This window comes from Rhipicephalus microplus, chromosome 3 (genome assembly GCF_043290135.1).
Source record: "Rhipicephalus microplus isolate Deutch F79 chromosome 3, USDA_Rmic, whole genome shotgun sequence".
Classification (NCBI taxonomy): Eukaryota; Metazoa; Arthropoda; class Arachnida; order Ixodida; family Ixodidae; genus Rhipicephalus; species Rhipicephalus microplus.
In genome coordinates this window covers 197,138,894-197,427,251 of record NC_134702.1, presented here as the reverse complement: position 1 = coordinate 197,427,251, position 288,358 = coordinate 197,138,894, and the positions used below count along the sequence as shown (strand labels likewise).

Sequence of the window (288,358 nt, the reverse complement as noted above, 5' to 3'; positions counted from 1 at the left end):
CTACAACATTTCCGCCTCCATCGGAAATGCAGCCGCCACAGCCGGGATTCGAACCCGCGCCCTGCGGGTCAGCAGCCGAGTACCTTAGCCACTAGACCACCGCGGCGGGGCACCCCCTTAACCAAGGCGGGCCGCATGCTCCCGCTGAAAAACCCGCGTGAAAACTGGTATTGAAGAAACTAAAGAAGCCGCTGGTCTCGTAAAAAAAAACTAAAGGTATATTTGTGCTTTGGTTCTGCAGTAATTACACACATGCTTTTCGTTCACGCTACACCTAAATCCGGCTGGAGTATGCTGGTATCGAACTGGCGAGCTTGAGAAAGTAACCGTGACTATCTAGCAGGCTGTAAAAGGTAGATGTGCTGATGTGTAGCCCTTGGTACATTTCTTGTACGGTTGTTGTGCTTGATTCAACAAAAATACACTGTTTTCATCCACAATGTTCTAAACTTTAGTATCTACAGATGGTGCATACCTTTCGGCACGTGACCCCTTAAAGCACAAGGTGCACAAGAAGTGAAGTTAAAACCAATGTCTACAGGCGATGGAGAAAGGAACATCGACACATTCGGACAATGCGGAGACCCTAATAATCTGGCAATTATTCTTGGATTCAACCTCAAGACTGTGCGCTCTATTGCAGCTACAGACTGAGATCATGAATGAAAGCGTGGGGGACCAGCGAAAAGTAATGGTCCACATGTTGTTTTTAGACATTGCAACATTGTGGATGAAAACCCAGCATTTACGTTGAATACGAGTCATGAGAAGCACACAAGGTGCCCAGATAAATGTTACAGCGGGCATGTCCGCAGGAAGACTCATTGACGGGAAATTAGTGGACAGATTTTAGTGGAAGGTGTTAAATGAATTGTTTGCGTAGTCCTTGAAGAACATTGAACAGCTTGAACCAAACAACCTCGTGGTATTTTTTTTCGACAACGAACAAGCATACCATGGAGCGCAAAAAGCCACTATATGCAGCACAACATACACCCTGAAAAAGATGCCACCATACAGAATCTTCTTTAATGCCAAGAGAGAGGTGTTTTAAAAGTTTAACTGTCACGGTAAGGCTTACCTGAGCGCTTGCCGCGAAGAACCACTCACGACTCCACCGGGCATCAGCAAGAAACAGCATCGACGGATGGTGCTTCTGGAGGCTGCCATAATCTGCATGCAGCTAGCTATACACGCGGACTATAAGTTATACAACGAGCACACCTTTTCATTTGCAGATCCCACTTCTAACTGCTGGGAGATGGGAAGAGAAGCCAAGCTTGGTGAAACAGCTTGTCTCACTCAGTGCAGCCAAGCTGTCAACATGACCTGATGGATCAATTGGTGTACTTATTTGGGTACTTTTACATACACAGCAATGCATTTTCAAAGTGTCACTTTCATTTATTCTGCCTCAATACACGAGCATGAGTACTTTTAGTAAGGGTATGCTGAAAGGGCTCATTCCGTCTACACAGAATAAAACAAGAACAAATTGGTCTACTCACTTCGCGGATGTTTATCCGACACCAGAATGTAGTTGATTGATTCATTTGTGGGGTTTACCGTCCCAAAACCACCATATGATTATGAGAGACGCCGTAGTGGAGGGCTGCGGAGATTTTGACCACCTGGGGTTCTTTAACGTGCACCCAAATCTGAGTACACGGGCCTACAAAATTACAACTACAATGTAGTTTGTAATAGGGATTATCTCAAAGGACTGACTGCGTGCACAGAATGCGAATACATCAAAATAGGTGCACGAATGCTTGTAGGATATTATAGGGCTCTCGCTAAGCCTCCCTGGGATCAAGCACTCATAAATACCATGCAATCTGGACAAGTGAAAGGCCACGTTGTAAATGAATTGGTAGCCCATCCAATCAGTATTTATAGGTGTGCGGGCACAGATCTAGCCACCGATGGGTGATCTTGGTCTACTTTAATTTTTTTCTTTTTGGGACAAAAGAGCTCAAGTACAATAAATAAGCAATGTATCTTACTCATACAGTAAATTATTGTGTGTTGCTTTTATCAGTTCTGTCAAACAGCATTTGATTGCACGAACAGTATCAAACAATCACCTGAAGGTGTGACGTCCGCGACAACCGTAGCACCAGAGAGCGGCTTCTGAGCGCGTTTCTTTTTATATCGGGGTATATAACCATATGCTGACGCAAGTTGCATGCAGTCACATAACTTTCGCACACTACCTGTGGTGCAATCTTTTACGCGTTTTAAATCCTGACAGAGGCATTCCGTTTGTTACGTCAAAACGTGGGCAGTACGCAGTAGTCGCGAGGACTAGAGGAAGCGAACAGCCAATGAGGAAAATGGAGGCCTGCGTCACCATTTCGACGTCGGCTTGGGGACCGTATAGCAAGATGAAAAGTGTTTTCAACGTGTTAATAACTGTTTAACTATTATTTTTCATTGTTAAATTGTGTTGGTCCTAGTTTTAAACGTTGAATAAGTAATGCGGCGCAATCTAGACGTATTCTTTTGCATTATTGTTTTGGTATGACGCTAGGCGGCACCGCCCTTTAGCGGGACGTTTAGTGATGATTCTAGGTACAACCCCGTTTCAAGCAGTTCTCTACTCATATATCCACCACTGTTCTAATTCTAACGCCGCCACTTTTGAAGCCATTGGCTCAGTCGAACTAACACATGACAGAATGCACCTCGACCGACAGCCAACAAAAGCAGCGGCTCCTTCACATTTCCGACGGTCAGCGCGCGCTGGTGCTCGCGTTCATCGAGGTGCATCCCCAGCTTGCAGCGAAAGCCATTGAGCTGGAGCACAGCTTCACCGTCGCCGACCGGCGGTGGCTGTGACAGGAGCTGAGTGACACGCTCAACCACGGCCAGCCCATGAAAATCCGGACGAGTGGCAGGCCTGGTGGCGTAGGCAAGTGCACGAGGCCCGCCGCAATGCCGCCGCCTTCAAAGAGGCACAAACGTGAGTGGCCGTCGATTGTAGCGGACGATTAGATCTTTGACATTGGCATATACTTCCAGGGGCACTGGAGGAGGTCGGCTTCCTGGTTTTAGTGGCCGGGTACTGCAGCTGACAGGCATTGTACGCTTGAGTAGCGTCAGTGACCTCCCCTATCAAGAGCTAAAGCCTCTGCCGCTGCCTTATCGCAGGTTTCTGAGCAGTGCCAAAAGAAGTATGTACTTATCTTTAATGGCTACCTTTAGCAGAACCTTGTTGAACAGGAAGATAGCAGAGGAGAAAGAATTCAAAAGCAGGTAGATTATTCAACTAAAATTTCAGTTTGCAGCTTTTGCAGTAAAAGAGTAATTATTTAATCAGACACGTAACGCCTGCGGGCAAGTGCACGCACTAAAATTGTAAAAAATGTAGGACCCTTAAACTTTGTCTTTAAGAGTTGAAAGCGATAACAAAATCCGGCTTCTAGTGCGCCCTTCAACCGCCAAGTGTATAATTAATAATATGTTTTGTAAAACACACACGCACGCACAAACACACGCACACAGTAGATTGTACCAGCGCACGCGTGCGAATGGTACAGACAGGTTCTTGATCTAAAGCAAGAGATGCTTGGCCTCCAAGATACACGCTGCGCGTTCGCCATCTCGGAGGCTATAAAAAGTCTCACAATGCCTCACAAATGGCAGCGCATTACCTAGCGTTTGCTGTTTGCTTGCTCAACGCCTGTGAAAAGGCATGGTCTATTTTCCTCTAGATGGACATAGTTGTATAATTTTAGAGCTGTTTGGAAGTTCCTGTGTGTTTTTAGTGGCGATGGCTGCACTATTCAGGTCTTTCTCGACGTAGTTTGAGGCCTCCCCAATGCGCCTCCAAATCGCCGAATGGTTTGTTTTCGTAGAGACACCAGTCGTACAAATGCGTAAAAAGGCCCAGAAACACTTTTTCAAGTAAACATAGGATGAATTCACTAGAGGAGCTTATTGTCTCCGAACTCAACACCGCAAAAATTTTAAGAATCTGTCATGTGCGAGTAGAGTACAAAGGCTTGGCGCAAGCTGCTATTGCCTTTTTTCTTCTCTCGTCCCGACGAAAACGCTCGAAGCTAAACAGGGAGGGGTGGCAGTGTCAAAGAAACTACGTCACGTACGCCTCGTGACCTTGAGCATTTCCTTCTCTTTTTTTCTTCGAATGCCGCGTGGTTTTTTTTTTCAGTGTGGTCGCGCGCGCACGCGTGGACAAGTAGCAGCCTCTCACGGCGATCTGTGTAAGGGTTTTTTTTCTCACAACCATTGGGGCCGACACCGACGGTAGAATTTCTGCGACACGAGCTCTCTAACGCTATCGCGTTAATACATGGTATCAATAATCACTGAATAACTGCAGAAAATGTCCGCAGATGTTTAGTACGTAAGGTTGTAAAATAGCCAGAGTAACGAAGAGTCACAAATTGAAGGGTCACGCTTACGACCCTTGCCAGCAGGTGCATGTTTCTACTGCTTCGATGAAGGTGGAAGCCACTGATGCGGCTGGAGGTGATAGCGGCACAGCGACACGTAAGCACCTTAGAACTTGGTGTTTTATTGATCACGGGACGTATGCGCAGCTGATGAACTTTTATTCTTCACTTTACAGAAACCCCATGTGCCACTGAAAGGCTGCCCGCTGCACCGGGTAATTTATCAATCCTCAAAGCTTTTAGAGAGACTGCCCTCTCGTGTGTTATTCGACTAGCTAATAAGCCACAGCATGGCCATGCTCTAATTAAGCGTACCACAGCATACGGTCAACCTAAACAAAATGCTGCATGTTTTTGTGCCTCACCCTCCTGTACGGCCTCCCCATCGACCAAGGCCATGGTGGCCGACACCCTGCTGCGCATGGCCTCCCAGTGCGACCAGAGCGTTGACCTGGGTGACGAGGTGCTAGAGGTAAGTAGAACCCTTGTTTTCCTTCCTCGTTTATTCCTCCTCCTCCTTGTTTTCATTTTAGATAAAGGGCGTAAATATTCTTCGTGTTGTGCTATGATAACTGAAACTAACTTGGGCTCTAAATAAGAACCATGCGTTGAATTGAGGGCATGGTGTCGTATATCTGCAATGATAAACTGCTGGGCAAAAGATTGGTTAGCCCTGAGAAAAGCTGTTTGACGGTAAGAGATGCTTCAGAGGAGATGACTGAAGAGTAGTTCCAGCAAATGTTTGTCAGCCCGCACGAAGAGGACATAGCTTGTACACGACGCCTCACACTGCCAAACGATGCAGTCGGGTTAGCGGCTCTTCAACTGAGAGGGAATTGTTGTGCTCGTTGAAATTCTTGGCAGTAGCAGTAGCAGCAGCAGCAGCAGCTTTCAGCCATGAGATGGTCGAGAGTTTATCAGCAGCTTACGCTGACATTTTCACCAGGATTATTCAATGCAGATGCTGCTGGGGATCCAGACATCAACCACCTGCACCACTTCCCCAGCACGGAGCACGGCAGCAGCACAGAAGAGAGTGGCATTGGCGCAGGAGAGGGCAGCAATGGCCCATGAGGGTCCTGCAGGCGGTCCAGTCCTTCGCAAGGCCATGGCTGAGGGTCTTCTGCGGAGATGGGTACATAGTTTAGTTAAATGTTTCATTATGCATGCAAACTTTTAATTTTTTATCTTTCAATAATGGTTGGTTCGTTTTGACGTATTTATGTGTTGCTGTTTGTGTTAAATTCTATACGTTCTTTGCTTGCACTTAGAACATAATACGAGCTTTAGGTTAATGATTGCTTTGCACAAGGAGTGCAAAATTTTTTACAGATGCCTCCTATTTGTTTTTATATTCGATAAATGTGTTTCTCAACCTATGTTTGAGCTGATCCAGTGGCAGCGGTCTTTTTTCACATCTCAAACGTGCCTAGTCATTCGCACGGAGACTACGAGCTTATAGTTGTCATTTTCTGTACATATTTTTAGGACTGGTATATTTTTATTGCCTCCTATGTTTTGTAGTTTACTGCGCTTTTTATGCAGCTTTACCGTATGATGTTACCCTGTGTTATTTTTTTTCTTCACTAAGTTTCGCAGCACCATGCATTCTTTATGAAGCATTGTTACTTGCCGAAAGTTGCTTACCCAGTGATATTTACATTTCTACACATTGAGGCTAAGGTACAACAGCTATAATTTGAGTCTTTTTTGAGAGCATAGAACTATTAAGTGGTCATGCCACACAGTTTCACAAATGAAAACGGTCAAAATCACGGCAACGTGCCAGCAATTGGTTTCCTCTAGTGCTCATTGTAAACGACTCGTTCTGGGAATAAGTTCCGCATGTGCTACGTTTTGGGAGCAGTGAGATAGCTGAGCCGAGTATTCATGCTGTATGTCATCGAAACTACTAACATGGTATTTGCTGCTTTGATTTACGTATTTTTTAGCATCGCAATATAACTGCAGTCGAGAATTTGATGCTTTTTGTCACTGACTATGAGAAGAGACAGACATATGTTTCATGCTTTCTTGATGATTGATATGTGGGGTTTAACGTCCCAAAACCACCATATGATTATGAGAGACGCATTCTTGCTTTCTTATAACATCTTCCTACAACATCTTACATCTTTTATGCTTCATTGCAACATCTTGTCCGGGGATTCCATCTACGATGGACAACGCTCGTCTGCTTATACGCCGACACCTCCTAAACCAGCACCCAGACCTGCGTGTGGCGAACGCATTGTTCCCTGCCTTTGTTCGTGACTCTGGCTAGCCTCGTCGTTCCAGAGTGCTGTAGTACAAACTAAGAGTAGACTTTGTGCTGGTGCGTGAACTATTGCACAGTCAAGGGTGTGTGGACAGTCCCTTGTGCTCTGCTTGTGGCTCCTGCGAAACACTTAAGCATCACCTAGTGCACTGTCCCATATTTTCTACGCCCTAGACGACTACCTTTTTCTGAGTGGTCGTGCTTCCCGACATGACCAGGCCTACAGTGCTCCCCTTACATTTATGAACAAAATGACCTAGCCACACGTTTAAGGACTGTTTTATCTCCTATTTATTTTTTCACTTATACTCGCTTAAGTCTTCATCATTTTTTTACTTCCTACTCTTCTTCCCTCTTTCTCCCCTTTTATCTTCTTTCTGTTTCTTCCATCCTCCCGGAAGAGTGAGCAGGCGCTGAGCCCCTCCAGGTGACAGTGGCCAGCTTGCTCTCTCCCTCTTTTCTCTGTGTCTTTGTGTATCTGTGTATGCAAATAAAATAATAAAAATCAGAATGACTGTGGCGGTTTTCCATTGTTGTGATATTTTCCCGATTCCAAAACCATTTGCCCAAAAAACGTGAGTGTATCGGGGCACTCTTCGTCAAGGTTTTGTAAGTTTTTATTTGTAATAATATGCGGACCAGGCGCTGTTGTGAATCACACCGCTTTCACCACTGCTGGGTAACGTGTACACGAGCTGAGCAGTCACGAGCTGAGACACGTGTCTCAGCTCGTGACTGCTTCTGCGCAGAGCTGGTAGACAGAGTGGACAAAGCGACGATGACTTAAGGTAACATTTCTGTACAGCATAAATATAGGCGTTGCATATTCGGCACTGGGGCCGACAGCTTAAGGAGCTCGCACTGAGGTGCGATGAAGAGCCGAGATGTCTCCGGATGGTTTCGTCTGCTCTGATGCTATTCGATCTGCTGCTAGTCTTCGCGCCGCTTGGTTCTATTATAGGCAATGGGCTACCCTTACGCCTGCAGCCGCTAATCAGGAACCGCCGTTAGATTGCACCCATGGGCTAGTGGTATTGCCACGCATTGCGTAAGATGCGTCGGGCTAGATGACGTGACCTGTGTGATCGGGCAGGGATCAGACCTGTGGCTAGAGGGGGCTTGCCATGCGTTCCGTAAGACACACCATTACCGGTGATTGCGACAGCCGGCTTGCTCGCTGGTTTTGACGTTGGTTGGCTTTGTAGAAGCAATAAAGTTTGGTTTGGACTCCAAGGCATAACAGCGCTGAGCGGGCTCTCAGTTGTGGAACTGCTAACCTTACTTGCGCTTTTGCAGTCCCGGAGTGAAGGGCTGCATTACGCACCCAGTAAAGCACGGGAGATCAACTGAAATAGCACTGACAATGTACCAACTAGATAGGTTCTGGGCAAGGTCTTTATGGGTACGTAGATAATCGTGCAAAACAGTTATTAAGGAGTGCCGCTGGGAAGTTTTGTCGGTGTTGGGTGTACCAAATGACGTAGAATGTTCGGATTTGAGCACGTTAGGTAAGCGTTCGGTAACGTTAAAAAGCTGATGCCAGTTCTGGTGGGAAAGTTGAAGAGCGTAATCTTCAATCGGACGCGACAAAATAGCAATGCGTTTGCGTAACGAGCAGTTCAGTTTATTGAAGTTATAGCGCTTACGCGGAACAGTGAGGGCCTCCCACAAGTGGCGGAGCTTGGTGTCTACCGTGTCGCCTACAGCATCTTCTGGGGGAGTCGTGGTAACACGCTTAACATCTCGTGGTAAAGAAGCTGTCCATTGGTCAATCGGGGTAGCAGATTCTGGAGATGCAGATGCCCGCGACTCGCTGAAGACAACCCAGTCAACAAAAGCAGGCTGTATAATTTTCCTGCGCTGCAGGCCAGTCTTGACGACCGTTTGTATTTGTATAGTGGTCGCTGCCCAGATGTCTTAGATGGTTAGACCACCCTGTCTGCGTAATGTTCGAAGTGAAATTGAGGTCAGGAGCGGTGTCGCTGGCAACGCTGTTGCCCAACTACGTAGGGTATACCAGGTCTGTGATAAGGTCGTAGGCGAAATTGTAGGTGTCTTGCCACAGCATTCGTCTTTCCTCGTGTCGTGGATGCAGCGCCAAGTGGGTGAGGGATTGTTAAAATCTCCTACAACGAGGAGGGGGAAAAGATTTGTCAACTACTTGACATATAAGAGGAGCTTGTGGAAGCGATGTGGCTGTCATGGGCTGCTGTAATATTGACAAAAACAGACTAGTGGGTGTCCAGCGAGTTGAAGAGAGGAATTCAAATTTAATGTGCAACTCTGTGTTAGAGAGCCGAGGTGTTGAATAACAGTGATATTTCGTTCCACAGGGGTGGTGACTACTGTCGGGGGCTTGAGCAGCCGTAAAGGACGCGTATTGGTGTAAAGCTAATTCTTGTAAACCGAAAATATTTGGCTTCATAGAGTGTCAATAGAAATTGTTGCGGCACGCACCACGTATGGCCGTAACCACGGCAGTACGACTGCCTGGTGCAGTACTGAGTGTGCGGATTACCCATGGCCATCTTTGAGATTGCGATCATAAGTCTTCTGATGCGAGTGTGTGCGAGAGTTATGTGTACACCGCTCAAGCTCCGTAACCCAGCTGTTGTAGCTGGCGAGAAGACTCTAAAGTGTGCGTACCATAGGGCATAATAAAGAGATAACATAGGCACATGTGTGTTTAGGGACCAGGGATTCCAGTTACGCTTATAATAGGCATATTTCAACTTCGTTTTTTCAAGCCAGTGGTAGAATTTTCCAGCCTCTTGCCGCAATGTTTGTTGATTTGAATTTTTCTAGCAAATATAGTGATTTAAATGATCATCACGTCAACCAAAGCGCGCTTTTGTTTACTCATAGCGTATTTGTTGATGACCTTTACAAGTTTAGTGTAAAGGCAATGGTCATGCGCCACGTTCTCCATCAAGTGGATGAAGGTTCGTTGCCGCACCCCCCCAACTTCGCCTAATAATAAGTCAATGTATGAGGAAGATTTCGCATTCCCCCCCGCCGGCCTTCCTCGCCGTTTCGCACGCCTATGGTTCAGTGTTGAAGTCAAACATACGTTGGGGGAATCAACATGTAAAGTTAACAAGGCGCTGGGACACGTCCACTCAAGCTAACGGTGACTGCTCTTGAGAAAATGCTGAAATGTATCAATTTGATTTTTTTCATAGTAGACCATATTTTTGCTGTACAAGACATTCAGGAGATTTTTTTGAATTTACTGCGTATTTCAGATACATTTTTGATTATATAAAATTGTTTTCAAGTACGTGGCGATTCCTTAGGTTCACACTTATTTTGGGCATTTCCTGGGATAAGTATACTCGCTTAACTGCTTCGTAGCATCTGGCAATTCTGCAGCATTGTTTAAATATTGGGGTGTTAGGCGCGTGAGCCCATGTGATGATCTCTCTGCGTAGAGTTATGCCACGCGGTCTTGCTCAGACAGGCATTATAAATAACACTTGTCCTTAAAGACTGGAGCGAGATGAGACACACGTTGCAAACTATATGCATGAGCCCGCAGTCGTGCATGGAGTGTCGCATGTAGCGCAGGTCATATTTTGCAGAATACAGAAGCCCACCGGAAGACGCTAAGTGAATTGCCTTGTACGAGTAAGTACGAGTAAGTGAATTGCCTTGTATTGATAGTATATTACGTGTCAGAGAAATTAATCGCTTCATTGAAGAAATAAAATATTTTTTGTGTGGGTGACACAAAAATATTGTTTGTATATTATATTACACGTGAAAGCAGAGTACGGAGTAGTAAAAAGAGAATACGCCTGTTTTAACTCCATTCTCATTGAAATTTGAGCGACTCAGCAGATGAGTAACTATAAAGAGGTGCTGATGCGTAAAGTCCATCATCATAAACGTTAGCGACCACTGGTAAAGTATATTCTACCGTTTTTATGTAGGGTAACTTGCTCGAAGACGCAGAAGACGAACAAAAACGTATACAGGACAATGTTCACCTACTGCATCCACGTTATACTTGCGTTTGATAAAAAGAAATACACACCTACATATTAACTGCTCTGCAGCTGTGTTTGCACTCGCGGCCGCAAGCCCCTAACACAGCTGTATGCTCTATATAGCTACTGAGCCACAGACGTGCTCTTGCGTTTGACATCAGGCATAGTGAAAAACATGTACGGATATTTCCGCGCAAGCCAGGGTTTTCAAACCCATGCCACACATTCCACAACGCCTATCGTTTTTTAAAGAATCTACAACACAAAAATTTCGTCACGTGGCGCCTTTTCCCAACGTGGTCGGAGCGTAGTGAAGTTGGCGCTCAAGATAACTCATCCGCACGTAAGCACTTCGGACACGTTCAATCTGCCATACTTCACATATATACAATAAGCATATATATGTGGTCCCGGTATAAACTGCGGCAGTATGTGTGCTTTCTATGTGTAGCTTTCTTTGACTGGTGGTTGTTGGCAGGCCTCTGAGTTGACTGCTGAAATTTCGGAAGGCGCGTTGTATAAAAATCTAAAATGTGCAATCAAAAAAAACTTCTGCAGCTTCGCGTTTAGGCTGATGAAGTGGACAGGTCTGCCGTTTGAAATATTTCAAAGTATTAGGCATTTTTAGATGCGGAAGCATCTTATACTCGCGCCTTGTAGTGCGCCGTCCGCACCGCTTCTCGAACATTCGACAGCTGACGCGCGCGCATGCGCCGTCGCGCTGTCGCCCACCATCTCTGCCGCGCGCGCTTCTCCTTCGAGAACATTCGACAGCTGACAGCGCATGCACCGTCGCGCCGTCGCCATCTGTGCCGCGCGCGCGCTTCTCCTTCGAGAACATTCAACAGCTGACAGTGCATGCGCCGTCGTGCTGTATATATACTCAAGGTCGGCGCTCGCTCGCTCAGTTGCCGCTCGTCGGTTGGTTTGTACGGCGCGTCGACGTCCAAGGTCGCGGTGAAATGAATTCCAACGAATCCACAAACACAATGATCGACGTCCTTTCGCATACGTGTGTACGTGTTCACTCATTTAACACCCCCTCCTACAACCACGTTAACCAATTTAGCCATCGACCCAAGTAAGTCGGAATTTAACACCCCATTTCACAACCCCGTTAACCAATTTAGCCATCGACCCAAGTAAGTCGCACTTTAACACCCCGTTAACCAATTATATGCTCCGCATCCTCCTCAGTGTTCCCCCGAGGGAAGCTGCGGGCAATTTTTTTTCCCTTTTTGGGTGGTCTCTTATTGTTAAACTGTTGTCAGTGTACTGATGTGTGCGGGAATACATAATTTGTGCATGACTTTGCCCAATTTAAGAGCGCATTTGATGGCTCTTTTGAGTAACGCTAATCTTTTCATTGTTCAGCACAATAACTTGATGAATAGAACGTGGCAGCATACTGTAATGAAGTATGCACCAAGATGGGAGTTTTCCCAGAATGCAAGTCGTATTTCGATTAGAGGGAGTTTTTCGAGAATATGAGGCGCCTTCTTACTTCTTCTAAGAGGTAAGAAGGCGTCGCTAAGTCGTCAGTATCGAGCCAGCCGCGTAGCGAGCGCGCAATGCCTGACAAGCCATGGGGGCGAGCTCTATACGAGCTTGCAATGGCCTGAAGCAAAGAATGTGTTTCACAGGAAATAGAGGCTCCTAGAAGGAATGCCAGTTTAAATTGTCTCTTCTGCGTCATGCGACCAGAGCTGTCAAACGACTGACGCGAAGGTGAGCGCCGATACAAGCCAGAGGCACACAGAACCAGTGTATGGCTGCCCAAGCATCGCGAACAACAGTAACTGCGACTGCGAATTGTCTCATTCATTGCTCCGTATACTGCGCGGATAGTTGACACCTTTAATACTTTTGCGAGAGTTAAAAATAACAACGACAGAAACTGCGGGGCTGCAAACATTTCGGCATCGCCAACAGTCATTCATCGTACAGCCGAACTGTACTCCTAGGAGAAACCTAGTGGTAGAAGGCGGTAGCGCTCGAGTGCGTCGGCTCTGCGCCGTTGATGCTGAATGTGTGTTGTTGAAGTGCTTATGCATGTCCGTTCGGGCTTTGTGTACGATTCAGTGCAATTTAAGGAAAAATTCAGATCACGTGACAGAGCGCCTGCTGGTAATTAACTTTCGTTATTGTTAAACAATCACTAATTATGCGAGTGTATGATATAATATGTGTATTCAGGGGCATCTATCAGGCCACCGCTAATCGATGTCCATGCCAGAACTGGTTGTTGCTCAATGACTCATAAAACAAGCGTCCCGTTAGAGCTACATAGCTGGTACATAGACACTTCAGAGCTCATCATAACTGAGGCGGAAGCCGAGGAGGTCGCTGGCAGCACGTTGAGGCTTGCGAGCACAAAAAAAAATTGAGAACGCATAGCTAGCGCTTCCCAAACTTTTCAAGCAGAAAAAGAGCTCAAAGGAGAAGCAGCACTCATAATGGACATTGGCGCAACCTCGGCGCCTTTGCCAGTGATGCCAACAGCAGAAACAAGCCAGGTAGAGGAGGATGTGGCTGTTGTGATTTTGAAGGTGTAAAATTGGCCGATGAAACTCCCAGCAGCACAACAAGCAAGGTATCGCGGGACCCCGTTGAAGACAGCGGTGTTGCGGGAGATGGCCGCGTCGGAGAGCCACCTTCTAAAGCACTGCGAACAGGGAAAGAGGCATGCGGCTAACAAGCTCAGCTGCACTGATCGGCATGGTGAGCCTCGTTCATCTGATCTCTAAAAACCGCACACCATGGTTTCAGAAAGAATTCTGCCTTTTGCCTCACTTAACATGCCGAGCCTCGCTAGCCGGCCCAAAAAAATCAAATTTATTGACTACCTTTAGAGTGAGATCTCCAAAGCTGAATGAAAACAAGAAATTGGGAGCATACTGCACGTCTGATTTCATGGTTCAGTGTTTGTATGAGTTACGCTGTTGGTCTCTCAGCCGAATGTGCCTTAGATTTCTGCAAAAAATAGCGTCCGGTCATTGAATCTGTTACATCTAGTTTGTCGGGGAAGTTAGTAGCCTATATTTTAGGCACAAGGTTTTTTTTTTTCAAAATTGCACGTAGTGACTGTGTATGCACCTAACGTGCTAACCCAAAGGTGTGATTTTTTCAACTGCTGGATAGATATTGCGATACCGACAGGCAAGTTGTAATAACGTGAGGTCGGAATTGTGTGCTTTCTGCGCATGACAAGGCGAACAGTCTACCGTACAAGGATGTGATTATGCCAGCTCTTAGCAATAATATGAACTAGTAGACCCTCGAAGATGTGGCAGAGTGTCTGCATGCATGGCAAAGCCTTCAGTTTCCACATTTTCAATATCGTATAGTCACGTTCATATGGACAGAACCTATTTACCGGCGAGTATAATACCTATGTTTTACATTGTGTAGAGCGAGTGTTTTCGGCAGATCACAGCATATTCAGCTTTCATATCTGTTGTGGTGGTACTAGACAGCAAACATTTTTCTGGCACCTTTGCAGACTGAGTTTGCAGCTGCAGGAGGGCATTGTTAAAAAGAAGGCTGTAGACAAAGTGAGCAAAATCATATACCGCAGCAAAATAACTATTGGTGCTCAGTGGGAATATTTTTGAAGTGATATTAGGGTGACAGTGTTAGAAAGAGCCTGTGCAATAAAGCGATAGAAGAGAAAAGAGGTAGATAGCAGAAACCTAATTTTACTGCCCTACTAAAAGAAAACGCAGAATCACCAGAAACATTCATGAAGGATGTTCGCATGACTATGCATAAGCTTGAAGTTCTTTACATTGAGCATTTTAGGGACACAGAGGGGAGTGATAATTCGAGCTTACTCTGAAAAGGAGTTGGTTGTCGAAACCCCCCAAAGATGGTCACTGGGGTAAGAGAGTGGATATGCCCACAGGAATAACATCAATGAAATCCATCACAATGTTATCGTTCTCACAGATATTATATGGAAATAAAACATTTTCCCACGTACTATAGAGATCCGTTTAAGCGATAAGATTGACATAGAAATGTTTAGAAAGAAATTTTCACCTCCGATTCCAGAAGCGCCTGAAGTGCTTATTGCTGGGTGGTGACTGGCCATTTCAAATTTGCAAGTTCGAAGAACTATTGAGCAGCTGAACCCAGGAAATCCGTATGAAGAAAATGTGTTGCGTGTGGCATTTTACAAAACGTTTAAGCTCAATTTTTTGCCAATCTCGACTTGTCTCTTGAATGAAGTGTAGTATAAAACGTTACCTCCAAATTTCTGGCGGTGCACGCTATTCTAATCCTTAGAAGAGAAAACCTAAGTCTTACTCCCAAAATTTTATCGCCCCAATAACTTAACAAGAGTACACTACAAGGTCATTGTGGAAATATTATTTAGGCAATTGGAGGGCGTCATACAGGAAATACTAAGCCCACACCAGACATGCGGAATCAAAATATGCGCAATTCTAACAAATATACACAAAGACAGATCTCTTCTTGTGTGTTGCGATTGCAATGCTTCAGCTGGATTTAGAACAACCTTTCAGTCTTGTGTGGCATGATGCTCTCTTGAGTGTCTTGGATTTTGTAAACGTAGGCTGTATTAATAAAGAACGTGTGGCATGGCATATAAAAGCTGCACAAAGCGATTATTTGTAAATAGGTTGGTGGAGCGCACAATACTTTCAACGCTACATGCGTCAGGGCTTTCTGTTTCGCCAATGCTTTTCAAAGTGTTTTTGATGCGTTTCTGTTTGAGTGTGAATAACAGCAGTAACGTCCGTCGATTCGCAGTGCAAGATAATGATGTTCGATTACTTGCATATGCTGATGATATGGCAGTTTTTTGTAAAGGTCACGACAGCAATAACTAAGGAGTTCATATAGCCAAACAGTTTAGTACGGCCAGTGGAAGTGCTGTAAACTTGGGAAAATATTCATGGATTATTGGCATGGGGACCGGCCTTCTACTCCATACGTTTATTCTAATTAACACGCCTCGGGTGAACCAGCCTACAAAGTATTTGGGTGTACAATTAGAATGTTATCGGGGTAGTGAGCGGTACTGGAGATGGCAAGCCACTGATCGGCGTGAAAAAGTGAGTAAAAATAGAAGATTAGATTTTCTGCTATTCCCGCGGGCCGCAATTTGTAATCTTATCTGTGTCTCCAAACTATTGTATATATCACATGTTTTGCACCTCTCGCATGTAAACATACAGAAGCTTCACCGCGTGTTCGTAGTATATATATTGGCAATGGTCTAGTCAGACTAAAACTTTCGGCGTGTTCATTTTGGTGCTCTCAGCCTGTCGCATCTGTTGTTTCTGCGAGACACAAGAGATCCGTTTATATGTGCGGTTTTTCAGCTGAGGTTTGGACAAGTTCTACTTTCACTCGTTGTCACCTCGGACCATGTGCATGAAGCTTTTAATGGTTATTTAAAAGAAGGGTCGGCGCATGCATTTCTGAGTGGCATGTTTTTGGGGCGAGGCTTCTTAAGCCGTGGGTCTGTACATGCATGTCTCTCTTGGTGCGTGACCACCTAGTTCTATGACTCACTCATCACGTGTGGATGAATGGACAGAGAGGCAGACAGACAGGCAGACAGGGAGACGGTGGGACGAACGGATGGTTAGACAGACAGAGAGTCAGCCAGAAGGACAGACAGACTTACGAACAGACGGAGACAGGAACGGACGGACGGATGGATGAACGGCTGGATGGGCGGACGGACAGACAGACAGACAAACAGACAGACAGACAGACAGACAGACAGACAGGCAGACTGGCTTGCTGGCTGGCTGGCTGGCTGGACATTCTGAAAATAACCATTGAAGGAAAGATCTACTGCTAGATGACTACGAGATAAGGCTCTGAGCAACTCATGAAAAGATGAACTCGGAGTATGCCATTGGATGATGGTGGAGGCACTGTTTACTGAATAAGGTACCGTACACGGTCGTGCAGAGGGTGGCGTCATATAAACATTCCGAGTGGTTTCGTATTCAGCAGGAGACAGGATTGTGAACGGGCCGGCAGGCGGCGTCGACGGATAGATGTTGCGAGTTGCTTCGCACACAGCTGGACATAATAGAGCCCGTGGCCGAGCAACAGCGGCTGCATACGTTAGTGGTGCGGCAACAAATGGTGGAACCTGAGCTGGTGGCAACGCTTCAGCTACTTGCGACTCAATAAACTGGCAAAGCGGAGGCGACAAAGGTGCCATTGGCTCAGTAGTTCTTGTGATTAAAGATAGCTGCCGGGTGACATCCTCGCGTATTAATTGCTTTATGAGTGGCATTCAAAGCAGAGTGATCGATGGTGTCATGGCTTAAGTCGAGGGTTGAGAGGTCCGTGGTGTCTTGAGCAGCGCAACTTGTGGAAAAGCATGCTGCCTACGCAGCTCATCATAGCTTCTCGCAGAGCTGAATGACCTCGGCTACCGTCTGGGGATACTCCGGAGCAAGCATCTGGAATGGGCCATCGTCGATTCCTTTCATGATGTGCTTCATCTTGCCTGCCTCATCAAGAGTCGACTTGACGAGCTCTCAGAGGAAGAGCACATCTTCGATGTAGCTTGGGAAAGTCTCAACTGTTCTCTGTAATCTGCCACGCAAGCACTGTTCAGCATGAAGCCGGCGGACAGCAGGATGGCCGAAGACTTCCCAGAGATGTTTTGCCTATTCCTACCAGGTACTTAAATCACTTTGATGATTCCTGTACCATAGTTTTACTTTTTCGGTCAGGTAAAAGTTCCCATTTGTAAGCTAATCAGCCGCGTTCCATTTATTGCACGCGCTCACCAGTTCGTGTTCGGCAATCCAGTGCCACCTAATATGGGGGGGAGGGGGTCAGGCTGCCGGATAGCAACAGGGCAGAAGATAGGTACGGTTGCAGTATCTGGAGAGGCGCCCTGAGACGCCCCCGGATCCATCATTGCAGAAGGTCGTTGGAGTGTCCGGCTTCGAAGTTGCAGGTTGAGGACTAAATGCATCCGAGCCCGTCCACCGCTTGAAAGGAGGGTTGAACAAGCAGGAGTAAACTCGGTGAACGAGAGATTTATTTAGTGCACGGGCTAACTAGATGCAAGTCTACGATCGCTTTGGTTTGCTTCCTTAGATACATGACATGTACCCACTTTAGGAAATTAGCCAGAAATGCAGTGTGTAGACTGATAAATGTTATTTTAAGTGAGCTATAAATTTAAGAACAAAAAATAAAGAAATGAAATGCCAATATTACATAAATATTCAATTTACTACAAGTAATATACTTTTGAGCTTTTATTCCAGACTGTCGTAGTAACCTGACGGGAATAATTATATAAAATTTAGTTTTAACCTAACAAAGTTACGAAGAATCTTAAATAACAGATTAAAATGGTACTCGTTGAGTAGTTAAAATTAAATTACACAAGGCATCAAAAGAATCCCTGTGGTAGTATCCCAAACCTGAGGCACCGAAGCTTAAAACATTTTCCTCCGATAAGGTCAAGCCTTTTTTTGTAAAAGGGGTAATTAGAAGTTGAGTAGTAATACCAGAATATCTTGCACATGACAAAAACTAATGTGGAATACTTTCCAGTTCTCACCAGAATTGGCTGAGGTTGGATATCGTCGGACCAACCCTGTACTAGTGAGTGTTCAATGGGGGGACACGACATCATAATCTGGTGATAATGACTTCTGATTGTCCAGAATAGCTCCACTGATATTTTCATGGATATTTTAGATTATTTTAGTCCGTCCGCGTGGTTATTACTTCCATTTTAGTTGTGTGAATAGCTGATCTTCCAAACCGGATTGCGGTTAAGTATTCTACCACCGAAAGAACCTGAACTATTGCAAGATGTAGCGATGAGCGGGCTAAAGCGTCGGCCATTTCATTTATTGTTAACCCAGAGTGACCTGGGACCCATACTAAATTTAGGTACTTCAGCTGAGACGGAACTGAAAATTGTAACATTATGGTGACACGAGAGGTATGAGAAGTTGTAAGAGCAGTGCATACCGAAAGTGAATCAGTAATTATTAGTGCCCTGTTCTCATTCCTAAGAAGTTTTCGTAGTGCCATGATGACTGTCATTATCTCCGCCTCAAAAAAAGGAGTGAAATCGAGTAGTCTCACATTAAATGACCAGCCAAGTGTTTTGGAGACTGTTCCTAAGCCTGCCCTTTCCTCATTGATGGAAGCATCTGTGGCTAATATTTTACTTGTCTGTGTATGCTGCAGGAAATCTGTCAGCCTGTTCTGTAAGAAATATTGGGATTAAAATTTAGATTGTGGAGGAAAGATCTCAATATGTTGTATAATATTAGAATGGTTGGAGATATCACATGCACTTACCTCACTAATGTCGACATTTACATTAGTCAGTTTCTTTTGTACAAAGATTATCTGCGGGGTATAAAAAGGAGTACAATGAGCGAGAAAGAATGAATCCGGGTCACTGATGAAAACGTATTCAGCTCTTTTCATTGGTAAGCTGTATAACTCTAGAAATGTCTGTACTGCTAACAAGTGGAATTGACAGGGCAATGTAGGCAGACGTGCTCTCTGATAAATAACAGTATATGCTGTATACCTAGAGAGTCCCACACCCCAAACACAAGCGCAAAGCTTCCCGCTCCAAGAGAACCATCGGCTTAGTTTTGTAATCAGGTCCTCCTGAAAACAAGAGACATCCGAATTTTAACATTGGGCTCATATAAATTTTGTATGACATTAACATGGTGTCTCTAAGTACGTCAAATTGTCGATTACTTATTCTTCCCAGTAAGCCTAAAGCCCGCTGACCCTTAGACGCAATGCACTCAATATGTGGACCCCGGTTGTGTTTCCCATTGTACAACAGACCCAACTATTTAAGGGAGTCTACATGCGGAATGGGTTTCTGATTTTATACAATGGTAATGGAAATGAAATCTGCTATGGGAAACGCCAAGAGAGCACTCTTATTCACATTTAAAGCCGTTGAAATTGACTGCAGCCATCTTTCTAGCATGTGCAAGTAGATCAGGGGCGAAGCTCCTTATAGCGGCCCCCGTTCGTCTCTCGCAGCCATTGTAGTGTGTAACAGGTATAACATTTTGACTTCCAAGGTTGTTCCAGTGAGAGATTTCTTCTGTGCGTTGTTGAACAATAAAAAAATAGTGCTCAATGTACATGCCAATGCCTGCTACTGCGGAATGAGAGACAGGAGCATTTGGCTTTTAGTTAACACGCACGCTTCAATCCTCTTGAGCAGCCATTGGCATGTACATTGAGCATTATCTGAGAAGAAAGGGGTTGCTACGTTATACTCGCTGGGTGTAACCTCCTTAGTTTTAGAAAGTTTTAGCGAGCGTTGAGCCGCAGTGCCATGAATACAATGAACTAGTATATACCATGATTGAACTTAAGGTGGTTAAAGGTGGGAAGTAGATACGAAGCACATGCCGTAAGAAAGTAAAAGCCGCATTCTCCTGTCTCTCATTTCCCATTAGCAGCCACTGGCATATACATTGCGCACTATCTGACAGGAAAAGGTTGCTACGTTATACTCGCTGGGCGTACCCTCCTTGGTTTTAGAAAGGTGAGCGTTGGCCCGCAGTGCCATGAATGCAGTGAACCAGTATATACCATGAACTCGAGGTGGTTAAAGGTGGGAAGTAGTCGCGAAGCGCAAGCCGTAAGAAAGTGTGCGTGTGCTACCTCTCGTTGATTCCTTGGAATGTCCGCTGTATGGCGGTGCTTCTATATGGGGAATATATGATGAAAGTATGCGAGATGGTGGTACTTGGAGTGTTGAATTGATGGACGAACGGACACACAGACAGATGCATGAATGGACGCATGAACGGACGCGTGGCGGATGCATGGACGAACGCAGAGACGGACGCACGAACAGGCGCACGCATGAACGGGTGGATGGAAGCATGAATGGTCACACAGGCGGACGCATGGATGGACGGAAGCAAGAACGAATGGACGGACGAATGCTTCGCCCCACTCTCCATCATTCCCTCCGTGGATATGCTGCCAATTTTTAGTAATTTTTGCTGTGGAGCACAAATATTATTGTCTGGAGAAAAGAAGGCTATATCATCAGCATTTACATAGACATGGATATCTTGGCAGTTCGGTAAGGAACTAATTGGTATAATTAGAAGAGGTGAAAGAACTGCTCTTTGGGGAACTCCAAGATTTGCTTTGTGTTTAAATTACCAGCATATATCCTTGACACATAAAAATTCTGTGAGGTCAAGAACCGTGTTATCCACGCCGTCATGTACTGTAGGAAGTTTGAAGAGTCAGAGTGTTCAGCAAAATTGAATGTTCAATGCTATCTATCATAGGTTTTTGCAATGTCAAGAGTAACTAGTGCCGCGTATTGTCTTCTTTTTCAGCAAGCTGTATTCGGCTGTCTAAGTGTGCATGGGCACACCAGATTGAACATTCGAATTACCTTCGCAATTTTCCAATCTCATGGAATCTATGCATTCCTTAAAAAATAACTAATAATATTAAGAAATTCACAGGGAGATATCCTACATACTATTTAGATCATAAGTACTGTATTACATTAGGGCCAGCAGCTGAAAGGGCTAACTGCCTTATCACGTAGGATAGGTCCGACATTGTAACTTCCTCAAAATCAGCATGAATTGTACGAATCTGCCACCTGGTAGGTGCAGTTGATGTAAATGTGCCCTCTAAGCCTGCAGCGATTAGTGGTGACTGTGCGTTTTGAATTAGCTGCTATAAATTTATAATCAGACTAGTTTTTAGGGGATTGATGGTGAATAGGCTACTTTCAAGCTGCCTGGCGACGGCGGTGATCTCGTGTGCTATCTTCATTCCACCAAGGACTAGAAGGCACCCTTTCGGCCGACTCGACAGTAAATTCAGCTCGTTTATGGGCTCTTTGAATAATAGCGTTCAACTTCATAGCTTAGCGATCGTTACTCTCCTCGGAGGAAGTCGATAAAGATGATGTTAGGTTACCTCTAATTTTTTTGTAATTCTCAAAGACTCTCACTTGAGAGCATGGAAGAGTTCTCAGGTAAGAAATTTCAAAGCGTATAAGAAAATGGTCACTGCTAGTGGCGCAGTCCAGCGCTGCCCAGGACGAGCTTGAAATACTCCAACTTACGAGACTTAAATCGAAGGCTGATCGACATCGATCATGAATAAATGTGGGGGTTCTGGTGTTTAAGCTCAATAGATTATTATCTGTTGCCCACTCCCACAGACGTGTGTCACACTGATCAGTTTTAAAACCCCCAACTCATGTGACGAGAGTTAAAATCACCGACTTCAATTTTCTCCTTACACCATAACCTGATGGCCATATCCAATCATCTTGTGTCTTGTACACCGTCCAGAAAGTACACATTAACAACAGAGAAAGGTTGGAAACCGGGTAATGTGACGTCAATTGCGAAAATCTCACATTCTGTGTACATATACTTGTACGAGATTTTTTCCTTCGAACTGAATTTGTTAGAGATGAAAAATGCTAGTCTTTCACCTCTGGACATGCAGTCTAGCCTAAACAAATGGTAATCGGTAAATGAAACAGTTTATGTACGGAGAGCCATGTCTTCTGCAATGCAATTGCATCAAGGGTGTATTTTGAAGACAAATATACTAGATCAGTCATTGAAGAGTGAATTGATCTGCGATTCCAACGGAGAATCACAATTGACCCCATTTTTTTAAAGAACTGCCTCCGCGACTGCCTTTTTCAGAATGGTTTCTTTTAAGAAATCTATCTTTGAGACGCTTGTCTTGTCCTTCAGGCATTTTTTTGCTTTTTGCATGCTTTGGTGAGAATTTATTTGCTAGAGGAGACGTAGTGCGTTTTAGTGATCTAGTGTTCAACTTCATGTAATCAGACTGCTCAGTTTCGTCATTTACAATGTTCCTCGAGTTCTGGTTTTTATCTACAGAGGGTCCTGCATGGACCAAGTCAGAAGGCGTGGTTGCGGTTTCTACTTCATTATTCGGCCATGGAAGCTCTGTAGCCTGAGAGATTATATTATTCGCCGGCGTTATAAATATTTGAGTCATTTGGTTGGTCAAAATTTGAGATGGAGTGTTACGAATGTTTGCAGCAAGGCACTCCCTCGTCTTTTCTATTGTTCTTTTGAACACTTCCACTATGGATTAAAACAAAGATGCTTCCACCAACGTGGCATGACGGGCTGCTAACCCTGCATAACCCTGACTTCTACCCTAAACTTTAGCTAAGGCTTCTTTTCGGGAGCAGCGCCTGCAATCTATGACTTAGAGAATTTGAATTTCTCGAGCTTTAGCAGAGGAATTTTAATTGTCCGCACTGTGCGCTTCATTGCTTCGACAACATATTTTTTTTTGCTTTGCTCTGACAGTCACTTACGTTGGGAGGCTCCCCGCATATTTGGCATCTAAGAGTGGAACAACAGCCTTTCACCCTGTGGTCATAACGCCAGCGTTTTACGCACTGCAGTGGTCGAGGCGAGAGCGGTTCGACTTGATAGATAAGGGGCCACGCCTTGATTTCAATTGGTCAGCTCGATCCAGCAAATGTCACAATCACCGACTCCGTAGGAACTTTGGTCTTATCATAACATGGCTACACCTATGAACGGAGATTGCACCAGCTGCTGCAAACATCTCTGATGCCTCTGATGGAGTCAAATTAATGCCTACACCTCGCACAAACCCTTTCACGCTTGCTAAGTGATAAGGAACGAATGCACTCAGCGGGTTCAAGTCAAACATATAACACTTCAGGAGGTCTTGGACACAAAGCTGGTCGGACGACAAACAGAGGATACCACCCTTGCCAAACTGTCGTACCTCTGAAATACTCTGGAAATGATCTGCGGCTGTCGCAGCTAAGCTTGAATTACTTTCGGATTCTTCATCCGAATGGTACCCTCATTTGTTGGGACCAGGACCACAGGAACTGCAGAGATACCATTATGCAAAAACAAGCCCATGGGCGTCTCCGGCCATGAAAGAGAAGCGGACTAAAGGAAGCCCCTCATCCAGGTGAGGAAAACGACATGCCTGAACTTACAAGCGGAAACAGCACTCACTGATCGACAATAGCGCTATAAAAACACTATAAAGGAAACATGCAAACTATGGCCACAACCCCGGAAACGAGTACGGCTCACAGTGAAAGACGCTTCTGCTTCTTCTTCATCCTTCTTCTTTCTCCACTCAAGCTCTGTGTCCTCTGTCCTCGTCACAGTAAAATATATTCCCCTGACTCAACCCGAAACCCCGTCCGCTTGAGGTGTCAGTTTTTTATTCCCCCTGAGCGGTGCTTACAAAAACCCCACCAGGCGTGTGCTAGAGGACAAGTAATTTACTCCCATCTGGGCCTATTTTAGCCTACAGTGCAGTGTGTAAACGGTGGTGTACTCAACATATATGTTTGTATTTCTAGTAGGCAAACAAAACGAGCATGCAGTGTGCGCAGTCTTCACAATACGTTTTGAAAACGCAGCACAATAACCAAAGCAGTATCTATAGCATTTATGCGAATGAATGGAAATATGTCGAAAAACATAACCATACCAACGGCAAAAGCTTTTTTTACTGCACGTCACGTACAAACAACGGACACGTACGGGTAATATGAGTGGACGCGACGAGAAAGAACAAATGTAGCGCACATCGAAGAGGTTCTCAAGTAAAGTTCACGTATCGCTGATGCGTGAGTAATAAAGTGAATGTAACTAAATCGTACTAATTTTGCAGCAAGTGCTACATGCATAAATGCATGCAAAATCTAGGCTCTTACTCTTCTACGGGTGGTATAGATTGTCCTTTGTGCGCATGCAAGCGGAAGACAAGTCTATTTTAACGTGATAACGTTAGAAAGGTCGTGTAGGAGGAATTCCGCTGTCAGCGTCATTACCATTGGTTGTGAGCGGAAAATAGTCCGTGTGCAAAAAATTGACAAAGAAGCAAACAAAATAAAGAATAAAACTTTCGGTTACATTGAGGAGCAAACCCAGGCTGTTCGCGTGGCAAGCAGGTATCTAACCACAAAACTACTATGTTACTTGCAGCTTCTTCGGAAAAAAAACACTACATAAATGCCATGTAGAGAAAGGAGTCTCCTTCACGCATTTTGTTCCACAGGTGTGACGACGAAAACGAGCCCATTCGACGATTTGTATGCGCATTTGGGAGGCCACGAAACTACTTCGAAAAAGGCTGGGACGGTACAGCTGTCGCCACACAAAACAGACAGGAACTTTTAAACAGCTTTGGAAATGGACAAATGTGTCCATGTGGCGGAAAACATTTGGCTTTTCAGAATCGTTCATCAAGCAAACGGCAAACGCTAGATAATGTGCTGCCATCTTTCAGGTATCGTGAGACTATTTATGGCTTCTCCACGGCCTCCGGTATCTGGCGCGCACACCACCGCGCGCGCCCGACTTGGCGGCCAGGACCTCTCAGATGGCAAGCGCACGGCGTGTATTTTGGAGGCTTGCTTTAGATCTTGCTTTAGATCAAACACCTGTATGTACAATTTGCAGGCGCGTGCGTGTGCGTGTGTGTCTGTGTGCCATCTGTCTCACATTGTAAAAAACCGGTCTCGACTACAGCAGAGTGCCGTTCTAGCAAAGCGAAGTGATCACACTGCACATTCATTGCATTACCTTAGATATGTCACGCTTGCACACGAGCGTGTTTGTGTGCGTGTGTGGTGTGTGTGTGTGTGTGTGTGTGTATGCGTGTGTGTGTGTGTAACAAGACATAATAATAGGTATGCACTTAGCGGCTAAAGGGCGCACCAGGGGCCGGATTTCGCTGTCACGTTCACCTCTTAAAGGTGAAGCTTAAGGGTCCCCCAAATTTTTAAAACGACAGTCTTTCTTGACGACCTTCGAAGCCAAAATTTTGGTCTCTCTGTATGTGTGTTTGTGTTTCTGTCTGTGTGTCTATACATTTGACTGTTTGTCCGCGGTAAGGATTCCCCTAAAAGCACCAAAAGATATCTCGAACAGCCAACCCCTTACGCAGCGCTCACCAATATTGCTGAAGTTTCAGCGTTCATACTTGTGCGATTATCAATTAAACCGCAATTTTTGTGCATATTTAAGGCATCTTAACAACACGTCTATCCATATTGGTAGTTATTTTGCCTTCTTTGTCCCTTAGTGCATACATCCGACTTTTGCCTATCCCAAGTTTCCTCTTCACTGCTTTGACGCTTCCTCCGTTTTTCAGAGCGTGTTCAATTCTCTCCATGTGATACCTTCTTACATCGCATAATTTACGTCTATTAATCAACTTCGAAAGCTCTGCCAATTCTATTTTGTCTGTTGTACTTGACACTTTCATGATTTGACGCTTCTTAATTAGGTTCTTCGTTTCCTGGAGAAGTTTGCCAGTGTCCTAACTACCCTGCCTCCAACTTCCACTGCACACTCCGTAATGATACTCGTCAGATTATTATTCATTGTATCTATGCTAAGGTTGGTTTCCTCACTAAGAGCCGAGTGCCTGTTCTGCAGCGACACTCTGAATTCATGTACTTTCCCTCTAAGTTTTAGCTCATTGATTGGCTTCTTGCGTATCAGTTTCTGTCATTCCTTCTTCAAGTCTAGGCGAATTCGAGACCGTACCAATCTATGGTCACTGCATCGTACCTTGCCAACCACTTCCACATCCTGCACGATTCCTGGTTGGGCAGTCATTATAAAGTCTATTTCGTTCTTATTTTCGCCATTAGGGCTCCTCCATGTCCACTTGCGGTTTTCTCGTTTTCGGTAGAAGGCATTCAAAATCCGTAAATTATTGCGTTCTGCAAATTCTACTAGTAGCTCTCCTCTGGCGTTTCTAGTGCCGATGCCATAATCTCCTACTGCCAGGTCTCCAGCCTGCTTCTTCCCTACCTTTGCATTAATGTCACCCATCTCTACAGTATACTGTGTTTTTACCTTACTCATTGCCGATTCCACGTCTTCATAGAAGCTTTCAACTGAAGCGTCATCATGGCTGGATGTAGGCGCGTAAGCCTGTACTACCTTCATCTTGTATCTTTTATTCAGTTTAATTACAATACCTACCACCCTTTCATTATTGCTATAGTACTCCTCTATGTTGCCAGCTATGTTTCTGTGAATTAGGAACCCCACTTCCAGTTTTCTTCTGTCTGCCAAGCCCCGATAGCAAAGAACGTGCCCATTCTGTAGCACAGTATAGGCCTCATCTGTTCTCCTAACCTCACTGAGCCCTATTATATCCCATTTCACACCCTCTAGCTCCTCGAATAGTACAGCTAGATTTCCCTCACTAGATAAGGTTCTAGCGTTAAACGTTGCCAAGTTCAGGTTGCAAAGGCGGCCTGTAGTCCAGAGATTCTTAGCACCCTCTCCTGCGTTGCAGATCTGACCGCCGCCAAGGTCAGTTGCTTCGCAGCTGCTGGGGACTGAGGGCCGTGAGTTTGCGGATTTACAGAGATCTGTGCAGTAGCCGAGACAACCACGACCTTAATACTATAAGAACTAGCAGTAACCCAGATGACACCCCACCAGTCATGATAGAAGAAGTCAGAGAAGCTTTGGAGAGCATGAAAAGAGGCAAAAGTGCCGGTGAGAATCAGGTAACAACAGATCTGCTGAAAGATGGAGGACAGATTGTGTTAGAAAAACTAGCCACCCTGTTTACGAAGTGTCTCCTGGCGGGAAGGGTACCAGAGTCTTGGAAGAACGCTAACATCATCTTAATACAAAACAAAGAAGATGACAAGGGTTTGAAGAATTACAGGCCGATCAGCTTGCTCTCTGCAGTATACAAGCTATTTACAAAGGTAATTGCTAACAGAGTAAAGAAAACATTAGAATTCAATCAACCAAAGAAACAAGCAGGATTTCGAACTGGCTACACAACAATTGACCACATTCATACTATCAATGAGGTAATAGAGAAACGCTCAGAGTATAACCAACCACTATACCTAGCCTTCATAGATTACGAGAAAGCGCTTGATTCAGTAGAAATATCAGCCGTCATGCAGACATTGCGGAATCAGGGCGTAGATGAAGTATATATAAACATTCTGGAAGAAATCTAAAGAAGATTAACTGCTACCATAGTGCTTCATAAAGAAAGCAAAACAATACCAATCAAGAAGGGTGTGAGGCAGGGGGACACAATCTCCCCAATGCTATTTACCGCGTGCTTACAGGAGGTTTTCAGAAGCCTAGAATGGGAACAGTTAGGGGTAAGAGTTAATGGAGAATACCTTAGTAACCTGCGCTTCGCCGATGACATTGCATTGCTGAGTAACTCAGGGGACGAATTGCAACTCATGATTACGGAGTTAGTCAAGGAGAGCAGAAAGGTGGGTCTTAAAATTAATCTGCAGAAAACGAAAGTAATGTACAACAACCTCGGAAAGGAGCAGCGCTTTGAGATAGGTAATAGTGCACTTGAAGTTGTAAAAGACTATGTCTACTTAGGGCAGGTAATAACCGCAGAGCCTAACCACGAGATTGAAGTAACTAGAAGAATAAGAATGGGGTGGAGCACATTCGGCAACCACTCTCAAATTATGACAGGTAGATTGCCACTATCCCTCAAGAGGAAGGTATATAACAGCTGTATCTTGCCGGTACTTAGCTACGGAGCAGAAACCTGGAGGCTTACAAAAAGGGTTCAGCTTAAATTGAGGACGACGCAGTGAGCAATGGAAAGAAAATTGGTAGGTGTAACCTTAAGAGACAAGAAGAGAGCAGAGTGGAATAGGGGACAAACGGGGGTTAAGGATATCATAGTTGAAATGAAGAAGAGGAAATGGACATGGGCCAGGCATGTAGCGCGTAGACAGGATAACCGCTGGTCATTAAAGGTAACTAACTGGATTCCCAGAGAAGGGAAGCGGGTTAGGGGGAGACAGAAGGTTAGGTGGGCAGATGAGATTAAGAAGTTTGCGGGTATAAATTGGCAGCAACAAGCACAGGACCGGGTTAACTGGCCATGGGAGAGGCCTTTGTCCTGCAGTGGACATAGTCAGGCTGATGATGATGATGAACAACACGTCAGTGTTTTGTATGTGTGCCTTTATACTACAGAACGCATACACAAGTAATTCTAAGGACCATAGCGTTGATCACACTGCACTGACAGTCTAACGCGATGCTCAAAAAGGTAACTGTTTCCAACGCTTTCCTAAGACGACGCGGTGTTTGGTTGCATCTGCCCGTCGCTTTGCCTTCTTATCGCTTCCGAGACGGGCGCGCATCTTTCTGCGTGGGCGCTTTTTTCGTTTTCTTTATGCTTCTTCATTTTCGAAAATAACTACCAGATGGTGCTCGTGTCTAACGTGCCTCGATGCGCTCGTTTCGCTTCGCTGCACGCATTGAGACTCTCCTACCCAGTGCTTCAAGAATACAATGCATCAATTTTCTCGCGCAGAACATCAAATAAACGTTTTGTTTAATCTTTTTGCAGTCAAGACTATCGTCTTTCGTTGACATTTTCAGCGAAACATGAAGATAAGGGGCCAGTTGTTTTGTGACTTTCACTTTGTGGGAGTGCTAACTTTCAAATGACTCGCTGGAAGTAGGAGATGATTGATCATCAAGAGAAAAGAAAGGGCAAGTAGAAAAGATAATAAGCTTGCTGTTCCGCTGTTCCTTCTCTTGGAAGCGCTGCATATGTTGTCAAAAAGTAGACTTCACAATTTTTTTTATTTTTTTTCCTCTTTTTTTTTCTCCGAACATGAGAGTTGAGCTCCATGAAAATTGTGCGCTTTAATTCGTGGCAGCTCAAGGCGACCCGCAGTTACATGACGGCACTCTCGCATAGTACATGCATGGGACGCATGGCGGTGCTCAACACGCCAGGATGTCAGAGGCTCCCACATTATGACCATCATCTACTCTGGCCACTATTTCGCAGGGACATGAGAACGTCTTTTTTCAATCATGCAACTTCGTCTTGATAAAAAAATACCAAAGCATCAGCGTCAACTATCAAGCAAAATAATTGCAAAGAGGCAGTACCTGGGTGTTTCATGAACGACAATGGTCACTGCCTTATTCTCACGTTTATTTCGCCCATAGCAATCGCTGATGCCGAGTGAACATGATATAAACTTTGTTTTTGTTGTGGGTACGAAATTCGCTGCGTTCCGGCTGTAGTAAAAGCAGGCGTGACGGACAGGACAAACAACGTTTTGCCCACGCGATGGCGCATACGGAAGGTACAGCACATTGCCGTATGGGCGCAGTGTAGAGCGGGCGAAGTTGAAGGTTCGGGGCCGTAGCTGCTGATTAGAGTGAGACCGCCTCCATACATCGGTACACACAAACAAGGAGTCCCCCTGCAGCTCACTGGTGTCCCCAATTAAATCACGCAGGTGGGGCACGTGCACCGCCTGCACGCAGCGCGCGCCTCTATCTCGATTTACCGGTGCGATAGTGATTATTTTTTACTAATGTTTTAGTTTGTTCATGTGCACATACAGACTTGTAGTACAACTTACAATAAAAATTTAGGTGTTTTTTTTTTAATTAGCGCATTTCCTCGAACAGACTGCTGTTGCGTGTCGTGGTATTGAATCTCGCAATGAGAGCATGCGACTTTCCAGTCATTTTGGCAAACATCCATAATCTTTTTGAACAAAATTAGTTGAATATATTTGAACTACAAATATTTTTTGAGTGTAATACTTCGGAAAACGAAAAGTTTTAAGGTACGTGAGTGCTTCAAAATTTCGCGGAACATTGTCCTAGTGTCATTACAGAGACACAATATTCTGAAATGATCATTCCTGGTTTCAACGCGAAAGTTACTTTATACATATAATGAAGAAATTTGTTCATTTTTTCTCGATGAATTCAAGCAATTATTGGAGCTTTTTAGCCATACTCTCCTCAAAAACTTTCCCCGAACATTTCTTTTTGTAATTTTTTTGTAATCTAATGTTGCACTATGCATTATGATCTGAGTAATGATTGCTTAGTGTATGATAAGTATTGTCGGCGCTAAAAGTATTTTCAGACCACTTAGGATTCTCAAATTTAGAAAAAAATAAATTTTTTTTGAAACAATTGTTTTGGTTCATATTGAAAAACAATTTACGCCACGTCAAAAGTTACCTTTATACCTTAATTGAAAGGTAACAAATAGATATTCCGCTATAGTGGATTCTATTGTTGTGAAAATTTTGCTTTATATAACAAAAAAAAATATTTTTGAGCTTTGAGCATTGACGCGCGCTGGTTTCCCCGTCCGTTCAACCTCAGCAGCCATCACTCCTTCGGTGGAGTCCAAAAGAAAAGAATTACAACGGTTAAAGAAACGAAAATGATGTGATGTGCTTCTCAGGAAAGCCTGCGTTTAGTAATTCGTTTTGCAAAACCAGATACGGGAAGTAAGCAACTCTTATAATGCGAAATTGGAGTCTTTGGCCGCACTTATTGTCGAAAACTGGAGTGACCACAACCCTGCTCTCAAACCTCTGACGGGAGATGTCAGACAGAGTAAATTTATCTGGCAGACTTTGCACCCCCTTTCTCCTTTGCCTGCCTTAAGTGATCTGGAGGCGAGGGTACCCTTTTAGTGCGCGCTCCCATACCTTTAGGCATTGCGTGGTATGAAATACTTCCCATTGTAAACGATGTGATGTTTTTGGGACATCCGTGACTATTACAATCACTAATTAGAGCTGTAAAGCAGTGCTTTCTAATTAATTATTATGTGAAATATAAATTTATTTGAAAATTCAACGGGGTTAACAAGCATCTCTCATTTGTCAAAGCTCTAGCTGGAGAACTCGGTTATAATGTGCACGATTTCTACCAGACAACTACACCTGGTGTTTTTTTCACGTATTCATGCTTCCTGAAGTAGAGCTTGACTGCAACAACAAAAAAAAAATGACAGATCCCACGTACAGTGGGAATCGATGACATGCGAAGCATGAATGAGAAAGGTTTATATGTCACTTTAAAATCAGCACAACGTAAGGAGATGGAGGTAAATATAGCCCTACATAACTTCCGTGTCATGAATTTCTTGTTTGAATGTGTCGTTTTCCTTCGTCATCCATTCACGTCACGTTATACGAAATTTAGTATATGTGGAGCTAGCCAAACGGCCGCGAGCACGCTATGAGTGTGGTATGTTGTCATGTTTTCGCATGACAGGCTTGTCAGAACTATCATGTTTGCACCAGTCATACACTTTCGTCATCCATTGACGTCACTTAACACCAAATTTGGTATATACCGAGCTAGTAAACCGCTGGCGAGCGTATCATGAAGTGCCTAATATACTGCAATGTAGCGTTGACGCGCGCGCACGCTGGGCCAGCGACGCTGCGTTAGTAAAACGCGAGCACTTATATTCTCACGCCAGGTGCGACCGGCGCGTCCAGCGTCCGTCAGCATGGCCCGACGGCAAGCGGTGCGAAATCCGACATGCTGCATTTCGTGCCGATGCGTTACCCAGAAAACACTGCGTCTTCCTCTTTTCGTGATGAAGGGATGCCGGACGCGCTGAAACGCGCATGCGTCAAGGGAACACAGTGCGGCGCTTTTGCACCAAGCTACGTGAACGAAACCACTGCAAGAGCAGCAGGACCATGAATTGTAAATCATGACATTCATGACATAAATGTCATGATTTTCATGTTATGACTAGTCAAATATGTTCTTCATGCAGTCTTGTTATACCATACCATGTTTAGTATTGATACCATTATCGAAACGGCCTGGAGAGCTAAAAGTCGTAGGCAGCCAGATAGATAAATAGATAGATAGATAGATAGATAGATAGATAGATAGATAGATAGATAGATAGATAGATAGATAGATAGATAGATACACTCAAAGTCGCCGAAGTTCGCTAAGAAATGCTTCGCATTTAAAACACTGTTGCGCATGTCGTTTGCAATTGGTTAGAGTATGGTGGGCAGGCTCATTTTACAACGCGTTTACAACTTGAAAAGTTACTTCTGATCGAAGAAAGAATTGTAAGCAATCTACAAGGTTTGAGATGTAGTAACATGTCCGTATAGACGGTTTCAAGTACGCTAGCGTTGTGCCCCCCAAAAAACTTTCGGTCACCTCATTTACTGCTCGTAACGTAAAAATTGAAACGACGTTTTCAAGTTTTTTAAAGAGTAAGGAAAGTCTCTTATTAGTTTTTCAGATGAAAGAAGCGTGCGTAAGGTTCAAAGCAACCTTTCGTAGTTTTTATGTAGCTCAAAAGAACATTTATTTCGATATAATATGCCAAATGACGGAAGAAAAATGTAGAAAACCAACAGGTTATTTTCTAATGCTCTTTTTGCGCACCTATGCTATTCAGGCACATCGGTGGACGAAGCCACAAGGCATAAAGTGTCTATACTTCTGCACTGAACTGGGGTTTGCGGCTCTACAGCGTACTTCGGTGATTAAAACGACTTCACAGTGTTTTTTTTATCCTTGGTGTTAATTTCTCCTGGGTCCCTCTTTGTCAACGCCCACTTTCCAATCTATTTTCCCCACGACAGTACAGAGAAGCAAAGCACACGTGATTTCATGACCACCCTATCGATATTCAAACATCTTTCGCGGGCTTCCATTGAAAGAATATTTTGCCCTATGGGGCTCCAAAGCTCAGTCTTGTCAACGCCGTATTTATCAGTGAAATGCAATATCAACGCACTGCTTCACACGGCATTATTAGCATTTGCAGACAAAGCAGTAACTTTTTTCAAACTTTTGAGATCATTCTGCTATACCGGCTTTGAAATTTCAGGGCATTGACAATGCAAATGAGTATACTAGCAAACAAAGTATAGAACTGTGGGCTATACGCTATACAGCAGTGTTGCTTTAATATATTATCAGAAACACAGCAAAATTAAATCAAGCAAATACATTTATTTTGCAAGCATCAATACTCAATGACGGAATCAGAATACCAACCAGAATATTGCATATAAACACGTCACAGCACTTGAATGAGAGCGCCTAGTGGCAGGCCACAACGAACGCCTCTTATAGGTATTGCCACAAACCACAAGGTTGACCACATACCGCCTCTAAAGGATTAGAAGATTTCCCTATTTCGCGTTCGTACGGGGTTCTTTACGACGTACAGGAAGAAAACGCACGTCCGACTATGGCAGCCTCTCTTAACAAGCAGAGCTGCGGCGGTTTGACAAAGCGCTCTTACGACATGGGCCAGAAGTCTACCTCTATATGATGGATTGCGAACGTCGTTGACATCTCTTACGCAGCAAAAGGGTGGCAGTGAAACAGAGCCTGTAGGAGCAGGTGTATTTCTATTGGTAGGAGCCGGAATAATTGATGAATTAGTGTGCGTCACGTTGACGCCGTTTCCGAAAGTCAAGGTGCAACTTCTCAAAAGCAACAAAGTTGCCCTTCAAGATCTCAAACGAACAGGTGAGCGGTTCTAACCCAATGCGCCTGCATGTATGACGGCATGTGGCCTAACCGGAGTCATCGTTCACGCCGCAATTCAACCCGGACCTACGTGGGTCCCCGTGTGCATGTCTTTCGGCTAGGAATCAAAGTGCATTCAATGATCCTGTCGCTGTGAATGTAACAGGTGTAACCTCTCGGCATGCTACAAAATCAGGAGTCTAGAAAATGAAAGTTGGGCGCTTTAGCGACAACTCTCCTTGGCAATTGAAAGAAGGCATTAGGTGCTGTTACCACATATTCATGCAGCTGTTTAAGTATAGTACAGCTACTGGCCTGACTTCGGTGTTGCTTGCTTGCATTGGTAATGCGTCAAAACAATGTATATGAAAAATGCACATTGCTGCGATGTTTTCAGTCCTCAACACACACTGCTTTAGCGTATATATATATATATATATATATATATATATATATATATATTTATTTATTTCAAGTATACACTCTCCGACAACTAAACTGAGTGTTTAAGGCCCCCCACGCACTAATCATATATAGCACTAACCCACACACGTCGCAGACACCATGATTACTTTAAAAAAGCGGATGTCCTGAAAACGTGGTGCTGTCAATGAATTAAAAGAAATTATTAAATTATTACAATGTGGATAATAGCTTTCTGTTCACTACAACTTGCCGCAACGCTTTGAGGTCCATAACAAAAAAACAGTATTTATTGTAGCAAGATAAATGAGAGAATGGTGGATTAACTTTAGTACTATTTTTCGGCAATGCAGCGATCATCTGCTACCTTTTTATAGTTATCGCATTACTGCCAAGAAAAGTTTTACCCTTGTGTTAGTTCACAAAGCGAAATATCAATTGCAAGGCCACTCTTTTTCTGACAGCAGGGCTGGCAAGCGATGCACTTCAAGCTAATGGCAAAGCGTTGGCAGCATGGCCCTATGTTGCCATCACATTCAATTCTGATTAGTGAAGCTGCTGACTATTTTTTTTACTTTGTCCCGTCCCATCTATGATTGCCCTTTTTCCTTCTTACGGTAAACTAGTCAAACAAGCATCTGCTTGCTTTAACCACCTTTCCTCATCGTTTTCCTTTTTACCTGCTTGGCTTGCTGAAGCGTTGTTTTTTATATAGTTGAAATTGAGCAAACTAGAACTGTCTTGTATGACAACTCCAGAAACCTTATCAGAGAACCATATTTCGTTATAAATTGCAAAAGCAAAATAACCCAACTAGACTCCGAACTTTATGCGCATAGTCTACTAATGTTTCTTTGAACTTGTTAGTGCACCATGATATAAATTTAGTGACTTTACAGCGAATGTGCTTATTTATTAAAAGCTTATTTCCATAAATGCTATATCTTAGAGCATACGAAGTGCAAAGAATTTGTGTGCAAGCTAATGTCTCCATGAAAAATCTGAAATCCTTTCAACGAGTGAAAACTGCCACTAAGATATTAGCACTTTCCAAAGTAGTTACTGCAGATGTGCGAGCACATACATCCTCAGATCGAACAACATTGTTCATTCGCTGGCAGAACGATTCCCCGACCAACATTCATATCTGTTTGTTTGTTCGTTCGTTTGTTTGTTTGAATGTTGCTTGTCTGAGGCTGTGGCATATACGAACTCTAGGGGGTCAGCAAAGAAAACTTATAGTATCTTACGGATGGTAACTGCGTTTCCATTCTTTCACTTTCTTCATTTCTCTCTGTTTACCATAGCAGCTCTTACGATCAAGAAGCGACATTTTCACAACAATTGGCAAAACATGTTTGGAGCTTCGGCGCTTTCAGTGGATTAGGGTGGGGTCAATGCATTCAACGCAAGGCAAGCATTCTGGAACAACAATTTTGCATTCGCAAAAATTCTTGCTAAAATCCAACTTACAGACTCTTTGCTAAGTGCCAATCACAACTGTGCGTTGTACAATTTCCCAACTTCATTCACTTCAGACGCTTGAGTAGGTAAGGGTTGCAGAATAAAGTAATTGCTATTCGCTATTTGAGCGAATTCTTCAGCAGTGAATATTGGTTGTTTTGGTATTTCGTTTTGTTATCTGATTTCACAACCTTTTGAAAAACATGCTTTAACGAAAGCTGTATGCACGAGATGACACAATTATTATTTAATTACCACGTGCAATGCTGTTATTTTTAATAAATACTGCAATATGATATCTTCCCAGTTCTATTTGGGTCACTTGAGCTCTGCAGGCATAACTGCCTCTTGAAACGAAGTTCAGCAAGCTGACCAGTGTTCTTATCATATCTATTACTACCAATACGACTCCGAATTCAGAAAAAATTGTAAAATTATGTGCTCGAGTTTTTGTTCTGTTAAGCGTCAATAATACGGTTTTGGTAGTTGAGCCCAATGATCTTGATCTGGGCTACACTTGGCCAGTCACGCCTGATGAGTCGATCCCATTTTGCGATGTCACCTCTATAGAGGCATGTCGCGCGTTGGCGCCAATCATTGCGTGCAAAAAAACGCACATAAAAGTGCGTGCCGGTTACTGCTTGCTTGAAAGATAAGGGTGAAAATGAGGCAAAAAAAGGACAAAAAAGTCGTAGTAGTGAGTCCATATAAACAAGGACGCGTCGTTCTAGCCAGCGATAAGAACAGCCATAATTCTAGGGTGTTTGCTTCAGAAAGCTGCCTAAATGCTGTGACACGCGTCCAGTACTAAACATCACAGCAGTACAGAACCGTCGCAGTCTAGGAGACAGTGAAAAAAAATTTGACGAATGATAGTGCTACGCTGCCATTGTAACAATGAGATATCAGTTGGCGAAACAACAAATGCTTCCTAGAGTCACCAAAAACGGGTGTTAATAATTTTTGTTTATGTATGTGCCCTACATAGCTGTTCGGGAATTCAGGTTCATTTGTCCTTCTTGTTTCGACTGACAACAGCTTTAGATCAGCACATCCAAGGATGGCAGGACGGAGGAAGTGGTACACCTGGAACTGTTGCCGTCGACTGCCGCAGCATGGCCCCGACAGTGTCCACAGTTGGCTTGTGGCCGGTACGTGTTATATGGCTTCTATCACTGGGAAGCGGATAAGAGTTCGAGCAGATGTTTCGTTTGGTGAACTTCTCTGCAGGCATGAAAGCAGCTGATAACAATACAGAAAATATTGTAATTGCGGCGGGTAACTGACGGATGTGCAGGGCATTGTAGTACCCTAATGCTTAGCACGATTGCATTATTCAACAAAAGGGGCTATTATTGTTCTTCGAAGTAACTTGATGAACGGAAACGCGAGAACGCGTAAACATCTCTGCGAATTACTAACATGCATTGAATTTAGTGTCTATTAGTCACCTCTCCGTAGAGCCCCTTTTGTTTCAGGCTTCCCGCCAAACATGAAGCAGAAATTTTAAACAATAATTAAAAATAAAGTATGCATTTTTTAGTTTTTTATATAGTGCATCGTTATTTGGAGCAATATGAGCGGCACTGGGAAGACATGAAACGTTCTTACCGGGTAGGATAACAGTTTATGTAGAGAGAGAGAAATAAATAAAAGGAAAAGACAGGGAGATTAACCTAGACGAACCGGATCGCTGCCCTGTATGGGGGTGGGGAAAAGGGTTGGAAAGACCCTTTTCCCTATCCCTGTGTTTTAGGAATACTATTGTAGGTGGACGTTGGAGTGCGCTTACGGGTTTCACAATTGTCAGCTGGGTAACCCGCTGGAAAGGATCGTTACCACCACAAATTTCCTAAATCACTTAAGACGTCTTAATGTATCGTATCATAATGTCCTTGTTATGTTCGGTCACATGTACTGTCAGGTCGAACATCATAAAATACAGCAAAAATAGGTTCGTACAGACTAAACTGAAAACATCCTTTCCGCGTCAGACGGAGCTAATAGAACCAAATATTCATAAGACACTGTTTGCTGCCTTTTAAATGAATTATAACTAAGGACCCCGTCTGTCATTTTGATTTATAAAAAAGTGCTGAATAATTCATGTCTTTCACCATATTTGCATTAAAGTGAGAACGTTGCGTTTTCAAGCATTACAATATTAAAACTCATTGAAAGCTCAATAACTGGTAAGTTTTTGTTTTGGACATATATTGTATCCATACGAAAACATTTTAGTTATATTATGTTTGCAGAGGCGTACGTGACCGTTTTGTCATCGAAGTTTAAGTCATTTTGGAATACAATATACTTCAAATAGCTGTAAAACCGGCTAATTGTATCATTTGCACATTTCAAACTGCAACAGGCCAGGCGCCGATGTCATTTCCCTGGCTTTTCTTTCAAACGCAGCTATAATGTTTGAAAGAATGAATGGTTTAGGTATGGCTGATTCCAACATACATTACATATGTTGATCCCGATGTTAGCTAGTCCCCAACTTTAGATATGTTGATCACGCAAGTTAATCCAGTAAGCTGTTAGGATGTGGCGCACCTGAACATGTCAAGCCCTATTTAAAACAGGCTGAATGTTCAGCGTTGAAGAAAATTTAACTGGGGCCCATAATGTCAAGTACGTTGTGCTGGGCGCATGTGTACCTTTCGGTTGCAGTGAATTTCAGCATTTGTCCTTTTGACGACGTCTTCGTGTAGTACGCTCTTTTTATTATCGTGTAAAGTATAAACCTTTGTCATGATACAACAAATGTTCATGCCGGAAAAGTACAGTGACGAAGTCATAAAATATTTGGCATACTTGATTTAAGGTCACGACACGTCACTACACATATACAAAAAACTCGAGTGAAACATCCTGGTAATATGGGACTGTGCCGCCTAGGTGATGGCCAGGAATTTATGAGTTCTGGCACCTTCTGTTATCCGCCGGCCACCCAAAGGTGTAAGACTTTGTACGAACCTGCAAGCTTTATTTTAAGCACAGTTATCCTTTCGGGTTAATAAAATAATGCGCAATTTCTAAAATCTAATTCGCACAGGTGAGGCCTATTGCATGCAACTGCGGTTTTAAAAGGAACAAAAGAAGACATCGGTTTATTAGATCTGTCATGCGTAGTTGACGTGGTGTGTATGGTATTCAACAAATTTTCTTAGCCATTTTTTAAACATTGAAGGTGCATGAGCTTCTTGATTGCACATTCCAGCGTTCTGAGCTGCTTACCATCCACAGTTGGCTTCAAGGAGGAAACAGTGGAAAACGAGACGAACAGAGTATAATCACTCAACACAAGCGCTGACGAACAAGTGTGTCTAAATTTATTACACAAGAAATTATATGTCTGAAAACGAAACTAAGATGTCAACCATCACATATTTAAATGCGAAAATATGCAGCCACGAGTTGAAATGTTCCAAGTTAACCACTCAAAAACATAATCTCTTTTTCGAGGAGGGTGAGTGAAGGTTGACTGACGCGCATATATCCTTTCTTCATTTCGACGACGAAATAAACGAGAAAGCCTCGTTTATTTCGTCGTCGATCCTGTTATGACACCTTAAGATTATCTTGCAATTATGAAATTGTGTGGTGCAGCCGCACGAAGAAGAGTGGGCTGCTATGTAACAATGCAGCAGTGTCCAGGGCTACGAGCGCCAGCGCTTCATATCAGCTTATCGCTTGTGGTGTTGCTAAGGTTAAGGTTAAGGTCAAGGATGTTGTTGGCTGCCGGCGGATCCAGCCTTGCATAATTTGCAGACAATTGCCCCACCTGGATTTCTCTTTTCTAATTGTAGCTAATATCCTTTGCTTGTTTTTATACTAAACACGAGCATGCTTTTAAAATAAAAATTGCGCATAGTGCGGCGTAAGCCCGCATAAGACTGCGGCCTTTGCGTGGTTCTTCGATCTTCAGGAAACATTTGTCGCGACATCTCTTGAAATTTTTTTTGCTACAAATCTTGCATGTGACTGGTGATGAGGGACAATTATGTTTGTTGGTATAGTGCAGCGAGATAGAGTACCTTCACAATACTGCACGTGGTGTAGCTAATACTCATGTTACTGTTGGCATTGTTGCACAAGTTTCAACTGGTTATATGAACATATGACAATCTTCGACATATGTACCTACGCTCAACATTTTGTGCATATATTTATCGTCATTTTATGACGTATCGCTCATTGAAAATTACAACACGATCACCTTTTCTCCGTATGTTTCACATAACGTCCAATTCTTAGGCACGTGGGATCTGCCGAATTTTTCAATGTCGTCTTTACTATGGATGAATTATTAAAACCACGACGAAGAAGTAAGTTATGAAGTTGAATTGTTGCCAGTAAACAGTCATGACACTCAGTGGAAATTTTCGTCGATAGATGAGCCAAAAAGTAGCAACTAACGGCAACTCTGTGTCCAACCGCTGTCAAAAGATACCATTTACTGAGAGTGAAGGCTTTCGCCATATAGTACGCAAACTACTTCACATATTGCAGGTAATATTGTAATAAATTCTTAATAATAAATGTATATCGGGTCTGACGTACCAAACTATCTTGTGATTATGAGGCACACCACCGCTGAAGGCGTTAAATTTCGACCATTCATTTTCGTTGAACCAGCGCTCACGAAGTGCAGTACATGGGCTTCTTAAGATTGTGGTTTCAGTAAATGTGACTGCGGCTGCTGGAATCAAGCCTTCGGCCTTCGGGATGACATTCGAGCGCTATAACCACAACACTACTACGTTGTACTTGAACAGAAACTATGCTTGAACCATTTTAATTACCTCTTTCGAACAGCTACGGTGAAGTCCAAAATTGAAAACAGTTTGCAGTTTTACTACAAAAACGATAGTCTAATAATGTTCTAAATCACTAATTAGGCAACCAGAAACGCGCAGCATAACAAAAGAATAAAAAAACGAGGATCTTGAAACACTTTGCACAAATAGTTAATATAACAATAGCCTTACACATTTACCAGTGCGGTGTTTTGTGTGCTGAAGACGCGGGCAAAGAAAAGAAAAAAGAGACCCATTGAGAAGTGAATTTTGTTAATTTTCTAACATACTTTTGCCCCTAAATGAGTGACCTGCATTTCGTTCACACTTTTCGATGCACGTATTTCTAGATAAATAATACGCTCACTGTTTTGCAGTTCTATGGTCGCTCATGAGCTGTGGTGGCACACATAGGAATATCTTTATTTAATGAAACATCATACCTGGTTGTGGCCTCTAGAAGCCATACACTAGTTGCCAGACAATAGAGCAACTTTAAATATTTATACAACATTTCAAGAGGAGCTGTTCAGTGAATTATGTTTTGGTGTCACTAAATGGGTGTCTATTGCTGTTCACAACGCAGGAGCATGTGCCATGTCATCGTTCTTCGCACTGGCTGGGTGGCGTTCCATGGGATTGCTATTCGTCGCTATGCTCAACACTTTCCACGTCACCAGGGTGGAAGCTTCATGGCCCATAGTGGTGCTAGGTGCCCTAGGCTACATGGCAGGTGAGAAATACCGACTGTTCAATCTGTATTACATTCTGTAAGAGGTTGTGTCTAAACAACTTCCGCTCTTTAGAATAGAGACTAGTCATGCCCGTTCTTCTTAAAAATTTGAGCGATAAAGATAATGTCATTTACAATAAGGCAGTAATATAAAATATTTTTAACCTGCCGCATACTCGTCATTGAACAAAAGACAGGCGGTGGCGTGGCGCCTGCTCCAGACCCACACGTTCCCTGGTCCGGTAACAATGAACCGCTGTGTGCCAGAACCTCATTTGGACAAGTGACCATTTCGCAACAACAGGGCGAACTTGAGCCACATTTTATGAGTATGCCCGCAGGCTCCCATGAGAGGCGAATCCACAAACGGGAGTGAATAAAATACCGCTCTCCTCAGCTCTGACTCGCAATTACAAGCCCGCCTAATACGGCAGGCCGAAGACGCCACTAAGCCACACGGGGCACGGGCGTCGTCTAGATTATGTCCTTCCACTTAGTGCCCCAAAGGGGAGGAGGGTCTTTCTGCTGAATCATTAAAAATTGTTCATCATTATTCGTAGATATATTGAATGATGTCTTGTTTCCTGTTTCTACTATGTCGCAATGACTGGTAAATGTTCAATAGGCTTGCTTAGGAATTGCAGTTATATTGTTAAGAATTATGAACTGAAGACTTTTTCAGCAAACTTGCAATTGTCGCTGTTTACGATTGGAAGTCGTCGTTACAAGTTTAAAGACAAGTAGCCACATGCTGAAGGAAAGCCAGTGCAGGGTTTTTCGCATCATGCTCAAAGACAGAGCTTTGCGAACTTACAAATACCTACGCACATGCACAGATACGCAAACAAGCACACACGCACGCACGTGCATACGTTTCAATGTTTTGCGCACGTGATAGAGAAGTGCCGGAGCAACATACTTTAAACACATTTGCTGCAGACAGCTGCGCAAGGAATGTATAGGTGTATTCAGTGAATACACCTCACAAGAACCAACAGCCATCAATGACTGAACCCTTTCATACAAATTAAAAAAATGACAAGTCTTCGGTGCTTCCATCGCCAATCTGGTGATCACTGGATGAAAACTTGAGTAAGCTTCAGTGCCTATATATTTTATATTTTTGGAAGTCCAAATTTCTGCACCTCCGTTGCTACTAACCTATAGTTGCTTTTGAGGTGGTTCTAACCGAATCAATAACATCAAGAGAATCTGTTGTTGGCCCTGTTGGTGCATATTTGACAAAACGAAAACACCGGCTTACAAACACGAGTGCAAGGAGTAAACAAAGACACTAGCTGGAACTAGCTACATGTTTAATGAAACAACCACACATACAGGTGCCAGGAAAGCCAAGCATGCATGTGTCTTACATATAACACGAGTGCTTCACGAAAGAAGGAAATGGTATCACTCACCGCATACTTCTAAATAAGCAATCTTTTTATCTCATACTGATCAGGAAGATGCAATTTGTACTAACCATGTTTCCAGATTTCAAACACTAATCACTGATAGTATGCATTTCATGGTTCTCTTACCAATAAACTGCATGCATTTCAAAACAAGTTAGTAAAGTATGAACACCGCAGCAGGAGTTTGTTGTCTTCTTTTCTTGCGTAAGTGTTGATAAATTGTTTCTCGTTCGTTCACTCACAAATCGCACCGCACACGGATTACAAACCCAATTATTTGAATTCTTTTACCCCACACTACTTAGAGCGATTATTTGCTCTTTGTTTTGTCAACTCTGTCTAATGTCGCAGCAGTGAAACCAGTGGGGCTTTTCTTACCATATTATGTCTACCTAACTACCAGTAAGCGCATTAACTAGCGAAATAATTTTGTCAAAATGATCGTCACTGTAACGTCACCAACCATTAAAACGTTGAATGTGACATATAACATCGCAATCAGCGGGGCTTAATTACAGATACATGGGGCGCTTCAAAGTTTTATATGGTTATCGCTCAACTTCTCATGATCACAACTTCCTTTTGAGACGATCGGTAAGCACTATTTCCAGCTGTTTTGAACATATAAGAGCTGAACAAATCATATATTGTTCCTTGATAGACGAAAGTAGTGAAGGTATAATTGAAGTCAGCCGACCATCAGATATGGCCTCTGAATTGGGTTTGACTGTCTGTGGTTTCAAAGCGGGCACACTGATGTAATTTCAATGAATAAGTGAACAGTTAGTTTTGCTGACAATTCATCATTGCCAAAAAATGAGTGAACACAGGACGCAATAACACACACAACTTTTCCGTCGGTACCTTATTATGCTCTGCCTGGAATAAAATCGTGTCAATGCCAGCGCACAGAAGGCTGGAAACTAAAAACATGCTCTGAAAAGTCTCATAAACCACCCTATCTATTTTTGTTAATTTTTTAAGTGTAATCATTTATTCTTGCGGGCAATGGAAGACCGCAAGAATAAATGTGTCATAGTGTTTTCCGAGTTTTAACACCATTTTAACACAAATAGTTGGAAACTAGCTCTATTTGGTGCCCTTTTTTTTCAGTGGAAAAATATTTTTTTAAAGGAAAACGGTATTGGCTGTCTTGGCATATAATAATTCACCAGATGATATGACTTGCTAGACTCGAAAAAAATTGTGGGTGTATACTTCGGTTGAGCTCTCAGAACTAAAGTGGGGAATGAGGGTGGTGTCTTGGTCTTCCGTTACTGCTGCTGCTTATTAGTTATCGTTAAAAGACTTGAAACGGTAGCGACAGTTAGAAACAGTACGTTGAAATAAAAGCGTCGTTATCAATGTAGAACACGCAGAAGTGGTCCAAGGGCAATATAACACCACTCAGTGTTTTATAATGGAAAAAATTTTGTTTGTTAATACCAACCACTCTAAGCAACCGCTACCAAACAGATCGGCAGGCAACCATCTTCTAATTGTTTTGGACAAAGAGACTGCCCGGCTGTTCCGTGAACAATCGATAGGCAATTGAGCTATAGGGACCTAACTGAGACGAACGATCCAACTCTATGCGCCGCCGAAGGGGGCGTGCTGGCGCCACGCCAATCGACAGATATGTTGTTGACATCTTCGCGAAGTAGCTTGCGAGGCGCAAGGATGTAGGCTGGTTGGAAGTGGTAATGCGAGACGACCAATTCGCGGTCAAATATGTTTCAATGACAATCGGAGTCTTCTGAAGAACACTGTATAACACCCAGCATAGCAGAGAATGAATTGGCATATGTACAGCGACTGACTTGAGAAAAATGACCTCGTAGATACAAGGTTCCTATGCACGAAGGTGTTGTGGCAACAAATAAATATACAACTAGAAAGTATGGGGCACAATCAATAGATTTATTTATTTATTTTAATACCCTTAGGGCCAAAAAGGCATTAAAAAGCCGAGTGTGTAAATACAAGAAAAATACAAATAAAACAGTGCAACAAATACAAATAAACAATACAATAAAAGACAGATAATATTACCATTTCTGCAGAAGGTATAAAAATAGTTATTTCCAAATATACAAAAACGGAACCAATGAGCATAGGTTGCAGATTTTCTTGGTTATACAATGTTAGCTAATGTTTCATGAAAAAGTTTGAAGTCAGTTATGGTTGCGATATTCGAGGGAAGGCGGTTCCAATCATGAGATGTGCGGGGAATAAATGACTGAAAGAAAGACCTACTGTGACATGATGCGATTCCTACCTTATTGCGATGATCAACACGGTTTGAGATGCACAGAGGCTGGAGTATCAGGTAATTATTAGGTGTAGGGTGATAGAAAATTTTCTGAACAGTGAAAGACGGGTGATTTTTCGTCGGTGAGCCAATAGAATAAGTGATAAACTATTTTCATTGAAGTCATACTTGCAGTGTGGTTGTAGTTAGAGAGAATGAACCTAGCAGAGTCATTTTGTACTAGTTCAAGAGTGGTGATGAGATTAGCATGACTGGGATACCATATGGCGGATGCATATAAAAAAAAATACTGTCAGCGCAAGATAATACGCCGTCCTGCAGGCATGGGAGGAATTCCAGAAGTTTGCCGGTTGCAGAAGCAATTGGCAAACTGAACAAGTCTCCAGGAAGTCGCAGAGGTGCGTCGAAGATTGTTAAACTGCTCGATGCCAAGGTCGTGAAGCGAAACCGCGCATTTGCTAATGAGAAGCGTAGGAGAGTATTCAACTCATGCGTTACATACCCTCCTATGCCCAGATTGAGAGCACTGCAGTGCTCATTATCAGGGCGCAGTCGAAGCAGGAATACGCTGCTGACAAAACCATTCCACAATGCGGTTTGCACAAAAGCAGTGCACTGGGCTACGAAAATGCTAATTGCAAAAGAGCCGGTTCAGGTTACTGAAAAGATATATTCTATTTGCCCGCAGAATGATTATGACCTTAGGCACCAAAATTAGGATATTCATGTGTAAGCGCAGGCTTTGGCGACTACTTGAGAAATTTTGCCCGAAAGGACCACTGCTTTAGGCCAACGAGCACTTTCGCTCACTGCTTTGTGCACATGGTTTTTCAAATTTTGAGAACGGGTATCCAGCAATTACTCGTAGAGAACTTGCTTTTAGGTACTAGGCTCATTTTTGATTGATAGACACACTGTATATTTGTGCAGTAATATGTGCATGGCAAAGGTTGCATATAATGGTATATGATTGTTTTTTTTCTGTGTCCGCATTCACTGATACAAGTTATGTAAGGAAGTGCTGCAGTCGAAGTTATTGTCAGGTTCTCTTTGTCCTCTATAACAACCAAGAATATTCAAGCAACTAGAATATGCTTTCTCACTAGTTGGTTGATGTTGAAGAAAGATTAAAGACGCAACCGATCTAGACGAAACAAAGAAGGGGGCAGGGCAGAGCGTCATCCAACGCTCGATCCTGTGCCCCTTTATTTTCATCCGTTGGTTGCGCCCTATGAACCTCTTTTCTAGTAATGTTTGTCCTTAAGGAACGCTTCTGACTCAATATCTTGCTAATTTGAAAAAATAAATATGTTGTCAGTAAAGCACAGACCTTTCAAAAATACACAGTATTTATAAGTGCCGTAAAAATTAGCCAGCCACTGTATAATGTATTCATATGACAGTGTGGCCTTGAAACTTTCCATGACCTCTGTGCATGATGAAACGGCAGCGGACAAGAATTAACAGGAATCTGAAGAAAGTGTTAAACTGCAATGTATAATTTTTTTCTCTCTCTCTCACTTTAGGCTTGATTACGGGACCGCTGGCGCACAGTTTCCACGCTAGCCGAGTCATGATTGCGGGCGCAGCGATGTCAAGCATCGGCCTTATGTTGAGTTTTTTTGCCACAACTACTGGTTTCCTGATATTTTCACTGGGTGTAGTGCATGGTAAGGCGAATTTTTTATAGCATGCAGTAATACAACAAAACAATTTTGCTGAGCTAAGCTTGGTTTGTTTATATAGGTCATTAAAAACTACTTAATTGTTACGTTTTTGCTAACAAGCTTGCTGCATAGTGATGATATCTGGCGTGTAACGAAAGCCTATGGAATATGAAATGATGCCGCGTGACTAGTTTCCTTCGCTACCTTTTTGCATTGCTTTCCAATGTGCATCGAGCAAAACAACTAGAGTACTGACCATGCAGAAATGAGCAGCCACGTCTCCAGGTACCTGCTTCACATCGCGTGAGCATTTTTGACGTTGGCAGTAAGTAAGGAAACGCCGTATTCCTTGAAGCACGACAGGTTCATGGTCGGATGTTGATAACTTCTTTCAACACAGGGTTGACAGCGCGGCAGTGCGGCAGTTTTGTTTGTCATTTTGCGGGATTTCATTTGGTCGTTGAAAGAAATGACCATGCAGCAAGATTGTTTCCACAAGCTATTGTATCCGACGTTTCCAAAGGACAAGGTATAACGACATTCACTTGACCCTTTAGTAATTATTAACAATGTTCTCATGATTCAGCTAAGTTTCTTCAATAAAGAGGCGCAGTAGAGAACTTATCTCGGTGAATGATACGTAACAAATACCAGTATGTAGTTGGTATCCTTAAGTCGTGGTTGACAAAAACAAGACACGAAACGGTGGTTCTAGAAACAGGCAACACCGTATGTATACGTGTTACAGGAAGAGGTTTGAAACAAAAACTGCCGAAAAAAGTAGCATATCGCTTTATTGAGTAAATAAATATGGGGTAGATAAGTCTGATAAATGTTACTCTCTAACGTAAAAGACGTATAAAAACTTGGGAATCGAAAACAGCGCAGTATGCATTCTTCATGTATTAATACATTTAGTTTGGTAATATACTGGCTTCGATAGAAATCAGGCAGAAATAGCAGCGAAAATGCGTTTCACTTCGTGCAAAACATGAACCCCAGCATTGCGCATACGCACTGTAGCTTTTCTAATAAACGTTATATGATGAACCAACGCAAGGTTCTCGGAAATGCGACATAACTGCGAACCTCACCACATTCACATCATGCTAACAAAGGCTGGGCTCACATGTTTGTAGATCCTTGGTCCTAACTTAGAATGATCGTAAATAGCTTTGTGCGTGTCAAGGATAGCGGTATTGCGCCTCGGAGCGCATGCTTTATGCAGTGGTATATCAGGTCCTTTACACGGCATTTATAGTAAACATTTTTTTCTCTTTCTAATTCCGCCATGAAGAAAAATAACAGCGCTGCTTGAGAGCATAGACCAAAACACGCGAGATCAGACGCTGTCTGCTAGTAGGTCTTCCAAAAAACACCTTTTTCTTCATAAAGTCATTTGTATACCAGTGAGGTCACACCAAAACCCTTTTATTTATTTTTTAAGACTACCGCCCATTTTTATTTCGGCAATAACAACCGCAATATTTGGGTTTGCTTTTGTGGGGAGGGGGGAGAGGACGGGCATTAAAGACTAGTCAAGTGTCTTCTCACGGGCAGTTACCGAATGTATGCATTTGAATCATTCCACTTGTACCATTCAATATTTTCACGCTTGCAGCCATTGGAACGGGCATGGTGTACATAGTGGCCCCCACCATAATCAGCGAGCACTTTGTCAAGAACAAGGGCCTAGCGATGGGACTCAACTACGCCGGCGTCACCGCAGCTCTTTTTGTGTTTCCTAAGCTGTTTGAGTACCTCATCACTGCATATGGACTTCGTGGTGCTCTTCTTATCAGCGGTGCTATCACCATGAATGGATTTGCGTTTAGCTTATTCTCCCGCACACCTTATTGGCGCAAAGCTGTAGTAAAGGACATTGAAAACTTCGCTGGTTTAACCGCCAAAAGCATAGAGAGTCAAAGGAACAACAAGCTACGTCATTTATTCGCAGTGTTCAAGAGCCCAATGTTTTTTCTTTTGATGTACAGCTTCAACGCTTACGCTATGTCGTATGATTTTTACATGTCGTTGTTCGTCGACTTTGCCTGTGATAGAGGGGTACTGATGTCGACTGCTGTTACCGTGATGGCAGCAGGAGCAGTCTCTGAGGGTTTTGGCAGGTTCATGTTGCCGATCGCCGTTGACCGAAATCTTTTGAAAAGCAGCGTGGCCCTGACGATCACACTGTGTGTGGAGGCGTTCGCCTTCCTGCTTCTGCCTTTCCTGAACAGTCACGAACTCATCTTCACCGTAGCCGTTGGAATTGGCTTCGTCATCGGCACTGGTATTGTCATTTTCCCGGTGACTCTGGAATACTATTTCGGCCATGAGAAGATGTCAGTGGCCTTCGGCATTGTCGTCGCGTCGGCTGGACTTCAATCATTTCTCCGGCCTTCATTGATAGGTAAGTCTTGTATCTGTGCTTTCTCCAAGCCACAGATAAACCAATGATTATATTGTTGGCAGTGAAAAGTGAGAATAAAAATATTTATGCTTGACTTGCATCACAATTTTAATCTTACTAAACGACACTTTGCTTTCACGAATGCTGACAATGACTCTAGGTCAATTTGCCTGAGTGTTTTGGAGAAACGTTGTTGCTTTGTAGATGTAGCTATATTGACTCTCTGTAGATGGCTCTCTGTAAATATTGACTCTGTTCATATTGGCACACTTACATGTGACAATATGAAGCTATAATTTTAAACTTACTCATGAGCATTGTTGTCATTCGACAGCCACCTGAAGCTGGACCACATAACGTTTCATCATACGTAGCTCGCCTAACGAAACCGCTGACCGTTCTAAAATGTATTGCACTGGTCGCAGAAGTAAAACACTGCGGACACGTGCTAAGCCTCCATAAAAGTTGTTCTCGGCGTCTTTTTCAATGCTTTTTTTTTGCCTTTTGCTGTTGATAAAGCACAGTAATAGTCAAGTTCTTCCTGAGCATTGTGCCGCCAAGCTTTTGTTAACTGAAACAGCCTGCTATGTTGTTTTTGTGACAATACGCTACCAGGCATACAATTGTATACAAAGGTTAACTTCAACAAACCCAATTTTTCAAATACACACAAAAATGCCTCATAATGGTGGTGCAATCTCTGATACTGTGAATGGAAGGGCTGTTGTTGCTGCTGACAAGATGGTTAACTGTGTACAGTGGCAGGTCTTAACTTCACGTCGAATAGGAGTGGGAGTGTAAACAAAACTACTGTCACCCTAGAGTGAGCCAGTCTACAAACATAAAGTAACTAGTTACTAAGCGAAAGCAGTCTAACGTTTTATTCTGATCTGTTATTGAAAAGACACAGGAGTTTATACATAATTCTTTAAGCTCGAAAAGGACGCAAGTGAAACGAGTACAGTCGGCCAAAACTTTAGCTGTTGTGCGCAGCGGCAACCTTTTTGTCTCTCAGCGGCATGCCATGAAACGAAGTCACAAAAATGCTTCGTGGACATGCGCTTTATGAACGTTCACTTGTCCTTAATTTATTATCATTATTTATCATCCCTACCCCCAGCCTAAGTGCGCCCACTGCAGCATAAAGTCCTCTTTTATGTTCCGCCAGTGAACTCGGTCCTGTGCTTGCTGCGGCCACTTTTCACCCGCAAACTTTCTGATCTCATCTGCCCACCTGACTTAATTCAACTGAAAGTTAATTCAGTCGTAAGACAAAGATACACATAAAAAACTGCCATTCACGTAAGACAACTAATGATTTGGGCGAATGTCCATGTGTGTGTTCTGCGAAATAGCTCAAATATAAAACAGTGATAAATAATGTCACATGGTCATGACGTCGACGAAGGAAGAGAAGGCGTGTCTAAAATGAAAATGATCATTTGGCCGAACTTGTTGCCGGGAACAGAAATTTAAGCTGCAGGAAGCAATGCATGCAATACAGTATGCTGTAGAGATTGACGTTCCACCAACTAGTTCCTTTTCGGAGGAACGAATGAACATACCGTTCAATTCCGGAGTGGTTGAACTCTAACGGTAACACGTTACATCTATGACGGAATGGTAGCGAGAACGACATTCCATTTGTAAACGTTCTACGGCATTCACCAGGAGAACCCCAGCAGCCCATCATGCAGAACAGAACGAAGGGGCAACCACGTAGGGCGCTTATAAAGTAACTTTCATCGTTCGCCTTGCACAGTGCTTGCCGGGGCACAGGAAAGTCAAATATATCGACAATGACTATAATGTGTACGTGCGAAAAAAAAACAGTTGACAGTTTGCTGCAGAGGTGCCTCTACTGACTGTTCCGGTGTGGGATGCTGTAATTCTGATAGGGGAGAGAACCACAATAGTGGGTGGAAGTGATAGACCGAAAGAAATAAACAGTAATACTTCGTGGAGGATATTCGGTGAGGAAAGAGTTGTGCCCGTTTTCGCATGATCTGAAAGCGAGCGTCCTAACCCCCCGGCTATACAGCTTTTTTTACAGCTTGTTAATGGTATTAGCAACACAATTCAGCATAGCACATTGAAGCAATTCATATCGGAGAGGGTATTATTGCGTTTATTCTGTTGCTATCTCAGTCGACGACGACCACATTGCACTAGAGAATTCGCATTTATCGAGAGAGCGATTGCATCAATAAACGACCATTTCCAATTATACACTAGAACTACGGTAAGGGCGAACACCTCACCAACCCCAATGCCAAGTGTTCGCATATATTTTTTCAGCTGAGGGACCATAAAAAAGAAGTTTGATGTAGAGGAAGCTATCAGCTATGCGTTTTTCTGCAGCTTGCACGATCACTAGAAGAGCATAGCATAGTAAAGTATAGTATAGTATATCAATAGGGTGACAAAGGGAAGCTTCTTTGCGGAGAAGGTAAATGAAGAAGAGAACGAGCCTTGAGAGAAAGCGAAACATAGGAAAAATAATAGAAAAGTAAGAAAGGAAAAAGCTACAAGGTTACAAAACGACTACAGTGAAAGGAGGATAGGGATGAAAGATATCAAAAGAAAGAGACAAAAATAGCGACAACAAAAGGGAACAAAAAAGCAAAATTATATAAAGGCAGAAAACAAGTCATGCAGAAATGTGTTGGTTTACTACGAACAGAGAGCTTTACTTTTTCACAAATTTGTATTCTGGACATCATTTCATTCGCTACTTCTTGTGAAGGAAGAAATGACCACTCAATAAACGCCTATGTTTTGTCAATTTCGACGTCATTTGCCGCGCAAATAATTTATTGATATTGTTGCATTGGTAGAGATTTATATTTTAGTGCCTGAGCCACAGTGTGCTGATCCTTCATTAAAGATTGACGTGGGAAGTGTGTTGGACTGTCAGCAGCAGTGCCGGTGTAGTCTAAGAAACAGACATGTTAGTAGCACGTCAGTAGCAGTGCCGGTATAGTCTTTAAGAAATTCATCCAGGAGCGTTTATTTATTGTTTCTCTACTTGCGTAAAACCAGCTGTCTGTTACAATAAATACGCATAAGGTAATAAAAAATAGAGGTGCACTCTCAATTTCTGACCGTATTTTACCGCCTTATCCTATATAATACTGCATATTATTCAAAAGGTCTCTTGCAACCTTAATGTAACGACATGTTTCAGTTTAGAAAACGTAATTGTAAGAAGTTTCTTTTGCAACTAAGGAACTTGTGACGGGAACTTGTTCCAAAATAGGGAAGGAACGAAGAACCTGCTTTCGTTAATCTAAGAAAGGAACTTTCGTGACACTGACGAATGCCGTGCCAGATGTCGATAAATTGAGCACCTTCGCGACGCGACGTCTTTTATGCATCATGCGTCGAACTTTCCAGCTTTGTCGCTGGTGGTCGCGCAAGCTCTCGAATAACCTTTGGTGTTCGCGTCTTCCGCACAACATTAACGGAACGACCTACTACATTCGTGAACCATCTCGATCCCCAAGGCATGGTCTGCGCCCAGCAGAGCCGAGAGTTTTTGTGAGCGTAAACCACATACAGCAAAACTAAAACGACACACGCTCGTGGCAATATATTAAACTCTTAATAGATTACACGAACTAGCACCTTGCGTACCCCCTCCCCACCACCGCCCATAAACCGCACTTTGCAGAGCATGCACCGAGAAGATTCCTGTGCGATTGCGCGGCGCCGTGACACTCTGGGAGTTTCGCGACAGTACGCAGCCAGGGTGTTCCGCCTCTTTTACTGGCACAGAGTCATTCTTCACCGCATCCTTGCTAGTTCCGTCTGCATGCGATCTTTAAAGGCTGCTCAAATCTTGGTCACGAGAAACTTTGTCATTGTGCGAAACATAATGCGTATGTTCCGTATGATTTGCTCATGTTCACATTTTTATAGCACTGAAGCGGCTAAAGCGCAAGCTTTTCAATGACCGCAGTTTTCAAGATAATTTTGTTTTGTTGTTGTTTTTTAGTTGGTCGTTGGATTGCCTGTAGAAGTGAAGTCATTTCTGCTTTAATCAGCTTGTCTTTTCTATTGAATCGCGGATTGCGTACAAACACTAAGTACACATTGTTGTAAAAGTGCGGTTGATGTTAGCAGCGTTATTCCAGATGTGCCACGTTTCAAATAACCTGCTCTTTGCAAGGTTCCTTTCGGAACGGATAGATTCGCAGAACATTGATGGGGGTGGAAATGCTGTAGGCCCGTATGCTCAGATTTGTGTGCACGTTAAAGAACCAGGTGGTCGAAATTTTCTGAGCCCTCCACTAGTGACGAAGAACGGCTATTTGGGCTAGTTGGTTGCAACTCGTGGTAATAAGGGCTGTAAGTGCTGGCTTATCTAAGTCATGCCTACACAAGATGACCGATAGTGTAACAATGCAGATACAGACTTCTGTCAGAGGGATTTCCAAAATTTGTAATTTCTTCAGTGTGCGAAGCTTTGTAGCAGAAAATCAAACAAAAACAAGAAAAGGCAGGAGGAAATAAAGAGCGAAAAAGAGTTGCACTCATCCCATACTTCCACAATGTATCTCATGGTTTGAAGAAGGTAGGCTCGAGATATGATGTAGATGTTGTTTTATGAGCCCCGTGCAAAGTAAGCCAGATTTGCAGGATGACGGATGAGCGCCTCAGTGGAATCACCAAAAAAAAGTTGGACATGTGCCGTAAAACACATAAATAAATTTGTAGATTGCGTAGTTGGTGTTGTTTACATGCTTCCTTTAACGTGGGGTCGTTGTTATATAGGCCAAACTGGGCGGTGCATTATTAAAAGGTTAGGAGAACATATCAATGATGTATCCAAAAGAATTAGTTCAAACCTCGTTCTGCACTGTAAAAGCTGCGGGTATCAGCCTCGATTTCCAGGCGTGAGTGTGCTGGTACGCCACATGGACAAAGTAACTCGTGAAATGGCTGAGGCGTATTTTATTAGAAAATATGGTGAAGGATGCGTGAGCCAACCTTCGGTGGCCTTGCATGACAAAGAGTTCGCGCTTTTAGATAAGGGTTAGCCATTTTATCATTGTACCTTATTTGTATGATACCCTTCCCCAGAATATGTCACGTTGCTCACGTTTGCTGTTAATAGATTGCATACATGTTGCATATATTTTCATGTGGGCTGCGAAAAATAAATTTCAGTCGGTAGTCAGCACTCGTGTTGTCCTCTTTGCTTTCATTGCCTCGCCTTTCGTTTCACATTTCTTCTAGCGCCTTCGTGCTCGAGCTGCAGCCCTTATCCACTAGTGACGTCTCTCATAATCACACGGTTGCTTTGAGACTCCATATAAATCAATCAATGAGCTTTGCGGAACACCGGGTTCAATTGCAGGAGTGTGAGAGGGGCGAATTGTCATGAAATGCTACGAAATGCTTCACACAGACAGACAGGTCTCCGTCAACAAGTTTACATGAATGTTTCAATCTGCATGGTGTGTGTAAGTTGTTGGTTTCGCAGCCGTATTTATGTTTTGTAGCGTTAGCATACAACGTCATGTTTTAACGATAGTTTAAAATATCGCATATATTAAGGTGGAACAAGCAAAATGCCTTTCATACTACAGCTGACCTCCGAATGAATTCGAACAGTACGGGGTTTTCAATTTAAGTTTTCATCCGAATGAATATGTTTTATTTCGTTTGTCTTCAGAAATGCAGCCACTGTCGGCAAAAAAATTTATAGGGGCCAAGCAACACCTTTTAAATTAACCATAGAATGAATTCACTAGAAGAGCTTATTCCCTCAAAACTTCACCGCTGCAAACATTTTTAGAATCCGCCCAGTATGAGTGGATTCGCAGATTTGTCGCACGCGGCGATTGCATTCTCTCTTCTCTCGTCATCACGAAAGCGGCGGAAGCTAAGCAGGGAGGAACGACACGGGCAAATAAAACGCCACGAAAGCCTCGTGACCTTGAGAAGTTTTAGGGGCAAAGCTACTTAAGACCTCACGATATCCGTCGTCTCTCGTCTGTCCGTAACACCATGTAACCTTCAAACTTTGCGCAACAGAGAGTGCTGTGGGTAATTGTAAATGTGATGGCGCTGCTGTCAACGCTATACATAATTATATACATACTTATATATATGTATGTATATAAGTGTAAGTATATATATATATATATATATATATATTTATATATATATATATATATATATATATATATATATATATATAACCACGTTCCATACCACACATTCTGTTCTCTCATATGGACGAAGACGAACGCTGAAAAGCACGACGTGCTGAGTGTCAGCGTCGCAGTCAACGGGAAGCTACCGCGGAGACAAAAGAGAAGGAAGCGGATGCAAAGCGGCGACGGCGACGGCGACGGCGACGGTGACGACAAAGTTCTACACCACAGACTAGGGCTAAGGGAGCAAAGGCTAAGCGTTAGAAACCCCGAGCTGACGCGTAGTTGAGACAACTTGAAGCGGATGCAAGGCGACAATACCGACAAGAAAATTCTACAACAGAGACGATGGCTAATGAAGCTGTGATTGTGAAGTCAAAACGTAACCCGGAACTCGGAACCTCATATCAGCTATAAAGAAGAATCACCGCTATATCACAATTGGTCTCAGCACTATCTCTTTGAATGAAAAACATATAAGTATCACAACCACTATCAGTCTCAGTACTATCTCAACTTTAATTACAATGATCACCTCCGAAAGCTTCGCCCTATAATTATCTTCAAGAAGCTTGAAATGCACTGATTTTATTGTTTTTTTGGAATATGCGGCTTCCTTTAGTGCTTTTTGAGTGCGTGAACAAGTCCTGGCCTCCCACTGCGGGCCTTGTAACGAGCGAGCACGCCCTTCTATAATGATATGTGGGATTTAACGTCCCAAAACCACCATATGATTATGAGAAACGCCGTAGTGGAGGTCTCCGGAAACATCGACTGCCTGGGGTTCTTTAACGTGCACCCAAATCTGAGCACACGGGCCTACGGCATTTCCGCCTCCATCGGAAATGCAGCTACCGCAATCGGGATTTGATCCCGCAACCTGTGGGTCAGCAGCCGAGTACCTTAGCCACTAGGCCACCACGGCGGGCCACGCCATGTTATAAACAGCCAATGGCTGTTAGAATGGCTGTGACAATCTTCTTCCGTAACTTGTCGAGAGAAGAAAAAACTTTTTAGCTGACTTTATTATTTTGTTGTAAAATATAGCGTGCGTGCTGTGCTGAAATGCATGGCTCACGTGTTCTCAGAAGCCTCTTCTACCTATCAGCAGTGCTTTCTGACCATTCTGAAAAAGTGTTTCGGCGTTCGTTTAACGACCATCCTGGTGCTTACTTCTTAACCAAATCAGACATACCCATAGGCGTGCGTATGATTTCCGATAAGGAGAAGCAAGGTCCCATCACAGACACCCCCCTGCTCCTGGTGGCTTAAGTATTGTAGAGAATGCGCTTCACAATACATGGAAAATAATCAAGCGATGACCCGCTTCTCACAATGAACTGGCTTTGTTTGCTGCCGTTCTGTGAGTAATGTTTGCAAACAGTTCTTCCAATGCGACCTCAGTGGTCTTGGTCCACCAATCACAGCGACAACCAGTGTGGCCGTGACCGCGCTTTTAAGTATGACAGGCATGTGTAACTACGTAAAAAACATAGCGCCAGCTTTAAACCCCACCTTTATATTGTAAAGGAAGCGGCAGCGCTCACGCCCCTCCTTTTTATTTCCCTCTTGGTTCGCATGACACTAATGGGCCTTTCTTTTGCAGGCTACTTCAGGGACGAAGGTGGCGCCTATGACTGGCTCTTCGTCATCTGCGGAATGGTCAACGTGGTCGCAGTTGCTCTTTGGATAGCTGTGCTTGGACGGGAGTGCTGCAGGAAAGACAGGAGCGCTGTTGTCGAAAACACACCAGCCGGAAGTCTTATTAAAGTAGAGCAAATAAATAAATCTGCTAGACCTCATCCGGTATAAAATTCCGAGTGACCGGTCAAGACGTATTGTTCAGGCCATATAAATAAAAACATGATATGAATATTTCCACTCACACGTTAGACGAGTGAATTATTTGTGAGAAATAAAATTGAAAATTTAACACCAAAATGAATGTAGCGTGTATACGTACTGCAATGCGTAGAATACTCACGCTTTTGTGATTTGGCAAAATCTATCAATTGCTTGCCATTTTGTTATGAAAGTTGACGCCGGAGAAGCGATAATAGAGTATACGCTGAATTGATAGCATGATCACTTCACAAATCACGCTCCCTTTAGGAGCAACTAAACTGAACAGAGCTCAGTGTTGTTATGAAGATCTGCTTTGCAAGTCGAAATAATCAGGCTCTATAATATTTTAAAGCTCTAGTGACAGGCAGATTAGGCAGTGCGATCGAAGATGGGGAGTGGTTGTTAAGAGTTAGGAATCGTAAAACCGAAAGGAAGCTATAGCTGAAAGAGTGAATAAATAAATTAGTCCTTTAATAATTAAACTAAAGTGTGATTTGTGGCCGCTGTAGAGGGTGAGCGGGCAAAGAGACAAGGGGCATGAAAGGGGAGGAGCAGCTTTGCGCCTCCAATTCGCACAGGATAGATCGAAGAAAATAGCCTACAAAAGAACCAGTGGTGCCAACTAATCTTGGCGAAATTTACCTCTTCATGGGTGAAATCACTCTTATTTACCCTACACAGCCTTTATTACCATACTTTTTACATTATGCCTAAAGTATATCGATAAAGAGGTACACGTACACTACACTCCACTGCACCTCATGCAGACGTATAACGACGCTGAGTTGGTAGCTACTTTGAAAGTGCGTTTGAAGAAAATTATATGAAGGAGTAAGATACATGAAAGAGAGACTATGGGAAGAAAAAAAAAACGTCGCGATATTGCCACAGGATCATGACAATGACAAAGGGAGCAGACAGTAGGTCGAAGATTAAACTGTTTATTCCGCTGAACTTGTGGCCACTTCAAGGAAATTCAGATTACAGCAAGACAACGGCACTGATGTTGGCGAACTGAGCGTCGGTCGTCGATCAACTGACAAGCGGCGAAGCGTGTCAGCATTTATACACATACCATCGAACATTCTAACTTTATCGCTAGCGGTAACGCATGTTCCAGAATAATCTTGAATGCTCACGAAGTGGGCGTAACCTTAACAAAATTATCAGCTTCAGTCCTGAAGCTTTTCGAACACTGAACACTGTAGGCGTGGTTTGCGCTGAGAATTGCGTACAGCGTAACAGGTTGATAAGAAAACTTGAGGAAGCAACGTGGCAATATCAAAAGAGTTTCGAATTAGAGAAAAAAAAATGGATACCCATGAGAAAGTATGCGGCTGACAATATGAATGATATGGTGAAGAAGAGTTTTATACGAAACTTCAGAGAGGCTTTGATTTACAGGAAGAGAGATAGCACTCATTGACAGAAAGTCGGCTCTCGCTGGCTATTGAAAGGGTAAATGAAGAGTAAGCAAGAGCGTACTTTACGATAATGCAAGGAATTGTCAACACAACTTTGTTTTTTTTTAGTAAATGGAACGTCCCCAAGCACATCGCGAATGCAAGTGTGTTGAGAGCCTCATATCCTCAGTTCTATTGCTGCCTAGTTCAAGTTGCATCCGAAGTATCACGGCACTTGCTGTGAACTGGCTGGGTAACTGGGATTGCGTGGTGAAGGTCTCACGTGATAATCATTGTTTCTGAAAAATAGGAATTTTTCGCAATGTGCCTAAATGAATTTCTTGGCTAACCGTTGGAGCTGGTGAACTCATGCCATGGAGAAACAGCTTAATTTACGTGGTACATGAGCGTTTAGGGAAAAATAAAGCAGAATATTTCACCCACAAAAGGTGCACCGAAGATAAGACAAGCGGACGTTACCTGGCCTGCTCCTTAATGACAAACAGAGGAAACGCGTGCGCATATGGGGGTGTATGGGTTATGACGAGGAACACAACCAACAGTCATGTGGATCAGCCATTGGCCTTATTAAAGCTACTCGTTTTTTTTAGTAGCGTGCAAGATAATTGAGCGTTTATTTTGCTATGTGACTATCAATTGCATCGCCAGGTCTTAGGCCGATAAAAGCGGCCCTTAAAAGTGACCACAAAAGGCACACACATGAGGAAATAATGAGTAGAGCAGACAAAAAAGTGCCCGGGCTGGTAAGAATAACAACACGTATTTTTCGTTTCACAAATTCTACTGCCACACGTCTTATGGCTCACCCTAATGGTGGGTGGTGACATTTCACCGGTAATCATCATCATCACCAGGAGCTTTACTTTGATTTGATATGCGGGGTTTAACGTCCCGAAACCACAATATATGATAATGAGAGACGCCGTAGTGGGGGGCTCCGTAAATTTCGACCACCTGGGGTGCTTTAACGTGAACCCAAATCTGAGCACACGGGCCTACAACATTTCCGCCTCCATCGGAAATGCAGCCGCCGCAGTAGGGATTCGATCCTGCGACGTGCGGGTCAGCAGCCGAGTACCTTAGCCACTAGACCACCGCGGTGGGGCGCGAGTTCTTTTTATATACATCAAAGAATTGTCGAACCGGCTGTGCAGCCAGCTGACCTGCATGATAACACTTAAACAACAATGCATTCACCCATCGTGTGAAGTGGGAACCCACCGCAATCTCAGCAACCCATTCTTTGCCGACTGCGCACTCTATCTTAGCCCTCTGATAGTGGAATTTACGTCACTAAAACATTGTTTTCTTTTCTCAGAGATATTAAATTTGGGCTTAATTTAGCCGCAATTTGTAGAAGCACAACTGTAACTTCCTATGGACATGTCATCGAACGTCCTAGGGAAGGTATACGACGTCTCCGTACACAGGCACGGCCGGTAAGTTCCCAGTGGAATTCAGAATAGTAAGAAGGTGTTTCCACCTACATTCCCAAGTACTGGTTGCTGACAAGTGGGTAAGTAAGATGCTCAAACATTGTCGTGTGATCGAGTTTACCACGACTTCGCTGAATGAAACTCAGTGAAAGAGGATAGCGTGGAACGAGACACGCAGTGACTGTCGAGATAAGACTCCATAAGACCACAAGATCGAATTTCACGCTTGCAACGTCCACGCTTCAAGCAACAAAGACTGCGCAATATCAAGTACTGGCATGCTTTCTTGTTGTCAAAGTAACGTCGCATTACTGCGAGAAGCCTGCTAATAATCTGCGCACTTCACGTAAGCTGCTTCTAACTCCATTCTCGCTTGTGCCTTATGCGTCCCTTCTATTTTGAGCAGTTTTTTTTTCTACAGCCAGTTGAATTCGCACAGGGCATGCGTCGTGTGATTCATAAGCCAACACCTTCCACCATTCAGACACGTTAAATCATGCTGGTCGTACATTGAACACCACGTTTGAATAAGTGTTTGCTCTTCGTTTAGAACACAATAAAATATTGACAAAAAGAAACTGCAAAAGTTACAAGGAATGTTCAACATTTTACCGTGAGTGGCGAGAGGGACGTGTTAGCTTGCTTATGTTTTCAACGGGGTGGACGTGAGCCGCGACCACAGCGAACAAACACGCAAGAGAACTCACTCGGTGTCATGCTGCCTGTGGCGTTGATTTGCCATTCCTCTGAGCTGCCTGTGCTTTGGTAGGTTGTGGGAGACTGCTGCGGTATTAGTCCTTTCGTGTCATGTCGTTTCGCTTCTTTAACACAACGAAATGGCAGTGTATTGCTGTATTGCAATTTTTGTCATCAAATAAAGAGGTTCAAGTAATAGACATATTCCTAAGTAGGCCGCCTAAGTAGTGCTTTCGCATTCACTGCTCCAATGCTGAGAGCGTGTAGCTCTCATCATGGGCCCTCAGACCGATCTTAGTCTCTAACTCTATTCATAAATGTGTGCAAGGAGGATAATATACGCCTATATATTATTGCGAACGTGATGAACCGTAGTGACAAAGCATGAAAACGAGAAAGATAGGTATGGCATGCAGATAAATGTGGTAAAAATATTACATATGTCATGGAGGCCACATTTCATGACTACAAACACATCGAGCTCTGCATTGCGTAGTAGAATTCCTCGAATTATGCATAGTTGATTATTTCGCTTTAATGCTCTAAGCAACATACAATTTTATATCTGAAAGTCAATGGCACAAGGCCAATGAAAGATATTTGTGTCATTGGTGCGTCAAACAGCATAATCATGTCCCAAGGCTGTTAGAAGAAACAAACTGGCCCCGTATCTGCGTGCTTCACTGAGTTTATTTGATAAATTGATTGATATGGCTGCACCCTTTAGATTGGGCGGTGGCTAACGCCAACAAGCCGTAATACTTAGTGAACCAAAAACTAGATTTATCTTTTGTTTTACTTTAAATTGTGAGGTTGAGGACTAGAACTTTGCAGTAAAAGATTTATTTTCAGTCGTGCTTTGACTTTAGCCACCAATCCGATAACCTCCTTCTAGTTAATTCTACCCGCTTAAAGTCTATTTTGCCCTCCCTGTCCCTAAACCCTAGTTCTTTGGAAAACTCTGCGCCATCATCCTGAACTATAGGGTGGAGCCCTTTACAGAACATTATTAAGTGTTCAGCAGTTTTTTCCACCTCTCAACACACATAGCATACCGTGTCTACCCCGATGTATTTGGCCCGATATGTCTTCGTTCGCATTACTTTCATTCTCGGCTGAAACGGTAGAAAACTAGCCCGAGTATTATCATAGATCCCTTCCTTGGCAATTTCATCCTTGAAAGTTCGATAGATCTCTAGTGCGGACTTTTTAATCATGCCGATTCTCCACATATCAGTGTTATCTTCCTTCACCTTTTTCTTAACCGATAATTTTTTTTTTGGCTTGGCCCCTGCTGTTTTCTAAGTATTTACCAGTCAATTTTCTGGTTCGCTCCCTCCATTTTGTATCGACATTCTTTATGTACAAGTAGCTGAATATTTTCCTAGCCCAATGCTCCTCCCCCAATTATCTCAATCGCATCTGAAATTTTACCTTGCTGCTAGCTTCCCTGACCTCAATTGATGTCCATCCCATATCACCTTGTACTCCCTGATTTGGTGTATTCCGGTGAGCTCCTAAGGCAAGCCTACCTATTCCACATTGCTTAATTTCTAATCTTGTTTGAACTTCTCATCTCATGCACAAGACCACATTTCCGAACGTCATATCAGGAACCATGACCCCTTTTTATATTCCTCTCACAACATCATACTTATTTTTATTCCACAGTGCCCTGTTTTTCATCACCGCTGCATTCCTGTTACCTTTATTCGTCACGTATATTTCGTGTTTCCTTATGTACTGGGCCCCATTGCTTATCCATACGCCCCGATATTTGAATGTATCTGTCATCTCCAGCGTGACCTCCTGTATTCTAAGCTCACTACCTTCATTATCATTAAAAATCACGACTGCTAATTTTTCCTTACTGAATCTGAAATCTAACCCATCTCCCTCACTACCGCAGATGTCCATCAAACTCTGCAAATCTTCATTGTTGTCGGCCATTAGCACTATATCATATGCATACATCAATACTTGTAGTACCTGTTGAATGAGTTTTCCTTGTTTGGCAAAAGAGAGGTTGAAGCTGAGCCCACTTTCCTCTAACTTGCGTGTAATCCTTGTAGGTACATCATCAATAACAAGGGTGACAGAGGACCCACCTGCCTAAGCTCCCGTTTTAGCTCTGTGGGCTTGGATACCTGTTTTCCCACATTATAACTACATTGTTACCTTTATAGATATCCTTTAAACGATTCGTAACTCCATCTTCAACAGTTAGTGTGTTCAGTATTCTCCACAAGTCATCTTGAATCACGCTATCGTATCTTCGCTTGATATCTAAAAATGCTAGCCACGGGGGCCTGTGTTCCTTTTCGGCTGTTTCGATGCACTGCATCAGTGAGAACAGATTGTGTTCCAACCTTCTGTGTTTCCGAAACCCATTCTGCAGTTCCCCCTGCACCCCCTCATCCTCTATCCATTCATACAGTCTTTCCTTTATAATCGGCATCGCCAGCCTGTAGACAACTGATGTTACTGTTATAGGATGGTAGTTGTTTATGTAAGCTTTGTCCCCATTTCCTTTATAGATCATGCTCATCCTGCGAAGTTTTCATTCATCGAGAACTTCACCATCGATTAATATTTTGCTCACTGCCTCTCTGAAAGTCTGCTTGGATTTCGGACCCAATGTCTTTATCAGCATAACTGAAGTACCATCTGCGCCTGTTGATGTACTACTAGGTACCCTCGTCTCAGCCCTTTCCCTTTCTTTTTGTGAAATTCAAGCCATTGCGACACTTCATTCATACTTGTGTATTGTGCTGCATAAGGCACTTTGATAAAAATTTTCTGTCACCCTTGTTCTTATATTTTAAACAGCTTCGTCCCCTTCTAGCCCAGCACCTTGAGCTGTAGTTATAAATCTCTGCTCTAGGCTCGTCTCATTTCTTAGGGAGTTTAGATGGTTCGAAAATTTCGCAACTGCATTTCTATCCTTTTTATGTACTTCTGCCAGCCATTGAGCCCGCTTTCTTCTAATCTTTTTATCGATCAGATGGAATGCTTCCCTTTTACAGCTTAGAAACTTTTCCCATTTTCTTTCAATGTCGTCTGTCAGTCCACCCCACTGCTTAGCGTGTCTGTGTTCCCTAGAGGCTTCCTGGCATTTGCTATGGCTCTTAACTTCCTCATCCTACCAAGTCTTGGGCTTGTGTCTCCTTTTCTGGGGTGACTTGTCACGTGCCTTCGTTAGCTCTAGCTCAAACAGTTTAATTAGATTCGTGTAAGTCCACACTGTTTTATTATCCTCAGTGATTACTTTCTCAATTCGTTTATTAGCGATTTCTATTTGCCTTTCTGAATAAAGCTTCTCCTGTAGTCGCTCATCTTGTCTCCTTCCCACTTTCACTGCTCTTCCTGACCTTAGCTTGATACAATTATGATCACTACCCAGACTTCTGGAGCCACATTCATCTATGTGCATTCCCCTGAGCCTATGATACATTCCATGTGATTCAGTGCCTAATCTATCGTTGACTGCAGCTTTCCCACCTCCCATGTTATTTATCCTTCACACTTCTCAGTACTGTTGCACATTTTGAGATCGTGCCTTTCACACATATTTATGATCATTTTGCCAGTTTGGTCGGTATACTCATCTATAAATTCTGTGTGCGCATTCATATTTCCTAGTATAATTATCTCGCACTCTTTTTCTAATTCGTCAATGTCCTTTGATATACACTCCACCATTGCCCAGGTTTCCTCTCTGGCCTTTGTTCCCGTCCACAAGTACACCACCAAGGAGTGTCCTTTGTCCTGCCACTTTCCCTTTTCGCCATAAATGTTCCCTGCACTCCTGCTTGACCCTTTGCCAGTCTGTACTTTTATGAATGAATGCCCCAATACCACCCCCTTTCTGCTACCTTCTGTTCTAATACAATATTCTTACGCGTAGTCCGGATAGTTTGGAGGTTGTTCCATGTGCCTAAGATGTGTTTTTACAAACTCGTATAACATCGGCCTCTCTTCCCTTAGCTATATTTTTATTTCTTCCCACTTCAGCATATTCCTGTCACCCTGCGTGGTAATATACCCAACGCCTGAATGGGCTCGGCCCTTGTGGCTATGTCTACTTCTGCCCCGGACTGTACCTGTCTTACATTTTGGTGCCACTTTGGAATCGTATCGGTCCATACCACCTGTCAAAAAGTCTACCTGGTTGTTTTCCTCATTACTAGCTATCCTGCACATCGATGGGCTCGTGTGCCCCCCCCCCAAAAAAAAAAGCTACTGTGCGTCCTCCAAGTCGCCAACCCACCTCATGACCTAGCCGCCCATCGAAGTGAATTCTATCTCGTTGAAAATCACCCCACCTATGCACCTCTCTGCTTATTTCCACAACCTCAAAACCTTTCTCTCGACTCACCCACCATATCTCTTGGTTTGCGTTGACAGCCGCTCTTTGCAGGTTGCTATCACGCACCGGTACCTCCAGTATCGTACATATCACCGCCTGTATCTGAGGAGAGGTGGTGCGCATATCATCGACCCCTTTCCCCAGTGTAGTTTCTAGTCCTGCCGTATCTCCATTTAAGACATCGTTTAAACGACCTGCAATTATCACAAGGTTTCGTACATCAGCTGTCGTTTTGAGTTTTGCGCTCACTTGCCTCATGACTGCTTCCAGCTTGCGTCCTGGGAACGTCCCTACTGCAACCCTCTTGTCACCTCTTACGCTCTCTTCAATTGCTTCTGCGCATCGATTTAAATTCAAGTCCCCTGCGATTATCACTGCTACGGGAACTAACGCGTCATCTGGCGTCAATGAAAACAAACAAAAGTTTGTTAGAAAGCAGAGCTACTGGTAGGTGACAGCACCATGAGGTTTTAGCGCAGCGTAAAATACACCTGAGCAATTTTTTTTTCTCTTTCGGAATTAGCGTCGCATTTCCAGTGCGCAGTAATAAATACCGTGGTATTTAGAATTACACATATGTATGTTTTTTTTCTAAAAAAGAGACACAATACCTAATACTCACGTTTGATGGGGCGCCTGAAATGTGGGCAGTATTTGCTTTTTATTGAGATTTTTTACATGTTAGAATGCAGATACAAGACCAAGAACGGTGGGCATTGGGAGCGGGGTTAAACGTTTTCCGAGTGGCTGAATCTATTGACAAACACTTAAACAGAAACACAGACAGACAGAGATAGAGAGATAGAGAAGTAAACGTTTATTTTTGAAACAGTGCCCCGAGGAATGCCCGGTGTCACCCTGAGGTGGGAGGGCTCCTTAATACAGAAACCCTCTGGCTTCTACTGCCCTCTTGGCCTTGGCGACGAGTTGTTGTTGGTCTTCCGGGTTCTCGAGGGCGAGCTTCGCCTCCCAGGTTTCAGCTAAATCAAAAAACTTGCGCTTATGTGTCCCAAAGCAGACTACCGTCTTTGAAAACAAATTGCGATCTGATTCCTGCCGCGCAACCGGTGACAGCCACCTTGTTGAGTCGGTTACCGCTATGACGTCACAAGATTGGTCACACCAAGCTTGTTTATTCAGAACTTGGGTGTCATTTCGTTGCTGGTTTTTCGGAGTAACCTCGGACTCCCGGAAAACGTCATTGGTGAAGTGGTCATTGATACTCTCAGTATTTTACATTTTCTTGGGAAACACAGGCCCCTCAATTACTCACTTAGACTTGTAACGCTATTCCTTGCCATAACAAAAATTTGGTCGCCTGCTCGACATTGTTTCTTTTCATTCAAAGACACCAATAAACGCACTGAAAAGTGAATTAAATAAAAAAGCAAGGCACTGTCTAATTCATGGTCTATTCTCCTAGGTGGGTTGGCACCAAGGTGTTGAGGAACCAACGAACCAACCAAAACGCACTCGCTCTGTGTCACGCTAATATACTGGGTGCTTCAAGAAGTGTGTCAAATATTCTTTAAAGATAACAAAAGCGGGTATCTGCGGGCTACCGGTGGCGTTAAATGTACTGCACGTGAAGGCATCTTCACCCGTGTACAAACCAAAATTACGTCAGTGTTTATAGAAAAGAAAACAATTACTTTATAACCAGTGGATACAACCTGACAAATCAAGTGGCAAATTCAAGTCCTTCGTGCGAATGGTCCATAGCTACATTGAGATGTTCGTAAGACGGCCTCTAGTAATCACCGTGGAGCGATGAAATCTTGCCCATTTGGTAGGGGAAACTAAAACCAGCACACCAAACAGCACAGCTACCATTAACTTCGAAAACACTATCAATGAAGGCATTGCTTCCCTCGGCGACATCAACCATCAAACTAGACACTTTGCTTTGATGCCAATTATCGACGCTCGCTTTTCCTCTTCCCCAAATGCGGGGGAAACTGGGCGTTTTCGAATTGAATGATAGATGCGCCGTCTCGCGCATCGGTTTCTGTTTCGCCAGCTAAATTAGCCAAATTTCATCGCTACCCATTGATTACCAGTGCCTGCCTTTTAAGGGAGAGAGAGAGAAAAAATAAAATGACAGAAAAGTAAGGAGGTTGACCAAAAGCTGGTGCATCCGGCTTGCTAACCTGCACTAAGAGAAAGGATAAGTAAGATGACAAAGAAAGCCAAAAGCGAAATAGACTACCGAAAAAGAAAAAGTGCGCGGGTATGCATAGCCTATTTAGTAGGCCACTATATCGCAAAACATTCAATAAGGCATTATGTGATTTTTTGTGTGAAGACAAATCATGTCGGGTTACAAGCTCTGACTGTTCTGACAAGATCTGTCGTTAAAGCGAGCTAACGCAGCAGCTAGCAGCTGTCTTTGCGCGCTGTAGCACGGCTAGTGAGAGAGAACGTGCTTTGTCGTTTCATCGCTGCCGCAATGATCACAAGCATCTGCGTTTAAAACTTCGAATGTGGCTAAGGGCTATTCTCAGGAACAACTTGAATTCGCCCATTTGACTTGAACGGTTATTTCAATGTTTAAAAAGGTAAATGTTTTTATTTATATATTTACTACTAAAAATACTGTTTGACACATGTAATGATGCCTTTTGCCACAGTAAAAAAAACACCTTAGATAGCTCGCACATGCCTTCTTTCTGTAAATTTCAAATATTATTGGACAGGATACTTGAGACAACCTGTATAGCGACCTGCAGTGGCTCGTATCGCCCAATCCCCCATTTTATTTATTTATTATTACAATTTGTTCTGAAGGCGCGTGGCTATGTATTTACTAGTAACAACGTGGACCGAAGTGTCGAAATAGTGCTTTCGCATGTGCTTGAGTATTGCAGAGGAAGGCAATAAGTCGTTTTGTAAATGCGAAGCATTTCTAAGGAATCTTTGGCGACTTTGAGCGTATCTATCTATCTATCTATCTATCTATCTATCTATCTATCTATCTATCTATCTATCTATCTATCTATCTATCTATCTATCTATTTATCTATCTATCTATCTATCTACCTACCTATCTATCTATCTATCTATCTATCTATCTATCTATCTATCTATCTATCTATCTATCTATCTATCTGTCTGTCAGTCTGTCTGTCTGTCTGTCTGTCTGTCTGTCTGTCTGTCTGTCTGTCTGTCTGTCTGTCTGTCTGTCTTTGCCGCTTACTAGTTTTAGCTCTTCTGGCCGTCATAATAATGATGTAAATACCAAAATTCGTATGGCATAACATGACTGTATGAACAGCATAGTTGACTAGTCATAACATGAAAATAATACATGTATGTCATGAGTGTTATGATTTACTTTTCATGGTATTGCTGCTTTGTGATGGTTTCATTCACATTACATTTTCCAAAACTGGTATGGTATGACATACGAGTTTATGACATACCAGGTGCACTGCATGGCAAGCATAAGTGACAGACCCTAACGTGGAAATGAAGACATACTTGTCATAATTTTTATGTTATGACTAGTCATGACTACACGCCACGCTCATGGTGCGCTCGCGGTCGTTTCGCTAGCTTCACATCTACGAAACTGGTTGTCACAGTACGTGAAGGGATGACGAAGGTATGAGACTGGTGCAAACACGATAAAGATGAGATGTGTGTCATGTAACAACATCACTACATGCTACGCTCATGATGCGCTGGCGGCCGTTTCACTAGCTTCACTTGCACCAAATTTGGTATTACGGGACGTGAATGGACGACGAAGGTAAAAGAAACGACCAAACATGCTAATGATACAAGCGTGTCATGCAAACTATGAATACATTCTACGCTCATAGCGCACTCGCAGGTGTTTCACTAGCTCCACATATGCCAAATTTGGCATCACGTTACGCGAATAGAGCACGAAGGTAAATAACGCGTCTTAACTTGATAATCATGATATGCGTGCCATGTGAAACAGCATTACATGCTACGCTCATACCGTGCTGGCGGCTGTTTCGCTAGCTCCACATATTACCCCCCTGTTAACCCCCTCTTCTCTTTTTTTGTTTTGTTTTTTCTGCCGCTTCAGCTATGTCCTAATATTTGTTTTTTGTTTTGTTGCACATCCAACTTTGCCTTTCCCCATTTCTTGTATGCCCACCCCTCATGTAATGTCCCTTCTGTTAGGGACCCGTGAGTAAAATAAAATTAATAAATAAGGATACCAAATTTGGTATCAGGTGGCTTGAAAAGTCGGTGAAAGCACATGGAACGTCCAAACATGATAATCATCATATGCATGTTATGTAAAATATAACTACATGCTATGCTCAAAGTGTGCTCGGAGCTGTTTCACTAGCTTCAGATATAGGAAATTTGGTATTACGTGCCGTGAATGGATGACAAATGTAAATGACACGTCCAACAAAGACAATCCTAATATGAGTTTTATGTAAAACAGTACTACGAGCCATGCTCGTAGCGTGCTCGCGGCCGTTTCGCTAGCTACACACATCACATCACGTGATTCAAAATTTGGTATCACGGGACGCGAATAGACAACGAAGGTAAATGACACATCCGAACATGATAATATTGAAATGGAAATCATTTACAGCATAATTTACGTCCGCTTTGTAAAGTAGTGCCTATTTTAAAGTGATATATCAACCTTCCTCATTCGTGCTTTGCATATCATCGATTCGCACTGTACCTGCGATCTGCCAATTTTTTTTCTGAAAAGTCATGCTTAATTTCGGTAATTTTTTCTGCTGTTGTTCTGCGGAAACGAGAAATCAGCGTCGCGGCAATAACCAAGAAGACGGCTGTTTGTAGCCGGCAGCCATCATGGCGAGTTGACCTTATCGCATGTGCCCTGATGGAAGTGGCCGCTACGGGTCTTCTCTGCTTTAGTCGTAAACGTCTACAGTGCCCACATGCTTTTATATTGTGTAGAACGCAATTCGCGGGAGGATATTAGTGCTTTGAACTTGAGATGGACTCGTCAAGAGTAATTTCTACCACAATGATGTAGAAGGCATACTGAAATCTGCTGCCTATTTTGTATAATCCACTCAGTTTGCGCTTCGTCTGTACGAAATGTTATGATAAAGAAGCCCAAGTGAGAATATAGCCGTCACAATGTAGCTATTGTTCCATCTTACTGAATACCCTTAACTATGTCTCTGGGATGCGTTAGTCTGCATTCCAAGAAAATTTAATGGTATGGCTGACGAGAAGCGTTGCCAGAAGTTGTTTTCAGGGTGGGTAGGGGGTGGGGGTTATGGGCTTTTAGATTTTGATTTGCAGCATCTCCTTAAAATGGTCACTTTTTATTCTTTATGCCACCAGAAAAAAAAAACTCAGGGGAGGGGAGGGTGCCAGAGTCTAGCTACACCTCTAAGCCTGAGGGAGTGCCTAAGGCACGTTATAATACATAAGGTGAATATGTCGAATATGATGACCGATGTGAAACATTGTACACGTCCATGGTATTTAAAAGGTTGTTTAAGCACAAGTGGTCATATTTAGTCTTTCTTTACAACTGACACAAAACGTGTTGTTCTCACTTAGTGCACGAAACCTTTTCAAATTTGTTGTATACCTACTACGTGGCCTTAAGGGAACAGGCACAGGAGCGTGCGCGCCTTTTTCAGTGGGGTACCGGCTTTCAACCACGGAGCCATCATGTAATCACATATTCTGAAGCCCGCTGACGATCGACGCTTGTATCACACATTATTACTGCAATATTTCTTGTTGCATTGTGAAGCAAGTATACAGGACGCGTTTGTTTGTGACCCATGAAGGCTCCTTTCACTGCATTTACAAGCGGAGGAAGTTCTTTTCGCAGTTTTCACAAGCAGAGGTGGTACCGTGTGGCGGTAGATCCACTTGCCACGCAAATGACCCGGGTTTGATCTCCACTTGAAGCCAAGCAACCCTGGTTCGGTGCCCAATCTTCAGAATTTTTATCATTTATTTATTTTCTTTGCACCGTTCCCGGTTTTTCGGTCATGCATAAAGTGATGATTTTTCCCTCACAACCAACGGCACCAACACCGATGCCGAAATTTTAGCGATAAGAGCTCTTTAGCGCTATTGCGGTAACAATCTGTCGACCATTTTCAAATTTTATTTCGCTCCTATACTGCACATCGCCGAAGGGACTGTTTTTGGAGGCTCTTTATTATTTTTAAGTGAGAAACTATGGGAAGGTTCGCTTGAGCCTGTTGCGGCGCCGTCTGAGGCCAAATCGGCTCACTTCAGCTCCTGAACGTCGTCTCCACTCCATGACTGCCTCGCCGACTGTTCCCACTGCTGCCATACTCATTCCCATTATCCAGACGGCGAAGAGCCCGGAAATGTCTTCAGCACGTATGGCCTCCACTGTGTTGGGCCGATTTCCAGCCTGTCGCCATGTCTGCAGCAGCGCTTGTTCCAGGTGTCGATCTATCAGCCCAGACTCGCAGATCCAGCGCGTCCTGTGGTTATAGCAAGAATAACGCAGATAACACCACCCCAAAATTAACATTATTGGGGAACGTTCGCACTTTCTGGGAGAGCTCCGCCTCTGAAATGCTCAAAAAATCTTGAAAGTGTTACTATACGCGCTGACCTTTTGCGGATGATGCTTACTGCTACAAGTTGAAGTCACATGATGTATTTTATATTTCACTGGCTTACCTCTAGAATAAGAAAAAGAAAGTATTCAATAAAAGCACCAACACTGCAGATGTCACTTATTCAGCATTTCCAAATAAAATTCACACAATATACGTTGCTTAAATCTTATTTACTTTACGTTAGAATGCTACGAAAGCTTTATGGTGCCGCTGCAGTATCAAAGCAAATAATTATTCATTATCTGATTGTTTTAAAGCAAAGCTTCTTATGTGTCACCTATTGGTTTGTGAGGGCCAAAAACAAACTGCATGAAAGTCAAGTAGGCTGCACGAGCTCTAGTCCGCAGCTGGGTGTGACGTGTTCAGTGGCATACACTGTACCCCTTTCTGTGTGTCACTGCGTCCATTAGCCCTCAATTATCCCTGTAGCCCTCGCCGCGATTGGAACAGAGCTATTAGAAAAGAATGACCAAGTAACATACGTTGACCACAATACGTGGTAATTAACAGGGTAAGTACAGTCGACCACAACAGCTTGCGGACCATGCGAGCGCGTGCAAAACTAGAGCTACTGTATATGCTACTTTTAGGTAGCAGAATTGTGCGAAGTGCGCCATCTTGGGTTCAAACGTCTTGCGGGAAAGCCACTCACCAACCGCGTTGGAGCAGCGCTCACGCTGACACGTTGCTTTATATTTTTGCTCTTTTCTTTCCACTTTTTATGAAGTTACGCGACACAGTTGCTCTGGTCGCGCCTTGAAGCCGTCATTTTATGTTTATGTTTTTGGTAAGCAAGTATGAAAAAACGTGCGTCACCTCATTGGACCAGTGGTACATAGTACATTTAGAGTGAGCCGCACATTAGCTTCGGCTTCTTTTGCACTGTTTTTTTCACATTTATTTTTCACTCTTGATCACCATCGAGCCAGGAATGAAACATTTAATCGCGTTGGGCTCATTTATTAACTCTGTGAGTTAACCAGGCAAAGCTTTGTAGTCTTCAAGTGAATCGAGATGGTAGTGATTGAAAGTGGCCTTGCTATGCCTGCGTTAAGCGTGCATCTCGTATTACGCTCGTATTACAATAGCGGCTCACGACAACTGATGAGAATCGTCGTTCAACAGCCCTGTCGTGTTCAACATTATTTGCGATTTAAGGTTCCTAAGCTGCATTCAATTCACGCACTGGCAGCAACACCTTGCCAATTCAAATAGTTCTATTTTAAATTCTTCCTTTATTTTTAGCGTTTTATGCACCAGACTAATTTGAACGTATGCAGCTGACACATGCTGCCTAAAAGAAAAAGCCAAAAAAAAGGCAACCGCATGGGCGTTAGCAGAGAAGTGGAAAAGAGGCCCTTGCCCCCCCTCAAGCCACAACAGCACTTGACCTTACCCAAGCTAGAGCAGTGCTCTCACTCTCCCTAAGCCGCAATGCAACAATGATTTGTACCTCCAAGAGAAAATCCTGCTGACGACAACATGGCCAAGGGTTTATTCCTTCTGACTGAACACTAATCATTCTAAAGCAACACTCGCTGCAGCCGCCTCTAATCACATGGGTTCTACGTACAACTCAAGACAGAATGCATTTACTGCCGCATTTCTCGTGACCAAGAGGTAGCATGGCTACATTACCGACAAAGCGCGGCGAGAATGACAACAACCGTTGTCAACCCCACTTGATCTGCCCGGAATCTGCATAGCGTTGCCTTCTCCGCAGTGCAAATGAACCATCGATGACCACGTGATGGCGCTCGGCGAGCAGGGGCACTGAATGCCTGTAGGCGGAGGGAGCGGCGCCCGGAAAACAGTGGCGCAACTCTGCTACCTCAGGGTAGCAAATGCAGTAGCATATACAGCAATTCTGTGCAAAACTGCCGGTCTGCGCCATCTAGCGATGTGCCACCTACCATCGACCGCACTTTTAGGTTCGAAACGGGTTGTCTTTTTATTAACTGGCCTTTCAGTTTTCTACAGCCGGGTAGCGCATTGTTAGTTTGCGGTTTTCATGCGAAGCGCTAGCGTGAATTATGACCATCACATTGCTGTTTTCACAGGACGATCGAAACTATTCCGGCGTGCTGATAGTTATAGCGCGAGAACAAAGTGACGACACAGAGACAATCTTTCTTGTGTCTGTGTCGTCATTTTGTTCTCGCGCTATAACTATCGTCATGCAATACCAACTAGCGCAAGCTGCCACACTTCTATCATGGCGTGTCTCAAACGGCATTCCGTTCGCTAGGTGTCACTTTGTGATAAAGATTGGGATTGATAACAGTTGTGCTCATAGACTGCTTTCCAGGCACAAACTCGTAGATGCAGATGCCGAAAGTGCATAGCGTTGAAAATCAAAACGTGACAAATATTTGTACCCAGTCAGAAAAGAGACAGGCCATAAATTAGGGGAGGGATGCTCTAAAGGCGCTGCAGTGGTGTCGACCGCCACTGACGTATACTGGAAGTGTCACGAAGAGGCTTTCGGCTATGCGCTCGGATGGTCTATAAACTTTTTGTGGTCAACTGTACATATCATCAAATAAAGCACTACAAACATTGATACTACGTGAAAAAATGAAATTGATTGCTATATTTGCTATGTTTTCAGATATTGAACTCACGTCTGGTGCAGGCTTTCTTGCACAATCTTGCTGGCATTGTAGCTCACAAATATTGCACACGGGACTGTGAGTACGTTGATCTTTCCGAAGTAGAACTGGCCTTTGGGTGGTTCGCGTGAATAGTGACGGCGAATCCCGTAGTGGTAAAGTGATTGCTCCATGAAAACAACCTGTTGAGATGGAGAAAGGATAGTGCGCTGTATACGATACGCCGATGCTCCAAAGGTGAGACTTCAGAGGGTGATTTGCATTGATTTCCCAATTACTATTTGAAGAACAGACATTGCCATATAATGTAACAGTGACGTATCACGTCAGTGCTGTCGGCCTAAGAAACTGATATAAGGTATAGATAAAAGCAAAGTACTTTATATGAAAAAAAAATACGCCAGAACTTCGTGGAATGCGCCACACATTCACAGCGAAAGCTGGGAAAGTGGCCTTTTCAGAGCCTTTTCAGTACCAATTTTCGGTAACTGCAGCCAGTGCGCATGCAGGGTACCCACTGTGCCATAAATATCATTTTCTTGGGGTGAGGAGACATTTGTTTGCTTGTTCTTTGTTTACACCAGTGGTGCGTACTCACTCTGGCGGGTTGGTCACTATTGCGTTAATGAAAGTTAAGGGTTATTTGAAAAAGGTTTGGTGATTTAAAAATAAAACAAATGAATTGCAATAATGCGCAATACATTGCATAAAATTGATATGCCATTTAGATCGTATTCCAGACTGCAGTGTTAACCTGAAAGGAAGAATAATGAAGAGATTAGTTCAATTTTACCGCATATAAGAATAAAAAGGAATATTTTTGAATAAAATATTTGAAATGGTTCTCATTTTGTACCCATAAAGACGTCATACACAGCATTAGAAAAATGCCAGTGGCAGTATCTCAAACCTAAAACAACAAAGCTTACAAAAATTTCTTCAGTTAGGGTCAAGCATATTTTTGAAAACAGAGTAATGAAAAGTCACTATCTAATACTGACTATGCCATTCTTCTAAGTTTGCGGAGAAGCGTGGTACTCGCTTGAAACTTGCAAGGAATTCCGTGCAATTTTTTAAGGTAAGGCTGACGACAATGAATGAATATGCCTTAGTTTATTATAACGGGCTAGGCTACAGGACGACCCACTCGTTTGTGCGACACCTGGTTGTTCATTTTTTCTTCCTTCTTGAACGCTTGATTGCACACGTTAACGCGATTCGTTTCCTGACATGAAGCCTGTATAGAGTCAGTTCGCGACAGAGTTTTAAGCACTGGCGTAGCTGAGTGGTGGAATACTGGGCTTGCACGCAGGGGATTCGGGTTGAAATCTCAGTTTGTCTTTGGTGTTATAGGCTAATCGGTGCCGGCGCACCGGCGTCTTTTCTCTTCTGATTTGCTGTTTCACTGCGCTGGCTTTGCTATGAACTGCGCCTTTCAGAATGAGGGAAGTGATCAAGCGCGCCACCACGGCATTGCAATAAAGCGCGCTTCGCTAACTGCAGCTTGTTATGCAGTGTTTATCTTAAGGCAGGAGATCAAGACACGTGGCCTGCGGCTTCACCAAAAATAAAACAATTTGGACATTGCTAAAACACACTCGCTTCCTTTACTAGCCTGTTGTGAAGAATAACGTGTTCTTCGGGAGTGTTACGAAGACGTGACTGACTTCACACAATTTTTTTTTTGTTGAGCACTCCTTGCGGTCACTAAGTGTTGAAACATAAGACTGGTAGAAAATTCCAGACTTCGGAATAGGCATCCATAATTGAGTCATTGCGTTTTTTAGTATCGATATTTCGCTGCAATCCTAAGGCTAAGTCCATTTCAAAAACGAGTCACACATGAGATATATAAAGTGCGTTTTTTAACATGCATGGTTGCATTAGGCTACGTTGCGTTCGCTATCCCCCACCTCACATGCCGCTTCACCCCCTCTTCAGTGGCCTAGCTTTTGCGGAACAAAGTTTCCTGATTGTTTGAGACTCCTGGCTTGAAGCAATTGAGCTGTTCTTATTATCACGAACAATTCTTTTTGTTAAATTTTTTTAAATTGCTTAGCATTGCTTGATTTAGGAAATTTATTGCCCCAGAGTGATGGCGCAAATATGAGCAGCGTCATATAATATCGCTCTGGATAATATATGCTGTAGTGTATAAAAACATTAACTTGAATTCCACCATGTTTTTTTACCATTATGAAATCGTTCTTTATTTTTTTCGGAAACAACAAGCCCTGGTAACAAAATCAAAAAAGATTATTATGTAAATTAAATCGACATGTTTCGAGGTTACCGCCGTCGAACAAATACGACGATTGAAGCCATTCTCAACGTGCCCCAATTGGCATAACATTAGAGAGTTTTAGTACTGCGTACGCTGCGTACGTGGCGGCGTTGCGTACGTAAAGACGCCACGTTCTGCGTAGTGCGCATGCGCAGACCGCAACGCGCACGTATCTCATTACGTACGCAGCCGCTACGTACGTACGCATGAGATGCGTGCGTGCGTGCGTATAAGGTGATCGCGCCGCTCTCGAACAAGTTCGCGATAGCGCGAGACTTCGTTTTGCAAAATGGCGGCATCGAAGGCAAGCATCGACCGGCTCTGTGGCTTAAAATATGGCCATAATCTGGCTATAACACTTGGATTGGCTCACTTTGGCTGTCAACAACACGTGCTTCTATTTTAATCTACCAGATGGCGCAACCCGCTTCACGGTCGTTACGTACGCGGGTACTATGGCGTACTAAAAGCCTATTAGTGGCAAACGACGCGACGTAACGCAAGGCACTTGCGTAATGCGTACGTAGCACCATTCCGCAGTACTAAACCTCTCTATTGTTCTTTAACGCGTTTTTTCGACGCAGTTCCTTCGAATGCTTCTGGCATATTGATAAACTCTTGCTTATCGCCAGCGGTGCAGTGGCATTCGTGGTCGAGTGCGTTACTCTCATAGTTACGGGGCGCAACATCAGCGCGCGGTCACAGGTTTAATGCCGCGCGTAGAAGCATTTTCTTTAGCCCGTGAATTATTTTCACAGAATCCCACTAGATGTCGCCACCTAAACAAACCAAACAAGTTTCTGTTTCAGTTTTGATTTTTCACTGTGATGCCGAGAAGTCTTGTTTTTTTTCATTTTCATTACTTTTTAGTGCATTTTTAAACACTTCATGCATATCACAGTCTTAAGATGAACATTTGTAATTCTTACTTTACTCTTTTACACATTCTAAGGAAAACAATTCTCGGTCAAGTTAGCTGGACAAAGCTCCTTTTTTTTCTTTAGTGCGCGTATGGTAAAGTAAAAATTAGGTGACCAAAGCTACTTCGTTTTCTTTGTACGCGTATTATAGTGTAAACTTCCTTTCCGTTTTCATGACTTCGTTATGCTCTTCTCAGGTCCCTGCAGTTCACCTTTGTAGAGAACATGAATTGAGAGTGAAGAGGCAAGGCATAGTAAATTTGAAATCATACGTTTTGTCGTTGCTTTTCTAATGCAAAGCACTTCTTTGCGTAGTATCTATCTATCTGTCTATCTATCCATCTATCTAACTATTTATCTATCCATCTATCCATCTATCCATCCACCCATGTGTGTATATATCGCACTTTATACAATACTAATATTTGTCTGCTAGGTTAAGAGGCGATATGTGTAGTATATATCGCCGTATATCATATACCCCAATTTATACTACGTGTATCGCCTCATTATCTTGGGGTAGAGCAGTATCAGTATTTAGGGGTAAAAAAACGTGTGGAACAAATTTGATGCTTCATGACATGATTAATAACCTGCAAATCCCGTTGAGTACGTACGTCGTCAAACCTTTTCTTCCCCACACTTGTGGCACATACCCATACCCCGTGGGCGGTTTGCGGGTATACGACACGGGTGATTGACAGTTTGCTGACTCTGGAGCGGCGGGAACACACATTTGTAATTCAAGTTCAAGAACGCAACATAAAAAAAACTAAATCCAGAAGCTGTTACTCGATGAATGCAAAACATAAGTATTGCCACTTGAGTGCTAGGTACGGTGAGCGCAAGCCATGGCTGCCGGCTAGAATAGAAGACGATGTTCTGAAGCATCGTGCGCTTTAGTTAGTGGTTGATTATTGAAGTAGCTATCTTGCAAGTTTTCTATGCGTCTCCGAGTTCTTCCGAGTTGAAGATCTTTTGCAGCACGTGACATCTGGTGGATGTACTGGGTAACCCCCAGCCTATGTTCCAAAACGCCTCCAGGTAGCCCTGTACCTGCATTGACAACACCTGTTCACCGCTCAAGCCGAAGACTCCGAGGACTACCTCCTGAGCGTAGACCGCTTCCCGAGATGACGTCACACCTCCCAACGCTAAGGCGCTGCAGCCTCCAACGCACTGCGAAACGCTGCAGACACGCCTCATACGCCGTGGAAGCCACGTGTGCCGAAGGTGTTCCATGGTTACGTCTTGGAGGATGTCGAAGACTGACTGGTTCAGTTCGTACAGGTCTCCGATTACAATGATTGGACCGACTTTGACAAGATAAGGAACGTGTATTTCAGCTTATGGAACAGCGCTCGTACTTGGTACGAAAACCGTGAGCCTTTTTCCTTGTGGAGCGTCTTTCGTCCATATTTGGTGGCAAGTTGGGCCGACCCCAATCGCTGTAAACGAGCTAGCAAGTGATTCAGTCGTGCCTCCAAATGCCGAATGAAAGTGTCGTGATGTAAGTCGAGGACATGACGAGCCTCTTTCGTCGAGTTGACCTCGACATGGCGGAAGAAGAGAAGGTCCATCATTTAATGCGAGGAGTGAAAGAGCCGCTTTTCGCTGGCCTCATTCGCTGTCCCCCAAGAACCGTGGCGGAATTTTCGACCGAAGCCACAACCATGGAACAAGTGCTGCCGCAGCGTTCTACTGTGTACGACCGGCAAGTGAGTGTCGCTTCATCAGTAGGTCATATCGGAGGTGCAGGACGCAGAATAAACATCTAGCTTCTCTGCGACCTCAATCCATCAGTGGTGCAAGACGAACTACAAAAGATTCGAGGCCAGTCCCAACCTACTGCAGGGTCTATTTGCAGCCTCGTCAGAAACGAAGTACCACAAGCTTTCCAAGTGCCGCCTTCAGGTTATTGCCCGCATTTCCCGACGGAAATGCGGGCAATAACCTGCATTTCATACGCAGAAGCTGTCAGTCGATATATTCATGCTTCACCGCGCTTCGTTAATCCTATGCCTCAGGGTGCGCTTCCTTCGCTGCAGTCAATTTAGCACTTGGAAAATCGGCAGGCGCTTCCCAGAAAATATGACGTACGGCGCACACCGGACAGACGACCACTGTGTTATCAATGTGGTGAAACTGGACATGTGTACCGGGAATGTCCCTATCGTCGCCACGGACGACAGGGTTTCGCCGTTGACTCGCCACGGGCGAGATTCGGCGAAAGACCAAAGCTATTGCAGAATACCTTTCACAACAGCGCATGCCACTGCGGCGGAAGTCGCAGTCCCCATCCCCAAGGCGATCTTCGCCCAATTTTCAGAGCCTTCCAGGGGTGGCGCTGGCGCACTCGCCAAGCCCTAGGCGGGAAAACTAACGACAGTGACCTTCGGGAGCGAGGCCGCTGACACTCGACGCAAGCAAGGCCCCCCACCGACACAAGTACGGACCCGGAGCGAATACCCGACGACAATGACGAAAGCCAAAAGCAGATTTTCTTTGGATATACATGTGGTAGTCGACGGTCACCACGACGTTAGAGCATTTTTGGATACAGGTGCGGACTGGCAACGCACATGAAACTAGCAACGCACATGAAGGAAGTTGTAACGCCTTGGTACGCAGCACAAATTCGTACTTCCGGTGGGCACGTAGTCACCCCAATCGGCCTGTGCACTATCAGAGTAAGCATTCGGGGACGTACGTTTCTCGCCAGCTTCCTCGTACCTCGTGACTGTTCCCGAGACCTAATCCTGGAGGTCAACCTTTTACGGGACCAGGGCGCTATTATGGATCTTCAAGAGCGTACCGCGACATTTTCGATAGCTGGATGCCCCGACAAATCTAACGACATCTGTGACAGCAAGTTTCGTGTTTCTGCCGACAGCATCACATTGCCTCAACGTTCAAGCATCCTTGCTGATGTGCTGTCCGACAAGTTACAGGATGGTGAGGTTGTGACCGAAGGCTAATTGGCGCTTTATTTCGCGCTAGGTGTCTGCGCAGCACGCAGCCTCGTCACGCTTTATGACGGACACTCTCGCCTACTTGTGAATAGTTTCAGTAACGAGTACCGGCACCTGTTTCGTGACACCGCCATCGCTTTCGCCTACCCTATCGCAGACGTTTCTGAATGCTCCGCATCTACATCAGCCGACGAAGGGCTTCAACCGACTACAAGCGACGTGACTTCACTACTTGCAGAAGTTGATGTCAACTCAACCTTCTCGGAACGAGAGCAGACCGAGCTACGTGAACTGCTATATCAATTTCAAGAGTGGTTCGCGTCCACCTCGAAGGTTCGTCAGAGGCTGATCACCAAACACCGAATATTTGCGTATACCGATGCCTCGCCCATAAAACAACACCCTTACCACCTTACCACGTTTCGCCAAAGGAACGTGACGTGATTAATTCTCAAGTCGAAGAGATGTTGCAAGATGACGTTATCCAACATTCGAAGATTGCGTGGTCATCTCCGGTTGTGCTCGTGAAGAAAAAAAGCTTGATCACTGCGCTTCTGCGTGGACTACAGGAAACTTAACAGCGTGACTAAAAAGACGTCTATCCGCTGCCCCACATCGACGATTCCCTCAACAGACTGCGGTGGGCTAAGTATTTTTTATTGATAAACTTGAAAAGTGGCTACTGACAGATCAAAGTTGACAAAGGAGATCGTGAAACAATCACCTTCGTTACACCAAATGACCTTTATGAACTCAAAGTGCTTCCCTTCGGCCTCTGTTCTGCACCTGCGACATTCCGGAGAATGGTAGACGCTGTTCTTGCCGGTCTAAGTGGCACACGTGCCTAGTTTTTCTGGATAATGATGTCGTGTTTTCGGTGACCTTGTGGAGCCCCTGAAGCGTCTGCTGAATGTGCTGGAGGCGCTCTGCTCTGCTAACCTGACACTGAAGCCAGAAAAATGTCACTTCGGTTACAAGGAACTTAGGTTTCTCGTGGCCATGTTGTCAGTGCGGATGGTATTCGACCAGACACTGACAAAAGTGCTGCCGTGGCCTCGTTTCCTATGCCACGTGATAAAAAGGCAGTACGTCGCTTTCTAGGGCTCTGCGCGTACTATCGCCGCTTGATAGCCAATTTTTTCACGATTGCTGAACCGCTCACTCGACTCACTTGTGAAGATGTTCAATTCGTCTGGGAGGAAGAACAGGACGCAGCTTTCTATGAATTACAGGAGGGTTTGCAGACACCCCCACTCCTCACTCACTTTGAACAAGACGCTGATACTGAAATTCATACTGACGCCAGCAACGTGGGTCGTGGTGTTGTCCTCGTCCAATAACAAGTGGGCACAAAGCGAGTGATAGCGTACGCTAGCCGCCCTCTTTCCCGCACCGAGGTCAGCTACTCCACGTCAGAGAAAGAGTGCCTCGCTGTTGTATGGGCCACAGCCTAATCTTTACGGACGCCACTTCAAGGTAGTGACCGAACATCATTCGTTGTGCTGGTTAGCCAAACTACGGGACCCGTGTGGGCAACTGGCCCGACGGAGTCTTCATCTGCAGGAATGCGGCTTCACGATCGCTTACAAATCTGGTCGCAAGCACGAAGATGCTGATTCATTGTCCCGTGCACCTGTGGAAGCTTGTGGCTACGACATCGAGGATGACGGTAGTTTCCTTGGGGCCCTTACTACAACGAATCTGATTACACGACAGTGCGCGGACGAAAAAATTCGCCCAGTTATTGAAAACTTTGAAGGACGCAACTCTTCCATACTTCAATGTATTTCTCGAAGTCTGTAGTCATTCTGTCTGCGAGATGGGGTCCTGTATAAGAAAAACTGCAACGGCAATGAGAGAGCCTATCTTCTAGTTGTGCCAACTGACATGCGTGACGACATTCTTCTCGCCTGCCACAATGAGCCCACACCTGGTCATTTAGGTTGCCCTCGAACTCTCGCCTGAGTTTGACAAGCTTACTACTAGCCTAAGCTTTCCGCATCCGTAAAGCGATATGTTAAAATGTGCCAGGAAAGTCAACGCCGCAAATCCCCACCACTGAACGCCGCTGGGCTTCTTCAACCAATAGAACCACCTAGAGTACCATTGGATCAAATGGAAATGGATTTACTGGGGCCCTTCCCGCTATCATCTGCCAGCAACAAATGAATCGTAGTAGCCACCGGCTATTTTAAGAAGAACGCCAAAACAAAAGCACTACAACGCGCTACGGCTTCCGACGTCGCCCAAATCTTCATGAACTAGATAGTTCTTCGACATGGCACCCCGTCGTGCGTAATCACAGAGGAACAGCATTCACGGCCCAGCTCTTTCATGACGTATTCAAGCTCAGCTACACGAGCCATCGCAAGACCATGACATATCATCCGCAGAGCAACGGCTTGACAGAGCGGCTCAACAAGACCATCGCTGACATGTTATCCATATGTGTAGTTGTCCTGTACAAGACCTGGGACCAAGTGCTACCGTACGTATCATTCGGGTACAATACTGCCGTCCAAGAAACTACGCGATTCAGGCCTTTCCGTCTTGTCTATGAACGTGAGGTCCAGACCATGCTGGATGCAATGCTTCAACACAAATGCGACGCTTTGATCACTTCTGACGCGGTGCAGCTTACCAAATACGCCGAAGAAGACGCAAGTTGGCATGCCTACACATTACGCACCATCAGAGTACAGACGCATGCCGCTACAACGCTCGCCATCGATTAGTTCAATACCATCCCAGCGATGAAGTTTGGTTGTGGATTCCTGTCCGACGCCAGAGATTGTGAGCAAAACTGCTCATTTGCTACTTCGGACCATACAAAGTGTTGCGACGCATGAGCGATGTGAACTACGAGGTAGTCCCTGATGGCGCCTTCTCGCCACGGTGGTGAAGGCACTCCTCGGAGATTGGGCACGTAGTGCGACTGAAGCCGTACTACACGCGGTAGTGTGACTGCGCATGAACCCTATTGCAATTTTTTGTATGTGTGTATTTTAAGTTGGTTCGACAAGACCTTGACTTTGTACTTTCCGAGCATCAAAGTGATGCCTATTTTTTTCACAGGGAAATAATGCCACTTGGCCGCTAGGTACGGCGAGCGCAAGCCACGGCTGCCCGCTAGAATTGAAGATGATGTTCTGAAGCAGCGCACGCTCCAGTTATTTGTTGATTATTGAAGCAGCCATCGTGCCAGTTTTCGGTGCGCCTCACCACCGGCTCAGTTCTTCCAATTTAAGACCTTTTGTAACACGTGAATATATTATGGTCTAAACACAAATTGAAACGAAGCATTCTGCGTGGCAATAGTGTACAGTACCACAGAGTCGCGTTAGGTCTCGAGAGTGCTTTGGAAAAACACCATATTGCTGGTGAAACGGGAATTATGGTTGCGTTTCTGGTCAGTAAAATCGATTATAAACATCACATATGTGCTCCTATGACACAGGATTTACGTCGGCTCAGCGTCGGTTATACACTTCATCGGCATCTGCTGAAGTTGGTCTACGCATCAATAACCAATGTTATCATCCTCGCAAGCACAAGCGCTACATATCCTCTTACCTCTTCTGGGTTGGTAATAACTATGCTGCTGCTGCCATTGTTGCACAACTGTAAACATCTGGTTATATAAAGCACACGCTACTGTTTAACATATGTCAGAATAACAAGATTTGTACATGTATTTAGCTTGATTTCCAAGTTTGGCTTAATTAAAAATTACAACAAGGTCACACTCCTTGTGAATGCTTCGACTTACGTTGATTCCCATGTTACGTGGGATCTGTCAGTTAAAATGACGATAAGTTCCTCTTGTCTATGGGATCGGAACGTATGTCAATCTGTAGGGCTTCTTCGGAGAGGCTAAAAAAATAGCATACCAGTAAACCTAATATTTCATGTTTTATCGCAAGTGTGTGCTATAGCGATATCAACCACATGAACATTATCGACCGATTATCGCCATCGACGTCGCCATTGCCGTCATGTTGCTGATGAAAGTTCCCAGCATTGTCATTCCCCTGTGTACCGTATTAGTTACGCTTGCGTAAAAGTGTGTGAACGGCGAGGACGAACACGGCTGATCAAACGCATCCGCCAATCTCCGTTGATCAGAGGTCGCATGCAGTAAGATTAACACGTGGGTGAAGCATGCTACCAAATTCTGCTGAAGCAAAAGGTGAACGCCATAATTCCTTTGAAGGTGCACGAAAAGACACGGAGGTGAAAGTGGGGATGGGGGAGGAACGTTCGAGCAGCGGCTGTGAATGTTGACTATGAGGACGCGGTGGCATATGCTATGTTGATTGACATCAGCGGATGGCTTGCATACCCTTCTACGTTCTCCGAACTCAACGATAAGCGATTGTGCGGATTCCCGTTTCACACCACGATGTTCTGTTGCAGCAGCGTTTTGTAGAGTCACGCAACACTGGATATAAAAATTTAGCCTTACTTAGCTTGTCGCTACCTTACTCATTACTTCGGCTTTGCGGTGAAACTGGGATATTTTGTCATAAGTTCTTATATTTAAAGTGCTGCATGAATAGAAAAGGTCCAGGATGCCTTCTTTCATGACCATCATAAAGATCTGTGTGCTGCATCGGAAAAGCCTGTGTGATAGCACGTATGTAGATCAAAGCATTCAGAAAGTTACAGAGACTGGTGCTGTCAGAGGAAACGAAAAACCATCATCAATAGAACATATTTTACGATCACCACTAAGTCTTTTTCGTTTCTCAAAAGGCAGGAGAACTTGCGCTCATGCACTTTTATCCTGTTTCTAATTTTCGTGAAATTGTATGATTTATCTACATTTTTTGCATGCTTAATTTGCCCCATTCCGTCTTTTCTTTCTTGGTGAAAAGCGTATATACACATATTTATGCTAGAAAGTATAGCCAGCTGTCCTACGCTTTCCGCATCGAGATGGCTGATACTGCAGTCTGTGACTACTGTGACACCGAAGAATCCATTCCAGATATCTTTTGATACCGCTGACAGAATAGTGAACAGTGACTATGTCTTCGCAACGAGCTCAACAAATGAGATAATCAACGTCTGTCCAAGAAAAAAAACACAATATTACAACCGAGTGAAGGTTAAAGTGATGAAAGTGGCTCCAACTCCGAGTTACCCGGCATTTAGGCACCCCCAAATGGACTAACGGCTTTTCATGAAGGAGAAAAGCTTTTACGAGAGCTACCAAAATATGGCTGTTCAAGGTGTATCTTTTCCTAGTATACGTTCTTTAAGTGTATTATTTCTTAAAATTTGCATGGTATTTCTGGGAGGTTATCATTACTTTAGCACAGTTTATATATTACTAATCCTCAATTGTGTGAAAAATTTGCGTCTGCTTTCTCAGTTTTCCCACATTGCTCGAAAATCGCATTCAGTGGTATTTATACACAAGAACATCATATCACATGGAGTATAATTTAACTGTCAGGTAGGCGCGCACAAACACAAACAAAATTAAGTTAGAGTACTTGAATACAGGACTTTGTCCGTATAAAAAACCTAAAGCTAATGGTAATGTTTACGCAAATGTATACTTGTAATCAATGCAAGAATATTTTACGAGGTTGTTGTCAGGGATGGAAGCACATTGCTTTCGAGTGCTGATTTGCGGCCTCTGAAGAAGGGGGTTTATCAACATACCAAGTGACATTTCGCTGTGCTTTTGAACCACCTGTTAATGTATCATGGTGGTCCTACGTCTAGAAAGCTCCTCCCCACATAAGGTTACAAAAATTGTATCTGCCTGTTATCCGCGAACCACCGTTGACTTGTCAATTTTGATGAAGGGGCAGCAGTTTTTCATAAAAGGTTCTGTCGAAGCAAGCAATATATTTCGCATCATCTTCATATAGCTAGTTATGTATTGAGGAGAGGTTACGAAGCGTAGACACGCAAGCGCTAAAAAATCAGTTTTGTTCGAACTTTTGGAAACACAAGTTTCGTTCCTTCAATTACCGCTTGCCACTTTCTTATAAAAAAAATGTCTCGGGCTGATAACATGCTTGCCATTCGTGAGTGAAAGTGGTGGAAGCACGTCAATTATGCAATCGAGAGGCACGCAAGTTCTCAGGACTATTTCTGTGAGGCGAAACAACACTCGTTTAACTGTCCTTTCTTTAGTCTGCACTGCTTTCCTGATCAGCATAATATTATCTGGGGTTTTACGTTCCAAAACCACAAAATGAATATGAAAGGTTTGTCCTCTACTTGACAAAGCCATTGCTACATTAGCAACAAAACTAAAACAACAAACTCAGGAGGACAAGGCAAGGTACTATGGTATATCACTTCCTTCCTTTATTAAGACGTCTCCAGAAAAGTTTTGGAGGTATATTAAACCGAGTTCATGTGGCACTACTTCATTTTCTCTTAACGGAAAAGTCATAAGTGATGACACAGCGGCGTCCATTGCCTTAAATAATCATTTTAAATGTGTATTTACAACAAATAATAATTTCCTTCCAGTGCTTAGTATGTCTTTTCCACCTATGCCGGGTGTAAAAATTTCCGAGCAGGGCATTTTTAACCTTCCGCTTAATATAGATGCTAAAAAATCTCCTGGCCCGGACGATATCCCAAACGCCTTCTTAAAAAGATATGCAGAATGGTGTGCATAGTATTTGCTCATATTATATAAAAAATCTCTGAGTGACGGCACATTGCCGGAGGACTGGAAAACCTCCAGAATCAAACCACTGTTTAAATCTGGTGATAAATCCAACATTGCAAATTATCGGCCTATTTCGTTGACATCTACTTCATGCAAAATCTTCGAGCACATAATTTATAAGCACATAGTAGATTTCCTTGAAAAGCGTGAAGTCCTAACAGATGCACAACACGGCTTCAGACGTGGGTATTCTACTTACACACAATTACTTGGAATTACACATGACTTCGCGGAGGCTATAATCAAAGGAAAACAAACAGACGCTATTTATATGATTTTAGTAAGGCGTTTGATAAAGTGTCTCATAATAAATTACTTCACATGTTGGCTCTTATTGTAACAAATCATACGATATTAGCATGGATTAGAGCTTACTTGACAAACCGGTATCAATACGTTTCCCTAAATAGCACCTGCTCCAACCGAGTTGAAGTTGCTTATGGCGTACCTCAGGGGTCCGTGCTTGGGCCTCTGTTATTTTTAATTTTTATAAATGACATCACCAGCAACATTATTCTTAAGATTAAACTCTATGCAGATGACTGCGTGATTTATGAAACAGTCAATTCAATTCAGGACCAGATTATTATAAATGAAAACTTCCAAAAAATCAATTCATGATGCGAACAGCAGCAGCTGACTAATTATTACGACAAAACGGTCTTTATGCGAATAACCCAAAAAAGAAGCCACTTTTATTTCACTACGGAGCTAATGGAATAGGACTCTCGGAGGTTGCTGAATATAAATACCTGGGTTTGTGGTTCACAAATATTCTATCATGATCAAAACATATAGATGTCATCACAAATAAAGCGTTACGTAAATTATTCTTCTTGCGACGACCCTTAAAATTAGCTACTCCTTCTCTACGCTTCCTTGCATACCAGTCAATTATATATCCCATGCTTGAATATTCCGTGCCAATTTGGGACCCTTACACCAAAACAAACATAAGCAAATTAGAAAGAATACAGAAAAAAGTAATGCGTTATATTTATATTTCTTATGGTCGTTCGTCCGTTACTGAGGTCATCAAACGAAGTGGGCTCCCCACAGTTACGAAGACAAATAAAATTTGTCGACTGAAACTTTTGTACCAAATTGTTAAAGGACATTACAATATAGATACCTCCAACGTTATCGCTTTTTCTGAAGGTAATGCTACCAGGCATAAACACTCTTTAATGATAGCTCCTTTATTTCCACGAAATAATTGCTTTGGATACTCTTTCTTCTGTAGAACTATTGCTGATTGGAACAACCTAAGTAATAACATCGTTACCCAAGAATCACTTTCATTGTTTGAAAAATGCTTGGAGTAGTTCTTCAGTACCATTGATTACATCTTTTGTTGCATTTGTTCCTTTTTGTGTGTCACTTGTAAAATTCGATTATCAGTTAAACGGAATCTTTTTTCCAGCAATGTATCCTCTGTATATTCTATATACCCTACTTGGCATTTAACTAATTACTTCTAATTTTGTTTCGCATCGCTATTTGTGTTGCTTTAACTGTATGCATTATATTGTCCGCGTAATGCATTTTCTGCGTGTATAATATTTTGCCCTTTCAGAATACTCTGTACCTCTGTCTCGCACCTGCTATAGTCTCTGTTCGAGACTGCTGTATCAATAAATAAATCAATAAATGAATAAATAAATAAATAAATAAATAAATAAATAAATAAATAAATAAATAAATAAAGACGCCTCAGATGAGGGCGCGGGAAGTTTCCACCACCTGGTGTTCTTTAGCGTGCACTGACATTGCACAGCTGACGGCCCACTACCATTTCGTCTTCATCGAAATGTGACCACCCCGACCGGGATCGAACCCGGGACCTCTAGGTCAGAAGCCGAGCGCATAATTTCATCGGAAGTATTATTCGATGACCCACAAGTTTCATTGCCACAATGCTACTTTACGCCGTTCAAAGAGTAATGCCTAAATAAAAGGCTAAGTTCAGGCAAGACCACTTGCATCCCGTCTTTACTTCTGACTTACTCGGAACAGGTACGCATGTCAGCGCTATAAAACCGAATGATTGAGAACAACGAAAAAGAAAATTCAACGCAACAAGTGCTTTTCGCACTTATGTTCTGCCTATACATTCAAAGAGCAAAGTGTTCGATGCTCACTAGACTGTCCTCCACACATGTAGTGTTCCTGAGCCAAACCTAATAATGGTTCATGAGATAAAGAATCGAGCAGGCGCGCATTGCTTGTTTGCCTCAAGTTCGCAACCAACGTTCTTTTACATGCTAATCACCTGAAAAAAAAAATAAAAAACAAATGCTGGTGCTGCATCGAATAGGTGACCGGTGAAATTGGCAATCGCAGGGAATTGTACATACGACGGCTTCGGTTCGAAACACCGCACGAGTCAACAGCGGCACACGTGTATTTTTGTACTGCTCCATTGAAAAAAGCACCTCGCCGCACATTTTCAGTGCTTTCTTTATTTTTCTTTCCAACCGTGACTGTCAATGACAAGTTACGAAAGCCATGAACGGTCCGGAAACTTTTTTGCCGCACCAAAATTGTCTGCAATGCCTTTATGCTGCCCGGGGGTACTGTCAGTTTGGCTAGCAGATCAGTCGATACACAAAACAGTTTTCCTAGTATGATACAGTACTGCAGATAAAAAGTCACCATTTTAAAGATTTCAGGGGATGGGGATGACTGTAGCAGTGTGCTAGGAGTTCATTTCAGGATCCCTGCTTCGGCCGACATCGTCGGTAGATCGGCATGAAGCGCAGTACTTAGTAAGCACGTTGAGATATCTTTTTTTTTCTAGCCTTCAGCGCGTTATAAGATGCGTTTCTTAGTCAAAGCAGATGCTAATTTAAACGCTGATCTCGATCAAGCTGCGAGGCAAGGCAGCACATAAACAATACAGTCAGACATGGACGGGGCCAAATAATCGAAATCCTGCGCTTGTTTAACGCGCTTCTCCCTATGGGCGCCGTCCTGGCACACAGTGTTTGACCAAGATAAACGCAAATGAACCCTTCCAGCGCTTCGTGTAAAGTTGCTCTTGATTGAAGCTTTCTCGTTTTTTGTCATATATATACATATATATATATATATATATATATATATATTTATATATATATATATATATATATATATACATATACATATATATATATATTGTTACACGCAAGAAGTACACGAAAAGGTTGAAAAACAGGCGAGCCTGGATGGTTCGCGTTTACTTCCACAAGGGGTCTCGAGACAGCCCACACAACGTCGTCTTCCTTCTTCACCTTTTGTCTGAATGTTCATTCGCGCTGTATGCGCCGTGCATTGCAACCGCTCGTGACATTTCCCCGTTGGCAGACGAAGCCCGCCGGGCGAGTCACTCAGTGGTTCGTGCATTGCATAGCTTCATGCGAGCGACGTGCGCCACTTCTGTTTTAGCCGAGCGCCGTCCAGTGCTTGTGAGCCGTGCTATGCGGTAGTTGACCTCACTGAGGCGTTCGAGGATAACGTAGGGCCCGACATAGTGAGCGAGAAATTTCTGGTACAGGCCACGTTTCCGTAAAGGCGTCCAGAGCCACACCTGATCTCCAGGATTGAAGTGAACATGTCGGTGACGGTCGTCATAGCGGATCTTTGACCGGTCTTGCGAGGTGACGGTGCGTAGCCGAGCGAGGCGTCGCGCTTCTTCTGCTCTACAGAGAATCTCGTTGATCGGCTCACTGTGATGAGCAGAGTAGGGAAGCATAGTGTCAAGATTATAGCGTGGTGGACGAGCATAAAGGAGAAAGAAAGGTGAGTAACCAGTGGTCTCATGTCTTGCGGTGTTGAAAGCATAGGTGATGAAAGGCAAAATTGTGTCCCAGTTCTTGTGCGCGGAGTCGATGTACATGGACAGCATGTTGGCAAGCGTTCGGTTCGTGCGTTCCACTAGACCATTAGTCTGTGGATGGTATGGAGTGGAATGGCGGAAGCTTGATGAGCACAGACGAAGGGTCTCTTCGACAACATCCGCGGTAAATTGCCGCCCACGGTCGCTGATTACGATGCGAGGAGGTCCGTGTCTGAGGATAACTTGAAACAGCAAGAAGATGGAAACGTCTTTTGCTGTGGCCGACGGCAGTGCTGCCGTCTCACAATAACGGGTTAAGTGGTCTACGCAAACGATGACCCAACGATTGCCGTCTGTGGATCGCGGAAAAGGGCCCAGAAGATCTATACCAACTTGCTCAAAGGGGGTGCTAGGAGGCGAAACAGGCTGAAGGCGACCAGACGGCGCGTCAGTTGGTCGCTTGTAACGCTGACATTGGGTGCAGCTGGCGACGTACCGTTCGGTATCATTGCGCATCCGGGGCCAATAAAAGCGTTCCTGAGCACGGTAGAGTGTTCTTGTGCATCCAAGATGTCCGGAAGTTGGTTCGTCGTGCATGGCAGATAATACGTGACTGCGAAGGCTCTTGGGGACAACCAAAAGGTAGCGCGCACCGGTAGCCGAGAAGTTCGTCTTATATAGGGCGCCGTCACGTAAGCGAAAACGATTGTCTGCAGCGGACTCCCGCGCGGCCGCGAATAGCGGCTGTAAGCTGTCGTCTTTCCTCTGCTCTGATATGAAGGTATCCATATCCGGAAATCCCGTGGACACAAAAGCGATGTATTCATCAAAGTTGTCCGCGTCACATTCAGTCGTTGGGAGTGGCAGGCGAGAGAGACAATCAGCATCAGCGTGTCGCCGGCCGCTCTTGTAGGAAACAACGAAATCATACTCCTGCAGACGGAGCGCCCAGCGTGCTAGTCGACCAGAGGGATCCCGAAGATTCACAAGCCAGCATAGAGAGTGATGATCCGTGACGACAGTAAAGGGGCGCCCGTAGAGATACGATCGGAACCGTTGCACAGCGAAGACGACCGCCAGACACTCTTGTTCGGTGACAGTGTAGTTGCGCTCGGGGCGACTCAATGAGCGGCTAGCGTACGATATCACATGCTCGCTGTCGCCGACACGCTGAACTAGTACGGCGCCAATGCCAACACCACTAGCATCGGTATGAACTTCTGTCGGTGATGACGGATTGAAGTGGCGAAGAATAGGCTGGGACGTCAACAGTAGCTTTAGCTGCCGAAACGATGAGTCGCATTCCGAGCTCCACTCGAAAGGAACACCTTTTTGGAGAAGGCATGTGAGCGGATGAGCTATGTCAGCAAATTTGGGAATGAAACGGCGAAAGTAGGAGCATAACCCTAAAAAACTTCGTAGCTGCTTCACAGAGCGAGGTGCCTCGAATGCCTCCACAGCTGTTGTCTTTTGTGGATCTGGTCGTATACCTTCTTTGTCGATCAGGTGTCCCAGCACAAGTGTCTGTCGTTCACCAAAATGGCACTTTTTAGAATTAAGCACAAGGCCGGCCTTCCTCAAGCAGTTTAGTACCAAGTCCAGGCGCTCGTTATGCTCACGAAATGTTCGGCCGAAGATCACAACGTCGTCTAGGTAGCACATACAAACTTCCCACTTCAAACCGCGAAGTATAGTGTCCATGAACCTTTCAAACGTTGCGGGGGCGTTACAAAGCCCGAAAGGCATCACGTTGAATTCAAATAGTCCGTCGGGCGTTACAAAAGCGGTCTTCTCTCTGTCATCCGGGTGCATAGGGATTTGCCAGTAACCTGATCGTAAATCCACAGAAGAGAAGTAAGAAGCCGCAAAGAGGCAATCGATGGCGTCGTCAATTCGTGGGAGTGGGTATACGTCTTTCCTAGTAACGGCATTTAGGCGACGGTAATCGACACAGAATCGCCACGTGCCGTCTTTCTTCTTCACCAGTATCACTGGAGCTGCCCAAGGGCTAGACGATTCCCGAATTACTCCTTTACCCATCATTTCTTCGACTTGAGCGCTGATGATCTTTCGCTCCGCAGAGGACACACGATATGGTTTTTGACGAATCGGTTCAGCGGATCCTGTGTTGATGCGATGGCGAGTACGGGATGCAGGAATCGATGTGGGGCCGTCGTGCTGTGCAAAGTCGAATATTGAAGAGTGTTTCGAAAGCAGGGCCATCAAAACACGACGTTCATGGTCACTGAGCGATGTAGCTACCATTCCGAGCATGTGTTCGTTTGCGGTGTGCGAGACACTGGTTTGTGCTGTATCCGGTAGTTCTGTAAGCACTGCCATAGGTATAAATGACTCTCCCTGAAACGTAGCAAGTTTTAGGCCTTGAGACAGCACTACTGCTTCAGTGGAGCAATTTAGCGTCCATAGCCCTGCGCATCCATCGGTAACTGAAACCATACAATACGGAACCAACACATTTTTCTTAAGACAGTTTCTATGGACCGGTTCCACTGCAACATCGAACGAAGTACTAACAGAAGACGAACAAACAACAGGAACGCGCATCGCGGATAAAGCGGGCACAACAGTGTCTTCAGAAACACAAAACACACTCTCTTGCTGGGATGATTCTTCTAAGAGCGCAGAGGACACACTTCCGCAAATACTGAGTTCTCCTGTTCGGCAGTCAACATTGGCGCCACACAATTTCAAAAAGTCAATGCCGAGAATTACATCGTGTGTGGAACGCGGAAGCACGGTAAACTCAGTGTTAAAGGTTTGACCACCCAAGGAGACATCCACGTTACACACACCAACCGGGTATAATGAGTCCCCACTCACTCCACGAAAGCTTGTGCTGTGGTCCCAATGAAACATAACCTTGCGTCCCAGCAGATTTTTGAACACCACACTCATGACAGAAACAGTTGCTCCCGTGTCGACTAAAGCCATGGTAGAAACGCCATCAATAAGTACATTAACCTTATTCTTCAGCATGAAGATAGGTGGAGGTATCCGAGTCGGCAGCAAAGATTTTCCAGCGACCTCACCTCCATCGGCCGCGCTGGCTAGTTTCCCGGCGGTGGTGACGCGAAGCGGCGTCGAGGAGATGATGACGTCACACGCCGTCTGGGAGATGGAGATCGAGACGCTCGGAAAGCTGGTGGTGGTGTCAGAGTACGTTCGGAGGCAGGAGAGCGGTAACGGTTTCGATACCTTTCTTGTTCTCCAGAATAGCTGTCCAGAGGGAAGTGACGGCTTCTTTCTTCTCGGAAGTAGCCTTCAAAAGTGGTGTTTCCTGGCCTATTAGTGTCCATTGCACGACCACCGTATTGCATAAACGATCCCGACTGTCCATTGCTGAATGCCCGACGTCGGTTACAATACCTAGCTATGTGGCCAGGCGTGCCACAGTTGTAACACACGGGCAGAGGGCGAACTTCCGGACGCTGATTGAAATATTCCACAGCGGCCACAGGCTGCGAGTAACTCATCCCCTCCCCTTGGATGTCGTAGGCAGTGCTGGGTCTTCGTGGGCGAACGTCGCGTGGATGCTGATCAAAACGCCGATCAATCGAGTCGTAATGGCGTTGTTCGGTCTGGCCATAATGCGGGTCGTGTCGGTAGCTGTTACAATCCGCAGCATTCACCGAATGCTGCCAAGTAGCCGGAGGAGATGCGCAGACGGCGTCTCGGAAAGCGACGGAGGCGCAACGCGGCACCGCATAACGCGTTTGTTCTTCGTGCCGCAGGAGCTCCTCACGGACAATCTGCCGAATGGTAGCTGAGAGGTCTGTCTGCGGAATCGCGTCAACGCTGGCCACAGTCGTGACATTGGCTAGCCGTCCAAACTTCGGCGTGATTCGGCGAGTTTTCAGCGCCTCGAATGTGCGGCAGTGCCGAATCACGTCTGATACGGTGTTCAGGTTGTCTTTTCCAATGAGGAAGTTATAGACGTCTTCCGCAATACCTTTTAAAAGGTGTCCCACTTTATCTTCCTCGGGCATTCGAGAGTCGATGGTCTTACACAGCTTGAGAACTTCTTCAATATATGTCGTGCAAGTCTCGCCGATCACCTGAGCTCTCTGAGCTAAAGCTGTTTCCGCTCGTTTCTTCTTAGTGTCCGAGTCGCTAAAGCACTTCTTCATTTCTTCAATAAGACTGCTCCATGTAGTAAGCGTGTCGGCGTGGTTTTCATACCAAACCAGGGCCGTGTCCGTCAAATAAAAAACGACATGCCTGAGCTGGCTGGCCGGGTTCCAGTTGTTGCATTGGCTTACCCTTTCGTAATGGGTCAGCCATTCATCGAAGTCTTCCCCTGGCTTTGCTGAGAACGGCCGTGGCTCTCGGTAATGCTGATACAGCGGTGGTCTTGCCGAGGTATTGCTGAGGGGGTCATTTTGCTCCAGAGACATGTCGGGGCGCGATGGCGAAAGTCCGGCAAGGCGACGGCTTCTACGAAGTTCTGGTGCTGACGGCTCCGTCGTAGGTCGTGGGAGGTACCCAGCACAGCTCCACCAAATGTTACACGCAAGAAGTACACGAAAAGGTTGAAAAACAGGCGAGCCTGGATGGTTCGCGTTTACTTCCACAAGGGGTCTCGAGACAGCCCACACAACGTCGTCTTCCTTCTTCACCTTTTGTCTGAATGTTCATTCGCGCTGTATGCGCCGTGCATTGCAACCGCTCGTGACAATATATATGGAAAGAAAGAATTGTACACCTCAGGGCTCTCTTTTCCGTGTTTTTACACACTACTAATGAGATCTAACTGAGAATAATGCTAAGGAAAGTTTAGGGGAAGATATTAGACCAAATTTTAATTTAAATATGAAGAAAAGTGGGTGAAAAGTTAACTTGCCGATGGCAGGATCCTCAAGATGTCGGATCCTGCCCACGGCAAGTTATCTTTTCACCCACCTTTCTTCATATTTACGTTATAATTTGGTTTAATACCTTCCCCTTTACTTTCCTTGGCATCATTGTCTGTTATAACTCATGATTATAAATATATATATATATATATGTATATATATATATATATAGAGGCCGGTAGATTTCGCCCACTCGTTCTCATAATATTTTTGCTGGGCGCGCCTGCGAGACAATTTATTTCTCAGTATATTATTCGCAAGAAATTTATGCGTAAGCTTTTTTTTAGTGTGGAATACACACGTACCTATGATAAAATGGTTTTCGCACACTCTGGCTTCAAAGTTCAGTACTCAAAGGCTGCCTGTCGCTGTGGCTCTCTTCGCACTTGTGGCCCACCTCGTTTTTGAACTCATTATATGGCAATCGATACCTGCGTTTGCCTTGCACGCTCGAGTTGGAGCAACCAACGGCTGAACAACAGACCATGGTTTATCAGGACGAAAATAAATGGGCGACCGAATGCGCAAATCCCCAATAATCTGAGGCTTGTGGCGAATCGGTTTGCCGTCGTCTACTCTTCTCGAACCGGAAGCTGATAGCAGACGGTGCATCCTACAACCCCTCGCTCTTTTACTGGTCACCTGTTCTGCATGCGGTCTCTTATCACATTTGCACGTGGCGGCCGCTTTTACGTCGATGTTTTTTTATATCGTTACCATTCTGCCATCGCCTAACTTCCATCTTAATCATCCATAGCCTGTTGAAGCAACCTTCCTTTTTGAACTGTATTTGATAATTCCTTGAACCTACATTTGAGGACATTAAAAACGCAGCGTGCTAGGTGGCATGCAGTGGTGTGATAATGTTTCAATTTTGCGAACTTTAAAACAAGGCTGGCGAAAATTAAGCAGTGGAATCGTGTTACCACAAAATGAAAATTTTGTTATTTCTGGTTAAGCGCTGCGAATTTCGGACTAAAGATTTTTCTCTTGAGGTATTATTACAATGTTCATTGAACAATTTCCTGTGAATCGCAAAGCTTGACAGACTGAAAAGAATTCTGACATGCTCTATATGGCGCATGAGCACACTGCACTAATTAGAGACGTGTAGTGCTCATCTATAATTATTTTATTGCTCAGCGATTTTCGCTAAAAAACCCTGTTGAGGTTGGAAGATGTAAAGAATAGGGAGCAGTGCGTGGCGGAGACAACACTGCAATGCGAATCACCATGACACAAACAACTTTTCCTCGTTAGATTAGAAACCGTGCCTCTGTACTATGAGATACTGTGAGACATAGCGCTCACCAGATTCATCGATGCCGTGCAAAGCGTACATAGCAAAGTATTTTACTCTGCGAACAAAACTAGACAAAGGACTACTACAACAAAAAAAACTCCCAAGCATTTCCTTGAGGGTGAACATAGTTAAGTGCGAATGCACGGGGTGATGCTATGAGGGGGAGTAAAGTTAAAGTCCGTTGGCATTCGCCAGTGAAATAACGTAAACTCCCCCGTATGATCACATTGCGATTCCCAGGAACCATTAGACCCTCTAGGGAAATTTTGGTGAATTTACGCCTATATGAAAGAGTAAATTCGCACAAAAACGATGTTTATGTCCGTGGCTCGCTTCGCCCGCTTGCACTCGGCATCACGGGCCCTTCGCCGCGCTGCATTGTCTTCAGCCGGCGCGACATCATCAACGACGCGTGCAATGCTCGCATTTGGTTGCGTTGTACTCGGTGTTGGAGGTATTGCATTCGAGGTTGATGCCTGCGATTGATCCATACCTATGACGACTTGCCGATCTCGAGCAAGTCGTGGTTGCGCGGCACGCGCAGCCACGGAGCGGAGGGCGGAGCGCGCGCAATCACGTGGTGTGTGACGTCACTGCGCCGTTGCTAGAGACGCTCCTCTCCGATCCTCGCGCCGTTGCTAGGGGAGAGGAGGAGGCGCATCACAGATGGCGGATTCAGGGTCACTTATAAAGTGCATTCGCACTTAAATATAACACTTTTGTGACAGAATGATCGCCCACACAAACAGAGATAGTTGGTGGCAGCAAGAAACTTTGCATGCACTGTATACTATTGTGAAGTTCTAGGAAGCGCTGCTATAGTATTCAAGCACGCTGAACAATTTACCACCTAGAACCCACTTTCGACTTATGAATTACAAGTTACTCATGAAGTCTGTGCCTATATTGTGAATTGAATCCCATTTGCTATACCGTCGGCTCAAAATAATTCTAAGGTATGCCCAGCGGTCGGAACGTGTCTACGTATCGGCCAACGGAGCACATACAAAGCACATGCGCGTCGTGATTGAACCGGTGCCAAAACACATTGGCGGTTTCTCTAAATCCTCTATACATCAGTGATCAAACTTTCCAGTGTAATCTCTGGTGCTCACTTAAGTTTGAAAAAGGGATGTAGTACTGGTGTACTGCGTGTAATCTCATACAGAACAATTTGTAACAATCGGGAAAGTGCCCAAACATTCTGGTGCAGCTTGTGCCGAGCAGTGCTTACTCGTTTTCTGGTCTCCTGGAGGTACACGGAAGTATACGGGACAGAGCCACTTTCATTAAATGCGAACATTTCTTAGCAAACTTCAGTGACTTAACGCGCATCTATCTATCTATCTATCTATCTATCTATCTATCTATCTATCTATCTATCTCTCTATCTATCTATCTATACATCTATCCATATATCTATCTATCTATCTATCTATCTAATCTATCTATCTATCCGCCTATGACTTTTAGCTCTCCTGGCCGTTTCGATAATGGTATCGATACCAAACTTGGTATGGCATAACATGACAGCATAAAGAACATATTTGACTCATCATAGCATGAAAATCACGACATGTGGCTGATGAATGTCATGTTTTACATTTAATGGTCCTGCAGCTCTTGCGGCAGTTTCGGTCACATGGTATGTTGCAAAACTTCTATAGCATGGCACGATTGCATGGGGAACACAAGCGACCGACCCTAACATAAAAATCATGACATGCGTGCGATGTAACAACATGACTACATGCCACGCTCGAGATGCGCACGTGGTCATTTCGGTATCACACACATATACCAAATTCAGTATCACGGTACGTGAATGGATAACGAAGGTATGTGGCTGGTGCGAAGATAATGATTATTACATACTTGTCATGTAAGAACATGACGACATGCTACGCTCATGATGCGCTTACGGTCATTTCGCTAGCTTCCAATATATGAAATTTCTTAATAATGGACGTGAATGGATGACGAATGTGTAATACCGGTGCATACATGATAAAATTGAGATGCGTTTCATGTAACAACATGACTACATGCTACGCTCAAGATGCGCTGGCGGCTGCTTCGTTAGTTTCACATGTACGAAACTCGGTATTACGTGTCGCGAACGGACGACATAGCTAATGACACATTCAAACATGATAATCACGACATGCGCGTCAGGTAACAACATGGCCCCACTCATGATGCGCTCACGGCCGGTTCGCTAGCTTCACATATGCCAAATTTGGTATAACGTGACGCCATTAGATGATGAAGGTATATTACTGATGCAAACATGATAATCATGAGATGTGTGATATGAGAACTTCACTGCATGCCACAGTCAAGGCGCCAATACAATTAGACGTGACGCGGTGCGCGTGCTCGCCGGCGTTCATTTCCTCGCGTCATGCAGGCGTTGACACGCCAGTCACCGGTCCTGTCGCATACTTGTAGGCGTGGGCCGCACTGCGTTGCTTTGACGCATGCGCGTTACAGCGCGTGCGCCATCCCTCCGTCATGAAAAGAGAGAGACGCAGTGTAGTCTGGGTAGCGCATCGGCGCGAATTTTGCACCGGTTGCCATCGGGCCACGCCGACGTACGCTGGTCGCGCCGGTCACGCCTGCGGTAAGATTATAGAGTGCTGGCGTTGCGCTAACGCGTTTTGCCAGCGTGCGCGCATGTCAACTCTAAATTGGAGTATATTGGGCCCTTCATGATGCGCTGGCGGTCGTTTCGCTAGCTCTAAATATATCAAATTTGGTGTTACGTGACGTCAATGGATGAAGAAAGATATGGCTGGTGCAAACACGACAATCCTGACACACCTGTCATGTAAGAACAAGAACGTACCACGCTAATAGCGTGCTCGCGGCCGTTTCGCCAGCTTTATATATACCAAATTTGGCATAATGGTACGTGAACATATGACAAAGGTAAACGACACATCCAAAGATGATAATCATGACACGGAAGTCATGTACCGCATGATTTACCTCCACCTCGTAATGTTCTACTGACTTTAAAGTGACATATCAACCTTTCTTATTCTTGCTTCGCATAATATTGAATCCCACTCCACCTGGGATCTGCCAATTTTTTGCTATTGTTCGTTTCTTGTCATCACTTCTGTTTATTTTTTTTCACCTGGAGCTGCTCCACCTTTTTCATGATTAGGATGATGAAGATTACCTATGTGTATGGTTCACGCCCACTCTTCAGGACTGACCAAGAAAGTAATTATTTATATAAAAAAGTGTTCACAAAATATTTGTATCACTAAAGTTTTATATAGGTGTTAAAATAAATTAATTACGCTAACTTAGATAGCTCAGGCCAACACCGCTTTAAATCATTGAAAAAAATTTCACCATAAAACGGAGGTCATGGGTGAAATGACGATAAGGAGTTCCCAAGGATAGAATATTTGAAATGACGAGGTCCAATACGAGTCGATTAAACGCCATTATAAAAATGTTTTCCCTCAGTAAATTGAAGTGGATGCATGATAAGAAATATTATTCAGTTGTTTAGTTTTTGTTACAACACCAACAAAGAGGAGAAGGAGCTAGACAACCTCTGTGCGTATATACTATAGTTCTATTTCGGAAAGCGAGAGCGTAATTGTGTTAAAGTAACTATACCACTTTTCGTGTTGAACAGAAATTGCTATGCCAAGAGAACAAGAGGTGTCCATACTCGTATAGTTGAGTGATAAATGAATTCGCAAGGTCAAGTTATTACTCGCCTTCTCAATCTGTGACGAATCATGAGGGATGTTGTCAGAATAATTGAGAATATCGGATCACTGAGAGCGCCTTTTGCCGGAGAGTCCGCTATTTCACCCTTTTCATTAATATTTGTCCCTTTGTGGCCCAGTACTAAGATTAACCTGATTATGGTCATGTGGGTAAGGAACACAAAATAAAAGTTCGTGTTATATTTGAGCATGATATCAATAATAACGTCCCAAAGCCATGTTAAAATTGAGAAAAGTTATTTTAATGAGTGCGAACACAGATAAAGCATTTGTAACTATGGCCACACTTGAGACTGATGCGTTGAGCATTCATAATGTCATTTCGCTGAAGAAGCCGATAAGAAATCGGGAAGTCTTATTGAGAGTGGATGATTGAACGTCTCGGACAAAACACTTATGCCGGATATTTTTTTTCGGAGTGTGAGGCATCTGTAGTCATGATATTTTTTTTACATTTGTACGCTCTAAAGGCATCTGCAGAAGCTAGTTTAATATAAAGTAATGGAAATTTTTGCATGCTTGTATACATATTGTGAACAGCGCTTTTAAATTTCTGCCTTTCATTGCCGATGCAGGAAACTTCACTCAGTTTAACATCTAATGGTCCAACAAGTGCTTCTACGAAGCCCAAACATGCTGTATGAAATCCAAATCAATAAGATACATAAATACCACTCATACTGAGGTACACATGAAAATAAATTTTATTTTTATGAAATTCCCATAAATATTAAAAAAATAATACACAGTTAGTATCCTAAATCTGCACAAAAGTGAGGACAACCTCACCTATAAGTAGAGTATCTTATTGGATGTGCATTTCAGTAATTCAAGAAATAAATTTGGGCCTCCCTTTCCACCGACCGCTAGTGTCCTGAAATGCTACATTGATGTAAATTTTTTAAAACATAATTAGGTGTTCTCTCCGTATTCCTGATCGCATATTGCACAGCCTTCGTATGACTCTCAGTGCCCGTACTCCTTTCATGGTCGCATGCCAAAGGAGGCGGTTATCATAAGATATTCCCTAATATTTTACCGAGTTCAACTGTGATAAATTTTGCAGGTTGCAAGTTATTCTGGATAATAGTGACTGGGTTATATAAAGGTAAAATCGCAATTGCGCTCTTTGAAATTATAAGACCTAACTGAGTAGCCTGCAACCCGTTATTAATATTTCAAATATACTTTTTTAACCAAATATATATCGATTGTATATCACTGTCTGGTGAAAAAGTGCTATATCACCTGCATATACATGTGGGCATACTTTATCATGACAGGGTGTAGTGCTTAGCAATATAATAAAAAGAAAAAGTGAGGTTACTGCTACCTCAAGAACTCCTCGTAACATGGAATGTATATTTGAAGAATGACACTTTACAAACAAAAAAACTCCCTCATTAGTTAAATACTCCCTAAACTACCTCACCATATCAGTGGAGGTTTCATATAATTGTAAATGATCCAACATTATTTTATGTTCTGCTCTCTGGTAAGCTTTCCCTGAGGAGATCATTGTTTCTTTTCTTCTCTCTTCTTTTTTTTGCTCACTCGGGTAGGCGCTACAGTGTGCGGAGCACGCGGACCCGAGAGCGTCGACAGGCTGATACGGGCGCACTTGGTCGCAGGTTTGATCACGGCATAGTCTTTAGTGCTGTTTGTCAGTGTCGGAGCACTGCCGCTCCATGTCATTATTTCCTTGACATGTTGCATGGTTACGTTCAATCACTGTGCGCCTAACCTCTGAACCGAACTCGATCCGAGTCGGCCTTGATTGCGAGTGAAAATATCCCTGCGACACCGAGGTCATGGTGTGGGGTGAAAGCAAGCCTGACTGCATCAGTAAGTTCAGGCCACATCTACTTCAACGGCGCCATGCTGGAGGTGGCAGCGTCATTTCGACAAGAAGTAAATGAAAACAAAAAACAGATATCTTACACTTCGTTTTCATACTCTCATTTCTAGCGTTCTCAAAGTTATTCAGTTTTACTTTACCGTAACGCAAGGAGCAAGCGAGCATAACTCAAGTAGAGCGCCCATAAAATTGGTTATAATACAACCGCAATGTCCTGTTCGTACCCAAGCATAATGCTTGATGCTTAGTGAACACAAAATCCTGAAAGCAGCATGCTTCTCTAATATCGCCACCACTACGGCAGCGCAAAAACTACAAAAAAACTAACAAAACAAATACGCTTATTTTGATACACCAAGGGTGCTCTATGACGGCCAGGCATTTCGTGCGCAATGCTGCGAGGTGTCTGGCACGGTATACCTAGAAAAACTGTCAATTCATTGCCATAACGCCGACAACCACACTTTTATCTGCGCACTCAGGTGAAGCGACAGTCATAGGGTGTGTGCACTATTACTTATTATATTTTATTCTTTGCTACGTCACTGCATACGTCATGGCGGAACTTTTGAATTTTTTAAGGTGGATACGCCACGTGGTGTCGTTCACGCGAACTAAACCACTGGTGTCCAGAAAAGCTGGATATGAACATATTCGTGGAGTCTTGGACCTTTGTGCATAAATAAGTAAACACGTGGCTCATTCCTCATTCTTGGAATTGGTATAACACGAAGGGGCACGTGTGTTCACAGAGTTATTTGAGCGCTTACTGTGCATCGTTTCAGCCCAAGGGCGAAGAAATCAAAGCTACAGCAGCGAATCGCGAAGTCAGTGAAGAACGCCAAGCAGCTACAAAACTGCAGCAAGCACTTCAAGCTGAAAGCACGCACGAAATGGGTATACACCGTACAAGTGAGGACTAACAATCGTCACAGTTTGACACTTTTGGCGCGCTGTTCAAACGGAAAGAAAGACGCACGGGACGAATGTAGAAGTAGCTAGGTCTAAGGTCAAAATTCTCTACGCTGAAGTGACCTACTAGTATGAACTGTATGGGCCAGTTGATATTTTATAATATTCTGTCACTATTACGGTTGATGTGAGTGTAATTTAAGTCTTATTTTACGGCTCACATATATTACATTAGCGTTGCCCCACATGGTGTATTTAAGGGACATAAGGTAATATGAAGCGGGATAAACAGTCGATGACAACGCTAGGCCCTAAGGTCCATAATGTCTGAGTCAAAGTAACCGACTAGTACCAACACCACCTAGATAAGTTCAGGCAGGCCTCTTCACTGCCACCGTGACGTCACGCACCTGGCCCGTCGACGCGCGCGCGCGCGAGCCGCTGCGGCGCGGACGCTTCCCGCGCGGCGGCCACTACAGATGAGTAAAACATTAATTTCTGCATTGCCGCGATATAGGCATAGAATATAAAATTTCTGAACGAACGTTATTTCACATCAAGATGAAATAGTGCTGTTCCGCTCCATCTTGGCGGACGTGACTGCTTCAGATTGCACTTAAAAGAAACGTACACAAGTCCCGGGCACCTGGCAAAATATTTATTACAATGTGTGTACCATGTATCACAAGGAACATACGAACTTCCAGCTTTTAGCAGCCATATTGACATCTATGACTACATTGTGCAACACAAAAACCGAAACTGACAAGATTGAGCAAAAAAAAAAAAAACAAGGCGCTAGATTATTCGTTATAATGTTTCAAAATTTATCACAGTGAAAAACTTTTAGCATCTGGTACAGTCATATTCACAGCCATAATCACATTATGGGGCAAAGAGAAAAACACAACTGCTCTTAGAACGAAAGAAACTAGCTACTGGAGTATTTATTACAATGTATAAAGTGTATCACAAGGAACAAACATTTAGCATTTGGAACAGTCATATTCAAAGCCATATTCACATTGTGGGACAAAAAGAAAATACCAACCGGCCAGCTTAAAAAAAACTAGCCATTAGTAAAGCTTGCTTAATATTTTAGCGAAGGGGCCACTAGCAAAGTTTACTTTAGCGTTAGCAACTTTCTTTGCTTTGTACAGGCTTTTTCTTTCATGACACTGTCATTCCTGCAAGCGACATAATTTTTTAGAGGCGTGTTGACAGCTTGTTTTAGAATGTTCTTGAGTACGGTATCTGGATGGTGGCCACTTGCACACATGTCCAACTCCTCGCCATCGCTTAGTAGGAACTGCATGATGCTCAAGAGGACCAACCTTTGGTTGGCTTCTGCATGAAACCGCTGCTCCTGTTCCTTACTGACAAGGTGCTCTAATACTATCTTAGTGCCAAGAACAACATTAACAACAAAAGGCTGCGGAAACTTCAAGCCGCCTCTGCTCATGCTGTCAATGAGTACGTGCTCACTTTGCTGCAGTTCTCGGTCAGTGATCATGAGCTGTGACTGACAATCCTCACATGGCTGACGTTTAATTGCAGCATGCGCACAATAGCCTGCAATGTATGCCAACGCAGGCACGTCAGTTTGTGATGCCTTCAGGTCACTTTGGGTGAGTTTGATGGCATACTTTCCTATTAGCATCTCGGCATCAAGCTCCTGTTCCTTAGGTGCCAATGACAGCGGCATGTCTTCCAGCTTTAAAGTGTCCTGCAAGCGAATCTTTGTCTCCGCTTCGAATACTTCTGTGATTGACACATTGTAGTGAGATCCACACATTTGGCGGTACTTCCCGAACCTGGCCTCAAGGCAATCTGTTTGAAACTTCCCCAAAAGGACGTACCTAAAGCCCAGCTCATCAAGGCAATACCGTGACAGCTCAATCAATGAATACGTGCTTAGCCGGAGAGAAAAGTGGGTCTCCTTTGTCAAACCTCCAGCCGTGGTTCCCCTCCGGCTCCACCTGTCAAGCCAGGTAATGAACTGATCAAGGTACTGAACTTGCAAACAAGACATATCCTTCACAGGCTGCTGATAAACATCACGTAGTCTGTGCCCCTTTTCTGGAGTCTTAACATTTACAATGCTCCACCACCTGACAATCAAATCAATAAAGGTGGCCGTTTCCTGCAGTGCAGCCAAATGCAATTTCTGCGCTTCAAGTGACAAAGCTGATGACACAAAGCTGTTAAAAACTTTCAACACCAATTTCACATTCTGACGCTCTAGGTGGCTTGGATAAAGTGCTTTATAGCTCAGACCATAGGCAACCTTTGCAAGCTTGCTTTGTTCACTCTGGTACAGCTTCCTCAAAAAAGTAAACGAAGCTTTTTGGTCCTCACCACTTCCACAGTTTTCAAAAGGAGGATACAAAAACGACTTGTCATCATCCTTCTGATTGAGCCAATTGTTGCGTATACACTTGAGCAAGTGAACAGTGTCCACAACATGAAACAATGGCTGCTGCGGGTTGGCAGGCAGAGGAAAAACAATCCCTGGCTCATTTTGCTCGCAAAACAGAGACATCATTTTCCTGTTTGTGGCATTGTTGTCTGTTACGACCGCAACAACATGCAGACCAGCACTTTCAAGCCTCATGATTAGTGTCTTTAGAACATCATGCAGCTCCGTTGCTGTGATACGAGTTACCGGAAGGATATGAGGAACATCTTTATAAGATGAAAGCAAAGACTGTATCATGAACACATGCGCTGTCTTTGCTGGAACCGCACAATGCGCAGCAAACCCTGTTATCAGCCACCTTTATATTCAAAAAACTGTTGCAGGCGTATTTCATCAAGCATGACAGTCACATTTTTTTTCTTGAGGCTTCAGAATGGTTGCTCTGCGCTTAATGTACCTCAGAAAACCTTCTTCGCACTGCTCTTTCGATGGGCTCACATCATGTGCAGCACAAACTCGCTTGTTGGTAGTGTCATGCGGCAAGACAAGCTTGTTGCTGTGGCGAAAAAACTTGTAAGCATGTGGAGAAATTGTGTGCAATATACTGCTAAAAACTAAAAGCTCTGCAGAATACCGCACGCCATTACTCTTCTTTGTCAGCAGCTTGCACTGCTCTTTCAGGAAGATTAGTGCGTCAGCCCTCTCATCATCATGCAGCTCATCATCACAAATGTCATCCAGCAAGGATAAAACAAACCTAAGCACTCCTCCCACCTTGTCCTCCTGTTTACGGGCCTTCTTTTCACAATATCGCTCCACGCTGTCTAGAAGGTTGTCCAGCACATGGACATCACGGACTTCGTCAGGAATGCACACATCATCCGACACCAACGGAGCGCACTTAAAATACACGGAAACGGACAGATCCTCTGTAACCACCACAGATACAAGCATCTCCGGAACTTGCAACGCCGGTTCAATGTGGGCGACGATGAGGCACGTCTCGCAGGCTGTTGTACACCAAAACTTCTTATTTGGACGCTCGTTAACCCGAGAAATCAGTTCACCCAGATTACAAACTTTTTACTGTTTTTCTTCTTTTTCAAACGCTGCTTGGGACTCGTGTATGGCTTTCTGGAGTAGCTCATTTTCAGTCCGCTTCCTTTTCAGTTCAGGCTCTTCTCGCGACGTGCGCGAATCCGAGATATACGAAGGGCAGTCTGGAAAAATGGCTGGGAAGGCGTCTGTAGTCAGCCATGTCAACTTCATAGGAGCTTCAATGGTTCGTCCATCGCAGTCCGTATACGTTGACGTTGTGCGCAGGTGTACCGACTTGAAGTGACGCTCGCAAACCTGCGCGTGACCGGAACAAAAAAAAACACCAATTAGAATCTCCTGGGATAATTACGAGAAATCTCGTTAATTCTGAAGGGGTACGCTCGATGCAGCTTACCTTGGGGTCCTTCAACAGCCTCACGTCGACGTCGCTCCGTCGCACAGCCCGCTGCCATTCCGCTCTTCGCTTAGCGTCTCTCGGAAAAGAAAACAAGCGGACTTTCGGACCATTGTCATAGTTCCTTCGACAGTTGGGTACACAACACCACCCCATGTCTCAGGATACATTCGTCAACAAAATAAATTCAGCGGAAGCGGTAACTGCAACACGGAACAGCGCGCACGGCGTGGCCGCGTGGTCTCGTTCAACGACAGAGTGAAATAATTGTCACGGCTGCCGCCACCTGTCGGAGACTCGGACAACTTACGGCTCTGCCGCAAAGCTACGGGCTACCACGGCGCTCGCTCTCTCGAGAGAGGTCGCCCTCCTCCTTGCCTGTCAACATGCCCGGACACACCGAAACGCTGCTGGTACGGCGTGAGCTAGGTGGTGTTGGCGTGAGAGGCTCGGGCAAAGTTGAATGACGTCACACGAAGGCACGCCGGAGTGAAGAGGCCTGAACTCATTTAGGTGGTGTTGCTAGTACTCTGGGCTTGAGCTTGTAGCTGTTTTGTATTGTTTTGTCATAATTAGAATTTATATGAGGCTATCGTTACCGCGATGTGGTGTCTGATATATTTTACTACTATAGCAATGCAGACTAATTCCGAATAGATGGGCAAGCGACGCCATTAAGGTGCTTTGACCCTAATATACACCTCTATTTAGTGGCCCTACCTGTCGGCCATCCAGTACAGCTTCATAAGTCTCTCGCAGGAAAACTTTATTGAAAGATAGCTGGCTTTTGTGTTGCTGCACACGACGCCAAAGCTCTTGGTCGTCTGGATTGGCCGAAGTCTGCAAAGTGAAAAATGAGACATCTCATACAATAAGCATGTGGGGCCTTAATTGTCCTATGCACATATAGTATACTTTGTCTCTCAGAGGGCGAATGTGTCATTTATTATGAAAAAGAGTTTTAGCAAATGTACAAGAAGAAATTATTTCAAGGAGTTTCCAAGGTTACCCGAATATGCCTCCTCACTTTATAGTTACACTAAAGAGCAAAGCATTTTTTGTATTAGGAAATTACTCTTTTGCAATAACAAATCACCAGGCCTGCTGCGAAAATATGCTTAGTAAGCGAGAAAATGACCTAAAGATGATGTGAGTTGCCACGCTAATTTGAAGTCTCCACACTATTCGCCATGTCGTCATAAGTTTGACGGGGCATAGGGCCCCACGTAAATGTAAATTGGTGAAAATGAAGTACGTTGTCCTTTGAGAGGAGCTCTGGCTTAACCTATACAAGGTTTGGAGAAATCATGTTTAGCCAGTGGTGAATAAAATGCGATAATCACACTTTAAAATCTATGAAGTCACGTGCGGAGTTTACTGCGTCAAGTTTCGGACTCTTTCAGTCCTGAATTGTCATTTTTTTCTTCACATTTACATTACAATTACTTCTAATACCAACCCCTATACTTTCTCTGGCAAGTGTCTGTGTGACGTAGCCTATTGACGCTGGACGTCAAAACAACTCGACCAAGTCTAAACGTGAATCGTCAAGGAGCAGCAGGCGTTAAGAAGCCGAAACCCGGGCAAGCGCGAGCTCGAGTCTGGTGCTGCTATTGACGCTGGTGCTTGCTTGATTGCTCGTGTCTTTCGTCATCTTCTTTACTTCACTACGTTTGCTCCCTGAAAATAGAGGAGCCATTCTGGCGACTTAAGGTATTGGTAGTATAGCCGGGCCATTATAGCGCTTGATGCGAGAGACGTGGACGAATTCTTGGCCGCGACGACTCCAGTCGTCAAGTGGTGTCAAGGTCTCAACCTCGTAATAGACGTAAGAAGTCAGAGCACAAATGCGGTATGTGCCATGATAGTGGGCCAATGACTTTGAAGACAGGCCAGGGGTATTCGGTTGGAGCCAGAGCCAAATTTGCGCACCCATTTAGAAAGTAGCATGAGGTCGGTCGTCGTCACGCTTATACTTCTGGTGAACTTGATCCTCGCTCGTAAAGGAACAAGGCAAATGTCGAAAATCTTCTGCGTACCTGGCAATGTCGGAAATCGCACTGTACTCGCAGGCGTCGGGTGTGTAAGGAAGCATGGTGTCTAGTATGCATGCTGGCTTGAGTTCGTAAAAAAGAAAAAAACGGTGGGAATCCCGTAATCGCTTGCTTTGGAGCGCTGTTCGCATATGTGACGAAAGGAAGGACGGCGTCCTAGTTTGCCTGGCCGGATGTGAGGTACAACATCAGCACATCATCGAGAGTGTGGTTAAATCATTCTGTTAGGTCATTAGCTTGCGGATGACATGCGGTCGTCTGCGGTGGACGATGTTACACTGAATGAGCAATGCTTCGACGGCTTCGGATAGAAAAGCACGTCCTCTATGACTCAGAAGTTCGCAGGGTGTGCCGTGGCGCAGGACAAAGATGCGTGGGATGGAAAACGCAACTTCTCTTGCTGTTGCTGTTGGCAATGCTGCTGTTTCTGCATAACGCGTAAGGTGGTCTACGCGGACGATGATCCATCTAATACCAGAAGTGGTCAAGAGAAGCGGCCCGTACAAATAAATACCGAGGCGCTCCGATGGACACGCCCGCACACGGGAGAGGTTGAAGCTTACCGGTGGCTCATTGCGAGAGAGCATTTCGTCGCTGACAGGCAGTACAAACGTGGATATACTTGCACACAAATGGGTATATTCCACACGAATATTAGCTCTGACGCAAGTGGATGTAGGTATTGAGAACGCCAGTGTGAGCGCTCAGCAGATCGGCGTGGCAAGCAGCACGCATTTTTACGCGCATGTGGCGAGGTATCACAAGCCACCACCTGCGGCCATCAGATGCATAATTTCGCCGATAGAGGAGACCATCTCTAGTGGCGAAATATGTTGCTTGAGAACCTAAAGCTCTGGAAGCCGGGTAAGTTCATGAATCTGCCAGAACCTTGAGCAGGTTACAAACCCACGTATCTTTGCATTGCTCCACTGAAGTGTTGGTAACGCCGACGGGCGCGAAGGAAACGGACGGTGAAGAGATATCGGATGCTAAAGTTTAAACGGGAAAGAGCGTCCACGTAAGAGTGTTTGTGACTTGATCGGTACACAACACGAATGCCACACTCTTGCAGCGGAGCGCCCAGCGACCGAGTGGTCCCGACGAGTCTTTCATCGACGAAAGCCAACACAGAGTCTGGTGATCTGTGATGACGTCGAAAGAGCAGCTATAAAGATACAGACAGAACTTAGCCAAAGCCCAAACTCTGGTAAGGCATTCTTTTCCTGTGACAGAATAATTGCACTCGGCTTTCTTCAGAGTTTGACTCTTGGAAGCGACGACATATTCTTGGTATCCCGGCCTTTTTTGAGCCAACAAACACGCCACCAAGGCCACCCCGCTGGCATCAGTACAAATTTTCGTGGGCGCATCCGGTTCAAAGTGTCCGAGTATCAGAGGCATTCTTAGTAAATGCTGAAGCGTCTCGAAAGATGTCTCGCACTTTCGTGACCAAGCTGACATAACGCTGGAGGCGGCAAGGGGGTTGGTAAGAGGGGCGATGATGGAAGGAAAGTTGCGCACGAATCGGCAAAAGTAGGAACACAGCCGTATAGCACTTCGAAGCGTCTTTATGCAAGTAGGCTCGGGGAATTGGGCAACACTATGGAGCCCTTGGTTTCTACAGAACTGGGTTCTACAGAACGCTCTCTTTGATAACGACGTGACCCAGTATTGTCGACTGGCACCCCGCAAAATGCGACTTATTCATGTTTTGTTGGAAACCAGCTAAGATGAGGCACGTCAGAATCTCCCGAAGGCAGAGGTGAGTTGAAAAACCACTCGAAAACATTACGATGTTGTACAGGTAGCAAATGCAGCTGTTCCATTTGTAGCTGCGAAGGACGTTATCCATCACCCGTTCAAATGTAGCGGGGGCGTTGTACAATCCGAACGGCATGACGTTGGACTTGTAGAGTACATCAGCCATGACGAAAGCGGTCTTAGACGATCAGTGTCAGCCATAGGTTCTTAATACCCTGAGCGTAAATCTTCGGCGAGAAATATTCTATTCCTTGCAAGCAGTCAAGAGCATCAGCAATGCGCAGAAAGGGTTACCTATCTTTCCGGGTTATCTTATTGAGGCGGTGATAGGCCACACAGAATCCCATTTTTCCATCCTTCTTGCACACATTCATGACGAGAAAGGACCAGGGGCTCTGGGACAGCTGAATCTTTTCGCGTTGAAGCATGTAGTCTACTTGTTTGTTAGTAATCTTGCCCTCCATCGCGGATACTAGATAGCGTCTCAGGAGTAATGGAGCATGGGAACCGGTGTCAACGTGGTGAGTAACGCTCTTTATAGGGCCCAAGATTGGCCAGGTGCACTCGAAAGATGAGCGGCAGTTGTGCAGAAAAGCGAGATCTTCACTCCGATACGATGGCATTAAGTCGTCGGCAATCAAACGACAAAGCTTATCTAGGGCGGAAGACATCAGAACAGGTGGCATCATGGCGTTTAGCTGAAGGTAGGGTTCGTCCTTGACAATGTCCAGGGAACTCAAGAGGTCGGCGCCTTGTATAAGGCGGACAGATTCCCCTCGAAGCAACCTCCCAACCGACGTGAGTGAGTTGGCAACGAGCATCAACGACGCACCAGATTTAACTGAGAGTACTGGAAAAGGCATTCATAAGCCGCGGTGACGTAGGAAGACTTCCGATGAAGCAAAGAGTGCTGCCTCGCCCTGCGCAGTCGTACACACTAGGGTGACAAGGGTCTACGTGCAGGGAGGAGGATATCTGTGTGTTCAACGAGAAGTGTTTGAGCAGGTTAATCCTGTGAAGGAAATGTCTGCAAGGGCGTAAGAGCGACTTCTACACGAGAGAGCAGTCTATGATGGTGCTGTGGCTTCAGATGAAGTCCCATACGAGAATTATGTAGTGAGAGCAGGACAATAGAACGAAAAAGTCGATCATGGAGAGTGCGCTTTGAATGATAATCTGCACCATGCACACAGCTGACGGTGCATTACACTGGGAACTGGCAGTACGGAGCCTTAGTCCTGACAGTGACGTCGCCAGCTTCTTTAGCTTCTGGGACAATGTCTCAGAGATGACAAAAACTGCAGCTCTTATGTTAATAAGTGCTACAATGGCGGTTTCTTCGACATCGATGTGAATAAAAATTCGCGGCGAAACACAAGGAGGCCTTGGGCAGTCCGACTTGCCTGCAGCTCTTGCCTCCAGAGCTGCAGCAATCAGTTTGCCTTCTTTGTAGCGGAGTGGTGACGCACGAGGGCAGAGAGTATTGTAGAGGAGATCGGGATCGGGCACTTGAGAAGGAGGAGCGGTTATCCGAGATGCTAGTCGGTGGTGTGCTTCGCGGTGAGGGATCGGGCAGAGCCATTGTTTGAAAAAAGATATTAGGTAGTGGCGGCAGTGGCGAGCGAAGTGACCAGCGACACCACAGGTGAAACAGATGGGCCTGTTGTTCGGCGTTCGACACACATCTGGGCGGCGGAATAATGGAAACTTAGGCCGTTCGTTAGAGAAGTGGCAGGGAAGAATTCATGGTCGGTGGTGAGGTGGGGGTGGTAATTGCAGGGTGGGCCTAGGGTGAAGGCTGCTGACGTGGCCGAGAGGCGATCGCAGCGTAAGTAAGCGGTGCAGAGACGAGCTCAGAGACGGTGCCATAGAGTGGAGGCTACTAAGGTGGACCAGAGGTGATGGCAGCTTAAGTAAGTGGTGCAGATACGGTTGGTCGCTGGGGCATAGAAGATAGTGCCTCCGCGATTCGGTTGCGAATGACGTGCTGAATGGTCGGGGCCAAGGTCTGCACTGGTGCGTTTGTAAGAGGGAGACATAAAGGCTGACGCGCTACCTCCTCTTAAATGAAGTCCTTAATGGTGGATAGCAGTGGCAGCTGGTCGGCATGGCGAGCAGGAAGCCGCAAGCGGGATATTGTGTCGGGCGTGGTGAGGGCTTGACGTGCGATCGTGCGGTGTCGACGCAAGTCGTCGCAACTCTGACACAAGGACATCAGTACTTCAACAGCTGAGGGATTCCTTGCCGACAGCATCTGAAAGCGTCGTCCTCGATGCCCTTGAAGATGTGCTCAATTTTTCCCTTTCGGTCACGTCAGAGCACACACGGTTGCAGAGCTTTAGCACGTCTTCAATCTAGCCGGTGAAGTTTTCCCCGGGGCTGCGCCCATTGACGCAAGCACTGCTCTGACAGTTGTTTGAGAACCGATTACCAACCGAAGACGGGCGTCAAGGAAGTCTTGAAAACAGACCAATTTGCTCTAGTAGTTGTTTTAACACAATGCAGTCATGTCCGTAAGACAAAACTGGAGGTACCCAAGCCTCATTTGGCTGTCCCATTTATTAATGACACTGGTATGCTCCTGGTTCGATAGCCAGTCGGCCACATCCGAGACGCTGGAGCCGGTGAAGATGAACGGCTCTCGCTGGCGATACATTGCGCCACAGGTGACGTGGACGACTGAATGTCCAGGCTAGATAGGGGTCTTATTGGCCATGGTAGTAATGGAATCACGAAGCGAGGGGAGAATTCGAGAGTGAAGGTCCAGGGTGGTACAGAAATTTTATGTGCCTCCACTAAATGTGACGTGGTTTATTGACGTTGAACATCAAAGAAGCTCGACGAATGCTAAAAGTGAAGCTCGAAAAGGGTGGGCGTAAAGCAGCCAAAATCCAGGCATTCGTGAGCTCGAGTCTGGTGCTGCTATTGACGCTGGTGCTTGCTTGCTTGCTCGTGTTTTTGCTCGTCGCCTTTTCTTCACTACATCTGTTAGTTTTTCATACTTGTATCAAATAAGGACGAGGAACCCTTAATTTTACATGTTTCTTCATGATAGCGAAGGTTTTGTTCAGCCCGGTTTGATGCCTTCAGGTGGTATGCCAGGAAATATCGGTCAGCTGTCAGGTCGTAATAGTATCAAGTACTACGTGACGCCAAACAGGCCAGAAAGAGTGTTCTGTGCTCGCCGCAACGGCAACAGGCAGCGCTGACTGACGCTCCCACGGTTAAATGCGCACATATACCCTGTAGAGAACGAGAGGACCACCGCCACCGTAGCTCACAGGAAGAGCATCGGGCGCATTATTCGAAAGTAGCAAGTTTAGATCCTTCTGGTGGTAAGTTATCTTTTCGTCCAGTTTTTGCTCAAATTTATGCTACAACTACTTCTGATAACATCGAGTAAACTTCCTGGGTGTTACTGTGTGTTAACTGTCATGGTTTCTAAGAAAAGAAACGAGATTTTAGTATTACACTTCTAATTTTGATTTCGCGGTTCTTTTTTAGTAATAAAGCTATAATGGTGAAGTTAACAACATAGGAATGTTCAGAATGCAATTTCTTAATTTAGGTCAATGAGTTGCTTCCCTTTAAAACTTAATTAACAACTGTCTTTCCCTTTCGGTTCTGCGAAACTGGGTGCCAATCTGAGGTGGCCCTTCTTTACAATTATCGCCAGCTGCTTGGAGCACTTCATTTCATCTTTAGAAAGTGGCTTTACTTAAAACCAGAGAAATATTCAAGTGCAGTCGAGACACGAATTTATTACTCACTACTAACCTCTAGTTGCATTATTTTGGTTTGTTACGCTTTCTTCAGGCAGTAGGACGAAGTGACAATGCCTTCAATGATGCACATACCACAAGAGGAGATGATATAGCAGCCCCACTATACGAAGCGAAACATTTTGCCGCATTTTCTGGTTGAAAACATGTGTCATTCCGACAGGAAGAAAGGCTGGGTTGGCTGGTTATGAGCACTATACAACAATATTTCATAATAATATTGTTATTATTATATTGACATTGTTATTATTATTATTAGTAGCAGTAGTCATCACTGTAGTATTAGTAATATTAGGAGTTATAGTAGTATTATTAGTAGTTCTAGTATTATAATGGAAGACGTGCTGGAGAAGCATCTTACGTTTTGGTCACCTGCACCATTATTCTGCAACTTGGAGTAAATAATCACTTTTTTTAGTTTAAAAATGCAACGACGTCGTGAAAACATATACACTAACATTGGCTTGTAGATTCGCTATAAAATTCCGAGTTTCAGTACACCACCATGCGACCTGATGCGTAAGGATTCAATGTAGCTTGCTCTACTAAGGCATGGCTCAGACGATTGCCAGCCCTGTTTAACACGTCTACTGTACGTTACTATGAGAGACGCACACGCCTGCTTACCTTGAAAAAGACGTCGAAAGCCATGCCGTCGATAATGGTGGGGACAATACGTCGGTGCTTGATGATATCGGCAACACTTTCTAGACGGGGAACTTCAGTCTTTATGGCCATGCTGGCCTGCATGTGACTTGTGAATGAAGTGGTCGCGAAGACGACGGCTAACCACCACACACCGATGAGCACGCGGGTGTTCTTCGGGCAGCGCGAAGGGCCTGTATGTACGCATGCACCGCACTTGTCAAATATAAGGGGCAATAGAACACAGTGCCCATTGCCTTTCGAAGTGCATTACTTACCTTTGAAAGCATTTTTTTTCAGCTGCTACTAAGACCCCTGCTACCATTTAGCTATTATAAGTAAGACACGTTGCTTGTCGTCTTCTCAGAAGCGTTGAAAATTGTGGTATGAAGCTCGAGTGACTTTTGCGCCTATCGTATCCGGTGTTCTCACGTAATATTTCGTAATATTACGTAAACAGTGCTCTTCACAGCACTTTTTTAAGCATTACTTTCAAGTACAAATTATGAGTAATTTTTAGAGACCCTTTAGAACATTTTTGCTTGAAAGAGATGACAACATTAGGTATCTTTATCCAGAGCTTCCCTGGAACAGTTGATGGTGGGTTGGTCAATGACATTCCTTCGTATTTTTTATCTCAGATCAGTACTGATACCCAAGCTGGGTAAGGCGCCAGCATCGAGAACCTCAGGCCAATCTCACTGACGGCATGCGTCCGGAAGGTGGCAGATAACGTCATTCTCAACCGCCTGACTGAGCAACTCGAGTCTAGCGAATGCTACAAGCACAATAAGATTGAATTTTGCTCGGGGCTCTTCACTGAGGACGCCATGAAGCTGATGAAGCATCAGGTCACTGAGTCCGGCTCCACAGACACTTAGGTGATTCTCGGCTTAGACTTAGAAACAGCTTTTGACAACGTATTGCATTCCTTTTTTTTTTTGAAGAGCTTGGCTAAGTTTCACGTCGGAAAATGGGCGTACAATTTTGTGCGCTCCATTCTTTCTTCAAGTTGCTCAAAGCTGAAGATTGACATGTTTTGTACACATGAAATTACTCTTGGGTCAAAGGGGGCACCTCAAGGGGCGTTGATCTCCCCGAGGCTCTTCAACATATGCATGATCAACCTGTCGCGGGCCATGAATGAGATACCACGCATTAAGCACATAGTCTATGCCGACGACATCACGATGTGATGCCACAGTGGATGCGAGGGTCAGATTAAGAGCGCCTTGCAAGAAGCCATCGATGTGACTGAGCACTATCTCATCCCTACCGGCATATGGCGCTCGCTTCTTAAGTTCGAGCTCTTACTCCATAGGAAGAAGCTCAGAGGTGGTTCTGACCAGTTCTGGAAGCCCACAACGAAAAGCCACATCAGGTTATTCACGGGTAACAGCTCCCCAGTTCAGCGCGTAGACTCTATCAAACAGAGTCCTCGAAATGTTTATTTAGTGTGATATAACATCAAGTTTTGGGCCCAGGACCACTCACTAAGGAACTGAGTAGATCCATGAGTGCACACACACACACAAACATATTGTTACGAAAGAGAAGAAACGCCGTATCGACGAGGCTGTGGATTAGATGTATTTGAAACCAGCGGTAATGGCGCGACCAGTTCACCAGCGATTGAGCGGAGACCACCCTTCGTCTTCCTCGTCAGGCTCCCACGCGCATCGCCCCCTAGAATCTTAGTATGCATTCATGTAGCATAATCCCCGTTGGCAGAAGCGCCGTCTCGGTGCATCTAAATGTCAACGTCACAGGGGAGTGGTAGGGCTTCAAGCACGCAACATGTACAATAACTATAGCCTGTTGGGTACATGAAGGCGACGGGGCGACAGGACCTATTTCATATGTTACAGGCGTAACGACACGAAGGACTCAGTATGCGCCAGTGTAGCGAGTAAGCAGTTTTTCTGACAAGCCAACTTCACGGGTCGGAGACCAGAGCAGTACCAAAGAACCGGGCGGAAAGTGTACGTCACGGTGTCGTTGGTCATACAAGCGCCGTTGCTTCTCTTGAGAGGGCAGAAGGCGGGTACGGGTGATTTCGCGTGCGTGAGCGGCCCGAGTGATAGCGTCCATGGCATATTCACTGGTCGGTACTGCAGGGAACGGTATGAGAGTGTCTAGAGGCAATGTTGGTTTTCGGCCATACAGCAGAAAAAATAGAGAGTAACCGGCAGTGTGATGGCGCGAATACTTATAGACAAATGTGACGTACGGCAACGCAAGATCCCAGTCGGTGTGGTTGGCAGAAACATTAGCGAGCATGTCTGTAAGAGTTCGATTTAGAAACTCTGTAAGCCTGTTGGTTTGCGGATGGTATGACGTGGTCAGCTTGTGTCTCGTTTCACAGGACTGCAATATGTCCGCTATCACCTTCGACAAAAAGGTGCGGCCACGGTTTGTAAGCGGCTGCCGTGGGGCTCCGTGTTGCATAATCATGTCCTTGAGGAGGAAGTCGGTGACGTGTGTGGCGCAGCTTGTTGGAAGAGCTCGTGTGATGGCATAACGCATGGTGTAGTCGGTGGCCACAGCTATCCACTTGTTACCCGAGAAAGACAAGGGGAAAGGGCCAGGTAGGTCCAAGCCAACGCGGAAGAATGGTTCTGATAGAATATCAAGTGGTTGAAGGCGTCTGGCGGGAAGTGTCGATGATGTTTTGCGGCGCTGACATTTATCACAAGCCGCAACGTATCTTCTCACTAAGCGTGCAAGCCCTGGCCAAAAGAAGCATCAGCGTATTCGGTCATAAATGCGTGACACACCAAAGTGACCAGCAGTCGGAAGGTCACGAAGTTCATGTAGAACTTCCGAGTGAAGGTGTTTCGGAATGACAAGCAGCAGAGCCGGTCCAGCCGACTCAGAAAATTGGCGGTATAATACGCCATGGTGGAGCACGAATGAGTGATGGGAGTGATTGGAAGATGGTGATTTGAGGCGCTCATTGATAGCACGTCATCTATAGCACGCAAGGACGCATCATGGCGCTGTTCGTCACCAATGCATGTCATTTGCGAAAGTGAATAGACGCAAGGCTCGGCGTCTGTGTCAGGCATAGTGCTCGACTCAGCAACCGGGTAGCGGGAGAGGCAGTCTGCGTCCTGATGTAGGCGTGCGGACTTGTACGTCACCGTGTAGGTATACTCTAGCAGTCGCAGCGCCCAGCGCCCGAGCCGGCGAGTAGGATCCCTCAGCGACGTAAGCCAACATAGCGCATGATGGTCAGTTATCACAGAGAAATTAGTGCCATATAAATATAGACGGAATTTTGAGACTGCCCAAACAAGAGCAAGACATTCTCGCTCTGTAAGAAAATAGTCGAGCTTAGCAGCTGTGAGGAGGCGGCTAGCGTAGGCGCAACTCGGTCGTGACTCCGTTGGCGTTGGGCTAGGATGGTTTTAATCCCAAGACCACTAGCACCGGTTTCGAGGTCCGGGGCGATCATGGAGCGTAAGGTTGCATCGATGCACGAGGCATCCTGCGAGTGACGTGGATGATCGGGACATACGTCTGCCTCAAAACAGGTGACGTGGTCGTCAATGAAAGGTCTGAGAGTGGCGACCGATATTCTTTGAGGTGGCACTTGTTTCATAAAACCAAAATTGATAACAGGTAAATATGTTTGGTTAGAGCCAATGGTTACGACGGAGTGCGGGACAGTAATGTCGCGCGCCAGGAGAACATCAGGAATCGGTGTCACGTTATAATCACCGTCAAGCACGGGAGAGGGTGTTGCCAATTCAACGAATGTGAGAGCTTCAGGTGGTATCCGGAAGAAATAAGTAGTGCACAAGCTGTTCGGAAGTTCAGTGTTAGAATCCGGGAGAAGAGTAAATTCTAGGCAGAGAGTACCAGCGGCACAATCGATGAGGGCAGAATGCGTCAATAGGAATTCCATGCCGAAGTTTAGGTCTTGAGGGCAATTCATCGTAAATAAAACAGGGACATGGCAGCCGGCAATACTAACGCGAGCGGTACACATTGCAGTGATGGCCACAGTTCCACCATCAGCGTTACGGAGGGCTTTAGATGCTGCAGGCGTGAGGACTTTTTTAAGCAGGCGACACAAATGAGCACTCATTATGGTCACTTGAGCTCCGGTATCGACTAACGCCGTGAAAGAAATACCGTTCACATACACCTCAATCAAGTTCGTATCAGTGGGGAGCGTCAACGGAGGATTTCGATCAGTCGCAATTGATGCAGCGCTACCTCCCGGAGCTGCATAATCTACTTTTCTGTCCGAGAGGATCCATAGTTGACTGGCGACGGATAGCGGCGTGGTTGGGGCGATGGGGAACGGCGGCGTTGAGGTGACGGCGAACGAGCGATAGAGCGGCTGTTAGGGACGGCGAAAGGAGGGTACACACGACTGGGCGAATACCGACGGGAGTCCTTGTATGGTTGAGTAGAGGAAAATAGGCTCCAGTTTGAAGGCGTCCAATTGCTGCGGCCGTAGCGGGTGATATGGCCGACTCTGTGGCAGCGGAAGCACATCGGTCTGTCGTCTGCAGTTCTCCATTCCGTCGGATTGCGGGATCGCGGAATAAAGTGTAAGTCATGGCGTGGTGCATTTATTGTGATTGGTCTGGAGGTGGGTCAGGAGGCAGAGCAGGCCACAGGAATACCGAGCTTTGTAGTTCTTGCCTCACGACGACTTGAATAACGGAAACCGCCGGAGGCGTTTGTGCGGTGCCTTGGTCGAGCGGATGTGGAGGAAATGGTGCCAGACTTCGCGCCTCAAGCTCCCGTTGAACAATACGTGTCACACTGTCGTAAATGGGTGGGACAGAACAGAGATCGGTGCAGGCTGATGTAACAGCCGGGTTTGGTAGCCGCATAAAATGAGGCAGAACACGGCGGCTTCTCGCCATTTCGAAGCGGCGGCATTCCTTTGAAATCATAATTTCAGTCGTGACGTTGGTACACACGAGCAAGTTGAAGGCGTCGTCCTCGATGCCCTTGAGAATGTGGCCCACCTTGTCACTCTCTGTCAAGAAAGTGGACGAGCCTTCAATGTGCTCGTCCACTTCTGGAAGGCTCCAAGTTGAAGGCTCGTCCACTTTCTGGCACAACGCAAGCACGTCCTATATGTACGAGACATACGACTCAGTTGAGGACTGCGCACGAGTGGCAAGTTCTTTTCGCGCTTCCATTTGGTGACTGGACGGGTCGCCAAAGAGGTCGCGTAGTCGCTCCTTGAAGATATTCCAACTCGTGAGCTCGGTCTCATGGGCGTCGAACCAAACACGTGGGATGCCGTCCAAGTGAAATATTACGTTGGCGAGCATCATTGTAGAATCCCATCGGTGTGTCTGGCTAACGCACTCGTACATACGGAGCCAGTAGTCAACGTGAAGCCCAGGTTGTGCGGAGAATGTACCGGGATCACGGGGGTAGGGCATCGTCAGGTATGTGGTGGCTGGAGCTACAGATGAAGACGCTGAAGGGTTGTTGTTATCGATAGCCATGTCCGGAGACTGAATGGTGCGGCCACTTCGAAGCTTTGTGGTGAGGACGGGGAACGTTCCACCTCCACCAAATATGTTACGGAAAAGAAGAAACGCCGTGTCAACAAGGCTGTGTATTAGATGTATTTGAAACCAGTAGTAATGACGTGACCAGTTCACCAGTGATCGAGCTGAGACCACCCTTCGTCTTCTTTGTCAGGCACGCACGCGCGTCGCCCCCAAGAATCTCAGTATGCACGCATGTAGCATATTATTACATAAAAAGATTATCTAATAATGAATATTGTGAAGTACTTTGATACGTTCAGTCTTAACTGCGCTAGTTGTCTTTGATTTGGAAGGGTCTCGGCATGCTTGAAGCCGCTGAGGGACGTCGATGCCCGCCGCTCGAAGATGTCCCGTCTGACTGCTTTACGTCGCTAACGCGTGCCAGCCCTCGCCAAAGCACAGATTTCTGCTACAGCAGAGATCGGTAGCTCAGCCTACATGTTCATCTCGGCTACGCCCGGCCCGTCTCAGCGACTCTGCAGGACATCAGCAGCAGCGGTCCACTATCCATGGAACGCACTCGATCGTCGTGCACGACAGCGTAGACGAGGGCACCTCCTCCTATCTCTGGTCCAGCTATTAAGTCGGAATGCAGGCCTCGCTCGTCGCCGTTGCCCTGCAGCAGTCAGGAACGCCAGCCGAACCCCTGCGCATCGCCTGGTCCCCGGGCCAGTCTCCAGCCAGAGTACAGGCACAGTAGCGCCTGCAAGACGTCGCCTAAATCCCCTGACTGGAATTTCAGCCGAGCCGAGAGCCGGCTATTCTTGACCGCTGCGCTGTCTTCACCATCGGCACAGGCACCGTAGCACGCGTCGCCCGCGCACAAACTTCGGTTTGCTCTTCATCGCCCCCGTGTCGTGGCCACGTGTTTTTTTTCTCACGCCTCTATCATGCGGCCCCCCGTTTAGGAAGTTGTTGACAACTTTTGTAACAATAGGAAGAGGAGGATAAAAATGTCACAAAGTTTCACCAAGTGAATTGGAAGTACACTTGTACACCTTCCCTGAAAGTCTAAGTGCAATAATCTGCAAGTTTTTCAACAAGTCTAGTAGCTCTGAACGCTGTTCAACACTCAGATGCCCCGGTAGTTCTCCATTAACTGTCATCTGCGTGCAAAACAGGCTACGTGTATGAATCTTGTGTGAACTTGCTTCGCTTGACTGTTCCTCGTTCACTTCCGTTGTGTTAAGTTGTGTAACATACGTCGTCAATCATTGATGGATATGTTGGGTTTAACGTCCCAAAATTACCATATGATTATGAGAGACGCCGCACAGGAGGGCTCCGCAAATTCAGACCACCTGGGGTTCTTTAAAATGCACCCAAATCTGAGCACACGGGCCTGCAATATTTCCGCCTCCATCGGAAATGCAGCCGCTGCAGCCGGGGTTCGACCCCACGACCTGCAGGTCAGCAGCCGAGTACCTTAGCACTAGACCACCGTGGCGGGGCGCTCTCTTTCGGTGACTTGAAGTCTTTGTCAACTTTAGCGAACGCAGTCTTCAATGTTTTGTCCTTCCACGGTTCTTCGAAGAACTGGTTCTTTGTCACGTCAAACCATTTGGTCTTCGAAACAGTCAATGGATTCATTTTGTGTTCGTGTGGTTTCACTGTAACAGAAACGTCAAGTCGAATGGAGTCAATATATCATACGTATACAATTTAATCTTTATCGAATGGTGTTCTGAAATGGATTCTTGTCCATCACCTAGGTTAGGCCTAATTTCTTTAGCTGCACAATTTGTGAAGTGCACCTTGACAGAAGTGCAAAGCCGAAATCTAAAGGAGCAGTTTGGTTGGCTGGTCTCAGTGGTACGATTTCAACTCAATAAACTCTAGAAAAAAACGAGACATAGCACAATGTATGGAACGACAAAAGCAAGCGCTGCTTTACAATTTAACTTTTTTTATAATGAAACCCAGAGAAATGCAGAAAAAACGCGTAAGCACAAAGCAGGCACAAAGAAAGGGTGGCGTCACAATTATCCACGCAATTAACAATTGTAAGATTACGCATAGAATCGCTCATGACAGTCTTTGAAACGATACCATGCAATGTCACAGAAGCCTGACTGAGGCATGCTTCTGGCATGACACGCTAGAGAAATATAGCTTTTTTGTGACTTTATGAGAAATGTGTCATATTTGAATCTAGACATTACTTGCATTAGAAGTTTTATCGCCATTTTTTTTTTGTGCGCAGCTAGTGTACGCAAAAGTCCTACGTATATTTTTCTCAAGGCAGTGAAGTTGATGTTTCTTCTACCAGCGGACTAAAATGTATTTGAATCGGCGCAAAGTTCGCGCGCGACCTTGCTGGGCTCGAATGGAGTGGCTGGCGGGCCATGGGTTTGGAGCCGATAACGGAAGACAGCATGTCCTAACTGTAGTTAAGCTGAGATCGGGGACGCAATTTCGCTGCAGGTCCTAATTTTTGACAACTTTTGCAAAAGATAGATCGCGGAACTACATCATTGAACTAGCATAGACGTTTTTACTGTATTTAAATTGCTTGCTTCTGCCTCCCCGATTTATTCCTTACAGATTAATACTCCAGGAAACAGGATACTTTTTCAGTACCGCTGCTCATCATCAGCCTGAACGGTCTCTACATGTTTTCTGATTTCTCAGGCCTTCGAGACGCACAGTTTACATAACTTTGACATTTTACTGCGTAGGTAACAGGCCAGCTGGCACATTGGAAAGAGTCGCATATATAGCGAATTCAGCACACGCGAAATTGGTAAAGCACTTTGTTGGCACGTATCATTCCAGCTGAAGAATTATATTTAGGTGTATGTGTGTGTGTGAGAGAGAGAGAGAGTGTGTGTGTGTGTGTGTGTGTGTGTGTGTGTGTATGTGTGCGTGAGTGCGTGCGTGCATGCATCGGCGTTCGCCTTGTGTTTTTTTGTGGTGATATAGAATCAAACAAGAGATTCTTTTAAAAACGGTTCCTAATAATTGCAGAATTCATACTATAAACATTAAGAGTTTGCGGAATGCCCAATTTTGATTAAACCTAAATTCCCACTTCGTCTAGGAATGAAATTTCCAAATCAATATTTCGTACTGCACTTGGTATTTCGAGCTATACAGTCACCAGCTTGATTGCAAGCATCAAGCGCTGAGATAGCAGAAATTAGCATTGGTCGTAGATCCAGCGCCCTGCAAACTTTTGCTGTTGTTAGTACCAATCGTAAATTGTAATGTGGCGCATATACTTATGACCAAGCAACATCAATAAATCATGTCTGAGTACATTTATAAAGTATAAAGAAAAAATTGTCTCCCCAGATTTTGAAAGGAGAGTCTACTGAAAGGTTTAAATTATCTCAACTCACCCTTCGTTAATAGCATAGCGAAGAGCAGAAAGATGTACTCAAGGAGCTTTTCTGTAGCACCGGCAAATCTGAAGTTGTTCTGGAACATTACCATCAGGATGGCAACAGTAGCAAGCGCAAGGACAATGCCAATCCATACCTGCAATACCGACAGGGTATCACCACAAGTCTTCTGAGAAAACGTTTCTGCAAAAACAGCTACTCGTGCTTTTAGAAATACGAACTTCCACACTGAAGGTGCGCAAAAAGATCACACAAAGCTATAGCAGCAGCTGCTTGCAATAGCAACAGCTTAGTTTAGACACCATTGAAATTATTATTCGCAATTTTTTGTAAATTGGCACTCTTAGAAGAGGCATTCTCGGCGCTTAGTTGAGGAATAGGACTGATTTTTAGCGTATTTGAACGGTGCAAAATACTTGAAACGTGCACCAAACAACCTTTGATAACTCTCGCTGTGCTTATAAGTTGGTTTTCTTCAATCTCGGCTCATTTTCGCTTACAGCGCGCACTCAACCGTGCAGAAGCCAGCTCAAGAAGCGACTGTCATGTTCTCTGGCGGCTTGCGGAAAATTCAAGAAAATACAAAATTCACAAAAACATTTCATTAATTTCTTAAGACATGTTCTCAAACAAATACAGCGATAAAAGTAAATGCACTAAATATATTTTCTCGCACTATGTTGGTTGTTGTAGTTACTCTCGGTGAAACAGTACGGGAGTAAAAGAAGGCGCCATCCATGCATTGACACGCACTGAGAGTCCGATTACATGAGCCCCATTTCAACTGATCTTTCAGCGCTTGGGATTTGAGCCACCTAGAGGAACAAATGAAGCTGATGCTTTGCTCCTAATTGAACTTTGCCTTGATACGTTAGTATTTTATTAGAGCTTCGCGAGAAGCAGAGGAGATTCTTAAGTTCACGAAACTTGCGGATGCCTGCACACAGTCACCGATCGGTAGTTTATAGGGCACAAATTCACGACAAGGTGAAAGGCCTTAACACAGCTATTCACCTGTTCATCGAAGGCGTATATGTAGCCAAAGACGTCGCTGTAGTACACTTCTCTGCGACCAGCCATGTGGCTTGCATCTGCGTAAAAGTACGCTGGCAATGGTCGCATAGCACTTACGCGGTCGTTGGTCAGTGCCAGTGGCCCCACAGCCACGTCGCACTCCTGCGTGGAAAACGCAGAGAGAGAGAGAGAGAGAGAGCTTATTATTACGTCTAGTACTGCGTATGATCATAATTTTTGCAAATATGACTACTAACGAGATGGGCCACTCAATGACGGTCAACGTGCAGGTTTATATTGCGCGCGCGAACCACGCGAAAAAGCCGCTTCGAGATGGTGGCGTCGATAACACACGCGCTGACGAGCAGATAGCGTTTTTGTCAAGTAATATGTGGTATCATGACTCCTGGCAGACATGCAGTTCATCACTCACCACGTGGTAGCTTAAGTTTTATGTATGTATTTATTTCTTTATTTAAAATGCATTACCGGCCTATTAAAAGGCATTGATTAGGGGGCGTCAGTAAATACAATGCAAACTGATACAGACAAAAGGTACAAAGAACAAGGAAAAAGGCAAAAAAGCAAACAAATAAAAACAGCAAGGTTAACAAAGTTATTCAATAGAAAACAACACGAAATCAGGTTATCACGAAAAAATTCACGGTTAGAGATGGATACAATGTGATATGTAAGGCTGTTCCAATGTGCTATGGCTTAGTTGTTTATTATTGGTGTTAATTTTGCGTCTGGATAACTTGCGCACGATTGTTCTTGATCACTTTCGTTCCTTCATCTCAGTCCCGTTTTAACATTTTCCCCACGCAGCATCATGTACCAGCTGGCCCTTCAAGAATCTCTTGTGCATGGTAAACTGAATTTACAGAAGAGTGTTTTTCCGGTAAATAACACACTCGTATTCTGGTGACTCGATCATCTGTGCAGTTTCACTGACTTATTTCCTGGGCTCCACACGAAATCACAAAATAAACAGACATGTATAGCTTATTGGCGTCCACGAGCTGGAACTTTTTTTGTATCAGTGCTATATCAGGATCTAAGCTGCGAGAAGGGTGAGGGCAAGTGCATCTCTACTAAGCGAATGACGGTTAAATAGTTCTGTGCAACTTCGCCATATGCATGGTGCTGAGAAACATATTAGTTGTCTATGCGCACTATGAATAAAGACTTAGGGGACTGTACGCGTAAAGAATTCGACGTCCGACTACACTGGTGCCCAGAATTTTGAAATCACGCTGCTAAACCCACGAGCGCATACACTGTTCTTACTCAGGAGAAGCGCATGTAAAAATGAAAAATTCGCGGCTTTGCTTTTACAAACAATGATACAATTATAAAGGATGCCGTAGTGGAGGGCTCCGAAAATTTTTATGTCCTGGAGTGCTTTCCAGGGAGTGAAGTTTCTTCCTCTTCTTCAATGATGATGATCATGTTTATTGCTCATTATCGCAGCATGCTCGATATGTTGTGTTAGCGCACTGAGTTCAATTGATCTATGGTAATGTCCTTAACGGCACTGCATGCGTGCAACGAGCCTGTAAAATGACTAAGACGTCACTGCAAAGGTGCGTAAAACACAAAGCACGAAAAATCTCAACTAGCGCCTGCATAGTGAGAACAGCCATGATCACTAAAAAACGTGCTTAAAAAGATTACTAAAGCAAAAATTTGAACTTGTAATGACCAAAAACTAGGTGTCTCAAAGGCCCACGATGCAGCGGTGGGCTTTCTCCTGACTTTCACAACAAGGCAGCGGGCAGCTTCCAAGTCAGAACTTTTGTGGAAAAAGAACTGCCATCTCAAAATATAAAAAAAATTGTGTGGATTTGTTCCTTCGTGCGTTAAATATCTCCTTTTGAAGAAATTCGGCTATCGTGTCATTGGTTGTCAGCGCATAACGAGCAGCGTTGCCTGTGAGCAACAAACCTACATGGATGCTTATAAATAAATAATAACTTTTGTTTAGAGCGTCAATTGAACCAATGTGCTATTCCTGGCAAGGAGGTGTTCTACTACAGGGGCACGCCAGTGCTTGAAGTTGTTGCCGCGAAAAAAAAATGCGGCAAATCCCAGGTACCTGAAAATCGACGTTATGCGAAGCATGTGGAGGGAAGGTGACCGTGTGGCAATTTTTTTATTGAGCGACACGTCGACCCAAGTTTGTTATTGAGCCGACGCTACCGAGGTCGGGTATTGCTTAAAACTTACACGTTTATATTGTCTATGTGTGTTCTAATCGTTCCTGGAAACAACTAATTGTCAATCAACTATGGCACCTACCCGTATACCAGCGGCACATACATGCGGATATGGCCACTGTCTGACGGAAAGTGTTTGTTGACGTACGTGACGGAATTGTTACAATATCCATGTCTTTAACAACGCGTCCTATTTGTCAAATCATTTAACCCTCCCATGATAAAAAGCTTAAGCGGCTAGACAGACAGATACTCTCAAAGAAATGCTTTGCATTAAAAAAACACTATACAAGTGTTTGTAGCGCCAGCTGCCTTCTGAAAAAAAAAACCTAGTAATGTATACCAGAAAGGCACAATAGCACCAGGCTTAAAAAAACATCAATTACGCTAAGAGCAGGTAGTTGAAAAGAACATCCATTACAAGAGCTTAATTATCAGCAATAGCATGTGCGCGTATTACCTTATAGACGCATAGTGAATAATTACCCGCCTGACCAAACGCATAATTAATACGTAGGAGGTGGAAGGGGCAGCTACTTTGCAAGGAAGAATGTGTACTGAAGCAAATTCAATTAGAAAAAGCAGATTTTTAAAAATCACTCACGTTTCGGACAACGAGGCCGACTTGCCCACCCCAGGCACCGTTCGGGAGACGACCGCCCCAGTTTCCATCGGTAGGCATGAGATAAGTGTACCTGTGAGAAAGAGATTTAACACTCAGTGTCGTTGCTTTTCTTTTACCTATAAGGATAACTCCTCAAGGCTAATCGGTTTGTTGTTTTCTTTATTATTCCTGGCGTGTCTTATTTCCCCTAAAGGGAAGGTCTCTCCTCATAATCTCCATTCAATGATATCCTGCGATCTTGATTTTATTCTGTGCTTCTATATTTATTAGCTTCAGCCATAGCATTTGCCTTGGCGGTCCTCGGCCACTCTTCCAATCTCTTGCAATCGATACCACCGTTTAAAGCCTAATGAACTGCCTTGGTTTACCTTTAGCTCTTCATATTTACTTTTATATCGGCTACCAGCGTAATTTCTCTTCAACTCTGTGGTCTTGATATTTCTCACGGTCACACTTGTCATTTTGTTCCATCAACGCCGGGTGGTTCGTAGCTTCATTTTACGTTTGCTTTTCTACAGGTCACTTCCCGCCTGTTAGAACTTCCTAACTATAGGATGTCTTTGTAAGGGAGTTAAAGGCGCAAATGCGAGTGACGGCCAAAGAGCACCAGGACATGTTATGGCGCACGATCAGTGATCGTGTAATCGTGATCACAATTAGTGATCATGATTAGTGATCGCGATTAGTGATCAGTGATCAGTGATCGGCAAGAGAACGAAGAAGTGAATGAATGAAGCCCATAGCTTTATTTCATTCTCCTAATTCAGTTTTCATTTTTGGACGACGACGAAGTGTCTCTTCATAGAACGCTTCTGCTTTCGGCTCCGAGCATTGTTATCAAGTTTTTCGCTTTTTACGGGAGACGCTGCTCCCTGCCCCAAGGCGACGGACGCGGAGTCATCCACTGGTCCGCCCAGCCAGAGGTCTGCTATGGCGAGCTCCTCGGTAAATCAGCGCGCCTGGCCCAGAACCAGTGAGGCCAACGGTGATAGTCACTGCCTCATGGCTGTGGACGCGGAGCCTTCTGCGGCTCTGTCCGGTCATAGACCACCTTTGGCAAGCTCGTCGCGGAAACGAAGCACCTGTTCGAGCACCAGCGAGGACACGGAACTGTACTCGGCCACTGGCGACGACTCGTCGGATGACGACTTCGAGACCGTGAGAAACAGGAAGGCCAAAAGAAGAAGTATCAAGCCGTCTTCACCAGCAGGGACATTAACATCTCAGTCAAAAGGAGAACGCTGGCCGCACACCATCCTATTCATGCCCGAGGACTCCACCATCAGCCTTCGAGCAGTAAACAGGCAAGCTCTCTCTATGTACTTTGAGGGGGTAGCACCAAACGACATTAAGGATATCCGGGTGAACACGCGGAAGAATATTCTAGCTGTGGACACAATGACTGCCAGCGCCATAGACAAGCTTCGCAGAGTATCAGATTTGGGAGGCATCAAAGTTCGACCGGTTATTCCAATGGACGGTGCCTGCATGGCGGGAGTAATCTACGACATTGATTTGGCCATAGCAAACTCGGACCTCCCAACTCTCATAAAACCAGCGAACGAAGGAGTTCTCATCGCGAATGTACTTCGCCTCGGAAACACCCGTTGTGTAAAGATAATGTTCAAAGGAGATTCCATTCCGTCGCATGTCAAAGTGGGACACTTCCGACATCCTGTTCGACCATTTGTCCCTAAACCACTCCAGTGCCATAACTGCATGAAAATTGGGCACATCAAGAGTGTATGTACAAACACCACAGTATGCCCCCGATGCGCTGAGCCGCACACTGCAGACGCATGTCGGGCAACAAGTCTGAAGTGCAGAAACTGTGATGGTCCGCATGATGCTGCATCCAAGGAATGCCCTCGGATTAAGAAGGAAATCGCCATTATCAAACAAATGGTTAGGGACAATTCAACCCACAGAGAGGCTGCTGAAAGGGTACGGCGGCGACGTAGTCGCCGACGGAGGCGTGTAGGACAGAGTGTTGCGCATAACCCATTTCCTCCGAGCACGAGTGAAGTAGTAAGCACGAAGCGAAATGAAGTGGAGAAGCTCACAGCTGCGGATGAGTGGCCTACGCTTCCGCGTACGCAGCCTGCAAAGGAGCCTCCTGCGAGGCCTCGCCGCCCAACACCTTCCACCGAGTCTACTTCCGTTGAGGATGTGTCAAGGGTCGATCGACAGATCATCCCGATGTTACGATCCCTCGTCGCTGTCATGGCAGACATACTAAGAAGCCTGGGAACTCCAACCGCTCGAAGCGGGTTACAGGTGTTGGACGCGCTGAGCCCAGTCCTCGCCTCCCTCGCGTAGACTCATGGCAGGAGATCAACAATCGTTCCGCAAAGACGTCAGAGAAGCATCAGTCATCCAGTGGAACGCAAGAGGACTTAGATCACGGATTTCCGATTTTCGTCAGTACGTGTTTTCTAACCGTTTCCCAATCATCGTAATATGTGAACCGAAATTATCAAACCCGATCAGGCTATCCGGCTACGAATCAATCCCGTCCAAAACCCGAAACGAAAGCAGCAAGGTCATTGTGTATATTCGTCGAGAGCTTACCTACATCATTCAACCTGTGTCGCCTCATGATGAGAACCAATATGTTTGCCTGACTGTGAAGCAGAAAACCCTCACCTTCACATTAATAGGTGTCTACTTATCTCCCTCAGCCCGTTTTGATTGCCAAAGACTGGATGACATTCTTTCGAGCGTCCCGGATCCGTGGATAATTATAGGGGACTTCAACGCCCACCACCCAATCTGGGGAAGTTCAAAAGTCAATGCCATGGGCCGGAGGCTGGCTTCATTTGTATCGACTCATGAACTGTCTCTACTTAATGATGGGAGCCCTACATTTCTGCGAGGATCAACGTACAGCAGCTGTTTGGACTTGACGTTTGTGTCACGTCGCTTCGCCACAAGCGTTAAGTGGTTTTTAGACATCGAGACACATGGTAGCGATCACATCCCCAGTTATCTCACCATCGAAGGCTTTGCTAGCGACCACCCACCGAAAACCGTACGGAGGATCGATCTTTCAGCATTCACAACCAACATTGAACACGCTTGTGAAAAAGGCTTAACCTCTGGCATTGAGCAAGCGATCAAACAAGCAGCGCAGAGTGCGATGCGCACGCTGGCATATTCTTCAAGGCCCTCAGAAACGGACGTGGAGTTAGAGCGACTCCGTGCGACTCGTCGGCGTGCGGAGCGTAGATATCGACGCACAAAATCCATTCAAGATCTACGGATGGCCAGGCGCATGCAAAAGAAGATCCAGCGTCGTATAGACAAACTGGAGTTTCAACGGTGGGCGAAGTTTTGCGCGAGTCTAGACCCTCGCAAACCGCTTTCTCAAATATGGCGAACCGTGCGAGGCCTACGCATATTTCCCCAACAACGTTTTCCGTTTAAAGCCTTGGCCCTTTTCCAAAATAGAAGGGATATCGAGGTAGCGGAAGATTTTTGTAGGAAGATTGCGGGCCCGTCAAATTGCACAGAAGCCCTTACTGCTGATTACACGCCACATTCACTTGACCCGCACCTGGACCTGCCTTTTTCAATGGAAGAACTGAATGTGGCTCTTGCTTCATGCAATCGATCGTCATCGCCTGGACCGGATGGCATATCATACCGCCTATTATGCAATCTCGGTGATCGAGCACGAAGTGCTTTGCTGGAAGTATTCAATGAGTCTTGGAGAGATGGAACGGTCCCCAAAGAGTGGAAAACAAGCCGGTTGGTTGCACTTCTCAAACCTGGAAAATCGCCTCTAGAGCTGACATCATACCGCCCAATAGCGCTGGCTAGTTGCGTAGGGAAGCTGATGGAGCGAATGATCCTTGCCAGACTCGAGTGGTTCCTAGAACGCCATTGAATATATCCAGACGCCATGGCCGGTTTTCGTCGTCTTCGGAGCTCCATTGACAATGTCATTGACCTGGTGACCTACGTACAACACCAGAAAATGAGCAGACGGTTATCTGTCGCACTATTTCTAGATGTCAAAGGAGCATATGACAATGTTTCTCACGAAGCCATACTTGACGCCCTCGAGTCAGTTGGTTTGGGTGGGCGAGTGTACCGCTGGATCCAATGCTACCTACATATGAGATCATTGTTTATGCAAACTGATGATGGGCCGACTTCTGAACATTATACACACCGTGGTGTTCCTCAAGGTGGTGTATTGAGCCCCACACTGTTCAACCTGGTTCTGATCGGTCTCGTGGAACGCATACCAGATTCCGTGCAGATATCTCTCTATGCAGATGATATTTGTGCCTGGACGTCAGGTGTAACACGTCCTCAGGTACGTGCGAGACTCCAGAAAGCAGCGAATTCAATATCGGCGTACCTTAGAGAACAAGGCCTTGAGATTTCTCCTGAGAAATCGGCGCTGGTCGCGTTCACGCGGAAGGCAATGACGTCATATCCCATCGCCATCGATGGACACAGTGTCTGCTACGCCAGGACCCACAGGTTTTTGGGGGTCACGATCGATCGAAATCTCTGCTGGAGTCCCCATGTGGCCACTCTAAAGAAGCGCCTAACGGCCATCGCACAACTTTTCAAGTTCCTCGGAGGCAAAACGTGGGGCACATCAGTGCACGCGATGTTGCATTTGTACAAAACGCTGTTTCTGGGGTACCTGCGGTATAGCTTGCCGGTTCTGACGAACGCTTGCAAAAGCAGTATACGCACAATAGAAAACGCCCAGGGCCAGGCACTCAGAGTTTGTCTTGGATTACCACGCTGTACATCAACAGCGGAAACCATCGCAATCGCCAAAGATCATCCGGCCACAGTGCACATTACTTTGGAGGTGCTTAGAGCTCATATTAGACACCTTGCTCGCGCCCCTGCCCACCACCTAGCTTCGCTTCCAGAAGATCGACCGAGTGCCTCCTTCTGTAAGAGAGTATTGACTTTCCGTGAGTGCCTTCCAACAGTCTACACGCCTCCGGAACGGATACTAACACCTCCTTGGTGCTTGGACCGACCAAAACTGCGCTTGACAGTGCCGGGGATTCGCAAGAAGGCGGAGCTCTCGGCGCCAGCTTTAAAGCAGATGATTCTACTCATGCTACACGAAGAATACAAAGATCATGTCAAACTTTACACGGATGGCTCGACAACTGTTGGAGGATCTGCAGGAGCTGTGATCTTCCCAGCAAGAGCCGAAACCATCCAGTTCAGAACGTCACACAAGACGACATCGACAGCCGTGGAGCTCGCGGCACTCCGCAGCGCACTCCGCAGGATTGATCGAGAGACACCACAAAAATGGAGCATTTTTACTGATTCGAAACCAGCTCTCCAATGTCTACACAATGCTCTACGTCGTGGGCCTCAAGACCAATTGGCGCTCGAAATACGACAACTGTACCATCACCTAATAGACGAAGGACATGACATATCTTTTCAGTGGTTACCAGGCCATTGCGGCATCATCGGTAACGAGCATGCCGACGATGCAGCTAAGAATGCTCACGAAAATGGAGTGATGGAACCTATTCCACTATCAAGAAGCGACGCAGCAGCAAAGATTAATACGCTTGCGCAGGATGTCGCAAGGTCTATGCGGAATACGCCCGGTTTTCTCCACACCCGTCTTCACCGCCTGGACCCATGCCTACGACTTACTATTCCATCTGGCCTACCCCGATCCGAGACGACCCTTCTCTGCCGCATGTGGCTTGGGGTGTCTTTCACGAACGCCTTTGCCTGCCGCATCGGAATGAGAGACAGCGCTGCATGCGACCATTGCGACAATGACGAAACAATTGAACATATTTTATGTCAGTGCCCCCAGTACAGCTCTCAGCGACAGTCCCTCTCAGCAGTGTTTGCTCGCCTCGACGACCAGCCACTTTCTGAGCAGTCAATCTTGGAATGTCGGAAAGATCGAGCTTCACGCCAGAAAGCAACGAAGGCGCTGATGAAGTTTCTGCGAGCGACCCGTCTCGTTGAACGATTGTGACACTACTGTGTGCGCGTGTGTGTGTGTGTGTTTGTGCTTCTCTTCCTCCCTTTCCCATTTCTTTTTCTTACTTTTCTGTCTCCCCTTACCCCTTCCCCAGTGCAGGGTAGCAAACCGGATAGGTTTCCTGGTTAACCTCCCTGCCTTTCCGCATTAAATTTTCTCTCTCTCTAATTCAGTTATTAAATTGAGTTCGGGATCTTTTTACGGTGTGTGCGGTGGGCGGACTGTCTCCAGACAGGCAGCTCAACATCGGTGAGTCAGAGTTTCACTACGCATTGCGATCAGAATGGCCCCTTAGCAGGCCGTGCCACATACCTGGCAAAGCCCGGGTATGGGGACAACCAGATGCCGCTAGTGCCAAGCGGAAGACCACTTATCCATCCCGCTCGACTTCAAGTTGCTGCAGGCTCAGAAATGATATCGACGTCCCATACAGAGGACAGCGAGGCCTAGCAGTGTAAGAAGAGGCGTACAGAGGAGGAAGAAGAGGTTGACAACGATGACGCACATCGACGTACTCCCTTAATGACATGACACATATGGATACAGAAGCACCCAAGGAAGACGAGGCAGCTTACAAGGTGGTCACCCATCACAGGAACCGAGCTACGGGGATACCGGTGGTGTTCAGACCGGTCGCTGCCGAGGACGCCTTCTGAAAGGTGAATCTAAATCGCATGGCATCTGAGATAATCTCTGCTTTTAATGAGAAAGTGACATCAACAAGAATCAACAGAGACGGAAGTTTTTGCGTTAGAGTATGGTCTTTGTACTCGGCAAACAAGTTGCTGCTGATCAGGAGTCTGGCTGGATTGCCTGTACATGTGATTATACCTCAGCCTTACCTGAAGACCCTAGCAAAGATAAGAGATGTTCCACTTGAATGCAGTGATTATGACCTACTGGAATATCTTAAAGAAACTAGAGTAATCTCAGTCACACGACAAAAGAGATGGGCAAGAAATGAAGATGGAAGTGCCACAATGCAGCCCATACGTAATGTAATATTGCCATTGCCAAACCGAGTTGTTCTCGGCTTTACGGTTCACACTGTCGAGGAATACATTGAGCCGGCTGTAGAGTGCTTCAACTGCCAGGGTTATGGGTATACAGCTAAGACTTGTAGGGGAACCAACTGATGCAAGGTATGTGCGGGCACACATGATTACAAGGGACGCACCTCGAAGCGTCAACCTAAGTGTGCCAACTGTGCTGGACCACATCCGGCGTCGTTTTCAGGCTGCTCTCGAAACCGTTTGGCATCGGCTGCACAAAAAGAGAGAATTGTAAAAGGATACCATAAGATACAAAGAGGTCCAGCACCCAATGCGGATATAGTCGAAGATGTTCCTGCGGCACAAAAAACTGCAAAACAGGGGTGCCACAATTCTTACTCAGGAGTATTGAAGTGCTCAGCACCGAAAAATCGCGTTGGGAAAGAAGTCTAGTGCAAAAACATGCTGAAGTGGAACTTTCTGCCGGGCCAGACACATCCAAGGAGCCACTGACTACCAAAGAGAAGGGTCACAGCAGCTTGCCGAGGAAAAATTCTTCAGGAATTGCAATCTCAGTGGAGACAGCCTGAAACGAGCAGGTCGTTTTGCCAATAATCTTTGCGGCTCTTAAAGCAATTCTACGATCCCTGCCACAAGCAGGTTCTTTACCAGAAGTGAAAGTGCGGCTAGTTGTTGTGGATCTTGTAGTAATCATGGCTACCGGACTATCTAACTGGTACAAAAAGTGCAATATTCCAGTGCAACTGCAACGGTTTGCAGAATAGGAAGGGAGATCTTCAGAAATTCGTCGCTCAGCACGGGTTTCCGATTTCGTGTATTTCCGAAACAAGAGTATCCACTAACTTTCGCTTGTCCAATTATGTGATGTACCAAGGAAAACGTCCTGCTGCAAAAAGCAGAGGGATGTTGTGTGTGAGACGCGATATTCCATCGACACATGTGGCTACTTCAAAAACAGATGCGCCGGAGTTTGTTAGATGCAAGGTGAAGTTTGGTAACGTTACTGTGACTGTAGTTAGTGTTTACGTGCACTCTCAAGCAAACGTTTCATACGCAGAGTTGGCTGCAGTGTGTACATCTGATTATTATTCCATAATTATATGTGGTAATTTTAACGCGCGCGATGAATTGTGGGGTAGTGAGCGTTGTAATGTAAGGGGATCTGCTATAGAAAAAGTTGGTGAAGACCATGGTTACACTATACTAAATGATGGTTCTCCGACGTTTCTACGGGGGTATAACTACTGCATTGTACTAGACATCACTGTGTGCTCCTCTGAATCAGTGGCTGGAGCCGACTGGACTGCAGACGCTGATGCAAGAAGAAGTGAACAGTTGCCAGTATTTATATATAAACCAAAGTTGAAGAAAACGAAAAAATAACCACACAACAAGAATTACAATTCGGGGAATCTTTCGAGGATTACTGAGACAAAATATTGAACCTTTTTCCGGACACAGAAACGTATGTAACGAAGATAAAACATTTACTAACAAAAGCAGCTCGTGCAGTACCCATTCCAGATGGGTATTCGGGTGTTGACGCCGAGTATGGGAGGCTTCGTGCAATACGACGCCGATCTGAAAGAAGATATCGCAGGTCGGGTAATTTAGAAGATTTCAAGGTTGCACAGAAAGTACATTCTACAATGCATAACCAACCACAGAAGCTTTCAACCAAAAGGTGGCAAAATTTTTGTGCCTCACTTTCTCCATTTACCTCGGCGCCTCAACTGTGGAACATGTTACGTGCCCTCTGACAGTCAGTAGTCCACTCGAGACCACTACAGGCTCTAGCGCTGTCTCGAATAGTTAGCGAACGTGTGATTGCCGAAGAATTTTGCGATCTTATACTGACAACAGGAGCGACCGTCTAATCTAGCGAATACATTTCCTCAGCAGAATCAGCTTCTGCGGTTGTAATAAAGTTTTCTGCAATCAGTTCATCAGATTTGGATGACAGCTTCACACCAGAGGAGCTCCAATATGAGCTGTCTTCAGTAAAACAAACAAGTTCACCAGGAACTGATGGAGTTACATACGCTGCTCTTGCTAATTCATGCAAGAAAGGAAAATTACACCTGTTGGACATCTATAATAAAAGATGGCAAAAAAAAGTTCTGGAAAGTTGGACGATATCAAAAGTAGTACCGTTGCTAAAGCCAGGGAAGAGCCCTATGCACTTGGACTCGTTTAAGCCGATTAATTTGACACATTGTTTTTCAAAAGTGATGAAAAAAATGATCAATGAACGAATTTCATGGTGGCAAGACATGAAAAACTACTACCAGAAAGCATAGCCGGCTTCAGAAGAGGTAGATGCACAATGAACTGCATTCTGGATTTGGTCACAGACGTGGAAAACCAACAAACGCAAGGAAACATCACTGTCGCTGTATTCCTTGATGCTTATCAAGCATACGAGACAGTAAGTCACGTTCACGTTCTGGAAGGCCTGGCGTTACAGGGTTTCAAGGGCAAGATACTGCATTAGATCGCTGACTTCCTGAAGCACCAGAAAATTTTTTTAGTTACGCAGGAGGGCCCAACGTCAGAACATGTCGTCAACCAAGGAGTGCCACATGGCAGCGTGCTAAGCCCTACTCTCTTTAATGCAGGCATGGCGCAGCTCCCGTACAATCTTCCACCTAACATCAGATGTTCAGTATATGCTAATAATATAAGTATATGGACGTCTGGTCCATCGTTTTTGGATGTACAACAAACGCTACAAGAAGGATTGGATTATGTAGACCGTTTTCTAAGAAAAAGAGGTATGGCACGAAGTCTGGCTAAAACAGCCATACTTTCGTTTACATTAAAAAGACCTGGCAATTTTCAGAGTATTCTGCAAAATCAGCCTATTCAAATGGTTAAAACTCATAAATTCTTGGGAGTAATTTTATACCGGAGACTAACATGGTCGGCTAATGTCCAGTCCCTTGAACAAAAAGTGAATCAGGCCATTCGAATCCTCCGGCATCTCTGCGGGGCTAAATGGGGCGGTACTACAGAGTTGGTATTAGCCCTACATTTTGCCTGGATATGCCCCATCGTAACTTGCTCACTGCCTCTGCTGCACGGACTTCCAGCCTCCACCGAAAGGAGACTTCACTTGATATTGGCAAGGAGCTTGAGGGTATGTCTGTGTTTACCACGGTCAACTTCCAGTGCTTTAGCGTAGTCGGAGGCTCGACAGCCACCTTTAGCAGTACTCCGAACTAAAGAAACATTTCGAAATTTATTTAGAATTTTTACGCAACATGAAAGTCATTTTTTTATCTGGTGCACTAACACAAAGGACGGCAACGAGACTACAGGATAGTATATCATTTTAAGCAGTAGTACCAGAATTTAAACAATGGAAACCTTCAAAACCACCTCGGACGCTGCCAATGATATCCGTAAAATAGACGGCATAAAGAAAGCAGACATGGCACCTCTAGTAGCGTCAAAAATGGTACTTCATCAACTTCATGTAATGCAAAATGAAAAAACGAAGATATATACAGACGGATCATGCACTGAAGAAGCGTCCGCCTGTGCGGTATTTATACCCGAAATTCAGAAAAAGAAGATGTACAGATCATCGCAGAAATCTTCATCGACGACAGCAGAATTGGTGGCTATCTTTGAAGCAGTTAGGCTTATTTGCGAGAATCCTGAGCCATGAAAATGGGTGATATGCACTGATAGCAAACCTTCTCTACTGCTTATCAGAAATGTGAGATCACCTTATAAAAATGGTGGAAGAGCACAATGTATTGCAGAAATTGTGGAATATGCCTCATCGCCGGGTCACAACATCAAATTTTAATGGATACCCAGTCACATTAGAATAAAGGGAAATGAAGAGGCTGATAGCCTCGCAAAGAAAGCATTCAAAGGAGGACGGGATTGCGCAATCCCTAAGTCAGGGGCGGATATTCGACATTTTATAACGCAAGGAGCTAACCATTGTTCGATGGAGAAGTGGTTTGAGAGCCCTAAATCAAAGGAAAGGGTACTTTATGAAGTTTATCCACGCAGAAAATTTTCCATAGCTACAGACCTCCCACGTCACCAAGAGACATTAATCCGCCGACTACGACTGGAAGTAGCATACACAAAGAGCTTCTTGCACAAGATACATCGATCCAACTCACCGGAATGCCATTGTGGTGATGCAGAAGAAAATTTTCGCCATATTATTTTGAAGTGCGGTAAATACGCAAATGAAAGAGAAAAATTGAAGAACAAATGAGCAAGTTTGGACAGACGGCCCCTCAAAATAAAGATCTACTTGGACCATGGCCTGAGATGCATCTCCAGAAAAAGGCAATAATCTTCCTGACAGACTTTTTAGTGGAGACCGGAGCGGACAAGCGCCTATGACAGACAGCCAGAGAAGGGTATATAAAAAATGTGGTCATGTATATACTGACATTAGAATAGTAAGGTGTGCATGTATATAGGTTATGGCTGTGTGAACTGCACTAAAAAAACTGTGTATTGGCACGGTATTTGAACTGTTCTCAAGGTTAAGTATGTTTTTTTTTTCTTTTCCGTATTTTCAATTTTTGGGTTCCGTTCTGTATTATTTCTTTATTTTCGCTGCAGAACTTTGTGATATGGAGTAGCCGAGGCATTAGGCACCTCAACCTCTCCACAGCAAAACAGTTAAAACAGGACAGAACAGAACAGAAGCTTGAAACCCTGAAAACTAAGTGTGTGCGACATAGATATTCTTATCACAATAGGCAAAGTGACGTGATATTTACGTAATGAATTAGGTACCATCCTTGGTATGCACCAAAAGTCACAAATGATCATGTGCACACATGGAGTCTCGCTACAAATACATTCAAGCTTCATGAAATTTGTTCAAAAAGAACACGTATAACGCAATATAAATGCACAACCAAATGAAAAAAAAATTATTTGTACACAGCGAGAGATTTGACTTAAGTTACAAGCTTCTTAAACACTACTGTTTATTTTTTTCTCACAAGAAACGAAAACTCACCCCACAAAAATAAATACTGCACTACTAATTTTACAGCTAAAACTATTTTCGTTCCACCAGGATTTCTCGCTCTCACTCCGTAATTTATTGGCATTAGCTAGATTCTAGGTAATGATTCAAGCTATAGCGGAAATCTTGATTTATTTTACCGACCAAAGAAATTTATGTGCTTGCTGTAAGATAGCCCATATCCTTGCGCACATCATATTACGACTTCTTTTTTTATAAGACGAAAAAAATCCTCTATCGCGCTCCGATGCTTGGGTTCAAGAGGTAATTCGCCGAGATAGATGGTTCAGCTTCTAGGTGTACCCTGCTTCGGAAGTTGAGGTGATCTGTTGTGTATGATTCTTTTTTGAGTTATTTTCGTAGAATTCTTGCGTTCACAACAATTGTTTCATCAAGGTGATAAAACATTCTGAGCTCCCTCCTCCCATTTCGAAGCTTGTTCCTGTACAGAGCTACTATAGGTTCCATGCGGTGCACTCCACCTTAGTGTTTTTCCATAGCCTCTAGAAAGAAAGGGAGAAGCTTCTCAAGTTTGCTAATCAATTTGCAACTGAACAGCCTCGTCCGCGTACAGGCTTTTAGGCAGCATTGATCTTGACAACGTGAACCAGAGTTCTCCAAGAATACCAGTTGCGAAACTCCACCTAGGTCGCATGTAACAAATTCTGAACACACCATTGGCCTACGTTGTGGCGTATGCTGATTGTCTTCTCACATGTTGACCACAAATTAAACAAATAAGTGTTCGCCAGTGGTGTGTGCAGCGTTTAACAGCTCGCAACAAACATTCCCAGAGCGCAGCGCCGTGGTGCTTCACGGTTCGCTGTGCTAAGATGGCACAATAATATGCAGGCTGCCGCTGCATCGGCTATAGGAATGTTTGCGTTTCGAAGCGCAGCATTCCAACCACTATTATTGAAGAACTCTCAACAGGAACAACAGATTTATTCAGCCATATTGTTGCAGCTAGGTAGCGTCTCTCTTACTCATATCGTAGTTTCGGGATGTTGAACCCCACACATCAATCAATGTTGCAGCTAGGTATTCACTGATAGTGCTCACGGAAGAGCTTTCTTGCTCTTCCCACTTCAATTCTTCGATGGGCTGTGGTTCATCACATGAAATGCTTTTTAATACTTGCTCTCAAACGCAGTGATTGGTAATACTACATGTCCGCTCCACCTGCACAATGAAGCGCCATCAATATGTATATATATATATATATATATATATATATATATATATATATATATATATATATATATATATGAGATCTAACAGACAGTAATGCCAAGAAATGTACAGGGGAAGTTATTAGAACCATTGGAATGTAAATAGGAAGAAAGAAAAGTGGATAAAGAAATAACCAGCCGTGAGCAGGAATCGAACCTACGACCTTCGAATAACGCGTTCGATGGTCTAACCACTGAGCTACCACAGCGGCCTTCCCTCCGTCCACTTTTTTGGGTTTATATGTGAATTACAAGTAGGAGTGACAGTCAGCGCCATCTATAAGCCAAACGACGAGTGTGAAAACACTCTTACGCGCATGTTTTGGCGTCACGTAGCACGTGAACTTATTATGAGCGGGCAGCTGATTAATTGTCCCTCTTATACAACCTAAACACACCAAGTCTGCCAGTACGAGACCCTCGTTCAATGAATTAAGGGAAGAAGTGTATACCTAAGGGCTCGTTTTTACGTGTTTTAACACAATAATAATGAGATCTAACAGACAGTAATGCCAAGGAACGTTTGATGTGTTTTCACACTCGTCGTTTTGCTTATAGATGGCGCTAAATGTCACTCCTACTTCAAAATTCACATATAAACCCAAAAAAGTGGATGGAGGGAAGGCCGCTGTGGTAGCTCAGTGGTTAGAGCATCGAACGCGTTATTCGAAGCTCATAGGTTCGATTCCTGCTCATGGCTGGTTATTTTTTCATCCACTTTTCTTTCTTCTTAGCTACATTCCATTGGTTCTAATAACTTCCCTTGCACATTCCTTGGCATTACTGTCAGTTAGATCTCATTATTATTGTGTTAAAACACGGAAAAACGAGCCCTTAGGTATACACTTTTTTCCCTTAAAATATATTTTTGTTTATTTGTTTGTTTATTAATACTGTCAACCCCAAGCTGGGGTTTTTACAGGAGTGGAAAACACATACAATGAAATAGTATGTCATGAAATACGTTACAAAATAGAGACATACAGCGAACACAGGCATTTACACTAAAAGACAAAATTAAACACAGGCATGTGCACTTGCATTCTGCGCATTGAAAACAACAATTAACAAAGCGAGAGGCAATATACATTGACATCGTGAATTATAAAAAACTATGACGCATCTATTTCGGAGAAAATAAGCGATTCTAAAGCTGCAGAAAACGCCGTGATAGAGGAAGACATCGCGACTTTGTTTGGTAGTTCATTCCATTCTTTAATTGCCCTCGGAAAGAAGCTGTATTTAAATGCGTCGTTTCGGGTGGCTGGTGGCTGTATATATAAGGTGTGTTTGTGTCTAGAGCGCGGATCTGGAGAAATTTCAAAGAAATCTAATGAGTTGATTTTAACCTGACTACGAATAATGAGGAATAGAAATTTCAAACGGTCATACTTAGTTCTAAGTTCTAAGGCTTGTAGGTTTGCTCGGTTGCAAAGTTCGGAAGCAGAGTGCATGCGTTGATATTTATTGAATATAAACCTGGCAGCCATTCTTTGAACTTTCTCCAGTTTATATAGGTTAGTGGTGGTATGAGGGTCCCATACTATTTTACAATATTCAATTATTGGTCGTACTAGCATTTTGTACGCAAGACTTTTTACTTCGGGTGTTGCGTCATGTAACCTTCGCCTCAGACCCCATAGCGTTTTGTTTGCCTTTCTACAGGTGACGTCTACGTGAGTATTCCACCTCAAATCTGGAGTGAATATTAGCCCTAAATATTTATATTCTGTTACCCTTTTTAGATCGTGGGAACCAATATTGTAATTATATTTGAGAGGTACCTTTTTTCTTGTTATGCTCATGCAAACTGATTTTACGGGGTTTAGAACCATCTGCCATTCATTACACCATAGTAAAATTTTGTTTAAGTTGTTGTTCAGGTCTACCTGGTCTCTCAGGGATGTGATCTTGTTATATATAACGCAGTCATCTGCAAACAATCTCACGGGAACAGACAAATCTGAGGGCAGGTCATTTATAAAAATAAGAAATAAAAGAGGCCCCAGAACACTGCCTTGAGGCACACCGGATATAACGGGTCTGGACTTTGATTTAATTTTATTTATTTCTACGTACTGTGTACGAGAATGGAGGTAAGAAATGAACCACTGAGTAATATTTGAGTTTCTGAATATTTCATTTACTTTTAGTAAGAGTTTGGGATGCGAGACCTTATCGAAGGCTTTGGCGAAATCTAAGAATATTAGATCAATCTGTTCCCGTCGATTAATTGCCTGCGCAAAATCGTGAACTGTAACAACAAGCTGCGTTACTGTAGATAATCCCCTTCGAAAGCCGTGTTGCACTGGTGATAATAAATTGTGAGTGTCTAAATAATTAGAGAGATGCTTACACAGTATATGCTCAAGCAGTTTGGAGCAGGTACTCGTAAGAGAGATAGGCCTGTAGTTACCCACTTCTGAAGTGTTCCCACTTTTGTGAACTGGTATTATTTTAGCTTCTTTCCAGGCTACAGGAAATGAGGCTTGATTTATTGAAGTTTGAAAGATTATAGTAAGATACTTTGCGACCCATTGAGCATATCTATATAGAAACTCGTTCGGAATGCCGTCTGGACCAGCGGATTTCTTAATGTCAATGTGTAGAAGAAGGTTTAATACTCCTTCTTCGTTGATTAACGGGTCAGATACCGGAGGGCGATTGGAAGCGTCAGAAAGGGACGGAAGGGCACCATCATCTTCGGTGAAAACAGAAGAAAAAAAAGAATTGAAATTTTCCGCGCGTTCAAGGGCAATTTTTTCATCGACCGGTTTATTATATATACATATATATATATATATTCTTCTGAGAAGCGTGGTTTCCGTTGAACACTTGCAAAAAATTTCGTGCCATTTGTCCATGCAGTGGCTGACGACGATGGGGAATTATGCCTGAAGTGGGTATTCGCCGTAGTTGATAGGGGAACAAGAACCAGCTTTCGTAATGAGTTGGAGCATTGGACGGCCCACTTGTTACGCTATTCACATTGTGCGGTGACTGCTTGTTCTTTCGCTGTTCTAAAACGCTTAATAAGTCGTAATACTGCGACTGCTTTCCCGACATCAAGCCTACCTAAGGCAAGTTGGCCAACAATTCCCGAGCACTAGCGTAGCTCAGTGCTAGGATACAGGGCTGGCACCCGACAGACCCGGGTTTGAGCCCCACTGTGTCTGTGGTGCTAGGTTCGCTAAAAATTCACAAGTCCCGGCGTAGCTCAGTGGTAGAATACCATGCTTGCACCCAGCAGACTCGGCTTTGTGTCTTTGGTGCTAGTTTGTATATTAGTGAATTTTCACATTTCTAATTTCGCGCGACGTTACGGACACCGGCGTCGGCAGCGGCGGCGGACAACTGCGCGTAACCCGAATTTCGATTTCGCTGTAAAAAATTGTGCAGGCATATGCACTTGTGAGAACTAGGTAGTGAGGCGCTATTTTTCGCAAAAAAAAATGTTGCCTAGAGGGCGCTTGAAACTCTGGGCAGCCAAATGACACTGTGTCGCGCTAAATAATCGATATAATACCAGTGGCTTGAAAAAATAATACGAAACAATTTTTGTTTCTTCTGAAGGTGCTACTTTTTATGTTTCTAATAATTTATTAGTTTCTTTTTTATTTTCGCAAAATATTGAAATATGCTGCATGACTAGCGTGTTTTATAGAAACCACCAATATTAGGCTAGTGTAGTACTTACATTTTTGCTTTATATGTTCCTACAATAAACAATTCAGACACTTTGGGAGCAATTGAAACAAGAATATTCCAAAAATATTGTGGCAAATATGTGAAAAGAAATTTCACTCATGTTGGGGCTTAGTTTTCACAATAAAGCAGTCCAAGTAGAAATATGGGTATTATATTATTGCAAAGTATTGTTGGTCACATTCACATGAGGGTGAAGTTTTAAAAAATTGTTTGTATTTTAGGGGATAAAACATTTTATCTAACTGGAGAACTACACGGAAGTAACAAGCCTGCCTTGGCTTCACCTTCACTCAATAGTAGGTCAGTGTGACGTGACAACTCTTGGTCACTTGTTTTAGTAATACTGCTGTATATTGTGACATTGTGCCAAAATGAGCAATAGTGCTTTTTTAAAGAATAGTATCTTTCTCCTTGGGCCCTCAAAAGGCAGGTTATATACAGGTGCTTCTTTAGCCCAAGGAGCAGAATTATAATGCAGTCGATGGCCTACAATACAGTATTAAGGCGTTGTGTTTGGCCTCTGGTAATTTTTTACATTCTTCTATTGTTACATTGATACAATGTTGTGATAATATTTACACTGTTTTATTGTTTTGATAACTTTACATTGATAATTTCTGCGTTTGCCTCCCCTTCACTGCATAGTATGTCTGCGCAAGGTTCTATTGGGGCTTTTCGTCAGCGAATAATGTGTTTAATGTTGCTGTATATCAAATGTTGCTGTTTAATGTTGCTGTATATCAGTAATGTTGCTGTATATCAAAATGGCCAATCATGCTTTCTTCCGTGAACAGTATCTTCCTCCTTGGATCACCAAAAGGCAGGCTATATTCAATTGCTTCTTGATCTCAAAGGGCAGAATTGTAATGCAGTCGATGGCCTACTATACAGTATAGAGGCCTTGTGTTTGGCTTTTGATAATTTTTACATTGTTCCATTGTTACATTATTACAACGTTCAGATTATTTCACATCGATATATTTTACTTAATTTCCTACATTATCGGCGCGCCACTCGAAGGGTCTAACCATCTGAGTGGCAATAGCCGAAGACAAAATAAGGGTGTCGCGGGACGGGCACTGCTATAGAAAGACTACACCACACTAAGGCATTCTATAAATGCAATGTATGATAGACATATGAACAGTGTTCATTATGAAACAAGATTAGAGTGAAAACGGGCAAGCCACGGCAAGCTACTATAAGTACCATTACTGCAATATATAGGTGGAGCTACTTTGTAAATATTCTCACTTCTTTGTCAGAACACAGTACGCTGTTGCACTCTGTAAAGTAGAGCGGCGTTGATGTGCTGTTCAATGCTTACGTGAATCCAAGTCCAGCAGAAAGTGTCTCTATGAGGTAGCCAGCCAAGCCACCTAGCTGTACTGTCCCATTTTCCAAGCGCGTTGGCATTGAAAGTGGAAGGAGCTGTTTGGGAAGAACTTGCATGAGACTGTTCAGGCTAGTTGGTAGTCACATAGCAAGAGGGATTTCACGTAAAAAAGACAACGCGAGACAAAGTAACACGCGAGCATGAGGGGCTCAATAAGAGCCTGGTGAAAATATTTGGGGACAAACAACTATTTAGCCATTGACAATAATTTTTCTTATCTTCAAACTTGTGTCAGTAGGTTCATTTTCGTTACATATGTGTATGTGATGTTCTTTGTTTTTATTAGAGGTTTCTGACAATGGTTTCGGTGTGCTAATGGTTTGTGAATATAAGGCTGCAATTTGTCATATTTTCAATCACAGATTATTCAGCTGTGCGAAGTGAACTAAATTGTAGCTGCAATATAGTATAATGTGTATGGAGAAATGGCTCCTTGAACTCACACACACATATGTATCGTATCCGGCCCATGAACGAAAGCCACCTATCTTGTTTCAACTACACGTACCTCTATTTACTGTCTACATATATAGCCCTCCCGCCACCATTTTTGTGGCTCGTATTGATAGAAAATACTGACGACAATGAACGCAGGCGTTTACAACGGCCCTGACATGAGTGTTGGTTTCATTGAACGTGGCCCGGCTGAGAGATGGGGGTAAAAATGCGGAACTGAATTGACGATTCAATGATAAAGGAAGCACCGGGACAAGTGCCTCCGGCACCAAAGTCTTCAAAACACCACGATCATGAAGTACATCAAGCCACCGTAGCCTCCAGGACTCTCGATCACCAGGGAAACAACGTGAAAGCTCTTCCAACAGAAATTTAATTTCTCTTCTGCAGCCATGTAGTGCATTAAAAAAACGAGGACAGAGGCAGCAAAACTGGCCCTTTTTTTCAGCGTGGCTGGTGACGAGGCACTCGAAGTGTACGAGAATATTACGTTCAATGAAGGCGAAGACAAGCAGAACTATGACATGGTGGTCCCTAAGCTCGAGGAGTACTGCGTCAATTAGGGTACCCCAAATGATGAGCGCAACGTTCCTGGTCTGAACTGAAAAGTGAAGCTGAACCCTTCAAACAGTTTTTTCGCGCGCTGAAGAAACAAGCGCAGTTTTGAATGTATGGAAGGGCAATGGTCAAGATGGTCAAAACTATTGTGTTCCGCACAAACTCGCCGAAGCTCCGGTAGAAGTTCTTTGGGGACGTTGCACAAAACGTGGCTTCGGCAGCGGGAACACCAGCACGTAAAAACTTGCTGTGGCGGAAGACTGATGGAGAGCTTCACATTGTTTCAGCAGCGTCAAGCCGAAGCTTCAAATGTTCTCGCTGCCGCAGGTTCCATTCCGTACTGCACTGGTCAGCCTATAGGAGAAAACTTGCTATTTGTGCAAGGGGTGTAACCATTTTACGTCATGCTGCCGATCAAGCGAAGTCACTCCCGAGGTAAAGCACGTGAGGAAGACGCCTTACCAAAAGACGACTTTGACGTTTTGGGCGCACCATTAGAAACATAAGAAATGACAGAGACTGGATCATAAGAGCAAATTTCAGACAAAAGAATCAATCTCAAGATCGACATGGGTTCCAAGCAAACTTCATGCAGCTGTCACTTTTATGGAAAAGTCAAGGACGTCAAGTTAAAGGAAAGAACGTGGTTTTACGATCGTGTAACGGCGGCATCACAAAACAGCTCGGTGCAATTTCGTTGCACGTAACCATATGTGACCGGAGCGTCTGCACAGACTTCGTCGTGGTGAACAAAGACCATGGTTCCCTCTTGGGCCTTAAAGCTGCGGAAGACTTGGGGCTTATCAAACAGAACGTTGATGCTCTAAAAAACAGCCCTCCCCCCCCCACCTCGCGATCATCAATGACCTCCCGCAGTTTTTTCAATGATCAGGCATTCGCAAGGGTGCTGTGCCTGCTATCCAGTCAGCCAGACAAGTGCCTGTACCGCCACGAGAACCTGTGCATGCTTAACTACAGTAAATTGAAGTGGAAGGCATCACTCAAAAACTCAGCAGCCCGATAGATTGGTTAAGCCTAACGGTCATCGCGTTAAAAAATCACAGCAAGTTGCAGGTATGCATGGACCCGAAAAAAATTTGAAATACCCTAAGAGGGAAAATTATCAGATGTGGAGCCGAAATTCCATAGAAGCGCAGCTGGCAGGAGCGAAGATGTTTTCTCGGATTGACGCTAACCCCAGATTCCATCACATGTGACTGTATGAGAACTTTTCAAAACTATGCGCCTTCGCAACTTCCTTTGGTCGTTATCGGTTTCTTGGACTGCCTTTTGGCATTTTGTCGGAAAGCAAAATTTTCGAAAATTCCTCAACGAGGTATTTGATCATTTGCCTGGCGTGCGTGTGTATGTCAACGACGTGCTTATTTGGGGTGCGAACGGGAAAGAACAGGATGATAGGCTCAAAAACGCATTAATGGAGATTGAAAAAGCAGGGCTGACATTCAACAGGTGAAAGTGTTTGTTCCGTCTTGAAGAAGTTTTGTTTCATGGCGACATTATTAGCAGCTGAGCCATACACTCTGGCCCTGTTTTGGTTGAAGCTGTGTTGAAAATGCCGGCATCACAAGACAAACAAGCGGTACAGAGGCTCTTGAACGTCGTCAACTCCTTTAGAAGATATGCTCCGCCACTATTCCAGCGCACTTCTACTTTGGGTTCGCTGTTGAAGCATGATGTTGTTCTTCAGTGGACATTGAATGAACTAAGGACAGGCTATATGCAGGGAGCATATCGAATCCCCACTTCTAGCAATTTTCGTACCAGGCAGAGATATTAAAAACGTGGCCGATACTACGCAGTACGGTATTCGTTCGGCGCTGATGCAACGTCAATGGAGGGCCTGCAGACCATTGGCTTACACTTGAAGAGCTCCTAATCAGTCCGAACAAGATTATTTAAAAATGAAAAAAAATAATCTCTGGCGTTGGTTTTTGCATGCGAAAAGTTTGTCACTTCCTATAAGGTCATCCTTTCATTCTTGAGAGTGACCATCGCCCACTGCTTGACATATCAGAAAAGCCTATTGCTGACATACTGCTAAGAGTACACCATTTCGTTTTGCGTTTATTGAAACATCGTAACACCTTGACATTTGTTCTCGCCAAAAATACGAATGTGGTCAACGTGCTTTCTCGGGGACCTGCGTCTGAAGGCCACGCTGCCTGTCCAGCCTGTGACATCAAAGTTCATACAGTCACAATTGTATCGGCACTACGAGTGAAAAAGCCATTTCAATGCTGCAACTGAGACAGAACCTGACGTATACCTTCAGGAGGTAATTCACAAGCTTGCGAATTGGTGCGCCGTGGATGGTCTGCTGAAAGCAGTCGCTTCCGAATTCTCAGTAATCAAAGGGATTCTTATAAAAGTAATGAAGGTTGTAGTGCCAAGTAGCTTGCGACTGGACATATTAAAGCTGGTGCATCGCATTAAAGCTTGGCGTCCTGAATTTCAGAACAAGTCTACTAGCAGATGAGCCAACACGGTCGGAGCTGCTGCAAGAAAGACACCTGCGGACCCCGATACCAACCTTTGGGCTCCTTGTTCCCACGCTACTAAGGAAGCACAGGCAAACACAACGGATGTGTGCTTCCCAGCCTCAGGAAGAACGATGTCGTTCGCATAAGGGAATATCATGGTTAAAAACAATGTTCTTGGACCAGCGGGGCTTTGTTCCTTTCATGTGTGAACCGGAGACCGGAAAACCCTGGGTCGCAATCGGCAGTACCTCCTAGCAACAAGTGAGTCTTTTGAGGATACCTCAGACGAATAATACGGCGAAGAGCAGGTACCTGTCTTTTAGGAACCTGCTTACGTCCAGTTTGTCCACGCTACTACCAAGTCCCGCACCCATCTTTGCAGCCAGTTTTACCGCAACGAAGGTTGCGGCGTCAGAGACGTTGTCCGGAACATCTGGGATACAATCAAAACTTTACGCAGATCACTCAACGACGTTGAAGGGGAAGATGTATCAGTCCCAAGAGCACAAGCCACCTACCTTGTTTGAACTACACGTGCATTTCTTTAGTATCTACTAAACTCCTCCCCTTTCCTCTCGTATTGCTATGTTCCAATGCACAACGAGCAGGGGACAGGGCTCCGGTGCGATAAGGAAAAATTAAGGTTTGTTATATGCAGATTGCAAGCAAGAACAGAAGATTCAACGTCATCTTCCTCAGATCTGAATCATTGTTGTTGCTTGCGCTTGTCACTTCTTTGTCCTCAGCCATCCTGACGGCTTTTAGTCGGGACACTATGAAGTACTGACAACAATAAAAAAAGGCGTTCACTAACGTTCTGACATGCGTGTCAGTTTTATTGAACGTGGCGGGCAGATACAACACAGACCATACGAACAACTTTCTTTCTTTTCTTATGGTAACGCACAAATCCAACAGATTTGCGTGTGCCATAAAGAGAAGCAAGAATGGAAGCATGCGTTTTTAAACAATAAGTGGTTGTGTCCTAAATCTAGAAAAGCTAGTTAAATAGCTAAAAGAATGCTGGACAATAGCGGAATAGTTGGTGAGATTGATGTATTTCTTCTATTATTGTCAAATTATAACACAACCATCTCCAGGACATTTATTTGACAGCAGTTCTTCGAACATAATATTTTGTGAATGCCACTACGCAACCACGCTGCTTGGATCGGTGCGAAATATAATACAGTGAAGAAAGGGAAGAGAAGAGAGTGTGTTCTCTTCACATATTGAAAAATATTGTCTAACAATGATTAATCTTAAATATCACGAAAAAGATATTTGCTTTCACATATCCGATCCACCTACTTTAGTGTCCATGTATAGCCAATCACAATCACGCCATGCTTAGTTGTCTCTACGTTATAATCTAAAAGCAACATTTTTAGGGAAACTGCTTACCGGAGACGCTGCGATGCGAAGAGTCATGTTCGCGAGTCTTTGGTAGCGATTCATGGCTTCACGAATTTTCGCGTTGATGCAGGTTGTTGGTTAAACAGTTCGAATCCTGTTATGTTTTTCCCTCCTATTAATAACAAAATAGGCAAGCGTCAGCCCTACAATTGCGGCCGGACGACTTCTTGCAATGTGTTGCAGCCAAGCAGGAACTATAACATCAGTAGAAAGACAGGTGGCGCTCGAAATTCGCAACCACACGCTCACACGCGCAAATGGAACAACTTCGATTATTGGAAAACGTCAAAATGGCAGATTACCTTATATTCTCCGAAAGTTCTATTTTCCGACATTTGTTAGCTCCGTCTAATCTTGTCATCTGCTGTATCCGACGCCTGCCTGAAATATTCAGTCAGTAGCGTTGCGAAAAAAGTGTCGGAGCGTCAGTTGCTCTATGACATGGAGCGGCACTGGTGTGCGGCTATCTACTTGCGCCCATCTCTAAAGTTCCCTGCAGGGTTTGCCAATGTGTACCCGCTGTTTTCTGCAATAAACGTCCATGAATGCGACCTCCTGGCATCGGCCATGTTTTCACCGAACTATTTGCACAGAAATTTACTTTGCTACGAAGTTCTAAGATAATCACCTTCTTTTTATACGATTGTAAACCTCGTAAAAAGAAGACAAACGCTATGAAATGCGCGGAATCTATGTAGTCGTAGAGTGGACTACTGCGCACGTGTATACACATATCTACAGCTCTGCACAGTACCTCAGCTACTCACTCAATGAATTTTTTTTGTTGTGTTCGCCAACGTGAAAGCGACATCAATGTTTACACGTGGATGGTGTTTATTATCGGAAGACCCAGAATCAGAAGCAGTTTCTCATTCTGTTCGACTTTAGTGAATTAACGCGCGCAGAATAACATGTCACTTTTTCGGGAACGTATTCGAAAACAGCGGTACCGCAAATTAATGTAGCAGAAAGTACTTCCAAAAGCCCGCCACTTGCAAGACCCTTTTGACAGCATACCGCACTCTGTTATTGATTTTCCGTGACATTCTTTTGTTACGTAAATCCTATTCATTGATTTGATCTGCGCTTTTTACAGTGCTTTGAACGAAAAATTTTAATCGGAGCTATCCAGTGTTGCTCACTTGCATGTCCAGGTGCTTAAAGTTATTTGAACTGTTTCAAACTGGCATGTTCGTGAAAAGGCGTGCACATATTCACTAATGAATATACAGTCAATATAAACATGTGTCGGAGTGGTAGTTCTCATATTAGGTACTGCTTTTTTTTACTTACCATTGGCGTTTCATGGATATATGTTGTGCTGTTAATCATGATGGCAATGATTGAATGCCTGGTTACAGGGGATGTTATATAACTACTCTGCGATATGAAAAAAATCCATACACCTGCTTTAATTTAGGAGATGTTAAAAGATTGAGGTGGTTAACATTTGTGTGATGTTTGCAAGTGCGGTGTCTCTCAATGATATAGTTGGTCTGTATTGTAAAACCTATGCATCCATGGTAAATTTGACCATTTTACGGACTTTGCGTGCGTTAGAGAGCCCAAAACATCAGGTTTCAGTAAAGACGCTACAAGAGCCACTCCTAGCTTATAGAGCGCTTTTCTGAAATTAAGTAGTACGCAAGTTGTTGTAAAGTTTTGGACACTAAAAACGTGCCTATCCCGATTTTTCCGGTATGTAAATTACCACACGTTGAAACGCTATTGTTTTAGTGCAAAATTATTCCAAAGAGTGGGTGACGTGGAGTAACAGTTTTCTCACTTGGGAAAACTGGCACCACGTGAGCAGACTTTCACTTGACACAAATAATGTTTATTTCGCCTTCTCATCCTTTCAGCCATAAAAAATTGACGAGTAGTTGTATACGTGGATGAATAGTACATCAGTACCCTACAACCTAATTTGTTTAAAGTATATGCACATCAGTTCATCTCGCCACTAGCCTCTGGCAATGTGACCGGTGGCCATCATCGCAACTTCCTCTGAGAATGAGACATGATTCGGCTATCAGCGGTGAGTTATCGCAGATTTCTGATACAGCGTGAGAAGCAGTTGCTCTTGGAACGTATAACCGATTTCTTCCACTTAGTAAAAAGCGATGAATAAAATCCTGGCGTTTTGGAAGGATTGTATTCGCTAGCATTATACGTGGTAATGCACACGCCGCCATTATATGACGGGTCGTTTTCACTGCATTTGTTCTTCGCGTTACGAGCAGTTGTGGTGTGAGCAGCTCATCATAAGCAGCTACCGACCAATGCAGACGTTTAATGAAGCGTCGCCCGTGGTAGAAAACTTGATATAGAAGAATATATATAAACAAAATGAATATTTGACTCAAGCGCGAATTGAATCCAAGCCTGCTGCGGTGCAAATACGTGTTCTACAAAACAGCCACACCGGTGTCGGAAACGTCTCCTTCAAAAGACTATATTATTCATTGTAGTGCGAGGAGCCCCCTTAACGCATGTTTTATCGCTTGGACGAAATATAGAATCGTACCAGCGTCAATTACTTGAATTTCTGTGCGCAAAATTCTCAAGATAACCACGTCACGTTGCAACAAATCTTGTCTCTAAAGATAATGTTTGCTCTCACTTTGACATTCGAGTAGAGAACCAAGCCGATAAAATGAAACTGAAGTTGGTGGAACCCAAAGTATCTCAGATACTTAGTCGTTATTTCTTCTGTTTAAACCCGTGAGTAGTGTGTAGTTAAGCTGAAAATATTATCGTATATTATGTAATATATTTGCGATTACCTGTAGAAAAACCGCTCCTAATAAACGGTATTTGTAGGCGCGATCCACTTTTATTCTGGTGAGCCTTGAACATTACAAGCACCCTGCACGTAGAGTTTTTTTCTGGTTGTCCTTATCAGAACGCAGAGCTGAGTGATGGGGGGAAAAGAAAGAGAAAAGACAAAGAGGTTAGACAGTTCTCCAACCAGCTGGCTACGCTGTTCTGGGGAAGGGGGTAAGGGAATAAAAGATGACAGAAAAGAAACAAACGAAAAAATAAAAAAAGGAAGAAGGACAACAGTATGATTCAGTGTACACGCTTCGACATGCTGGCTAAAAGTGGTCGTGAAAAGGTAGCTCCTAAAGGCACAGTGCAAAACCACCGGCACCTACACGCACTAACAAGGTGATGTTTTACGTGAAGTCAACCTAAAGAGAGTAGACTGGCATGGGCAACTATCGTTGCAAAGCCTCCATGCAGGTCTTATCATTTTAAGCTGACGTCACCTAGTTAGTGGGTGTAGCTGCTGGTGGTTCGATATTGTCATTTTTAGGGCAACATTTCACAACTAATTTGAGCAACAGTATCTTACTGCAGCTACGCCATGTATTGGTGGCAAAAGTAAAACTGTGTTTTTGCTTTAACTCACCTGGCCGTTAATCAATACAGTTTTGTTCTGATGGCGCGTGATGCTATAAAATCTTACTGTCACCTGCGTCCCGCTGCCCCATGCTACCCCTGAAGGTATTATAGAGCACCAAATATTGTGCACTTCTCTTTTTAGTACAATGCATAAGAAGTGCAGCTAATTCCACTTTTTTCATATTGAAGGCAGGCGTTGAGTTTATCATGTTCTGACATTTTCACAACATCTGAGCAAAGGTACATTTAGCTGTTTTAGGTTTTGTATGAGTACAGCGGTAAATAAGTAGATATTTCCAATGTAAACCATGGTTAGATACTTCGGCGTCTTTAATGGTTTCGCCACATAGTGACATTTCTTGCAGCCTACTTTAAATTTCACCACTCTGTCACATCAGAAGTTCCACTGCACTTTGGTCTATTTTTGAATGCTTCAGTTTTCTATTTTACTTTGACTGTTCGTTATTATTTAACCTTTACAGTGAATTGTTTTGTTGTTTAGTTATAACCACACTGTACATCCTCCTCTTCCGTCTTCTTGATTAGCATTCATGATGCCCTAAGCAAGCCCGGCATGTGCATGAGCCCCATTACATGCAAATGTCGTTTTCTGAAAACTTATAAATGAAACAAGACCGAAGAAGAGTTTTGCGTTGATCCACTTAGTACAGGCTGATGGTGTGTCATTGAAAAAGGTACGAGAACACAAAAAACGAAAAAAAAACGCAAACAGGTCTCTGTTTGCGTTTCTGCTTTCTTCCCTGTTCCCCATCGTTTTTTGCGCTGTTACGCCAGGAAACAAAAGCTGCTTTGCGTCGTGGATAGAATTAATTCTTCATAATTTCATACGTATTGGCTGCGTGATTACAAGCTCAGGGTGCCGCGCCAGTGAATACGCAAACAGGAATTTATGGTCAAGCACAACACGCGCACGAGCACGGACAAGAGCGTGCGGAGGGTTACCCTTCTGTGTGGGGAGGGCCGGAAACGCTCATCGCAGAGCCACTCCTCCATTATATTTTAGTATATCGCACAGGCGTTCCTAAGTGACCATAAGGGCGTCGAATCCCCTTCCCCATTCCCACCGGGCGCTCGCCTATGCGCACATAGAGTTTTTTAAATTTAGCTAGAGGGGACTCTGGCGCAGCGATCGTTCAGCGAACATGGGAATGATGGGTAGTACACAAATTTGCCCCGTCTTCGTGCTCGCGAGCCTTGAACGCACATGTGGCCTTGTTTGTTGCTGTGTTTGGGTTTTGTTTTGAATGAAAGAACCGACCATTTTCAAGTTCGTGAACAGGTTGTAACTTGTGAGCCTAAAATATCAAGGTGCATGATGAAGCGAAACTGCGAAAGCCTTGTTGATTTTTGTTCATGATGGAGCAGCTCCAAGCCACGTGAAGCTAAGTAAAGCCAGAAGCATGAATATTATTCAAATCTGTGTACTACCCAACATTTCCATGCTCGCTGAAGCGCCGTGCGTGAAGATCCCATAGGCACTAGCGCCAGAGTTCTATGTAGTGAATTTAGAGCAAACTAAGTATGCGCACGCCGAAACGGGAAAGAGAGACGCACCACGCACGTTGCAAAACAAAATGAAGGTGGCTTGTGCATTAAATAAATAACGAAAGAAACAGCGCGCTGCCTGAGGGCGACGGCGTAAGGGCAAGAAGGAGCGAGCGGCTCTTTTGGTCACCATGACGACGTCAGCGACGGAAACGCTACGTTTATAAGCACCGCAGTCGTGCTGACTCCTGCCAAGACGGTTGCTGCCACATTCTTCGAGAAACACCTGTTGATGCTCTTGGTGCTGCAGTCGGCGGAGCGTTTGAATTCAATCAACTAGTGGGAGTTATGTAATGTAGCACCCCCCGCCTGGGGTAAGCAATCGCGTTCTACAGCTGTCTTAATAAAAACTGGCGTAAATTATCAACCCTAAGGACTTTTCGATTGCGAGAAGTAAAGCACGTGTGGGTCAACCTGAAATGCATGAAAAAGGCTAGTTTCAGCGTAACAAGGCATAAAGTATTGTGATTTTTAATGTTATATAGGTGATTTCTTCAGTACCTTTTTTTGTCAGACTATTCGAAATTAGTATATCTACTTTTTCAGCTTCTGAAGTTAAAGACCGCCTTCCTGTGTTAGTTGAAATTTTCTACTAGGCTGAAGCAGAGAGCTTCTCTACCCACTTTCAAAAATAATGGCGCTAACGGAGCATTGCGTTCAAGAAACACTTGGCAATAACTTCACTTGGAGGGACCCAAAAGAAAATGACGCTGTTGTCTTGCGTTACTAAAGAACACGCCTGCGAAAACTCACAAAAAGCAAGTGCTGGTGGTTATCTCACGTTTAAAAGCTACACCATAAGCCATGATGTCATGCATTTTGATGGTGATTGTTAAGTCCTACGTATTTTCTGAACATGAACAAATATGAAGCATACTGTTCTCTGAGGAGGCTATAGATATAGTCTTAGCATATAGCTTCAAGGAATTGGCTGATGCAGTGTTGCGAAAATACAAAAAATACGCTTTGAAAACCGCGACTTCATGCATGGAAATTCTGACGTGAGATCTAAAAAAAACTTTAACGTTCATTTGTTCATCAAATAATGAACATATGACGGTGAAATTAAGGACATCACTGCTGTCAAATTACAATTGCTCAATATAAACCTATACATTCTTTCACTTGAATCTCTCTTTGAACATCACCGGTGAAATGAGCTGCTCAATTAAGCAATATTGCCCGGTGACTTAGTTTTAATTGGTGTTTAGGTTCACCCCTACCCTCTTTTTTCTCCCTATCGATCATACGTCCTTCGACTTTTGGCTCGTTTGGGTGAGAGCACTTAAGTTGGGACGAAACCACGACAGCGTCAGCCTTGAATCCAGCTCGTTCTAAACGCTCGGGCATTTCTTCCTGTGGCAAACGGCAGAGTGATGTCACGACGTGGCTCGAGTTCGTCTTTGCACCGCAAATAAGGCGGCCGCGTTTCGTGGTTTTTTTGTGTTGTTATTTTTGTAAACGACTTTGCTTTGGCTGCTTGCCATTCATGAACATATTGCACTCGGCAAAATGAGGAAGTAAAACAGAAGAGTTGCAGGTACGTAGGCTTGTTCGCATTGATTGCGAAACCTGCGCTACGCACAAAGAGTTATACCTAGAAGGCGAGCGTGCCCGTCAAGGCCGAGAGGCGTGCGGGCATGGCATGTATGGACGTGTGTACTAGTCTGATATTCATACAGGCGGAACTACTATCCGCACATTCATACTGGCTCAGCGTAACACTGACGCGGGACGTTGCCGCTTCATCCCGCAATTTTACAATTTTAAAATTTCACTTAATGGCGGCACTACGTCACATGATGCTTATCGTGTGATTACTTGACACTGACATTTGCTCGTAGTAGGCCAACTTATTTTGTATGCGTGTCATAGAAACGCTGGAAATAGGACAACAATACTACCTGAATGAACGGGATTGCTTTTGAACGTTGTGGTGCTTAATTTTAAATATGTGCTGTGTTAGTCTTTTTTTGTATGTGTAGGCTGGCTCTATCTTGGGATCGAGCATATTCGGTTTTGACTATGGTGCGCCTAATTTTCTATGCAGGCAAAGCAAATTTTGTGGGATGTTCGTTGTTGGGAGTGGGGCATATCAAATACTGAAGCACACCAGGGTGGATTTCAACGTTGCTTAACTAAACTTCTAATATAGACTAAATCATGCATTTCATGACGGCCACAGAAAATTCGATTGCGAACAAACTTGATTTCCGGAGCCGCCCATATTGGCCTTCAATATTGTTAAACTGAATTCGCGATTTCAGCGCGGTCGCAGTCCTTTCATAGTGGGCAAGGCTAGTGTCGAACGGGGCTTTCATAGTGGGCAAAACCAATTTCGGTGCAGACCTCTCCAAATTTAGAAATGAGTCCGGTCGCTTTTGGAAACGAGCCTCTTAGGTTTCCAAAAGGCGTCAACTGAGTTTGAAAATTCAAAAAGCCAGATTTTCTAGATGTGGGCTATCAAAATTTCATGGTGGGGTCAATAAAGTTCTGTGAGCGAATCAGGTGTTTCTGAACCTAAATTTTTTATTTAAGCAAAGACGAAATTTTCTATACATGTTAGAAGCGCATGTCAGTCAAGAGATTAAAAATAGAACCATCATTAAGCCACTCGGCCCTTGTTATATCCTCGTACCCATCATTAGAGTGGTTACCGAGCCCACACAACCTTACGGTGTCATATGGCGCAGCGAAGCCGGCTGCTACATTGCCGTTCACGAAGATATAAGAAAAACATTTTTCCCATTACTTTCAAAGTAGTCGTTTGGCTTGGTCGTCATCTTCCTCTTAGGCGTGCTTCTTACGCACGTTTCACATCCCAACAGAATGAAACTTGCGTGCGCTCAGCCCAGGTGACACTAGGTAGCTTTCAGATTCTAGTTAGCCACTGTGGACGACGTGCTACTTTGTTATGAATTAGCCAGATGTATACAATAGACCAGTCTTCAGATGCATGTGAACAGTTCACGGCAGTATAGATACCGAATTCCATTCAGTCAGAGATGTCAAGTATACCAGCGGATAACACGGATACGTCCAACACTCGCCCATATCCGATCAGGTAAGATGACAACCAATGAATGTTTTAGTCATTTGCTTGGTTGCAGATAGCTGTGGAGTCAGCATGCTTTTTATAGGCCGCATGTAAGCAGTAACGACAAGTAATGCCGCCTCCGCAACACGTTTCCCATCGGTGCACCTCCTTAATAGTTTGCTTGCTATTTACACGCTCTTGCAATCGCTCAAGTGCAATTGATGGAACTGTACTGAGGTGGGTCACGCAGTCAAACTTCGACGATGTTGGCGTTCGTACAGGTGAAAAGCAAGTAGAACAGTGAAAATAACACCAGGCGTGCTGGCATGAGTTTTCAGGTATAACGTGGCATCGCTGGGTACCGCTGAAGCTGGAAACTGTACGTAATAAAAATAAAAGCACTGCCATAAAGCCACATATTGCTTCTGCAAGTTACTTGTCTTGCGTATTATTGATTGACCATTAATGTTTTTGAAGCTGCTGTGCCAGACTTTTTCACCTAAACGTGAGAGTATATCCAAAAAACTGACTCTACTAGGCACCTTAGCAAAATAAAAAAAACATCATCGTTTATTTTTAAAGGGGGATGGGACATGCTGACCGAATAGAATCACTTGTTTGTTCGAATGAATATGCTTACCGTTGCACCGTCTGACAAGTATTTGTCCTAATAAGGTATGGACACTGGGTTACAGCCACAATTATAATGCAGCACGAGTTTTCTCACAAGATGAATCATGTAGCACTGAGCAGCCAGAAATATTGTGCTGATGTTAATTTATCAATTACAAAGTAACGGCAAACGTTTGAGCGAGAAAACTCCGCAAATCGAAAGCTGCAGCACCGAAATGAAAAAGGATACAAAAGTACAACTCTCGAAAATTGTTCTTCGGATGTACCAAGTAGAATGCACTAATACCTTTACGTCGCTTAGATGACTCTGAACCCCTGCCATGGTGGTCTGGTGGTTATGACTGCACTACTAATTCGAAAATCGGGGGATCGAATCGCGACGGCCACAATTTCGATGAAGGTGACAGTGCCTGAGAACCGTGTACCTAAGGTTCGGTGCTGGTTAAAAAAAACAAGATGGTTGATATTTCGAGAATACCACGCTACGGCGGCTCTCGTATTGATATCCTGGCTTTTGGAATACAAGGCCCAACAATTAAAATTATATGATTGTGTAAATGATATTTTTCATTTCGTCGGGGCTACAAAGGGCAGTGCTGCGTACTATCAGCCCGTAAACAGCCAAAACGGGAGAGCTCTGAATTTTGATTGCACTGCCTCCCTGAGCATAAAACAGCCAGGTAAATTCAGGCAAAAAAGTGCACGTGCGTTCCGAGATTTTCAAGTAGCGAGCTTTACCGTAGACTGGTTTATAGATGTAACTCTGCGTAATATTGTAAGCTCAATGCATTCTTATGTGCCACAGTTCCGATACGGCAATATTCTGTGAAAATATTACCGATAGGTATATGAAATCTCCAATATATTGCGACTAGTGTTCTTGAGAATATTGTTATAGAAACGTTCCTATCTGCAATTGCTAGGTAATAATGACGCTGTGGGCATTCCAAAAGTGTCTTTCTGTGTGAGTGAAAGATAAATGTACAGCAAAGAAATAAAACAGTTTACCGCATGTTAGGCAACGACACTCGTGTATCTTGATTAGGAATTGAGATTAACAGCAGTGATAAAACACGTTTCTTTTGTATCCACAATTGTTAAATATGAAAAAAACAGCAATGCATTCTTCCAGATGTGTGAAGCACTATGACGAATACGTAGCATTGGTTGAACGTCCGAATTGGATTGATTTGTGGGGTTTAACGTCCCGAAACCACCATATGATTATGAGAGACGCCGTAGTGGAGGACTCCGGAAATTTTGACCACCTGCGGTTCTTTAACGTGCACCCAAATCTGAGCACACGGGCCTACGACATTTCCGCCTCCATCGGAAATGCAGCCGCCGCATGAACGTCTGAATTTGTAAATGCGCTTGTTTGAATACTCCTCGTGGTACCGTGCTTGGCGAAAGCAATTTTCGAGAAAAGTTCACCTAGATGCACGCCTCAGTGAGGTTTTGGGATGCACGATTGCAACTCGCCATAATCTGCACAGGACACAAGACAATCAATGAGGGAATGATGGGTTCACAGTCTCCGCCTTCATGCACCTAGCGTAAGACTGGCAACATTGCATTTTTTTTCTATCAGCGCCATAATTAAAGGATCGTTATCTGCTGAGCAAATGAATGCTTTTAACTCATCAGTGGCATGTTCGCCTCTAACTATACTTTTGACAGGCACAGGCATATCTGGATATTTTGCCGCCATCTGTTTGAAGTGGCGCTAGTTTCTCGAGCGTTCGCAACAGTTTCTCGGATGGAAACAACTTTTGGCATAAAGCCGATGAAGAAGATTTTATCCAAATCAATCTCGCACGGGAATCATTGCTTAAACCGGATTTTGTATGTGCTTCTTGTGATAGCCATGGAGAGCTAAGCGCTTGCTTTGAACAATGCCACACAGACAAATTTCAGAGAAGTACAAGAAGCACATACATACTTTACAGGCTGCACTAGATTACTGCCAAGAGCCGACGACACAAAAGGCGTACGTAAAAGAGAATGTATTCTTGAGTCCTTCGTCTTTCTGGAGCATCCTGTGTTTGTTGTTTTATTTTTTATTATTTCTATTTTTTCAATTATTCAGTGCAGTGGGGCTACAAAATCACCACCTGTAGCTCCACGAGACATCTGGCTTATCAGATTATCGGCAAGTGATGAGCAGTCATAAAAACTTAGGGGCTGAAGATGACCATGGTCTCAGTTTGCGTGTGAAACGTGGGCTCGCACAGACGCAATACGTTGGACTGTGGCAATGTGAAGCGAATATTCTAGCATACTGAGTTGCCGGAAGCCGTGTTGAGGTTCGGGAAATTTGTGCGAGAAAATTAAGTAATTGATCATTTTTAAGAGCAACCTTTTTTTCTGTTAACCTACCGTTTTGTAGACACAAGATAACACAGGCACCACTCCAATATCTCTGTGATATAGGCTGGTGGTGCTTCTGCTGCATCACAGCGCTGGAGGTTACAGAAGTAGCTATGGAAAAATCAGTAAAGGCGGGTGTCACGACTGCACATAAGCTTCGACGTCTGTCTGCTGTTTGGATAGATAGATAGATAGATAGATAGATAGATAGATATCTAGATAGATAGATAGATAGATAGATAGATAGATAGATAGATAGATAGATAGATAGAAACTGTCGGGGGCTTTGGTTCACCAAGAAATGAATCACATTTAGTAGGCCCAAGAACACAACCTTGCGTACCTGGTGCGGGAAAACTACGATGTAAGAATATGTTAGGTGTTAGAATACTCTGCGCACCAGCGGTGCCACAATATGTTCCGTTGGCTGAACATACGTGGCTGCAAGCCATTAGATGGCGCCATGGTCAAGTGACCCAGCGATGTGGCGCTGGCAACTTGAAATTCCTCCCCCCCTCTCCCGACACCTTTGTGCTTAGTGGTATTAGAAACGCCAAAAGAAATCAAAGGAAATTTGTTTTCACTTTAAAATAAAAAGTGTAGCATGCTTAAGAAAAAAAATATTGGCATGAAACTGCCTTATGCAGATTGTGAATGTCGCGGAAACAGATGAATAGAGCTTTACTCGAAACCCACCAATTACCATTTGCGCGAAGTAGTGCTTTTGTTTTAGATGCGGAGCATCTAATACTCGAGGCTTGTAGTGCGGCGCCGTCCGCAAGCTTCCTCCTCCTTCTTCCACCATCTGTGCATCCCTTCCTCCTCTACACACCGCGCGCGCTTCACTCCTCCACCATCTGTGCACCCTTCCTCCTCTACACACCGCGTGCGCTTCTCCTCTTCACGAACATTCGCTAGCTGTATAATGTAGCGCGCATGCGCCGTCACGCTTCGAGAACATCGGCAGCTGACCCGCGCGCATGCGCCGTCGCGCTTCGAGAACATCGGCAGCTGACGCGCGCGCATGCGCCGTTGCGCTTCTCCCTCTTCTCGAACATTCGAAAGCTGACGCGCGCATGCACCGTCACCCACCATCTGTGCCGCGCGCGCTTCTCCCCTTCGAGAACATTCTACAATTCTCCTGATTCTCCAGTGGACGCGCATGCGCCGTCGCGCTTCGAGAACATTCAACAGCTGACAGTGCATGCGCCGTCGCGCTGTATATATACTCAAGGTCGGCGCTCGCTCGCTCAGTTGCCGCTCGTCGGTTGGTTTGTACGGCGCGTCGACGTCCAAGGTCGCGGTGAAATGAATTCCAACGAATCCACAAACACAATGATCGACGTCCCTTCGACCAGCGCCGCCCTTTCGCAAACGTGTGTACGTGTTCACTCATTTAACACCCCCTCCTACAACCACGTTTACCAATTTAGCCATCGACCCAAGTAAGTCGCAATTTAACACCCCATTTCACAACCACGTTAACCAATTTAGCCATCGACCCAAGTAAGTCGCACTTTAACACCCCGTTAACCAATTATATGCTCCGCATCCTCCTCAGTGTTCCCCCGAGGGAAGCTGCGGCAATTTTTTTTGCAGGTTTTTATTCACAAAAAAAGTTAAAAATCAACCAACGCACTATCCCTTGATTAAAATATATATGGTCACGGCGAGTGCATTTAGGTAGGGGCTAACAGCAAAAACAACCGCGCGCTTAGATAAGATGTATGTGAGGCCAATGAATGGAATCCCGGTGTGGCGATTGCTTTATCGATGGAGGTGAAAATGCTTGAGGCCCATCTACTTATAAATTTATATGGACGTCATTGAATACCAGAAGGCCTAAATTTTCAGAGCCCTCCACTGCAGCTTCTCTGATAATCACACGCTGTTTTGATACTTCAATTGATATGTGGTGTTTAACGTCCCAAAACTGCCATATGATTATAAGAGACGCCATAGTGGAGTATTCCGGACATTTAGACCACGTGGGGTTCTTCACCGTGCATTCAAGTGTGAGGAAACGGGCCTACAGCATTTCCGCCTCTATCGGAAATGCAGCCATGTCAGCCGGGATTCAATCCCGCGATCTACGGGGGAGCAGCCGAGTACCCTAGCCACTAGACCACCACGTCGGGGCGCTGTTTTGATACTTAGAAGCACAATTAACATAATAATAATAATACATTAGATGTAGGTGCTCAATCGCCAACTACGGGTAGTCAGAATCACCCAGGAGCCCGTGACTACGACGTCCCTCACAAAAAATCATGATTTTAGAGCCTACACCGCCCAGATACTTCGCAAATATTAATATCCCTCAACTGGAATAATAGTTGGGATAATTTGTAGTATACACTATAATATATTGAAGCACTTAAAAAAATCGATAAGACAACTTTACTGCATCGCATCACAGGCGTGCCCACTGGAAGGAAGGTAGCAAGAGGGGTGTGGCCGCAGCACTAAGTCACATAAAAAAAGGGAGGGGCAAATGTGTGATGACCCCCGCCCTCTGATGAGGAATCATGAGCCCGCCTGTGCAACGTATGGATGTTGCCGAACGTCGTTTTGGTTTTGGTGCTTGCAGAGCAAGAGGTTTGCTCTTCCGGGCTAGTTTTCTGGGTTTACTTGTCCTTCTGAGATGTTTAGAACTGTTCTGAAATTAGGTGCGAATGACTTTCATAGATAAAACTTGCCTCTGTGGAACGTTAAGTAGCACCAATCACTCCACGTAGTATGTGGTTAAAATCATTTCCTTTGAAAAGTATTTAGTGCAAACATTGTCCGTATACCCAACTGGGTCTGCCGTCAGAATTGCAAGGCGCCGCTGCTCCAGGTAGTCCCTGTCGGACGGCACCTTAAACAGAAGCACAAGCTTCACACAAGTCCAATAGCCAAAATGAGAGTTCGGCACAAAACACATTGTATTCATTTGACAAACCTCTCCGCCATTGGATGCCATCTTGGTCAATAGAAGATCTTAAAACGCACGTAAACAAAAAAGCTGGCATCAAAACAGCATGGTCGCGCATACCAGCAAAAAGACACAGAATCAGTGGTTCGCACGTTGCCGCCGAAACACCTGGCGCCACTTTTCCTAGCGTCCTAAAAAGGCACCGACAAAGCGGCACGAAAACTGATAACGTCCGGAGTGTAATCTTGACGCTGGAGATTCGTTATTGCACTTTTAACACCTGTGGGGTATATAATCGCCACCTGTTCATGTATATATTCTTACATCGCGGGGAAAACTGCTGTGTGTAAGGTAAAAATGAAGTTTCCTCAGTAGCAACGACAAGTGCCTTCCACTACGTCTATCTCGAGATGCGCGTCCCCTAACACCCTTACGTTTGGTAAGGATGTTAGGGGGCGACGCACAAGAAGTCGCATAAGCGACTCCGCGGACGGCCCATATAGAAAATAACAGCAGCCGTCATCACAGATAGCAACGATGCACGATAATGCACCACGTGCCGACTAAAGAAACTGCGATAACCCTGGAAGCCTGTATCCAAGCATCACGGACACACAAAACACTGCCCTATCTGCCGTTGTCAGGTTAGCAAACATTTCCCTTCTAATCTGTTCGTATATAAATCTGGATGAAAATTTACTTTGGGGCAGTTCTCACACAGAGACCAAACTCTTCTGTGTGTTTGAGGTAACACAATTCGCTCTATTGGGAAGAAATTTTAACTTGTCGCCTGAAACAATTACAAGTGGTAAATGACAGATTGACAAAAGAACTAAACATTATTCTTCGCTACAGCTATTTCATGGTTTGACAAATCACGTAATGGAAGGATATATTAGAAAAAATTTCATGTACGCACAAAAAAGCAAACGAATAGCGTCATCACCTGACCAGGCCACTGCCCCTATAGTTTTCTACATAGCGTTTCCAACAATATTACCTAGAGGAAAATCTGGCACTGCGATTCCTCGGAATTCCCTCATGGAAATTATGGGAAGTACATGTTTCAGATTAAATTGCCCTGGCTAGCGAAGTATCCAGGGATTCTTTTCGACAGTTTCAGTTTCGTGCTTCCGTAGTGGGGTTATAGTGGGGTGCGGTGCAAAGCACTGAAGCAGCGCCATTGTTGTTCAAAGAGGCTGAAGACTACTATGTCTCAGATTTTCTGCGCCTTCAGAGCTTCACCACTCGTATTTGACAGTTTAAGCATAGCGTCGTCCACTCACTGCAGTGCATAGATGTACCGTCTCATGCCAGAGCAGAATATTGCATCGTGTTTACTTTTTTCTCTAGTGCGTCTTGCAAAAAATCCTTTAAATCGACTGCATAACGACAGCGAAGCTAAGTAGACGGACCGTAACCCTCCTGTTACTTGACTTCACAACAAAACGAGATGTGCATTGGTAGAAGACCACTTGTACAGACGCACCTTGCATTGCAGCAGACAAATGTTTAATGTTTCTCATTTTATCCTGTACGGTAATTTCAGCAAATAGATAATGCGTTCTTTCAAGAGCAAAACAAGAATGTTTGTTTTCAAATGTAGAAAAATAATTATTATACCTTATTACTGAATCTCGAACGCAGTGACAGACATATGCATACCTTAGTGGGTATACTTGTCCAGGTTTCACTTGTACCGCATGACCGCCAAAACGTTTTGCGATAAAATTTACGTACAAAATACTAAAGCAAGTTTAATTTAAATATAACTTCATATCGCTTTGCTTTACACTAGGCAAACAAGTGTCGAGAATCCTGAGAACGCGATCCGCCGGAATCAGATCCAAAGTCTGTATTTCCACTAATTCTCGTGGGGGTACAAGCACCTCTGAGGAAGAACGCGTAGACACTAGCTCTTTATTACATGGTAGGTATTAAAGAATTGTATGGATTTCTTCTTCTTTTTGCTACACTGCTAATAGCACATTACCTTTCTTTTTGGGACTCGCATCTTTCTTCAAGTCTGGGCAAAGCATCAATCACAAATGTTCTGGACAAAGAAACTTGTAATTTGTACAGCTCGGTAGCCTACTATATTTTATGTGGCCTTCTGCAGTTCATGCCTATCGTTTCTTTGAGTCTATCCTAAGTCAATTGCAGTACGAAGTTACCTTCCAATGATGCCTGGTTGTCCATTGCGTGAGTTAGTGATTCTACTTTGTCCCTCCAGCCCTTTCCATTTAGTCGCAATCACCTAACCACTTGCCATCCTCGTCGTGCTTCCCGTATACCTTGGTATCCTTCTTCACGTTCAAAATGGCTATTTGCTATGTTTCCTTCATATGACGTTACGTGCTCACGTGCCCAGTTAAATTTTTCACCTTATCAGCTTATATGAAGGATCGGCTACTCCTGTTTTTCTGATCTACCCTATATTTTTATCTCTCAGCGTTGTCTTTATTGTTTTTGTTCCATGACGCCGTCTGTGATGCCTTGCTTCTATGTTACCTCGTTGCTTTTGAAAGTTTACTCCGTACGTTAGCACATGGAAAACTAAATACTTCATCTTTGTGGATCAGTTTTAGGTTCCCCATCTTGAGTTCAGAACTTGTACGCACGTGCACCAGCCCAGCGTTTTTTTCTTAGTCTTCTTTACTTGAAGTGACACTGCTGTCAATATTTGGCTTACACATAGCCTTCATGCACCTCCAAAGTGCCAAGAACGTCCTTCGTGCCGTAACTTTATTTTAAAAAAGACATGCGTATAGATACTTTGACGCAGGTTCAACAAATACCACGTGATAATGAATACATTCCGTTATGAAGTGCGGTATCATACTTAAGGAATGAGATTTGATGAAACGGAACGGAACGAGGTTCACAGCAGTGGGGCTTGTAGACTATAGCAAGAATTAAAACCACCCAGCATTGTATCGGGGTCGAGATTTGCATTTACCATCTTAACGTCTGGTTGTATCCCCTCATGTGCATTTAGTATAGCGCATTGTGCGACAGAACAAGCAACTTGTGAAGCTGTTAGCCTTTATATCAAGCTTCCTTTTTGTCGTGCCTCATTACCCTACATATAACTGAGGAAGCCACTCACCTATCTTCTCGTCCATAACACCGAACAAATGTTATATTCTCGCTCGCCAGCTTTCGTTAGCTCCCAGCGTTGTGAAAAAGTGGAAGAAACTGCTATACCGATATTTACTGTATTTACATTCGAGTATAATAAAGATGAATTGAACGTCAAGGAAATTATGTTTTTTTTGAACGACGCTTCAGTTCGGTATGTGCGTCACAGGACTAAACCGGATGTTCAAAGTTATACACACTTACGATGATACCACAGCATGCCGGTGTGATGGTATACTTAATGTTCATAACTTAGAAAAAAACAACTCGATGAGCCATTACACGGGCAGGTGGAAATGAGTGAATGAAATACTACTAAATAGCACACAAGCATTACAGCAGTTGATTGATTGATATGTGGGGTTTAAAGTCACAAAACCATCATATGTTAATGGGAGACACTGTAGTGGAGGGCTCCGGTAATTTCGACAACCTGGGGATCTTTACTGAGCACATTACAGCAGTTGATTACGATAGATATATGTATGGCTCCCAATAACGAGCACAGAGCATTTAGTTGTACTAATGGTGAACATAAATGTAAAGAGGCAAAGTTGCAATCGAGGATAAGGTAACGACTGACATGCTGAAAGATGGCTGAGAAATTGTGTTAGAAAAACTGGTCACATCAATACGAAGTGTATCTTGACGGGAAGAGCACCAGGATCTTAGAAGAACGCAACATCATTTTAATGCATAAGAAAGCAGACACCAAGGACTTGAAAAATTACAGGCTGATCAGCTTACTGAACGCTCACTACAAACTATATACAAAAATAATTGCTAATTAAATAAAGGATACATTAAAGTTCCAAAAAAGTTATGACCACGCAGATTTTCTACAAGGCTACTTTACAAGAGACCTTATTCGTAATATTACTCAGGTATTAGAGGAATGCGTAGAATACAACCAACCCCTATACATCGCTTTTATGGATTGCGTCAGGCCGTTTGACTCAGTCGATACGTCAGCAGTAATGCAGGGACTATTAAATCAAGGCATCGACGAACGCAACATAAACATACTGCAAGTAATCTTAAGCGGATCCCCAGTCACTATTGTTCCCCATAAAGAAAGCGACAGTCTCAATAAAGAAGGGTGTAGGGCAGAAAGACGCGATCTCTTTAATGCTATTCACCTCGTGTTTAACGCAGGTTTTCGGGCCCTATAGTTTCGGAGGAGATAAAGATAAGAGTTAATGAAGCGTATCTTAGTAACCTGTGATTCACTGATGACATCGCCTTGATGAGTAACTCGAACAGGGGAGGAATTACAGTTCATGATTACAGAACCATGCACAGAAATCAGAAAAGGAGGATTGAAAATAATAGGCAGAAGTATGAGCAAAGTATTGAGCAACGGCCTCGACAGAAAACAGCCCTTTTGCGATAGGTGAGAGATACGCTGGAGTTTTTAAGGAATATGTCTACTTTGGACAGGTCGTAACCGCGGGGCTGAAGCATGACAGTGCAATAACTAACAGAATAAGGATGGGCTTGATCGAATTCGGCAAGCATTCTCAAATGATGAATGGTAGTCTGCCACTAACCCTCAATATGAATGCATATAACAGCTGCATCTTGCCGGGACTTACCGGTACTTACCAACGGGATAGAAACCTCGCATCATACAAAGAAGGTTCAGCTTAAATTGAGGACGACGCAGCGAGTCATCGAAAATAAAATTATAGGTGCAACCTTAAGAGAAATGAAGAAAGCAGAGTGGAGGAGGTAACCAAAGGGAACTAACGATATCATAGTTGAAATCAAAAAGAAATGGACACGGGCCAGGCACGTAGTGCATAGGCAGGATAAGCACTGGTGTTTAAGGTTAGCTGACTGAATTCCCAGGTGAGGCAAGCGGTTGAGAGGGAGACAGAAAAATAGGTACCCAGACGAGATTAGCAAGTTTTCGGGTCTAATGCAGCAGCAGCAAGCATAGGACTGAGTTAACTGGCGGAACATGGGAAATACCTCTGTCCTGCAGTGAGCGTAGTCAGGCTGATGAGTGATGATGATGATATATGTACACCTTCAAAGGGCAGGAGAAATATACAGACACATAAACAGATCGCGGCAACTAAATTTGAACTCGCGGCCTCAATACCTCAAGGCAGATGCTCCAGTTATGCGCTACTCAAGGGGTTTTTTGTTCGCTTTGCATTATGCAAAAAAAAAGCTCGTGAATGTGCCCTTGGTGCGTACAAATGACTGTATGGTTGGCGCGCTGTCCACAATGTTGACGGCTTAGCAAAGAAATTTAACTTGCTCAAGTAAGTAATGGTTCCTGTGTGAATTGGCTCGATTTTTCAACTTTCATGGGCTGTGGTGGATTCATTTTTAATGCGAAGGCGGATGGAGTAAAAACGCTTCATCAAAGATACGTCGCAGTGGGCTAGTTGTGCGACATCTCGGTATTGTCTCGTTACCACTCTTAGCCATAAAATGAAAGTTAACCTAAAATTCAATATATCTTGTAATATACTGTTACGGAGAAGATATGTTCTCCGACAGCAGGTCTTGCTACACGGCGTAAAGAGCGCACAGGCCAACAGGCAAGCTTGATAGACGAACCCACTACAACCACGTTGTCGTCTTCCTCCTTTCGGGTGCCATTCCAGCTGTGCCAAAGCGATCGTTCCATACACGTGTAATCACCCCGGCCGGTAAGGCACCGTCTCGGTGCCTGTTAAATGAGCGAGTCCGCGTTGTAGGGCTTGAGACGGCAAACGTGGACTATTTCCGTTCTGGGTGCAGCAGCCGATAGGTTTGTGGTAGCGGCAATCTCATAGGTCACAGGTGCGACCTGATGGAGGACCCGGTAGAGCCCAGGGTGTATAGATAGTAGTTTCTCGCAGAGGCCGACACGTCGAGATGGAAGCCACAGAAAAACAAGAGATCCTGCAGAAAAAACGGCATCCTTATGTCGACGGTCGTAAAGGGACTTTTATGCAGTCTGCGACAACGATAAGCGAGCGCGGGCTACTTCGCGTGCCGTGAGCGCATGGGTGATTGCATCCAGTGCGTACGAAGTGGAGGATGGTTGGTCTGATAAAAGCAGTGTGTCGAAGGGCTGTAAGGAATGACGTCCGAAGAGTAGATAAAATGGGGAGTAGCCTGCTGTTTCATGACGAGGCGAGTTATAGGCGAAGGTAACGAATGGCCGAGCTCTGTCCCAATCAGTGTGGTCGGTAGATACGTACGTGGAAAGCATGTCTGTCAATGTGCGGTTTAGGTGCTCTCTAAGGCCATTAGTCTGAGGGTGGTAAGATGTGAAGTTGTGATGGGTAGCACAATATCAGGGTAGATCATCAACCACACGAGATAGAAAGTAGCGACCACGGTCTGTGAGCAGGTGAGACGGAGCGCCATGCTGCAGAATAATGTCGTAGAGCATGAAGTCGGCCACGTCTGTTGCGCAGCTGGTTGGTAGCGCTCGAATAATCGCATACTGAGTGACATAATATGTGGCCACTGCCATCCATTTATTTCCGGTTGTATTAGTAGGAAAGGGCCCAAACAAGTTCAAGCCAACTCAATAAAACGGCTCGGCTGGAACTTCAATAGGTTGAAGGAGACCGGTAGGGGGAGTCGTATGCTTCTTTTGACGCTGGCAGACGTCGCAAGATGCGACGTAATGGCGAACGGAGCGGTAGAGACCTTCAAGAATACTTGTCATCGAATGCGGTAGTAAGTTCTGGAGACTCCTAGATGTCCGGAAGTTGGGGCGTTGTGGAATCGTCGCAGAACATCATTTCGCAGGTGATGTGGTACGACGAGTAAAAGTTCCGCGCCGTCGGGATGTAAGTTGCAGCGATACAAAACGTTGTTCTGAAGCAGGAATCTGCTAAGGGAAGGGTCAGTATGACGCGATTGAAGGCGGTCGATCATGGTGAGCAGCGATGGAGCTCGGCGCTGTTCGTCGGCCACGTTCAGAAAGTCTGTGATGGCTAAAACGCAGGCATCAGATTCCAAACAAGGTAGATCAACGGGATTCCGGGAAAAGCAGTCAGCATCGCTGTGCAGCTTTCCAGATTTGTAGACAACCGAGAACGGGTACTCTTCTAATCGAAGTGCCCATCGGCCGAGTCTTCCTGTAAGGTCCTTAAGCGTCGACAGCCAGCAAAGCACATGATGGTCCATGATGACTGCGAACGGACGTCCGTATAAGTATGAACGGAATTTCGCAATAGCCCAAACGAGGACTAAGCATTCTCGCTCAGTGATGGAATAATGTTTTTCCGATTGCGACAAATTGCGACTAGCGTAAGCTATCACACGGGTTGTGCCATTCTGTATCTGAGCGAGTATAGCACCAATGTCATCATTACTTGCATCGGTGCGAAGCTCTGTTCGAGCCGCTGGATCAAAATGCGCCAACAAAAAAGACGATGTGAAGGCGGTAATCAACGACGGGAAGGATTGTTCTTGGTGCTTCCCCCATGAGAAGGCCACATTATTTTTCAGAAGATCCGTGAGGGGCCTAGCAATATCCGCGAAGTTGAAGACAAAGCGGCGGAAGTATGAGCAGAGCCCAATAAAACCGCGAACTTCTTGTGTGGAAGGCGGAACCGGGAATTCTCGGACTGCACGGACTTTGTCAGGGTCGGGTCGAACACCTGTGGCGTCAACAAGGTGGCCGAGTAGTTTAATCTGCCGGCGTCCAAATGAGCATTTCGACGAATTCAGTTGGAGACCAGTGCAACGAAAACCGTCAAGCATTCTCGAGAGACAAGAGAGGCGGCTTTCGAAGGAGGGCGAAAAAACGACTACATCGTCCAGATAGCAAAGGCAGGTCGACCATTTGAAACCGCGGAAAAGAGAGTCCATCATACGTTCAAAAGTAGCCGGGACATTGCACAACCCAAAAGGCATGACCTTGATGGTAAAGGCCGTCGGGTGTGATGAATGCTGTCTTCTCGTGGTCGCGGTCGTCGACCGAAATTTGCCAGTATCTGGATCGAAGGTCAAGGAACGAGAAATAGTTGGCGCCGTGGAGGCAGTCGAGCGCATCATCGATTCAGTGTTGAGGGTAAACGTCCTTCTTGGTGATCCGATTCACGTGGCAATAGTCGACGCAAAAGCGCCAGGTGTTGTCTTTCTTTTTAACTAAGACCACAGGAGATGCCCAAGGACTCGATGACGGCTCAATGACGTCTTTGCTCAGCATTTTCTTGACCTCCGTCTGTATAACTTGGCGCTCGGCATGTGACAAGTGATAAGGGCGTTTGTGGAGTGGACTGGTGTTGACGGTGTCGAAGCGGTGGGTTACGGCACTTGTGCGGTCCAAGGCACAGTCGTCGACGTCAAAGATATCCAGGTAAGAAAATAGAACACCCCGGAGCGCTGCAATTTGGGAAGGTAAGACGTCGCTGGATATCATTTGGTCGAGGAATGCCTTATATTGCGAGGTGATGACAGGTTTCGCCAGTTTTATTGTCAGGGGTAAAATAACAAAGCAAACATTCATCAAGGGTGGAAAGATCGGTTAAAGTGGTGCCTTGGGGAAGAACTTGGGTCGACGTAGAGAAGTTCAGAACTGGTTGTAGCGCCGCGTTGTTAGCAACAGCCACTATAGTATGTCGTAGTGCGATGTGGTGCGTAAGGGTCAACTTGATGAGGGGAGCCACCAGATAGTCTCCACCAGGAACTGGTGGAAAGGGCGGCACAAGAATGTACATAGCGGCTTGGGGCGGTAGCCATATAGACTCCACGGATCGTAGCCGAGTGCGACTTGTAGGAGTGAAATCGGTGCACAAAGGCAATTCGAGCCGTAAGATACCGGTAGAACGATCAATGAGGGCAGAGTTGGCGGTTAAGAAATCAATTCCAAGGATGACGTCCTGTGGGCAAGCATCAAGGATTGCGAAGAGAACGGAAGTGTGGTGGCCGGCGACAGTAACGCGGGCAGTGCACATGCCAAGCACCGATGTACGGCTTCCGTTGGCCACTCGAACAGTTGGGAACATAACAGGTGTGAGAACCTTTTTCAGGCAGATCAAAGTGTTAAACTCATAACAGATACTTGGGCACCAGTGTCAATTAGAACAATATTGGCGTGGCCATCAACGAGCACTCGAAGTAAATTGCTTCTTGAAATTGTAGCTGGTTCAGGGTTTTCGTTCCGAGTCGTCAACGCAGCGCCACCTCTGGGAGCTGCACCCGTCGGTTTCCCGGGGGATGACCAGAATAAGCCGGTGACGGAGAGCGGCGGCGTTGACGGGAGCGTGATGGCTGACCCTGGGGTGACGGCGAACGGCTAGACCAGTTTTTTTTAGGCGACGACGTCAGCGTAGGACGGTTTGGAGCGTGGAGATGAGCGGCGAGGGGAAGGGTCCTGAAGTTGGTCACCCAGAAAAGCGGGTAGCGGACAGTGTCCACGGTCCTAACGGCGGTCCACGTTAGGAAAGCTTGGCCGGAAACACCACCTGTTGCGACAATGGCGGGAGATGTGCCCAACTCGAGAGCAAGAAAAGCAGATAGATCGATCATCGTGCGTGTGCCACTAAGATGAATTTCAGCAGTAGCGTGGTGGAAACCGAGGAGTCGAAGCTGTCGCAGCAACAAGTGGAGAAGCGTGGTGGTCAGCGTTGTGGACGGAAGTGCTCATGGGCTGCGGCATGATCCTGGTGGGCTGGGGAACCTCGACGCTGAGGTTGACAAACTGCCGACGTACGACGGCTTGAATAAGCGAGACTGTTCCCCAGTTGTCTTGCGCAGGGCGCTGATAGGAAGCGGGTGCCATGGCCTCCAGCTCCTGGCGAACAATCCTTGTGATATTGTCAGTAGGCGCTAGTGAACGGGGCACTGCAGAATCCTCGCAAGACGAAGTCGCAGCGCTGTTTGACAGTCTTGTGATGTGGTGGGTTCACCTGCTTTTAGCTTGTTCAAATTGTCGGCATTCAGATATGATGGAGTCGACAGTGGTACAGTTCTTGCACATTAGTATGTTGAAAGCATCATCAGCAATGCCTTTCAACACGTTGCTGATCTTTTCCGCCTCGGACATGTTTTTGTCAGTCTTCCGGCACAGTGCCAGTACGTCTTGGATGTACGTGACGTACGATTCCGTCGATGATTGAACACGCCACGCGAGTTCCTGCGTCGCTGCCATCTGACAAGCAACTGACCAACCGAACAAGTCCCGAAGCTTTTGCTTGCATGTGTCCCAGCTGGCTAATTATTCTTGATGCGTCTCGTACCAGGCGCATGCCGTACCCCGTAGGTAGAATAGAATATTTGCCAGCATAAGCGTCTCGTCACACCTGTAGTGCTTGCTGACGCGCTCGAATATTGCGAGCCATTCTTCGACGTCCGTGCTGTCCGTCCCGGAAAACGTGCCAGGGTCAAGAAGATGGGGGGGAGGGGGGATAACAGGTGATGGAACCGGCTCGGATGGCGAGGCCCGAGTGCCAGTTTCAGGCATCGCGGCTGGACAAAGTTGGTGTCCACTGCGGAGTTCCAGAGCCGGGTTGTGTGAAGACCCCGCATCTTCCACCAAAAGATGTTACGTGGAAGATTTGTTCACCGACAGCAGGTCTTGCTAACGGCTTGATGATGATGACGTCTGATGGATGGCGCTCACCCACAGAGGGAGATGAGCGAGGAACCGGGCAGCAGGATACTTAAATGAAACTAAAATGAAAATAAACACAATCTGAAAAGTAGTTTACAAATAATACTACCAATAAACAAAAATGTTTGCTGAGCAAGCGGGCGAACCATATCTTGTTTTTACCCGACATAGCTACGAATTATAAACTAAACATCTGAAAAGGTTTGGGTTCTCTAGCACGGAAATCTTTTAGCTGCGTTGATGTATTCAAACACAGTGGAGCATAAATCCCTCTGCCAGTAACCAAATGAAGTTCCGCCAAGTGATAAAATTAATGGTCGATTTACCTGTATTCCTAACCTTTGTAATGGGACTACTAAAAATCTTTTTCTGTGATAAGAATAACGATGACAGAATAAAAAAGAAATGATCTATTGTTTCAATTACGTTGCACCAAATGCATAGCGGTGACGCCTTGAATCGAGCTTTGTTAAGGTAATAATTTAGTTGTGTAACTGCGCACCGCAACCTAGTATAAGTGACCTCTAACTGGCGAGATACACACCACTGTTTATTCCAACAATATCTGAAATGCTCGAAATCTTTGAATTTATCCAAATTACCTTGTCCCCATTGCAGACAAGCATTTCGGAACCTTAGCGCTGTCACGTAAGCCATATCTGGCGAAACTGGGATGGTGGGCCCACCCAGAGATACTACTGCTAAAGAGTCCGCCATTTGGTACAAACATAACTCGTGGTGGCCCGGTAATCATAGCAAATGCAGTTTTTTTTACGTTTTTGGTACTAAATGCCATAACGTATTCATGAGCTCTGCATTGGTCGCGACTACTCAATCGCGACCAATGTGTTTTGAAAAATAAAGCCGGTTCTTGAATGAAAGCATAAAATGAGAGTCTTTCTTGTGAACTGTATATCTTTAAGAATGCTTGCACAGTAAGAAGTTTAAACCTATTTAGTAGAGAAGATAAGCGAGCTTCCATATACAATACGTTATTTGCAACAAATTTTGATAGACCCAGACACAAACGCAACACTTCTCTTTCAAGCAGTATTAGGGGTCTCATGTTATAAGTTGCACTTCCAGAAAATAATACACATCCGAATTCCATGATGGGCCGCACATAAAGTTTATATATCATTATTAGCACATCTCTTCTTAAAGCCGCTTTACGGTTTGCGAGCTTCCTTAGCCACCCCACGGCCCATGCTGCCTTGGAGTACACATAATCAATTTGACTTCTCCAATTTAATGCGTCATTATATAGGATGACGAAATATTTAAGGGAATTCACCTGCGGAATGAGCTTAATACTGTACATTAACGAGATTTTGATAGGCTGCAGAAAAGAGAATGCAAGAAGCGCACTTTTCTTTACGTTTAGGGTCATATGAATATTTTTAAGCCATCTTTCTATCATAATGAGATAATTTTGTAGATTCCGGTGTAGGGATACAAGGTCTGTACTACTTGCAAAGCTTAAAGAGCAGACAGGCATTTAGGCCGATGGGGAAGCTCGAGAGAGCAACCCACTACAACCACGTTCTCGAATTTCTCTTTTCGGGTGCCATTCCAACTGTGCCGAAGCGACAGTTCTATACACGTATCAATACGTATAGTGTATTGTAACATAAGTTGCATGTGTATCGTAATAATATGGCGAGTGGTGATTCCATGGTAATGTGCGTAAAAAATAAATCAGAAATTTTTACTTGAAGAAAAATGCAATGACGTGTGCACGTTTTTACAAATGTCTAAGACGTCTTTGGCAGAAGATATGCTTTTCTTTCGTTTCCCGTACCCCAAAACACAAAATTGTACACAAAAGACCCGCGTTCACGCACCCTTATCTTTTGCTGATATACCAGCGCGTACAACACGTAGTACAGACGCTTTGAACCTTGTACCATTCAGGTCTCGTTTGAATTGTTTCAAATTCTCTTTTTTTTCGCGTGTGGTGGAATTTTGGAACAAGCTTGATGGTGCATTGCGTAGAATTAACACTGTAGAGTTCGGGAAAAATTTTATGTGTTAGTCACATAAATTTGTGCGCACTATTATTTGTTTCTGTGCTTTCGTTGATTTTTTCTGTACCCGCTCCTGCAATGTCCCAGGCATGTGACAGTAGTATTTGCAAATAAATAAAATAAATAAAACTTTTTCTTGTGCGTGGGTGTTCCTTGAGAAAAGAGTATATATTTATTAGACTGCTCGATTCACCGAGTTCAGTTCATCAGAGTTCATCATTGTGTGGGCACGGCGAAACGGCTGGGACCCTGTCGCTTACCACGAAATTCTTCTTCACTGCACAGGTCCTCCTGACAGTGATCGCCGGATCATCAACCGTAAGCGATGCGTGCCGAGGACCAGCAGCTATCAACGCCTCCTTCGACACGTGTCCGTCTGCACCGCTATCGTTCCCCGACAAGTTCACCACCACCCCTCTGGATCGTCTGCGCATGTTAGTGACGTCACCAATCGTCAACCCTATAAAGGACTCGCTCCAGTGCTTCTTCGGCAGTGGGCACGGCGAAACGGCTGGGACCATGTCGCTTACCACGAAATTCTTCTTCACTGCACAGGTCCTCCTGACAGTGATCGCTGGATCATCAACCGTAAGCGATGCGTGCTGAGGACCAGCAGCTATCAACGCCTCCTTCGACACGTGTCCGCCTGCACCGCTTTCGTTCCCCGACAAGTTCACCACCACCCCTCTGCATGGTCTGCGCATGTTAGTGACGTCACCAATCGTCAACCCTATAAAGGACTCGCTCCAGTGCTTCTTCGGCAGTGGGCACGGCGAAACGGCTGGGACCATGTCGCTTACCACGAAATTCTTCTTCACTGCACAGGTTAGTTATTCCAACTGTAACATCAGAACGAAAAGTGAAATTTTCTTTTTGGTTGCGCCCTGCCCACGCACACTTGCTTGTATATGTTATGATTGTTATGCTGTATGCAAATTGTTGCTTTGCGGTGACATCGAGGAAAATCCTGGTCCAACTGTTGAGGAAATGTGTGAAAAACTCTTGTGTGGTCACGCTACGATACGGGATGAACTCTCGGAAATGAAAACGCGTCTCAACGACACTGAACGAGTATTGCGGGATTACGGCTCGCAAATTCAGTCTATAAACAAGATCTTACAGGAACTTAACTTGAAGGCACCTGCCGTTACATCTCTCGAAACTTCGACTGCTTCTCTACAGACCATGATGGCGTGGCAGAACAGCAAGCTAGTAGACTTGAAGGACCGCAGCCGACGGTCCAACCTTGTTGTACATGGCATCACGGAATCAGCTTGTGAAGAGGAAGAGTCACTGAAAACAAAGGTTATAAGCAATGTTTAAAAAAAAAACTCGGCGTTGAGTGCAAATCAATTGCTCGCATCCAGCGCCTTGGGCGAAAAGAAAGTCAGAGACCAGTTATTGCCTACTTTCTGGATTTTGTAGAACAGCAGGCTGTGTTGAAAAATGCACATAAACTGAAGGGAACGAATATTTTTGTACAGAATGATTACAGCCAAAGCACTTTGCACAAACGCAAGCTTCTCTGGGAAAGCGCGAAACCCGAGCGTGATAGTAAAAAACGCGTCCTGCTAGTTCACAATAAGCTTAAAATCGATGAAATAGTGTACATCTGGGACAACGAAAGGAATCATAGAGTTCTGCTGCCCTCACAGCCTGCCTCATCAGCACAGAAAAGCCAGCGTTCACCAGAAACTGCAGCAGCGGCAACTGCAGCAGCGGCACGAAATGCGTCAAACGGCTCCACGGCAGATTGACGGGAATTAAGGAGCGCCGACAAGGAACTAAGAATATTAAACCTAAACGCTCAAAGCCTTGTCAAAAAAACTGATAAACTTGAATATTTGCTTTTAGAACATAACCCACACATAACAGTTATAACAGAAACATGGTTGCATAATGACATCCCCGATTCTATTGTAGTTCCTGCATCCTATCAAATCATACGCCGCGACCACCCTTATCGTGGGGGTGGTGAAGCTATTGTCTTAAAAAGTTCCATTCCGCGTGTTATCTTACCGGAGATACCAGACCACGAGAGCCTATTTTTGAATGTAAACTGTTGGGGTCATAATTTCACGATATGTGCGGTGTATAGGCCTCCAAATGCTCCGTCCAGCTATTTGCAAGTACTTCACGATGAATTGTGTATGTATAAAGACAACCGGCTCATTCTATCTGGTGACTTTAATCTTCCCCAAATTAATTGGCTTGACACGCAATCATTGCTTGGTGATGTTACTAACCCTCTTCTTGATGTTATGCTCATGTGTGACTTAGTTCAGACAGTTCTCGAGTACACAAGAGTTGCCGGAAATGCCCGTTCAATATTAGACCTTGTTTTTGTTAATTCAAGCACACCTGAATATAGTGTCTCTATCAATGGTGGTATCTTTGACCACATGAGTGTCTTGTCCTTTCGTTTAGGGGGCGTTAAGAAACGCCGAAAACAAGTCAATAAGGTAGTGAAAAATTATTCTAATGCCGATGATCAATCAATCTCAGACACACTTTGGAATCTTTGTGATAACCTGCCCAGTTCCGTTGAAACATTGTGAAATACCCTGAAGTCTACCGTTCACTTTTGCATTGACAGATATATTCCTACCAGGAGTGTCCGTACTAACAAAAACAACCCATGGATATCAAGAGAAATCATACCTTCATCGCAGGCTTAAGCGTGCCAAACGGCGCCACTCCCCTCCCAGCAAGTTAACCGCATTGAAAACTCTTCTTGCCTCTAAGCTTTCTGATGCAAAGGCTAAATATTTCTCGCAAACCCTTCCAAGTTTTATAAATAAACTGTCCAGAAAAAATCTGGCGTTACTTAGGTCATCGTCCTAAAGACGTCCAACAGATATCAATTAGCGGTTCTGTTACCGGTGACTCGGTCGCTATCGCTAACCATTTTAACCAATATTTTCACTCCGTTTTCTCTCCAATCCAAGATAGTACTCCGTACAACATGCCTCTCCCAAATCTGTCCTCAGAACTTATAATCGTTGAGGGTGTTATTAACATGTTACTCAACCTAAAAATTAGATCTTCCGTTGGCCCCGACAACAAACCCAATGCCTTCTTGCACCGATACGCTGAGCCGCTAGGGCATATTCTTACTCACCTTTTTAGGTTATCTTTTGACTGTACCGAAATTCCTGACGACTGGCGCATAGCTGTGTCGTACCAATCCTCAAAAAAAGGGACCGCCTCTTTGCAAACAATTACCGCCCTATCTCCCTGACTTCTAGCATCTGTAAACTCTTCGAACATGTAGTATCAGATTTTATTGTCTCGTTTTTAGAAGCCGACAATATTCTCACGCCTTGTCAGCACGGGTTCAGAAGACGCTTATCTACGCTTATCCAGTTAGTAACCACTATTCATGAACTTGCATCTTCACTCGATAAGGCTGAACAAATCGACGTCATTTTTTTAGATTTCAGCAAAGCATTCGACCGCGTTCCTCACAGTAAACTAATCCTAAAGCTTCAAAAAATTGGCTTACCAATAACACTCATAAAATAGATCCAGTGCTATCTGCCTGACCGCAAGTAGTTTGTTAAAATCAGTAGCTGTTTTCCCGATACTCTCCCTGTAACTTCCGGTGTTTCTCAGGGCAGCGTGCTGGGACCCGTACTCTTTTTAATTTATATCAATGATATTTCTGACGTTATCGACGCATCGTCAATTGGTTTAAAGTTGTTTGCGGACGACTGTGTAGTCTTTAAACGAATTTCATCCTCAAGTGACCAAATTAACCTGCAATGTAACCTTGATGCTGTCTCTGAATGGTGTGAAAAATGGTCCATGGAACTGAACTGTGACAAATCTGTATTGCTCCAGGTAACTAACAAAAAAATGCATTCACGTCTTCCTACAGGCTCAATAACCACACGCTGAAACAAGTAGACGAATATAAATATCTAGGAGTTACTATAACAAGCCGACTAACTTGGTCCAGTCACATTAACAAAATTTGCGCATCGGCCTCCAGAAAACTCGGGTTCCTCAGGCACAAACTAAAAGCCGCTCCTCCACGTGGTAAATTGCTAGCTTATAATTCCGTTGTTAGGCCGCAACTCCAGTACGCAAGCGCAGCATGGGACCCATTCCTTAAAAGAGACATTCACAAATTAGAAATGGTGCAAAGAAAGGCAGTCCGGTTCATCTTTAACAGCTATCATAGCCGAGCTTCTCCATCGCTTCTCATGGAAAACAACAATATAATGACCCTGGAACACAGGAGGCAGGTTGCGCGTCTAAGATTTCTGTTTTTGCTTAATTCCCAACAATTCAATATTAATCCAGGACTTTATATTCAGCCCCGCTTATCTCGTTCAACTCGAAGCACCCATGAGCACAATCTAACTCCAATTTTTGCACGCACTAATCTTTTTAAGCACTCCTTCTTTCCCCGCACAATTGAGCAGTGGAATAGATTGCCTGCTGATGTGTTTTCGGCGCGTGATGTGTCGGATTTTGAAACGCGTGTACTTTCTGCAATATTTTAAACATTCACTGTGCCGCTATGTTTCTTTGTGTACTGCTATTATTTTTTTCACACTTGTTGGACTGTTTTCAGAATTGTGTACCAATTTACCATGCGGATTGATGCTTTCTATGTAATTAACCCCTGCCCACCTGCTTGGTCTTCGGACTGCAGTATGTCTAAAAAAAAGACGCTGTCATAGCAAGCTCTCAATACGCCGCTGTTTTTGTGTCTTATTTTTCCACAAGAAAAACAAAATTTTATTGTTCGTTTGTGTCAAGGTACAAGTTTGATTTTTAAATCAGCAGGGAGGCATGGCAATCAAAGAGAAAGTAAAACTTGGAACGAATGACTGAAAAGTTTTCTGTAGAAAATTTTAAACTGCACTTAGATCTATAGGGAGTACTGGGTGGGTCCCTTATCTGGCACTCCGTTGAACTGAGCTGCAACTCGCGCCCACTCCACGAGGCCCCGATTATCCTGGAGAGCCGGGCTGAACAAAGACCCTTCGCACCCCTCCCACCTTTGCTGCCTAGTTTGCGTCGTGCTATATTGTTAGACTGGCCGGAGAAACAAGTCGGTGCGGCTGTCACAGAAGTTACACATTGCGCTAATTGTTGCGGGCCTATTTTGTCATCAAAGCCCGGCAGTTGTATGACATGGTTTGGAGCCGACGCAGATGGGTTTCCTTGACTTTAGTAAAATTGTAGCAGAAAACCACAAAGTTTTCCTGTTAAAGCGATACAGCAACAGTATATCTGCACCTGTGGTACATGGTATTGGCCATTGAACTCCGTATTCTTAGGTGTCGGTAAACTAAACTCGGAGAAGAAATGCTGGGGCCGAGTTGTGCGATAACTCGTTTTCGGCTACTGCCTGATGACGTGGCACCCGGATGAGCGGCTTTCTTGAGGCTCGCGTTACTGCAAGCCTTAGAATGGCGTGAGCTCGAAGTAAAATAACTTTTCTCATGTGACCTTAGCACCTGTGCGTACGTATTTCACTATAGAATGTGTAGCTGCTTGATCAACGGCCTCGCATACGCGCAAAGCCACGACGGCCCTCTTGTGCTTCTTTGGGACCACCGGACTTCACAAGCGCTTGTGAAAGAACAGCGTGAGGCCATGCTGTGTAGTCCTAGCTGACAATTTGTTCATGTCTTTTTTTACTATTTTCTTTCCTCGGTATCTCTTTCCTTTTGATTAATCCCTTTTCTCCCAAACCTAGGGTAGGGCAGCCAACCTCCCTGACTCTCCACTCAATTTATCCCCTCCCCCATTCATAACGGACTCACCAGAGTGTTTTAGTGATAGGCCATCAACTGCTTTGGTGAACTACTGCTATTATACAAATTTCTCGCGTGGGGCCCCCAGCATGTATGAAGTAGGCTTCCTCTGTAGTACTACAGCGTTCATGTAATGCTTTAGCTTGGGCTGCTCTTCTGCCGCCATGGTAATCTGGGTGGATTAATCGGGGCAAGGTCTTGGTCAAAAAAGAGCCCCACCAATCACGAGGTATGTGTTGCCTACCCATCAGTAATGAGCATTTGACGGAATATAACATGGAAGTGAACAAACGCATACTTCTAAACTATTGATAAACATGAAATACCAATCTACCTTGTACAATTACAGCAGTGCTGTTTCTGAAAATACTTGCGAAAACAAGCAGTATGTACTCGAGCTTGAAAATTTTGATGAGGAAGCAATGGTATTGGGTGTAACGAAAATATTTTTGATAACATTCGACATCAGTACACAGCGCCTCATTTATGAATGATAATGCAGAGATATTGCCACCACCACCTTTATGTGAACTACGCAGCGTGCTGCGTTGGTAATGCATTGTTTTTTGAGTCACGAAATACTTAAATCTCCATTGTTATCTTTTGACCCAGAATTTGTCCTCGAAATAATAGGATTATAAATTTGGCACACAGACCCTTGCTTTAAGCAGTTCCACTGGAACCAGTGTACTTATATACTGCTAGTGTGGCGATATGGTGATACGTGCTCAGTCGTCCGTGGTGGTAGAAAAAGCACCGACTTTACAATAGCTTACATTTCGTATTCTCTTAAAACGTCATTGATTACGTAAAATAGAACTTGTGCTCAATGTTTCGTTGCTGTAACTTCAAGGGTTTATTGGGCGTTGCACAGGGGGATTTTCTCTTGCAACTGAACCTTTCTTTTATGGCGTCATGCAAGCACTCAAAGAGGCTGAATTAGCAGAAACGTTTTTCATTGCAGTACCAATTATACGGACTGTCTTAAAGGGTTTTCCTTGTCGCCGTTATTTCCCACATACATTCCAAGTTTATATGATCCCCCAGTGCATTGCACGTTCTACTCACAAATAACAACGCATGAGCACAGAGGACGAACGCGTATACAGTAGGTCTAACAATGCAGCCAATATTCGTTGCTCAGAGGGCACATGCGATTAAATTCCCCTGTCTGTTAGACCAGTAGTGGAGTGTTCAAGCAGAGAGGAAATGCCCTTCCTGCATTTAATTAGCATAAAAGAGGTGGGGGAGGTGGAGTCCTTGAGCAGGATTGGTGCACTAATATTTTACGGATGCGGTCGCCATAGATGGCACGCTCGCTACTTCGATATCTTGGCAGACGTCAGCGAGCGGCTCGTATACCAATAGGCATGCGCACATGGTGGAATGGGGAGGCGGTCCCGCACGAATTACCTATCAAATGAAGGCCACAAAGTGAGCCTATACTTAGCTCCAATAGGAAGTGGGAGGGGTATGATGAACCTTGGCTACCTTGAAGCGGGTTGGTAAAGGTTCGTCGAAGGTTTATTTATCCTGTGCACGTCTATGCGTATACTTTTCTGCGTGGCGTGCTCTGATCCCGAAGAGGCAATGCGGAAAGTGTTCCAGAAGCGGCCGAAATCTCTTACACTAGTGTTTCTTAGAGTTATGGAAGACTGAATCTAAACTAATTAGCTGCCAACCGTCTTTCATCTGACATTAGAGACTGATTGCTATCGCAATCATTGTTTCACTCTTCTAGTTAGACTGTGTATTATTGTTAACCAAAGCCTATTGAAATCACCTGAATGCTTTTTATGTTACAATAATACACAACCTAGTAAGTTTAATTCTGCTTTTGGAAACGATTCCGGAAACGCCGATTTTTGTGGATTCAAGGTTGTTAATGCAAGATTATGCTGTTGTAGTAAGAAGCAAAGTGACATCCAGATTGGCGGCAACTACAAATTCATTTATTTGGATGGTAATACACAAAAAATGAAATGTTTAGGATACCTCTGCATCCATGCTCACCAGGTTTGACAATTTCGAGCTGACAAGCGCAATGCGTAGACGAGGCGTTCATAATCACGTCCGTCAAAATTTGCAACGCTACGCGCCGCGAAAATCGGTCAAATTTCAAGATGAAAGCTGCTCTCTCTCCACTCTATCGGCGCACGCCTAGAGATTGAGTGTATGACGTGGGCGTAAGAATGGCCCTACGTACACGGCAATGCGGTGAAGTTGGTCCTCCACGTAGACGACTCTGCTCTGACGTCGTCAACAGTATACCACGTGACATGGCAAAAGTTATTTAACACAACATACGTAGTTTATGTACTTGTTGCTTTAAGAGATGAATAAAACTTGAAAAGTATAGTGAAACGCAATAAACTATTGTGCGCGTTTTTCTCACATTTTTTCCACGTGAAATGCTACGAGATGCGGGGCTAATGTGCCAGCGTTTCGCATGCGTTCGTGTCCCCGCGGTGAGCGCATTAAGCAGATGACCGCCGAGAAACGCTCCTACGCGTTCGACACTCATTGTGCTCATCTACTCTACCACGTCGAAGCCAGCGTTTCCAAACAATCCCGCAGAAACATGCAAAAGACCACAAAATAACGCTGTCCAACAAAGCAATGCCGCTGGCGTGCACGGGGGCTGGGCTTGTTCGGGCACGTCATGCGTGCGTCACCTCTTGGTCGGATGCTGGAGAGGTTGGGGAAGAGATTTGGCTTGTGAAGGATACGTGGAAGAGCGGCGAGGGTTTCTAGCACGCCTTTTCTCACCCTCGTTTTGCGCCACATCAAAAAACCTGTTTTCTCCGCTCATAATGAACCGATTCAAAAATTGCCCGCAGCTTCCCTCGGGGGAACACTGAGGAGGATGCGGAGCATATAATTGGTTAACGGGGTGTTAAAGTGCGACTTACTTCGGTCGATGGCTAAATTGGTTAGCGTGGTTGTGAAATGGGGTGTTAAATTGCGACTTACTTGGGTCGATGGCTAAATTGGTTAACGTGGTTGTAGGAGGGGGTGTTAATGAACACGTACACACGTATGCGAAAGGGCGGCGCTGGTCGAAGGGACGTCGATCATTGTGTTTGTGGATTCGTTGGAATTCATTTCACCGCGACCTTGGACGTCGACGCGCCGTACAAACCAACCGACGAGCGGCAACTGAGCGAGCGAGCGCCGACCTTGAGTATATATACAGTGCGACGGCGCATGCACTGTCAGCTGTTGAATGTTCTCGAAGCCCGACGGCGCATGCGCGTCCACTGGAGAATCAGGAGAATTGTAGAATGTTCTCGAAGGGGAGAAGCGCGCGCGGCACAGATGGTGGGTGACGGTGCATGCGCGCGTCAGCTGTCGAATGTTCGAGAAGGGGGAGAAGCGCAACGGCGCATGCGCGCGCGTCAGCTGCCGATGTTCTCGAAGCGTGACGGCGCATGCGCGCTACATTATACAGCTAGCGAATGTTCGTTAACAGGAGAAGCGCACGCGGTGTGTAGAGGAGTAAGGGAGCACAGATGGTGGAGGAGTGAAGCGCGCGCGGTGTGTAGAGGAGGAAGGGATGCACAGATGGTGGAAGAAGGAGGAGGAAGCTTGCGGACGGCGCCGCACTACAAGCCTCGAGTATTAGATGCTCCGCATCTAAAAATGTTTGTGGCAAAACGTTGCTCATCGGACACCCAACAACTTCCACTGTCTAACTAAAATTCGGTATGGGGTCTGGTGAGTGGTCCTTTAAAAGTACAAATGATGGATTTCAACAAATGGACAACGTACCGCCAGAAACTCATACCGATTTTCAGCGAACTGTATCCTCATAGTATCTAGAGTCAGCAAATTTGATGTATGAGCGAATGATATTGCAACAAAAATGTCTGTATGATTTGAGAGAATTAATTTGTTAAGGGAAAGATTTGTTTCAAGATCAGAACTGTGTAGAATAAGCATTGTCGGCTTTAGATGTTTTAGCAGGTGCTGCAATGAACTGGTGACCGTGTTATTTACTACAATGTCGCAAAATTTTCTCTTGGATACGTGGCCATGAAGGCAAGTTGTTAGACTGAAATTTCCAAAAAACTTTCGTATGAATATTACTGACGCTAAAAAGAAAGAAAGCACCGTTTTGTTGCTGGCACCAGAGCTACGAGTTTTTCGTAGACGTCACATAATCAGATTCTGTGCAAAAGACCCCGATGAAAGTAAATATTAAAAGTCCATGAATAGTTCAAGTTCATGAGAACTTTTTTACCAGCGTAAACAGCGTCCCTAGTTCTCATGTTACTGAGCAGGATCTTGTTAAATACTATACAGGCAGTAACGAGATTCAAAAGGCTGTTCTCTACCGTGTCTGTTGCCTACGAGATTCGATCTGTGCGTGGCAGCTGGACTTGTCGCTGCTGCGCATCAAGCACGCTGTACAGTGCTCCAACAATAGAACGAAGCGCTCTGGTTGTGGTCAAACGGTGCGACACCAAGGTGCCTCGATGCACGCGCTTCGCTTCCAGGGTGGAAAAACCTTTTTAGCCACAACGCACTGACTTTTCTTTCCAATGGTCCATGTTGGTTCTGAAGTGTCAGGCGGGATGCAAAGGCTAGAGTGCGAGAATGGCGCTAAAAGCGTTGGTTTTTTAGATTTGTAGATGAGTACATTGACCCCTATGACAGACTACTGTGTGCCGCGGCGTTGACAGTCACAACGCCCGAGAATGTTTTGGGCTTTTGTGTAACAGCGAGCGAAGGAAAAAAGGGAGGCGGAAGTAAAACATGATGATTAGTATGCGACAGAGAGCACCGAGAAGTGTGAGCGATATTGTTGACTTGCCGTAGGAAGTGACGATTTGGCCTCTGGCCGTGAACATGCTGTTGAACGAACTTACGCGCAAATTTAATACGTATGCTTGCATACCATCAATCTGTAAGTGCTACCATAAACCAAGGGTGTGATAAACTTTCTTATATGTTACTCCCGCAACTGTCAAACTTTTCACAAGTCGTGAGGAGTGAGCCGAAATTCATCTAAGCCAGTCTGGGCTCACTTGAGACAATGTAGAACTAAATAAGACTATTGAGCAGAAATTACTCAAAGGTAGGGCTTATTAGGCGTAATCAAGCCAATCAATACCATTTTATACTGATCAATTCTGAATAATTTATAATTAGTATTCAATGTCAAGGAAGCCACTTAACTAAGCGAACTTATAAGCTTAAAGAAAGCATACTTGGGCCAGTAAATATCAGACTAATTGTAATGAACATGACATTCAGCACTAGACGGTCCTGTTGCATACTCATCGATACTAAAATAAACCAAATACGGTTGAATTAGAGTAGATATGACAAATTAAACTAATTCGGACAAGACAAAATGGCGTAGAGCCTAACTATGAAGTAAGATAGAATTGAATGAAATGCGGTAATGCAGCGTAATTTGTTTTTAGCACACACCGACACCAGTACAAAGAGAGCGAACAGTACCCGCGCAGGTGTTGTTCGCTCTCTTTGTCCGTGTGTCAGTCCGCGCTAAAAATTAGTTACGTCATTCTTACCAACTAGCTCGTCTTGCAGTATTACTCAAATAATGCTTAACAGGTCTGATGCAGATAATCCGAATGGAGCTAATCTGGATTACGCTAATCTCAGAATATACTGTAGTTTCAAATGCCTAGCCGTTTAAATGATCATTTACCGGATTAAGCTAATCCCGACTGAGCTTTGTTGAAGAAGTCCATTTGAGTAAGTTGAGGTTGCCTAGACAGCTGGATTACTGCGTATGACCATATTCAACCGGCCCGAATGAAGCTGTATTAGGTTAATTCCGAGCAGGTAATGTCTGTGTTAGTTGGGATTACCTAACCAAGTGGATGCGTGAGCATGACCGCGTCAAGCGAATCTAGAGTAACACTGATCAAGCTAACCTTGAGCAAGAGAATTCTGAATAAGTTAAGATGGCCTAGCCAGTTTGATAACTGAGTAAGGTACCATTACACGATTGTGAATAAAGCTGGATTTAGATAATTCTGAACAAGTGAATTATGAGGAAGTGTAATTAGTTAGCCAAATGAATGCCTGGATATGGCCACGTTAGGCCAATGAAGGTTAACATTAATTGTGAATTAGTCTTATCTTGAACAATTCAATTCTGCATAAGTTTAGACGGCTTGGTCAGTTTGTTTCTGCAGTATGGACGCAATGAAAAAAATTTTGAATTAAGCCGGATTAAGATAAGACGGAGTAACCTAGTCTTAAGCAAGTCTTTTGAGCAAGTTGAGATCGCTTGGCCTCTTTTGTGAACGATTATCGACAAATTAAGCAAGTTCAGATTAACCCAAATTAGGCTAATTTGGGAGAACTCGACGAAAGCATCACCAAAGCATCATTACCACTAAAACAATGCAATGCTTAGACTTTCCTGGGGGAGGCAATCATCAGCTAAGCAATATTGGTATGCATTATTCTGATGAAACGGCCAGTGGTGCACCATTACGGGATTCTGTATACTGCCGTGTAAATAAAATGCATGAAGTGAATTTCCTGTCGCGACAAGTCATTAATGTTAGTCACACGCTTTTATTGTGTGATGGGAATTTTCTTATATCCCAAGTTATTTAAAAAAAGTAACGCGTAAGTATATGGTCTCATTTTCATTGCTAGACAACATTTTATTGAGAACTAACCAACAAGGCCAAGCAAGTTATATTACGAAGCACAGTGAAGTTATCCAATAGGCAATTGGAGCTTCTTGACCGGTACATATGTCATGGCACCTATAGCAGTCATGTCATTATTTTCATTTATTGTCAATTGATTTGTTTATCTTGTCAAGTAACGCCTATTTTGGTTTAACATTATTCATCCAATCGTCACCGAGAGTAAAAGGGCCCACGCTTCCAGTCGAATACAAGTACGAATATGTACGCTCAATATGCCTTTAGCTTAAGGTGAAATGCTTAAGTTTTTTTAGTCAGTGCCTAACCCATTCATTGCTAACACTATATGTGCAATCCCTATCATCAAAAGCAATGAGCTGAGACAAATAACCGCGCTTTCAGCTGAGAGCGATTCATCGCCACATGCCAGATAATTGTAGCCAACGGGAATGCCTAAACTAATATGGCTCCCACAATTGCGGTGTATCCACGCTGTACCGAAAGGGCTTGCTTTAAAAACTTATTATATACCTTGGCCCCGTCGTGATGAAATTTTCAGAGCTGCGAGCTTTCAAGATAACTATGAACGCCGTTTATTTAGTCTCCGATACCGTACTATCACTAGAGTCTGCAATAAGGTGAAAACAAAATATTGGGAACATTTATGTGCCAACGCACTGTCGCTAAGCGTGCGCTCTATGAACACTGCATGCATTTGTTAGCCCAAAGAACTGTATCAGTTGATAGTGTCTTGGGTCCTTTTCCCAGCTTCACGCAACTGAGGCAAGCGATGAAACCTTTATTCGCGTATTTAGACAATATCGGTCAGCTAGACAAACTGTAGGACACTTTGAAAGCTGAAGTCATGCTGTCAGCACAAGTCCCCGCTCAACACAGAAAAAAAAGTCTGTGTATTTACTTTTTTTCATTTTAACTTTTAATATTTTTGCTCTTTCTTCTCGCCTTTCAGTCCCCAATTGTCTTCCCAACGCAGAGTAGCAAGTCAGCGACGCACACACGCCGGCTAAATTCTCTGATTTTCAATAAAGAGCTCTCTTTCTTCTCTTTCATCCTCGCTATCTGCAGCACATGTTCTCATAGAGCACGCGGGTATGCAGTTCCGCCTTAACTCCCTGATTTTCATTTCACCCCGATAGCCCACTGCTCGTGTTCGCCATTCTACATTTAGAGCCCCTCTATTTCCACGCCAGTTGCAGCAGACACATGTTGCTGCAACCACGCCAGTTGCAGCCACATGTGTTTTGGTTTACCATGCAGTTGTTTACAGTTGCGTAACGATGCCAACATCAATATGGATATTAGAAACACCAATATCGGCAATCAGGTATGAAGCGCTGCTGCTCAGGAGGATCGCAGCCCTGGACACTGCTACATAGCTAATTTTAGGCAGATGACACCTGAACACTTCCGGTGTTAATGTGACTTGATGTCTGACTCGTAAAAGTACATGTTCATTGTTTAAACCATTTCAATATCAGCACTGTAACCACAATTGGTGTTTCGCTAACATTAGCGTCTATTTGAAAGATAGTTCTGAGAAGTGGCATGGCTATGAAGGAGAATACTTTATTTCCACGCAGAATGCTGAGGTTAGGTTGCTGCTGGGTAAACATAATTTATCGTTTGCATTCGTCTGCTCAACCCCACCAATGTTAGCTTTCCACGCACAAGCGTTAAAATTACTCATGTGTGTTCTCACCGTTCCTGGGTAGATAATAACTGTCGTACACCCGCCCCCGAGTATGTCCCACTGTCTTAGGGGCGAAGCTCCTAATGGTCTAGGGAAAACCCTTGTCCGTAACGCGTATCCAGTAGCGTCTCCCTTATCATACAATTGATGTCACGTTTCTATATTGTTGCACAAAAAGTGCAGTTTGCCGGCGATATGCTATATGGCGCTGTACGCATACTGTGTCCTCAGCGTCACTTATCGTCTAGTTCCGTACATGTCAATGTCTCATAGAGATGTGTGCATTATGATAGTTGGGTGAGAGGACACTAGGTGGCCTTGAAGTTGCCGCTGCTCATTGCCGCTGCTCGGAGTTCAGTTCGAACTGGCACGGTGGATGGACGTGTTTTTTGAGCGCTCCCGATCAACTGCGCAGATAAGTGGTTTTGCATGTTTTGAGCTTGCCTTTAAAATGATAAGGCAGCAGTTAAAATCTTTGTAGCACTCATTACATTGTACGGCTTTTCCGGAACTCAGTCACCAGGTATTTACTGGTTTGTGCATGTTTGTGTGTTTGTTTCTTGTGTTCTTTCTCTTTTGACACCCCGTGGGGAAGATGCACGTACAATGAACACGCAACTTTTTGTAGTAGAGCTTAGACTTTCCCTTTTTCGTAGGGAAGGGATCATGTTTTGTAATTATCGAGTGAGACAACTCCTAAGGACAATTGGTGTCATAAAGACATGGTTAAAAAGGCTGTAAAGTGTTCATCCCCTGGTGCAGGACGCTGCAGCTGAAAAGTCACAGCATGAGATAATCGCTTGGAACTCGAATTTAAATCGATGCCCAGAAGGAGTCAAAGATAGGGTAAGAGTTGACAATAGGGTTGCAGTTGGGACGTTTCCAAGACGCAAGCTGGAAGCAGTCATAAGGCAAGTGAGCGCAAAACGTAAAACTACAGCTTATAGACAAACCCTCGTGATAATTTCAGGCGGTTTAAACGATGTTCTAAATGAAGATACGGCAGGAATAGCGACCACACTGGCGAAAGGGGTCGATGGCATGCGCGCCACTTCTCCTCAGGTACAGGTAGTGATATGTACGATATCGCAGCTACCGGTGCGTTACGGCAACCTGCAAAGAGCGGTTGTCAACGCAAACCAAGAGATATAGCGGATGAGTCGAGAAAAAGGCATTGAGGTGGTGGAAAAGAACAGAGAGGTACATAGGTGGCGTGGTTTTCAACGAGACAGAATTCACTTCGATTAGCGGCTAGGTCATGAGGTGGATTGGCGACTTGCAGGACGCGCAGTAGCTTTTTGAGAGGGCACGCGGGCCCTTCGGGGCGCAGGATAACTAGTAACAAGAAAAACAACCAGGGAGACTCGTTGACAGTTGTTATGGAAAGGGAGGATTCCAAAGTGGCACCAGTGTGTAAGATAGGTAGAGTCCAGGGCAGAAATAGACGTAGCCACGAGCGCTGAGCCAATTGAGACATAGGGTATATTAACATGCAGGGTGTTAGGAACAGGCTGAAGTGGAAAGAGATAGAATAACAGCTAAAAGTGAAGAGGCCGATGGTATGCGGTTTTGTAGAAACACATGTTAGGGACATAAAACAAACAACCTCCTAACACTCCGGACTACGCGTGGGAATGTTGTAATAGAACAGAAAGCAGCAGAAAAGGAGTGGTATTGGGGCGTTCATTCGTTAAAGTACAGACTGGCAAAGGGTCAAGCAGAAGTGCAAGGAACATTTATGGCTAAAAAAGAAAGTGGCAGGGCGAATGACACTGCTTGGTTTGGTGTACTTGTGGATGGGAGCAAAGGGCAGAGAGGAAAGTCAGGCAATGGTAGAGTGTATATAAAAGGGCATTGAGGAGTTCGGAGGATAGTGCGAGATAAGTATACTAGAAGATATGAATGCGCACCTACAAGATAAGGATGGGTATACCCACCCAACAGGCAAACTGATCTTTGATATGTGTGAAAGACATGATTTGATCATTTGCAACAGTTTCGAGAAGTGTGAAGGGGCAAATAACATGGGAGGTAGGAAGGCTGCAGTCGACGATAGATTATGCACTGATGTCACATAGGATGTATCATAAGCTCAGGGGAATGCACATAGACGAAAGTGGCTCTAGAAGTCTGGGTATTGATCACAAACGTATAAAGCTGAGTTTTGGAAGAGCAGTGAAAGTGGGAAGGAGACAAGATGAGCCACAACAGGAAATTTTTCATTCAGAAAGCCAAATATAAATAGCTACTAAACAAATTGGGAAAGTATCACTGAGGATAATAAAAAAGTGTGGACATACACAATTCTATTTAGACTGTTTGAGTTGAAGCTTCCTAAGGCACGTGACAAGTCACCCCGGAAAAGAAGACACAAACACAAGAGTTGGTGAGATGGCGAAATTAAAAGAGCCATAGCGAAACGTCAGGGAGCCTCTAGAAAACACAGACATGCTAAGCAGCGTGGTGAACCAACGCATGATGTTGAAAGAAAATGGAAAATCTTTCTAAGCTTTAGAAGAGATGCATTCCTTTTGATCATGAAAGAGAGAGAGAGAGAGAGAGATAGAGAGGAAAGGCAGGGAGGTTAACCAAGCTTGGCTCGGTTGGCTACCCTACACTTGGGGTGGGGGAAAAGGGGAATAATAGAACGAAAAGAGACGGAAAGGAGAGGAGTAAGAAAGAGAAGCATAAATAGTCAAAGCAGCTGCAAAAGTTTGGAACCATCTAAACTCCCTAAGAAATGACACGAACTCAGAGCAGAGGTTTGTAGCTAAAGTTCAAGGTGCTAGGCTAGAAGGGGACGAAGCTATTGAATGTATAAGAACAAGGGTGACAAAAAAATTTCAACAAAGAAGTGCTTTACGCACCACAATAGACAAGAATGAATCAAGTGGCGCAATGGCTCCATTTTCACAACGAGAGTGGGAAAGGGCCGAGCAGAGGCTTTCTAGTAGTACATCAACAGGCCCAGATGACATTCTAGTTATGCTGATAAAGACATTAGGTCCGAGGTTTAAGCAGGCTTTGAGAGAAGCAGTGAGCAAGATAATAATTGATGGTGAAGTCCCCGATGGATGGAAACTTAGCAGGATGAGCATGATTTATAAAGGAGGGGTTACAAAGCTGACATAAACCACTACCATCCTATAACAGTGACATCATTGGTCTACAGGCTGGCAATGCAGGTTATGAAGGAAAGGCAGCAGGCATGGATAAAGGATGAGGTGGTACTGGGGGAACTGCAGAATGGGTTTAGGAAACACATGTGATTGGAAAACAATCTGTTCTCACGGACGCAGTGCATCGAAATAGCAGGAAAGGAACACAGGCCTCTGTGGCAAGCATTTTTGGATATCAAGGGAGCATACGATAGCATGGTTCAAGAGGACTTGTGGGGAATACTGAACACACTAGGTGGGGAAGATGCAGTCGCTAATCTTTTAAGAAATATCTATAAAGGTAACAGTGCAGTTATAAAGTGGGAAATACAGGTATCCAAGCCGACAGAAGTAAAACATGGGCTTACGGAGGGGTGTCCTCTGTCACCCTTGTTATTCATGATGTACCTACAAATATTAGAGGCCAAATTAGAGAGAAGTTGACTGGGCTTCACCCTCTCTTTCGTCAAACAAGGAAAACTCATTGAACAGGCACTATCAACATTGATGTACGCAGATGATATAGTGCTAATGGCCGACAACAAGAAAGATTTGCAGATATTGATGGACATCTGCGGTAATTAGGGAGATAGGTTAGATTTAATATTCAGTAAGGAAAAACCAGCAGTCAGGATTTTTATTGATAATGAAGGTAGTGAGCTTAGAATACAGGAAGTCACGCTAGAGATAACAAAAAAATACAAATATCTGGGTGTATGGATAAATAATGGGGCCGAGTACCTAAAAGAACACTAAATATACAAGACGACTAAAGGTAATAGGAATGCAGCGGTGATGAAAAACAGGGCATTGTGGAAATACAATAGGTATGAGGTTGTGGTAGGAATATGGAAACGGGTCATGTTTCCTGGTCTGACTTTCGGCAGTGGGGTCTTGTGCATGAGATCAGAAATTCTAGCAAGATTAGAAAATAGGCAACGTGGAATTGGTAGGCTTGCCTAAGGAGCTCACGGGAATACACCAAACCAGGGAGTACAAGGGGATATGGGATGGACATCATTTGAGGGCAGGGAAGCTAGCAGCAAGATAAAATTTGAGAAGAGATTGAGAGAAGTGAGGAAGGAGCGTTAGGCTAGGAACGTATTCAGCTACTTGTGCATGAAGAATGTCGATACAAAATGGAGGAAGCGAACCAGAAAATTTACTGGTAAATAATTAGAAATGAGCAGGGGACCAAACGAAAAAGATGTATCGATTAAGAAGAAGATGAAGGAAGTTGAGACCAATATGTGGAGAATCGGCATGATTGAAAAGTCCACACTAGAGATCTACCGAACTTTTAAGCAAGAAATTGCCAAGGAAATGATCTATGATAATATTCAGAGTAGTTCTCTACTGTTTGAGGTTAGGATGGGAGTATTACGAACCAAGACACATCGAGCCAAATACGAAGGAGTAGACAAGCTATGCAGAACGTGTGGAGAGGAAGAGGAAACTGCCGAAGACTCGATTATGTTATGTAAAGCGCTTCATTCTGATCGCTTTACAGCGATCAGAACGATGGGGCAGAGTTTTTCAAAGCACCTGGGTTTAAGGACAGGGAGGGCAAAATAGACTTTAAGCGGGTTATCTAGAAGGAGGTTATCTGATTGGTGACTAAAGTCAAGGCACGAGTGAAAACTAAACCCTTCACTACAAAGTGCGAGTCCTCAACCTCACGATCTGAAGAGAAAAATAAATCTAGTTTTTAGTTCACTAAGTATTGCGGCTTGGTGGCGTTAGCCACCACCCGATCTAAAGGGTACAGTCATATCAATCCATCCATCCATCCTCGTCGATTGGTTGCTGCGCGGGATCCACGGTGCTGCGCCAGAACGCCCGTTATCTCTCGTTCTCCTGGATTGTCCTCGTACATGTCGGATCATGCTTTATGGGTCGAGAGGCTGTCGCCAATCCATCGCGGTGCCAGGTGGTCTCGAGACGGTGCGCGCCAAAGACAAAACCTGCGCAACGAGATGAAGATCCCCATAAGGTGTGCACCAAGGAATCCGCTGCGAAACAGCCTCAACAAGAGGCTGACCCCAGAATGCGAGAACAAGAAGTGGCGGTGGAGCAGTAACAGCACCGGGTGGATCTGGATGGCGCTCCTTGGAGGATTCATGGTATCACCAAAAAACCCCTCGAATTTCGCCCCCCTCACCATCATGCATTCCGTGGAGATGCTGGAATTTTCGGGTGGTGTTCGACGACGTACGCGAAGGGATAGTGACATCATCCTTGTCATGTTGAGCGAGTCGTATTCTTCGAACCATTTTAGTCTCCGATAGTAGTTTTGATTTACCCCAAGTTCAGGGGTTGATTATGGGCGCACTGAGAAGTAGGCGACAAGATAGATAGATAGATAGATAGATAGATAGATAGATAGATAGATAGATAGATAGATAGATAGATAGATAGATAGATAGATAGATAGATAGATAGATAGATAGATAGATGCTCAAAAAGTGTCTTAAGTAACAAAAGTATTTTCACGCATTTAAAACAGATGCAGTCCCTGTTACAGTAATGATCTGTATGTAACACATAAACATCGAACTGCATTTTTTTATTCTAGAATATGTAGTCGTACTGTTCGTTTTGTTCTTCTTGTAATGATGTCACTGCTCTAAGTCGCAATAGCGCTATCGATAGTTATGGCATTCTTCCGGAAAGAGGTTAGATCTGACCAGGATGATCACTAGCTAAGCGCAGTTAGAGAGAGCGACAAGACAAAGGGTGACCTTTTTTTCATTACTCGCAAGCCAGTCTCCATTTTGGTACATATAGTAGTAGTGTGAAATGTTGTTACAAAGTTCACATACTCTTACCACTTTCTTTCAATTGATGGCAGCATTCCACCTTCGGCGACAACCATGCCTGGGCGTAGGACGTGGTATGTCTGGAACTGCTGCCCTCGACTTCAAAAGCAAGGTCCCGACAGCGTTCATAGTTGGCTTGTGGCCGGTAAGTTTTATGCTTTGTATTACAGCGCTGTCAAGTTATGGGAACGTTATGCAACGAAGATGAAACACTTTGTTCGGTTATTGCACCAGTAACGAGCGAAAAAAAAGCCCATGCAGTGAGATAAGGGTGGCAAATATTGTAAGGAGGCGAGAGAGGGGGGGGGGGTGAATTTAAGTTTTTCTATGGTACCACACCAAAGGGCTGACAGGCAAGTCTCACGAAACAAGAGTGACAAACAAACACATGCCGACAGCAACAGAAGGAATTCCTAAACTAAAGATTTGGGAACACCAATTTAAGCTTCCTGTTCTCAGAGTCAAATGCTCCATCAGTATTTAGGATTAAACTCGACTCTATATTCAGAAGAAATGCCTTATTATTTATATAAAGTAATAAAAATTCTAAAGTGCGCTATTTACTTGCCGTGGTGGTGTAGTAAGTATGCCTATCAGCTGGTTCGCTGGTCCCATAATTAAGTACGGGCCGCGTCCGCCGCATTTTAGATGGAGACTGAAATGCTTAAGGTCCATGGGCCTAGTACATTTAGGTGCATGTTAGAGCACCACAGCGGATCGCAATTTCCGGACTTCTGCACTACAGTGGCGTTTTTAAACATATTTTAGTGGCGTATATTCATATTTTGATGGTATGCGCCACCGGTTTGAAGCCACCGGTGGCACATACCCACTCTAGAGTGGCTATGTGCTCCCACATCTATACATAAAAGGGATAAAAGGGACGGACAGACCTACGCATTAAGGAGCTTCGCCCCTAAAAAAGTGGCCTATTTCTGTTCCCACTCGAGACATAGCCGCTGGGTAAACAACGGATTGAACGCTACTGCGTGGCAGGAGTCATGGATGGGCCACTTCACGCGCCTCTCTTTACAAGATAAAAACAACATGTACGACGATTGGGTTGTGGCGCACTGCTCAAGCACACTGTAGCAACTGAGGCAGTTGTTTTTTATTTAGCACTCATCCTATGTATACTTGCTAGTTGTTCTTGAGAGTCCTTCTTTGTGTTCGATCAGTGAGCTAGAAGTGTTCTGTGACCATTTACGCTCGTCCAGTGTGTGTGTATCTTTTTGTGCGTCCTTATCACTTAAGCAGCACGCTGCAGGTATTGAGCGGCTAGCAGTTTTTCGTGTGACAGACTAGTTTTTTTCCTATCACATTGACTGCTTCACCATTTCGGCGAAACTGTGACTTTGTTATCACCTTGAATAGTGCGTTTTATCTGGCTCGTTTTTACGTCCACGTGTGAGCGACCTGTGGACTGAGACTGCCAGCACTACAAAGGGGCCTTGACTGGAGGACAACGTCTACGTGCACTTAAACGAAGTGCGGGCATTCACGTTGTTATATTTATACACGATAAGCCATGCAAACAAACTCAACTGCCTGGCATGGGGAGCTGGGGAGATTACTGGTCATTCTTTTGCTAAGTGGTTCTGCATAAGAGTGACATTTTCAGCATGTTGAGCCGCTGTTAAGATAATGCGTTGTAAAATGTTGTACCGTTGTTTTTAATGTCTGGCCTCATTGTTTTCTTCGTGTATGAGGCTCTTGGTACGAAAAAATAATAAACGAATGCATGCCCCCCCGTTCCACCAAAAATTAGCAACACACGCACATTGCTATGACAGCACTGAAAAATGCAAGCAAGAAAAGAGTAAAAAGACATTCAAAAATACTAAAAACTAACAAAAAGCCTCACTGTTATGTACTCGACGACGTACGGATAGCCCTGTCCTTTGCGCCTTTTTTTGTGGTAACAAACTGTTTACCGTGTAACATTTGTCTACGCGAAATTGACATAAAAAATTTACTACATTTATTTGACATAACCTGAGTTCGAACTGTTTCCAGCTTGAATTTGTCGAGGCAACAGGTGTGGACAGGTTTGGTATTTGGTAACTCAAACCAAGGGTACATTAATAGCCACTATATCCCGTGAGGACAGTATTCTAGAAGCGACAAAGTGGTGATAATGATTTGTTTGGTTGGAATGGTACGTATTTCTGGCTCATATGAGAAAAGCACAGCAGCTGAAAATTTTCTCTTTTCAAACGAAATCTTAAGAAGAGACATCAGTCTTTTATTGGGACCGTCATAGCATATGTATAGAGCAAGAGGCCACAGCTGAAAGTTAATCTGTATCTTGCTCACCGTTGTTCTCTATTTGATGAAGTGCTGTTTCTCGTAGCGTTTGAGCCTTTTAGGCAGTTCGCACTGTTAGACATATCCTCTTGCGTTTATAAAGCATGAATAGCAGAGTGGCTTCGGTAAGAAAAGCATAAAATTTCTCATCGTCGCTCCTTGATAAGTTCCCACTGATAGGTATTCGAAAAAATCCATGCCTTCAAATGGCTCTGAAATGCAAGTTTTGTCTTGAATGCAGTTGCGTGCGCATTGTCATCGTTCTTTGCACTGGCTGGCTGGCGTTCCCTTGGGTTCCTGTTCGTCGCTATACAAGAGACCTTCCAGGTCAACAGGACAGATGGCTCGTGGCCAATAGTTGTACTTGGCGCACTAGGTTACATGACAGGTGAGAACGGCCCATACCACAATTTTTGTTGAACTGTCGAAACCACTTCAATGAATGATAGGCAGCGATCACTGCAAATCCTGATGAGTTAACTACCTAGTATTTGTATAATAGACAACGCTGTTTGCTGAGTGTAGTTGCAGCGCATTTGTCTGCGTCTAGTTGTGTGATGTCTACCTAAATATCACAAACTGTACAAATGCAGTAATGATCGAGCCAGTTGATGATTCTGAGCAATTTTAGGAGCAGCAAAGAACTATATATAAGTAAGTTTTTAGAAACAAACTTCTGTGCGCGATAACGGTAAACATAACGTTTGCTTTCTCTAACACCATGCACCACCCTTGCCTCTCTACGGGTGGCGAACCTACCAATGGTGAAGTATGAAGCTGAGGTACAGTACTTTTGCGAAGCTAATTGCGATCGTAGGCGCTGCAGCACATCAGGCCTTTACCAGGCTAGTTCGTTTTCAGCATAATTTTGCCCACTATAACCCCACTATTGCGTCATTGGTGGCCCTTTTAAGATAAAATTTGGTTGCCCGCATATTTTTTTGTGTGCCCTCTGAGGTGAAACAGCTGTTGAAGTGCTTAGCGGCTGACCGGAGGCCCACCGCTTCTATACCAGCTGTTGCGGTCGTATTTTGATGTAAGTTAAGTGTTCAAAGTCCGTTTTGTGTGAGCTGGCAATATTTACTAAAACAAAAGTTATCAAAATTTTTGGAGCTCTTCACTGCAGCGTGCCTCATAATTATATTGTGGTTCTGGTGCGTAAACACTCTTATGGTATCATTTATGAGTATATTAAGATAATTGCTATACAGCAGCATATGCGGGTGGTCAGAGACTGGTGTCGTTATGGCATCTGTGGATACAGTGGTAGATATTCGTCTAGATATCAGATAAGTAGCTGTGCATACTAGCACCATAGCCATCTACACGCAATAAATTACTGTTATTTACTATTGTGCGCATTCATCAGGCACATCTACTTTATTCACGCACATTCATCATAAGTGGTCATTGTCCTCTGGGAACTTGGCTTCGCTTGGTTCTACGCCTCGGGTGCGGTCGCTTCATCGCGTCTTCTGCGCCTAATAAAGCTTACCTTCACCGTTGCATCACAAGTGGTGGAGTGTGCTCAGCGATTTTCCGTCCACTCGAAGCTTGCTCTGCCTTGTGGAGCTCCACCCAGAACGTCGTGTGTGCCAGGTGTTCTGTAACGTGCCTCAGGACTAGCCGACCGGCGCTCCTGTGACTACCTTCACGGCCCCGGCTACCGCAGCCTATCCATCGGGGATTGTCACTGCGCACCAGCGTGATCCACCCACGTTCGCCGGACTTTGAGGTGATGATGTGGAAGATTGGTTGAACCAGTTCAATCGAGCGAGTTTCACTAACAACAGGGATGATTCTGCTAAGCATCGCCGTGTTTCTTTTTTTCTCACAGGTGTAGCGAAAAGCGGTTTTTCAATCAGAAAACAGACACCACGGACTCGACACATTTAAAGCAACAGTTTCGTCAAATGTTCGGCACCCAGCCGCTTCATTCAGCTCTCACGAAGAAGACACTAGACGCTCTCAAGCAACAACGCGGTGTGTATTACAACTCGTACATAGAGGATGTGCTTGCTCTCGGTCACCGTTTCAGCACGTTCATGTGCGAATAAGGGAGAATTTTCGATCTATTAAACGGGATCGGCAATGTTATGTTCAATGACTTGGTCATACAAAACCCGACCGCACTCACTGACGTTGATGCTACGTGCCAATGCCTAGAATAACTCGAGTGCTAACGGTTACCGTGAAGCAGCCCTGAAAACTCCACCGCGACCGATCCCTCACTGCGTGCTAAGATCCGGGCGATTAAACGGGAAGAGCTGCAATTTTTCGGCAACTTAGTGACGCCGAGTCTACCTCCCCCCTCCAACACTCTTTTGCGCGACGTTATCAAAGAGGAGTTTGCGTCCATGACCGGGCCAGCGTATCTAGACTGTCCCGTACCTCGACTCCAGCCGACGTACGCACAAGTCCTCGCTGGCTCACCGCTCATCGTACAACCGATGCCTGCACACTCGATGGCTGTCTCCCCTTGGCTTCGATGACTCCGAGCGCACCCAGCCAGCCCTTTCAACCACCATGGCAGCCAACTCGCCTGATCTGTTATTACTGCGGCTATCGGAGCCACATTGCACGCTTCTGTCGGAAGCGTCAGCAGTATGAGCACCGTAGATACTACCTCTACAAAAAGGATTATGGGAGAAGCGAGGACACTTTACAATACTGTCTTTATGATCCGCCGCTACGTCGCTCCCCGTCGCCAACTGTGACATTCGAGACAACCCCTTTTTACCACTCTACCAGATGCCACTCACCATAACCTCTTTACCGCTCTACGTCTTCATTGTGACATGTCTCGCAATTAACCAATCAACACCCGGAAAGCTAACCTCTGCAGATTTCGGAAGAAAAGCCACATCGAACGAAAATACAGAAATTCCTCTAGTGCGTTCATATAATACGATATCTGCGTATTAGAAGGTGTGTACATGGACGCTTCAATAGAAACTGGTGCTTGTTCATCTGTGAATGATCGTTTCTTGTGTTCACGTCTGAGAAAAGTCACCACCTCATAAGATCGGCCTATGCGTCTCGCTGCTCAAGTGGGCGCTATTAGACCTGCTGCTATGTGCAGCACTCGTGTTTTCATTTTTGGTTTGATTGATATGTGGGGTTTGACGTCCCAAAACCACCACATGTTTCATTGCTGGTCTTATTCAATTTGTACTATTCGCCATGCTGAGTCCGTGTGCCAACCAGCTTGAATTAGGCTGGTATTTTCTGTCTATGGCGAAGACTTCCGTCTGCTGTCGAGAAAATGTTGTTCATATGATGGGAACTGACTATGCCCTTTATGCAGATGACAAGCCCGTTCACTTGCTCGGTGCAGAAGATACCGAGTGACCACCTGGCCAACAGTGAATAACTACCATCACTTCTAACGTGATCGACTCTGGCAACGTGTTTCTCCGACGATCTGCACGCTGTCTTGCAAGAGATATAGCCATTGCTTCAGGTCTAGTGCGGTTCCACGATTGTTCCGGACTTCTCTACGCTATAAACCATATGTCTCCGAAAATTGTCAATACTAAAGCTACCACAATGGCTTGCGTTACCGAATTCCTGCCTGTCTCTGTTGTCCCGCTTATGCCAGCTTGTTTTTACCTTCCTTCTGTTGGACGTTTATTATTCGTTTCTGCTCTTGCTGCGACTATTAGTCCAGAGCTGGCCTATTCACAGACAGATGATTTTCTTACCTTGGCGTAAAAGCATAACAGATTATTTGATGCCCATTCATCATGTCTGGGACAAACGTTCAGTATCACGCATCGTATCGAGACCGATGGCACTTACATCGTACGCCGTCGACTATATCGCGTTTTTTATCCGAGCATGAGGTCATTAAAGCAAAGGTCGCCGATATGTTGCAACGGAACATCATACGTCCCTCCGCTAGTCCCTGGTCATCTCCCGTTGTTTTAGTATGGAAAAAAGACGGATCCGTGTGATTTTGCGTAGACTACAGGGCACTTTATAAAACTACCCACAAGGATGTTTACCCCATGCTGCACATGGACGATGCTTTGGATTCACTGCATGGTGCCGAGTACTTCTCAAGTCTAGACCTGCGTTTGGGTTATTGGCAAATACCCTTGCACAAGAATGACAAAGAAAAGACAGCGTTTTCACCACCAAATGGCCTGTACGATTTCATCGTCATGCTCATCGGCATTTGCAATGTTCCAGCAACATTAGAGTGAATGATCGACACAGTTTTACGAGGCTTGAAATGAAAGACTTGCTGAGCTATTTTGCTAAGGCGCTGTGTGTGTGTGTGTGTGTGTGTGTGTGTGCGTGTGTGTGTTTGTGTGTGTCATTATGGTGGTGCGCTACACCCATATAATTTGGCTATTTAGACGATATCGTTATTTTCTTGCCAGCCTTCCCTCAGCACTTGACACTACTGGACGAAGTTCTCACGTGCCTTGCAAACACAGGCCTTCAGCTAAATACCAAGAAGTGCGATTTTGCAAACAAGACAATTAAAGTGTTAGGCCACATCATAAGCAAGGACGGTATTCGCCCCATCCAGACAAGATTTCTGCTACACAATACATCCCGCATCCTCAGAAAGCCACAGATTTGCGCAGTTTCCTCGGCCTCGCTTCTTACTTTCGCGGATTAATTCTAGACTTCACCTCAATAGCTTTGCCATTGCACAAGTTGCAAAGATCAGGCGTCACCTTTGTATAGTCTCCTGATTGTAAATCGGCATTTGACCAACTGAAGTGTGCACTCACATCCGAACCAGTCCTCTGTCATTTCGACAGAACCACGCCTACGCTCCTGCATATGGACGCTTCTGGTCCTGGCATTGGTGCTATTCTCCGACAGCGAAAAAAATCTTTACTTGAGAAGGGCATCGCATACGCAAGCCGTGCACTGAACACTGCCGAAAAGAAATATAACATCGCCGAACAGGCGTGCCTAGTGGTCGTATGGTCTATACAAGAGTTTCGACCTTATCTCCACGGCCGCCACTTTACTGTGGTTACAGACTATCACGCCTTGTTCTGGCTCTCGACACTCAAGAATTTGTCCGGCCACCTTGGTCACGGGATTATTTCCTTACAAGAATATGACTCCAGTATTACATACAAGTCGGAGAAAGAACGTGAAGACGCCGACACGCCTTAACGCTGCCCGCTCCCTTCAGAACCACTTAGCAAAGTCCTCACTGGTGCACTCGAGGAGATTTCGGCCGTCCCTTCCCAACATGTTCTGTCCTTAGTTACACTGGACCCAACTTCTCCTAAGGAGTGTGGCTTGTTTTTATCCCACAAACATGCTGACCTTTACTGTCGCCGCATCATGGACTGTCTTGACGAGACTTCTCGGCCCCCTAACGTGCGTTTTCGCCGACAGCTGGCGCAATTCAAGGTCGACAACCACGCCCTGTACCGTCATACCTGCCACCCTAATGGTCCACGCTTGATGCCCGTTCTAGCTCGGTCTCTTCAGGCTCAAGTCTTCAAGCCATATCATGACGACATGTCTGCTGGTAATGGGCTTCCAGAAAACGTACGACTGTATAGGATGTCACTACTACTGGCCGGGCTTGTCCACCAGTGTCGCAACTATGTTGCCTTGTGCGCCCTTTGTTATCATCGCAACAACCCTACATCATTTCGAAATGGTAAGTTACAACCACTTCCATGAACCCTGCAAACATTTTAGGTAGTTGGCCTTGACCTGTATGGTTCACTTCCTATGTCTGTCACGGGCAATCAATGAATAGTTACCGCCGCTAGGCCGTAACAGTTCTAGTGCCTTCTGCATCCGCTTCGGAAGTTGCTCACTTCATCCTTCGTGCAATAATCCTTCGTCACTGTGCTACTCGTGTAATCCTGAGCGGCCATGGAAGAGTATTTCTTTAAGCTCATTGAAGAAGTGCTCAAGGCATTTGGCACTACACCCAAAACAAGCTCTAGTTACCATCTTCGGACAAGTGGGCTGACTGAGCACTTTCATCGCACACTGTCAGATATTAGAGTTATTTATATAGAACCAGACCACAGAAGCTGGGACGCCATTTTGCCATTCGTCACTTTTGCCTATAATACCTCTGAGCAACACACAACTTGTTACACTCTGTTCCACCTCGTCCACGGCCACTTCCCCTCTTCTTTCTTCGATGTTTCATTCTACTCTGCACCTGTTAAACCATGCTCGTCCTCAAGTGAAGATTACGTGTCTCGTCTACTTCACTGCCGCCAGTTGACCCGCGTCAACACTAGAGCCAAGCAACAGAATCGCAAGCTCAAATATGATGCCTCTCATCAGGCCCTGTCCTTCAGCCTGGTGACGAATCCCTCCTTTTAACACACATTCCAACTCTTGGCTTGTGCGACAAGTTTCAACAATGCTTCATTGGCCCAACACAGTCTAGAAGCAAACGTCTTCTGTCAATTATCGCGTGGCACATGCTCTTCTTTTAATGGAGCGCCGCTGCCGGGCAGCAGGAATAGTCTACGTATCCTGCATGAAGCCTTTCACATGGCTTTCCTCTTCGCTTTAAACTGCGGCTAAGAACTGCGGTACGATGACCGCTTTGACGTGGAGGGGGGGGGAGAGTAAGTGTGTCCATTTATTAGGCACATCTACTTTCGTCACACATGTTAATCATCAAAAATGGTCATCGTCTTCATCTTTTGTGGGAACTTGCCTAGGTTCTGTGCCTCGGGGGTGGTCGCTTCATCGTGTCTATTGGGCCTATAAAGGTTACCTCCACTGTTCCATCACAGTATACCCACCGCAAACCGCTGTTTATGCTAAAAGGCTTGCGTTTACTGCAATATTGGGCCTGAATTGCGTATGCAAACATAAACACGTTCCTAAAAAATTTTTCCAGTCACTTCGATTCTATCAAGTGGCCGTTGTGCGTTTTTTATCTTCTTAGCTTAGAAATAGTGCTTAATTTACCTTAAATTCAAGGCCATAAGCTTCAACAGTGAAGTATTTGGTCTGATCTGGGGCTGTTTTTGAGAAATGTACAAGTAACGCTGTAGGTTTAGCGAGTGGCGATGAGTGCTTCAGCAACATTGCAGGACACAGATTACGTATTTGATAGTTATTTTGGTCCATTGCACCTGGCGCCACTTGATGTGTAGCAGCTACAAAATCTGGTAGTAGGCAACTATTTTTCGTTACCGGAATACAGGACAGAATAAACAACTACATTTCTGTGAGAGGCGTCCCGGCAAACACACGGCGACCTCTTCTTGTTCTAAGAACGGCCTACTAAGTACGAATAGACAGCCCGAGGTCATCCTAAAATGAACCTTGATAGGTTCCAATACCGTCAATTGGTTTGGCCCCAGCTCATCCTCCAGTTGTCCTGAGGACGATATTTAGGGATCTTTTTAGTATGCCTTCAGGTAGACCTCTCTACGGCATTCGAGGCTATTTTTAGAATGCATTGAAGGATTTTAAAAGCATATTATATCGATTGAAAATGCGTTCTTGCAATGTGACTTTTTCATAATTGAATGCAAAATTTCAGGCTTAGAACGAAAGCATTCATTTATAGCTCTAAAGAGCTTAAGCTTTGTTACTAGAAGCTAAAGTTCATACGAGATCTAACTATAACGCGGAGCGACACGCAAACTTTTTCTATTATTATAAGTTTTATACAACGAATGCTTAGAGCATCACGAATTGAGGTTGTTGTGATTAAACTCTTTCATTGGAGATGAAAGAGTTTTCTTGAGATTAGCAGGAATAGATACCATAATCGCTCAGTAGGCCTTTATTTCTTTAACTTGTCATGCAGTGCTGCACAGTAACCGCTGTATTGTGCTGAAATGCTGGCCTTGCTGCTACACCATCACCGTGTGCGTTTCAAAGATTCTAACACATTCCCTAAATTCGGTAACATATGACAATGAATGTACAAGTGTTGATTTACAACAACCTTTCCGTGCTTGAAACAGTCGTACATGTCACCATCATTATAACAGATACATCTTTTGCAAGTGACTGCAAACCCCATTTCATTTTTTTCAGAATCTGCCTCCACAGAACAACAGAGCTTGATTGGGGAGAACGTGTGCTCACACACAATTAGCTTCACAAACAGAATGCTCTGCACTCTGAGAATGGTCGTAGCAGCAACCAGGCTGAACATATTCACGTTCGGAACTGCCTACGATGGTGTCACAAATGACGTGTCACAAGCGAGTTCAGAAAAACTTCGGTGAGCTTCAAACTGTGGGGAAACACTTGAAACATCATGCCACACAATGCACACTATGACATTGCAGTGCGACATTGTCTTCTGTCATTGTCTGATGATTAGAGTTTTGTGTGGTTGTGGTCGTACTTACAACGACCGCAATCTCACAAAACTCCACTAGCAAAATCACACAAACATCCGCGATTTCGCTACCATTTCCCAACCACTCACTGACCATCTCAAAACGAGCGTGCCATTCTCGTGGGTCCAAAACCAAGCAGCTGCGTTTTTCACGCTGATCGACCAGCTCACTTCACCACCAATACTGGCCCACTTTGACCCGTCCGTGACGACTGAAGTTCACACAGACGCCAGTGCTCACAGCACCGGCACCGTCCTGGCTCGACACCAGGGCGATGAAACTCGTGTTATTGCGTATGCCAGCCGCCTTATTTCCACATCTGAGCGAAACGATTCGATCATAGAGCGTGAGCGTATTGCGTTGAACTGGGCTGTAGCTAAATTTTGCCCCTACATTTATGACCATGAGTCATTAGTTATAACCGACCAGTACGCTCTGTGTTGGTTGTTGTCGCTCAAGGACCCAACCGGTCGCCTAGGTCACTGGGCTCTACGTCTTCAGGAGTATAACTTCGACGTGATTTATAAGTCTGGCAGGTTGCACCAGGATGCCGATTGTCTCTCACGCTACCTGGTGGACCCTGATAGCGTCGATGTTCATAAGAGCACTTCTTATGTGCTCACCATATCAGATTTGTGCGACATTGGCAAAGAGCAGCTTTGGCACACACCCTAAAGATGGTCGTAGAGCAAGTATCTTCAGGACATTCTTAACCTTCGCTTAGTCGATATGTCTTTCGCAATGGCGTTCAGTATTGCCACAACATGAAGCCTCATGGCCCAAAATTTTTGTTAGTTATTTCCCGACACCCGCGTGTTACCATTCTTTATACGCATGATGCTTTGATGGTGGGCCACGTGGGTCTTTACGCACTTATCACGGCGTACGGCAACGGTTCTGTTAGCCTGGCCTGTATGAACTTCTGCACCATTATGTTGCTGCTTGCCAGCGCTGCCAGCGTCGCAAACGTCTTGATCTCAATCCGGCTGTCCTGCTTCAACCTATCGACATTCCCCCGGAACCATTCCTTCGCGTCAGCCTCTACTTGCTTGGACCTTTTTCTACATCCGTGTCAGGAACAAATGGATCGCTGTCGCAACTGACTATGTAACCAGATACGCTATCAGTTATAAATTGTGCCTTGCCAACGAGCTGCGCTACCGACGTCACAGACTTTCTACTGAACGACGTCATTCTGCGGCATGGGGATGCGAACCAGCTTCTGAAAAATCATGGTTGCTGCATCCTAAAAGGGGTTATCGACAAAATACTTTGTAGCTGCTCTACCAAGCATCACCTTACTGCTGCCTACCATCCCCAGACCAACAGTCTCACGTAGCGCCTCAACTGAACTGCTACAGGCATGTTGTTCATGTACGTCTCTGCCGACCACCGTGACTGGGACGCAACGCTCCCATACGTTACGTTTCGTCAAGGCATAACCACCACTGGCTATTCTCCGTTGTTTCATCTGTACGGCCGCAACCCTGCGTTGCCATTCGACACAATCCTTCCTTCTGATACTATCCAACCAACGGTGTATGCTCAGGACGTAGCTTCTCGAGCCCACGTCGCCCACCTAATCGCGCACATTAGGCTCTGTGCTTCTCAGGCTTCACAAAACATTTGCTAGGATTACTGGCACCAGAATGTTGACAACCCTCCTTATTCTCTTGTCCTACTTTGGACGCCGTAACGACGTGAAAGCTTGTGCTAGACGCTCCTCCCACAATATACAGGGCCCTACAAAGTTATCCGCAAGGTCATCGACGTAGACTACTTCATTACTCCCATTCAACCCCACTCGATCATGTCCTGCCACACCACCTACTGATGTTGTTCATCGGTCGTGCCTAAAACGCTTTATACTGTCAGTCCTGATTTATTTAGGGGTGCCGTGACGGCGCTTTGTCTGCCGGGGGTGATGTTGCGAGGCAGTGGTTATGGCTCGGCCGCCGTACAGGGATCGGCGAAGAAGAAGCGAACTCGCCGCGCAAGATACTGGCAGCCCTCAGGTATCACACTTACGCCTAAATGTTGCAAATATACTCGTTTCTATACCCCGTGTATTGGTCTTCCCTGTGACATTGTGTTGCTTCAGTAAACGTTACACAAATGGACAGTGCTTGTAACGTTTACACCCACTTTTGCGTGTTGCAATGTTTTCAGGCAAGGCGTATTACACAAAGCTTTTTATAGAGTTGCTGATTTTTCGAATGAGTACCCAGTGGTAATCACGTGTTTGTGTCAGCAACCTCAGATATAAAATTTTCCATGGCGATTTCGAAATTGTAGCATACCAGAATACGATGCAGTTGCAGTGGAAGTTAGTACCGGGTTCTCTTTACGGCAAAGGCCGACGCTATATACGGCCGTATTTCGATGTACACAACATGCTAGAAGTTCATGTATTTTGATTTCAGTGCATGGTAAGGAACCCCTGAATTGTTTTCAATTTTCACATGTCTATATACACGCACACGTAAAAATGAACTCACGGACAATTATGTAGTGTCGTTGAACTATCCCTTCCCCATCATATATTGTGAAAATGCTAACTACAGTACTGAAGCCCTTGGTGATAAAAGCTACTATGAGTCCTCTCTTGCACGGCTTTCCTTGCCCGAATTTCTTTGAAGCATTAAGGATCTTAAAACAATATTGTCATGCTAGGCAAACATAAATACATAAACACTATAAGCCTCAAACACCAGTGAAAAGCCTTTATAGACCTTCCTCATTGCCTTTGCCGGTTAGCCATTATTATATACCAGTGCACAAAATGTACTCTTCGGTTAGTAAAAACAATATTACACTCTCTTCTTGTAAACTAGTGCCCTGCAAATATCACTTTATGGAAGGGTCTTTGCAGCTTCAATCAGTGACCTGCCACAACAAAAGTGCTCACCTATGCCTCTTTGTTAAAACATACAGCTTTCTCACCTTGCATAGCGACATCTTTCTACCTACCATATGCTTCGGAACTTCTTCAGAATATTCCCAAAGGTGCGAATCATGAAATAAATAAAACATACACGTGAAAAGTTATTTGTTACCCACAAATTACAGAACTGAAACAATCTTTTAGAATCAGTCAGGTTCATCATTCGTAATCCTATTTTAATTACGTGCAAATACAAAGTGAAAACACTGCAGAGCACCTTCGGCAAACTGTCTAATTCGTAATTAAAACTTAGACTTTGTTATTGTGTCAGCTGACGTAGAAATTGCTGAAAAAAAAGCTTGCATTGCAAGTTTTTTTGATGTCCCAGTTCCCACTTTAACGCCTCTTCCTTTGCGAGTAATTGAAACAAATATTCATAGTGATAAAGTCCCCACCTACTGCGTTGAGTAATGCTATCAAAGTGTTTAACTATACTTTTTTTACAGGTTTCATCACGGGACCTCTAGCTCAGAGATTCGGTGGTCGTCCGGTGATAAGTTTGGGAGCAGCGATATCAAGCATTGGCCTAGTGTTGAGTTTTTTTGCCACTACTATTGGTTTCCTGACATTTTCATTGGGTGTTGTACATGGTAAGGCACATTTCTTAAGCACTTGGTGGGACATAAAAATATCTTGCCCCTACGAAAAGCCAAGTTGTTCAACGCCAGCGCAGCAATAGACTGCCGAATATTTAGCTTAACGCACTGCGTAGGCAGTTTCTATTTTTGTATTCAAACTTAGGAAACCGCTTTTATGTTGACCTCAATGCGAAGCACAAGTTATGAATGTTAACTGATATTTTGTCTTATTTTTAGGACACGGTCAGGTACATAATGAATATCACAGCCATTCTACGAACCTCTTATACTTGATAGCGTCCCGCAGCCGCACCATGCACACTTTGAAATAGGGCAGGGGAAGTGAAAGCTGTAGTTTAGAAGTTTTAACGACCGCACACCTTCTTCGACTTGCAAGGGCTCGTCAGAGTGATACTTCTAGAACTCCTCTATAACCACTTTTTTGGAAACGCATTTTAAGAACAAGACAATATTAGGAACGAAAATAGGATAAATATGTAGTAGCACTAAAATATTCACAAAATAACCTCAAGTAATTTTTGTGGACTATTTAGTTGTACGCGATCTCAAGCACATATGTGCAAAAATTAATGCACACGAGACTCACTACATCAAGCCATCCTTGTAACACTAACCTAACTAAGCAGCTGTTAGGAAAGCGTTTTTCATATGTGAAAGTTTTCATGTATTTATGATGACGTGATGATACACTTACGTCGGTTTTGACTAAAGATGTATCCTTGCATAAACTGCTGGTCATATTTTCTCGTATCACAATTGGTTTAGCACATATTTCCTTTCTAAGCGCTCATGAAGTTTACCACATGTCTCTAGCCCTACCTGAAGAGGCGCTCGTCAAGTAAAATTCAAAGTAAATGACAATAAAACACCCATCCTTCTGTAGAGTGCAGCTTCAGACTTCAAGATGGTTGATATTGAAGTGAATTTCCAATGAAATTATCATAATCAGTAAGATCAGTCAGTCCATGTCCACTGCAGTACGAAAGTTTCTCATAATAATCTACATTTTACGCTACACTTCACGAGCTCATTCGAACTGATTCCTGCGTACTTTATTTTCTGCCTCCCTCTCTTTTTGCTGTCTATCTGTTTTGCCAGAGTTTTTCATCCAATGATGTCCATAACGTCGTTCACACCAGCAGTTATCTAGCATAGCTTGAAATCGCTCAACAACTTCACTTTTTCTCCTAGTTTCAAAACTGATGGCAACTACTCGTGCTAGTTCCAAAATGTACTAAACTCTTTTTGTATTGACCAGTGCTGCACCTCTGACTTCGCCATTGTGACTGTTTGGGTGGGTGCGGTGAACCCTGATATGAGTGTGTGCGCATTATATCTCTGTTTCCTCGTTGTGTACCGTAATATATTATTTCAAAAGCAAAAGATGTTATCTCGAAAGCAAAAGTGCTTAAGATATTCTCCGTTAACCATTTTCCCCATTGGCTCATGATATAATTGCTTAAACACTATATACATTTGAGAGCTGCAAAGAAATGCCGATGGTGTTTCTCAATAGTAGATACCATCGCACATTTTCATTGCAGGAGCTGCATCTAGCACACCAAGGTTTCTCTTTAGTGATACCAGGCCACTCGACCATAGCATAGATTTTTGAGCATTCAGAAGCAATGTCTTAGTGCATGTAATGTTTCATTTATAACCATTTCTCTAACCACTTTATCTACTCTTGCAGCCATCGGAACTGGTATGGTGTTCATAGTAGCCCCCACCATTGTCAGCGAGCACTTCGTCAAGAACTTGGGTATAGCAATGGGCCTCAACTACGCCGGCGTCACCGCGGCCCTTTTTGTGTTTCCTAAGCTGCTCGAATACCTGGTCGCTGCATATGGACTGCGCGGCGCCCTTCTTATCTGTGGCGCCATCACCATGAACGGACTTGCCTTTAGCATATTCACTGGGAGGCCGACTTGGCGTATGGTTGCTGCCGGGGAGGATCCTGTTTCAACCAAGCTTCCTCCGAAAGCAACGGAAGCTGAAAAGAGCCACGAGATGTGGCACGCACTGACAGTATTCAGAAGCCCCATGTTTTATCTCATAATGTACAGCTTCAACGCCTACTGCATGTCTTTTGATTTGTACATGTCATTATTCGTGGACTTCGCCTCCGATCGAGGGGTAACGGTGGCGACTGCTCTAAGTGTAATGGCTGCTGGAGCAGTGTCCGAGGGTGTTGGACGATTCACGCTGCCGATGGCCGTCGATCGAAGTTTGATAACAAACAACGTTGCTCTCATGCTGACATTGGGTGCGGAGGCAGTGGCGTTTCTTATGCTACCTTTTCTGCACAGCCACGGGCTCATCTTTACTGTGGCCATTGTAATTGGCTTCATCATTGGTACTGCTATAGTTCTGTTCCCAGTTACCCTGGACTATTACTTCGGACATGAGAAGATGTCAATAGCATTTGGAATCGTCGTCGCATCGGCCGGATTACAATCATTTGTGAGGCCATCATTGATAGGTACGACTTATGGTATATTACCACTAAGACTCTCACAGCAGAGCCATAGCATTATTCTACTGATTTGAAAAATTGGGTAACGAATATTTGCGTCGTAGTGGCTAGTAGAGTGAAACCTTGGTTATACGATTACGGCTGCTGATAATTTCGGGGGAACATTAATTTTTCCGTGGTTCCGGCTACGACCCGCCAGCTTGCAATGTAATGGAGTGCGCTTGTGCACACCAATTTTTTGCCCCATGACGTTTGAGACGAACGTATGCTACCACGCAGATATGACAGGCGCTGCCCGCACTGGCGCTGAAAACAAAGCAAACACGTCCGGGCACGGGAAACCATGTGCGAGCATGAACGCGCGCCCCTTCGATTTGCACTTCAGTTTGCACAGGACACTCCCAAATTTCGAGAAAACGTGTCCATTGTACATCTCCCGAAAAATAGCCTCAACACCACAAAAGAAAGTAACCACAGATGCAGCCAATGGGGTCTAAAACTTTCTGGCCTTAACCAATCGTGTTAAGGCCAGAAAGTTTTCATTTTTGCCACAGTACTTTGTTGCCATGAGAAAAAGCTTACTACAATTTCTGAGGGAATGCGTGATTCTACGTAACATCTAACTGAGCATAGCTAGTTGACCTAATGAATTTCTTTCAAAATTTTATATATTGTTGCCTGTTCAGTACTAAGAAGAGATCAGCAACTGAATTTGCTGGAAACAGTTTCATAGCAAAGTAAAGCAATAATTGAGGAGAGGTGGATCGAGTGCCACGCTTACCTCTTCTGCTGTTTTTTTTTAGAATTTGGAATGAATTAAAAATACCTGCTCTGACGTTTTTTTTTCAAGTTTGAGGGTTCAATAAAAAGTATAAAAGCCACGTACCCATACTTTTTTAGCCAACTATATGCATACTTTCGCTTACGATCAATTATATTTTCATTGTCCGCGTAATGTACATCGTTTTATGAAAATCCTCAAGTTTGATTTAGTATGCAACCTTTACTTCAAAAGGGGCCTATGACAGAGCAGTGAAAATTCCGCTTTTATTTTTTCCGCATGCTTATATATAAAACTGCTGAAGCTTATAATAATATAGTTTTCCAATAAATTCATATATGCGCGTTCACCTAAAGAAAAGAGCATGCAAGAGAAAATTCTCACGATAGTTAAATAAACTGTTTTTGATAATTTTTATACGTTCGCCAATTATTATCCTTCACATCAGCTTTCGCAACCAATAAAACATGTTGCATTACATTGTTTCGCTTGCAGTTATGGCCTGTCGATAAACGCCCTTGCGCAACAATAGGCAACTTTAGATTGGACTTCCTGCCCACTAAGTATGAAATGCAGGCCTATACTTCATTTTTTGAAAAGAAAGAAGCACTGGAATAGCTGTCGACTGCCCCGAGAAGGCCAATGTCGAAATGGTGTGGTAATAATTTCGTGGGTGTGGATCTTTTTGTCAATTTCTAATACTTTAAACGACTTCAAACCGAGGGTATCAGCTATTCAGCGGCTACACTGAGCTGGTTCTGTATTTCAGGGGATATTCACGCGCGTTCTAATCACTGTCTTTCAATTTGTGTACATTATCTCTTGCAAAGCATTTTTTTCCTTTTTGTGGAAGGCCTTTTTGAATTTCTCTGTTTAAAATAGTTATCTTGCGACAAGACGCAGAATTCAGAGTTGAATCTATAAAGAAACTTTTTTTAACTTGTACTATGCCTATTTGCGTTCAAAACCAAATAATTATGATAATAATAACCCTAACGCCGAAGCGGTAGTGGCAATAACCTAGACAGGATCCTTATCAACACTGTATTGGGTCAAAAAATAATATTTTTATGTGATTTTTAGTGAAATTCTACTGACGTGCTCGTGCCTAAGACATGTGTATGCCCACCTACTTACCTTTTTTATTTTTGCAGGCCACTTCAGGGACCGAGGAGGCGCCTATGACTGGCTATTTATCATCTGCGGTGTTGCCAACGTGGTTGCTGCCGCTCTTTGGATGGTGGCTCTGGCGTGGGAGAACAGCAGAAGAAAGAACATGGCACTTGTCGAAATCACGCCTCCATGCGCTGTTATTACTAAAACATTTGCAAACAAATGAAAGCCATAAGTTACAATAAAGTGTAAGCGATGGTGTTATATATAAAATGCAATGAAAACCACTCCTTTTATTGTTAATGTAGCATCAGCGTTTTGGGTAAAAGAAAAAAATCTCGAAGCGCACAATACTTTTTCGTGTTAAGCATATCAGTGCAGGCGAAAATAAATAAAATGTATCTTTAAGGTCTCTTGGCAAGCGTAGGACAAAACATTATTAGAACCAGGGGTTGACCTACCCGTGATTTGAGTCCCGTTAATATATAACTGAAGCCGTAGAAACACAGCAGCAATAGATTCTACGGAAGGAAAGTACATTTGTGCTTTCACTGGAGAAATGAACTTTATTCTCGCTAGAAGAATTTGGTAGCTACCACAAATTTGTAGAGACTGTAAATCTATTCTAAACAAGATGAAATTAAATTTAACTTTCTCTTATTTCGGAGCATTACGTTGGCTATGCTGAGAAGTATTGCCTTTTAGCCATGCATGACACACTAGAAAACTCCGCAGTCCATGAAGGTGCCTATATTTGAGTCCTGTGACCCTCGAAAAGAGAATAATACGCTGCTTTTTGGGTGAAGCTCCTTGAGCCATGGGTCACGCGTTCTCGTTGTATGTACACGTGTAGGTGGCCACATCTCGTTTAGTTCTTGGAATGTCCGCTAGACGGCAGTACTTGCTTAGGATAATATATGATGAAAAGATGCAGGATGGCAGTAGTTGGAGTCTTCACTAGAAGGTCATGCAGAGAGACAGACAAGCGGACATATGGACGGACAAACAGAAAGACAGACAGGCATGTGGATGGACGGACGAATGAACATACAGAAAGACGCATGGACGAACGGACAGACAAACAGACACACAAACAGGGTGATAATGGACTGACAAACAGACAGACGGATTGACGGACTGACAGACAGACGTCCGGACAGACGAATACGTACGATCGACGGTTTACCAATAAAACCCTCCGAATATTCGCCCCACTGAACATCATTTCATCGATGGATATGTGGTTTAAAAAAATGATAGTTTTTTCTTGGGATACCTTAACAAACAAATTTTGGTCTGTTGTGCATTTTCGTGTTTGTCAAGTAAAACAGTTCAGGTACTAGTACGTCCCCAGCGCCCACCAATATCGTAGATGCTTTTACGTTCGAACGTGTGCGATTGTCATTTTAGAAGGAAATACTGTGCATATCTGAAGCACAATGTCAACACGCTAATATTGTGCAGTGTGTTTCCATATACTAGAAAAGGCATACATACGTAATGCTAAGAACTGTACTGTTTATTGCGCTACGATGGCAATGCGACGCTATGCAGCAAAAGGATAGTTTCTCACGCGTTGCTAAGACGATACGGGGCTGCTACCTGCTTTCAAATCTACAAAATACGGCATTGAATTTGCGTTTCTGAGATTACCGACAGATGGCACTCATGTGTCACGGGTATATAAGACTCTGACGCAGCGGCACCAGAATCTCATTCACTGACTTTCTCGCGCATAACATAAAATAAATGTTCTACTCTATTCGTTCTCTCCAGACGGGAGACCATCGTCTTCCGACGACATTTGCAGTCGAACATGCAGATACGGGGAAACTTTCAATTAGTGGCCTATTGAATGAGGTCTCACGCCTAAAAACGTTGCCATGACCACACATTTATGAGATAAAAGTAATTGTAGCAGCCAATAAACTGTCCACCTCTTCTGATTCTCAGGTGTAAGAACGTATGCCTAAGCCCATTTTAGTTCAACCTCATTACGTTTTCTTCGAGGGCAAGAATAATGAATGCTATATATTAAGCACTGAGCGAAAAAAATTATGCAGATTCACGTACTTGGCAACCGACGTTATGCGAAGCATGCGGAGAGAAGGTAACCGTGTTGCAATTTATTTTATTGAGTGATACGCCGAGAAATGACGCTAAATACATGTACAAATGTTGCACGCACAGGCACATGTAAAAGAGTTGCAGATGTCTGTATAAACAATTATTTGCACTTTCACAGCGATGTCAATTGGAACAGGCTTATTAGCGACACCAGAAGCTGATATCAAGCGCTCATGCTCGCGAAAATGCTGGCCGTGGACACTGCTACATGAATAAGCTTCAGCGCATGGTACCTAACCACTCTTTATGTTAAGCCGGCTTGACGTTAGTATAAAAGGAGTACATATGTAATGTTTGTAAAACTAGGTAGGCAGCACTGCAACCACTATTGGCGTTTCACGAAGATGAGCATCTATCTGAAAAGTAGTTCCGAGACCTGGCGTATCTCTGTAGTAGAATGCTTGAATGCCACGCAGAGCGCTTGGGTTCCATTCTTGTTGAGACACTGTAGTTTATTAATTGCATTCGTCGGGAGTCTACGATGCCTATGTCAGATTTTCCTTAACACTGACATTTATTTTATGCCTTCGTTGGGTCGATGCTACCGGTATAGGGTTTTGTTTACCGCTCGCGTGTTTAAATTTCCCATGTGTGTCCTCGTCATTCCTGGGAAGATACCAAGTTCTTGTTCTTGTTCACCTATTGTTCATGGGCATACCCACAATGAGGAATTGGCCAAAAATTGAGTGGTTTTAAAAGTTATTCTTGAGATTTAGAATATAGGAGATATAATAGAAAGATTACCGATGACATAGTAAAGTGCGGTGACTGGTATACTGCATACAATTATTTAAATAAAGAAACAAATTTTTTCATAAAATAGAGCAATAATTTTTTGTACGTATATAATCTAGTAGACACGTTAGGATAATTAAACAGATTAAATAGTTAACCTATTAGTTTCATCAATATAGTCCCGGACGGCCGCGTATACTGTCGCATTAGAGAACCCAGCAATGGAAGCTCCAAATTACTAACATACTAAGAGTCAATCACTTGTGGCACATACCCACATATTAGCCGCCCATACCCACCCGTGGGTATGTGCCACTTACAGGCGGGAAGTGTGTGACCACGTTCGCAACAAAATTGTGACCTAATATGTCTTAACCAGCGCGTCCTATTTGTCAAACCATCTTACTCCCTGACGCTAGTTATGGATCACGCCAACTTAAGGGGATGACGACGTGACCACCCAAAACGTAAGCGGTTAGATAGATAGATAGATAGATACGCTCAAAGTAGCCGAAGTTTACTAAAAAATGCTTCGCATTTATTAGAAAGCTTCATCCATGGAGCTAGCCTTTTTGCCCATCTGAAGAGCTCTGCCCTTAGGTATAGAAATTAGGTTACGCTTTTATTGGTCACTGGTTGTATTGGTGGCGTCACATGCGAAAGAGTCGATGCTCGCGAGCGTTGAGGCCTGCAGCTTTCTATGTTGTGCCATTCGCATGCCTATGTGCAGGCGCTGTTTTGACATTATTGATGGCTCTCTCGATAGTACTATTGCCGAAAATGAAATGGCAATGTGGTATCTTATTCGAGGTAACTCATCATTTCCCACGCCTTCTTCCATCGTTGCCTCAATATGAATGCGCAACCAATCGAAATTGCCTGTAGTAACTTAAACGTTCCACTGCTAAGCGCGCAAGAAGAGCCACCATTCTCAACATGTAGTATACTGCTGGAGTTTGGAGGGAGCAGTGCGATAAACGATAAAAAGGAAGAAAATAAAGGTAGCACGATAAGCACGGTCGCGTCAAACTTGATTTCCCTCTTGGTTTTGTTAATGCATGGGTTACAGATCATTTTCGCCATTTCGCTGGCCAAATACACTTTGAAGATCTTGTGCTAAGACCTGTCGGTGAGATAACTGGTTAGCTCTATAAACTTTTCTAGAGCAAACTACAAAAAAGCAGCACTGAGTTTCAACAAACACGCATACAGATAATTTACAGATGTTTTTTTAAGCTGTGTGTAATTTTTTTTGTAGTTTAAACAAGGAAAGTGAACCATTTACGACATTCGACAACAAAAACATTGCTCTTTGTTTTTAACATCTACGAGGGTGGTGCCACGCGCTCCCTGAACAGCCAAAGTTGGTACACAGTAAACAGTTTGACATCCTATAGGGTCGCGCCGGGCCCGAAAGGCTTAGGCCCGACCCGACACGTTTCCGACAGCTATGCCATGAACATAAACACGACACTATTCACTCTTCGGCTGTTGTGAAGATACATCCCACACACGAGATCTGTTCTAGCGAGTGCTTGGCACTTCTTTCAGTGTCACCACTTTGACTGGTATACTTTGTATGTTATCAAATATTTACGCCCACAACAATTGTGCGAAATATTTGCAGAATAATGTATATTACTATTGCAGCCACGGCTGGCTGTTTTATCAATGCAGTGCTAACCACAAAATCTGATTTTGGCATTTTAAATAATGACAACAAACTATTCTACCCCCATGAACTGGAAAAAAATGGCAGGCATTTATAATTTGAGTCAAAATAAATTGCATACGAGTGGGGGCTGCTGACTAAAAGCAACACGTACGCCACCTGCAAATGTCATTTTTTACGTCATGCAATAAAAAGAATACGCTCTACCTATTTCTGGGAAGAATACACTAGCCTGGGCAGCGTAACAGACATTAAAACTGTCCTGTCAAACTATTGGCTGTCTCGAACTTATACTAGTTTTGCGCTCAAAGCAGGAAGGTTGTTAGCCCCACCCTGCTTCCTCGAGTATAGTCGCCACCGCAGTTCCATAGATCTGTCAAAGCGAGCCACTGTCATCATCAAGATTTCCACCGTGGTCGTTGTTCCCTGAAAATGCCTATTTCGTCATGTTCTTGTAATGGCCTTCTATATTGGGTTATGTCGTCTTCTTGTGACAGCGTCCAATATTTTTAAAGTGTTATGCCTTTGTGGCAAACTCTTTCTGAGGCCTTTATTGGCGCTCATCGCAGTGCCCATCTAAACATGGCGTCCATTCGAACATCCAAGAACTAACAAGCCTTTGCCTAAATACACTTCTCTTCTGTCAGTGTCACGTGCAATACTATAGAATGCTAAAAAAAATGTCGTACTTGAGGTTTCCAAATAACTGCCAAAGCGCCGAAGTGATCTAGCCGGTGGCTTCTTTAGCACTCTCCGTTTTACCCTGCGTATCCGTTGCCTGGAGCGCGAGTTTCCGCAGGAACCAAAAGCAGGAGAGTGGGTTGCCCAGTCACCGATGGCCGAAGCCCTCGATGTGAACAAGGGCTCGAACTGTGGCTTTGGTTTCAGGCTTTCAGTTCGCGGCAGTAACACGTTAGGGGAAGCAAATGTATTCAGAACGAGAAAAGCAATCATCAACATCATCATCATCATCATCGTAATCATCATCATCAGCCTGACTACGTCCACTGCAGGACAAAGGCTTCTCCCATGTTCCACCAGTCAACTCGGTGATTATGGTGGAGAACAAATGGTTGATGCTAATTAAGAAGTGGTATTTCAGCCAGAGATACTTCGACGAGCCTAGCAACAGGCATGGTTGGAATTTTAAACATATCTGATGCGCAATGCATAAGGCCTCCTCATATCCCTAATGAAGCAACTATGCAGCTTGGCAAACTGCAGGTTTGCAGGCCTAGTTTCTCTAGTTTTGATGTATGTTATTTACCCATTATGTGCAGAACAGCAGAAAGTTTGGAAAACGTTTGAATACATTAAAATTCCTGGACACGGGGTGCAGCAGGATCCATCGCATATTTATGCAATAAAAGTTGCCAACGTACCAATGCCTATACACCCCTCTTCCACCTGTTTAAAAAGATACAAAAGCAAATCAACAACATAATCGGGGCCTTCCCTAAATAGAGCTCTTCATGCGCAGGAGTACTTTCACATTTTTGAGTGTCATGAGAACACTTGAGCTTCGACAAATGAGAACGCTTATGTATTATTGTCAATATACGAAAAACACGAAGGTTGTCGTAAAAATGACCAAAGATTTGTTGTATATAATCGGCATTCCAGTTAAATGCTAAGCATTTCCGGCTAATTCCCAATTGCGAAATATTTGCAGCTGGCTTGCTCGCCCTAAAAAATTGGCAGCATTTGCATTGATTGTCGCGTCAGTGATAAGTCACTCCGCACTTCACACTACATGTGTATCAACGGGAGCTCCGGAGATATTATTAACCCACGAGTCACGTGGAAGAGTCTACGGAGCACGCAGGCAGAAAATGGCGCAGCAGTCGTGTGAGCGTATCTGCCTACTTTTTTTTTTCACTAGATTGAATTTTCGCAGAATGATATACATTCTATTTACCGTTAGCAGTGTACCCTTGCTGTTGCAGCAGTACCACCCGGCACACTTCTGCTCGCTACATGCAAGACAGTGTTTCACTCAGTATAATCGATGGTGGAAACTTATACCACGAATTACTTCAAATTACCTGTTACCGACGGAGTGAAATGCTAGACGTCTTGTGCTTTCGGTTTTGAATGCATGCTGATGCACTACATGTGGTCTAACTCAGCCAACGCCCTCAACTGCGGCTTCTTACTTAACCTGTTATCTTAAGTGAGGTGCGCGAAAAAAAAAACGGAGCAGAAAAAAGAGACACCGATACATATATGGTAGCAAGGCAAATCAGAGCAGCATAATTTATTAACAAAGCAGGGGATTTATGGGTCACGAAATCCTCGGTCGTGTTACTTTCCGCTGAGGTAACTTTCCTGGTCGCACGTCTTTATTACAGTTCTTGTCTGCTCATCTAATTGTTTCTTCTATATGTGTTCACATAACAGCATAGTTTGTGTGCGCTGTGTCTAGGTGTCTTCCTGTGCGCTATGTAGCAGATATCGGCAGCTTGCTTTTCGAACGTTGAAGGAGGTGCTTCTTCTCGGCTCAATGGCTAACGCCATGCGCTCATGAACGAAAAGTCAAAGGTTCTATTCCGCACACTGGAGTCTTTTTTCTAGAGATTTCTTTCTTTCCGACGTTTTCACATAAATACACATATACATATAGAATGAATGACGCCGCATGCTGACGCTGGCGCAAAACCAGCAAAGTGTGTCCATATATTTACTATCGCAAAAAAAACTTACGCTAGCACGTCAGGCTTTTATCAGTCGTGATAACACCTGCAGTAAAACAACGCACACTTACAAGTACACTCGCCCGTACACTGCCACTACGGGGCGTATGCTCAAGCACGGTAGTAAAAAAATCACTTGCTAAGACTGTCTTCATCACGCCTGGTCCTTTCGATGGTTTTGAAGGGAAGCTGACCTAAGCATGGGACAGCGATTGTACAAAACAGACTGGCTAGACCCACTGTGGCCGCTGATGACAGATGCAGACGCTGCTCGTAAGTGCTACTGTTATTGCAAGACCTTGGAAAACCTGATCAGCGAGCAGGCAAACCAAAGGAGCGTCTCCGAAACTCTGTTTGACAGGTTAGAACATTCTTTACGGCCAAATAATTCAAAAAAATGCTATGAGGCTGCGATGACAATTAATTATGCTAGAACATAGTATATCACAAAAGTAATGCGTTTTTCGGCTTCGAGCCAACTTGATAAGACGTCGTATAATATGAGCATTCACCACTCAGTGTGACAGATTTTCTCATTTATCAGCACAATTATCGGTGCCTTGAACGTAAAAAAAGATTCTGTAGTGCTGCTCTTAAACTTCACCGTCATAGTCGCAGCACAAGCGGTCAAGAAAAACTTCTTGGTCTTGTTGATACTTCATATAAGACATAACCGCTACAAGTAATACGCACGAGAATTGAAAGTGTTTAGCTTGGATTAGGCGGAAGTAAGTTATACGTTTAAATATAGCAGCATCATGGTGCGCACGCTCAAAAATCAATTACATTTTTTGCTAGTGTACTTGCACGGGCCTCGACAGACGCCTTTCAGTGGCGGGAAACTACTAGACGCGCGCGTTTAGTGCAAGGTTATTGCACGTTCAAAAAGCAACGGATCGTCACAACTTCGTGAGCAGATTTCTATGGCATGTCGCATAATAATATTGTGGTTTCGGCTCGTAGATTCCCTCGAAATATTCCTTAAATAAGCGCTATAATTCGGACGCAAAGCGAAGCGCTAGTGCTATCGCAGAAACTCTAGCATTCTATGCACAGTGGCACTAGCTTGAAACCAATGGGCTCGTTTTTCCTGCCACAAAGAATTCACCGTTCCGCAACAAATCACCTTGCGGGTTCCCTCTATATTTGTGTAATATTGCTTCAGCATTTTATTACGGAAGACAATTGAGCATTACTTTCATATAGTTTTTAAGCTGTTTTTTTTATCGCTTGTGATTCCAGCGCTTTTCCACGCCTGTATACGATGTTTGCCACATTACGATGAAACTGTGGTGGAAGGTATTCTAAACGTACTTAAAGGGGTCTTGACAGGGTCACCCAACGATTTGCGGTTTTCGGCAAAAAAGAAAGGCAGAGAGTCGAATATGCTTGCACATGTGTCAAAACTGGACTGTGAGAGACTTTTTCAGGCCAAAATAAGCCGTAGAAGTCTTCGGCAGTAAACTCCACCTATCGCCGGCGACCACCATTTCGTCATGGCGTGCGTCACCTCAGAAAACGATGGGAGCAGTGCCGTCGTCCGCAACGAAATGGCACCTTCGGCACGTTGTCAGCGTGTTCACTGTGTTGCGAGTGTTTCTTTCCGTGTGGTCCGCAAGTGCTGTGAAGTAGTACCGGTACCATCGCCATGTCGTCAGCACCGTAATAAACTCATCATTCGGGCAGTGATTCATCGAGCAGCAGAAGCGGCGATGACGTCGTGTACGATGCGCATTTGGATTTCGACCCCACCGCTACTAGCTCGAGCGACGAAGAAAGTGTCGAAGACGGGGTGAACGCATATGTCAACGCTATTGCTAACGATAAATGCATTTACCTCTTTCCTTTGACGCTTTTCAAAAGCACTCCGACGCTTAACTTGGAGGACGAAACGGTGCAATAACACGGTTGGCATAGCGTCCGGCCGCAACCTCGGCATTTTCACTGGTACACCGAACTCGCCGAGAAGACGCTGGTCATCATTGTACCTGTCTGCCGTAAAGTGTTCCGAGCACAAAACAGGTGCGCAACTTGCGCACCAGTCTTTTCTGTGCACGTTTATCTTTCAAGCGTTGCGGTTGGTGGGCCTTTAAGGGAACTTGAAGAATGACGCAGTACTCTGCCTGCTCTGTACGCTCTGGCACGCCATAGCTCAGCACGGGCGACGTGGTGGCATTGCTTCAACCACTGCAAATCAGTCAGTTCCAGTGGCACGTTGAATAACGCTGAAATAACTCGATTGCAAGTGCAGCTGACCATCAAACACGATCGCCCTCTGTAAGACACGCCATTCACAAGCCCGTGGAGCAAACGGTTCCTTACGTCACGGCTAGCCAGCGTATCAGTGTTTTCCGACCACTAGGCTGCTCGCTCGTTTATAAAAAATATTCGATTGTAAATTAGCGGCACGACCCAATGCACTGAACTATCGCAAGCTTGTTTGTGAACGCAGAAGGACCAGCCCACACGACACAGTTTATGGTCGAAAATTGCGTTTAATGAACGCTTTAAGAAAAACAATTAGGTTTCACAAAAAGAAAAACTTATGAAAGTTTGAAAGGAATATATACGTTTGAGACAAGTTGAAAGAAAGTGAAGAAAGAATTATAATCATAGCTCACCTAAAATATTACAGTTTTTCTGGGTAGCTATGGCTCCGAGGCTGTAGAAGCTTTCATACATTTTTCCTTAAATAGGGCCCATATTATCAAAGCACTTCTTACGCAACAGTGACCGTAAGTGCTCTAGTCTTCATAAATTAGCATTTTGTAAAAGGCGAATAACTTATTTCTCTCTTCTCTCAGTTTATTTAGCCTCCTGCTGTACACATCAAGCAGCTGCCTCTTTGTGGCCATGACTCTAAAGTTGTCTTCACGACTCGTGGTTATTAAGTCATATTACTGTAGTCGTAGAATTTCCTGCAGTATTTACTAGAGAGAACACCGGTGCTAGGGTCATTTCGTCACTATGGTACTGATGGGTAGTGCACGAAGTCGCCTAATTTTTGTGCTTGCGACTTTGAACGCACATGTGTCCTTACTTTTTACTGTAGTGCTTTTACATGCATTTCGGGTAAATGAACGCATCCTTAGGAACTCGATGGCCATATTCAAATTGCTGTGAATAGAAAGCCGAGGTTGTGAAGTGGAACTGCTGTGTGCTTACTAGACTTGCGGCAAAAAAGAGGCCGGTAAACGAAGCCAAAAGAAGCCGAAAGAACGAAGTTTAGAAAAATCTATGAGCTACTCAGGATTTCCATGCCATGACTGCGGCGCCATGCGTTGAAGCTGCCACAAACACTAGCTCCACAGTCCACATTGGTGTATTTATATGATACTCTATGAGGGTGGTGAGATATCGTGTGTAATACGAGCCGATATTTCATGATCTTGAATTTGTGTCGCTCCTTGTTTTCTTTTTTCGGCTTTTTCGGGTTCAGTGTATTTGACTACCTTCTTTCATTTTCAGACCACCCGCGTGCGCAACATTTTTGCTTAAAAAGGGCGTTGAGATAAGAAAAAAGCAATAATAATAATAAAGAAAACGGGGGTGATCACGCCACCATATGAATCGGTATTGAATAAAAGTTAAACTTATCTCACAGAGCTGGTTCATCATTTATTGCGCCTTATTTTGACGCAAGGGCGCAGCACTGAAATCGATAGCAACAAGTTGTAAGGTCAAGCGAATGAACTTAATTTAATTGACAGTTTATATCAACAAAATAATGGCATGAGCAAAAATCGGCAGTTTTCATTCGAGACCATTAAGAACAATCAGCTAATTTCCACGATGTAAACGATAACGAGTGTACAATGCTATACGTACTCAGTTCCATAATGTCTACATTCAAGTCATCGACTAGTATAAAGAACAGACGCATGGACTGGTGGACACAATTACGAATGTACGGATATGTACGACGGTAGGTGAATGGATGGAGGGACAGATGGACGGCACGGGCGATCACGTATTGGGCTGGCGTATAGTTGATTTACATAAAGTCGGTTGCTAACGTATGTTTTTGTTTTTGGCTTTTTGGGAGCAGGTGCTCAGTTTATGTTTGGGTTTTGTGGGCCCTGATGAACGTCAACTATAGGTCGGCCCTAAAGAGCTTTGTCCCTGAAAACTAGCATCGGCAGCGTTGACACAACTGACACATACAATAATTGTCATAGCCCTAGAATAAATTGAACCTCCGCTTTTTGCGCGGCAATCAAGTATTCCGCCATAGAGCCAAGCCAGGTCTCGAAACGTCTTTTCAAGTAGAGCCTAATGTTCATGAAGTGTTAATCCGAAATGAAGTGACGAGTATGCAATGTCAAAAAACAATACATACGTACTCCTACCATACAAATGGCTAATGCCCGTATGACAGTGGAGCTTAGAAACTAATCTCAACGTTGAAGATACTATCTTGTCGAGGAGCTGAGTGCAGCGTATTTTTTTTTTGCCACCGTCATCAGCATGGTGTTTAGATTGCTTATTACACGCTTCTGCACATGTATGCAAGTTCTTTTATTATCTATAGCTGAGGCCACTTATCCCGACACACCTCCTCGCGCAGTTACAGGAGCTATAAACAGTTTACACCCAGCTCACGTTTCCAAGGGCTGTGCCAACTTTCGCTCTACAAGAAACTTTGGTGGGCTAGTCCCATTTGTCGTTTTATTCAGCGCATTCACGACACCTCGGCCTTTTACTGGTAAAGAGGAGAATGATACATACGACCCGCTTACGGAAAGCAGCGGAGGCGCACGTGGTGGGCTTTCAGATGAAGAAAACAAAAAAACAAACAAACAAAAGATAAAAAAATGGTTGCAATGTTTTTATGTTCGTTTGCGAAATATACAAGTTTATTATAGTTTCTATATATAATTGCTACACGTATTCGTGGGACTCATATTCAAGAACTAAAATATGTTGCGATTACACAGGAAGCATTTCCGTAAGGTTGCCTTACGCTGATGCTCTTCACGATCACGTCATGGAATTAAACTATGTGGGGGTCAAGGATATGTTGCATATATTATAGGAATTTTAAACTGGCTTCTTGAAACATTAGCTGAACTGCCTCCAATGCTTTTTTATTACATGCAGGTGGCTGAAAACAGATGTTACCATGCCTCGGTGCTGGGAACGCTGGAATAACTGCTCTCGCATGCCGCAGCGGGGACCCGACAGTGTCCACAGTTGGTTGGTGGCCGGTGAGCAGCCAATCTTGAGGTTGTGTAAGGGCCGGTTCACCCTAGCGGCAAGCATGCCTCGCAGTTCATATTTTGATGTTCTCAGGCAGCTGTGCGCGGCTGTTTGCATCGCGTACGTCTCCCGTTCTTTGCCATTCGAAAAATACGATCGAGACCCATTTTTATTCTCTTTGCCATTTGCCGGAGAGTGACGTTGCCAATAAGCGACGAAGAAGTGACATGGCTGAGCCGCCTCGTCTGCTTTCGCTTTTCCGCATCATCTGCGTTTGCCGCGAGAGACTTCGAGCTGCTTGCTTCTTGCTCTGTGGTTTTCATGCTATGCCGTACGTGTTGTTCTCAGACTACGTTTCAGCAATGAATATAGTATTTCAGTCTGTCCGGTATTTGAAAAAAAAAATGGCAGCATATCCACGGAGTGAATGATGGAGAGTGGGGCGATAAATTCGTCCGTCCATTCGTTCTTGCTTCCGTCCGTCTATGCGTCCGTCAGTGTGACCGTCCATGCGTCCATCAGCCCGTCCGTGCGTGCGTCTGTTCGTGCATTCGTCCCTGCGTTCGTCCATGCAGCCGCCCCTGCGTCCGTTCATGCGTCCATCCACGCATCTGTCTATGTGTCCGTTCGTCCATCTATTCAGCACTCCAAGTACCACCATCTCGCATATTTTCATCATATATTCCCCATATAGAAGCACCACCATCCAGCGGACATTCCAAGGACTAAACGTGAGGTGGCTCACGCACACTTTCTTACGGCTTGCGCTTCGAGTCCACTTCCCACCTTTAACCACCTCGAGTTCATGGTATACACTAGTTCACTGTATTCATGGCACTGCGGCCGAACGCTCGCTAAACCTTTCGAAAACCAAGAAGGTTACGCCCAGCGAGTATGACGTAGCAAACTTTTTCAGTAAGATATTGCTCAATGTACATGCCAATGGCTGCTAATGGAAAATGAGAGCCGGAGAATTCGGCTTTTACTTTCTTATGGCTTGCGCTTCGTATCTACTTCCAATTTTTAACCACCTCGAGTTCATTCATGGTATATACAAGTTCATTGTATTCATGGCACTGCGGCTCATGCTCGCTAAACCTTTCTAAAGCTAAGGAGGTTACACCCAGCGAGATAACGTAGCAACCCTTTCTTGTCAGATAGTGCTCAATGTACATGCCAATGGCTGCTCATGGTGATCGCAGCCTGTGCGTTAACTGAAAGCCGAATGCTCCTGTCTCTCATTCCCCACTAGCAGCCATTGACATGTACATTGAGCACTATTTTTTATTGTTCAACAACGCACAGAAGAAGTCTCTCACCGGCACCATCTTGGAGGTCAAAATGTTATACTTCTTACATACTACGGGGGACGAACGGGTGTCGCTATAAGGAGCTTCGCCCCTAAAAAGTCCACAGCGATTCAAAATGACGTCTCTCAAAGCAGGCATTTGGACAAGTGGCACCCGTTATCCTGTATCAGCAGTAACTAAGAAACGTACCTGTTATGCCCTCCGAGATTTTTGGGAAGGCTTGCTTAAGCCTACAACGTCAAATATTTGAGTATAGCTCTCAAAAACGGTGCCGAATTGATTCGACTGCTGTGTTTTTGAAGATAAAGGACATAAGTCCAAAGCGAATGGTAGCATCAGTTCGGAGCTTACGAGCTACAGAGCACACAGCGGCCGCATGATAGATTCGCGGCAGTCGACAACTGCATTCCGAACAGTAGCCATGCTTGCTGGAGGCTGAAATGCCTCGCCGGCGAATATCGCCGTGCACTTCCAACCACTCTCCTGTGGACGGCGCCGGCGTCCGGTCAACGGCACCGCGCCGTCAGGGCAGACTTGCCGTTAGCGTGAAGCAGCCCTAACAGTCAGCGCTGAAGAAAATGTGAGAGAATAACGCGGATAAGCTGTGCGCATTGGTTATCGTTACGACAAAGAATGGGAAGATTTCCATTAGTGAAACAGCTGCTTTATGTACAATGTTGAATTGCAGTACGCTATACTAAGTTTGCGAGTGGCTGCGCAGAAATGTACCATAAGTAAGAAAAACATAAAGAAAAGATAAGCCATCGCACTGTTGGTGACAACTTTGCGCGTCACAAAAATCTATGCTACAACCTTTACAAGAGCTATCAAAATCATCATTGTCGACATCGTGATCTTCAACAGAGACCGTATATTACGCAAATCCTTAGTTTGCTCATTGTGTCCTTATGGTACCACTACCATATAAGAGCAGAAATTAGAGGTTAAGAATGGTCTTGCAGAGAAGTTTCAGTACCTATAAATGCCTATTTTGGGCGTTTATGTCTAAACACGTGGGAATGGTTATGATATCTGTACTCGCGCCTACACGAACGCTATACTGAGTTCACACAGCGCACACAGCATGAGGGCTCATGCTGTGTGCCTTTTTCCATTCGTGTGTGTGTTCTCCTCCGCGCTGCCAGTTCGCTCAACGTTCACAAATTACCAACTAAGACACCTGTCTATCTTGTTGCACTGTATTTTTTCGCTGAGCCTGTTTTCACTTTGGAGCGCTGCTTGAGACCGCTTTTCTTGTTACTGGGCACGTTTGACTGCTCAGAAGTGCGTAGGGTTCGACCTACTGCTCCATTTCAGCCTACTCGCGGAAAACATAAGCAAAGGTCATCTCCTTGAATGCTCCCTTTCGCGTGTGTTCGTTCAGTGGAAAGTTGCAAAACGTATCCATTTTGCCAGACCCAGTCGTCGTATGATGGCGACCACAGCTTGAAGCTGTTCAATATAACAACAGGTACTCACTAATAATTCACTCGAAACCAATGTCGGTGACAATATTGGAGATTGAAGTGTGCCTTATATTCGGAAAACCACGGTAAAATGTTCATATGCTTCTTATTCGAAAAAACGCGTTGAAAAATTGTGTTGACTTCTTTCAGGTGCTTGCGCTCTCTCATCTTTTTTCGCAATGGCCGGACGGCGCTCTGCGGGACTACTATTCGTTGTGATAATGCAGACATTCCAAGTCAACAGGAGCGAGGGTTCATGGCCGTTGATGCTGATGGGTGCCGTACTTTATTTGGCAGGTGAACAATTATTTTATTACTCTTTGATAACTTCTAGGAAGAAATTGATGAAGACACCGCATGGCTCATACGCATGCCACATTTCTGAACAATACGAGGTGGACTACGTAGTTGCACCGCACATAAAATGACTGGTCTCTTTTTCTTATTATTAGGAAGATATTTCAGTTTCTTTTGTGAGAAGAATAGAAAAGAGCATGGCACCTTTAACCAAAAAAATATTTTAGCATGCGTGCCCTATTCTGTAAAGCATCGGATATATTTATTACATGCTACCGAATAGTCGAAGAGTAAGTACCGCCAGCCGAGGACAACGTAAAAAGCATTGAGAAATTCTAACTTTGGTTTGCTTGGCCAACAAACTCGTGAGTACAATGATTAAGAATACACCTATTTAGATGTACCAACCGTCATAGGCGTGCGCAGAGTTCCCGTTCAGGGTGGTGGAGGAGGGCGATGGTTCATCGCAGCGACCCGCCTCACTTTTGAGCCAGTCTATGGAGCCACTTTGGCGCAACCCCCTTTTAGGTGACAAGACGGGGGGTGGTCGCCCCCCCCTGCCCCTCCTGTGCACGTGTATGCCAAGCGCCTTTAATTCACACATTTTGGCATTCTCTGCTTCGTATTTTGAGATGTTTATATTTTTTGTTGTCAGCACATCCAGTCGCATTGTTTTGAGAGCCTGCTCTCAGGAATATGTGTTGAGAAGATCACATTCGTCGTCATCAGTAACCCTGATGCGTGCTCACATTATTCTTGTTTTCAATGAAAAGATTTAAATTTGAAAAAAAATATTGCTGATTTCACGTATGATTGCCCTATAGTAAAAAATTCAGTGCAGCAAAATTACGAGGTCACGTTCAACCTTTTAAACGGCACATCAAGACTGGCTGTTGCGAAACACCCACCACCTGAGCGAAAATGTTCAAAAGAAATAAATATCGATGCGTTGACCTGTAATATAACAATAAACGGATAATAAGTTCACAGGTACCCGCTACTCCTCTCTCTATAAAGGAAGAAGCTTTCGCGAACACGCAAGGAGAAAATCCCCTACTTGTTCATTGCCTATCCACCTGAGTGGGTTGCGCCAAACTGGTAAAGAAGCAATTAACAAAATTATGAATGCCTGAGTGAAGATTTGCAGCTTCTTTTTCTTTTTTAGGAAGGAGGGGGGCTGCATTTTTCATGCAAAGGACCATGATGTCAGTCACGTGAGGTGCCATTTTGTTTTAGAAGAACGTTGGCCGTTTACACGAAAAAAAAACATCTGGTGTATTCAGCGGAATTATAGCACATTTTCAGCCAACTGACCAACGGTTAATCATCTTTCACCTGTCTTCAAAACTTGAAACCTACATTGACAAGTAGGGGACACATTTCATTAGAAATAAAGAATCCACTTTATACGAGTGACAGTTAATAAAAATGTGTACTCTGCAAAGTGCAGTGAGTGATAAAAGTATCAGCGGCGGCAGTAATGCAATACTGGTTTGATTTAAGGTTCCCAGGCTTTTTTATAAAGGATGAATCAGATTGTCGTTCGCGGCGAACGGCGTTTCCGGCAGTCGGAGACCCCGGTATGTCGCTTGCTTTTAATTTAATTAAGCGGTGACCAGCTGCTTTCGTTTCGTTATTAGTGTCTAGCGTTAGAGATTTGTTCACACCTTTAGTGGGTCCCGGAGCCACAATTTCTTGTCTTCAGTAACATGTGCAGCTGCAATAGCATATGCCACAGTGGTATTTGAGTTTTTTGACCGGAATACTGGTGGTGGTGATATTCAATTTCTCACAGAAAAAAAGAAAAAAACAATGAAGGGGACCAGTACAGAGACTGATTGTGCTATTTTAAGAGAGGTCGGCGGGTACCCCTTTAGATACCACAGCTTTCACCGTGATCTTGATGAGCCAGCGTTGGTCTTCTAACTCGTAGGGACGCATGAGGGACTCCCACGACTCTCGAGTGTTTGTCTTGTCTGAGTTGTAGTGCGTCACATACACACCATTTGTATGAGTGCCGTCAAATGCGAGCAATGCTTGCACTTTGGCGCTATCTGTTCCCGAAAAATTCGGATGTATGAGAGGGGTTGCTTCCTATATTCCTATGCTGCGAGCAGAAGATTTTTTTCTTACCTCACAATAAAGAATGTATAATAGGAGGTGTGGAAAGCTATAGCTGCGTAGTTTGCACCATCGAATGGCTCGCGTCTTGTTAAATCGTGGCGTGCAGATGGGTATATGCATCAACCAAGCCTTTGGCACTGTAGGATGTCCGTATATGCGGTGAGTAGTGCGTCGAGCGACATACTTGTGTCAGGGGAAGCGGTGTCGTGAACCCTACAATAAGCTCGGCCACTGAGATCTCGGGTGAGTGTATGTACGTGAGCGTTTCCGCTCAGTGACTAATGGGCAAGAACCCGAAGTAGTTAGCGATATGTAGATGAGGGGGGAGCAGATAGTAGGATGTACAATCATTGGTGGCAGATGCGGCCCCCATCGTAGATGCGGATTGCTTATTGAGAGCCAATGATGGCAACTTCGGTAATGGGGTCGGTAATGGGGTTTGGGCGCAGTGTTCTGGATGCACCGCTTGAGAATGAGGGGATGCAGACACTTTGACTATATTATGGTGTGAGGTCTGCCTATTGAGGGCCGCCCTCCTTGCGGAGATCCACACTTGCCGCAGTAGCGCCTGTTCAGCTTGTCTGTGTGACAGCCGCTCATATTGGGTGTTGAGGGTAGATTCAATCAGCTCGCTCACGGTGTTGGTGATGCCCAGAGCCATAGTTTTGCGAGTGGCTGTGAATGTGGATTACCCAGGGCCGTCTTATATACCATGCGAAACGTTGTCTACAGCCGTTCGTTTTCGGTGCGGGTGATACGTACGTAAAGTGCAGAGTCGGTGATGCGAGAGCAGATAAAAGCTTGAACGAGGCGCAGAAGTTTGGACTCTCGCATGCCTCGGTGCTTGTGGGAGACTCGCTTAAGGCGTCCGATCTGCCTCGCAGACTGCTCGATGCGTTGAAGCAAAATAAAATTGCTGTCATTTGCCAGTCATAGGTACAGGTCCAGATCCCTATGTGATTTGTTCGAGGGATGGGGTCACCACGAATCTGGAGGTTCATCTCAGGAAGTGTCTTTGGTACATGTTGTCCTGGCGACGGTATGACGATGTAGTTTGACTTCGTAGTGGAACAGCCAAGACCAGCAGTGTTAAGTTATCTGTGGACACGATCGATGGTGGCCTGGAAAGCGTCTTCTATCTAGCTGTGGCTTGCCTGCGTGATCCATACAGTGAGATCGCCAGCATACAGGCTATGGTGTTGTCCGCAACGCACACCACCTCGTTGTTGATACGCGCAGGGCGAACGCAATGCCATTCTATTGTGTAAGACAGATATCTTCGTACCTGTCACTGAATGATGAGCAATTTCAATTTTTGTTTATTTCAGTGGAAATGCAATGCACAAGTGCGCTTCATTTCCCCCTTCCGACAGGCCATAGTTCTCGCTGTATGACAGTGGCCAAAGCCAGATCAGTGACCAAAGCCAGCCCTGTCTTTGTACCTAGGTGTGCTGTTAACGGTGGTGACATGAAAAACTGTGTTGCATTCCCCGTACATAAAGCGCAAACTAACACAGAGTTTTCGCTTGACATGAGGGGATGAATATCTCAGGCGAAGCTTCCGCAAAGTTTAAGGTTTACATTGGATGAATGAAATAAAAAGGTATGGTGCAAAATTGTTTTTCAGTGGTCTCTCGAAAAACAATATTTGCGTTTGACTAAAAAGTTATTCGGAAGCATTCGAAATCCCTTTACTTCGCCAGTTCTGCTTCATAAAATAATTCAGCGAAAGAAACTCGTGCATGTGCCGACACCATTAGGAAAGTGACGAATTCCGGTTGACTGGTAGACAGTGTTCAAAAGGTATGCTTACGCGGCGGAAGAAATATACTTTATTGTAAGAAACCAGCAGGTTTAGGGGGCCGGGCCTAGGCCTCCTATGAGGGGACGTTAACGAGTTGCCTCGAGGCTGCCTCACGGGCACGTTGGGTCGCCCAGGTTTGCTCATGAAGAGTATAGCTCCCCGGAACCTCATGGGTCTTCGACGAAAGGATCATTGTGTTAGTGTGTCTGTACTGTGCCGGGCACTCCCACATTATATGCGGAAACGTGGCCGGGTGAGTGCCACAGCATTGGTAGTGGAAGGTTGTGCACAGGTCCGGGAATATGAGGTGTAGGTGGGCAGGCGAGGGATACGTGTTTGAAGTTGACGCAAAGTAGTGGGCTGTGCCCGGTTAAGCTTGGGGTGAAGTGGGGCGAAGGCTCGGCGTCTGAGGTAAAATGTCTGAACGAGATAGTTGTAGGTAGTCAGGTTGTCCCTGGTGTCCATCTTGTCTCCAGTACCTCCAGCATGGTCGACAAAGCCTCACGCAAGGGAGTTGGTGACCGCATTGAGGTTGGGGAGGCGTGGGTGGACTGGGCCCGCTTGGGTGGGGATCCATGTCGGATTGATTATGTTGTTTTTGGAGTGCGGTGCCTGGCAGAGGATGCGAAGAGCTTGAGGGTAAATGCGCTCTTCACTGTAGCTAGTGACGGCTGAGCGAGAGTCGCATGCGATGGTGTCACAGGCAGGATATAGAATGGCCAGGGCGACGACCACCTCTTCAACCGTCTAAAGAGGGAATAGTGATGCTGGTTGCATGGTGCAGTACTCCATGGCGTGTGGTGACAGCTACAAAACGTGTGCTTTAAGGATACTGAGCTGCATCAACAAATGTGGCGCCAGGTACGTGGACAAAAACTTCTGTGTTGTCTCCAGCGTGAGCTTGGCGCCGGGCTCTATTGTACTCAGGATGAATAATTTTAGGGATGAGATCCGCGTGGATCGAGCTGCGGATGTTATGTGGAATGGATTGTTTGGGGCCCTGTTGCTGATGAGACATGAAGTCAAGCATGGAGAGAATAAAACGTCCCGTTTCAGTTAGCGTGAGCTGTTCAAGCTGACTGCGTTGCTGGGTTTCGATGAGTTCGGCAAGAGTGTTGTGAACTCCCAGTTGATTGAAAAGTTTGGTGCTGGTGTAGTGCGGGAGCCCAAGTGCTTGTTTGTAGACCCCTCGTGTAAGGGTATCGAGGGGGAAAAGGCTCTCTTCTTTGAGACCACTTCTTCGGTTGCATATATCTTTGAGGAGACGTAAGGTATTGTGAGATTGAGCTGAGGTCTCGCTGAGAGCCAAGCTGTTAGAGCCATCGGCTGATATTGTGAGACCGAGGACCCAGATACAAGGGACGTGCGGGATGTGGCTGCCATCTTGAACGTTAAGGGTGATGGCGTCACAGGGTCGTTGCTCGTGTAGGTGTTTGGGGGGGGGGAGGCGTCCCCGCTGAATGGGCTCGCATAAAAGAAGCTCCGATTTAGCCGGTGAACAGTGCAGTTCAGTTGATTGCAGATAGGCCTTAACCGTCTCAATCGCTGTCTGCAGGGCTGTCTCCACTTGACCATCACTACCTTGGCACGCCCAGATGATGATGTCGTCAGCGTAGTTAGTATGGTTGTCGACCTGTTGTAACTGCTGTGCAAGGCCGAAGATGACTAATTTAAAGAGCATTGGCGAGATGATTGCTGGGTGCCTATGCTGACAAGAGGAATCTGGGTTGATCGCAAATCTCCGATCGAAAGTGTGGCCGTGCAGTTGGACAGAAAATCACGAATGTAATTGTAGGCTCCCTCTTCCATGTGGGGGAGAAAATGTTGTTCAAGAATAGCAGAATGAGAAATGTTGTCAAAAGCTTGACTAAGGAGGTCGATTCCGAAAATAGCTTTGGTGTTACGGAAACAGTCATTCAGAACTTGGTGCTTAAGTTGCAGCACAGCGTGTTGTGTTGACAGGTGAGGAAGAAATCCAATGATGGTGTGATGATAGATAGAGTTGTCTTCGAGGTAAATCTTTACACGTGACCCAACGGCAAATTCTATAACCTTACCCACACATGAAGTGAGGGAAATGAGTTTTACGTTGTTGAGACTAGATGGTTTGCAGGACTTTGGAATTAGGGTGACTTTCGCTGTTTTCCAGATAGGAGGAAGGGATCCATTGCATCAGCAATCGTTGATGTAATCAGTCAGATGAGACATTGATTCGTCATCTGAACTGTGAAGGGTTTTGTTCGTGACCTCATCCGGGCCTGGAGCAGAGTGACCGTTTAGCTTACAGACGGCAGCATGTATTTCGGATTATAAAAATGCTGCATCTAGTGTGGGGTTGCGGTTACTGACATAATTGCTGTGTGTACTGACTTGTTCCCTTGAGATATACTTGGTACAGAGATAGTCAAGCACGTTTTGCTGGCCTTGCTTAAGGGTCTCCGTATAAAGAAGTTTCTGCAGCCGATCCGGTTCCGAAATGCTGGTGTTGGTAGTGTCGAGTAGGTGTTTCAAGAGTTTTGATGTTCAAGAGCGGTGAGTTGGGCCCGTCAATCGTGTTAAACAGCTCAGTCAATTGTTGCCGGCTGAGCATTTGACAGCGCTTTTCTATTATTGTGTTGAGTTTAGAGATCTTGCATCTGAGGTGATGGTTAAGGCACTGCCCCTCCCACCAAGCTACGATACAGCCCTTAGCCTCCAAAAGGTGGGCTAGGTGGCTATCTATGCGTTCAACCGGGGCATCTGTGGTTATCACCCGGGTGGCCATCTGGATGTCAATGCATAGCGTTTGCGTCCAGGTGTCAATGTGGGTGACGCGCTTCGCTGAGGCGGCGCTGATGCGCATCTTGAGAAATGAATCCCAGTCGGTCAAAGTGAACTTTTTGGAGGGGGCACAGGTAGCAACGAGATGAGGTAAAGAGATAGTGATGAGGTAGTGGTTACTTCCTAGGTCCTGTTGGGTGTTACTCCAGTGTGCATTGTAGATATGGTAAGTAAATGTGAGGTCTGGAGTAAAGTCCCGGATAGTGGAGGCACCAGGCGTGTGGGAAAAAATTAATCTGTTATAAGCATGAGGCCTAAGTGATGGTAATATTGCCAGAGGTTGCGAGATGCTGCTTCCGTGCGTACATAGCGCCAAGCAGTATAGGCAAGGTTAAAGTCGCCGCCAATAAGAAGAAGGTGCGTTCCAGCAATATGTAGGGCCTCTTAAAAAGAGTGAGAAATCGACACTTTGCTTTGCTGTTAGGACTATTGTAAACGTTTAAAAGAAAGATGCATTCTTCTCGTTTACTACTTGGTAGGAAACGCAGCAACTATCACTCAGAAGAGACAACACAAGCGCTTTATTGAGTTCCATTCGTGGTTAGGAAATATTTCGAGGAACAGGTGTTCAATGTGAGGGCTACGGAGATCCTGTTCAATAACGGGAATGTGACGCCATCCTGGGGTGCAAACCCGGCGATGTCGGTGAGCTGTGTGGATTGTTTGATAAGCGCGGAGTGTGGTAGGGCATTGTTCGTTCCTTGGAGTATAATATCCTCAGGGTGGCAGGTATGTTGACGTAGGTATTGATCAAGGACCAATAATTTCTGGTGAAATCCTTGGAAGGTCCACTGCCAAACGAGGGTGCCTTCGTTAGTGAGACCATGGTAGGAAACGGGAGATGTCGCCATTGGCATCCCAGAAGGCTCACAGACGGGCGCAGCTTGGCTAGAAGGAGGCTTAAGAATATAATTTTTCAAGTTCTTCACTGGTTGAACAATGCCCGTGAGGGCGTGCTGGATGGTGTCGAGCGCTTGTTGGGAAGTACTCATAGCCGTTTGGAGCGCGATGAACATGTCATTGACCTAAAAACAGACTAGGCCCATGGCTCCATCTTGCAGAGTTCTTCTTTTGGGGGCAGGAGTCAAAGATGCCCCCTGACTACGGGTAGGGGTGTTCCGAGCGGTAGCTGTGGGGGTTGGCGTCTGAGTTTGTTTGAGGGCTTTAACCTTTTGCGTGAGTTTAATTAAGAGATCGCGTAGGTTCGCGTTCTCGCACTTGAGTTGAGTTATTTACGGGTTGTCTCTCGAAGGAGCGGGGGCGATGGCTTCTGCGTTGTTTGTGTTACGTTCCTTTGGCGAAGTGCCCTTGAGGGTCTCTCTGAAGCTCACCTTGGTATTGTTGGTATATTTGCTGCCTGATGCTGATGCGGACCGGGATTCTAAGCATTGTTGCCCAAACCTAGATGAAGTTAGGAAGTGGGATCGTCTTTCTTTGTCCTGTTTTTGGGAAGGGGATCTGGCTTTGGTGTCGAGGGTGGAGAGGCCGGCGTCTTGGTCGATAGCTTGGCTGTTTATACTGTCGTTCCCCAATGCGCTTGCGAAGGACGTACAGGGTTTTATAACGAGCAGGGCAGCTTTTTTCGGCTGTGAGATAAGGGCCACCGCAGAAAGAGCACTTAGGGTCACAGTTGTGATCGACTGGGGGGGGGGAGAGTTGCGGGCTTCGAAGTCTCGGCAAATCTTGTTCTTTGTGTAGGGACAAACATCCATGTGGTTTCCCAGACGGCCACACTGGTAACAAACATCAATTTGTTTCCGATATACCAAACATGGAAGTAACTTGGGCTTGTAGTGGAGCTGATGAGGCACATCCTCGTCGTCAAAGACGATAACCATCGTTTTAGTTGAGGCGATACGCTTGGCTGCCAGGGCCGTCAGGTTTCGAGCAGTGATGGTATTGCTACGTATCTGCAGGGGGTCTCGATGAGTGGGATGCCACGGATCACCCTCTCGTTGTGTGTACAGCTGCGGTGTCGTAAGCATTCAGGTCGTGGGTGACGCCTTTCACCTGGATGGCACGAATGCGGATGTACCGGTCTGCATGGCCTTGGTCAGGTGTGCTGATGACAACAATGTTTTGTTGTATATTCAGGCAGACGGTATCTTCTATGCTTTCGTTATCCGTGAGTTCGGCTGCTTCGAGAATGGCTGCAGTCACCACATGAGTGCCTACCTTGGCTGTATGAAGGGTACCTTTGGGGCGAATAACAATCTTGAGGTCCTCCGTTGGGAGCGGTGGCATGAGGCCCACCTTTAAAAATTGAGCTTTCACACGTGGTCTCGCTCGAGACCGCAGCTTGTTACATGGGGCTTGAGATGATTCATGAGCCAGCCAGACTCGGTGGTCACGTCTTCCGGTAAAATATCCAGGCCGGCGACCTGGATTTCCATAGCGAAGACGAACGTGCGGGCTCACGCTGGTGAGAGATGCAGATCACATGCACCGAGACGTGGCCGGCGCAGTCGTAGACGAGACGACTGGTCAGCACGCTTATAGGCTTAAAACGGTAGGGGCGTGGTGGGTGTGCAGTACGTGGTGGTTCTCTGCTAAATGTGAAGTCCCGCCTGCAAACAAGATGTGGCGAGAGTCCGGAGAACTTCAAAAATTGTTTGGTGAAATATTTAAATGGCTAGTCACAGACAAAACCGCGTAAACATTCGAGGAAACCGGAGCCGACGCAAACACGCCCGCACTCTGCGTTCATCGCAGCGCCATTGTTGAACGAAAAGTTTTTTACCCTCTGCTTAGGCATTTTATTCTTTAAATAATGTTGTGTAAAAACGTAACCTTGACCAATATTGAATTACTGGAGCACATTTAGCACTCAGCAGCACGTATTTATAAGATCTAACATAAAATTTATGTATGGGCATCTTACAATCATCTCTAAATTATTTAAAATTGATATACCACATTGCTCGGTACATGAATCAGTGCTTTTCTTGTTCGTTACTATATTACTTTCATTGTTGATCAGCGCTGCTGAGATACTTTATACAGATGACGTTACGAAATGCTACTACATAAGGACGAAAGAAAGTTATTTAACAAAGTTAACGCCTAAATTGGCAATATTCATGGCGAAGGCACTACTAATGTCATCGTACCTAGTTCTGCCTATAATATATTCATGAACTTTTGTCTCTGAAAGACCACAAATATTGGCGCATAAACATATATTCATCAATGACCGTTTCTAACAGCAAGGTAGTCACAAATGTATTGCAAGTAGTCTTAGCTTTACCTTAAATTGAATTTACATTCACGCAACGCTGTTCAGAAAGCCTCATAATAAAACATGCCTTCTGTGACTGTCAAAGTTGTTTTTAGGTATACAGAAATTAATATTTATTATGTATTCATTGTTTTACACATAAACCACTGCATTGTTATAAACAGCTGCACATGCAAATCTCACCGGAATTTCGGGCTGACTATCCACATAGGGGTGGTTCGCATAGCGAGGACTAAAAGCGTAAATATCAGAGGCGCCGATCTGTTTCAAAAGTTCAATCTATCAAGTGTCTAAGATCAAGTTCTTCATGATATGGTTTTGTTATATACAGAATATTTCCCGGCAACTTCAACACACTGTCGATATCTTTTTGTCCACTATTTCCAGAAGACTGAAGCTCTTCGTACTGCCGACTTTTGCTACTCAAAATTATAATATTAACCTTCGTCAATTATGGTAGTCAGAGAAAGGATGATCGGGTATACCATTAGTGGTAATATAAATAAAGTCCCGTACCTTCACTCTTTCCTAGCACTCCTTCCCAGCAGTCTTAGAAGCGATGTCATTATATGGTACAAACTTTTGTGTGGTACTCGCGGGCTACATTCAATCTGATATAGAAATGGAAATCAGCAATCAATGTAACTTTCATGCTTTGCAATCGCAGTCTTTTTTTTCAAACCTAATGTTTGGTTTGCTTTTCTTGCTGCATTTAGGTAGCATTCCTAATTTATTGCTGTCTTGAGAAACTTATGCTTGTTTAGACCCCTGCGCATATAGTACAGTGTTTCCTCGGCCGATTATCATTGATAGTGAACGTTCTGTATTTAAGCCTCAACCAGCGTGTGTGAGAAAGAGTTGCGCCACGTGCAAGACACATAGGGCTCATGAGAAAAAATATAATTCTCATAATTTCACACAAAAAATTGTAAACTATATGCGTACCCCTTGATAATTTGCTTGCAGGTTTAATTACGGGACCCTTGGCTCACAGATTCAACGCTCGTCCAGTGATTATTGCGGGTGCAGCGATTGCAAGCGCAGGCTCCATTCTCTGCTTCTTTGCAAGTACCATAAAACTTATGGCGCTGACACTCGGTGTAATACACGGTAAGGCATCCTTACCTACCCTTGTTGATGGAACGAAAGACAATCACGCCCTCAAACACCGTGAAAACTGCTCTACGTTGAGTCACGGAGGCTTGTCTTGATTTGTCATGGTCATTTTTCTTCTAAATACAACAAAACTTTGAATTATTGTGTTTCATTGTTTCATGTAAACTGGTTAAATCGTTTGCGAAATTTTCATATAAGCCACCACGCACAGAAAATGGTACCTTCTAGCAGTACTGTGTCAATATTGGGAAGGAGATGATAACAGAAATCTTGAAAAAATAATCAAATAAAAAATAACGCCAGAAACGACGCTGAAACAACAACGTCTATTTTTCGCGCTACATGACTTTCACTTCCAAATTACTGTCTCTGTTTTTTTCTCTTGTGTTCTTTTGTTACGTACTTGGATACACAGACATTTCTTTTTGGTATTTGCAGCTCGTTAATGACTTCACAAAAATGAAAGAAATACTAAGAAGAAACATTGAATACGGAAGCTCGATAGGATTAAGAGCTGGGCTAGCTGGCGACTGGTAACTATGCCATGTGGTGAAGTAGCGCACATTTTACAGGGAGAAAGAAAAAAAAGCACACGACACTCGCTACAGTCGCAACTACATTTATTCACAAAAATATGCTGCATATATACACCCAGAGCACCCCGCAGCAAAATTAGTAAGTGTGCGAATTGTGCTATTGGATAAGTTTTGACTGACTGGTATTTCATTTAGGTGTCGTTCGGGGTGGGGGGCGTATACAATTGAATAAAAATGAAACATTTTTTCTGAAATAAACTTAGTTTAGTGTATAGAATATTATGTCATTCTTGTCGCCATTTTCTTCATTGTCCGCCTAATAATTGCGCTACTTCATCATATGTTATAAAAAGAAAGCTTGATTTAAGTATTGAAATATTTCACTTGTGATCCGCAGCATCATAATTTTCAAATGTAAATGAAAACGTGCTCTTACAAAGAACCATGAACGCAATTTTGCAATAGTTCAAAAACTCACGTTACATCACTAAGAGAGCTAGTGTAGGCATTCATTAGGCACATCATCTATCTTTACACATATTCATCATCATGAGTGGTCGTCATCTTCTTCTGCTGTGGGGACTTGGCTTGTCTGAGTTCTGTGCCTTGGGCGTGGTCGCTTCATCGTGTCTTGTGGGCCTAATAAAGGTTGCCTTCACCGTTACATCACAAGTGGTGGAGTGTGCTCTACGATCTTCTGTCCTCTCCCAGCTCGATCTGCCTCCTGGAGCTGCGCTCAGGTCGTCGTTTGTACCAGGTGTCCGGTAACATGCCTCAGGACGAACCAACCGGCGCTTCTGCGTCTACCTCCACGGCCCCGGCTACCACGGCCTATCCATCATGGATTATCACCGTGCACCAGCGTGAGCCGCCCACGTTCGCCGGACTTCGAGGTGAAGATGTGGAAGATTGGTTGGACCAGTTCAATCGAGCGAGTTCCACTAACAAATGGGACGATCCTACCAAGCTTCGCCGTGTTTCTTTCTACCTCACGGGCGTAGCGAAAACATGGTTTTTCAATCATGAAACGGACATTACGGACTGGACACGTTTCAAGCAACAGCTTCGCCAAATTTTCGGGACCCCGGCGGTTCGTTCAGCTCTCGCGAAGAAGACACTGGATCCTCGCAAGCAACAGTGCGGTGAGTCCTACACATCGTACATAGAGGATGTGCTTGCTCTCTGTCACCGTTTCAGCACGTCCATGTCTGAATCAGAGAGAGTTCGTCATCTTCTGAAAGGGATAGGCACGGTCGCGTTCAATGCCTTGGTCATTCAAAACCCGACTACGGTCGCTGACGTTGTTGCCACGTGCCAACGCCTGGAGGAACTTGAATCCCAACGGTTACCGCCGGACAGCTCTGAAAACACTACCACGACTGATGCCTCATTGCGTGCCATGATCCGGGCGCTTACACGGGAAGAGCTGCAATCTTTCGGCCTCTCAATGACACCGAGTCCACCTCCCCCCTCCAACAATGTTTTGCGGGATGTTATCAAAGAGGAGTTGGCGTCCATGACCAGGCCAGCGTTTTTAGATTCTCCAGTACCTCGACTCCAGCCGACGTACGCACAAGTCCTCGCTGGCTCATCACTCGTGGTACAACCGATGCCCGCACACTCGACGCCTGTCCCGCTGGCTTCGTTAACTCCGAGTGTGACTAGCCAGCCCTTTCACCCACCGTGTCGGCCGCATCGTCCGATCTGTTATTACTGCGGCTATCGGGGCCACATTGCATGCGTCTGTCGGAAGCGTCAGCAGGACGAGCGTCGTGGACTCGACACCTACGGACGGGATGATGGGACAAGCTGGTACGCTTTCCAACGTCGTCCTTATGATCCGCCGCTACGCCGCTCACCGTCTCCAACTTCGACATCTGAGCCAACCAGTTCCTACCGCTCTACTAGACGCCGCTCACCCTCACCCCTCCGCCGTTCCACGTCTCCATTGCGACCTGTCTCGCAATTCAGCAACCAACGCCCGGAAAACTAACCTCTGCAGCTTTTGGAGGAAAAGCTGCATCGAACGAAAAGACAGAAATTCCCCCAGTGCGTCCATATAATACGATAGCTGTTTTAATAGAAGGTGTGTACGTGGATGCTTTAATAGACACTGGTGCCTCTTTGTCTGTGATTGATTGTTCTTTGTGCTCACGTCTACGGAAAGTCACCACCCCTTATAATGGACCTACACTGCACGCTGCTCAAGGGGACGCCATTAGACCTGCCGGTATGTGCACCGCTCGTGTTTTCATAGCTGGTATTCTTCATTTTGTACAATTTGCTGTGCTGAATTCGTGTGCCCACCAGATTATATTAGGCTGGGATTTTCTGTCTACGGCGAACGCTTCCATCTGCTGTAAAGAAAATGTTGTTCATATGATGGAAACTGACTATGCCCTGTATGCGGATGACAAACCCGTTCGCTTGCTCGCTGCTGAAGAGACCGAACTACCACCTGGTCATCAGCGGATAGTTGCCATCACTTCTAATGTGATCCACTCTGGTGACGTGTTTGTCCAACCATCTGCACGCTGTCTCGCAAGAGGTGTAGCCTTTGCTTCAGGTCTAGCGCGATTCCACAATGGCTCCGGACTTCTCTACGCTACGAACCAGACTTCTGAGAAAATTCTCATTCCTAAAGGCACCACAATGGCTTGCGTTTCTGAATCTCAACCTGTCTCTGTTGTCTCTCTTATGCCAGCGTGTTCTAACCTTCCTTCTATTGGACGTTCATCAAGCGTTTCTGTTCTTGCTGCGACTATTAGTCCAGAACTGACCTCTTCACAGACAGATGAGTTGCTTGCCTTGCTACAAAAGCATAGGAGATTGTTTGATGCCCATTCCTCATCTCTGGGACAGACGTCCATTATTAGGCATCGTATCCAGACCGATGGCACTTCTATCGTACGCCGTCGACCATATCGCGTCTCTTCATCCGAGCGTGAAATCATTGAACAAAATGTAGCCGATATGCTGCAACGGAACATTGTACGTCCCTCCGCGAGTCCTTGGTCATCCCCTGTTGTTTTAGTAAGGAAAAAAGATGGCTCCGTGCGGTTTTGCGTTGACTACAGAGCACCTAATAAGATTACCCACAAGGATGTTTACCCCATGCCGCGCATAGACGATGCTTTGGATTCACTGCAAGGTGCGGAGTACTTTTCAAGCCTAGACCTGCATTCAGGTTACTGGCAAATACCCATGCACGAGGATGACAAAGAAAAGACAGCGTTTTCAACACCAGACAGGCTGTATGAATTCAACGTCATGCCATTCGGCCTTTGCAATGCTCCAGCAACATTCGAGCGGATGATCGACACAGTTTTACGAGGCTTGAAGTGGAAGACTTGCTTGTGATATTTAGACGATATCGTTATTTTCTCGTCAACCTTCCCTCAGCACTTGCAACGACTGGACGAAGTTCTTACGTGCCTTGCAAACGCAGGCCTTCAGCTGAACACCAAGAAGTGCCGTTTTGCGAGCAAGACGATTAAAGTGTTAGGCCACATCGCAAGCAAGGATGGTATTCGTCCCGATCCTGACAAGATTCCCGCTGTCCAACACTTCCCGCGTCCTGAAAAGGCCAAAGATTTGCGCAGTTTCCTCGGCCTCGCTTCTTATTTTCGCCGATTCATTCGAGACTTCGCCTCAATAGCTTCACCATTGCACAAGTTGCTCGGATCAGGCGTCACCTTTGTGTGGTCTCCTGAATGTGAAGCGGCGTTTGCCCAACTGAAGTGTGCACTCACATCCGAACCAGTCCTCTGCCATTTCGACGAAACCGCGCCTACGCTCCTGCATACAGACGCTAGTGGTCGAGGCATTGGTGGAATTCTCCTACAGCGAGACAAATATTCACGTGAGAAAGTTGTCGCATACGCGAGCCGTGCACTCAGCCCTGCTGAAAAGAATTATACCATCACCGAACAAGAGTGCCTAGCGGTCGTATGGTCGATACAAAAGTTTAGACCTTATCTCCACGGCCGCCACTTTACTGTGGTTACGGACCATCACGCCTTGTGCTGGCTCTCAACAATCAAGAACTTGTCCGGCCGCCTTGGTCGCTGGATTCTTCGCTTAAAAGAATACGACTTCACTATCACATACAAGTCGGGAAACAAGCATCAAGACGCCGACGCCCTTTCGCGTTGCCCGCTTTCTTCGGACCCGCTTAACAAACCCGCCACTGCCGCACACGAGAAGCTTTCGGCCGTCTCTTCCCTACATGTTTCGTCATTAACTACTATGAACCCAACTTCTCCAAGCGAGTGTGGTTTGTTCTTATCTCACCAACGTGCTGATCCTTACTGTCGCCGCATCATGGACCGTCTCTACGGGACTTGCCGGCCCCCTAACGCCCGTCTTCGCCGACAGCTCACGCAATTCAAGCTCAACAACCACGTCCTGTCCCGTCATATCTACCACCCTGATGGTCAACGCTGGGTGCCCGTTCTACCTCGCTCTCTTCGGGCTCAAGTCCTCAAGACATATCAAGACGACATGTCTGCTGGACACATGGGTTTCCAGAAAACGTATGACCGCATAAGATGTCACTACTACTGGCCGGGCTTGTCCACCTGTGTCGCGAAGTACGTTGCCTCATGCGCCCTTTGTCAGCGTCGCAAGCTACCTACATCAACTCGAAATGGACAATTACAACCGCTCCCGTGTCCCCTGCAACCATTCGAGGTAGTTGGCATTGACCTGTATGGTCCGCTTCCTATGACTGTCACGGGCAATCGTTGGATAGTTACAGCTATCGACCACCTGACCCGCAACGCCGAAACAGCTCCCGTGCCTTCTGCGTCAGCTTCGGAAGTGGCCGACTTCATCCTTCGAGCAATAATCCTTCGACACGGAGCTCCTCGTGTATTCCTGAGCGACCGCGAAAGAGTATTTCTTTCAGCACTCGTCGAAGAAGTGCTCAAGGCAGCCGGCACACACACAAAACAAGCTCCAGTTACCATCCTCAGACAAACGGCCTGACTGAGCACTTCCATCGTACACTGTCAGATATGATTGCGATGTATATCGAACCCGACCACAGAAACTGGGACACCATTTTGCCATTTGTCACTTTTGCCTATAATACCTCTGTACAGCGCACAACCGGTTACTCGCCCTTCTACCTCGTCCACGGTCGCTTCCCCTCTTCTTTCCTCGATGTTTCGTTCTTCTCTGCACCTGTCAAACCATGTTCATCTTCAAGTGAAGAATACGTGTCTCGTCTACTTCATTGCCGCCAGCTGGCTCGCGTCAACACTGAAGCCAAGCAACAGGATCGCAAGCTTGAATATGATGCCTCTCATCGTGCCGTGTCTTTCAGCCCTGGCGACGAAGTCCTCCTTCTTACACCCATTCGCACTCCCGGACTGTGCGAGAAGTTTCAATTACGTTTTATTGGCCCCTACACTGTCTTGGAGCAAACGTCTCCTGTGAATTATCGCGTGGCACCAGTTCTTCTTCCGACGGACCGCCGCTACAGGGCAGCAGAAATAGTCCACGTATCCCACATGAAGCCTTTCATACGGCGTTCATCTTCGCTTTAAAATGCGGCCAGGAACTGCGGTCAGGATGACCGCTTTCACGTGGGGGGAGGGGAAGTTAGTGTAGGCATTCATTAAGCACATCATCTATCTTTACACATATTCATCATCATGTGTGGTCGTCATCTTCTTCTGCTGTGGGGACTTGGCTTGTCTGAGTTCTGTGCCTTGGGCGTGGTCGCTTCATCGTGTCTTGCGGGCCTAATAAAGGTTGCCTTCACCGTTACATCACAATATGTTATAAAAAGAAAGCTTGATTTAGGTAGTGAAATATTTCACTTGTGATCCACAGCATCATAATTTTCAAATGTAAATGAAAACGTGCTCTTACAAAGAACCATGAACGCAATTTTGCAATAGTTTAAAAACTCACGTTACATCACTAAGAGAGCAAGGCAGCAGCAGAAAATTGATGTCTCGAGACATTAGCAGAAAAAAAACAATATGACGTTTGGCGTGCAGTTCTGCTTATAAAAGTCTTGGCAATTAGAAGTTATAGCTGCGTAAAAGTGGCAGGCAGATTTGCCGATAAAATAAACGAAATAACCAAGAAGTATTCAGCCGAAAAAGGTTTACACTCAAGTTTTGCAATATAATATTACAAATCTACAACTTAATGTTCCAAAGTAAACAATCGAAAGTGTTTATGAAGGTACGTTAAATAATAATAATAATTAACTGTCAGCTAAATAAACTTAAGCACCGATATGTCTTGAAGGGCTTGAGTGGATATGTCTTACCACATAAAATTGAAAATGTCAGAGAAGAGTTATACTTGAAAGTGGTATTACACCTGCTACAATATCGAAGTGCGCAAAACACAGAGGACCCACGAAATGGCGCCGATAACAGTGCTGTTTCTTCTGTCTATCTTGTACTTGCTTTTGTATTTGTTGTGCTGTTTCAGTTTCCAGTATTGCATGCAGTGGTATTCTTTGATATGTCACTGTGGTTTCATCAATCAAGTAATTGAAAAAAATTGCTGTACATTACAACCACTGTGTATGAGTTTTGTAGTGTACGAAAGTCATCAATGTGAGAAAAAAATAAACCGGCAGACTTCGAAACTTGGTACACTGCGTAGTATTTCAAGTACCGAATCATTACAAAATAAAAATGGGTTAAAACTGAGTTGGCATAGAAGTAATGTAAGCCAGAGTGTTGAAGTATAGATAGCTCCAACTTCAACCAACTCTCAAGGGAGCGTCATTGATGAAAATCGAACCGGCGACCTTCAACTAAACAGGAAATGACGGCCGTTTCTTAGGCCCGCAAGTCTACGAGATATTTATATCTAATCATCAGAGCAATATTGCAAGAAATTTAGAAAAAAATTGGCTGCCTATGTCCAAAAGCTCGTTTTTTTCTTGTGGTCAAAGCAGTCAAGAGGTAAGCGATTTAACCTTTTTCATGCATTTCTCACATTTATCACGTTATAGCCCCTAATTTACAGTATGTGGTAATCCAATTATGATTTTCATGTAACCGTACGATGCGCTGTTATTTTCTTTGCACTCGTCCCCTAATTTCTTCAATATTCGCGCACCTCAGAACAGTAAGAAGGCACACCTCTTCGCAGAGGCTCACAAGACTTCGGCCAGTGGGGGCGGTTGGTGAAGTCATTATAGAAGTTACAAACTAGAGACCCTTCGCACTGGGGAACCTTTCGCCCATTTTTCTTCCCCGTCAGTAAAGTGCTTTCAGCTATCATCCAAACACAACTATCAATAAAATCTAGACTAAAGAACACTAACACCTATTCAAAGCACGTTATACAAGCTGTAGAGTCAAACAGCAGAGTGCGCCATTAAGAAGGTAGTAAACAAACGCCCATCTGCATATTCTCGAGACGGAAAATTTATGTTGAAATTCGATAAATGCGCAGTTTCATATAGACACCGTAATGACAAAACAGGTCTGAATATAGATGCATGCAATATAGGTAATATATAGCGACTACGCAGAAGTGAGAAAACATTGACTGTCTTTCATGCAGAGGAAATCAAATGCCTTAAAAGGCATCTGTCATGCAAAACCGCCAGGCATGCCACATTGATTGGCCGGGCATACGACACTTCATGCCTTCTCTTTTTTCAGGTAGTGCGCCTTTGCAGTTGCTACTCGGTGTTTGTGGCACCTTGAACTCTTTCTTGTGTCTGCGTTTTCAAGCCATTTTTTTAGAATCAGTACCTGTGAAGTAGCTGAGCTGTCCATTACTTGAGTTGAAGCAGCATAAGTATGTTTCACGAAATATACATATGTATTTAACGTATAACTACTTATGCATTATCCAAACATTATTTTATGCATTTCATGAATTGATTACTTGCATGAAAAGTTACGCTCGTACATGATACCTCAATTAGAAACCATTGCAGTAGCTGGCGTTTAATACATTTTATCATTTGGAAACATAGAATTATTGTTAACCATGAAGCTTTTAAAACCAACGGTTCCGCAATGCTCCATTTAGCATGAAACTGAATAAGTATTTCTTAGTTGTAGGAATTGTGAGAGATGTAGCATGCCTGCCACGGTGGCCTAGTCTACGATATTCGGCTGCTGACACACTGGTCGCGGAATTGAATCCCCGCCACAGTGGCCTAATTATCGATGGAAGCGAAATTGTTTAACGCCCGTGTGCTTTGACTGAAATGCACGTAAAGAACCAGAGGTGGCAGCGATGTCCAAAACTCTGGAGCAAGCTTGCAGACTTCGAATATTCTGAGCTCTTATTTATTTATTTTTATTTCTTTATAGCATACTGCAGACCAGAGTTTGGTCCTTGAAGAAGGGCACTCATAGTACACTAAAAAAAGATTACAATTCTAAAATATCAATACAGTGAGCACAAGGAATGCTCAAATTTTTGCACTCAACTCAGTAAAGGAAGTCCGACTGCGTACTATAAAAAAATTCAGTACTGTACTTACAACAAAAGTTTAGCACAGCCTGTATGTATCTTTTTTTCAATATGCAGCCGTAGGAGCAGGCATGGTGTTCATCATAGCTCCTACTATTATTAGCGAACACTTCATCAAGAACAAAGGCCTTGCAATGGGCCTTAACTTCACCGGTGTGACCTTAGGCCTGTTTGTGTTTCCCAAACTGCTGGAGTTTCTCAACACCAGCTATGGCCTTCATGGCGCACTTCTTATCTTCGGTGCGGTTTGCTTGAACGGGCTCGCATTTAGCCTCTTTCTACGCACTCCTTCTTGGAGGGACATTTCTCCGAGCAACAACAAGCTTGACCCCGAGATTCGTGCGCAAAGTGACGATCAGCTACGGAGCCCCATGCTGCACCACGCAATGACAGTGTTTAAAGAACCGGTGTTCTACCTAATAATGTACAGCTTCAACACCTACTGCCTTGGTTACGAATGTTACGTGTCGCTGTTCGTGGACTTCGCCTGTGATAAGGGAGTAATGGTGTCGACGGCAGTCACTGTGATGGCCGCTGGAGCGGTATTTGAAGTGCTTGGACGGCTCACATTACCAGCCGTCATCGACCGTGGTCTGCTGCAGATCAAGACAGCCGTATTGCTCACTCTGGTGTTGGAAGCGGTAACTTTTCTTATCCTGCCTTTTGTAAATAGCCACGAACTTATCTTTACGGTAGCCTTTGTCATTGCATTCACCATCGGCACGGGAATGGTCATTTTCTCAATGACACTGGCAAGCTACTTCGGGCATGAGAAGATGTCAGTGTCTTTCGGCATCGTCGTGGCGTCAGCCGGGATGTTCTCATTTGTGAAGCCATATTTAATAGGTAAGAGATCTTCATGTATTAGCAGTGTTGTATTTGCAGCTACATTGTTTAAACCATATGTTTGTACATGCACATAGAACACCTATGCAGTGGTCCCAATATTACCTGTGGTGGTGCGCTTGGGTGCGGTATCCACCACCATGATTTATTGGATCAGCGGTGGCGTGGAGCGGGAAAAGAAGAGGGGAGGGTAGCCTTTAAGATTGGTGGGGAAAAGCTGTTCAATTGGTTTTGAAAATAAATCTGTTTGACTGGTATGGCGAAGCAGTGAGAAAGTGTTAGCAACACGACCTAATATTACGCGAAGGAAGTCTTGAAGCTAAATCAATTCGATTTGAACTCTTGTAAATCTACAAAATACTTGTGTATGGGAATAGAGACGCTCCTGGTTGACATGTGAACGGGTGGAACTACTGCGAGAATCCACATCTGCTGCACCATCTTGCAGCAGATGCGGAAACAAAACGCGTTTTGTTTCCGGAGCTGCTCTCAAGTACCTTTTGATGCCTTCTGTGCTACTCTCATCTGCGACGTTGTACGCACATGCGATCGCTTCTCATCATCACAAGGTGGAGCACTTTTTGAATCTATAGTGGCGGTATGGCAAAAAATCAGCTATGGTTAAAAATAGCAAGAAATGGTAATGCTATGGTTACTAAGACTGGGTGGTAACTCTCTTGGATCCGACGTCGCCTAACTATACATAACGTAAGTGTGAGTTTAAAAACACGGCCGCTGCATGGAGTGAAGCGGTTTTGTTGCTACTTGCCACCTCAACACGAAACAAGAAGGCCGTCTGTTTATGTCTGCTAATAGCACTAGGAACCACGAGCTTTTGAGCAAAGTTTGTTGTATGCACCTTGAATGACGCTACCCCACCTCCCTTCCCGGGCTGCTTTAATACTTTAATACGCGAAGCCTCGCACGCGGGGCAATGTTATCGCATCCATTCACGCTACGTGAAAATAAGATGACCAGCTAGTTTCATCTCTGCTTCAACAGCGTTCGTTCCTAGTGCTTCTGTAATTTTCTTCGCCCCTATTAAATAACAAGCGTAGGAAGATATCATTGATTTGGACATTACACGTAAAATGATGATGGTGGTGGCAGAAACCTCCTGAGTGTGGTCATTGCTCGTTTGTGTAGTTGGCATTGCACAGAGTGGAGAAAAATTAGCTGATCGCACACGGGAATCCTGCGGGACAAAGCATAATTTGTGGGTGACTGCGTGGTAAAGCAGAGTGGAAGGAAATCCTCAAGTAGTATTTCTTATACATGGGCCAAAAGAGAGCTTGTAGACTAATAATATCACGGAATCCACTGTTCAGGCGTCACGAAAAGCGCCAAAAAAAGGGTTAAACTCCAAGAGAGCAAAAAGCTTTCGTTATTTCTATTTTCACAGGCTCTTTCGAGTCCTCTAAAAAAAACAGTGCGTGGAAACACGGATATAAGGGTGTAATAAAACACCAAGAACATTGTTAAAATTGAAAAAAAATCATTCAGTGGTGAAAGTGAACCACGAAAGAAATAGTGAGCACATTCCCAAGAAAGATGCGATACTTATTAGGCAAGTGCGCGTGGTGGTCTACGTAAGAAAATCGGCCACTCCTTTGTCATCTCTCTTCGGTTCGTGTTGGCACGTCCGGTCTTTTTAACAAGAATATCAACTAACTGCCTCAGGTATTTGTTACTTTAAGCGTGCGTTTCATCACGAGAGCACAAAGCAAAAATGAGTGGCAGTAGAAAAAAGTGCTGTGAAAGTGCTCTTTTCTATACTCTCTCACAATCTTTCCTATGTTCGCGTGCTGTGAAATTCGAAATAATTATTCTACACTAATTCGCTCCAAGGTCTGCATTGATATGGTAGATTTATAATGTTTTACTGGAATATTTAACAGCCAGTTTGAGTAAAGAGACAAAAATGTGTGTTAACAAATCTAAACACACGCACCCGCACACACACACACACACACACACACACACATATATATATATATATATATATATATATATATATATATATATATAGAGAGAGAGAGAGAGAGAGAGAGAGAGATAAGTTAGTCTATATATTATCCAATTATATAGGCGTAAAGGTGCAATGATATTCCGATGAGTGCACGTGACGAAGTATAACGGAACAATAATTTTGAAGCATAAGAAGTGAAGAAGAAACAATTACCAAGAATTATGATTGCGCTGTAACTTTAGCGACAGGAATATGTGCTGGCTAGACCGAAATGACCTTTTATTTTAATGCCCATGATCGACGCCAGCAGAAAGTGCCTGAGGTGTACTCATGCGCCTCTGCCAATTTGTTTGATTCCCAATCTTAGAATTCTCTAACGTATCTCCGAAGTTAGGATGTGTGCCACTATACTGTACAAAGATATCTAGGGCATGGTTGCCGCGCTTTTTTTGGGGGCGAAGGAGTGGGGGTCCACGTCTTGAGCTTCACCACTAAGTCTGCCTTCAAGCTCCCCGCCACGGTGTTCTAGCGGCTAATGTACTCGGCTGCTAACCCCGCAAGTCACTAGTTCGAATACCGTCTGCAGCGGCTGCATTTTCAAAGGAAGCGAAAATGCTGTAGGCCTATGGGATCAGATTTGGGTGCATGCTGAAGAACCCCAGGTGGTCGAAATTTTCGGAGCCTTTCTCAGGGCGCCTGTCATAATTAAATGGTGGTTTTGGGACGTTAAACCCCACATAGCAATAAATTGCATTCAAGGAAGTTACTTGAGTCGCTGCATCAATCGTGTTTGCAAAAAAAGTGAATTACCAGCTAAAATAGCCAAAGTATAGGCTTGTTAAAGTAGCGACTGCAGCACTCCCCACCCGTCCCGTGTTTAACTGTGCTTTCTTTTAATGAGTCCTTTTTGGTGGTGTCTGAGCACCCCGCAGCAAGTTTAGAGCTGCTTACAGTTGTTCCTGTGACATTCCAATTTGTTGCTATCACAATCGGCGTTTTGTTCTTGAAGCGGTACTTTGACGTTTTAGCTTAAAGCGAGTGATTGTTGCTTCTGCCGTAAGTGCTTCAGGAAACGCGTATAGTGGGCACGGATGCACAGACAGAATGAAGAACTTACGGCACATCTTTCTTGTTGTGCAGATTGTGGGCGTTCTTGCAAGCCATCCCTTGGATCATCGATCGCTTCCCGCGGTCGAAATTCCGTTTTGCGGCTCGACTTCGGCGTACGTGGATGTCATCTGCGCAGCCACCGATTCTTCATGCGTGTTTGAAAGCGCCGCGCCCAGTCTTCTCAACAGCGCCACGGCTTGCCCTATCCATGAGCCACGCAGTACAACGTCAGTGACATCGTCACGACTGATAGTGGATGGTTTAAAAGCACACGCCACTTGCCACCCCGCCAGTGGGCACGGATGCACAGACAGAATGAAGAACTTACGGCACATCTTTCTTGTTGTGCAGATTGTGGGCGTTCTTGCAAGCCATCCCTTGGATCATCGATCGCTTCCCGCGGTCGAAATTCCGTTTTGCGGCTCGACTTCGGCGTACGTGGATGTCATCTGCGCAGCCACCGATTCTTCATGCGTGTTTGAAAGCGCCGCGCCCAGTCTTCTCAACAGCGCCACGGCTTGCCCTATCCATGAGCCACGCAGTACAACGTCAGTGACATCGTCACGACTGATAGTGGATGGTTTAAAAGCACACGCCACTTGCCACCCCGCCAGTGGGCACGGATGCACAGACAGAATGAAGAACTTACGGCACATCTTTCTTGTTGTGCAGGTTGGTGATTCCTTTCTCTTGCCTTGCAAATGTTACAAGACTAGTGACCGATTTGCGATTGTGCTTCCGTGCCCAGAAGCATTGCTTGAACCTTTTTCTTCTTTGCTGCTTATGCTTTGTGGGGACATTGAGGAAAACCCTGGGCCTGACAAGACCCTAACGGAACTAATTCAGTTGGTTAAAGAGACAAATGAGCGTTGTATTAGAATCGAGACTAACCAATCGAGCATGTCACAGGCATTGTCTGATCTTAAGGTTTCCCATGAGACGGTTGCAACTGCAGTGGCTGACATTACCGTACGGCTACAAACGGTAGAAAAACGGATTAGCGATCTTCCAAATGTACAGCAAGAACTATCTATCACGCGCCAATCACTAATTCGCGTGGAACAAGAGACAATTGATCTACAAGCCCGGCTTGATGAGGCTGAAGATCGGTCTCGACGTGATAATGTGCTATTTTATGGCTTACCTGACGTGCCAGACGAGAAAGCGCACCAGTCAGAAGAAAAAATTATCGCGATGGCTCGTGACAGGTTGAATGTTCGCTTATCACCCGATGACATAGCACGAGCACACCGAATAGGCAGATACTTGGCAGGTAAAAATAGACCCCTCATTGCTAAATTTTCAAATTCCAAGTCAAAAATGCTACTACTGTCTAAGAAATCTATTTTACGAGGTAGTGGCATTGGCCTTTCTGAAGACTTCTCTGTATCAACTCGTGAAGCTCGTAAAAAGCTGACAGAGTTTGGCATTGCTTTAAAAAAACCGTTTAAGTTGCGGTACAAAAAATTATATGCACAAAATAAATGCTATGTGTATGATGCTCGCACCAACGTCGTCTGCGAGGCACCTTCCCCACAAGTTGCCGTTTCCTCTAGCCCTAGGGCGACCAGATCAGGTCGTCCTTATTCTAACACTAGCTAGGACAGTGTGAGGGGTGGTGGCTCATCTTCACCATCGGAGCTTTCAATCCTGTATGCTAATATTCGCAGCCTTATTCCGAAAAGAGACCGCCTAAGTGCTTTAATTAATGACACGGATGCTGACATAATCCTTTTGTCTGAAACCTGGCTTTCCGATCAAATTGCAACAAGTGAGCTTTTTCAGTGCCACAAAACTTTCACTGTACATCGATGTGATCGCTCCGAAAGAAGGGGTGGTGGGGTCCTCATTGCTGTGAATGAGTGTTTTCAATGTACACTTCTGAAAATCCCTTGTAGATTAGAAATTGTCTGGTGCTACGTGACGATTTGTTTTCAAAAAATTGTTTTTGGCATTTGCTATCGCCCGCCTAATTCCAACGGCTCTTTCTGCGAAGAATTACATGATTGCCTAAGTCATATTTCGGCATTAACTCCCGGTATTCCAGTTTTTCTTCTAGGAGATTTTAATTTTCCATCAATCCAATGGTCTCATCCATGCCCGTTTGCAGAGCCTGCTTCAGCTGAAACGAGTTATTTCCTAACCACTTGTTTGGATTACAATCTATCACAATTAGTGCGTATTCCCACCCGTGTTACTCCTAGCACATCACACCTACTAGATTTGATACTCACCTCATCACCAGATATTGCATCTGAAATAACTCACTTGCCAGGGTTGAGTGACCATGACGTGCTACATTTTTCCATTTCTGTACCGAGGAATAGAAGGAGCAATCGCTTTAAACTTATAAAGGATTACAATAAGACCAACTTTGAGGCTATCAACACCGAGCTTTCCTCATTTCTCGACAGCTTTTGTCTTTCTCACAATGATGCTACGGTCGAGAAAATATGGACGTGTTTCAAAGACAAAGCACTGCATCTAATAAAAAAGCATATCCCTGTAAGGAAGGTTTATCATTCATCCAACGCGCCATGGTATACAAGGTACCTTAACCGGCTGTCTAACAAAAAAAAAAGGCTCTTTCGTGCCGCCAAGAAATCGTCATCTGCTGATAAGTGGTCCACTTATACAACCGCGGCAAAAGCATACTCCAGTGCTTTAAAAGAAACTAAGTTTAAATTTTATAATAATACACTTCCGTCATTGCTCCAAAGCAACCCAAAACGCTTTTGGAACGTCGTGAGAAACCGGGATAATCTAACTATAGCTCTTACTGATAAATCTGGCGAGTCAATCCCAAGCAGCCAGTGCGCTTCCACACTTAACACTGTTTTTGCCCGTTCATTTTGTGCTACTCACCCTGACATCTGTCCGCGTTTCACTGCGCCTAGCTACGTTCCCATGGAACCCATTTTACTTGACTCGTCTGGTATCCGCTCCATCATTAACAATTTAAAGAGATCGTCCTCGTGCGGTATTGATGGCATCACGTCGAAATTTTTGCAGGCTACCGCCGAATATAGTTCCATCCTACTAAACCTTATTTTCACGAAATCACTGAACAGTAGTTCCTTACCTAAAGACTGGAAAACAGGCAAGGTGATACCACTTCATAAATCCGGTGACACACACAACCCTCAAAACTATAGACCTATTTCCTTGACTTCAATTCCTTGTAAGATATTCGAACACGTCATTTTCTCCCATCTGGTCAATTTTTTAGAATCGAATAAGTTCTTTCATAGTAGTCAGCATGGGTTTCGTAAGTCATTCTCATGCGAAACACAGCTAGCAACATTTTGCAATGATCTTCACGCATTTCTAGACAATGGATTTACAGTAGACTGCATATTTTTAGATTTCGCCAAGGCTTTTGACCGCGTCAGTCACCGCTTACTCTTATTTAAACTCAGCCAGTTAAACATTGATCCCCTGGTTTTCAATTGGATTCGAGAGTTTCTATCCAACCGAACGCAATATGTCAGCATTAATGATAAAAACTCTCCTGAAGTACCGGTTGACTCAGGCGTACCTCAGGGCTCTGTTTTAGCACCATTACTTTTTTTAATATACATCAATGATCTTCCTAACCAAATCACAAGTTCCATCTGTTTATTTGCCGATGATTGTGTTTTATATCGCAAGATTGAAGGCCCTAATGATACCCTAACACTGCAGAATGATCTTAATAACATTTCAACATGGTGTAAGCTCTGGGTTATGGACCTTAACACGTCTAAATGCAAAACAATGAGAATTTCCCGTAGTATTTCAGCATGCCCTACTTATTTACTGAATAATACTTCACTTGATCAAGTAATATCCTATAAATATCTTGGTGTGCATATTACTAACAATCTCTCATGGAAAAGACACATAGAATACATTACATCGAAAGCTAACCGCATGCTTGGTTATTTAAAACGTAATTTTTCCTTAGCTCCCCCGAAGTTAAAGCAACAGCTGTACATTACTTATGTTAGGTCTAACCTTGAATACGCATGCTCCATATGGGATCCTGGTCATGCTAGTCTGACAAACATAATTGAAAATGTGCAAAATCGAGCGGCCCGTTTCATCCTTCACAACTACCATCGAACTGCCAGTGTCACTGACATGAAACGAACACTTGGCATTCCCCTTCTTTCTTCTCGTAGGAGGTTATCCCGTCTTTGCCTTTTTCATAAAATATATTATCATAACAATGAGTTGAAGTCCCGATACATCACATCCGCATCCTATATCTCCCCACGTGTCGACCACCCTTTCAAAGTTCACGTACCATCACAGCGCACAGTCACCTACTCATATTCATTCTTGCCAAAAACATCTTATGAATGGAATCTCTTGCCTGCGTCACTAGTCGCAATCAGAGACCCTGACCGTTTCCGGAAAGCATTAACGAACACGCTATAAAGCTGCATCACGCTCACAAATGCATTTACAACACACTGAAACTGCAATTTATTTCTTTACCACCTATCTCTGTACAGGTCTTTATCTCAACTTTTTTTTTTTTTTTTCCTTGCACTGATGTTTTCTTTTTGTGTGTGTAACTCGATAAATTTGTTTTTTCATGTATCATTTTTTTTTTTGAACATGTGTATTGAAAAGGCATCAGTCGATTATTTTTTGTGCAGCATGCACTGACATTCACTGTGATTGCGACGTCAAAGTGTATTTTTTCGTCCTATTTTCTTTTGTTAGTTCATGTATAAACTTATCTAGTTTGTTTCCTTTTGTGCTCTATCTCTTAGTGCCACTTTTATTTTTTATTTTTTTTTTTTCCCCTTCGATGTTACAATTTTTTGACTAAGTTTCTTTTTCTGTGTATTCCTTATAGTGTTTTCATTTACTTCAGCCCCTCCCCTCTACAATGCTTCTTGTAAGCCCTGAGGGTACCAATAAATAAATAAATAAATAAATAAATAAATAAATAAATAATGTTCCCTGTGCATCCGTCACTGCAGATTCTGTGGGCTTCGGTAGGTTGCTTGAAGCATTAGGGAACCCTTATTCTTACCCGTTAATAGTTGAAGACAATAGTCATATCTTGCATATATTGCGTACATCAAATAGGTTGCAAATACACACATTTCAAACATGCTATGTATTAACTACGTGGCCTTAAGGGAATAGGCGCAGTAACGTGTGGGCCTTTTGTGGTGGGTGACCCGCTTTAAACAATGAAGTCATTCTGATAATTGCATGTTAGTTGGCCCAATGGCAATGTATGCTTTTAGCACGCATTTTCTTCTACTACTTCATGTTATTTTGCGATTCGTGTATAAAGGCTGCGTGTGTTCGCAAGCATGAAAGTTTCTTTGACTGCATTTCCAAGCAGAGAAAGTTATTTTTACTGCACTTACCAATAGACGCGTAAATTTGTAATTAAACACCCGCTTGCCATTCAAACGAACTCGGGTAGATTCCGGAGTTCTGTAATATTTATTTATTTACATCCTTCTTTATTTTATGGTCACTCACAATATACTTCGCTCACAACCAATGATTCCGACACCGACGCTGATGTCGGAGTTTCAATGAAACGGGCTCCTTAACGCTATCGCATTAAAAATCAGGTGGAAGTGGTCTCGACAGACAACGTCCTAAAAATATTGACCCACGCCAGCGGGAACTACGGAGTAGAAAGTATGCCAATGATGCACTTTTGCTTGATAAACCACTTGTGCTTGATATATCATTCTTGCTTTATTTGCACACTCGGGCACGCCTGATATACTCTGATATTTTTTGCCTTGTTCTGGGAGTTTAAGGATGTTAATTTGTTTAAAAGTATGAGGGTACAGCAGTCTCTTTTCTATGAAAATTTGTATTTTTTAGGCTTTGCTTTCAAGAAAAAGTGGTTTGAACGAGAACTCTAGACTTTCCTTTCTTGCAGGACACTTCAGGGACAAAGTAGGCGCATATGATTGGCTCTTCGTAATATGTGGTCTGCTCAACGCCATAGGAGCCGCTACTTGGATTGTTGTTTTGGAATTTCAAAGAAGTAAGAGGAAGATTAATGTTACCCAGACTGAAAACTTACCACGGGAAACCATCGTGACTACAAAATGGTGCCTAAGCATCGCAACCGAGCCTCCGAAGTGAAGGAATATAAACAAATGCTACGTGTATGAGTGTCGTAGTTTCTGTTTGAACTGGTGATCACGCTATACTTGTAATAACGAAAAGAACTGACCACATTTGCAATAAAATTTTCATGATTTCCACAACACATTGTTCTTTGTATGGCAGGCCCTGCTTTATTTGTGTCAGTCACTATCTGTTTGAAGTGTTCCACTATTACGATCTGCCTACGCTGCGTCTTTGTGGAAAAAAGGATATTCTGAAAAATAAACATCCTAATATGAAATTGGGTGAGAATCCAGTGACTCTTGTGCTTTCACCAGAAATGTTGCGATTTACAAACGTTAAGAACTAACAAATGAAGTTCGGGAGTCAAGAGCACCGGTAAAGAAAGTAAAGGAAGGGAAGTCTTACACAACTGTATTACAATGTCACAGTTTATTTTTTTATTTCTTTTATTCCGCTGGAACATGCCATCGAAGCTATAAAAAAGTGTGGAGGCAGTACGTTTGTGAGAACCCATTTTATATTAGCTACATTATGACATGTTTGATTCCTCCAAAAGTGAATTGCAGTTCCGTAACTATGAGTATGATCATTAGTTTGTTTTCGTTATATTGAGCTTACAGCTGCTTGCGTTGAGGCCTAATTAATGTAAACCATGTACGTGTCTTGCTGCATTTGTAAAAGGAACTAACTGGGGCAAAATATGGATTTCATGAGTAATATAGCCATTCAATAGGTTCTTGAACAGGAATTCACCACCCCAAGCACACTCAACAAATTTCTTTTCAGTGTTAAATCATTATTAGAGTGTCACATTTTTTATCTCGTGCAGCACACTAAGAAAGCATAGAGGATCGAGCAGCACAGTATAAGCTAAACATGGAGGATGTGATAAGCGACACAAACGCCTTCTTCCTGGGCTGTTTTTTAATCATCCTGTTTCATAAGTATCATCCCTGTTTTCAGCTTCATATTTCCTTTTCTGAGACAATTGTACTTGCCCTTTGAAACCCTACCACAAATAATCCAGCGGTTCGACAAAGATATAATTTCCTTCAATCCTTTAACCCGCAGATCAACATTATTTTAGACGCAAGAAAAAACCACTCCTGTTCAATGTGCTAGCAGAATGTGAGCTTGTTTTGCCTGATTTAGAGGCAAAAGTACATGTGCTCTCGATTCTTGTTTGTATATAAGAGAACAAAGAGCGCCAGTTGATGCTTTTTTGAATAGAATGTAGCACGTGCTGTTCGCTGACGTTCTCCCCCGACGTTGAATTTTTACCTCACGTTCCAAGAGCTCCAACAAGGTAAGCAAATTGAGATTTTTTATCTTGCTAGGGAGCACAGCCACTATTACACAAAACGCACAACAGAAGTGGCTGCGCTTCCTAGCAAGATGGATCCTTACCAACTGGCCCGATACAATTGTTTATTGAGATTTTTTAATTACGTAGAAGAAGGTATCAGAAACATGTGGTATGAATGTCATGGCATTGTTTAGTTGAGACGCTTAGGAAGCAGCCCGTTACTGTGGTCCACAATATTGTTGAGCTGTCAGGCCTTTCATAAAACTGCCTTCCGTAAATCCTGAATGTGAAGTGTGCTCACCAACTGAACAATCGGTCAATTCTAAGTAGATAATTGCAATGTACAGTGTGCTTGATTCCTCTGTGGCATTTGCGAAATTCTCAGTCATAACATCGGAGTTTAGAGCTCTCTATTCAAAGGGTTTGTTTCGAATGTACGTCCTCACAAAAGACACGAAGTCAAATTGCGACAACAAAATTGAAAACGTCAGAATAGCTCTGACCATATCTTAAATGAGAGGTAGCTTGTGAGAGATTTGTGCGTATAACTAAAGAGCATTATCTACAGAAAGTCAACAATCAACTGACGTATCCTCTAACACACTTCAAATTCATTGGAAGGGCTGTGTGGAAACGAAGAGCATGGAAGTGGACCTTAAGCGGCATCCACATTTACTTCAAATATTTGTAAAAAAACCTAGAAACATATACACGACAAATTTATGTCGGATGTCACGCATGTGCCTTGCTTTAGCTTTGGGCCACAGTTCCCAAAGTAAAGTTTAGGGAGCGTAGGGTTGACCGACTAAGAGGTCTATATAAGGCTGCTTTTGCGCCACGGCGCAGAGGGTGGTAGGGCCAAAACCAACTCGCCATTCTCAGTTTATCTGGTGCCCGGCCACAAAATAGTTCAAAGGCAACAAAATCGAAGACTCTGTCACTCAGGAATTTCCTAACAATCTACAGGAACACTCTATTTGGAAATAGCGACCTGAACTACTTCGTTTTTGTTTATTGCTGAATAACAACGGAAGATAAATAATAAGAATAATAAGAATAACAGCGGAAGAATAAGAATAATAATAAGAATAACAGCGGAAGGAGGGTAAAATACGGACAGGAACAAAAAAAGGACTCAACGTTGTGTCCTTTTTTTATGGTCTGTATTTCATTCTTCTTGCACTGTCAATTCATTCACGATCAAACTTCTAGGTGCTTTCCGTACCAGTTCTACCTGGCAGCTGCTTACTCACTATTGCTTTTTGCCACAGAAACATTCCACACTTTCAAGTCTCTCGGCAGAGTTTTATGATCGTACCAAAAAAAAAATCCAGGCACAATATGTGTCATATATTTTGACATAACGGTGAATACATGCTACAGTTTACCGGATCTTGCGTTCGTTCCACGTCCTACTTCGCCCCCCTCCTTGTGTTGGTGTGCCTGCGAACAAGTAGATTTAAAAATTTGTTTTGGTAGAACAGTAATGAATATACTACGCAGCAGTCTAAGGCGCAGCTCATCAGCTAACAACCAGTAGCGCATCTCCCCTTCTTGATGCATTCTGGAGGGCGGAAACAATCAGTAGTGTCTCGCACGTAGAGCACCAGCTACAGAAGCCCCAAAGTCGTCATTTTCCTTTTCCCTATAATAAGGTACTATTACCGCTATCAACGTGGTACTCACGTTGCTATACGCCTCGAAAGAGGCTCACGTATCTTCTTTGCACTCTCGCGTACTACGTAAGCTAAGCCTTTAAAAGGCCACTCTAGTCCCGCGTTTGAAGGTGCTCTCTCAAAGTGTTGCAGATAGATAGATAGATAGATAGATAGATAGATAGATAGATAGATAGATAGATAGATAGATAGATAGATAGATAGATAGATAGATAGATAGATAGATAGATAGATAGATAGATAGATAGATAGATAGATAGATAGATAAAGAAACGGGCGAGATTGAGTAAAGATTGGAGAGAAAAGTGTTTCAGCTTCATTAAAGTTCCATACAGAGCGGGCAAAAACATGAAGTGTTTTTTTCGCAGAAAGGTATTTATTGCTAGGGTCCACCATGGCTCCACAGGCGTACTTATATTACGAATATAATGCTGAAAATTGTATATACACATAAATTGCAAAGAAAACACTTTGAACGTCTCCCCAAGGCAACTCTGATTGGATGCGAAGTAGCTGCATTGCGCATGGGCGCGTCACGGGTTGAACGGCGTCACGGTGGAAAAATACTTTAGGTGAGCGAACTCTGGGAACATCCACTGACCGATAATGTACTGCTTCGCAAAAAGCCTGAACGATGGGGCTACGAACTTTGCCCCCGGCTTCTTTTCCCTCTTGGTTTGGAAAAGCTCCGTGATGTAGGAAAGTAGCGGTGCTCATTTATGAAAGTAGCGGTGCTCACAAAGCTCTTTCTGCGCCGTAAACCTCCTTCCTTATCACCTTCTTTTTCGTGGCACGTGATATCGCACGATAATCCGGTTTTGTCATATTCGAAAAGCTTAACCCATGCACCGAATGTGCTTTGCGCAATTTGCCAGCAGCCCTGAACAGTCCTCAGTCCCGCAAGCCATCTGTCGACATCCGCACACGAGAATATAATCGCTCCTTTTTTGAGAAGCGCTCCCTTTGCGGCATTCACTCACCTATAGTATTTTTGCACTGTGAACGGCGCTAACGCAAATGCTGCGGGGCACAGAGTTTCATATTATACATCAGAACTAACTCTGGGGCTAATGCCTATGGGATCTGCAACGCACGGGACTTCAGCGACCATGGAAGCGCAACCTTCGTACTTTTGGGCTGCTTCTGGCTCCGTGTGCGGAGCCAGAAGCTGTGTGGCTTGGAGCTGTGTGGCTCCAAGCTGTGTGGCTTGGAGCTATTTTCTCACAAAACAACAATGAGGAAATGTTCAAAGGCTGCGCTTCACCACCTTATTTTTTTAGGCTTATCATTTTGAATTGGGTCACGAAGTTAAATGTGTTCGTTCTTTCTTTCAAAACGAAACCAAAACCAGCAATAAACAAAGCCGCAAGTACGATTCGCCACAGGCGAGTACGAAGACTTGGCGAATCCGCCTACTACCCATCATTCTCATCGTCGCTGAACGATCATAGCGCCAGAGTCTCCTCTAGTTAACTTTAGGGAACTCTAGCGGTGGTGAGCGCTGGAAAATTTGTTTGAAGCGATCGCTGGCGCGGGTCTTGAAGTTGAGATGTATAGGCATGCTTCAACGCGTACATTTGGCGCGCATCAGGTTTATTGCGCGTGAATCGACGGGGCGGTGGTATAACGAGTTGTGGTCCCGGCAGGTGCTGTAGGCGTAAGGACGAGGTGGCAGCTGCAGGTGTCGCTCCAAGCGCGTGGCAGGCGAAAAGAGAGTGACATCAGCACGCACTGTGAGGGAAGTTTGACGTCTACGCGCAGCAGTGGCGTGAGCTATTAGGCATCGCGCTAACATCTGCGGCGCTGGGCGTGTTCTTATGGAGGGACAGTGTTATGCAAGCTAGTCAAAAAGGTGCTTCGCATCTAAAAACAAGGAGGAGAAGTCTGTACCGACGCGTTGGACCAGCGACTTCTCACTCCTCAGCACGTGATCCAAGCCACTCGACCACAACATGCACTTTGCAGAAATGTTTAATGCCCAGCCAGTTATATACACCATGTACCGTTGGCGGTGTCAGAGCTCAGTAACTTCAGCGCGTTTCAGTCACCAGTAGGGAGATGGCGTGAGGGTCATGCGTTGGGCGCGTGCACTTTAAATCTAGAAGCCCCGCGCCCCCAAGGGACTCGCTCGCTGGATTTCGTGCCGACTGGTTGTGCCCTCGCGATCTCCGACGTAAGCGTAGCTCTGGTCGACAGGGCTGGCCCTATGCCGTCTCCTGACGCCGATCTTCGACGACAGTGTAGCTCTGGGCTACTGGATTTGCCCTGGGCTATCTCCTGACGCCGATAGTGCCCCGTCCTCGGACTCCTGCAACCATGTCCACCTTTCTTGTCTTCTCTTTACTTCCGTCTTTCGCTGTCCCTGCGCCTTGCTCTCTCCTTCCTCTCTATCTGTCTCTTTACCTTTTAATCCTATCCTTTAAATTCCTACTCTACCCCAATTCCTCGTGAGCTACTGTTGAGGTGTCCTCCCGCTGAGAGACAGTTTCGGGACACACTCTTCTCTTCTTTTCACCTAAAATCACTCCCCTCGCCCCGCGCCACTACGGGCGTGGCGATGCTTGAGTGCTTCTGCATGACGTGGTTGAACTGCGCATGCATATTCTTTCTCAGGCATGATCGCACACTCGGAGCGCACTTATCTCGGCATTCGGACGAATCGTACGCTGAGTAAACAGAGAACAAAAGTCAATTGGCTCGCTTTTGCGGCCTCGTTTACGTAAGGAACGCGCTGTTCACACAAGAAATAGTTAGAATTGTGACAATCCAGGTGTATTTTTGAGTGTTTCTTTGGTGTTTTTTTTATGTTTTATCAGAGTGCTTGAAGCGTCGAGCTGTGACAGTTGTTTTCCCGCGATCATCCTGTGTGTGCTCATTTTGTGCGTGCTTTCTGCTTGAGGTTTGCGCTGCAAGTTTCGACCTGCTTGCCGTTCCTCGTATGGCATTGTAATTCAGTGCTGTAGCATTCATTTCTTCACACTTGTGTCGAAAAACCACTCAATACACTCAACTAGGTGTGTGAATACGTGTTTCATTTTCGTGTTATACGGCTTCCAAAAGGAAATGATCAGCCATGCATTTCTTTCTTTTCCTTCCCTACTGCCCGATTTGAGTTCCCTATAAGTAGAGGCGGGTGTTCGAGTTCCACTAACATAAAAAACGATTTGTTTGGCTAACTGCTGCCGTCTGTCTTATTGTGGACCAGTGATGAGTAGAGAGATTTATTCAAATTTAGAGGCACCTACCCGTTTTGGGGATTAACCACAACTGCATGACACACCATGACGGCATTATGCGCAATAGGCCGAGACCCCAAGGTGCTTCGCCCCGTCATGGTCACGTCATAAAGACAGCACAAGGGGCTGCCTCTATGAAATAAATGAATCAAAATGAAAGGGAATATACATGGACAAAATAAAAAGCGATGCGGGGAGTGGGCAGGGGGTCGGACGAATCTTTTGACAGTGATAATTTCATGGGATTAGCAGAGTTAGAAATTGGTAGCAGGTGGCCTAATTTACATTGCTTTTAGGGGCGAAGATCCTTATAGCGGCACCCGTTCGTCCCGCGTCCCGTCGTAGTATGTAACCAGTCAAGCGCTTTGACCTGCATACCTCCAAGGTGGTGCCGGTGAGAGATTTCTTCTGTGCGTTGTTTAACAATAAATAATAGTGCTCAATGTACATGGCAATGGCTGCTAATGAAAATGAGAGACAGGAGCATTCGGCATTTAGTCAACGCGCACGCTGCGATCCCCATTAGCAGCCATTGGCATGTACATTGAGCACTATCGGACAAGAAAGGGTTGCTACATTATACTCGCTGGGTGTAACCTCCTTAGTTTTAGAAAGGTTTTTGCGAGCGTTGAGCCGCAGGGCCATGAATGCAGTGAACTAGTGTATACCATGAAATCAAGGTGGTTGAAGGTGGGAAGTAGATACGAAGCGCGAGCCATAAGAAAGTGTGCGTGTGCCACCTCTCGTTTAGTCCTTGGAAAGTTCACTGAATGGCTGTGCTTCTATATGGGGAATATATGATAAAAAGATGCGAGAAGGTGGGACTTGGATTGTTGAATAGATGGACGAACGGACACACAGACAGATGCATAGATAGACGCATGAACGGATGGAGGGGTTGATGCATGAACGAACGCAGGGACGAGCGCCCGAACAGACGCATGGACGGTCACACAGACGGACGCATGGACGGACGAATGCTTCGCCCCACTCTCCATCATTCACTCCGTGGATATGCTGCAAACTTTTTCTTTTGTATGGACCATGTAGTATTCAACAGCCCCCTTTAAAAGCTTTATGCACACTGCCTGAGTGTATTAAACTTGTGCGAGAGAAGATTTTCGCGAATTGTAAAGCATAGTGCGACAAATTCGTAATCATATTATAAAACGTGTGTAATGGTGGCTACCGGCAGTGAAATGTTTTCCCATTTTATAACATTTGACGCCTCTAATTCGCGGAAAACCACCCCAAATGGCTCAGGGACACATTTATTTTCTGTGACCTCGTGCTCCTAAACGTGCTGCAGCGCTTCGGAATCGACAGGTTTCATGGCCTAACAGTTCAATCAAATGAGAGGAAAATTAAACAAAAACTGATGACTCGCTTAAATTTAGACCCACAGCAATAATATTCACAACTGTTAGTTAAACAAACCATAAGCAGCAAAAAAGCAATGGAGAAAACGAAGAGAAGTTGCGGACCGACCTGATACTTGGAACGCGTCAACTAGAATAAACATCGTATGTAGATTTCAAAGAAAATTACAGTAAAAACTCGGCGATGTGGTCATGTTTCACGTATAGGAATTTTGGTGGTTTCGGCCACCGATTTTTGCGTCTTGATGTTTCATATGAAGGTACGTGCGTATCTGTGTTCCTTCCGCTCCTCGTCGATTTCGCGCTTCTAAAGTTACGAATCGGCTAGCCTAGCAACGCCTCCTGTTCGGTACGGTACCACGCACAGGCGCTGACCGAGATGCCGCGAAAGACGCGGCAAACTGACGCAGTCATCGTCGAGTTTGCCTGTAGAGTAGGACAGACAGTACTTGGACAGGCTTGCCTTTCCGACTTCGTGTATATTAAAATAAAGGGATGAAAACGTTGGTCACTTTAATTTATTCGTCAAATACCTGGCTACATCTTGTATGCACAATTCAGCAGTTTTGTGAGTGTAGTGTTAGAAAACTTTGTATATTCACCATTCGGTCACCGACGTTAGTCTGGCTGTTCTCCTATCTTGTGTAAAGGAAAAAGTGGTGATCTCGAAATTCATGCTTGTGGTTTATGTTTATTTTTTTCGCTCAAGTGAATAACGGTACAGTTTGAAGATACACTAGATGCATGTTATTCGTATGGTGTATGACAAATTTCGGTCTGAGTATTTTCTTATTTAGCACTGCAAAACGAAGCCATGATATTAAGCATTTTGTTGTTGTTGACTAATACTGTAAATAAATTTGTAGTTCACCTATGGTTTTATTCTTTGTGGTTAAATAACAAGTAAATTACGCGCTCTGTATATGACCAAAACCTAGGTCAACAGTATCAAAAGTAATGAATGATTTAGTAAAAATTAGTGACACATCATAGCGTCGACAATGCCTACGTAAATCTTGGAGGCCTCAATGTGCCGCCATCTTTCCAATATAAAGCGCGGGGTGTCGTGTTTTTTTTTCTTTATTTCCTCTAATTGTCATGTGCTCGAAGTAGGGTCACTGTAAGGTGCTTACACGCACCAGCCATGTCATGTCAAGCCATATTATCGCAATGAGACATTCTTTGAAGTGTGGGAAAAGGCCTAACGAAGACGGATGAACGATCTTGGCGAATTAGCAAGGCCTCACGCACGATTGCGGGGACACGCATACCTGTGACGTCTCTTATTTCAATGGCAAATTTTGTATAGTGGAGGTAACCTTCCGATCTGTTTACATGGCATGGATCTCCAGGAAAACGTCGTCTGCACCTTCACGCCGTGAAAGTAACAAAAACAAAAGATAGTGGTTATAAACTTTCTGGACTCTCATTTGTTGCGGGCAAAGCACGCCTTAAGTTTATTCACCGCACCACTGCGGTGGCGTGCAAAAATGCGATATATAATTTCAAAAGGTCCCATAGCTGTCACGGATCAAAACACATGTGGTTCTTCATTTACAACTATTTCCGCCTGCTAATATAAATGTTGACCTGAAAAATGTTTCCCTGCAGTAATTCAACACTTACCTTGAAATTATTGTGACCGCGAGAAAGATTCTTTGAAATTCTACGCGAAATGTCTTTTATTGCAAATTTAACTTTGTATGGCCACGTTTACTCATGATGGGAATGTTGTTGAGGGTAACCACATGGTGCTTACGCAAATGTTATTGCGAACAATAAAATTCATTGTGTTCCTACCATGTAAAAAAGAAAACTCACCTCTTTTTAATGAAGCACGATAACGCATCACTGCGGGAAGTCATTTTTTGTGTGGTTATGCAGAATGCTTCTAAAACATTACCTTGGCTCTTCGTGATCCTTCTGCATAAATTATTCATGCCGATAAACGCCGATGTGAGCACCTCTTGTCTGCAAATGCTCGATAAATGAGCAGTGCGCCTTACGCGAATTCAGTGTTCTTCATTGCAGTCAATGATGGTCTGGCCAGTTTGCAAGTTGAAGGATACAAAAAGTTAGGTACTCGTGAATTCAATATCTGTCTAAGTGAGGCATAACATGATGTCCCCAAGTAGATGTGACTTCTGGGCTGGAATATACCCAAGAAACCTCTCGCCCCCGCCCCCCAAGCCTCCACTGATTTGAAGTTTTTATTTACCACTCATACCAACAGCGTCATTCAGGCAATACAGTGGGGGGAGGGGTCCCAGAGAACCTATACATCGCATATTTCAAGAATATTTGCAGAAAAATCAACAAAAATAAATTATAACTATGATTACTATAAAGAAATGGTGGCATGCCTTGTTGTCAATGCACATGGATGACATAAGTATCGTCTAACATAGACAAAGAGAAAAAATAAATAATACTGTTCAATATTGATGAAATAGAAGAATTGTGTGATAACAATGAAATATTGCGTAAAATGCAACTGCAGCCGAAGACAGAATGAGATGTCGAAGAGTGGCGGCGAAAGCTTCGTCATGTAGAATGCTTACCGGTTCAGCAAGCAAACGATTGCACTTAGAAACTGTTCTGGGGAAAAAGAGCTTTTAAAATATTAGTGCTGCAGCTATATTCTCTAACTTTGAGCTGATGATCTCTTCGTCTTGATACATAATGAGGCTGAAGAATGTACTGATTACGGTCTATTCCAATGTGTCCACGATATATATTGTGAAAAAGCTTTGAGCGTAAAACTTGCCTTCTTGTTTTCTAGAAGCTCCCATTTTATTGTTTCCTTTGTAGCAGTAATGCCATGGTTTCTGTCATAGCTACCAATAACGTACCTTGCGCCCATGTTCTGAACCCGCTCAAGCTTGTCGCAATCGGCACTTCTAGGATGAAACTAAACAGTTGCACTGAATAATGTGCTCACACCAATGTGTATTTAACCATTACTTTGCTCAATCCTGCGGCTTTACTAATTGAGCATAAATATCAACTTCTGTTTCTATATCGTCGCTTTTTCAGGCCAAACTTCCTATAGTAAAATATAGTAAAGTAGCAGTCAAGGCAAACTCATTATTACGTTGTAATTGCAGTCCAATAGCTCTTATTGGGTGCAGGTGTTCCATGCTACGCGGGTGTAGTAACGGCGCACTAGTTCAGTGTATATTGGCGTGGTGATTTTGAAACCCTTGCTAGAATTTAGCAATAAAATGAAAACATAAATCTGTTCAACTTTTTTTCACTGCCAAACACGAAATACTCCATTTATTAGGCAAGTCAATGAAGCTGAGCTCTTTTTCAGGACGCGGAGGTCACTGTTCAAACTTGCTAGGCAACTGTGTCAACAACGGCAGCTAGACCAAGTTTATGAGAAAGCAAGCAATATTATTTAGAAACTGTCAAACAATTTATGGATTGAGACCATGCGACGAACGATCAATATCGTGCTACGATAAACTCTGAATAGAAAGAGTTCTGAGTTTCGCTTTGTGACTGAACGTATCTCTCTAGCTTTAGTTCATTGGAAAATGAACGGCGTCTCTGTACTGTTCGTACTCGGACTATTCGCTTCATGCACGGCGGTTGTAAATGAATGCGAAACAGAGCCTGGGGATGGTATGTCTATGTATTATGAGTTGAAAAATGTTTAGCAGAAACGCCAATGTCAGTCGTATTTTCTCAAGTACTTAAGAATCCAACAATTCAATCCATGAACCAGTCATCGCAGTATTCTATATTAACCTATGCTATGAGTTTTCATTACAGCAAGTACCACAAACAATTGAACAGCTAGTAGTTTATTAGCCTTAAAAAGACGTTTAGCAAGAATTCATGTCATTGCGAAACTTAAAACCTTTTTAGCGATGTGGTGCAGTGGGCACAGAGTTTTGCAAACAAGCCTCACTGTCCAGTGACTCATGCTGCTTATGTCAGAGACAAGTTCCCGTTTTGAGGCATGCTGGTACTACTTTATTGCTAAAAGCAATCTGCATACCCATCACACTCATTAAATGAAATGTAGCTAAGCAAGTTATGTTGCTTTTGTCGTCTTCGGTGTGACTGTGCTCAATAGGACCCATTTTCACACCCACCACCTGCTTATACCGTTGCTGTTTGCAGGTCTGTGCTAGGGCGCTTCAATTGAATTAATGCTCCACATGATATTTTCGCTTTTGTTAAAAACCGCGAAGTTAATGATAAAGATAAAAAACTACCCAAGAATATTTTTAGATTTTGCAGATTTTTATGACCAGTAAATTACGAACTTTAAAAACTACCAAAATTTAAAAAAAATGGTGAGCTGAACAGTGTCTGCTACGAAGCTTTTCTCGTAGTAATCTTTTCGTATTCATGAAAATCCATTTACAGAATAACTACAACAAAAGTTACAAGGCACATGAACAACTGACTGATATCTTCACAATTTATTTAGCTATTCTAACTGTACCTTTCAATCCTATTGCACATGAAGTGGAATGCTTTCGATGGAATTATTCGCTTCTCATATTCTGGAACTTCTATATGTATAAGTTGATGCGTTTTATGTTATACTCATTGTACTTGCATATGCAATAGCCACCGTGTTTTCTGCCGAAGTACGAAGAGCTGTAAACGCTTTTATGGAGAACTGCATAAAGCTAGTGAGTTGCATTACCCCTCTGCCGAATCTGGACACCATTCTCCAGGTGAGCAGCCTTTTTTCTTGATATCTGTTAAGCGCTGGATTAACTCTATCGGAATCACTCTTAAGCGGCACTCGCGCGTGCCACTCACCTTTCGCGAGACGCCACTTTTCTCTCTTTCTGCCACGGAGCGTCAGTAAGTTTCTGCCGCTGAACGAATCGCTCGCTGTGCTACTTTTGCCGCTGACGCCGGCTGCCACGCAAGCAAACCACCAATGAGCGCTTGCTTTTTCACCATTTCTTGTCACAAGGGGTGTCGTCTCTTCACGCCCGTCCCCTCTCTTTGTTTAGTTGTTGCTTTCTTCCAACCTAAGAATGTTTACCCGGAGTAGCCTTCTAGGATACTGTACCCGGAGGGGTAGTGAACCAATGAATGCGCACCGCGTGCGCCTCGACCTTTCCACTCTTGTCTTGATGCCCTAGTGGTGCCTCGAATGTGGAAAGCGTGCCGCTGTTTGCCGCGCAGGGGAGCTGACGATGGGCGGGCTGCCACCGCGGCAAGCTTTTGGCCACTGTGTGCGTACCTTTGGAAGTATATCACATTCGTCCATTCATGGTATCACCGTGGTGTTTACGATGTGGGGAAGTTAAAGGAATTTATCGCTCACGTGTAATCCTTCAAAGCACACTTCGCAGGGTTCATAGCGCGGTGGAAGAGTCATTTTGGAGCTCGGATGCCGAACCGAACGTCGTGGATTTGATTCCAGGTGCGGCAGATATAGCAGTTAAATGGATCAAGAAAAAAACTGTCAAATGTCCCTGCACGTCGAAAACACCAGATGGTCTGAATTTTCGAGGCCTTTATTACGTGCCCCTCATAATATAATAATTTTGGTACGCCAAGTTAATATCCGAATAATAGAGTAAATTTTAAGTTTTTTATGGTTGCGTAATAATTGCGCGCGTTGTCTGCTCACACAAGATGAACGATTGTCCGAAGCTGTAACATATCGAGGAACGTTGAGGAATTCATGTTCAATCTACATTTCAGTTCACAATAAGCTGGCTTATACGACTTGCACTATACGCATTATTAACTGTTGATGCCTAACATGATGGCAAAGCTATGGCGCAGTTTGGAAAACGAGTTCCCGTTTCACTATTCATTTATGCGCGTGTATATTGATTGATTCGTTTCTAATTACCAGGAACACGATTTCTGACCAATCATGCACTGTGTTTAACCTATGCACAATGCAATAATCAAGACATTCACAATTATTGCATGTAGTTGAAGTAAATATCGATGCCTCTCTTGTAACGTTAAGTTCGCGGAACCAAAAAGTGTCTCTCATGAATAAAATTAGTTAAAGATGATACTAGCCGAACACTAGGATAAGTCACAGCTAGTGCCATCTCCAGTTGATTAACCACACACACACACACAGGTACAAAATGACCGATCCTCTCTTTAAGAATCAGTATTACACGAAAGTAAAACGGGTCTTCACCGAGGTAGTAGAGCATTTATTTTGCTTTGTTTTGCCACAAGTGCGAAGTAATAAATGAAACGGCAACAAACTAAGTTTTCAAGGGAAGAACGGCAAGCAACTCAAAAACTACAGTACGCACCTTACAGTGCACACCTCATGCAGAAAGCACGCACTAATTGATCATACACAGCAGGTGCGCGGACAAACAACTCTTAGATCGACACCTAAGGCACGCTGCTCAAACATAACGAAAGACACATGAAACTAACGCACAAGTATACACATGATGAGCACGAACAAGTGTCAAAATTGTGACTTGGTTGAATGTCGGGCTTTGTCTGGCGCGCGCGAGGCTGGCATGAACGTCTGCAAGCAGCTGGTGCCATCTTTTGAAGGAGGCGGGAAAACCAACGCTGCAAAACTCTAGACTTGTTGACGGGACGTTCTTGATTTCTTTCGCGACACTGCTCAAATGTGTTTGTTTGCCTGATCGAATAGTGCCTTTGCTTTTCAGCTTACGATCTTGTGAAAGTTGCTTACAAGAAGAAGTCAATGCGTTTCGGGATTAATACGCGTTCGCTAATAGCAAAGGTAATTTCGTAGAAAACAACAGGCCGCATGTAGTCATCGCGCACGGATAAGTCGCGAAAACAATCGTATATATTATTAACTCTCTCCATTCAATTCTGCGCAATTTTATGACATTCTGCGATTCATGATTTGCAGCTTGCTGATGCTAAAACTGTAATATTTTGTAGAGAAGGCAATTACCTAAGCCGTATTGAAGATAATTCGCCATCGTAAGCATGTCATATGTAATTGATGACCTTAATAGGGGTAAAAATTTTCTGCCAATATTTCTTTGAGTTTAAGGCAGTATGAAATAGAGATATTTTACACAACACCTTACTTAGTACAGCCACGGGAAGAACCATCGTTCAAGTGTGATTGGCACAGAACAGCGCATGGCCGTCAAAATTCGCAACCTTTTCAGCTAGTCTGTGACCATGTTAGCTGAATTGTACAAATCTGAAAAAACTAGCAAGCACTTTGAGAAGCAGGTCATTTGACATTTCAAAGCAGAGATGTCCCTAAAACAAAGGAATGACAACGCCTAACAATATCTAAGTACCAATCAATGTCCAGGTTGCCTAGAAAATAAAACACACAAATAGTTTCCTGTCTCCTAAACTACATATAAAAATCTCTAACATCCTGCTTGCTGCTGTATTTCAATTCAGTCATACGAAATACGTGGTAGCAGTGCAGCAGTAATATTTTAATTGTTTATAAATGAACAACAAAAACTGTTCACGTGAACAAGAGGAATACGCTCGTGCTTGCGTCGATGTAACGAACAGAACTATCATTACAAATACCTAAAATGATATGCATTTCTTATTTTACCATTAGAACTCGTATTCTGCACAAGTTTGGAGGGTACAACTGCTTTTGAAACCTTTAATTTTTTGCGTTTTCTTTTCAGCACCTCGCTATGTTCTGTGGAGCCTTGAACAACTGTTCTTCTGTACTACACAGTGAAAGCATGCAGGTACGAACACAGCTCCTTGCAAGAGAAGGCATTGTTACAATCACGCGAAATTTGTTGAGAGAGCCAAAGGTAGAAAAAATCCTTATTTTGAGAAGATAGCTCAAGAGGTCTCGTTCCAGGTCTCTATAAGCATGGGCCTTGTCCTAAGCTCTTTAGACAAACTTTAAGTGGTCACCGAAGTTTGAGCTGGACCAGGCCTCGGCCGCTATAATTAAAACAAAGGTGGGAGTAGCCTGCTGCATGACGCCGAAATGGCGTCTCGAACCTGGTTCTTTATGGCTACGGTGGAACTATAATACTTAGGGACTGCTTGTATAGTGCGGAACCACCTCCTCAATTTCGCTGATGCACATGACACTGACTCTCATCAGAATGAAAATAATGCCTTTTTGGTTACTGATTATTCCCGGCATCTTTTGCAGTACTGATTAAGCCACAGATGTCAACAGATTGCCTCAGGTGCAGAAATTTTTCGTAGAGTGGGTGCGATGCGGGCATCTCCGTGACTTTTTTTGCAGTATGCGTGATCACGTAACAAATTCATTATGAGAGCTTCTGCCAGAAAGATGCTACGGTTATGTTTTACTTCCTCTCGAACAACATCTGTCCGTCATTTAAAAACTACAGAAGGCAGAGGAGACACCCTATATACTTCCAAAAGAAAGTTACGCCATCTCCCGCTAAAGAGAATTGTGTGTGGATCCGAAGCAGGGAGGGGATGGTGAACGACACGCACACAAACTTGTATACATCACATTTAACCAGGTGCCCCATCATTCAGAACCTCTAGCTGGCTAACGCTGCCGCAGTGACCATGACTATATATAGAACAGTTTAACAGCCGCTCTCCCAATGTGCATGCCAGAGACATCGAAGGGGATTCTGCGCTAATTAAAGCAGACGTGCGCAGTGCGATGAAAACGTGGAGCTCAGCAAGACTGACGATCAACGGCCAAGTTCACCTTGGTGGATTATTGGCTAGGGTGCTCGGCTAGTGACCAGAAGTTCATGGGCCCAATCCCAGCAGTGGCGGGTGCTTTTAGGTGGAGGCGAAATGGCAGAGACCAGTGTACTGTGCGATTTCAGTGCAGAATAAAAACACCACATGGTGAAAATTTGGTGAGCCCCTCAATGTGGCATCCCCCATAATGACATTGACACTTGGTGTTCTGTGCCAGTAACGGTGAACCAGTTCTGAGCCAGCGAACGAAGGGTACGAAGACGAAGAACCCACGCCAGCTGGAGACGTTCTTCTTCGTGTCTGGCATTCCTGACAGTTGCGTCTGCTTGTTCAAGCCCCTAGCGCTTGACAATAACGTGCTTTTAGAAACATTAAACTCCTTGTTTTTTATTATTGTTATGATCAACGGCTATAAACAAAGCAGACGCGCTCTTTCTCATGGAAACGCGGAGCACGTTTTTACGGAAACAGTAAGCACGTTTCTACGAAGTGCGTAGGATGAAGAGAGCGTAGGAAAATACAGATAGAAAGAGAGGGTCATATGCAATGGGTGTGTGCACGCCGCAGCTATAAGGAAGCGCTCTGTTGCCTTCACCAGGGATTCGGGAAAGAGAGGTTAAGTGTAGGAGATGAGACAGAGGGGGGGGGGGAATGCCCATGCGCAGTGGAGGTGGTCACACCCCACTCCGGATTAGAGTTCCATTAGCTGCTTCGCATCTATTATTTCACACCTTTGCCCAAAATGAGTAAAACTGATTATAACGAATTGTCGTTGATATACTTAATCTTCTCATTTATATGAAGCATTAGGAGACGCAGACACATTGAAGCAGAGCACCCGCAAGTTCGCGGAGTGTCGAAGTCATACCTTTTCGGGAGCGCGCAGGGTTCTGAATTCCTGAAGGACCCGAAGCGTCCTTCCGAAATTCAACCTTTTCTTTGTCTCTGCACTGTCGAACCTTCATGTTCCCGATATCATGTTTCTATGATCATATATATTGCTTCCCCGCTTGCCATAAATATCACCTCCATATTCACTCCTTCCATCTCTTCCCGTATAGGAAACAGTCGGCCTAAATGCCTGGATGTTCCTTTTTAAGTCATGAAATGGACACAAAATATTCATATACTTGTAGTTTTTAAGCTAACTGCTAATGCCGGTGAAAAAATGGGAAGTGATTGGACCGCCAGCTTGACACGTTTATTAGGATTTTATTACAATCGAGGCAAAGCGTTCTTATAATCAGAGAACTTTCCCAGAGAGAGGTATAGGAGCATTTACATTAAAAATACCTGTGTCTCGACTCTTTATCGTCCCAATAGCTCTTGGCAAGAAGTATTCATTAGCGACGCCCCTCAGCCGCAACTTAGAATATTGCACATTCACCTATTTTACGGGGTTCGAACCACACGTTGACGCACCTCAGTTACACGGAATCACATCACAAGGAAGGCTGAATACTACACATGCATTCATCCAAGAACCCTAGACAAGTACGGAAAACACAAGAAAGCTTTATCACACACACAATCACACGTAAAAGCACACCACAAGCAAATGAGGATTCGTAAACGTCGAGGTAATCACGTGTTGTCACGAAGCCAATTTCGTGTCCCTGAACAGTGGTGCCCTCACACAAAATAGCAATGGCGATTATTAGGCGGGCCGAGACAAGCACGCTCATTTCCGGCGACACGACGCAGCTGGGAGCACATTTTCTTTTATGCGCGCTTGCACATCAAAATACCGTGAAGCGCGAGCCGCCACCGCTTTGCGCGCACGCCGCTCTGCAGCCTTGTTCGTCCGCCGATCTTCTGAACGCACGCGCGTGCCAAAACAGCTTTTGCTTCACTACACCATGCCCAATTGCGTATGGCGCCGCCGATGAACACGCGATTGCCAAAGTGTGCGTGTGACGTCATTCCTATTTTCTCGTACGCTCGAAGACCGGACTTCCGTCTTCGAGCGCGAGCCGCTGCCACCTTGCGCGTATCATACTTTTTATCGGCGAACCGTGAATCCTCCACTGGCCACGTCCGTCCGTCGTCTGTTTGTCTGTCTGTCTGTTTGACCCATGGACGAACGGACGAACGGACGGACGCATAAATGAGCGTAGGGACGGACGCACGAGAGGACGGACGGGTGAACGGACGAACGAACGCACAGACGGACGCATGGACGGATGGTGGACGGGTGGACGGATGAATGGATGCACGCAGGGACGGACGGACGCACAGGTAGACGCATGGATGGATGCATGAGAGGATGGATGGACGGGTGCATGGACGGATGCACGAATGAAAGGACGCATGGATAGACGGACGGACGCACAGATTAATGGATGGACACACGGACGGATGCTCGGATGGGCAGAAGCAAGAATGAATCGACAGACGGAAGCGCTGAAGGACTGACGGACCCTTCGTCCCACTCATCATCATTCACTTCATGAATATGTTGTGATTCTTATTACTTATCATACTGGAAGTAACGTCTTATAGTGTGGTACCACTAGCATTTTTTAGCGTATATGAATTAAGTTATGGGTAGAAGTACCACCCCCTACGGCATGTTCAAGAACTAACCAAAGGTGGCCACATACAATTACGACATGACGCTCAACCCATGCCTTTAGAAGCTCGGCACCTGAAATGTAACTGAATACGTTATTTGTTACTCCAACAAAAAATGATTAATTGATATGTAGGGTTTAACTTCCCAAAAGTACTTCAACAAAAAGAAATGCGTTACCACTCTACGAAACCTACAAAAAAAGGTAACGCGTTACCATTACTGTTACTGAAAAGAAGCGCCAGCCCTTACCTCTGCCGTTACTACACAATGATAAAAATTATTCAATATTTTTTTTGTAGGAAAAAATTGCAGAAAGAATGTTATAATACGATTTATATCTCAAATTTATGTTTCACATAAAACTTCCTACTTAAAAAAAGACTCATATTCAATATGCTTACTTAACGAGTATTATTTGCACAAGTGTAACGGACCTTAGCAATGTTATAGTGGCTTAAAGTTTCTTCATACGTGTAACGGCTTGTAACTCTGTGGCACACGGTGAAGCCATTTTTCTAAATGCGACATAATGCAAAATATCAGATTAAATCACCACGCTAGCCACAAGAAAAGCATCACTGAACGCTCAAGAATTTCGCTCTAATTCGCTTTTACTTAATCCAAACTGCCTCTCTAGTCGAGATCGTCGAAATTAAAACTGGTGGTCCTTGGCCTCTCAAATCGCCCACCGCGCACCATTAAGCAATTTCTAAGGCCCGCAATAGTAATTTTCTTTTTTTTTGTTGGGAGGGGGGGAGGGTCACGTTGGTGTGACGTTTGAGACGCCAGGTGTCCCTTGGTGCACTCCTGTCGTCTCGTTCGGGCCACGAAAAGTTATGGCGCGAGCCTCATCAACGCTAGCGCGCATGCACTGACGATGCACACAGAAAAGGCTTATTCTGACGACGCCCTGAGGAGAGACATTATGGCTTAGTCACGGAAAAAACTATTTGTGTATAAAAATTTCTCGCTCACTTCAGCCTCTAATATTACCACAATAGTTTGCGAGCATTTGCATGAGCATGTTCGAGAACAACTTGGGAGGCTGAGAAGTTCCAATACCAAAAGCGTAGTGGCCGTTGCGGAGAGAAAGTACTCAGAAAGTAGTAGAACTTGATTTAAAAACAAAGATTGTAAGTCTTACGAACGTTGTAGCGACTATTTTGTAAGAAGTGTACAAAATCATGCATATTTAGACATATCCCAGAAATAGTTTTTTTTTTCGCTCTAAGAGTTTCAAACAATTTACCTTCACTATTCGTTGAGCATATATTCCATACACAAGGTGCAGCTTTGTAACAGTTACATATGTGTGTTACATCAATGTGAACTTTCGAGAACAGCTGCTGATAAACTTAGTGTTCTCGTGTAAAATATATTCAATATATTTTGCCCCGCAAATTATGGAATCGAAAAGAAAACCAGGTTTCTTTTCGTGCTACTGAATCTTATAGCGTGCATGGAATATCAAATACTCAGTCAACTATAAAGTTTCATTTTAGAAATTTTTGTTTAACAAGAAAAAACCCATTTCCGGCATCAGCGTAGCCAGGGAGTGGCCTATTTCCCGCCCCTTCGAAATTTTATTTCGCCATAGCATACTTTTCTGCCAACTCCCACATCAGCTGAAAGAGGTGACCTCCTCCCCACTTCCCCTCTGAAAAACCTTCTGCCTAAGCCCCTGCTTTGCGATAAAGGCGGTTAGGGGACTAACACTGGTTTCGTCTGCCGGTTACCTGCCTTAAACTGTTGCTAGCCGTAGTGTTTGTGGAACAAAGGTAGTTTAGTTAAAACAGAATGTGGCGAGAAACCGAGCCAACCATGATGGTGAAAAAAGAAGAAAATAAAAAGCTTTGTTTTTCTTCTCAAGAAAAAATTTGATAATTCGCGCATGACTTGCATTCTTTATAAAGGTTTCATTTCCGCCATAGCGTCACGCCTATTTTCAATGATGTGCAGAATTTCTTGTAGGTATCCTCTATCGCTAGTGAGTAAACCGGTTTAGTTACTGGCTGTCTCCTGGATGGGCCATAATTCCACAAATAGCGGCTAATAAGTTGGGCTGCAAGTCTACGATGCTGAACTTGACCGACAGGATGCTCTGGTCGTTCAGCACACTATGCTCAGCGAGTGCACTCTCTTGTCACTCGAGCTTGTAGACGTCTCTTTTATATTGCTGCAGGCTTTCGAAAAAGTTCTTTGCTTTCCCTTCGTACAAAGCGTGACAATCAGCACGTGGTATTGCGTAACTTAGTTCATTGGCTGTCTGTTGAGGCAGCTTGTCTTATGGGCACGGAAAGGCGCTGGGGCCAGCAATCTACCTGCTACAATCCAATTACGTGATAAGCATGTTCACAGTTCGTCATAGAGGATTCCTCAGCTTTCTTCAAGCTCCGTGTGACAATGCCCAAATACTTACATAAAATTGGGGCACTTCAGGAATTTCTATTCCCAGTTTTCACACAAAAAACTTCCGATGGAGGCGGAAATGTTGTAGGCCCGTGTGCTCAGATTTGGGTGCACGTTAAAGAACCCCAGGTGGTCTAAATTTCCGGAGCCCTCCACTACGGCGTCTCTCATAATCATATAGTGGTTTTGGGACGTTAAACCCCATATATCAATCAATCACACAAAAAACTTAAACTTGATTTTATCTTTGCTTTATTTGTCAAAATCTGTAGGCGGGCAGTTGTCTATCGCTGCGACAAAATAATTAATTGGGGTGAGCTCTGGGAAAATGGCGCCTACAAGATAAAAAGTTTAAACTAACGTGACACAACACGTCACCGAACAACTGTAACGTGAGTTCATACCCCGTTACAGCTCTAAAACTGTAACGAGTGCGTCACTACGTTACGAAAAAAGTACCGAGCTACTGGTAACTGTGTTACTTGTAACACGTTACCACCAACCCTGGTTATGATAATTTGCCCCCCTCTGACTCCCATTACTTCATATGAATCTTCCGCAACACCGCAGGGGGGTGGAATGGTTAGGAGAACTTACAACGACCTGTGTCAAGCACTTAATCACAAGACAATCCATACAGATGTTATAATGAAATGAAGCTTCTGAGTTAATAAAAACGCTATCTGCGAAACTCGCAATGGCTTGCTTGTAGCTTTGTGCTACAAGCTGATCTTTTCAGTTCCTTTTTTTTCATTTTCACTGCTTTTAATCACAAAGATTGGCTGGCCGTGACCTATGACCTCCCTCCTTATCATCGTCGTTATTAACGCGATAACGTCAAAGCGCTCGTTTTGCATAAATACTCGCGTTTACGACTGTCTGCGTGGGCGTAGTTGTTTAAGAGTGAAAAGCTCCCATCTTGTCCTTGACCACAAAATAGAGTAAGATTCAATTAAATCAAGTAATACAATCTTTCGGCCCCGAGTGGAGACTGAATTCAGACCAGTTGCGCGGAAAGCAGGCGTTCTACCTCAAAGCTGCGCGCCTGCTCGGAAACGTGACGAAACTAACTTTCACGATTTACAAACACACGCGTTCAGTATAGTCTCCACAATACACGTACTATCGCACTAATATACAAATATTGCGTGGTACGAGTTCACATTTTCATTTGGAATGATAACTTTTCATTATTGTAATACCTTCATGGTTTGGGCCAGCCACCTATTACCCAATGCGCCCACGTTATAGTGAGTATTCCCCTAAAATCACGTAGTTGGTGCATGGCAAGCTGGAAAATATCTGACTTTCACCATAGCGTTTCCTAAAATCAACTAGAGGGTACTCTGGCGCTGCGATTGGCCAGCAACCATAGAAATGATGGTAGTGGATGGATTTACCTAGTCTTCGTACTTTCGAACGGTGAATCGCACTTGTGGCCTTGTTTCTCCATTTCTGGAACTTATGACATGTGCTGTTGGTCCCAAATAATTTGTCTAAACCTACAGCTAAATATTTACGCTACTAGCAAAAGACTTAGTGACACATTTTCAGCGGAATGTTTCGAAGAGTTGTGTAGTGTGCAAACGACTATGCATTCGTAGGTCTCTTTAAGAACATAATGTGTGCGCCGGCCATATGATGTTTTATAGAGATAGGTATTGTTAGTACGGTGAAGAAGAGTGCCAGCAGCTTTACCACCTAATAAACGTTTATTAGCGAATGACGTGTACGCACGCGTAGTAATCAGAAGCATTTGGTGCGATACAACAACTTCAAGCCTGTGGAGATGGGGAAGACACACAGTATGGTGTCACTACTACACTGTAATTTGTCCCATATACTCTAGTGAAGACAGATATTGTCCTATCGAGCTGTATCAACGTCTGCACAGCCCTCACACTGCAGCTTCATGTCTACAAGAGATCATAAGTTGTTACTTGTTAGGAAGTTATGAATTCTTCACAGATGAATACAGCCTTTCAAACCACGTAATAAAGCTGACACCAGGCAACCACACCACGCATTTATTATGTTCCCTATGGTGCGCTTGGTATGCATTAAATGCATTTTACGCTTTGGCACCCTCTGTAGTATGCTGGATTCTTCATTTCAGTTTTTCGGTGCCTATTACTGAACGTTTACACTTTTAGATAAAGTTTATGCATCGTATTCAGGAAGTTAACCTGATGCATTATGCACAGCTTGAACTATGATAATTAACTCTCTTTTAAATAGGGGCGAACACGGGTGCTGTCTCCGTACCAAGTGTCTTGCATCGAAAAATTGGGCGTAAGTAATTTCATTTTTATTGTGTTGAGGTGGCTTGGCACTACTCAGCTGGCTTGTAGTTTAACCCGCTAGTCAAAATTAACCTATACAGTTGATTTTGTTCTGAGACCCGAAATCTAGATAGTAAGTACCTATGGTCACGCAGAATGACACGGGAGACACGGATGAGCACTCGTCCGTGTCCATGCCCTGGTGTATAAAAGATGGTAAGCTTAGTTACCTACCAATTAGGAACCAACTCACCCAGCAGCAAGTTTATTGAACGAAGGCTAAATTTTGAAGTCGCCTGTGGTCAAGGAAGTTTGGATCATTCACAGCTCCTAGATTTCTGGAATGACTATAAAATTTACGGACTGTGCATTTTTGACTAGCAATCACGTTTCATTGTCACAACGTGGCCGCTGCTCAAAAGATCAAACGCGCGGTTAGTCCGGCTAGCCAAAGTCTTTTACATCCTCATGTGCAGAGTACAATTCCCGCTGTGCAGCACTCCCATGGCTGCTCAAGAATTTATATTCACCTCGCAACTTTAATTTCTTGTTCATTAGTACTTTTTGTAGGCTGTTGTCTTGTGTAGCACGTCATTCGTGCACGCCAGACTGTTCACCTTCATCGATCTTCCAAACAAAGGAGCACCTTTATTCAGCGGTCAAACAAAGGAAAGATGTTGTCCGCAGTATCAACAGACGCCTATATCTTGTTGCTTGATGGCCCCACCAACAAGGCTCTTTGCCTTCAATGGGACTTTCGTACCTTCTTTTGCATATTTATGTATATGTGCACTAGACAAGTGTGTATTTTTTTCAAATATTTTCATACGGTAACGTAAGAAATGCCGTAGTAATGAAGTCTTCACGGGAAAGTTTTTCACCGGTCTTATGCTAGAAATCTTCGAGTTTTTACCATTTCAGTGTCACAAGTGATATTGCACACTGGGTCGCTTAGGAAAACTTTCCCACAATCCTGCCTAAACTTTTTGCAAAGATGCCCGCTACACAATGATGGATGACAGTGTGTTCCTGCTGCCAGCTCGCAATAAGTTCGCGTGCTGCGTGACGCCTTACAGGCTCATAAAGAGTGTGCCATACTCGCCGCCATGGCTGCAGATGGTGCTGACTGACACTCCCGCGCTCAAATTCACATATGAACCAAATAAAGTGGCTTGGAGGATAGCCGCCGTGGTAGCTCAGTGGTAGAGCATCGAACGTGTTATTCGAAGGCCGCAGATTCTGTTCCTGCCCAAGTCAACTTACCTTTTCACCCACTTTTCTTTCTTCGCAAATACATTAGAATTCGCTCTAATAACTTCCCCTATACTTTCCTTGGTAGGTCTAAATAATATTGTGTCAAAACCCAGAAAAACAAGCCCGTAAGTGTACGCTTGTTTCTCGTATTCACTAACGAGGGCCTCGTATTGGCAGACTTCGTGCCTTAGCTTGTATACGAGGGAAAATTGGTCAGCTGCCAGTTCTTAATAGGTTCGCGTGCTACGTCACGCCGTACAGGCTGATAAAGAGTGTGCCACACTCGCCGCCATGGCTACAGATGGCGCTGACTGACACTCCCTCGCTCAAAATCACATATAAACCAAATAAAGTGGCTTGGAGAATAGCCGCCATGGTAGCTCAGTGGTAGAGCATCGAACACGTTATTCGAAGATCGCAGGTTTGGATCCTGCCCACAGCAAGTTATCTTTTCACTCACTTTTATTTCTTCACATTTACATTAGAATTGGCCTAATAACTTCCCTAATAGTTTCCTTGGCATTATTGTCTGATAGATCTCAATATTATAACAAAACAATCCCTTAAGTATACACCAGTTTCTCTCTCTCTCTCTCTCTCTCTATATATATATATATATATATATATATATATATATATATATATAATAGCACGTGAACTTTATTATCAGTGGGCTGTATATGAGGGACTATTA

General features: G+C 44.4%; 5 protein-coding genes across 5 annotated transcripts; 4 read left to right on the top strand and 1 right to left on the bottom strand.

Annotated features, from left to right (window-relative positions):
• Window positions 1–36,998: 36,998 nt before the first annotated feature.
• Window positions 36,999–57,370, top strand: LOC142803470 (monocarboxylate transporter 9-like). Its single transcript, XM_075888583.1, has 5 exons — window positions 36,999–37,110; window positions 41,351–41,497; window positions 46,711–46,854; window positions 48,473–49,261; window positions 57,032–57,370. The coding sequence occupies exons 1-5, from the start codon at window positions 37,020–37,022 to the stop codon at window positions 57,235–57,237; spliced, it is 1,377 nt and encodes a 458-aa protein (XP_075744698.1). The 5' UTR covers window positions 36,999–37,019; the 3' UTR covers window positions 57,238–57,370.
• Window positions 57,371–71,373: 14,003 nt separating this feature from the next.
• On the bottom strand, window positions 71,374–139,818 carry LOC142803096 (putative glutamate receptor). The gene is made up of 8 exons (XM_075888201.1): window positions 139,808–139,818; window positions 128,628–128,718; window positions 125,805–125,966; window positions 124,788–124,926; window positions 115,898–116,109; window positions 108,394–108,513; window positions 74,416–74,585; window positions 71,374–71,650 (listed from the first exon to the last, which is right to left on the bottom strand). The coding sequence occupies exons 1-8, from the start codon at window positions 139,816–139,818 to the stop codon at window positions 71,374–71,376; spliced, it is 1,182 nt and encodes a 393-aa protein (XP_075744316.1).
• A 19,940-nt stretch (window positions 139,819–159,758) lies between these two features.
• LOC119159862 (monocarboxylate transporter 12) lies at window positions 159,759–217,538 on the top strand. The gene is made up of 6 exons (XM_075888582.1): window positions 159,759–159,981; window positions 198,754–198,866; window positions 201,270–201,416; window positions 212,743–212,886; window positions 214,589–215,377; window positions 217,307–217,538. The coding sequence occupies exons 1-6, from the start codon at window positions 159,923–159,925 to the stop codon at window positions 217,489–217,491; spliced, it is 1,437 nt and encodes a 478-aa protein (XP_075744697.1). The 5' UTR covers window positions 159,759–159,922; the 3' UTR covers window positions 217,492–217,538.
• A 7,131-nt stretch (window positions 217,539–224,669) lies between these two features.
• On the top strand, window positions 224,670–253,274 carry LOC142803095 (monocarboxylate transporter 2-like). Its single transcript, XM_075888200.1, has 6 exons — window positions 224,670–224,853; window positions 229,593–229,699; window positions 232,618–232,764; window positions 243,717–243,860; window positions 252,932–253,217; window positions 253,268–253,274. The coding sequence occupies exons 1-6, from the start codon at window positions 224,693–224,695 to the stop codon at window positions 253,272–253,274; spliced, it is 852 nt and encodes a 283-aa protein (XP_075744315.1). The 5' UTR covers window positions 224,670–224,692.
• Window positions 253,275–253,280: 6 nt separating this feature from the next.
• Window positions 253,281–262,994, top strand: LOC142803469 (monocarboxylate transporter 14-like). Its single transcript, XM_075888581.1, has 2 exons — window positions 253,281–253,720; window positions 262,708–262,994. The coding sequence occupies exons 1-2, from the start codon at window positions 253,297–253,299 to the stop codon at window positions 262,914–262,916; spliced, it is 633 nt and encodes a 210-aa protein (XP_075744696.1). The 5' UTR covers window positions 253,281–253,296; the 3' UTR covers window positions 262,917–262,994.
• Window positions 262,995–288,358: the final 25,364 nt, after the last annotated feature.

What these genes read in the sequence shown, in the direction of transcription:
- LOC142803470 (XM_075888583.1), top strand. Translation starts at nt 37,020, where the DNA reads ATGGCAGGACGGAGGAAGTGGTACACCTGGAACTGTTGCCGTCGACTG. An exon ending in TGCCCTAGGCTACATGGCAG is followed by an intron (nt 41,498 to 46,710) that starts GTGAGAAATACC and finishes CTCTCACTTTAG; the next exon opens with GCTTGATTACGGGACCGCTG. An exon ending in TTCACTGGGTGTAGTGCATG is followed by an intron (nt 46,855 to 48,472) that starts GTAAGGCGAATT and finishes TCACGCTTGCAG; the next exon opens with CCATTGGAACGGGCATGGTG.
- LOC142803096 (XM_075888201.1), bottom strand. An exon ending in CGCTATGCTATTAACGAAGG is followed by an intron (nt 116,110 to 124,787) that starts GTGAGTTGAGAT and finishes GCGTACATACAG; the next exon opens with GCCCTTCGCGCTGCCCGAAG. An exon ending in CAAGAAAGCCTGCACCAGAC is followed by an intron (nt 71,651 to 74,415) that starts GTGAGTTCAATA and finishes CTATAACCACAG; the next exon opens with GACGCGCTGGATCTGCGAGT.
- LOC119159862 (XM_075888582.1), top strand. Translation starts at nt 159,923, where the DNA reads ATGTCAAGTATACCAGCGGATAACACGGATACGTCCAACACTCGCCCA. An exon ending in TTCATTGGGTGTTGTACATG is followed by an intron (nt 212,887 to 214,588) that starts GTAAGGCACATT and finishes CTACTCTTGCAG; the next exon opens with CCATCGGAACTGGTATGGTG. An exon ending in TGTGAGGCCATCATTGATAG is followed by an intron (nt 215,378 to 217,306) that starts GTACGACTTATG and finishes TTATTTTTGCAG; the next exon opens with GCCACTTCAGGGACCGAGGA.
- LOC142803095 (XM_075888200.1), top strand. Translation starts at nt 224,693, where the DNA reads ATGGGACAGCGATTGTACAAAACAGACTGGCTAGACCCACTGTGGCCG. An exon ending in CCACAGTTGGTTGGTGGCCG is followed by an intron (nt 229,700 to 232,617) that starts GTGAGCAGCCAA and finishes GACTTCTTTCAG; the next exon opens with GTGCTTGCGCTCTCTCATCT. An exon ending in GACACTCGGTGTAATACACG is followed by an intron (nt 243,861 to 252,931) that starts GTAAGGCATCCT and finishes TTCAATATGCAG; the next exon opens with CCGTAGGAGCAGGCATGGTG.
- LOC142803469 (XM_075888581.1), top strand. Translation starts at nt 253,297, where the DNA reads ATGTACAGCTTCAACACCTACTGCCTTGGTTACGAATGTTACGTGTCG. An exon ending in TGTGAAGCCATATTTAATAG is followed by an intron (nt 253,721 to 262,707) that starts GTAAGAGATCTT and finishes CCTTTCTTGCAG; the next exon opens with GACACTTCAGGGACAAAGTA.